This window comes from Xenopus laevis, chromosome 6L (assembly GCF_017654675.1).
Source record: "Xenopus laevis strain J_2021 chromosome 6L, Xenopus_laevis_v10.1, whole genome shotgun sequence".
Lineage (NCBI taxonomy): Eukaryota > Metazoa > Chordata > Amphibia > Anura > Pipidae > Xenopus > Xenopus laevis.
In genome coordinates, this window is record NC_054381.1 from 24,724,506 (window position 1) to 25,012,863 (window position 288,358).

Consider the following 288,358-nt stretch of genomic DNA (forward strand, 5'->3'; position numbering starts at 1 on the left):
GCATAGAGCAGGTAGAGTTACTGCACACACAGAGAGAATAGGGAAGGCAGAACAGAGCAGGAGACAGGGGAACCTATCAGGACCACTTAGTAGTAGTACTAAGATGTACTACATACAGTGACACAGTGCTGAGGCCCCTTCAGCAGTTTGTATAAAAGTGAACAGGTGAACAATGTGGGCAGTTTCAGTCTGGGTCTCAGGGTATAGTACAGGGTTTTAGGGCTGTGAACAATAGAGGTGTTACAAGTGTGAACAATACAAGGGATTACAGACTGAATTTGAGGTTTAGACAATGCAGGGGCCAGTTAATCTCTGAAGTGATACCTTTTACATTTTACACATGGTAAACAGACACAGCAGGCAGACTTTCATGTGGGAGGCCACATTAGGGGGTCGGGTTTCATGGTATGCCCTGAGATCGACATTTATTTCCTTTAGGAAGGAGCAGTTATAACCTTAAACATTGCTGTAAAAGATTAAAAATTCATAACAGCCATAAATATTTTGTTTATATATCTTTATGAACAGTTCTTAGTGATGTCATTTGTTTTACATGACTCACTGAAACTTCTGTATTATAATAAATGATAAATAATGTACCCCTTTTGTAAAATATATGGATAGAAGTCACCTTGGAATTCCATGATCTGTATAAAATCACACGGCCTTTGCACCTTTAAACAGTAGGTACATTATTCACTATATATAATATATAATCTTCCATTTCGTCTTCAGAAAAATATCCTTTATGATTTATATCCAATGAAAAGATCCTTAAGGGGATTATTTACTGACATTTGAATTTCTATTTTTTTCACATATCAAATTTTTTCTCTACAGATTTGTCTCTTTTTTAATTTCTCTAAAACCCTAAAAATTTGAGATTTATGAAGTGTAACTACAAAAAAAACTCTACAAAACTTTAGCAGGTAAAACTGTCAAGGTCCCATAGAAGTCAATGGGAGCTGGGCTGATCCTATTAGACTTTTTTTTTAGACATTTGGGGAGATATTTATCAAAATCTGAATTTTTCTAATTATTTTATTAAAAAAAATCCAGCCAAACTAGTATCCACAATTTGATCTTATTTATTATTAAAAAAGCTCTATTTAATAGGATCGGGGAAAAAACCTCGAAAAAATCAAGCAAAAATCCAAATCGTATGATTTTTTAGATTTTTTTCCTGAATAGCTAGATTTTTTTGGGCTTTTTTACCGAAATTTCCAAAAAAAATTCTGATTTTTGCCAGAAATATTTGGATTTTTGGGCTTATTCCAGTGCAGACCAAAGAAACAAATAGTATAGGGACCCCTCAGTGGGTCAGAGATGGAGGATTCAGACTTTTTCTATCCTCAGGTTAATAAATCTGGAAAAATTAGAGGGTTTTTTCCATTAAAGATTCCATTTTATAGTAAAAAATTTTCTTATGATCGAATATCGAGGGTTAATTAAACCTCGATATTCGACTGTCGAAGTTAAATCCTTCAACTTCGAATATAGAAGTCAAAGGATTTACCACAGTTCGTTCGATTGAACGATCGAATGAAAAATCGTGCTAAGTAAATGGGCCCCTTATACTTAAATAACTCCTTTAGGCTTCGGTTTTCTAATTTTTTTTTTGTACTAGCAATTGTCCGAAAAACTCGAAAAAAAAAGTTTTAGGGGTTTTGTATTTTCATTCAGATAGTTAAGCATTTTTTTGTGCTGTATTAGAATCTGATCTTTTAATAAACTTACATAGCATTCCTGGTTTTAGAGAAAATTTGTTTATTTGTGGTTTCAAAAACCACTAAAAGCTCTAAAATGAGAATGTTGATAAAAGGGCCTCTAAGGGGCCTGTTTATCATGCTGTGTAATAAGTGGAGTGAATCATTACTGACGATGTTGTCCAGCGCAACCAATTAGCAGTTAGATTTAAACAGTCAAGGCCCATACACGGGCCGATAAAAACTGCAGACAGACCGAGTTGGCAGCTTATTGGCCCGTGTGTGGGGCCCTCCGATGGGCTTCGCTGATCGATATCTGGCCGAAAGTCGTCCAGATGCTGATCGGGCAGGTTAAAAAATCACAACCGCATCTTTTTGTTGATACGGTCCCGCAATCCGACCGCCAGTTTGGCCTCCATTTTGATCCAACTGTTGGGCCCTAGGGCCCACGATTGGATCAGCTCGATATCGTCCACTTGAATGTGGGCAAATTGAGGAGAGATCCGCTCGTTTGGTGACATCGCCAAACGAGCGGATCTCCCTGTGTATGGCCACCTTTAGAAAAAAAGCAAAGATCTAATTGGTTATTATGAGTAACATCACTGTAATGTTTTACTCTACTTTTTATACCACGTGATAAATAGACCCCTAAATGCTAAAACCTTAAATCCTGCATTTTCTACATAAATCAGCCCGTAAATGTTTTTCCATTATCACCGAAATCCTTTTTCCACCTTGAACATAACTGTACTACTGGGCCTGTTAGTGAAACCGTTTAGAAAATAATATCACGATAGGACACTAGAGGGTGGCAGTGTATTGTGTACTGTTCAGGCAAAGGCTGGAGGTATTTTATGCAGAACATTTATTTTCTAAATATTTCCATGTTACCAAAGGACATTTTGAATTATAAAAAAAAAGATGCTTTTTAATATAATAATATTCCCATAAAGAAAAAGGATGTGGCTACACTTTCCCTTGTGAATTATAATATGTACTTGATATTTTTATGCCTTCTCCTAGTTCTCTGACTCGAGGGCTCACAGCACAATCAAATGAGAACTTATTCCTAATTCAGTATGTCAAAACGCAGGGCTGGTAACAGCAGTGATGATAAATGCGCTAACAGTTTATTTGCCCGTGTTTCCCTTATCCTCAGAAAGCACAGCAGATCCATCAAGAATATAACAACATTATGAACAATCCGGCTCTTCTGCTGCCTGGCCCCAGGGCTCTCTTAGAGATAAAGAGAGAACATTCCGAGAATGAGCGGAACAGAAACAGGGAAAGATTTTGGAACTGACCTAAAATAAACGGCCATTGCAATTCCCATCTCTTCCACTGCTGCCATCGATCATGTCGGAATGGGAGAGATTTTGTTGAAATCAGATGAGCGACACTGCGAGTATGTTACGGAGAAAAACAGCTATTAAAATAGTTATTATTACAACATGGATAGAGTCAATGCTTGGTTTTTTGTTTTTAATAGGCAGGTGTCTACATTCTTTTGGCCATAGCCCTGAATAAATATAAAGTTAGATATAATCTTCATGGAGTACTGAAGTGCCATAATAAACTTAAACATGAGCTTATATTTATTTGTATAAAACCATCTTCCATACATGAATCAGTAACACAACCCCATACTTTACCTGGCCCATTTACTTAGCTCAAGTGAAGGATTAGAAGAAAAAATACTTCGAATTTCGAATGGTCGAATATGGCTACTTCGACCATCGAATAGGCTACTTCGACCTTCGACTACGACTTTGAATCGAATGATTCAAAGTAAAAATCGTTCGACTATTCAACCATTCGATAGTCGAAGTACTGTCTCTTTAAAAAATACTTCGACCCCCCTAGTTCGCCACCTAAAACCTACCGAGGCCAATATCAGCCTATGGGGAAGGTCCCCATAGGCTTCCTAACAATTTTCTGATCGAAGGAATATACTTCGATCGATGGTTTAAAATCCTTCGATTTGTTAGATTCGAAGGATTTAATCGTTTGATCAAACGATTATTCCTTCGATCGTTCGATCGTAGGAATAGCACAGGCAGTATCGACACATTTTAAAGGGTTTTAGAAAAATGCTACTGAAAATGCTTCATAGACTATAAATTTTAAGATTTGCAGTAAATCCTTTGATTGCGACTTCGATATTCGAAGTCGAAGGATTTCAATTCGGCAGTTGAATATCGAGGGTTAATTAACCCTCGATATTCGGCCATCGAAGTACAATCCTTCGACTTCGAATATCGAAGTCGCAATCAAAGGATTTACTGCAAATCTTAAAATTTATAGTCTATGAAGCATTTTCAGTAGCATTTTTCTAAAACCCTTTAAAATGTGTCGATACTGCCTGTGTCAAGGCTTGGTCTATTTTCTTGTATTTTATGAAGGGGGGGAGGGAAGGTTTATTTCTTGTTGTCCCCTAGAAGGGTTTTGGACCAGTATTACAGCTGGAACGGGGAGTGTGCCCCTTAGTAGTTTAGTATTTGGCCAGGGGGTGTCAGGGTTCCCTAGTCTTTTAAAGGGGAAGTCATGCACGTTCTGTCTCTTTTGGTCCCAACTTGCTAGAGAAGCTGATGTGCTGAAGGGCTTGAGGCGGAGGTAGGCCTCAGTAGGAGAAGTAAGCACAAGACAAGATTTATAATAGTTCATTCTAGGCAGAATCAGGGTAATTAACAGAGTAGCCAGAGGAGACCTAGGAATTAGGAGACCTGTTGGGTTTGTACCTTGTGGTGTCAAGACATCAGGCTCAGGAATAAAGAGATTTATGGAGTACTACACCACAGTGAGCTTTGCCTAGTGCTGGGGACTAGTTCACCTGTGAGTACTACCTCTGGGCTGTTGTGATTGTGAATACTACAGCTGTGATTGTATGAATATGAACTGGTGGCAGAAAGTGTCTGAAGCATTTACTGAATTGACATATGATTTGTACCATCAGATCTGCAATTTTATTTTGCCATGTGGGTGCAACTAAGCTGGCAGGAGGGTATAACATAATCGATATTATGGGGCCGATTCATCAAGGGTCATAATTAACCCTCGATATTCGACTAGGAACTAAAATCCTTCGACTTCGAATATCGAAGTCGAAGGATTTAGCGCAGATAGTATGATCGTACGATCGAAGGATAATTCCTTCGATCGAACGATTAAATCCTTCGAATCGAAAGATTCGAAGGATTTTAATCCAACGATTGAAGGAATATCTTTCGATCAAAAAAAGTTAGCCAAGCCTATGGGGACCTTCCCCATAGGCTAACATTGACTTCGGTAGCTTTTAGCTGCCGAACTAGGGGGTCGAATTTTTTTTTAAAGAGACAGTACTTCGACTATCGAATGGTCGAATAGTCGAACGATTTTTACTTCGAATCCTTTGATAGTCGTAGTCGAAGGTCGAAGTAGCCCATTCGATGGTCGAAGTAGCCCAAAAAAACTTCGAAATTCGAAGCTTTTTACCTTCGAATCCTTCACTCGAAGTTAATGAATCGGCCCCTTAATGTAACAGAATAATAAAGTAGACATGCTGGAGATCAGACTGGAACATATTCTGGAACTGGTTGTTCATCATCAAAGCAAAAAATCCCTAAAATTTGGTTCTAAATGGATGGCATACTGATTATTAATACATAGGTATGGGATCCCTTACGTGGAAACCTGTTATCCAGGCCATCTCCTATAGAGCCCATTTTAAGTAAACAATTCTAATTTTTATAAATAGTTTCCTGGTTGTAAAAAAAAAAAAAACTTGAATTTTTTGAGATTTATTAAAGCCTGATGCAACAAAAAGCCTGAATCAGAAAATCTGCCATTTCAGACCCGTAGAGGTTGTGTATAAGCAAATGGCCCTTATCCTATTTTAAAGTTTTTGTGGTCTGCACTGGAATTAGCCTGCAGATCCAACCATTTCGGGCTTTTCGGGCAAAAATACGAAAAATTCAGGATTTCGGGTAAAAGTCCAAAAAAAATAGAGCTATTTGGGAAACCTCCCCCCCAAAAAATAGTATGATTTGGGTTTTTGCACAATCTTATAGAGTTTTTAACTGAACCAATTAAATCAAGCTTTTTTTATTAATAGATCAGATAAAATCAGGCATGGGAGTTTGGCTGTGGTTCTTTCTTTTAAATAATGAGATAAATTCAGATTTTAGTAAATAACCCCTATAATGTTAACAAATTATTTTTTATCAGACTTAGGGGGTTATTTATCAAAGTCCGAATTTATCTCAATATTTTCTGCTACAAACTCTTTTTTTCGGATTTTTGTACCCGAAAACTCAGTTTTTCCCCCCCCAAAAACTGCGGGGTATTGGGATTTCTCCCATTGACTTATTTGCAACCTCGACAGGTCTGAGATGCCAGATTTTCTGATTCGGACTTTTCCATCCTCGGGTTTAATAAATTCTGAAAAATGTGTGATTTTTTTTAAAAGTCCAATTTTTTTTTAAAAAAAAGTCACACATTTTTCGTGATTTTTGCATTCAGAATTTAGTAAATAACCCCCTTAAAGTAAGGAGATGCAAACTACAGAAAGATTCCTTATCTGGTCAGATCATTCTGGATAATAAATTCTATACCTGTATAGGTCAATGACAGGCAGTCAAAAATAAAATACAAGATCATTTGAATGATAATTTAGCACTGAGAACTCTGGGCTAAATTATCATTTAATTTATAGCCATGTCCAAGTCCTGAACAAGGAATCTGTCTGTCTGGTACATGAATTATATTAATGTTAAGTCATACACTAGCTTGTGCTGTTGCTCTCTTGTCCATAATGACAAACACCTGAACTGGGAGCTGCCACTTATATGACAGTGTAACAAACTGTAACCTACAGCATTTTAAAGGAGAAGGAAACCCAGTTTGCACAAAACCCTCCCCCCCTCCCGTGTGTTGCCCCTCCCCCTGGCCTACCCGTAGACTGGACCTGTGCAGAAGGGTAAGTAATAAGTTAGGGGCATTTGCCCAGCGGGACAGGTAGGCCAGGGGGGAGGAGGGAGGGGAAGCAACACAGGGGAGGGGGGGGAGGGTTTTTGCACCGACTAGGTTTCCTTCTCCTTTAATACTCCTCTGAATTGTGTCTGCATGTTACCCTCCCATTTAGAAAGCCCTATGGGTAGGCTCCTCCAGCCTTTTGTCTCCTTGGCACTGAGCACTTCATCTGTATTGTAATTATATTTTATATTTATGTGAATTTGTAATAATGCACTATTGTTAATTATTATTTCAATGACCCCCTTGTTTGTTACTTCTAATTTATTGTTTTGCTGCACAGTGCTTTGCCCTCAAGGAGCGCTATACAAATATACAACCAATACATACATAATGACTCCTTACAATATGAAACCGATCTACAGTATTTAGCAGTTTCTCATCCTTGGTAATGAGAATATCTGTTCTGCTATAATTGTGCTGTAAGGTTCAGAGCTGACCCCTTCTGTGACCTATGGGGTAGCATTTCTAGTATGTGCCAGAATGAACCCTATAGGCAGGTTTAATAAATGGAATAACGGTGGAGGAACGTGCAGAGCAGATGAAACGACATGGTACATTATGGGTAAAGCCATTTCAGAGCCTTGTTCCTCACTAACTGTGCCTCTATACTCCACCCTCTACACTTTCCTGTAACTGGAGATGATGTGCAAGGATTTAGCAACGGTGATGAGCAAACGGTTTTGTTTAGGTATTAGATTTCCGCACGAAGCTGTCGGCCGGCGTCCAATTGGCAAATTGATTTAAAAATGAGCTGGTTTAGTGCTGCTTAATCCATCCTTTTATCTACAAATCCCTCGCATTTAGATGATAAATAAATTGCCCTTAGGGGTGTAATGTTATCATGTGGATGATCTATCTTACGTAATCCTTAAAGGCTCGACAAGTAGCACATCTTATTTAATAAATAAATGACTGGATTGACCGTAGATCCTGTATGAGCAACTGTGACCCTCCAGATACAGTTAAACTACAACTCTCCTACAGCAGATAGCACTGACAGCCATAGTTTAACCTGGTGATTGCCTCAGGGTGCCCATCAATACCGCTTGTGCAAGATGTTGTTGTTATAATAGAATCACAATTTTACTTCCTAGGATTTTACGTTTTCCCGGTATTGACTCTGTTTTGTTGTGGATCCATTCAGACAAGAGTTTATTCTTTCCCTGATTTAGGAGGTTATTTACTACATTCTGAATTTATCTGGTCAGGCTTTTTGGGGAAAAACTCGAATTTTTTCGGGATTTTTTTAAAACTCAAATTTTTTAAGATTTATTAAAGTCTGATGCTGCAAAAAGCCAATGGCAGAGGTCCTTATCCTATTTCGAAGTTTCTGTGGTCTGCGCTGGAATAGGCCAGAAAATACGACCATTCCGGGAAAAAATATGAAAAAATAGAGTGGTTCGGGAAAAGAAAAACCTGTGAAAAAATTGTATGATTTTCACTCGATTGTTCGAGTTTATACCCGAACCTATTAAATTAAGCTTTTTTTTATTAATAAATACGGTAAAATCAGGTACTGGAGTATGGTGGTGGGTTTTTTTTTATTAGAAAAATGAGATAAATTCGGATTTTAATAAACAGCCCTCCCCGTGTTTTCCTGAAATTTACTATTTTGATTCCCGGAGACAAGTAAAATCAGGGTTCTACTCTTCAGTTCAACTTCATTTTTATATTATATGGTTCTTTGCATTCTTTGCTTTCCTGTTGTCCCCCCCTCTCTCTCTTTCTTTCTGCAACTTTCAGTTTCAAATAAAGGGCCAGATTTAATTCAGAGAGAAAAAGTTGTCTCATGGACAAGATTCAATTTGAGGAGAAAAACTTTTCTCCAAATTCAGCTCCAGTTTTTCCCATAGACTTCAACTGTTTTCACATGATAAACAGTGAGATTAGTTCTTTTGAATTGGATTGCATCTCAAATTCAATCTCCTCCATGAGTTTTCAAGAGATAAAACTTTTTCTCACAGAATTGAATCTGGTCCTTTATGTGAGTCAGCAAGTAACATACTAATGTTTAAAACTTACTTTTGCTTTAAAGGGGATGTAAAGGCAAAAAAAAAATCCCATTTTTACTTTTTTTTTTAAGGAAAAAAAAAACTATCTCCAACATACTTTAATAAAAAAATGTGTATAGTTTTTATAATATTGCTGACTATATGCAGTGAAATTTCCCCTTAATTTACTTGCTCTGACAGCTGCAGATTGGAATCTTCAGAGAGTCCCTAACTGCTCTGCAGGGAAATGATCATACTTTCAAACAGCAGGGGGAGCCCCCACTTTACTTCCCTGACCTCGAGCAGCTTTGTTTGTTTCTCTATAAAGCAGTGACCATGTCGAGATTTGTATCCGCAGTCTGTATATTCTGATTATTAATCAGTTTTGCTGTATCAGCTTCTAAGGCAGATATTATTTGACTTGTGATGTTTTGATAATTTATGACAATTCCTAAGCTTAACCTCTCAACTGAAGCCCACACCACATTGAGCATGTGCGTAGTCTTGGTCTTGCAAAGATGTTTAACAAAGTTACAAGTCCCCAACTTTGAAAACATAAATCATTTGTTTAATTAGGCTTCTGGTGCAGTAAGTTCATGTTTATGTTTAGTATACAAAATACAGCATTACTAGCATTATTCTATTTTAGACTTTACTTCCCCTTTAATAATCATGGAAACATAAGGTCATAAACCATTCTGTACGTATGGCCTTTTTAATTGTATTTATTAAAACACAGAGACTATATTGCTTTCTTGGGCAAGGTAAAAGAAGATATCCTGAAACTCAAAACAAGGGAAGTTCTTTAAGCTCCCCCAACCCCCCCACCCACAACACACCTGCAGGCAGACTATAGGTTTTCTCAACTTCTATGTAGTTGCTTCATGGACAGGTTGTTCTTCTTACAAAAGGTATACTCCTAAGGAAATAATATATTGAAATCATACAACTTTTCCGATTTTGATGCCTGAATCGCTTAATTTTTTTCGAGCTGACGTCCGAAAATCCTCATATTGTAAAAGGGACATTTGCCATTGACTTCTACGTGACCTCAACAGGGTTTAGCTGGAGTATTATCTGATTTGGATTTTTAGCAGCTTTGGGGTACAAAAAAAAACAGACTCTAAAATGTGTTTTTTTTTCTTCAAAAAAATTTAAGTTTTACCCCAAAAAATAAATAAATAAAAAAAGCTAAGGGTTCGGATTCGGATGAACTAATTTATCAACTTTCAAATTGGATCAAAAATTTGTAATCGGAATTGTTTTGAATATTTTTTCTCGTGGTCACTTTGATTACAAATTTTTTATTTGAAACTCTTGATTTGGAAAAAATTGATTCCATTCATTTTTACAAATCCTCCTTTTGAAAACTCAAAAAATAAAATAGCTTAAACGTTGAAAATAAACCACCCACTGACCTATTGAAGCTTGCCAGGTTTTAGTTGGGAAATTTTTTTCATTCGCATTTTCAAGATTTTTGCCGCGATTCCTGAAACTGCAAAAATTCTAGACCTTTATCAAATGTGGCCAAATCCAAATCCTTTAAAGGAGAAGGAAAGGCTAAAATTAAGTAAGCTTTATCAGAAAGGTCTATATAAATACATCAGTAAAGCCTCAAAGTAATGCTGATTTGAATCCTCTGTCAAAAGAAACACAGAATTTCTTTCCTTCTATTGTGTACTCATGGGCTTCTGTATCAGACTTCCTGTTTTCAGCTTAAACCTCCAGGGCACGAGCATGCTCAGTTTGCTCCTCTTCCCCTCCCTGCTGTAATCTGAGCCCAGAGCTATAGTGAGCAGGGAGAGACTCAGTCAGGAAGTGATGTCACTCCAAGCCAATATGGCAGCTACTATCCTACACAAACAGAGAACATTCAAGTGTTGTTTGCTCAAGTATGGTAAAGCATTCTGCAGAATAAATGTAGTATATTATAGCTTGCACTATTGTGGCTAATCTATTGGCAATAAACTGCTTAATTAGCTTTCCTTCTCCTTTAAAAACAGCTGAGGAATCCCAAACTGAATCTTGGGGTTTGACCTGCCCCTACTTTATACAAAAAAAAAACATTTCAATGGAATACAAATATAACATTTCCCTTGAAAGAGAGGAATAAAGTTTTTCATACAAACATCGTTTATTGCATTTATTATAATATTTACATGCTGCAACACGTCACAACATAAATCTACTGTATCAAATATTCCATAGTGAATACTACAATTGTATATATTGATAGTAACACAGATCAGGGTGGGAGGTTGTATAGTGTCATTTATTATTATGCATATGTAAATATATAAATACTAAAAGTCAGAAGGCAGTGTTTTTCTTGGTCCTATCTACCAACTGCATGCAGAGACTTGTGCTTCAACCAGAGAAAGATTGTTTCAGTTTTATGAACATAAAATACAAATAACATATTTAGGACTGTTTGTGAGGATGAAACGCAGCAAGGCTCATTTAGTAAGAATCACAATGTGTTAATATCAGCAAATTTCTACCCACAATGCAACATTTTCCTCTAAAATTCCTGTTTCCCAATGTGGATGCAAATAACCATCCTTTTAGTAAGCAGGGTTGCTGTGCCAGTTTTTCGTAGTCCATTTGTGCATGATTGGCATCAGTCCTGGCACACTTCCTGCATGTGGAATCAATGCTAATTGTGTGCTTCGCACTTGTATTTGTGAATGAGCCCTGAAGAGTTTTAATGAATAAGATAGAACTATAAGTAATTGCATGAAATGCTGTCGATTTTGTGATCTGCTCATATGTTGTATAGAGGTAAGTGTTGAAATATAGTCAACAAGAGGAAGTTAAGCTTTGCATTTTGCTGTTGTTTAGGCCAGGGGTCCCCAACCGCCGGGCCGTGGACAGTCTTGAACTGGGCCATCGAGCCTAGCGACCAATCCACAAGGTGCGCCAGAATTGGACGCTGACCCCTCCCCCATTCTTGCAAAAAAAATTGGCTCTACACCGGTCCACGGACCAAAAAATTTTGGGAACCGCTGGTTTAGCCCATTGTGTTATTGAACAACATCTCTTACTGTGGCATATCATGATTTTGAGGATCACCAGAGTTAAACATTGTTTGTCATCCCTCTCTGAACACCAATTTATTCAGACCTTATATAATAAACCCCCAACCACTCATAAGCTCATCAAACACTGACCACACAGTGACATAATCAAACTGCATTGGCATTACACCATGGTGAATTTGGGTGGGCAGCTGGTTGCCCAATACTGACTACTAGTGATGGGCGAATTTGTCCCGTTTCGCTGATGGAAAGTTTTTTGATGAGGCAAATTTTCGTGGCAGTTTCAGAAATTTATTTGCCTGCGTCGAAACATGGAAATTCGCTGCAAATTCGCGCATGGTGAATAAATTCGCCCATCACTACTGATTACTTCTCAACTGTACCCTCCTTTTATTTGCATGGTCCCTAAAGGGGGATGGAATCCAAATAATTAAAATATCTGCATAACAAAGAAAATGTGTTTTCACACAGCTTTCCAATAATTACACATTTTCAGTGATTTAAAAGTTATTTTTTTAAATGTAATTCTTATTCAAAGCTACACGTTTGTCTCTTTTTATTTATATATGTGTAAGTAAGAATCAGGTTACACCTAGATCCACTTTGTCTTTTTTTCTTTTTGTCTGTTGTTCTTTCTGGGTAGGATTCTTCCTGATTATAAGCCAGATTCAATTCAGTGAGAGAAAATCTCATTGTTTATCACGTAAAAACTCATGGATGATATAAAATTTAATTGCAATTTTTCCCGTAGACTTCAAAAGAGTTTTTTCACGTGATAAACCGTGAGATATGTTTTTCTGAATTGAACTGCATCTCAAATTGAATTGAGTTTTCACGCGATAAACCTTTTTCTTACTGAATTGAATCTGCCCCTATGTTTGAGTAATCGTAGCCAGAACTCCTCTAGCCAAGGATGAAAAGGTTGCGATACATCATAAGATCCACTTGTTTGGCAAGGTCACAATAAAAATAGATTTTTCACTGATTTTTTATGGAGCCAGGGTTAATGCCAATGAATGATGCAGAAACTTGTGCCTCAAATGATTGCGCCCCTTTCAGCCTCTACATAAAAAGTGAAGAATTATTCGGTCAAGCATGCAAAGGGTTTAACATGACAACATGGGAACAAAAATGAATATATATGCAAAAATAAAAGAACAAATTATGTTCTTATCCCAACCTATGAGTAATACATTTCGAAAGGCTAAAAAAAAATCATACAGTACTAAATGCTGTATGAAAACATTATTTTCCTGTAAAACAAGGGCAGTTTTCAATATTTAAAGCTACTAGTCATTCAGCCACCAAGCTGATGGTTGGTTGCATATTTTTTTGTCCTTTTTGAAAACATTAAAGCAATCTTAATGCATTGTACCCACAAACGGAGCAGTCTTTACGTGGACCCCCAAGAGCAGCAGGTTTAGGAAGGAAGAGAACAGGAAAGCTCAAACACATTACGTACTCCTTGTATAAGCAGATAATAGCTTCTGGGCAGCAGCTATAGTAGTACGAGTAGTTATGAAGTGACCATCAAACTTTGCACCAGATTCAATTCAGTGAGAAAAAGGTTTTTCAAGTGAAAACTCTATTGAAGTCTATGGGGAAAAAGTGTAACTGAATTTTTCAATCTTCAGATTAAATCTCGTTTATGACTTTTCATGTGATAAACCATTTTTTCTCACTGAATTGAATCTGGCCCTTTATATTAGTGCGGCCCAACCTATAGCCCTTTACTTGTTAGTACAATTCCCAACTAGGACAGTTTTACCTTATCTAAATAATAGAGCACACTAAGGGCAGAGACACACGCTACGATTTGGGGAGATTAGTTACCCGGGCGACATCTCCCCGAACTGCCTCCCCGCCGGCTAGAATGTAAATCGCCGACGGGATTGCACTCGGATCGATTAGTTCTCCGAAGTTGTGCAAAGTTGCCTAGCGAGGAAACTTCGGGCGACTTCAGAAAACAAAGCTCTCAGAGTGCCATCCCGTCATCGATTTACATTCTAGCCGGCGGGAAGGCAGTTTGAGATTAGTCGCCCGAAGAAGAGGAGATTTGTCACCAGGCAACTAATCTCCCCGAATCGCAGTGTGTCCCTCTGCCCTAAAGAATGTGTGCAAAGTGTTTGTGAGATTTACACACACAATGGCTGCTATCATTCTGAGACAGCACCCAAACATTTAAGGGACTGAACAATAACAATTTTAGAATTTATTATGGATGATATCAAATACCATTATGACTTGTAGTAAATAGATCCAATATTAACTATTCACCTAGGAATATCAAGGATTATTGATTATTTACTAAACTCCAAATGCCAAAAATCCAAAGAAATTTGTGTTGTTATTTTGTATAAAATATGAATTTTTAGTGCGGAAAAAAAGTCACAATTTTTTATATTACACCACGAGAAAGGAAAAAATCCAAATCCGAAAATCTAGCATCTCACACCTGCCAAAGTTGCATTTAAGTCAATGGGAGTAGTCGTAAAGATTTTTTGATTTGGGCTGGGTTTCATACAATGATCTGAAGTTTTTGGGGTTTGGAGCAAAATTCTGTTTTCGGGTGTTAATTCCGAAAATTTCTTATTTTTCACGATTTTTTCCATCAAATTTTTTTTTATATCATAAAAACTAGAGGGTTAGCGTTCTTCTAGAGTTTATTTCTATAACATCTATGTTGAAAAATTTGAGAAGACTTTTAAGCTAATGACACAATAATCGGGTAATTAAATGACTGAAAATTGCCTACAATTGAGAGAAGACCATCTATATAACAAGGCAAGTAATCTTATTTTTCTGTAACTTCCCATAATATCATGAAATTAGCAGCTAAGAGCATGTTTTGTTGGTTTTAGGCAGTTATTTGAATGCAGTAGAACCCCCATTTTATGTTTTTCAGGGGACCAGAAAAAATAGTGTAAACTCCAGGAAACTGTAAGTCAGGGACATATACTATTCATTATATATTGGTGGGACCAGAACATTTTTTTGGTGCTTATGCAGTTGCACTAGGTCACATTATACCAAAAAAAATAGCCATTGTGTTTAATTCTATAAACCACCTAAATGATATGTTGCTTTAGTCAATTGGATTTTTTAGATTCTAAGGAATGCTATAATTTATTACCCTACTTTTCAACCCTGGTCTTGAGTTACTTAAATTATAAAATGTAAGACAGCAGCCCTAATAACAGTACTTCAAAGGTTTCCCTTAGCTACATCAGAAAGGTCATTCTGCTATTCCAATCATTACAGTCTCGGGTGGACGTGAGGTTAAGAAACCCAACAACATTACCATTTCATGCTGCATTAATTGGTCACTTTCCTTGCTGGAGTCTTTGGGGATGTGAAACTGGGAGAAGTGCTCTTAATTCTTCTTTCTCTGCAAAAGAAGTAATTTAAGAACATTTCCCGTACCTGCCTGACCCTGGGGATATCACAGATTGTCAGAAAGGAAGGCCGGACAGCTTGTTAGATCTTATAACACAGATATAGGGAACATAAGCTCAGAAGTCCTCAATTCAAAGGGTTTTAAAAGAAACTATTGAATTAAAAACAAAAATAAAGACATTGTTATGATTTTTAAGATATAGGATGAAAATGCAAAATCATAAATTAAGATAATATCCCTTTAATTAATTCTCATTTGGACAATTAATAGGTTTTTTATGTGTGGTGCCCTGAAAAGCATTTGCCCAAAGCCTACAACTAGTACCCCGAGATCACATATTAACAGTAGTAACAGCTTTTAGTCTAAAAAACGAGGGGGAAAACATAAAAAGAGCAATATAATCTTTAAAATAAGGAAACAAATTCCTTGCCCATGGGAGCTTACAATCTAATTCTGAGCACGAATAGTTCAACAGAAACAAAATGGTTATGATTAAGTGCACATTAGACTGTCAGTGAAAAGGAACACCATAAGGTTGATAATAAAGAAAGGTACTGGAATGTTTCTTTGAAAAAGTGCAATACATATATATATTTGTAAAAAAAAAACAATGGGTGAGAATTAGTATGAATGCTTTATAATTGGATGAAGGATAAAAGGTGCAATAACCACTTTTTTAAAAATACACCACCTGTATTATTTAATGGACATATGTAAACTGTATATGTCTATCTTTCAGCAGTGATTGGCATTAAAAGAATGGTAAACCCTCAAAACAAACTAATGTTCATTTGTGATCTTCTGAGCACTTTTGCAATTTACATCTTTTTTTTTTGTTTTCAAGATATTAGCAGTTTTTAAACTACTTCTATAATGAATATGAAACAGTACCACCTGCTGGTCATTTCTGCTGACTGGCCTGAGAATCGGGGTTTTCAGAAGAAGAGGAAAGTTTTTTTGATGTTGCTCTTCTTAGAAAAGAGCAGAGAAACAGCAAATTAATCTTCTCTGCTTAGAAAGTACTAAGCATAAACTGCGAAAGTACTCTAAAGTGCTCTGCAAACAGTTTCAGAGGGTTTATATCATCCTTGACGCTTTAGAAGCCATTGTTCTTGTTTTGAATAAAGCCATGCCACTGCAAAAAACATAGCTGCCAATCTGAAGTTGGCCATACAAAGGCCAGCTTTTGAGATATCCAATTGGTTAGCCAGTGGGTCAGTCATCGGGGGGCTCACACATGGATACACAAGCATTTGGTTATGTTAGAAAAGACTAAAGCAAATGACCCATATCTGACAAGTGTAAGCCTTGTCTAGTAACACCACTCAATTCAATGGCTTTTGGCAATGGTCTAGCAAGTGGTGGTGCCACCTATAGGAGACCGTATAGAATCTGCATCTAAGTTTTCTCAGAGAAAACTTTTTTCTTCTGGTATAAGCATTCTTCTGCACTAATAAAAGAATATTACTAAGTTTACTGTACTTTTAACCAATAATGACATTATTGCTGGTGGTTCTTAAGTAGAATAAATGATAAAAAATGGTCCAATTTATTCGATAGGTAAATTTGCAGTCGCCACTTGGTAAACCATTATTACAATGTCAAATTTATGTCCCATGCAGAAAATAATTGTCCGCATTCTGTCTCTCTGCATGTGATTTGCATTAAGGATTCGGATGAGTGTTAGTGCTCGGTGCTACTACTGAACATTAATTACTAATACAATATGAATGCATTTGACTGCTCAAGACAACATTTTGGTAACTTACACCTTTGGGTTAGATTCAAATCAGTGAGAAAAAGGTTTAACACGTGAAAACTCATAGACGAGATTCAATTTGAGATGCAATTCATTTCAGAAAATATCTTATCTTAGGGGCTGATTCACTATGGGTCGAATATCGAGGGTTGATTAACCCTCGATATTCGACTAGAAATTGAAATCCTTCGACTTCGAATATCGAAGTCCAAGGATTTAGCGCAAATGCTACGATCGTACGATCGAAGGATTATTCCTTCGATCGAACGATTAAATCCTTCGAATCGTACGATTCGAAGGATTTAAATCCAACGATAGAAGGAATATCCTTCGATCAAAAAAAGTTAGGCAAGCCTATGGGGACCTTCCCCATAGGCTAACATTGACTTCGGTAGCTTTTAGCTGCCGAAGTAGGGGGTCGAAGTTTTTTTTAAAGAGACAGTACTTCGACTATCGAATGGTCGAATAGTCGACCGATTTTTAGTTCGAATCCTTCGATTCGTAGTCGTAGTCGAAGGTCGAAGTAGCCCATTCGATGGTCGAAGTAGCCCAAAAAATACTTCGAAATTCGAAGTTTTTTTACTTCGAATCCTTCACTCGAATTTAGTGAATCGGCCCCTTGATGTTTATCACGTGAAAACTCTATTGAAGACTATGGGAAAAAAACTGGAAAGTGAATTAGGAGAAAAGTTTTTCTCCTCGAATTGAACCTTGGGTTTTCACAACTTTTTCTCACTGAACTGAATGTTCCTGGTAATCAGGAAAGTTTTAATAAAAGGAAAACTATCTGGCTGGCTGGCTGGCTGGCTGGCTGGCTGGCAAGCTTTCTGTATCCCCCAGTTCAATCTTTCATCATAAATATGCCCCGCAGTTACAGGGAAAGATGAGCGATGAAACAACAGAGAAGAATAATATCATGCATTCGAATTTTAATAGTGCAAAGCATTGAGTAAAATGTAGGGTTGATGAACAGAAAGGAACAGCAGTAATTGTTGCACAACTTAAACCACGGTGTCAATGCTAACACTTAAAACCATGGGTAAAAAAACAAGGTTTTTAACTGATTTCCAAACAAAAAAACTTGTTTGGCAAAAGGAAAACAGAGGATGCATTGTAAGGGCTCAATATCAGGAATCCCCCATTCATGGTCACACCCATGCAGAGACTCTAGTTGTCCAAGATATGATTGTCATGGAAGAAAGCATGTTTCTATCTATTAAACATTAAAGAGTTTGCAAAAAAAAAAAAAAAATATATATATATATATCACTCATTGGGTCAGATTCAGTTCAGTGAGAAAAAGATTTATCACATTAAATGTGAGCTGCAATTCAATTCAGAAAACATATCTCACAGTTTATCATGTGAACACTCTATCGAAATCTATGGGAAAAACTGGAACTAAATTTGGTGAAATGTTTTTTCTCCTTGAAATTGAATCTTGTCCATGACTTGATAAACCACTGAACAGAATCTGGCCCTAAATTAGATCTGGCCCGTTGGGAATTGAATTGCATCTCATCGATGAGTTTTCACTTGATAAACTTGTTTCTTACTGAATTGAATTTGGAGAAAAGTTTTTTTCTCCTTGAATTGAATCTTGTTCATGAGTTTTCAGACGATAAACCATGATATAACTTTTTATCACTGTATTGGGACCAGTAAACTCAATTCAAGAAAACTTATCTCACGGTTTATCACTTGAAAACGCATAGATGCAATTCAAGTCAGAAAAAGTTATTTCTCACTGAATTGAATCTTGCCCATTTGTACCTTGTAAATGACTTTCATAGAACCTACAATCAAGCACCTCGATACATCTACAACAGGTCAATGGTTTCACTAAGTTATTGCACAAACATCACATCAGCGCTCTTAAGAACAGTTCCATTTCGATTACAGCATATGCAGCAAAACAAAGAAAAATACCTGAGCCAAACATAAAAATAGATATATTTTTTTTGTACCACAAACATTAAAGTGGAGTGATTGCTATAACCATATATATATATATATATATATATATATATATATATATATATATATATATATATATATATATATATATATACTGTATGTATTAGTAATTGCATATGATTTTTTTTCTAGTTGTTACAGAATTATAAAGATTAAATTCTTCCAGATATGTATGATGATATGATAACTTTTTCTTAATTTCCATCTTTCTATAAAGTCTATAAAGTCTATACTGTGTAGCCACCTAAATGCATAGACGTGTAATGTACTATGTCTCTACTTTATATCATAGATTCCATTAGAATAGCGTCGACTTATCATTAGCTTTCTACTACATGTTTGTACAATATAAATAAATCATTTATACAAAAATAAAATGTGCGATTAAAGGAATGTCAATTCAAAGAGATTATAACTAGCGCTTTAACGCTCAAACAAAAGAAACCCACGATAGTTTGTGCAAAGAGAAAGGGCACCTGTAATATAACAATAACAAATACTATGCCAAAATGATACATAAAAGATCATAAATGTGCACAAATAGGTAAACAGGCTACACAACAAAAGTCAATGGCAGATTCTATTCTATTGCATGCAGCTCTTTATTCTGCAGATTTCATATACTGATATTCTGCCAGGCATCCAAGGGGGATTTAACAGCACAGTAAAGGGGTGTAAAGTAAATAAAAGAAATTAATCGATCTATGAAACTCCATATGGGGAGATCCAATACTTGGTTAGATTTAACAACATTTAAACTGGGGAAACCATGAGCATAGCTAACAGTTCCAATTTAGACAAATTTACTTTCCTGGCTGTCGAGAAAATTTTACTAAGATTCATCATCAAGTTTGCGAAAAATATGAAGGGGAACATTTTTTTGGAACCTCGAATAGTCGTGCTTCAAAACCACAAAAAGTTGCCATTTGTTAAAGGTGAATGGAACAAAGCGATTTTCATTTGTGTGCAACTTTTCTTCTGTTCTAAGATTATTCTGTCCAAGTTCTTGCTTAAATAAACTAGTGCTTTAGCAAAAAATGCTGTCACGAAAGTGCCAGTTTTGTGATAGTGTTTTTCCCCCCTTGAATTCCAAAAACTGATCAATCGGCAGCTATCAGTCAGAAAGGTGTTTATCGATTCTACTGTCAATTCACCAGGACATTTCTGTTGATTTGATTGTTTGAAGTAGAGCACCATTCTGTTCTACTGGGTGTTGCCAGTGCAGGGAAGAGAATTTAAAATCAAAAGCAATCTGCATTTTCTTCATTTTTTTCTTCATTTGTATTTAGTCTCTATATCCTTTAATGCAAAATATATTTTTGTAACAAACTCCTTAAAATACAACACTCAACTTTCTGGAATCCTTTTTGATAAAGACATCCAAAAGTTTTGAATTACTAAGTACAGCTTCATCTGTTGGCATTACATTGAATGTATGAGAATATATGGATATTGCTGTTGTATTGAGATGTTTCTTTCATTGCTAAATATATGTATATCACTTTAAGCCTTTTATATATTCTATATACTATAGTCATCTTTACAATTACCATTAGCTCTATAAACTTCTTGGGGTCGGAGTAGCTAGCTTTAGGTAATTACTCAAAATTTTTTAACAAAATAACATATTTTTCACTTGATAACTATTTAACAAAACTTTGTGCCCATGGAATTTATACAACATGAATCATTCCCATCAGAAATAGTAGTTGAGATGAGATAATCCAATCACTTAAAGGAGAAGTAACACCAAAAAAATTAAAGTGTTTTAAAGTAATTAAAAAATAATGTACTATTTCTCTGCACTGGTAAACTGGTTTGTTTGTTTGCTTCAGAAAGATTACTATGGTTTATAAGAGAATGGCCCAACACAGAAGGGCTAACTCCTAAGGACTAGAATCAGCAGTCCATTATCAAGGAAAAGGGACACTCCTTTGAGGACAACAATGTGCACATTTTGGATAGAGAGGTGTGAAAGATGCCATTTATGCCAAAGTGGAGAAACCATCCCTGAACAGAGGAGGGGGCTTGTGACAACGCTTGACAATGCTGCTTTTACATTCTTACCCCGGTGGCTTCAAAACAATTCACACTTCCAGTCATTCATGAACATGAAAGATTAACAACTGCCTCAACGAAAACCATGGTACCATTGTGACTGGATCAGACTTTCACACATCTGTGAGTTCCAGCCAACGGGTTACTGAAGTTCAATGCAACCATTGTGATTGGATATCTGTGACTTTACTACCCTCAAGGGTTTAAATGCAGGGGAATTCCCTACTGAAGAAGTCACTCGCATGAAAATCCCCTTACGATTTCAAGAAAAACGCTAAATGTCCCATTGCCTTTGGTTTAATTCTACTAGATACTGTATATATTATGACCTGGATAAATGAGAATCTTCACAGATTAAAAATGCTTTAATGTTTTTGGTGCTACTATTTCTTTAAGGAAATGGTTTTATAACCAACTGTAAGAAATCATTCTAAATGGTGGGTCCACTAACACAAGGGGCATTCAGGGGTGTAGGTAGAACCCATCTGGCACTGGAACCCCTTACTACTGCTTTTATCTTACTCCTTTCGTCCGACCATTTACTTTAGTGCCTGCACAGAGTATAGTTAAATCATCTGTTGATACTATAGTTTTAATTCTATAGTATTTAACCTATATATGTGTGACCATAGGGCTCTATTAGGAACCAGAAACTGGTTGCATTTACACACATACAAGTACATTTTCAAAAACAAATCTGGAGGATAGATTTAAAAATATATGAAAAGATATCGTCAAAGTCAATACAAAATGACCTAACTTATTTAAGGTTTCCAATCAGACTGATGATCTTGATAAAGGTTTCACTGGGGAAAAATGCTGACCATTATTTGGACAACACTATTTGTTATACAGTTATACAAACACACACAAAGATACGTTTTCATGTAGACAGAGAATCGGAAAAAAAAACTGGAAACCTCTGTTGACCCAGCTCTTTCATAATGTTGCCCAATTTAAGCTACTACGTGCTCCACGTGGAGCTAAGGGTTACTAACAACCACTGTAGTATTCATTACTAACTAAATAGTGTTTATATCATATTTTCATATGGTGTTAATAGTGTGCTCATAAGCAATGATTATGTTTAACATTAAAAACACCAAAAATATCCATGCAGTGGGTTCCATTCCATTAAACCTTGCAGTTGGGCGGGAACCTGGAATTATTTAATCACATTATTGTGCAGTAGAGTTCTGCATCCTTTTTTAACCACAGGACCACTATATCTAACACAATTCTTAAAGGGGATCGTATCATACTAAAAATTAACCAGCTGTAGTAGGGTGGTGTTGGATGCTACTGGAAAAAAATATTGAAATATTCAAAATAATAGAAGCAAGGGATTCCTAAGAACATAAATGCATGTACTGAAGGACTGATTTCACTGAATGAGTTTCAAGGTTATAATATCAAACAGGCAAAATGCTGACCTCAGACCTAATAACAATCCAAACCTCGATAGGACTGGTTCATTTTCTACTTATTCTAAGGCTCTAATCACTAAGCATATACTGGTAACATTCCTTTAAAAAATATAGAACAAACCTTATAAAGGACAGTATTAAACTACAGTACTGATTAATATACTGGGATAACCAAAACAAAAAAAAATAAAAATTCACAATATAAACCACTGCAACGAAAAGCGTTTGTTCTCATATAATAGGTGCCTCGAAAAGCTAAGTGAAAAGTTACACGAATCCTATAGATAAAAAGTTTAGTAGTAGGTATTTTGGTTGCAATATCAATACAGTATCTGCAAATTTTGCATAAATGTGTTGTGTCACAAAATATCAAAGTTAATTGCAAATATTATACAATCTGGAATGCTTTACTATGAGACACAACGGTGTACAAGAAATAGAGACGCTAATAAGAAAATGAAAGCAGTCGTTTTAGAAAATGTATTTTTGGGATGCATTAAATTAGTAGTGCTATTAAGGTTAAATATGTCAAGTGAATAGGCTAGATCTCTCTTTCAGTTCGACTATTGTTTAATGAAGGAGTCATCAATGAAAAGGACTTCAATCATCCCTCCTTCCCCTTGTTGCTGTCTTCATAGTCCCATGGACAGATTTCCACCATATTTGAACCTTGCATTGTTTTGTTGTGTTTGACATCTGATGCTAATGTGTCTTGCTCTGACTGTGAAGAAGAAAGGCTTTCCCAAGGACAAATTTCTGCTAATCTGCATCTGTCTATGCCATGCTCGTTTGATGAACTCTTCACTTTGTTTGTTTCTACTCCTAGAGTAATGTCTCCTGCGGAAGCGCAGACTTCTGCACTTTTCGATTTATCCATCTTAAGCACTGATCCTAGAGGATCCAACCCTTTTGTTTTATCTTTTTCAGTTTCAGTGTCTTTTTTCGCAGATGGAACTTTTATTGGCATTCCAAGGACCCTCTTTTTCAAAGGAGAGGTGGCCGTGTTTCTCGAAGGTGATGTTGGACTGAGAACAGTAGTGGTAGGTGAAGCCTTGCTTTTTTCTACACTTAAAACGTCTGGGGCTTCAAAGTCCCAGGGACACACTTCAGCTCTCAGAGCTAAAGGTTGCAGCAAGTTATTATTAGAATTATGATGGGGTTCTGGTGAGGTTAAAACACCTTCAACCAGTGGGATATTACTTTGGCCCTCTTTTTCATGTGATTTAGTCGTTTGTTTAGTTGCTGTCTGCTGATCCACTGTACTAGTATCATAAATTGGAGTTTTTTTTAAATGTTCCTCTTTTAGAGCCTGTTCTTGCATTTCCCTACTATTTAGGTCTGTTTTTGTGTGCCCCTTTTGCTTTGACTGCTGATGCCCAGGCTCACCAGTTTTGGATCGGTTATGGGATTTACTTTTCGAACGTGACGTGTGATTCTTTTCTGATTCCATTGGAGCAATCGAAACATGTTTCTGGACTTTGTTCTCAGAAGGCACAGCGGGGGGAAGATCATACATCTCCCATGGACATACTTCTTCAATGTCAAACTTATCTTTGTATCCCATAGCGGTGATAAATTTTTCGGATTCTGGTAAATGCGGGCTCATTACTTGTTGTTTCATTATTCCAGATTTGTGGAGTTTATGAATTTCCTCGATAGGACTTGATGTATATTGCTGATGTTCCATAATTTCCTCCTTGTCAAAGTTAGCCACAGAGGGCTGATGCTCTTGGTAAACAGAGTCTTTTATATGACATTTATCAGTGTCTTCTGCACTTTGTGTCTTTTCAGTTAGACCCAAGCTCTTATTCTTAGAGTTGGCGACTGCGCTTAACGATTTTTGCAAGACAGACAAGCTGGGATGCAAAGGCTTCTTATCCACACATAGATTATGAGCACTAGCAGATTTGCAAACCAAAGGAACATTGTCAACAGAGAACGCTTCAAGCTCTGAACCATTTTTAGTTGGTTTCTTCCCATTTACTGGGCTATGTATTGATTTTTTACATCCATCTAATTTTTCAGTGGAAATTCCATTGGGTGTTTCGACTTCAGACCTCAAATGGTCATAGCTGCTATGGGACTTTTTTAAAGAATACAGTTTATGTTTTGAGGGTTCCTCCTTTGATTTTGCATTATGCATTACTGAGTCTTGAAGATGTTTTTTACTGCTGCCAACATTATTTTTAGGATTGCTGTGATCTGTAGTGTCTTTTTCCTCCCTTGAACATTGTCTGCTCACAGAGTCTGGAATCTCAGTAATTCGCTTCATAATTGATCTCCCCAGCCCTTTTTTGGAACATCTCTTTTTCTGAAGATGAGGGTTATTTGCAATCATTTTCTTCCTCTTGTAGATCTCCAGTTGGGTATATAGTTTCTTTAGCTCTTCCTACAGAAAAAAAAAAAAACAACAACTAAGGAATGGGTCTCTTATAGTATTGAAACCATATCAATGTTCTATACATAAGCACAGGTAAAACGCTGTAATATAAGCATGTCATAATGAAAATGGCACTCCTTATCTAGGCCAGTGTTAATGCATTAGTAGTAACTGATGGAAATGCTGTCCAAATAAAATTAAATATAGCCTGTAAAAGTAAGTTTCATCACATATGCAAACTAGACTCCTAAATCAAGGAAGCTAAAGCCCATTCTTTATTTATTTCTTATTTAATTCTTATTTATTCTTTACAAAGCCAGAAAGACCAAAAGAACACACTAGCACTGCAACTGTTTAGAAGACCTGGATTTTTCTGAGAAAGCTTTGCATCAATACTCAAAGCTTGTTTTTCCATGGCCAAAACTAAATAGATATTTTAATTCTTCCCTGTTATTTATATAACTCCACCACATTTACACAGTTACATACATTTCTGGAGTGGGTGTAGAGCCCCAGACCTCAGCCCACCCTATCTTTTCTATCTTTCATTGGTGCATGCACAAGACAGGCTGCACATGTGGTGAATGGGGAAGAGAGGGGCAAACTTCATGCCTGCAGCTCTGCAACCAGATCTCCTGGTGAGCTAGGAGAAATGTTTTTACAGTATTTTATTCTGTATAGGCACTCGAGGGCTGCCCCCACAAAAGCTCTAGCCCAAGGCACGGGCACTCAGGTGCCTTAATTGAAAATGCATTTTGTGAGTGTAAGTGAAAATAAAGTATTAAGAGCAAATGCATGTTGGCATGGAGAGAACATACTTGTACAGTATAAACATCATTGTACATTGGCTGGAGCCAAACCTAGGACCTCAGTCCCTGAATAAATACTAGCAGAGGAGTGCCCTCATACATTTTAAAAAATAGCTTTTATTTCTTTGTAAACAACCATCGTGCATACATGAGTCAGGAGAAGAACCCCATGCTTTACGCATTTTGTGGCAACACGTCGCTTCCTCTGAAGAAAAATCATTCCCACAATCCCTTAAACCCCTTTAAACACTATTAACCCATACTTATACATAAGTGCAAAACCCGCCACATACATAATAATATTTATAAACTAGATATTACAATTCTGATAGATTTATGATGAATTCATCTATATATATTACATAGATGTATGCATGTTATATATGGCTAAAAATGATGTGATCATAATCCTACTGGAGGACTTGTGCCTAGGGTTAAAAGCATGGGTGGCATACACTGCCTATAAAGAAAAAAAAATGTTTTTTCACCACACAGGCACAGGCACAGGCTCTACCACTGATAAAGGAGACCCCACGCGAATTAATGAAATAAATGCTGCCAAACATTTTTTTTTTTTTTTTTTTAAAAATTTGAATTTTTATTGGTTTTATATGACTGAAACAAAGCATAGTCCATGTCAGCACATCAAAGATAGCAATACATGCCAAAGTAATGTCAACTAAAATTGGAGATAAATATCTGCAGAGATTTCTGGAGATGTTGCCCATAGCAACCTAAATACCTCAACTAATGAGGTTCTCGCGTGAATTCCTTGCCTTTATCATTGCATGAGCCTTTCGGCCTGAGCATTCGTAAATCTGTCCTATAATGTATACATCAATTTAATAAGATGACTAAACTAACACATAACCATATCATATCAATTTCACAATCCTCTTTTTCCAAAAAAAATGTTTCTTTTATATTCAGTCTAAGTCTAATCCCTTCAGTGGTTATATACATGAATGCCTTGATATCTTTCAATGTTTAGGTATTTAAATAATCTTTTTTCTTTTCTCTAATTTATTTAAATCTATAAGAAGAAAAGAGCTTCCAATATTTAACACATTATTCCAAAAAGTTGAATATGTTGAATTATTTATTTCCCTTTTATGCATAAAATTAGGATCAATATTAATACCTAGCACCAGGAGAAATAACTGAGCAATAACAATGGGTGACACCATTCATATCTAAGAATATTAGTCTAGCTGGCAAAATGGTCCATGTACAAAAAATATACTTTGTGCATACAGGTATCAGTAGTATCAGGCAGTATCAACAATGTGTTACGGTGTACCACTGAGTAATGATACAGCTACCATCTCCTCTATACAATGCTTATTGCATGTTTATTGCATGCTCATCACACAACAAAATAAGCAAGAAATAAAAAAAAGATCCTACCCTTATATCTTCAGGATCCAAACTATGTTCACTCCATGCAGAAGTGATACTGCTGTTGAGATATGAGCCAGATCTGCCCAAGTCTAATTCATCTTCATACGCCTCAGCTGCTATGTCATCTCTAGGGTGGCTGTGTGACCGTGAAAACTGAAAAAAAGTAAGAAATAATTGATAAATAAAAATAACTAAAATTAGAAACAAGATGGTGAAACCTACACAAGAAAAATTAGAATTCTAGGTGATAAAATTCACAATTTTCTCCATTTAGCTACGCAGAACATTAAAGGAAAACTATACCCCCAAAATGAATACTTAAGCAACAGATAGTTAATATCAAATTGAATGACATATTAAAGAATCTTACCAAACTGGAATATATATTTACATAAATATTGCCCTTTTACATCTCTTGCCTTGAACCACCATTTCATGACTCTATCTGTGCTGCCTCAGAGATCACCTGACCAGAAATACTACAACACTAACTGTAACAGGAAGAAGTGAGGAAGCAAAAGACACAACTCTGTCTGTTAATTGGCTCATGTGACCTTACATGTGGTTTGTATGTGTGCACAGTGAATATTACGATCTCAGGGGGCGGCCCTTATTTTTTAAAATGGCAATTTTCTATTTATGATTACCCAATGGCACATACTACTAAAAAAGTATATTATTATGATAATGGTTCATTTACATGAAGCAGGGTTTTACACATGAGCTGTTTTACTCAGTATCTTTTAATAGAGACCTACATTGTTTGGGGGGTATAGTTTTCCTTTAATACACATATTATATTAACAAGGGAACGAAGAATATACATGAGCAAGTAAAGAATTTTTATTAAGAAAGTCTTTCAATAAATAATTGTGAAAAAGAAGATATAATGGCACATTTTATAAACAAGAGCAAAGTGCAATACATTTTAGAAGTTCATCTTGCTATTTTCCCACAACACAATATTATTCCCCAAAATGTTAGCATAATTGTGAGATAAGTGTAAAATTTTGCACCCCTGATGAAAGAGGAGGAAAAAACTGGTTTGTTAAGGAAGGCATTAAGCTCTCCTGCACCCTGAGCATCATGATTCATAGTAGGCACAGCTGACAAATTGGTTCAACTCACTGGTAAAGATAAGGGCAATTAGTTGTACTTTAATGGGAGCTTTAAGCTTGCAATTCTGTGCTAAGCAATATTCCTACTATTTGTATATAACCCTATATTCAAATGCATAAAAAAAGTTGGAGAACAACATAAGCAAGCTGAAAGTTCCTGCGGGTGCCAAATAAGGGCTGTGGTTGGCTATTGGTAACCCCTATTTGGACTTGCAGCCTCTTTTTGGCAGTACACATGGCTTTTATGCAACTAAAATTAACATTTAATGCCAGGAATTCAAAAATAAGCACCCGCTGAGGCCACTGGGAGCAACATACAAGGGGTTGGCTGAGCAGCATGTTGCTCCTGAGCCACACTGACCTGGAGTGTGTTAAATGAAACTACAGGTGCCCATAAGAGCAAACCCAAAAAGATCAAAACACAGATATTGGGCCATATTCAATTTGATGAGAAAAGCTCATCTCCTTATTCATTTCCAGATTGCTCATAGAGCCGAATTTAATTCAACGAGAATAACTTCTGTCACTGTTGATGACATGGATAATCTATGGGAAAAAAACTGGAACTGAATTAGGAGAAACGTTTTTTTCTCCTCAAATTGAATCTCGCCTTTCACATGCTAAACTATAAAATAACGTTTTCTCTTTGATTTAAATCTGGCCCAGTATGACAAAAGTTACTGAATTACAATATATTATATAGATGTATGGTGGTACCATCCTCACAAAATATAATGGACTTCACCTTAACCAGGTTCAGTTTCCCTTTTCGTTACTCTCCAAGTCCTACCCCACAGAAGTCATGTTCCACTATCTTGCACTGAAGAGATCTAACAAGATCGGAACAGCCTGTCTGCAAGTTTGGATATATGGCTCTGAACCATTAGGCTGTATCTGTGCTATAAACCAGCGGTTCTGGATGCATAATTGCATAAAGGAGTGATTTGCATGTCTCTGCCCATGATGCCTTATGGGAGAATCAAAACTCTTATTTTGGTATCTAGGCAGTGCTGTGTATATGGCATGAGACAAGTAAATTCCTTCTGATTTCAGAAGGCTTCACTTTGCTAGTAAATTGCTAGTGAAGGGCTTTTTGGCTCCTTTTAGCCCTTCTCACCCTAATCAGGTTCGGTTTCCCATATTAAAATGTGGAAACTTAAAAGGATTCTGTCATGGGAAAACATTTTTTCAAATTCTTGTTGAAATCTGACATGGGGCTAGAGATATTGCCAGTTTTCCAGGTCAGTCATGTGACTTGTGATCTGATACACTTCAGTCACTCTGTGCTGCTGCACTGCAAGTTGGAGTTCTGCAGTCTATCGGCAGAACAATGAGAAGGTAACCAGATAACAGCTCCCTGGTAGATATGAGAATATCACTCAATAGTAAAAATCCAAGTCCCACTGCGACTCCTCCAGTTACATTAAAATGAGAAACAACAGCCTGTCTGAAAACAGTTCCATTATGCAGTGCTGGCTCTTTCTAAATGCACAGGATCAGGCAACATGACCTGAGATAGCTGCCTGCAAACCAATAATACAACTTATAAAAAATATATACTTGTTGGTTCAGGAATAAAGTTTTATATGGCAGAGTGAATTATTTGCAACGTAATTTAGAAATAAAACTAGACCATACAAATCATGACAGATTCCCTTTAATTTTACCTTTTCCCCCCTAAAGCATCAATCCATCATTGAAGCCTTTTAGCATGAGCACTGTATTACATGGCATGCCCTTATTAGAAAATATCACTGGGAAGAGAGTGATTCTCAAAACACTTATCACCTCCTAGTATGAGCTTAAAACCAAACATATCCCCAGATATGAAAGGAAGCTCCTGTGAATACAAACCAAAACAATGAAATGGCCCGGCACTGAATTCCCTTTACCATTCATATCATAGGTTTAGACCTCCATTAAATAATAATAATAAAACTGAGCCAATGGGAATTGTAGATATTTTGCACTCAGTTTATTGCACACAGTTTCTGAGGGCAGTTTGATTACATTTAAGAGCAAGTTTTAGCATTAGAAACAGATAGAGAATTGGTTGAGATGAATGTTCATGGGACATAATTCAATGACGATCCAAGACCGGTATTTCTAAGGCAGCACACTATTCTCTGTTCATATCTAATCCTTTTAGGATGCATCACATTTATTATATGAAACTTGACAGTCTAATTTTTTTCTTGCCAAAATATTATGCCTACTCCAAGAAGAATTCAGGGAGGAAGGAAGACCCTCAAGTTTCAGAAAACAATTATTTCAAAACAAATATTCTGCACTAACACACAGGAACACAGTGATATGGGGATCAACCTCTTTTGTTTGTTCTGATCCAGATTCCTTTGGCATGGCCCTACTTCTTCAAGTCCTGAACTTAGAACATTGTACATTGATACTAATAATAAACAAGACAAATTTAATTGAAATAAGAGCTCATTTACAAACCATGGAGTTCAAATTTCGCCAAAGTAATTGCATTAATATAAACCATTCACAGGTACAAGTGTCTAAGGACATTCCTTGCACTTAATGCACAGTTGTACTCAGCACTGCTGGTTCTATCTCACCTCTTTTTGTGAATTACATGCGGTGCACTTGCTGACACACAGGAGAACACTGGAGCTACTGTCAGCTTGAAGGCGGCAGTAGCGCCAGGGTTCCCACAGCAGTCTGCATCAATGAACTGGGAGCAGACGCCATTTTAACTCTATTCTACAGAAACACTGATATGCCAACACCAAAGATTTTCAGTGCTGCTTCAGGCATATCGCCACCTTGTGGCTGCAATTACACTAGAATTGCGGGGGAAATGCCGCTTTGTATTTTTTTTTATTGTTTTCCCTTTTCATCCTACTTTTTTCCCCTGAGCTTTAGGGTTAGGTCACATAGGGCGTTTTGGGGAGATTTCCCAATCTCCCCAAACACCTTCTCTGTTCCTGCACCGGCTAAAATGAAAAAACCCCGGCACTAATGACACGCCGCGGTTCTTTTTCCAAAGTCGCCCGAAGTGGAAACTTCGGGCGACTTTGGAAAACGAACCGCCGCGTGTGATTAGCGCCAGCGTTTTTTCATTTTAGCCGGCGGTTCGTTTTCCAAAGTCACCCGAAGTGGAAACCGGACGACTTCGGAAAACGAATCGCCGCGTGTGATTAGCACCGGCGTTTTTTCATTTTAGCCGGCGCAGGAACAGGGAAGGCGTTTGGGGAGATTGGTCTCCGCAAAAACGAGGTGCCCTGTGTGAACTTACCCTTATTTACCACTGACCTTTTAAACTTTGAATTGCATTGTAGGTAAACAACATGACGACTTACGCCCGAAATGTAACTTTGCGCACTGCAACTGGTCTCATAATAGGTCCCTATCTGTTTTCAAGCAGTATAATTTAAAAAGGCCCGAGAATACCTTAGGTATAAGCAGCAGTCCAACTGTTACAGTGACAGTCAGATGAGTGTGTACAAAGAACAGCATCAGCATCCAATCTGGTTGAAGTTTTGGCGCAAGAACAAACCTGTAACGATGATAATGGAATAAACGAATAAGAACAAGCTGTATCTCATGGGGTCACCTGCATAAAGTCAATACAATTACTCTAAACAAATTAACTAGAGTGTACTTAAAGGAACAGTTCAGTGTAAAAATAAAAACTGTGTAAATAGATAGGCTGTGCAAAATAAAAAATCATCACCAAGAAGTTCCGCACCCTTTAGCCAGGCAAATTTTCACACTGGTGAACAATCACTACTTTGCAAATTCACTAAAGCGTGATTTTCCACTGATTTTCCACTATTGCCTGACATTTTGCCAGAGTTTCCTTCTCCAGCTTCAACTTGGTGAACTGATAAGATAAAGCTACATCCTCCTCAATTTTATGTCAGTGACATCATATCCTGTATGCCGAAGAGTCATGAAAAAAAATGGCACTTTTTCATATTTTAAAGTGGGATTGTCTTTGATAGTTGTTAATTTTTGTGTTCTTCGACTAGGGAATAGTCCAAATTCAATTCGAATTTGAAAAAAATGTAAATATCGAAATTTATCATGTACTGTCTCTTTAAAACTTGACTTTGACCATTCGCCATCTAATACCTGCTGAATTGCTGTTTGAGCCTATGGAGTCAATTGGTGGACTTTGAAAAATCTAAGTTTTTGTTGGGGTAAAAACTTTGATTTGTACGATTCAAATCCAAACGAATACAGACTATTCACCCGCAAAAAAACTAAAAAAGATTTTTTTTAAAATAAATTTTGGTCAGTTGAAGTTTTTTAAATTCAAAATTCGACCCTTGATAAATCTGCCCCTAAGTGGCCACTTCAAGCATTTGCCCCAACATCTTTAATAAAGACATATATATGATCTACAGTATTTGAAATCTAATAAAAAGACTGTGTTTGAAGTTCTGAAGAACTCTGCTTTGCATTGCCTGACATAGCAGGAATAATGATTTAAGACAATGAATCAGCAGATTATACTATATTGTTATTATATCAGTTTACTATATTTAATCATTTTAATTCACAGGTTGTCATTTACCTTATAGTATGGAATACGGCTGAGACAATAAGCTCATTGTGGACTGCAAAAGCCATGTAACGGGGCTCATGAAATGCAGATGGTACTGTCCGAACTGCGTAACAAAGATATACCCCCCACAGAAGGAAAAGAAATTCAGCTGCGAAGAAATAAAGAAAAACGAGAAATTAAACGCATTGTTTCAGCAATGTACAATAATATGCCATGAATTCCAGTTTTACCATCAAGTTTTAACATAAGCATTTCACATTTCACATTCTCCTTTATCTTTTCTTTAAAATGACTTTGTTTAAAAATTTGAATTCTCCAGAGCAGTTTTTTTTTTTTAAATTGTTTTTCAGTTTTTGATACAATTCACAATCTGAAGTCAGTTTTTATAGTTTTTGATAAAAGGTAATCTCGGGAGGTATTCCAACACAAATGATTTTAAATGATTTCTTTTTTTAAAACTGAAAGTCAACAATTTAGTAATAATTACTTAATAACTTAATAATTACTTAATAACATAAGTAATTTTCTTGGGCAGCTTTGAAAAGACATGTATGGCAAAGTTAAAAAAAAATGTAACCTACCAACAGCCATCATATAATCCCAGCGGTCTAAAAGACACATATTAAATTGTAGGTTATCTGATGTTTCTCCTTGAACAATTAATGGAATATTTCTATCCATGTTCTGGCACACTGCTGAAGTCCAGGCAACCAGAAACCACAGAACTAATAAAAGAATGACAGACAGCATCCGGATAACTCTGCAGCTTGTCATATAAGGAATGCGCTGGGCAGTGCGAGACAGAAATACCTTCAGAACCCTGGAAACAAAACAACAAAATGCATTATTTGTAGGTTATAACCCAACCAGAAAGAATTACTGTATAGAGTAATATTTCAAAATTGCATTAGCCTCCTCCTCAACCATTACATATATATTTAAATATTAAATATATTATACATATATATATATTTTTTTTTTTTTTTTTTTTTTTTTTTTTTTTTGACACCCTAAAATGTCAAAATGTAATTTAGGAATATGTATAACACTACACCATCCAATTGGAAATGGAGTTTATGTGGATGTGGCTTACATTGTAAACTGCATAAAAAAAAAAGGGACAAGATTAGATGGCAATTGCATAAGGGTCACTAGTCTGCGTAAAACAAAAGACTATACGAGATTTGAAGGCACTGCCGAATGAGTGCAAACATAAAAAATGGTCTACTTCAACAGAGAAGGCTTCAATGGCAGAACTGAAAGATAATGTAGAAGATCTGAACCTTTGTTAGGGCAATAAAACAGGGTTAAGAGGCTTGACTGGGCTAAGATAGACAAGAACTGGACTAATAGAGAATGGAAAACATTACTGCGTGGGCTGATGACTAAAATTGAGAATTTTCAGGTCATCCTGATAAGTATTTGTACAAGTAAAGGATCTATTATGAAGAATGTTTGGGACCAGATCACCATACCTTAAAGGGATACTGTCATTTTTTTTAATGAATCAGTTAATAGTGCTGCTCCAGCAGAATTCTGCACTGAAATCCATTTCTCAAAAGAGCAAACAGATTTTTTTTATATTCAATTTTCAAAATCTGACATGGGGCTAGACATTTTGTCAATTACCCAGCTGCCCCAAGTCATGACAGGATCCCTTTAAGTCTACTAAAAACATTTAATTAAACCATACTGGACAGAAGAATTGTGCAGCTTAGTTACCATACACTACAAGGTACTGTTTTATTATTACAGAGAAAAAGGAGATAAAATTAAAAAAAATTAAATAAAATTAAATAAAATTATTAAATCATTAAATTAGAATTATTTGGTAAAATCAGGCCGGATTTGAGGCAAGGCCGCATAGGCCCGGGCCTAGGGCGGCAAAAAATAGGGACGGCATGCCGCCCAGCCACATTATGGGGACGTGTGCGTCCCCATTCAATTACACCAGCTGCACCGGCGTTTTTTCGCCGGCGCACTGGGAAGGGGATGTGTAGGCGGGCGCTAGGACCGCGCGGCCGCCTGGTTGGACCGCGAAGCCTAGGGGCGGCCGGCAAAGAAATCCAGCGCTGGGTAAAATGGAAAGGAGATGACCTTCAAGTGATTCAGAGCTTTCTGGATAATGAGTTTTTGGTTAAGCGATCCCATATCTGTATGTAAGTTGCTGGGCGAAACCAATTATTCTCAATGTTTAAAACAGTTAAGCATGGAGGAGGCAGATTTACAGTTTGAGGGAATTGTAATTGCTCTGAAATTCAGGGCTAGCTATTTGAGGGAGAAGGCAAGCTGAAAGTGATGACATGCCCTACTCAATCACCTCACTTTAACCTCAAGAAAAAATGCAGGAAAAAAGAACATTGACTCCCGTGCACTTAGTGCAAGAAAGAAATACTCATTGACTCCAATGCATCTTATGCAAGAAAAAATGCCTATTGATTTCAATGCCTTTGGTGCAAGAAAAAAAAATCCATTGACTTCAATGCATTTGGTACAAGAAAAAAAACCAAATTGATTCCAATGTATCTGGCAAAATTCTTAGTTTGACAAGGTATTCCATGGTTTTGCGAAATTTTCAGCAAAGCAAAATGGGGCAGTTGTTCATTAATATTGGCCACTTATTTTTATCTTCATATATGTCTACATCATTATTTCCCTTTTTATTTGTTTTCCTTAATTTCTGGTATTGTGTCATGGCTTGAAGTATCAGTCTTTCATAAGCCTCCACTGTTCTCTTGGTAGCTATGCATATTGATGCTAAGATTTATTTTTTATTCATGTTTCTCAACATTTTGCTTTTCAGCCATTAGTGGAACACTGAAGCAACATATTTTCCATAAGCAAACATATTCGCCTAACATTTTCATTCTTCACTAAATATATTATGTGATTGAATCATTCCTCGTCTGCCCTTAATGATGTAATGTGCCCCAGTTAAATATGATTCACAATGATATTTTGCTTTTTTTACTCCTCTGAGTGATGAAGGAAAAAGCCCAAGGCACAAACTGCACTGAACTATAATAATGTAAATTTTATCCTTGTAAGCGAAAATAACTAGCGCAACATCTAATGAGAATTACAGTATAGTAAACATAGCCCTACAGGCAAGTCATTCCTTTCTGCCCTCAATAAAATGGGAGCAGCGCCTGCATCTCAGTATTTCTGAGGTTACTGAATATTATCTAGGTACCATTAAAGCCAAGTCAAAACTGATAATAAATATAATAGTATTTTAAAAAAATACTTCAGAAACTGAAAATTTAACAAACCAAAACTGGATTAAAATATCTTAAATAGCCATCTACTAAAGTTGTTACAACTACATGGCATGCTACTTTAGGCTACTACAGAAACGCATGTGCTAAAACTCTGCTAGGGGTAGAGAGAAGTTCAGTATTATATTTAACACAATTATCCTAATTTATGATCAGTCCTAGGACAAAGTTTTTGGGTTTTTTTTACACTGTTTCCCTTACTATACTAGTCTTATATCTTACAGGTATAATACCCATTATCTAAAATGCTTGGGACTTGGGATTTTCCAGATAAGGGTCCTTTTCCATAATTTAGACGAGCATAAGTCTGCTAAGAAAAAAAAGTAAACCTTAAATAAACCCAGGCCAGTAGGGTTGTTTTTCTGCCACTATGGATTCATGCAGCTTAGTTAACATCAAGTATAGGTACAGAACCTGTTATCCAGAATGCTCGGAACCTGAGGTTTTTTGGATAAGGAATCTTTCTGTAATTAGGAGCCCCATACCTTAGGTCTACTAAAAAACAATTTAAATATTGAACCAAAGAAAGATCATGTTGCCACCAATATAGATTCATGCAGCAAGTACAAGCTACTGCTTTATTATTACAGAGAAAATGGAAATCATTTTTTAAAATTGTAATTATTTGGTTATACTGGGCACTATGGGGGATGCTCTTCCTGTTATTCAAAGATTCTGTATATGGGGTTTCTATATAAGGGATGTTATACCTGTGCTATTATAAGGACAAAAGAGGCCATTCTAAAGATCACTAGTAGTAAATATACCTGAACAGCTTGAGTGTCACTGTTCCATAGACGGTTGCGTAGCCCAAAAGTCGAACCCATCTGAGAAGAATGCATCGAAAAGTGCTTGGTTCAAAATATAATATGACAACCTATGTAGAAACAAAAAAATGACAGTTACAAATAAATATATATCATTTATGCCTCTAGATGCGTGTTCATAAATAGATGCTTTTAGGTTCTGTATACAGAACATATCTGGAAAAAGAACTTCTATCAGATCTTACACTTCATACTTGTTGACATAATACACATCATTTGCCAGGTGAATTGGAATATACAAAGCAGCTGCAGTTGTGCCCCCCCCCAGGACTGTTTTACTATTTGTCACTATTGTGATCTTGTAAATAAGCGTTGCCGCTAATTTACAGGCTGGGTTTTAGAAAAGTCCAGGTCAAAAATGCTTGCCCTGTTTTTCAAATTAGGAAAACTGGTCAGGACTTTCTGAGATTGACATAGTGATTGGACAATCGGCATATCATAGCCCCACCACAGTGACATGGCCTGCCCTTGTGATGTCACTGTCCCACCCCTGTGACATCACCACCCGTCTCCCTGCCTGGAGTTGGCAGTGGGGAAAGATGGCAACCGTATTGTAAAACTCCCAGAAATGATCATTTCCTATATAGAGTGGGCTTTGAGCGCGGGCTATGTAGGAGATGCCTGGCACTCGGCACACATACTCCTTTCTGTTCCTCCCTTTATGGAACATCCTACTTTTAGTAGCTCCTACTTCTATGATTTCAAGAGACAAAAACGAATAACTGGCTCAAATCTCAAGATGGACCGACTAATTCATTACCTCTAAGCCTGCTTTTAAATTGTTGGACATTAAGTAAAACGGGCATAAAGCTCACGAACAGATAACCACCAACAAAAAAGCAAGCTACCACTAGGTAATTCTCACCGAGTGGAGCGGGATGGCCTGGGTGTCCAAACCCCAGGCCCTTCACTTAAAGAGGAACAATTCTTATTCAAATACGGTAGAAATCCAGCAATGCTTGTCACTCACCAAGTTCGTCAAATGGCCCGGGTGCCGTGCCCCGAACCCGTAGCTTTAGGCAAAACTAATCCTCGAAAAATAAATGAACACGCACTCCTGCAGCCGTGACAGTTGAGGTAAAAAGTAGTAGCTTTATTCCATCAAGTTAAAAGTTGCGTCCTAACGCGTTTCGTATCAAAGGATACGTAATCATAGGCACTTGTTTGCATGCAACCGTTACAGGTATTTAAACATAATTGAAGGAAGTGACGTCCATATTAACCTTACATAGGTATGTTCAATGGACTACAAAGTAAAAGCAATTAACTCTTAACAATCAGGAAAAGAAAACTGCGGAATAACTTTTCTTATACAAAATGTCATCGTGTGAAGAAACACTTAGATATGTTCCACCTTAAAATGTACATCAATTTAACCTGCACATCAATTTGAACAGACATACGTGTCATAAAAATCTAAGCATATACATAACCACAAATCAATTAAATACTACATAAATACTACATAAAACAGATTGACCATAAGACACGACTGAATACATTGGATTCTACAGATTGTACTCGAATGCGATTGCTATAACCTTTTAATATCTATTAAATTTATACCAAAAGTCTCAATGGCTTGAACCTATATTAAAGTTTCTTTTCTGTGCTAGACCCCTCATATGAATATGGATAAGAATAAAAATGAGAATACAATTGAATTACATTTTTGCCATTGTACCTATGTGTTTAGATTCTTATGTTCTACCCAAGCAGCTGAACAGGATTCCGAACCATCAGCAGTAGCACGGCTAACATCTATCGAAATAAATGTTACATTAATTGCAACACTACTTATGTTGTGTATTTGTTAACTTGCAAGAAATGTAACATTCAATCTGCTTTGGTAGACTGTGAAGTAGTTGTCACCCACTTTTTCTATATGACATTTGTGTGTGTGTGCGTGTGATACATCAACAACAGCAATAGTGTCAAATTTACTGGACCCAAGTGAGCTGCGATTGTTGTTGAGCTGCCACCGTTGTTCTTCAGCAGGACCAAATGGGGGGGGGGTGATGGAATGATGTTGTGGGGTGAGACCATGACATTTTGGGGTGCCAGTAAAATCATGGGTGGGGTTATGACGTGGCAGTCAGTAATTGCTGGATGATCTGGTATACCCTATAAATGATAGAAACAGTAGACTTTCTAAAGATTCTATTTTTAAGTGGAGAAATAATAAAGTCTGGTTTGTTATGCAGACCCAACTATATTCCCCATAATTCCTGAAAGTATCAGGCACCGACTATGCTGATTCATTGAGAAATGTCTATGACCAACGATCCAAGTAAAAAACACTGTGCATAAGCCACAAATGTACAAAATGATCAACACAGGAAACCTAGTGATATATAATAGTGCAAATATGTGCCATGTTACCTCTATATGAGACCAATTAGCTTACAGGCATCTATAGAGAAGAAGAACGATGGCACTTAAGGAAACCACACAAACCCAGATAATGCCCTGGGCAGAATGGAAGGGTACAAGGCAGGAATACTAATCACCGTACCAAAAAATTATACAATGAAGTCAAGAAATATTTTGCCTTTATGGTATAGAATGCACACTAAAGTCTTTACAATGGAAATCACATATTCATGTCTGCACGGCTGTAATTCCCCATCACATTCAGTTGCCTTGTACCCTCCTTTTAGATAGGCATATGCTAACGCCATATCAACAGAAGTCTCTCAATTCATTGAAGTTGTGATAAATCTAGAAGCCGAGTCTCTCAAAGGAGCTTTACAGGAAAAAAGTAATTAAAGGGAATTATCTCACGGGGAAAATGATATGCGACTGAATCGTTTTTATGATGAAAAAAAAAAAAGGATGGCACGTGGCTGCAAATCGAAAAGTAAAAAGCTCATAAAGCCCCTGAAATGATTATGTGTTAGTGAATATTCCAACCGATGCCTTCCCTCATTTATACTGGTTAAATAAAACTTTGTTCTTGCAGTGTAAATATAAAAGGAATTACATTAAAATTCAATCAAATCAAGTTACAAATGTACACGTGGCAGGCTTAAAGGAGAAGGAAAGGATAAAACTAAGTAAGCTTTATCAGAAAGGTCTATATAAATACACTAGTAAACCCTGAAAGCAATGCTGCTCTGAGTCCTCTGTCAAAAGAAACACTGCATTTCTTTCCTTCTATTGTGTACACATGGACTTCTGTATCAGACTTACTGTTTTCAACATAAACCTCCAGGGCAGGGCTTGAGCATGATCAGTTTGCTCCTCTCCCCCTCCTTCCTCCCGTCCCTGCTGTAATCTGAGCCCAGAGCTATAAGTGAGCAGGGAGAGACGCAGACAGGAAGTGATGTCACAGCAAACTAATATGACTGCTATCCTAAACAAACACAGACAGTGTCTAGAGCTGTTTACTCAGGTATGGAAAAGCATTCTAAAGAATAAAAATGGCATTCTAGCTTGCACTGTTGTGACTTAACTATTGGCAATAAACTGCCTTGGTAGCTTTCCTTCTCCTTTAAGCGTGCCCAGTATAATATCCAGGTGATTCATAATTATTTCTAATATTGTCCTCTGTATGAATTGTTTTGGAATAGTTTGAGAAGAAATCCCTTTTGTTCTAGTTCATTGTGACTTTTCTGTTTAATGTCAAACGGCACAACAAGCATTACATTCACATGAATTAACAGAATACTGACGCAAGGGGGGGATGGGAGGGATAAGCATTTAACAGAATTGTTGCCTAGGAGAGCCAAAACCTCTACATAATACTATATTTTATATTCAGTTGCGCTGTTGTCAAATCTGCTTTGTGCCTTTAGAGAAACAAATGTAATATAGTATTAACTTATAATAACCCATAAACATTATTAACCTTACTCACTGCATAGCCATTCTTGTAAATAATTACTACAGGTACAGGATCCATTATCTGGAAACCTGTTATCAAGAATGTCCCAAAGACTCAGTTTGATCAAATAATCACAATTTTTAAAAAATATATCCGCAAATTTTTTTAAAATTTTAGCGTCAAAAAGCAAAAAATAAAGTAAAAATTTGCGGTTTAATAAATCGGCCCCTTGGTGTATGAAGATCCGTTACCAGGTCCCATGAATTGTGAATAACAAAAAGTTGTAGAATTGTGAATAACAATACTTATAGAAAAGTTGAGAAAACCGTGACTTTTTCGAGTTGTCGCGCAAAAACTTCGACTTTTTCTTATTGACGCACAAAAGTCAGTGTCAATAATATCCAAAAAACCTCTAATACCACAAATCAAAGAAAGATCTTCCAGCTGTAAAATGGACATCTGGCACTGACTTCTAATGTTTTTGACAGGTTTTCATTGGAGCATTTTCATATTCGGAATTGTCACATAACAAATCATTTTCTTCAACTTTTTTAAAAATGTTGGCCTCAAAAAGCCAAAAAAACATGGTGTATGAAGATCCTTTACTGGAAAAACCCCAGGTCCCATGAATTGTGAATAACAGGTCCCATACCTGTACCAGTTATCTGGAATGCTTGAGACCTGAGGCTTTCTGAATAAGAGACATTTCCATAAATTTGGATCACAACTAAAATACATTTAAACATGAAATAAACCCAACAAAACTCTTATGCCACTGATTAGTTACCATCAAGTACTAGGTACTGTTTTATTATTACAGAGAAAAAGGTACATATTTAAAAAATGTGAATCATTTGATTAAAATGGAGTCTGAGTCTGGAGTTCCTGTATTTCCGAGCTTTCTAAATAATGGGTTTCCGGATAAGGATGCTACCATTTACTCTCATGTCTGATATGAGAACCATGTGCAAACACTCTTTAACCTCATAAGCACCCAATAGGCTACAGCAACACTACTAGTCCTAGGAATTGTCAATAAAAAACCGTCAGAGCCACTCCGGCCATGAGGCAAGTTGAGAATCTTGCCTCAGGTGGCACGGATCAGCCAGTTACAAGGGGCGGCAAAAAGCCGCCTCTGGTAACTTTAAAGGAATTGTTCAGTGTAAAAATAAAAACTGTGTAAATAGATAGACTGTGCAAAATAAAAAATGTTTCTAATATAGTTAGTTAGCCAAAAATGTAATGTATAAAGGCTGGAGTGATTTGATGTATAACATGTCAGTCAGAACTCTACTTCCTGCTTTTCAGCTCTCTTGGTTTACACTGACTGGTTACCCTGGTTACCAGGCAGTAACCAATGAGAGACTTGAGGGGGGCCACATGGGTCATATCTGTTGCTTTTGAATCTGAGCTGAATGCTGTGGATCAATTACAGACTCACTGAACAGAAATGTACCATGTGGCCCCCCTTCAAGTCGCTGACTAACTCAGAGTTATAGAGCTGAAAAGCAGGAAGTTGGATACTGGCTGCTTTATTAGACATCTGTTCACTCCAGCCTTTATATATTACATTTTTGGCTAACTAACTATATTAGAAACATTTTTTATTTTGCACAGCCTATCTATTTACCCAGTTTTTATTTTCACACTGAACTATTCTTTTAAGACTAGCGATGCAGCCTCTACTCGACCTGCTCCGAAGCTACAAGTTAGAATTGCGGAGTGGGAGGGGGGGCGGCATTATAGCTGCTGCCTCAGGCAGCCGCAGCCCCTGAAACGCACCTGAAAACAGTTTAAACTTGAAACATGGCTGTGGAAACAAACAAATGCAATAGTTATGTAAATGTGAAAATTATTAATTTGTGTCTGGAGAATTGAGCATTAAGGCAAGGTGGTGAATATAAAATGTTTGTCAAATTGGTAAGATCACTCTTCTGAGCACTTTTGCAATTTTGTTCACCAGTTTTTAGGATATTAGTGGGTTTTAATTTGATACGACGAACTGACAGATGACTCTTCTCTGACCACTTACTTCACTTCTAAGCAGAGCAATAGCTTAATACTTTCCTTTTCTCACCAACTTACTTACTTTGTTAACAGTGGCTGATTGACTAAAGTGACCATCGGGTGGCACTGCTGCTCCAAAACCACTATATAACTGGTTTAGAAAATGAGAATATTGTGAAAACAAAAACGAATTAATGTCAAATGCAAAAAAATGCTTACAAAATAGCTGTAAGCATTTCTACAATAATGTCATTTACGCATTTACATTTCCCTTTTTATGACTTTTTGCATCAGTCAGATATATTATATGAAGATAGATATCGGCACTCACGATATGGTGGTCATGGTTGCCTGGGTGCTGTCCACCGTAAAGATATATAAAGTTGCAGAGATGAGGCCGCACGCCGCAGGTCTTATGAAGAGGAATCCGATTTTATTAGGCACGACTGACGTTTCGGCTGATACACGTTTATAGCGTTTATACGTTTGTATGTTTTTCATGCACGTCGGTATACACGTCACTTTCTTTGCTGTTTCAGTTGGTTTCCCGCCACAGTATGTTTTTAATCTGGTGTTTGTAGTTCCAGTTCACTTTGAGAAAGGCTGGTGTACCAGCCGAAACATCAGTCGTGCCTAATAAAATCTGATTCCTATATATACTAGGGATGCACCGGATCCAGGATTCAGTTCGGGATTTGGCCAGGATTCTGCCTTTTTCAGCAGGATTCGGATTCGGCCGAATCCTTCTGCCCAGCCGAACCGAATCCTAATTTGCATATGCAAATTAGGGTCGGGAGGGAAATTGCATGACTTTTTGTCACAAAACAAGGAAGTAAAAAATGTTTTCCCCTTCCTACCTCTAATAAGCACATGCAAATTAGGGTTTGGTATTCGGCCAAATCTTTTGCGAAGGATACGGGGGTTCGGCCGAATCCAAAATAGTGGATTCGGTGCATCCCTAATATATATATATATATATATATATATATATATATATATTTACACAGATATTTATATAAAATGTTTGTGCCACGTCTGCCATTTTTCTTGCACAATGTCATTTAACGTTGAATTATTGAACGATTTCTATTTTGAAGTCAACACTTTAATATTTCTATTTATGACATCCTTTGGAGAGTTTGACACATAATAAGCACAAAGATCTCAGGGGCTTTATGAGACAGAATGTCTGGTCTTGTTCCTTTTATTTAATGGATGTCAACTGCAAAAAAAGGAAGCGGTAACACTATAGCTTCTAATCATAAAACATGACACTGGCAGATGTAAAGAAAGGGTGTGCAATTAAGAAATAAAAACCTCCAATAGCAGACATGTGCCTTGGATGTGAATAATTTGTATTATACATACAGGGGCTCATTTATTATAACCTCAATTTTTTTTCTGGTCAAGGTTTTTAGTTGGAAAACTCAAATTTTTCATGCGGAAACAAACTCCAATCTTTAGAGATTTATCATACCCCAAAGCTGCTAAAAATCAAAAAATACTCCAACTCAAGCCTGTTGAGGTCATGTAGAAGTCAACGGCAGATGTCCCTGAAGTTGTTTCCCGATATTGTGATCTGCGCTGGATAATCTGATAAAGTCGGGGGTTTTGTCTGATAATCCGATAACGTGTTTTCACAGCGAAAATTTGATTGACTCTCCGAAAATGTTATCGAATTTTTTCTCTCCGTGAAAACTAAAATTATCGGACAAAAACCCATTCAGGTATGGGATCTGCTTAACGGGAACTCCACATTACAAGAATGCAGCCTCTCATAAACTCCATTTTAATCAAATAATTCAAATTGTTTAAAAATGATAAATTTTTCTCTGTAATAATAAAACAGTACCTTGTACTAGACATATATTAGGCAAAACAATTCTATTGGGTTTAATTAACGTTGAAATAATTTTTTTGTAGATTACAGTAAATTACAAAGAGACCCCTTATCAAGAAAACCGTCGGTCCCAAGTTTTATGGAAAACGGTCACTATAATTTAAAAACTGCTAAAATCTTGAAAACCAGAATTCCAAAAATGTTTTTTTTTTTTGGAGGTTTTATATTTCCTTTACCGCCAATCAGTTTGTCCCATTTTTTAGCTTATATAAGTACAGGATTAATGAAATTGTTAACAGTATTTTTACAGTATGTTTTACAGTATAAATTAAATCATACTACATTGCATTAAGTGAATCTGAGAACTTCGCTATTGTGAATTTTAATTGAATGCTGGTGATTCCCATTTTTGACATATTTTCTAAAATGAAAATAAATTTGCTCCCAAGTGGGTCAGGCTCAAAAATCCCCAAGGAAATGTCCTATTCTTTAAATAAGAAGCTGTTCTGGTTTCACATACACACAGTATTCCTTTGAGATTATTTGCTGCAACCGCATAGTCCTGCTGCCTCTTCCCACTCCATGGTATTGGCTGGATTCCTATGTATCTGTAACATGGTCACTCCACATCAATTTCAGATCACAAAAGGGGTCTAGAAATTAAAAAGCCTGAATGTCTGGTCTAAAGAAAATATAATTTATATAAATAAATAAATGTGACGGTTGTCCTGAGATGCTAAGACGCTTCCTAAGAATGTATTACATAAGAATATGTCTAAGAATATATTAATTTAATTCAGGTGGAGACTATCCTATGCAACATGTCTGTATCATTACTCCACTTTTATTAGAATACAATTCCCGTGTATACACACGATCATCTGCAGAAAATTATTTACTTTTCTGGCAGTCAAATTAAAGAGCAATGCCGGGAAGCTGAGCTCTTTATCTCTACCCAGTCCTAATACTGGTTTTAAGCCTCAGCTACCGATTCCCTTGTCACACTCTTTTAAGCTCAGGGCCGGCCTTAGGCCTATTGGACCAATTGGGCCCAATAGGGCCCCGCACCTCTGGGGGCCCCGCACCAGAGGGCAGCACAGATAGTATTTCCCCCAGCACATGATGCTGCCTGGCCTGCCCCCAAATCCAGCCCACCCCCAACTCTGATAAGCCAGCCTATGCCCCAACTCCATAGGTCTAGCCTGCCCCCAACTCTCATAGGCCCAGCTTTCCTCCAACTTTGATAGGCCCTGCCTGCCCCCAATCCAACCAAGCCTGCTCCCAAGCTGAATCGGCCCAGCCTGCCCCAAACTAATTGGCCCAGTCCACTCTCCTATTTCCTCCCTCTCTCTCTTACCCTGTGTGCCCCTATTATGTGCCCCTATTTCATCCCTCTCACTCTCTTACCTTGTCTGCCCCTTTCCTTTCTATTTTGTGCCTGTATGCCCTTATTTTCCTAAATACTTGTTGTGTCAGTAGCCAGCAACACTTTGTCTAGGGGCCCCGCCAACATGGTTCCAATTGGGCCCCACATTTGATAGGACCAGCCCTGTTTAAGCTTGAATGAAAACTGAAGCTCATTTGTATCACCTTTCTCCTACTGTCATCTCATGAAGGTGTGAGGAGGAAAGACTCTTTCCAATTCATATTCTTTTGCCAATTTGTTTCCAGCCGGAGGATGAACACAGATGCGTTGGGTGGAAGCTGACAATTGTTTCAACAAAATAAGTCATCTAAAAATTCTACTGCCGACAGATTTGGTTAAGGGGAAAGATTTGCAGGTATGACAGCATTGTGCAATTTCAATCATGAATATTTTATAATCTCAAATAAAGGAAAAACGCTTTAAGTGGAAGGAAAATCAACGGAAATCACAACTGTCAAGTTACAGCAGAAACTACAATTAAAATGAATGTTACCATTGTAAATATAAACAAATTTATTGCTAGCAATGATCAACAACCTGCACCTAGATTAAAATACAGGTATGGGACCTGTTATCCAGAATGTTCGGGGCCTGAGGTTTTCCAGATAACGGATCTGTCCTTAATTTGGATCTTCATGCCTTATGTCTACCATAAAATCATGCAAACATTAAATAAACCCAATAGGTACGTACCGAAGGTACTGTTAAATTATTACAGAGAAGAAGGAAATCGTTTTAAAAAAAATTGTATTATATGGATAAAATGGAGTCTATGGAAGATGGTCTTCCGTTAATTCAGAGCTTTCTGGATAATGGGTTTCCGGATAACAGATCCCATAGCCAAGACACTGCTGGATTATGCCTTTCAGGCAATGGGCCAGATTCAATTCAGAGAGAAAAAGTTATATCATGGTTTATTACGAGAAAAGATTCAATTTGAGGAGAAAAAACTTCTCCAAATTCAGTTTTTTTTCCCATAGACTTCAATAGATTTTCCACGTGATAAACAGTGACAAGTTTTTTTCAACTGAATTACTTCTCAAATTAAATCTGGTCCATGACATTTCACATGATAAAACTTTTTCTCCCTGAATTGAATCTGGCCCAGTATGTTTTGTTGCATATTGGTCCAGATTCAAATCAACGAGAAAAAGATTCATCTCTGTTTATCACTCTATTGGATATAAATGTAACTGAATTTGGGAAAAAAGTTTTTTCTCCTTGAATTGAATCTCGTCCATGAGTTTTCACGTGATAAATCACGAGATAACTTTTTCTCCCTGAATCGAATCTGGCCCATTGTGTTTTAATATGTAACTCAAATTGCACTGCAACTGTTGGTAACAAACTATTGGAGTAATGTATTATAGGTTGTTAAATTAATAAAAAAACACATGCAACTAATTTGTGAAAATAATATTCAATTTGCTGATTTTAGCATTTATATATGTATTGCCAATCCGCAAAGATATTAAGTGGCTTGTCTGCTTGACGTTTGCAGCAATATGCAATGCATCTAATATATTTTCTTATGGTCTATAGACCATAAAAATGCCATCTTCCAGCATTATCTTTTGGGAATACAGTTATGGGATCTACTATCTGGAATGTTTGAGAACTAGGGTTTTCCAGATAAGGAATCTTACTGCACTTTGGATCTCCATACCTTAAGTCTGCTAAACATTATGTAAACTTTAAGGGGGTTATTTACTAAAACTCTGGCTTTTTGGAGCTACAACTTTTTTCGTGGGAAAAAAATAGAGTTTTTTGAGATCTATTATACCCCGATGCTGCAAAAAGCCTGATCTGAAAATCCGCCATCTCAGACCTGTCAAGGTCATGTGTAAGTCTGGGGAGATGTCCCTATCCAAATTTAAAAATTTTGTGGTTTGGAATGGGTTTAGCCTGATAAATTTGGGGTTTTGAGCAAAAACCTGACAAAATCGAGAAATTTGGGTAAAAAGTCCAAGAAAAACATATGAGTCGGATTTTCACTTGATTTTATTGTTTTTTTCCCAATTCATTTGACTTATTTTATTAAAAAATATGGTAAAATCAGGCATGGAAGTTTGGTCAAGCTTTTTTCATTTTAATTATGAGATAAATTTGGATTTTAGAAGAATTCAGTCTGCCCTGTACACAAGGTTACCGCTGAAGTATCCTGCAGTTAACTATGAACAATATTCTCTGGATTGTTAAGGAGGGGGCGGTGGGAAAGGTTTATGGAAGGTTTATCTTCCCTTTAATTAAATGTGACATAAAAAAGCTTAAAAGAGAATGTGTTGTTTCAGTGAACCGATAAACCATCGATATCTTGACAATGGCTAATTTATATCAAGAGGGATAATAGTCTGTTATCCATCATAGAAATTCAATAATAGAGCAGATTCACTGTTTAATAAAAGAGAAAAATGTGACATTTTGCTGGGCACAAAATAAATCATTATTGTCTGAACTTTACATTTTCTTGCTGTCTCCTTAGTCATTTGTGGTATTGATTAATTACCCGTCCCCTTTTACTAATGAAAGAGATGGCAAGCATAAAGTGTGCTCAATAGGAGGATATTATGTGCAATTAATAATTCATACCATGGCCTACATTTCCACTTAATAAAAATATAAGCACTTTTTTTGTGCTTAATTAAAGTAATAATACAAAACTGCATTTTTACATCAAACAAGAAAGGGTATCTGGATCTACTTTGTGCCATTAACGAGAGTCTGCACATCCAGCTTGAACCAATGAGTGACGATGGCTAAAGGTGGACTTTGAATTTTAGTACAGGTATGGGACCTGCTATTCAGAATGCTTGTGACCTGGAGCTTACCAGATAATGGATCTTTCTGTAATTTGGATCTTCATACCTTAAGTCTACTAGAAAATCATGTAAACATTAAATAAACCCAATAGGCTGGTTTTGCTTCCAATAAGGATTAATTATATCTTAATTTGGATCAAGTACAAGCTACTGTTTTATTATTACAGAGAAAAAGGAAATAACTTTTGAAAATCTGGATTATTTGGATAAAATGGAAACAAAGTCTGAGCTTTCTGGGTAATGGGTTTCCGGATAACGGATCCCATACCTGTATCAGGGTCATAAATAAAGTGCTACTTGTTCATTCCCACAAATGAGCATTTTAGGTAAGGGGTAGTATGTACACAATGTAGTTATTTAGCTAATTATTATAGGGATACAATTAAATCTGGAAAAAATTGTTCCTAAAAGATAAAGGCCATATCGGTTATATACAGGGGTTTCCAAATCAATATAGAGATGGGATCTGTTATCCAAAAACCTGTTATCTAAAGAATTATGGGATGGCTTTCTCCCACAGACTCCATTTTAATAAAATCATTCTCATTTTTAAAAATGATTTTCTTTTTTTCTGTAATAATAAAACAGTAGCTTGTACTTGATCCCAACTAAGATATAATTAATCCTTATTGGAGACAAAACCACCTTATTGATGTTTTTTTCAAGGTTTAAATGATTTTAATCAACTTACAGTATGGTGATCCAAATTATGGAGAGATCCCTTATCCGGAAAACCCCAGGTCCAGGGCATTCTGGATTACAGGTCCCATACCTGGATTAATGTAGATTTTATGGGTCAAATACACCAATATTAATTTTCGGAAAACTGGTCAAAGACATATTCTTTCACACCAATATTATTTTAGAGGCCCTGTTTAAAGGTAGAAAACAGGGCCAGAAGTAGGGCTAGTCAGAAGAGGCATGTGCCTAGGGCGCAATGAAGTGGGAGCGCCAAGCACGTACCTATTCTTTCGCCTACCCCTGGCCTGGACCCTTGTTCCCTCACCTCCACTCTCCAGGCTCCTCCGGGTTTGGTAGGAAAACACTGAATTTTTACCCCTACAGGCAGCACTGGGAGGGCTTACCTTGTTAAGTAGGTGGCCTTGGTTACCACTAACAATAATAATGTTGAGCTAAGATATGTTTATGCACTTTCAAACTGCGTTCTAGAGGGATTAGTGAGTATGTTCTAGATCAGGGGTGTCCAAAAGGTCGATCGGAATCTACCAATAGACCTTTAGTTGGTGATCAGTAGATCTCAAGACACCGTCAACAAACAGCTTGACTAAATTACCCTTCTGTTTTATTCTTTTCATTCAGATATTAATTCTGTTATGGTTACGTAAGAAATAGTTACATAATATAAATTCTCTTATAAATTAATATAATATTTAAGTCATTTAAGTAATATTTTCCAATGGACCAGATGCCAACACTGATATTATGGATGTAAATCATAATGGGACAACATCACTAAAAGTATACCCCACATTAGTAAAGTATGGGCACTCCTGCTCTAGATATCTAATAACATACTGTATCTTCCCCTAAACTATTTTGTGATCTTAAATACTCAATGGGTCCAATTAGCTGTGTCATGCCATAGAAGTCAAAAAAATTTGATTCTTTAAACCTTTTGATAACAATTAGGCTGCAAGAATGGCAACTTTATTGGACTACTTAATCGTCTATGACTATAAACATTCTCATTTTAGTTGGGGTTTGTGAATCCTCTCTGAATTGCATGTCTATAAGGAAGCCTCTGCAAGCCCTCTCCTCTACAAACTCTGGGTCATTTCATGTATCGCCTAAAGACTAAAGCAGACAATAAAGATATTTTTTTCTCGACGGTAAAAAAAAGAATTCATCGCAGTCCCACATTAATCATTAATATAAATTACTAAAGACATGACTGCAAAATTACTGATCAAATTACATAGTTCATTTGGGTTGAAACAAAAAAGACAATTATCCATCAAGGTCAGACCTTCTGTGTATCTCTCCCCGGCATCACTGACCAGCAGTGGGGGGAAAACGCTACTTGGCTGTGGGCCTCTCTATAAATACATACATCCACACAATACAATACATACACAAACATGAGCTGCATAGGCCTTACCAGTGATATATATAAAAAGGCAACTTTATGATTGTATCCCTTGAGGCAATGAATGCAAGAGAATATTTTATTAGATTTTATTAGCTTTCGCAGATGCTGACTGACACTGCCTACAGTTGCAGAGACTGGTATTGACAATCAAAATTCAAAAACTTCTGGATTAGGTAGGCCTGTAACTTCATTTATATATATCTGACAGTCCTGCAACTTGAGGTCCCAATCATAGCTTTCCATGGAATAAACCAAGTATGGGATCCGTTATCCGGAAACCCATTATCAAGAAACCAAATCACAGAAAGGCCATCTCCCACAGACTCCAATTTATCCAAACTTTTTAAAATATTTGCTTTTTCTGTGTAATAATAAAACAGTACCTTGTACTTGATCTAAATTAAGATATAATTAATCCTTATTGGAAACAAAACCAGCCTATTAGGTTTATTTAATGTTTAAATGATTTTCTAGTAGACTTAAAATCCATATTATAAAAAGACCCCATATGGCAAACCCATGCACATCACAAACACAGTGCATGTGCAGCATGTGCAATTTTCCCTGCAGTGCTCTAAGAGCACAAACAGATGATATTTAGAGAAGCAAATATAACTTATGCTTACAGAATAGCAAACAAAAGGGGTATGTAGGTCACACAGCTTTATCGCTTGAAGGAATATATAACTCATAGTTAAAATGCAGTTAGCAGAAAATACACTTTTTTTGCCATGAAGACAATCACAATGAAGAAAGCGCAAGTTCTACAAACTCAAATTTATCTCATATAGTTATTAAACCAAGCTCGACCAAACTCCCATCCATGATTTTATCTTATTTATCAATAGAATAACTCAAAAAAGTCGGGTCGGGAAAAAATCTATAAAATCTAGCATAACTCAAATTTGGATTTGCAGCTGAATCGCACAATTTTTTCAGGTTATCCCCTTAAAACCCTGAATTTTTTCGGATTATCAAACTAAACTCAGCACAGATCGCAATATCTTCAAATTGTAAAAGGGACATCTGCCATTGATTTATACACAACCTCAAAAGGATTCAGATGGTGGATTTTGGGATTCTGGCTTTTTGCAGCTTCGGGGTACAATAAATCTCCAAAAAATGTAGTCTTTTTCCTCTGAAAATTCATGTTTTTGCTCAAAAAACCTGGACCCGAAACAAATCGAGTTTAGTAAATATGGCAGTATGTTGGCGGTTTCCTAAATTGGAAGGATCTACGGTTTTTTGTGGATAACAAGTTGTCTAATTCCAGGCAGTATCACTCCGTAGATACGAAAGCAAATAAAGTAGGGCATTAACTCAAGGAATGAAAACATAATTTTGCCTCTTTATAGGTCCCTGGTAAGGCCTCACCTGGAGTATGCAGTGCAGTTTTGGCCTCCAGTCCTTAAAAATGATATAAAGGAGCTGGAGAGAGTGCAGTCAATATTTCTCTGACTAATTCTAAGCAGTTATAATGGTCACTCTGTAACAGACTTTAGTTAAACTTCAAGTCAGAGATCATGCTCTGTAGGGACAGAAGCTGCTGATGTAACATATCATATTGTAACAGTTTTTCAAGTTGGCCCCAAAGCTTACTTATCTGCTACTGAGCAAGAGCGAACTTAACACTAATTTAATTGATTTTAAATATATATTGCAGAAAAAAATAGGTACCCCTTGAAATTAGGGTTGTCACCTTTCTGAATTACTTGTTTTGGACTGCAGGGGGGAGTTTCTGGTGATTTCATGGGGTGGACAATGGGTCTATGATATCAGGGGTGTGGAAATGGGTGGATTAGGGAAATGTAAATAAAGGTTTACACTTTTGGAAGGGGAGGAGATATGTAAATGTGTAATACCAGCCCAGTTCTAGCTCATGATTTACTGGCTAGGTCGGTCAAGTACCAGCCAGGTGAAAACCCTACTTCAATCTGTGAAGCAAGGGGAATGTATTACCAAGCACAGAGTATTCCTGATGCAAGGAGGTGGTTGATGATTTTGCTTTTGTGCCATTATCTCTTTAAGACTGATAGCAGTAATATTAAGAAGTCACAACATGAAGTTACATTATCAAGTATTTGATTATGCTTTATAAATAATAACATCTTCTGATCTCTACATAAGAAACACAAGAATATGAATCAAACCCAAATGTAAAGAGCAAATGTTGACTAGAAAGCTTAACAAAACAGAGTTCAAGTGCAAATCTTTACTGGCATGTCAGGTTTAATTTAATAATTGATATCATCCAGTGTACCATGTCTAATCCTGATACATTATTTAGAACAAAAGAATAATCACAGAAGCAAAGCAACGGCTTCACTCCGAACTTCCTCCTATTTTTATGGACCGTTGGAAGCTCCTTAACAGCAAGTGCATTTACTGTGTCCCACTTTTCATTCGGTTTATTTGTTAATCATAAATCAATGATGTTTTGTTGGGAAATTCAGCATTCCTACTTACTGTATTGGTTCTTGGGAAGCGTTTCGCTTGACAGCTATGACATTAAAGGCAGATGGAGCGAGTGCTATCTTTCGGACGGAATTTTTTGCCACCACCAAGGATCAAGTAAGATGTGAAGTAAAGGTCGTTCTTCGCACACAACAGGGAGCAATTTAGGTAGAAATATACCTGCATTTTACAGCTTTGCACAATGTGAACGTCTATTTAGCCAAAGGACATGGAGATGTAGTTTGCACAACCGCCCGAGATCCATACAACTCTATGCCATTTCAGCTATCCCTGTTCAGTTGGTTGGGCATTTCTGCAGAGATCGATCAACATTTAACTGCTAATTATTACATGACCTTAACCGCCCTGGAGAGCCTTCTGCCCCCAACCCAACTCAAGTTTTATCATGTGAAAACTCCATTGATGTCTATAAGAAAAATCTGGAACTGAATTAGGAGAAAAGATCTTTCTTCTGGAAATTAATCTCGTCCCTGAGTTTTCACTCATGGGCAAGATAACTTGTTTTCACTGAATTAAATCTGGCCCGATATTTGTAAAAAAATTATAGGGATCATTTACAAAGCATCCGTAAGCAAAGGGCGCACTAAAATGGAAGTAATGAAGAGAGAATATTGATTAAATTGCTTCTACACTTCTGTCAATAGGCCTAATTTATAACCACAGTGCAGTTTGAAAAGTCCAATTATTATTATTGTTGTTTCATAATAAAACATGTGCCTATAAGTCCAGTATCCCTGTGTCCACCAGGGGTCTTACACTTGGTACAATTTCGGTTGATATGTTAAAATGTACACAATTGTGCCTCGACATGAATTGGACTCAAATGAAATTTTTGTGTTGGGATGTCATAATTCCCATCCATGACATCCATGACACATGCCGGATGGTTCCCCACCACTAACAGATGCACTTCATGAGATTCCTTCGAACAGACTGGTGGAGCACATTGTCACCAATGAATGGTGTCAATTTGTGCAATGACTGTTGCCATTTTGCACAACCACAACCATGATTGTGCTTGGTAAGTGAGCCCCAATGTGCCCAATGTGCTTCTAATGAATGGTGAACAACTAAACCGACTGACGGGGAACCCTAGAGCTGATGGTAGCAGGTTGTGTTAACAAGCACAATGGACTCGGGAATCGGATGCAAACACCGAAACATTTGAGTTGCATTTAAACTGCATTTTGTACACTGTAATAGAGTTTGTAAATAACCCCCTTCTATTTTCCCCATTTTTAAGCCATAAAGCCATTTTATCTGTTATTTCAGTGCCATATAATCTCCTCTTCACAAAGAGCTGTAAGCACATAAGTTTGTTATTATCTTTAGAAAGTAATTGCAGGGTGAAATGAACCTAATAAATGAATTTAAATGTTGGCAAACGAGCAGCTTTGAATTCATCTCATTGCAGCGCTAAAGGATGATTACTGTTGATCTTTCTGCTGGGAGAAATTTGAGTTGCCTTCTAAAGCGTGATATATAGTCTCTGGCATTTCCTTTGTTCTGTTCAGTGCACTCGCTGAGCAAACACAGTTAATAATTTCTAGCAAATAAAAATGGAGTGACTCAACTAAAAGAGCCATATAACCGACAACGGTATTTGTATAATACAAAATGACTTTTTATCTCATGGGGAAATGGCTAAAATACTGTAGCTTTTCATTTCAATTATTTTTCAGAACACTACACTTAAATGTAATCACTTTCACAGGGTGTAGGATAAAAGGTTTAATCCGGTAAAGCCTGTAATATAAGAGAACGGTTTTAATCAGGAATTGTTTTTTTTCCCAGCAAGAATCCCAAGGTACCAGCAGGTTTATCCATGGGACATTGTGCATGCCACCTTTTAGTCTAAAGCCTTTGGTCCTATATGATGCTACCCGAGTGCATAGAGATTACCCAGACAGATAATTTCTGGCACACATTATGGGTTATGCACAACCACAAATACATTGTGCAAAGTGCACAGTTTGAAGGCAAATAACCATGTTTTTTTACCTACAGATGATGTCCTACAATTACACTATCATTCCAGAGTTCTGTTCAACCCAGCTGTGTCTGATAAGTCAAAACAAGTGCAATTATGCAAGCATTTGTTAATCGGGTGTACATTTTTTAATTTAGATTTTTGAAGTAGGAATATCGCATTAAAATTAATTATAGCCATTAAAATAGCATTATTGTTTGATTTATTGGGTGCCTATTCATGCAGCCTGCCATGGGAAACCCGGAAATTAACTTCAATTACAGGGTGGGTGGCAATTTATCCTTGGGTCAAAAGATACACATGCAAAGAGCAGGTTTGAATGCAAATACCTTTGCCAAATGGTGTCAATACACGCAACATTTGTGTAAGTACAACCTCACTTGCTGTTCTAAATGAGCCCTATTTTCAACACTGGTTTTGGATGAGTGCAGGTTAAAGGAGAAGGAAAGCTACGGAGGCATTTTATTGCCAATAGATTAGCTGCAATAGTACAAGCTAGAATGCTAAATTTATTCTGTAGAATGTTTTACCATACCTGAGTAAAAAGCTCTAGAAACTCTCTGTTTGTTTAGGATAGGAGCTGCAGTATTAATGTGGTGTGACATCACTTCCTGCATGAGTCTCTCCCTGCTCTGGGCTCAGATTACAGTAGAGAAGGGAGGGGTGGGGGGAGAGAGCAAACTGAGCATGCTCTTGCCCAGGGCAATGAGGTTTAAGCTGAAAACAGGAAGTCTGATACAGAAGCCCATGAGTACACAATAGAAGGAAAGAAATGCTGTGTTTCTTTTGACAGGGGACTCAGAGCAACATTACTTTGGGGGTTTACTGGTATATTTAGATGGACCTTTCTGATAAGGCTTACTTAGTTTTAACCTTTCCTTCTCCTTTAAAAGACGAGGGAAGACTGAAAACAATAAGGAGTGCGGGGAAAGGTTTACCTAATTGCAGGCTAACAGTGGAGTCATTTTGCTGAAGCATGGCTCCTTTTAAAAGATCCTTTGTGAAAGCCGCTAAGTAAAGCAATAACTTTACCCAAAATCATCTTTCTGGCCTAAAGATGAAGACTCCCACGCATGCGCAATAGTTATTCTTTTGTTTTTGCGCTTGCACAAGGCTTATATTTCGAGAGCTTTCAACCCTGCGTTCTGTTTCTCACGAACCAGCATAATGTGCGCATAATACAGGCAAGGAAAGGACATGCACGGTGACGCAAACCGGTTAAAGATGGTGGACGCAATCTCGTAATAAAAATAATAATTACTGGGTAAAATTATTGCTTTTTACAGAAGGTATTTCCAAAAAAACACGGTAGCGATCTGGGAGAGGGGAATGCAAATACTCAAATGATTCACTTTGTAAAACCCGGCTTTCCTTGTCCTTTAAATATTTTTTTATGTGTTCAGAACTATTCTCCTGCTTCTCAGAAAGCAATTATGCCACGATATAGACATCAATTATGTAAGGTTCATTATAGTGCTTGACAACAGTTTAGCCACAGCGACTGTTCATAAATGTTACAGTAGGTTTCATTGGGGTATTGTGATAAGAGATGCAAAGTTCTAGTAACCCATAGTAACCAATTAGCAGGTAATATTCACCACTCTACTTCAAAAAAGTAATCACTTCAACGGTTGCTATGGTTTACTAAAATGAAGCAAACTTTGCATCTATTAATACATGGCACCCACTATATCCAAAATGCTAACTAAGTACTAAGTATTGATTGTGTTTGCAACATAACTCAAAGTGTTGTAAATTTGGCTGTTGAATTTGTGTGAAAGCAAACATGGTGGAGAGGTTCATGCTAGTACATTTGCCCTTTCAAAATTGATCCATCATTAGTGGCCATTATTTTGCCATGTACAAACAAAATGCAGATATCAGAAATTCTATTATTTTACCAATTTGTTGCCATCATTCCAAATGGAGAAACTGGAGCATAAAAGGTTCTACCAACAAGCTCCTTAGTTGCTACCAAGTACTACACAAAATAGATCCAAGCCATCCAACTAGGCACCACGTTTGGTAGCTTGGTTCCCATGAAAAATTTGTACTGTATTGTATTATGATATCATAGCTGCTAATCACCGAAGGTAATTATGAGTGAGTGTCCATTGTTAGGTTCAATTAGCTTGTTCCTGGGTGTTATATTCCTTGTGATCTTTAGTGTATTGACCCTTGCCTGCTTGATTAACTACTCTGACCTCTCCAACCCTGATCCTGCCTGTCTGTGACTATTCTGACCTCTCCAATCCTGATCCTTTGCCTTTCCACTGACTATTCTACATTCTCCAATGCTGATTCCAGCCTGTCTGACGATTCTCTGCTTGTACTGGCCCGGCCTGCCTGTTCCTGGTGGTGTACTTCCTCCCAGTATCCTGGTGAGACTATCATGCCCCTTTGCTCGTCCAGAACCGTTAGCTTTGCTCCTCTCTCTATTAAGACCTGGCGGCATCCGATTAGCCGAGGGCTCCTCCCAAGGTGAAAGGTGGTGGTTAAAGGCAGAAGTGAGAGCCGTGACCAGGGAGCTTAGCTTGGGTTCTGGATATTGGGTGCCGAATGTGACAGTGAGTTAAACTGTGGAAGATCCAAGGACCATTTAGTGTAATAGTGTAACATTGTGCAATGGGGTTGACTCTTTGTATATTAAGGATAGAGTAAATGCGGGATAGGAGTTGCTTACTACTCGGTGTCCTTAAAAGCTCCCCTAGTCAAGACAGGGTTACCTTGGAGGAATCAGAGAATTTGATATTAATTGCATGTCTGAGCTGAAGATATCTGTACCACACTAGGAAGTTTATACTCCATAGTTAGGGCTGCAAAGGACTCATCATACAGTTGACCAATATATTTAATTTTAAAATTTTCCAAGAGTGACGGGTCCGGTACTGTAAGAAAGTGGTGTACCTGGGGATTGCACCACAGAGGCGTATGTGGGGAAATCGCGATTTGTAGGGTTGTGTTTTTTCCATATTGGGATTAACATTCCCAGTGTGGTAGGGGGGCATCCCCTTTGAGTGGTTCCCCTAATGGGAGTATTTGCTAATGCTTCAATTGACCCTGCTGCTTCTGCTGAGATGGGTAAGGTGGCATTTTTTAGCTGAAGGAGAGAACCACCAGGTTACATACACTAACTGGGCAGCTAGATAATACAATAAGAAGTGTGGTAGTGCCAAACCACCGTTCTTCTTTGGGGCTGTTAGGGTTTGAAGGTTTATACGAGGTTGTTTGTTGTTCCACACAAAAAAGCATATCATGGATTCTGGTAAATAGGCTGTTTGGAAGTGGAATCGGGAAGTTGTGAAATAGGTATAACAGTTTGGGAAGCACCACCATTTTTATGAGGTTAACTCACCCAGTAGGTTGAGCGGGAGTCTCGATCAGTGCATGAAGTTGGTGCCAAACTGTATCACCGGGTCAATGTTTAGCACTCTATATCTATATGGATTTGCATTGACCCACACTCTCAGGTATTTAAACATTTCAACACATTTTAGCTCTGTTGGGAGTGCAGGGATGAAGGGCACAGAGTTTAGCCGCATCAAGGTGGACTTTTGCCAATTAACTTGGAGACCTGAGACTTCCCCAAATTGGTTAACTAGCTTTGGTTAGTTAGTTAGCTAGGACTTTTGCTATCATTGGATAGGAGTGCTATGGGTCTGTAAGCTGCTGTATCACCTCCCTTCTTAGGTATAAGGATTATGAGTGCTTCCCTAAGAGAGGGGGGTAAGGTACCAGTCTCAAGGGCCGTCTGGTATAGCTGGAGCATATTTGGGGCCAAAGTGTCTAAGTTGAGCTTATACCAGTCTACTGGGATGCCATCTAAACCCGGCTTCTTCCCAGAGGGGAATGAGGAGTTATTCTTAGATATTCACTCAGATTTCGGGTATTCCCCTGGGGAAAGTTATTTAGTTGTCAAGTATAAATGGTAAAAACAATACAGGTGTGGGACCTGTTTTATTATTACAGAGAAAAGTAAATCATTTTTAAAAATATGGATTATTTCAATAAAATGGAGTCCAAATTACGGAATGAAGATGGCCGTTCTGTATTTCGGAGCTTTCTGGATAACGGGTTTCCAGATAACGGATCCCATACCTGTATTAAAAAAATCACTTTATGCCTAAAGGTTCAATTTGTATAACATTTGTGCCACAAACAGTCTGTGTAAAGCGGAATAGCATGGGGTTGATTTCTAAATGCTGGTGCAGTTACCTATCCAACCAATCAGAACCTTACTTTAGTTTTCTTAATTGTAGCAGACTGACTAGAACTAACTGCTAATTGGTTGCTATTGGTAATTGTATTAATGTAAAATATAACATATACCAGTCCCAGTAACTTTGTTCTCTCTTGTTAGTTCCATGCTATGTGCTGCTTCAGTGGTCCCCTGCCCCTTAGCCCTAACTATCCCCACTCTCTCTTCTTCCCACTGCCCTCTGAAACTTTTGGACAACTGGAATGACTTTCAGTGGGAAAAAGTGAACATTTCAAGGAGTGATTACTTTACTTTCTTATTCACTACTTCAAGGTATTTTGCACCAATCGTCTTTTACTTCAACTTCTTTAAAGGCATTAAGTATTGACTACTTCCTTGGCTTCATATACATGAATCCATTTGGGCAGTTACAAACTATACGGCAATTAAAAAGTAATTAAGAAGTGTAATTAAAGTAGTAGTCTGAAGGAAAAGAAATCTCTCTCCAAATTTCTCATCATTAGCCACCATTTAAAAAATCCATCCATTCATTAGCTTGTTTTTCCCCCATTTCCATTCTTTTCAGAGTTTAAAGTCTTGTAAATTACTACAGTCTGAAGAATGTTAGAGTCAGCAAAACATTAAACTTATGAATATCTGGACAACTATAATTCCGAAAAGTAAGAAGAGATAATTTTTCATTCAATGAATTAACAATTGTTACGCAGTAGTCTAAAATGCCAAATCTAAATGTCAGATTTTTTAATGTTATTCTGCCGTAGCACAGACCTTGGTTTGACATTTTCTTAATGTACGCCTGGCATTAATTTATCATGCTAGACTATTGAACAATTTACTTTGTATGCGCTTTTTCATATGGCATGTAAAGTGAATTCTAAAATTTTTGTTTATGCACAAAACTAAGCACCAAGATTTATATATTGTTGTAACTGAGCATTTTTTGATTTGCACAAGCCATATTAGAATTCCAAAGAGGACTAGAGGACTATCAACTGTTTTTTCATGATACTACACTTTCTAAAAAAGTATTATCAATTACTTTTTGGATTAAACGAGACGTCAAACAGACAGTAGGGAGATGCCATATTAGTGTGCTAGGAGAGGTGCGAGATTAGAGGTCCCAAAGGGAGTCATGCCTTGTATGTGTTAAGTACATGAAGAGCCATCGATAACTGCATTACTGTAAACTATACATGGCTCACATAGCTTTGTTATGTAAGTACCTGTCCCCCTAAGTGACATTGTTCTCTTCTGCTCAATTACACATTTTCAGAATGAACTTCTAGTTTCCATGTCATTAGAAGCAGTATTCCATTCCCATGTAAAGCCCTAAATATACTGTATATACTGTAAATATATATGGCCCAACATATTGAAGAAAACAGATAAAGAAAAATGTGCCCCGATAGTAAAATATAATGGAACAAAGAGTTCTATGACTATATAAAAGCACAAGGATGAAAAGTCAGATGCTTTTTTTTACTGGTTGTGGGACTCCAAGGTGACTTTTAATATCCTTATATTTTTCAACATGGGGTACAACATTTTTTTGTAATACACAAGTTTCAGTGATGTGAAACAAAATACATCACAAACTTTATATGATGATGGTCAACCCAAAAAAATTAGGACACCACCAAAAAATTGTGGGCTACAATTTCCTGACCTTCTGCAAATAGGAAAACAAAGTAGAATAGCACACAAAAGTCATCTATGTGTGGCCATCTTTGATGTTAATTTCAGCCAGGCCAGATAATCCAACCTTCCAGTATGAATGTAGTTTTTATTGAAGCACTACATGTTTCAGACCAAATAGGTCCTTCCTCTGGTGCACCAGACTATTTGGTCCAAAACATGTAGTGCTTCAATAAAAACTACATTCATCCTGGAAGGCTCTCCAGTCCTTTTTTCATGTTGCACGATACAGATGTGGAGATGGCTACTCTACTAAACTGTTGAAGATTTTGGAGGATCTACTAAGGAAATAATTACTTGCAGATAATCCAACCTGAGACCATGTGCCATTAGCTGTATCCAAAAGCTCACAAAAAAAGAACATAAAAGCCATGTACAGTGCCATAACTAGATATTACTGGGCCCCACAGCAAATTATTTTTCAGCCCCCCAAAATGTTTAGAGGTTGACCTGTTCTACCAATATTTATTGAAATGATATATGAATTAGGGCCTCAAGGGGCTCCTATACCTCCAGGCCCCTGCAGCCGCAGGATCTGCTTCCTCTATACAATAGTTACGCCCCTGGCCATGCATATTCTATTGTATATTTAGAGGAGAAATATATTTCCCTTAATTGGAAAATCTTAGCAGAAAATTATCCAACTAATGTCTTTTTCTAGATTAAAGAACCACAAGGGATTTTCTTTACTTACTGGAAAATACAGGAGAAGCGACCCAAACAGAATGACTTCCAACAGAACCAATCCTGAGGCTCTAACACTCTGAAAAAGACAAGCAGGAAAAAAAAATATTTTTTGCTATTAATATGAGGGTTTGGTATGAGAAAAAAAAATTGATGAGTTCAAATTATACATATACAGAATACATTATCATGTTAAAACATGGCGGACCAGGCAACCAGCCTATAATTACCTTTATAATGAATTTTTCATTCTGATAATGAAACAGTATCATATTTGGCAAGATCATAGGATACAGTATGTAAACAACAGAGCCCCTATATATATGAAATTTATTTTATGTTTAATAGGAAAAAAAATATTCACGAAACTGAGGATTTCAAGCATGGATGCATTTTTACAATCAGAGATTATCATACCCCAAAGCTGCTAAAAATCCAAATTGAAAAATATGCCATCTCAAACCTGTCGAGGTCATGCAGAAGTCAATGGCAGATATCCCTGACATCGTGATCTGCACTGGCTAATCCGAAAAAGTCAGGGGGTTTTGTCTAGTAATCCAAAAAAGTAGAGTTTTCACAATGTCAATCGTATGATATGAATTGACACTCAATTTTTTTGCGACTTTTTTTTTTTTGAGAAAAATTGATAAATGAGTTCAATTTGTGGAAGGGAGTTTGGTCAAATTTGTTTACATAAACAAATTAGATTAATTCGAGTTTTAGTAAATCAGCCCCTAAATGTGGTGCTACACGATTAACCTCAAATTCTCTGAGACGGTGGCAGAAAAGGATCATGTTGTGTCTTCTGACCATTTGTTTTTCCAAAAAGGCAACATTCTTAGGTACCACCAGTGATATCAATAGGACCATTGAAGAATTTAGCATTCATGAGCAGATGGCACTGTTAATCTTCCTATCCACTGAGAAAGACATAGGCAGCACACAGATTCAGGATACAATATGCAAAGAAAAAATACTTGATGCACACACAATGTGATATGTTAGTAACTTCTTACCTTTAAAAGAAACCCTCTGATAAATAAACCCTTTTTAAAAACAGTTCAAATGGTGAAACCATATTTTTTAAGGAAATGCAAGTATTTGACAATCGAATTTCATTTTTGTCCACGAATCTCAAAAAAATTGTGGTCTTCCCAATCTGTTTTAAAAGCTCTTTTTAGTTTTTCAAAATTTTTTTAAACCTCTAAAAATTCTAAAAAAAAAATTAAAAAAGACCCTCAGATAAATAAACCCTTAAGGAAAAATAGTTCAAATGGTGAAACCATATTTTTTTTAAAGGAAATGCAAGTATTTGACAGCCTTAGGGGACCATTTACTAACAATCTAATTTCCTTTTTTTTCACAAATCTCTAAAAAATTGTGGTTTTCCCATTTTTTTTAAAAGCTCTTCTTAGTTTTTCTAAATTTCTTTAAAACATTATTAAATGTAAAAACCAAGAAAACCACTAAAACCAAACTTTGTCAGGTAAAAGTTGTCGAGGTCCTATAGAAGTCAATTGGAGCTGCGCTGATCCTATTGCACCATTTTAAATTAATTTGGACTTTTAGACGTTTTCAAGGTATTTCTATTTTTTAGCGCATTATTTTTCGTTCATAGTTTTTTCATTTGGATGCTGTAATAAATGTCATGACATTTTTAGTTTTTAGGGTAAGGTCATACTGAGCGTTTCGGGGAGATTTAGTCGTCTGGTGACTAATCGCATCGTCTTTGCGGCGACCAATCTCCCCAAACGCCTTCCTTCACTCTGCGCTGGCTAAAATGAAAAATCACCGGCGCTAATCACACGCGGTGATTCGTTTTCCGAAGTCGTTTCCTCGTGAGGCAGGCGACTAAATCTCCCCGAAATGCTCAGTGTGACCTTACCCTTAGAGTTGAAAAATAAGCCTTTTAGACTGTAGCCATTTTTGTTCTCACTTTTGGTTACTGTTTAAGTTGTTTTCTTTTGATTCAAGTATTCTTTTCTTGGATATAAATGGCTTTCTTTGGTGACTTCAGTTGTTTCTGTTGAACTGGAGTTCCCGTTTTTGTCTACTAAAAATGTTGAATCAACATCTATCATTTTTCTTTATCTGCTGCTGTTATTGATGTTACTGTTTTATCACCCTAGGACACTTATATAGAAAGGAAAGATTATGTCCTCCAGAGATATGTTCCCAACAAGATTACAGGCCTATGTTACCTCTATAAATCCCATCATCTCAAGATAAGAGATGCGCCATGGAATGCAATCATCTAACAGCACAATTCCCCTTGGAGACAAGGTGGAAGTTAAACTCTTAAAATTTATCACAAAAAGGCCAATATTCTGTTCTTTTGGAAGAAACAGTGGATTTTAGGTGGATATAGGAATGCAATTTTGTACCATTTCAGATCTGTGTGAATGACTTTTTTTTTTTTTTAAAATGCAACTAACAGAAATACAGAAATACCATAAAACTATGGGGCCTATTTATTAACATTCAAATTTCTATTTTTTTCACAAATCAAATTTTTCTCTCTAAAAATTTGTTTTTTATTTCTCTACAACTCTAAAACTAAGATAGGGTTTCTCGTACCCATCACACTTTGTGGGGTTAATTCTCAAAGTTCAAATTTATCTAAAAAATATTTTCTGCTACAAACTCTGGTCAAATCTGCTCCGGGTTTTTACACTAATTTATTATTCCATTTTCCCAAAAATTTGCTTTGCGAGAAAAAATCGGATTTTTACATTTTTTTCGGATTTTTCATCTGTTTTTCACGTTTTTTTTCAGATTTTTTACCCAAAACCTCAGCTTTTTGCCTAAAAACTTTGGGGTATTGCACGAAACCCAGTGCACATCAAAAAATCAATGGGATTTCTCCCATTGACTTATATGCAACCTCGACAGGTCTGAGATGCCGGATTTTCTGATTCTGACTTTTCCATCATCGGGGTTTAATAAATTCCAAAAAAATCTTGATTTTTCTAAAAGTCCGATTTTAGAACAAAAAAAAAAATCATGATTTTTGCATACAGAATTTAGTAAATAACTCCCTTTGTGTCTCATACTCCTTCTTTTGGGTGGAAAGTTCTTAAGGGCAGGGTCTTCTTTAGCAGTTGTATTTTTATATGTAATCTGTATGTTTAGTGTACTGTACATTTATTGGACAGTGCTGCGGAATATGTAGGTGTTTTACAAATAATTAAGAGTGGTCAGGAGTGACAACCATGCTTACTGGGGACTTAGAGTGCCACCAGGATGGACACATTTTCATTAATACTTCTGACCACATCTAAGGTGGTGTAACAGGTTTTACATTAATGAATGACAACTAATGAAGAATTTCAGTTTTCAATTACCGTAATTACTGCAAGCATGATGCTGATGTACCGACCTTAGAATGACTAAATATGAGTTTCAGCTAGAAGAGCAGTGCAGAGGAAAAACAAAAAATGGAACAAATGGTAGGCCACACATGAATATCAATGAGTAAGGTTCAAGTCAAAGTGGTTGGCAGTCACAATGAGCTGGAGAGTGACCCCCAGAGAGAAATTCAGAGAAAAAGGAAATCATTTTAAAACATTTTAATTATTTTATTAAAATTGAGTCTATGGGAGATGGACTTCCTGTATAATGAGTTTCTAGATTACGGATCCCATACCTTTATATAATAATAATAATATATATTTTGGTTCTGATCCCCTGAAAGTTGTCCAATACTGCATCAATTTCCAGAGAAAAATAAGAGAATAAAGTGGCGATCAGCTTCACACAAGGAAGCAGAGGGTGTGCCTGTAAAACACAATTACTTACATCAATGTTTTATTATTCTGTGATGGGCTAATAAATCACATTACAGTTCACAATGCAGAAGACTGCCAAGGATTTGAGATTGCAGAAGATACAATGACCCGGTCTTCCTAACCTCATCAAGCTAGACATCAAAAAATCCATTGATCTCTTCAATGATTTGGAGTTATGTTGCTATGGAGACTAACTGTATATCCGTGCACTATACCGTGTGTAGCATTGCTCCTTGGTTCCAAGAGAGGTCATTTCATTAATAACCATTTTCTTAGCGATCTTCAATACAGAGCAGCATGACATTGCATCATGCATGAAGGGAAGGGATATTGAATCTCTTTCCTCAAGGGGAACCCCTTTCCTCAAGAACGGCCATTTGATAACATTGTGCAAAATGTGTCAAAGCTTGAAATGTGAAAATTGACAATGAGTGAGCAAACTGAATTATTTTTGGATCCACTGAATGCAGTTCAGCATAAAGAAAAGTGATACATTATTTTGCATGCACAGAAAACATTCTTCAATACAGGTATTGGACGCATTAGCCAGAATGCTCCGGACCTGGGGTTTTCCGGATGATGGATCTTTCCGTAATTTGGATCTTCTAGATAATCATGTAAACATTAAATAAATCCAATAGGCTGGTTTTGCTTTTCCAATAAGGATTAATTATATTTATATTTTTTGATATTATATTTATATATATTTTTTTTATATTTTAATTTATATTACAGAGAAAAAGGAAATCATTTTTAACAATTTGGATTATTTGGATAAATTGGAGTCTACAGGAGACAGCCTTTCCGAAATTTGGAGCTTTCTGGAGAACTGATTTCCGGATAACGGATCCCATACCTATATATATAGGTATGGGATATACTAAGCAAAGTTCACAAAATTATTATAATCAACTTGCACATCATTAACAGGAGATATAACTTTGGTGTTTGGTGTGGTTGAACTTTTATTTTTGTTCAACCCACCTTAATTATGCATCTGTGTTCTAGCATAGCTTGCACCTAATTGGCACCCAATATTTTATAAAGACTTCTGTTGGGTATTTTGTCTGGGTATTTGGGGGGGGGCAATTTGCCCCCATTTGTAAATTAAGCCCACTGATGCACTTTAACCAGGGTGGGTCAACAGGAAGTATTGTAATATGGGTATGGGAAACCCATTATCCATAAAGCTCTGAATTACAGAAAGGCCATCTCCCATAGACTCCGTTATAATCAAATAATCCAAATTTTTAAAAATTATTTCCTTTTTCTTTGTAATAATAAAACAGTACCTTGTACTTGATCAAAACTAAGATATAATTAATCCTTATTGGAAGCAAAACCAGCCTAATGGGTTTATTTAATGTTTACATGATTTTCTAGGTATGAATATCCAAATTAAGGAATGATCCGTTATTTGGAAAACCCTAGGACCAGAGCATTCTGGATAACAGGTCCCATACCTGTAGTAACCTATGCTGCCAGGGCCCCTTTGTTCTGACCTGATAGAACTGGCTTCTTAAAGGTCAGTGTGCTCGATACATAAAATGACAAAGGGTGATTTGCCACAGGAGAGATCCACAGCTCTACTCACTCATAGAAATTTTAGAATTTTTCTCTGGCAAAATGAGATTAAAGTTCTGTTCACCCTTTGTTAAAGGGGTTGTTCACCTTTCAACAAACTTTTAGTATGATGTAGAGAGTGATATTCTGAGACAATTTGCAATTGGTTTTCATTTTTTATTATTTGTGTTTTTCAAGCTTTTTATTCAGCAGCGCTCCAGTTTGCAGTTTCAGTAATCTGATTGCTAGGGTCCAAATTAGCCTAGCAACCATGCATTGATTTCATTAAGAGACTAGAATATGAATAGGAGAGGCCTGAATAGAAAGATAATTAATAAAAAGTAGCAATAACGATAAATGTGTAGCCTTACTGTTTTTAGATGGGGTCATTGACTCCCATTAGAACGTTGGAAAGAGTCAGAAGGAGGCAAATAATTCAAAACTATAAAAAAAAAAAATTATAAAGGAAGACCAAATGAAAAGTTGCTTAGAATTAGCCATTCTATAACATACTAAGGGGATTATTTACTAAAATTGATTTTATCTCATTATTTTTCGCCGAACACTGGCTACGTTTTGTTAGCTTTACTTCGGCAATGCGAGCAATTGAAAGCTAGCGTTCATTTCTGCCTATCGCAAATTCGCTAGAGGTCTTGTTCAGGTGAATTTTCATATGGCGGGAAATTTAAAGTTGAATGACGCCAGTGTTTTTTGGACTTAGAAGCTTTTTCCACTAAGAAATATGATGTAAGTAACAGAAGACTGAGGTTCAGTAAAATCTGAATTTCATTTGCGGAATAACGTCCATTCGCCAGAGCGAATTGTCGCCTGGCAATAGAGTCCGAATGACCGCTAGCAACTATCTATTTCGCTAGCGAATTGACGCAAGCGTTAGCCACTTCGCCCTCTAGTAAATCTGCCCCCAAGTACCAAGGTTACATTTATATTTAGCCTGATATGATCTTCCATATCTGGTCTTCTAATACTGAAAAGGATATTTAAAACAGGTTATTACTAATATTTCTTAATTCATAACATATCCTGCAAGACTGTAACAAATGGGTGTAAATGTCGACCATACAGATAACATACAAAAATGTAATCGATACAAGAGCTAAAGAGGGCCCAGTCTAAAAGAAGAAAGGGTAGGAGACACAATGTATGTGGCAGACAAAGATATTTGTGTTAATATGGAATTTGGGTTGGGTTATTAATGCCAGCCGCTAAACCAACTGCCTAGATCTAAACAAACTGGAAATGGCTAAATTTGCTAAACAGAATTGAAAATATTATCACATCAGAGCAAATTTATTTTAAGGCTCTCGTTTTTCCTTTAATTGATTAATATGTTAATATCACAAAATGCTCCATTTCTGCGTCGGTTTATTCGTGTACAAAATCTTGCCAGTAGAATTAAAACCGGGAAAATCTTGTTTCGGTTGATTGAAAACAATCTGGCCTCATCTGGGGTTTGACACAGTGCCTGATTTCTTTCATCCTCGCTGTTCCTGCTAATGATTTTGCCTGCTTAAAGCAGCCATTAAAAGTCTATAACATTTACATAATGGATCAAATTCTCACACAATGCGAATTGAATTCTTGTGCTAAATTAACACAGAGGAACTCAACAGATGCCTCAAAGTTATACTAAGAATACATTACAAATGAAATCTGCCTTGTAATCTAAAAGTGAATGTCATTAAAGGAGTTGTTCACCTTTAAATGAGCTTTTAGTATGATGTAGAGAGTGATATTCTGAGGCAAATTGTATTTGGTTTTAATTTTTTATTATCTGTAGTTTTTTTGCTTTTTATCCTACAAATTTCTAGTTTGCAATTACAAAATCTGGCTGGTAGGGTCCAAATTACCCTAGCAAACAGGCACTGATTTGAATAAGAGACTGGAATAAGAATATGAAATGTTAGGCACCCCCAAGTGATTGTATTTACTTACCTGAAACCCCCTGGCTGGTTCTCCTATCAGCAAAAAACTGCACTGGGACGGGATTATACCAACACCACGGATCGATCCTCTGCCGGCATATTCTTTCTGCGGCTGCGCGTGCGTATTAAGATTGAAAAGCCGAACTTTAACGAATAAGTCGGCTATATTGTTCTACTGTGCATGCGTCTGCCCCGGGAAATTTTAAAAAAAGAAGCCGGAAGAGGAGCACTCCATGGTGCTCACTGGTATAACCCCGGGCCGGTGTAGTTTTCTGCTGATAGGAGCACTGGCCCTGGGTTTCAGGTAAGTAAATACATTCACTTGGGGGTGCCTAACATTTGGCACCCCCAAGTGCTAAATGACTTTCCTTCTCCTTTAAAAGTAAACTTAAATGGCAACTAAAGTCTAACATAGAATAAGGCTAGAAATGCTGTATTTTGTATACTAAACATAAACATGAACTTACTGCACCACAAGCCTAATCAAACAAATAATTTATGCTTTCAAAGTTGGCCACAGGGGGTCACCATCTTGTAACTTTGTTAAACATCTTTGCAAGACCAAGACTGTGCACATGCTCAGTGTGGTCTGGGCTGCTTAGGGATAGTCATAAATTTTCAAAACAGCACAAGTCAAATAATACCTGCCAGAAGCCAATATAGAAAGACTGATTAATAATCAGAATATACAGACTGCGCTGGGTCCTTTGTTGTCATTTAACTTAATGTGGATTTTATAGTTTTTGTATTGTTTAATACAAACTTTCTCCAACTTTGCAGAACCAGTGTCTGCAGCAAAATAATCCTCCAAATAGAATCCTAGTTTATCTGTTTAAATTTGGCACCATGATCTTTGTCCCTGCAGTTGGAGTTGGAAACAGTGAAGGGGATGTAAAGGCAAAAATAAAATCCAATACAAATCTCTACACAGTCACCGACTGCTCTACAGGGAAACAAACAAAACTGCTTGAGTTCTGCATGGCTGGGAAGTAAGGCGGGGGCTCCCCCTGCTGTTCATAAGTATGATTGTTTCCCTGCCCAGCAGTTAGGGATCGTCTGACATTTCCTATCCACAGCAGTAAATGAAGGGAGAATTTCACTGCTACAGTCAGGTTTCTTATAAGAATGGTACACATTTTTTAATTAAAGTATATGGGAGATAGGTTTCCTTTTCATTAAAGAAAGTAAAAATGGGATTTTTTTTGCCTTTGCATGCCCTTTAAAGGTGAATCACCCCTTTAAGGTCTAGAAACCAGAAGATGTAATGTTCATTTTCACTAAATCTAGCCCAGTTGAAGAACTCAAACCTTACTCATTAGATCCTACATCAAGGCTAAACCTCATGAACAACCTGGATTTGCCCCAAACCGCAATATTGTATGGTGGTGTACAGGAGTGGATCTTTTGTGATTTCTTCTTTATCTTTTGGACCTTTGTAGTAGGTAGCAAACAAACGAGGGGGGGGTGATAGGTTGGTGATGGGCGAATTTATACGCCAGGCATGGATTAAAAAAAAATTGCTGCTTGTAAAAATTGTCGAGCCACAAAATAATTTTGATGCCCATTGACTTTAATGCATTTGGACAAAAGAGTCGCGTGCATAAAAATGGTCATGTGCCAACATTATTTTGACACCCATTGACTTCAATTAGTTTTACAGATTTTTCGCCCCTCACTAGATGGGTTTTCTTTTGGATATAATCCACTCCGAATTTACTAGATTACTTACATAGTGCTAGTGGCAGTAGTGGTTAAATGGTTCAGTATAGTCCTACCTATGGTGCCCCCCATATTCATCTCTTCATGCTTCCACAACAGACACAAGTAAAGGCGTATTTAAAGGCACGGTTCACCCTTAAGTTAACTTTAAGTATACTATACAATGGCTAATTCTAATCAACTTTTCATTGGTCTTCATTTTTCTTTTATAGTTTTTTAATATTTGCCTTCTTTGGAATAAAAATAAATAAATAAAAAGCTAAATAACTCAAAAACCATAAATAATACAAAATGCAGTGGCGTAACTTCCGGGGAAGCAGGGGGTGCGATTGCACCAAGGTCCACCCTGGCAGATCGCGCCCTGCTGCAGCACAGAGGGGAGTGGGGGGCCCGGGCCCGTCCCCACCTAGTTACGTTACTGACAAAATGAAAAACAATTGCAAATTGTCTCAGAATATTACTGTCTACATCATACTAAAAGATAATTTGAAGGTGAACAACCCCTTTAAAGGAATACAGGTATGGGATCCGTTATCCGGAAATCCGGTTAAGCAGAAAGCTCAGAATTAAGGACTCCATTTTATCCAAATAATCTTTTTTTAAAAAGGATTTCCCTTTTCTCTGTAATGATAAAACAGTACTTTGTACATGATCCCAACTAAGATATAATTAATCCTTATTGGAAGCAAAACAGGCCAATTGGATTTATTTAATGTTTACATGATTTTCTAGTAGACTTAAGGTACTGAGATCCAAATTATGGAAACATCCATTATCCGGAAAGCCCTAGGTTCCAAGCATTCTGGATAACAGGTCCCATACCTGTACCACCAACCCCACAAACCTTGGACTAAAGAGAACATTTTGTAGAGTATCATAAAAATAGCAGCTATTATGGGGCATCTAATTTTATTTTTTTTCCTGGTTCTATCTTGATCTCAGCCAAAATAGAGATTTAAGGGAAACAAATTCTTTTGAAAATCTAGCAATACGATAGGGTGAATCACACCAGTTTAGGAACTCAAAATAGGAGTTCTCATCAGTCTTTTTTTTTGGGAGTGAGGGGGGGAGTAACATTTTTCTTAATAAGGATAAATATACACTTGCGTATGATCACTACTCGTACTCGTGACTAATAAAATGTACAAACCTAATGCAAACCGTATCCAGGTCAGACCAACTCAAACCTCCTTGATTATTCTTTACCCCCTTTTACACTGCCACTCTGATACCTGACAGCTGTTATGAGCCAGAGCCTTCACACACACATTTGCCTGGAGCCAAATACAGACTGCAAACTGGGCCATTACGGCCCACTTAATTAATTAGCATTTGCCTGGAAGCGATACATAGAAACAACATTTACATAACGGATGGCAGTAATGAAAAATGGAATTCATACAAGCACTGGAACTCTATCTCTGACGTGTTACACGTTTCTGTACAGATCATTCACAGCGGTCCCTGCCTTTTTGGAGCTTACAATCTAAGATACATTTTCAGATGGCAGTGTGAAGTTTTATATGAAGGATATGAAATGCACATTTACATTTGTTCGTCACCTACAGATGAAGCTTTTTTTCATTTATTTAAATGGAATAGATTTGTTATTGTCAATGGAGTGGTATAGGGATACATCTCACGAGTTTGCATTTTAAGAAAACAAATTCAAACAACTTCAACAATAAACTTGACAATGTACTCTGTGTATATGTACTATATATATATATATATATATCTCTCCAATGATGACGGCACTCCATAATCAGCCAAGCTGGACAACTAGGTAGGTATTTCAAAGGTTTATTAGTGGACCAACGTTTCAATTCCGCACAGGAATCTTCATCAGGGTGAGAACAGTGCCAAACACAGATAGCCAGTATGTAAGGTTCTTACCTCTCACGCAATACAAATCGTTACACTATGTCCCCAATCATACCTTGGGTAGCAGGTGTACCCAGTTTGTGCCATCAAGGGTGTGGGTAGCGGGCACACCCTCCCAGACACCTGTTCTTGGGTGTCCACGGCCTGACTGAAGCTTGGGTATGGATTAGTTCGGCCTCGCATGGTGCCCCTGACCCAGGACATGGCAAGTGTATTCTCCTATCTGACCGGTACTTGTGCACTTTATAGACTGGCAGAACTAGTGGCCTGCAGGAGCGTGTCAGCGCACTTCTGGTGTACTATCTACGGTCCTGTCTGTGCCCCTGCCTTGATGCCAAGATCTTAAGCCAGTAACAGCGGTTTTGAGCTGCCCGTGTCAACCATACACTGGGACGCAGCTACCGCATGTACAGCTGTTGTTCGCACTCACAGTACATTGCAGCCGCACGCGTTGCCTAGCAACTCCTGAAGCGTTCGGCTCACGGAGATTGCCAGCAACTTCCGGGTTGCCGACTTACTGCTGCTATGTCCGCGGACGGGTTATATGGGAAATAGCCGACTCCACTACAGGCCTGATTACTGGACTCGATCCCCACAGAATGTGCACAGAACATAAGGTAAAGGGGTACTGTATGATTTTTGCGTGTCTTCTTTATCCTAACACTTTTGCACTCTTTCCTTTCCTTCACATGTGTTGCTAGGCACCCTAGCAACTAGTATTTGGCGCCTTTTTCTGTTTATATACTAGCTATCTGTGTTTGGCACTGTTCTCACCCTGACGAAGATTCCTGTGCGGAATTGAAACGTTGGTCCACTAATAAACCTTTGAAATACCTACCTAGTTGTCCAGCTTGGCTGATTATGGAGTGCCGTCATCATTGGAGAGATTTATAGAAAATTTTGCAGACTGGCACCCAGCATTCGGATCACACTTTTGGTTGTGCGCTCCTAATTCATTCGGATTATATATATATATATATATATATATAGTGAATAAAGTACCCCCTCTTGTAAAATATAAGGATATTATAAGTTACCGAGGAGTTTCATGACCATATAAAAACACGAGGCCGAATGCCGAGTGTTTTTATACAGGTCATGGAACTCCGAGGTAACTTCTAATATCCTCATATTTTACAACTGGGGGTACTTTATTTATTATAATACACAAATTTCAGTGAGTCATGTGACAGAAATGACATCAGAACTCACCGTTTATAACTGATGACATCAGAACTCACCGTTTATATGGATATAATTTACAGGATATTCATGGCTTTTGTGTATTATATATATATATATATATATATATATATATATATATATATATATATATCTATCATTGAGTGTTCTTTATTAACAACTATCCGTTGTTAATTATTTGCTACATATCATGCCTGGGAGATGTGGATTCCCGTGGGGTGTAGATTATACCATTAGAGGTATGAATGAAAGTCCCGGGGGTGACCTTTATAGGATGAGGCCAGTTGGCAGGCCACTGGAGTGGTTGACTGGGTTTTTTAGGCTTCACCCCACTGGGCAGGCACCCTCTCATGTGTCTTCTTACAGATCTAGCCAGACCCTCCATATTTTATGAAATTTGTCAGGGCAGTTCCTTTTCATGTATGTTAATTTATATAAGGGTGTTGCTTTCCAGACAAGGTCCAGCCAGTATGGGACCATTGGGCCGGAGTTATCCTTCCACTGAAGAGCTCATAACCTTTTTTGCATACATTAGGAAAATAGATACATTAGGCAGGTACAATAAGCTCTTCTGACAAAAACCTCCTCTACCCTGTTCAAGAATAGGTTCCCTAGGTACTCTTAGAGTTGTTTTAAGGTGGCTGTAGGCGTAACAATTACACTCTTTCCTGGAAAAGATCTTTCCAAGAAAGTTTCAACCCACATGTGTAGAGCTGAATCGTCAGATATACAGGTAGAAAAAAATAGAATTCTACCTGTATCTGACGATTCAGCACCAACAATGGCTGATGTTCTGGTGTCTTCAAAGGCACTCGAACCCAATCAAAATTTTCCACCTGGGCAGATCGGAAAGGCCAACCGATATCCAAGTCTTCTGCTGTGTATGGTTTGGATAGTTTGCAACACCCGCTGCCAAAAGGTATGTATCACCGGACAGGTCCAGACCATATGGAAGTAGTCTGCAACTGTGGTGGAGCACCTGGGACATGCCTGTGCTAGATTGGGATTCATTCTGTGAAGCCTTTGTTGGGTAAGATAGGTCCTGTGTAAGTATTTTACTTGGGTAAGTTTGTCCAGGGCTGGATTTCCTGGGCGGGCGCCCCTAGGCTGCATGGTCCTAGCACCCGCCCTACCGCCCCCCCCCCTCCGAGCGCAGGCGTCGGAGCACTGGGGAGCTGTGCATCCCAGGTGCTTCCCAGAAAGTGTCTCGGCAGCAAGCCGCCCCTAATATTTTGCATACCATTCCATCCAAGCAGGAGTCTACAGCATCTTCCCACATTTCATTATCGAGTGTGGGTAAATAAGGATTTCTACTTTAATATGAACACTTGTTAGGCTGCAGACAGTTTGTAATTGGTCTTCATTTTTTTATTTTTTGCAATTGAATTAGTGTCTTCTACAGCTCTTGGTGTTAAAAATCGAATTAACTGTGCAAACAGGTAATTTGAATGACAGACTGAAAGACAAACAGAAGGCCTGAACAGAAAGATAAGTGATAATGTATAATGATAAAAATACAAATGTAACTCACACAATGAATGTGCTTTGTGCTTATCATGGGCGAATGCCTCTGGCAACCCAGTAGAGAGAAGCAGAAATGGAAGGCATGTCATTTGCAAAAAAAAAGTAGTCAAGAAGTACAAATTGTCTAGAAATATAGTGACTGAAACAAATGAGCGGAGAAACTGCTTTGCTAAAAAGGTATCATTTCTGGTTCTGAAAGGTCCAGATTCAATTTCATGGGAAATAATCAGGTGCAGATATATCTGATATTCATGGGTTAACCTGCTGGTCGGCTGAGTTCAGGTCCTAAAGTGGGGTTGTTGTGAGGGTCCCTCCCTATGGTGATATCAGCAGCAGATCCCTTTTTCTCTGTAACGATACCAGTGGGTTGACAAAAAAGTAAGAGTCTGCAGATTCAGGTGGGGGCAGGTCCCCTAGGGGTGGGTTAGGTTCGACTCATAGTTTTCATAGTGAGAAAAAGCTCCCATTGACAATGCTTTTGGAGTGAGAAAAAACTTGACAAAAAAAAAACACCCACTGACTTTAATGCAATTGGAGGGGGAAAAAAGTCGCCCATAGACTATAATATATTTTGCTACAAAAAAATGTATACAATATATACAATGCGTATTTTTCGCAAAGCAAAACAGGGCAAACTTGCTCATCAACATTTTCAAACTATGTGGCTGGTTCCCAAGGTCAACCCAAAACACTTGCCTGTGGAAAATCACTTAGGGTGAAATTTGGGGCGAACACTTACCCAATATCTTATATGCACCTGGAACCCTAGAGTGAACGTCACTTAGGATGAGATTTCGGATGAACACATATTTGCTGCATACCTCCCAACATTTTGGAAGTAATAAGAGGGACAAAAATTTTTTTCGCACATAGAACAGTACATTTTTACCACGCCCCTTTCTGTGGCCACACCCCCTAATTACCATGTTACTTTTACAAAATTTGGCAAGTTATGAAAGTTTGAAAATATTTCTCCTTATCTAAACTGTTTTTTTTGTGCCTCAAAATTGTTACAAAGTATCTTATTTGCACCTGTTAGCTGTTCTGTGCTCTCTGCTAAAAGCCAATTAAGTGAGAAACGTTGTTTCTTTTTCTGGCTGTTCAGTGCAGAGAAAATAGGGACTTTCCAGTACAAATGAGGGACTGCAGGTTGAGCTGTCAAAAGAGGGACTGTCCCTCCGAAAAAGGGACAGTTGGGAGGTATGTTGTTGCCTTAGATGCTCTTAGAACTTACAGCTATAATTTGTCATATTTAGTCTGTATTAAGATTTTCACAATGTCTGCAACTGATTCAGGTATGGGATCTGTTATCTGGAAACCCGTTATCCAGAAAGATCCGAATTACAGAACGGCCATCTCCCACAGACTCCATTTTGATCAAATCAAATTTTCACACAAATTCAATCTTAAATGATTGTTTTAGTAGATTTAAGGCATAGAGATCTAAATTACATAAAGGGGCAGATTTATCAAGGGTCGAATTTTTTTTTATGGTCAAAACTCTCAAATTTGACTAGGGAGTTCAAGTTTTTAAAAATTTTAATACGATTTTCGAGATTTATCATACCCTGACCCTTCAAGAATTTGAATTTGACTTTCCTAAAACCTGCCAAATTGTTGTTTAAGCCAATGGGAGAGGTGCAGGGATCAAATTGAAGATGTTTGTAGCTTGATTGAACTCGATTCGAATTTGATTCGAGTTTTCGTCTCGTTTAAATTAGTGCGAGATTAAAACATTTGATTTTAATAATACATTTTGATTGGTCGAACTTCGAATTTATGGGAGTTTATGGGAGTTTTAAAAAAACTTACATGAATTTGAAATTAGCCCATGGGCAGTTACCTATAGCAACCAATCAGTGATTAGCTTTTTAAAGCCAGCTGCAAGTAAAACAATAAATGCAGCAATCTGATTGGTTGCCAATGGTTACTGCCCATGGGCAAATTTGCCCAGTGTTGATGATCCCTCTTATCCGGAAAACCCCAGGTCCCAGGCATTCTGAATAAAGGTGGCCATACACTGAGAGATCCGCTCGTTTGGCGATGTTGTCAAACGAGCGGATCTCTCCCCGATATGCCCACCTTGAGGTGGGCAATATCGGGCTGATCCGATCATGGGCCTTAGGGCCCTATGATCGGATCCTAACGAATAGCAATGGGCGCTCTCGATCCGACGGGATTTTTTGTCCCATCCGATCGAGATCTGGCCGACTTTCGGCCAGATCTCGATCGGTGAAGCCCGTTGGGGGGCCCCATACACAGGCCAATAAGCTGCCGACACAGTCTGTCGGCAGCTTTTATCGGCCCGTGTATTGCCACCTTAGGTCCCATACCTGTACTAAGGCAGGGGTAGTGTGCAAATTGGGCACAAACTGGTCTGTTTTGGTAGTATGCCGGTTGCCTGTGAGTTGTGCTCAGAACCACAGCAGATTGGAGACTAAGGGTAAGGCCACACTGGGCGTTTTGGGGAGATTTGGTCGACTGGTGACTAATCGCCTCGTCTTTGTGGCAACCAATCTCCCCAAATGCCTTCCCTCACCCTGTGCCGGCTAAAATGAAAAAACCCGGCCCTAATCACACGAGGCGGTTCGTTTTCCAAAGGCGTTTTTTCCTTTTTAGCAGGTACAGAGCGAGGGAAGGCGTCTGGGGAGATTGGTCGCGGCAAATTCAAGGCGATTAGTCGTCAGGCAACCAAATCTCCCCAAAACGCCCAGTGTGGCCTTACCCTAAAGAGCTGCACCTCGTTCTAAATACTGGGTTCTGCATTGGTATATTCAGAGAGGGTAGGTGTGTTCTGGAATGTGGGTTTCCCCTAACTTGCACTTCGGAGTCTATGGAGTGCCAGGGCTGCAGTGAAAAGAGAGCATGTTCAACTGAAGGCCTATTTTTATTTAGCAATGTGTGTGAAACAACATGGATAGGCGTACACGTTCTTTTCAGGATGTAATTCTACATTAGTGTAGTTAAAGTAAATAATACTTTCCAGCATCTCATCCTTTTTGTAGTCTGTGACCCAGATTGCAGGTAAGTGGATGCTTGAAAACTATAAAGGAATTAATTGGCAGAACCCAGACGTACAAGGTTGCTGAATACCATCTGGGACTGCTCAGAGTACTGTTTGCCAAGCACAGAGATCAGCTTGCTATTCAAATAGGCTGTTAATCAAATGTAGTTGCAGGAGAAGAACAACAAAAAAGAAAACATTTTACCTTTGCTCTGCGAAAACTGTAGACTACTAGCATGCTTATGAAGTCCAAGAGCATACAGAAAGCTTGGAAGGAGATGATAGCAATCCGTAAATACTTGTCCTCTTGTGCATAGCAGGGAGCATCATCTGTGCAGTTAGAACATCCTTCCCTGCAGGGAAGACACTTATATTCTTCTTCAGATATTTCTCCTCTTGGAAAATGATTAACCATGTTCGGCCCTAAAAGAATCAAGGGGGGGAGAAAACTGTTAGAATGTGTATCCTATATAGAAAGCTGCACAAATAAAACATAACAAATGTTGTTTATTAAAAAAATAAAAAGCCCAGATTCAAACAAAATTTTCAATGCAATGCTATTTCTATCTTTTTTTTTTTTTAGAATTTTATCCTATTTATAAATAATTGAAAATTTTAGTTAAAGGTCACAGAGATTGTAGAACGAGGGAAAAGTCTAAATCATCAACCCTTTCACGCTGATTGAGAAAAGTACTGAATTCGCTATTTGGGATTCAGCCGAAACCCCGAATCCTTTGTGAACCGAATACCGAACCGAATTAGCAGAATTAGGGGCAGGGAAGGAAAAAGTGGAAACATTTTTTTTTACTTCCTTGTTTTGTGACAAAAAGTCAAGTAATTTCCCTTCCCACCCCTACTTTCATATGCAAATTAGGATTCAGAAATTAAACCTTTGCACCTTATTAGATGAAATCTAGGGGGCTATTTAATAAACCTCGAATTTATTTGTGAACATTTATACCCCGATGCTGCAAAAGGCCCGAATCTGAAAATCTGCCATCTCAGACCTGTTGAGGTCCTATATAAGTCAAAAGTTATCATGGTCTTTGGTGGGTTTAGCCTAAAAATCCAACCTTTTCATGGTTTTCAGGGAATTCAAACAAACTACAAAAAAAAATAATGTAGACCAATTGACAAGTTGCTTAGAATTGATCATTCTATAACATACTAAGGGGGTTATTTACTAAAATCCAAATTTATCTCATTTTTAAAGAATGACCAAAACCAATATCCGATTTTACCTTATTTATTATTTAAAAAAAGCTTTATTTAATTGGTTCGGGTAAATACTAAAATTGAGTGAAAACCAGAATCAGACAATTTTTCAGGGTTTTTTTTCGAATTGCTTGATTTTTTCAGGTTTTTTCCCAAAAACCTTGCATTTTTTGAATTTTTGCCTGAAAAGTCTGAAATGGTAGGATTTTCGGGCTAATTTCAGAGCAAACCACAGAAACTTCAAAATAGGATAGGGACCTCTGCCACTGACTTATACACAACCTCGGCAGGTCTGAGATGACCGATTTTCAGATTCAGGCTTTTTGCTGCAATGGGCTTTAATAAATCTTGAAAAATTTGAGTTTTTAAAAATGTAATTTTTGCCCCAAAAAGCCCAACCAGTGTTTAGTAAAAAAAAAACTCCCTAAAAGTTAACTTAAAGGTGACGCATCCCTTTAAAACCCTATCCAAGGCTGGATTCCAGTGAACCCAGATTTTAACCATTATATGATAGATAAAGATAGAAGTCTGGTCTTATCTGATGCCAGTATGGCATACCTCCCAACATTTTGGAAATAAAAAGAGGGACCACTTCCATTTTGTGGCCACACCCCCTAATTACCATGTTAATTTACAAAATTTGGCAGGTTATGAAAGTTTGAACATATTTCTGTGTTTTTTTTCAGTTATTACAGTTTTTCTAATGAAGGCGAATTGCCCTTTAGTCTCCTGGCGACTAATCGCCTCGTCTTTGCGGCGACCAATCTCCCCGAACGCCTTCCCTCGCTCTTGCGCTGGCTAAAATGAAAAATTGCTGGCGCTAAGCACACGTGGCTTAGCCAGCAACTAAATCTCTCTGAAACGCCCAGTGTGACCTTACCCTAAAGCTGTGAGTCTAACTTCTCTATAAAGGACCTCTTATCTTATATTGTTACAATTACTTATTTTCTTATAATACACAAAAGCCATGAATATCCTGTAAATTATATCCTTATAAAAGGTGAGTTCTGATGTCATCAGTTATAAACGGTGAGTTCTGATGTCATTTCTGTCACATGACTCACTGAAATTTGTGTATTATAATAAATAAAGTACCCCCAGTTGTAAAATATGAGGATATTAGAAGTTACCTCGGAGTTCCATGACCTGTATAAAAACACTCGGCCTCCGGCCTCGTGTTTTTATATGGTCATGAAACTCCTCGGTAACTTACTGTATAATATCCTTATATTTTACAAGAGGGGAACTTTATTCACTATATCTTGAAATTGTTACAAAAGTATGTTATATGCAGCTATGGCTGTTCTGGGCTCTCTGCCAAAAGCCAATTAAGTTAGAAACTTTGTTTCTTTTTCTGGCTGTTCAGTGCGGAGAAAAACGGGACTTTCCAGTACAAATGAGGGACTGTGGGTTGAGCTGTCAAAAGAGGGACTGTCCCTCTAAAAACAGGACATTTGGGAGGTAAGGTATGGTTAGCAATAAATTTACTTGTACTGATATATCACATTAAATGTCTCCTAGGAGAAACGAATAATGAAGTTCAGCACTTGAAAGGGTGCAAGTAGGGCATCCCATGTCATTTCTTATATCATGTAGAAAAGTTTCAACATGGGGGTCCCTGTGGCTACAGCCCATGAGAAGTCAAACGCTTCCTATAATGATTATATAATTATAAAGTTGCAGACCTCTGGGAATTTACAGTATAACCCTGACAAGGACAAAAAGCAGTTCTGAATTATTAATGCGGCATTTTTTTCTCTCCTTTGCTCAACCAAAAGGCACTTACTTTGAAAGCCGTTCTCTGAAAACATGCCATGGGGATAATAGAAAGCAGCCTTGCAAGTGCATTTGTAGGCTCCGAGAACAAATCCAAGACCTTTCGTAGGTACACACTGAAATAAAGAAAACAAGCAATGTAATGAGGGCGGCCTCTGGGTTTGTAGATTGCAGCGGGGCCTACATGCCCTATTCTTTCTGATAGCAATACACTCGTGCATCTCATTGAACTCACAGCAAATGACATTGAAGATTAATATATAATAGCTTTAAAAATAATTGCTTTACATACATGGCAGCTTTTTGGTTTTTGTTTCCAATGTAATGAATGATGTCACATATGATGAGCTTACCATCATGTTCCGTTATGTCCCTGGGGGAGGAAAGAAATAAAATAACAGAGTGCAAACTACTGAAGGGAAAACATGCCCCGTTTATAAGTAATGACGTCTGTACTGCTACTTCTCAGTGGCAAGAATGAAAGAGCTGGGAAGCTCCATCTGTGTTTGGCCTGTGGACTCCATGTATCCCTTTTATATTCACACTGCCATAGCCCTAAGCATTATCTTCAATGTATTTACTTTTTAGTATGCATTAAACAATTAGGGGCAGATTTATCAAAGGTCGAGAATTTCGAGCTATTTTTGTGTACTTCGACTAGGGAATAGTCCAAATTCTATTTGAATTTGAAAAAACTTCAAAAATTGGAATATCAAAGTTTATTATGTACTGTCTCTTTAAAACTTCGACTTCGACCATTCGCCATCTAAAACCCGCCGAAGTGCTGTTTTAGCCTATGGGGGACCTCCTAGAACCTATTTGGAGTCAATTGGTGAACTTTGAGAAAGCAAAGTTTGAAACTTTGAATCGAGTGGACTTTGAGAAAGCCAAGTTTTTTGGGGGAAAAACTTTGAATCAAATGCAATATTCCTTCGATCGTACGGTTCGAATTCGGCTGGATACGGACCTCTTCGCCTCAAAAAAACCTTCGACTTCACTTCGGTCGGTCTTTTTGAATTCGAATTTCGAAGTATTTTCAATTCGAAATTTGACCCTTGATAAATATGCCCCTTAGGGTATCAATTAGGTCATGAATGGGACATGTCGGCATGAGATCCCTTATCGGGAAATCCGTTATCCAGAAAGCTCCAAATTTATGGAAAGGCCATCTCCCAAGACTTATAATTAAGTCATCAATTTCATTTTTATATGTAATACTGTAATAAAACAGTACCTTGGACAGGTATGGGATCCGTTATCCAGAAATATCAGAATTACGGAAAGGCTGTCTCCCATAGACTCCATTTTATCCAAATATTTACATTTTTTAAAAATTATTTTCTTTTCCTCAGTAATAATAAAACAGTAGCCTGTACTTGATCCAAACTAAGATATAATTAATCCTTACTGGAAGCAAAACCAGCCTATTGGGTTTATTTAATGTTTACATGATTTTCTAGTAGACGTAAGGTATGAAGATTAATGGAAAGATCCGTTATCTGGAAAACCAGAGGTCCTGAGCATTCTGAATAACAGGTCCCATATCTGTATTTGATCCAAACTACGATATAGTTAATCCTTACTGGAGGCAAAACCAGCCTATTGGGGTTATTTAATGTTTAAATTATTTTCTAGTACATATAAGGTGTGAAGATCCAAATGAAATAAAGATCAGTTATTTGGAAAACCCCAGGTCACAAGCATTCTGAATAGTGCCATATCTTTACTTGATCCAAACTATGATATACAGTAATTAATCCTTATTGGAGGCAAACCCAGCCTATTAGGGGTTAGGGTATTTGATGCTTTAATTATTTTCTTGTAGACATAAGGTGTGAAGATCCAAATTATGGAAAGATCTGTTATCCAGAAAACCTCAGATCCTCATCTGGTTCTATCTGTAAATGGACCAGAAATGTACACAGTACTCCAGAGAATTGCAATACAATACAAATACAAAATACACATTATATATATATATATATATATATATATATATTTTCAGGGGCACAAAGGTTATTTTTGCCCATGCACCTAATGACAAAATATGCCACTGCGTCACCAGGACAACTTAGACTATTGCAATGGTTATTATAACACAATGGAGTTATGGGAGATACTGCTCCACATCAAAGGGGTTGTTCACCTTTATATTAACTTTAGGGGGCACATTTACTAAGGGTCGAAGTGAATTCGAAGTGAATTTTCAAATTCAAAAACTTCGAATTTCAAAGTAATTTTTGGGTACTTCGACCATCGAATAGGCCAAATTCCACTTCGACTCGAATTGAAAAACTTCGACTTTGAAAGTCGAAGTACTGTCTCTTTAAAAAACTTCAACTTCGCCTGCCACCTTAAATCTGGCGAATTGCTATGTTAGCCTATGGGGACCTCCTAGAATCTTAGAAGTCTAAGTTTTTTTGAAAATCGTTCGATCGATCGATTAAATCGTTCGAATCGAAGGATTTAATCGATCGATCAAAGGATTTTACTTTGATCGAATATGGCCATATTTGATCAAAATATAACTTTGACTTTGAATATCGAACTACTGCAATTCAATGGTGGAATTTCGAAGTTTTTTCACTTCGAAATTCGACCCTTCATTAGTATGAAGTAGAGAGTGATATTCTGAGACAATTTGATGTTGGGTTTCACTGACCCCATCTAAAAACAAATGCTCTGTGAGGCTACAAATGTCTTGTTAGTGCTACTTTTTATTACTCATCTATTCAGGCCTTTCCTATTCATATCCCAGTCTCTTATTAAAATCGCTGCATGGTTGCTAGGGTAATTTGGACCCTAGCAACCAGATTACTGAGATTGCAAACTGGAGAGCGGCTGAATAAAAAACTAAATGACTTAAAATACTTAACTTAAAAACCACAAATAACAAAAATTAAAAACCAATTGCAAATTGTCTCAAAATATCACTCTCTACATCATACTCAAGGTTAACTCAAAGGTGAACAACCCCTTTAACAGGCTCCTGATAAAACTGGCCAAAATGTAATAATACATAATGATAGGGACATTTACTCTTATTTGGAAGTAATTCTGGAAGTTAAAGTTTACATTTTTCGCAGCTCCTCTAAATGATACCAATACAGGTATGGGACCTGTCATTCAGAATGTTCTTGTTTTTTCCATATAAGGGGTCTTCATGTAATTTGGATCTCCATAAATCATATAAACTAGGGATACACAGAATCCATTATTTGGGATTCGGCTGAATTCCAGAATCCTTTGTGAAAGATTTGGCCGAATACTGAATTTGCCGCATATGTAATAAGGGGCGGGACGGAAAAAGTGGAAACAATTTATACTTCCTTGTTTTGTGACAAAAAGTCATGTGATTTCCCTTTCCGATCCTAATTTGCATAATCCTGCTGAAAAAGGCCAAATCCTGTCTGAATCCCGAACCAAATCCTGGATTCAGTGCATCCCTAATATAAACCCAACAGGACTGTTTTTCCACCAATAAGGCTTAATCATATCTTAGTCAGGGCCGAGCCAAGCCGACCGGGCGTCCTAGGCAACCCGGCTGGCCAGCCCACTTCCCCCTGTGTGCGGGGAGGAGGGATCTAGGTGATGGGGAGGGGAGTGACGGAGAGGGGAGGAGGGAAGGGGTGATGTGAAGGAGGAGGGAGGGGAGAGCTACAGGCTGGTGTAGCGAACACGGAATAGGGGTAGACAGAATACGCTTAATGGTTAAGCACTCCCTTATGGTTGCGCCCAAGGCAGGTGCCTCTTCTGCCTACCCCTAGTTCCGGCCCTGATCTTAGTTAGTTTCAACTACAAGGTACTGTTTTATTACTACAGAGAAAAAGGAAATTTGTTTTAGAATTTTGAATTCTTTGATTAAAATGGAGTCTATGAGAGGTGGCCTTCCCACAATTTGGAGCTGTCTGGAATCTGCCAACTGCTTTTAATATATGAGGAACTTCACTTTACACAGAAAGCCCAAAGAATAAATGATAAATTAAAGGTTTACTGTGAGGATAAAGAAGACAGGTGGGTGAGCTTAGAAAGAGGCATTAGGAGCGACAGAGGAACCTCAGGAACAGAGGAATGGAAAGTTCATGTAAGGTGTTTAGGGTTGGGGGAGGCAGAGAAATATACAGGATGAGTCATTAATGGCTTGGTAGTTAAGGACAACAGTTTCGTCTTTAAACAGAATTAAGTTAAGAAGATTATGATGTATCTGCGTTCTACAGCAACACAGTCTTAATTAGGGACAAAGAAGATATTGCAGTAAGTTAGCACTGGAGCTGCCTCCAATACATGTCATTAGAGATGGAGACAGACAGACTAGGGGTTACTGCAAACTAGTCGAATATAAGCTTCAAAATTAATACATTAACTTTTATTGCTCATTGTCTCCAAGCTGAATGAAAATACTGAGAATTCATTGACATTTATCACATCGATGAATTCATCATTAACACATTGTATCTACCATCAATATTCCCAAATATACACAGTTATGCTATTTCATCATTTTTAAAAACAATTAATTGCTGTAATAGGAGGGCCTCCTATAGGAGGCTTTAATTTATAATTCCCACAGAATTACTTTTAGGGGTTATTTACTAAAATTCGATTTATTTTTTATGGTCTGGCTTTTTGGGGCAAAAACCTAATTATTTATGGTTTTTGAGTTATTTTGCTTTTCATTGAACAGCTCTCCAAGTTGCTATTCAAGCAATCTGATTGCTATGGTCCAAATTAACCTAGCAACCAAACCCTGATTTGAACAAGAGAACGGAATATGAATAGGAGAGGCCTTAATAGAAAGATGTGTAATAAAAAGAAATAACAATACATTTGTAGCCTCACAGTGCATTTGTTTTTAGATGGGGTCAGTGACCCCCATTTGAAAGCTGGAAAGAGTTAGAAGAAAAAGACAAATAATTAGAAAACTACTAAAAATAAATAATGAAGTTCAGTTGAAAAGTTGATTAGAATTAATCATTCTATAACATACGAAAAGTTACCTGAAAGGTGAACCACCCCTTTAATATTGCTACAATTGATCAATTCTGATAAATCCATGGCAAATTTATGGGTGTTAATGAAAATAAACTTGATAGATTTAGAATGCATTATTCTGAATCAATCTCAATCTTCGGGCTGTTTTTAGTAAAGTTTAATAAACAAACAATGAGGGGGTTATTTATCAAAGGTCGAGTTTTAGAAGCTTGTGAGGTTTTTATACCTCGAATGAAGTCACAACTCGAATGGTTTCTGATATAAGAATAAACTTGAATGGAAAAGACTCAAATCAGTGAGTTTGAGGTGAAAACCCCAAAAATTGACTTAATCTAGTTTTCAGGGGGAAAAACTCAAATTGCTTGAATTAATTGAGTTCTTGCGCGAAACTCACTGAAAAAACCCAAACATCATGAAAGCAACAAGCATCTTTAAATGGTCGAACCTCTGCCATTGACTTCTACATGACCTCGACAGGTTTTAGATGGTGTATTTTTGGATTCAAGCTATTTCCAGGTTCGGGGTATAATACATCTAAAAAACAAATGTTTTTTTTTTAAAAAAACACAAAAAAAGTTTTTTTAACCTGAAATTTTTCATTTTGAATGAAAAATACCCTTGAAAACTAAAATTTTTCACTTAAAATCAACTCGACTTTTAATAAATAACTCCCTTTATGTCAATATTTACCATATTTAAAAAAAATTGATCAGCGATCATTGCTTACAAATTTCTATCAAATTTTACATCCCAAACCATTCGTTGTTTTGATTGAAGGCTCAGGAAAATACAAAGATCTATCTACATATACATTGATTGATACAAGTCAGTTAGCTCCATTTCCAAAAATCCTATCAAAGTTCAAACATCTGGGGACTGAGCTTTGATAAATCTGCTCTTAAGTGACTTACTAAAGACCACAAAGATCTGTCAGAATCCCCAGACGTCCTAAGTGAGCTAATGAGCTAACCACTGAGCCATTATTTATCTCGGTTATGATACTGAAAACTAAAAACTTTGTATTTTAAAGTGGACCTGTCACCCAGACATAAAAAGCTGTAAAATAAAAGTCCTTTTCAAATTAAACATGAAATCATAATTCTTTTTTTTTTATTAAAACATTCACGGCTGTTGTAAACTCATTTAAAAATCTCAGCTGCCAATCAAATATTGCCTGCCCCTCCTGTATGCCTTAGGCGTAGAGGCGGGGCAAGCAATTACTTTCACTTTCCATTCAGCACTTCCTGGATGTCACTGCTCTCCCCACCTTCCCCCGGTTCTCTTTACCATTTAATTGTGTAGCCAGTACATGGGGATGGACATTAGGTCCCCCATTCTGGTGCACAAACAAGATTCTGAGATGATACAAGGCTTGTCTTAAAAACATTGTCCACAAAATGGCTCCTGCCTGCTTGCTATAATTATGAATTCCCAGACTGATGATAACAAGATTCAAATGATTTATACAGTGTAAGTAAAGTTCATTTTGCTTGACTAACATGATAAAATAGGATTTGCAATAATTTTTTGGGTGATTTTAAGGATTAAGTGACTTTGTTTTCGGGTTCCGGTAAACTCAACGGAGTTAGATTTGTATTTAACCAGATCTTTACAGCTTATTTATTATTGTCACTTTTATAAAGAGTGTCTGCATATCGTATCCCAACCTAGTTTATTGCATGTTTGGCCTGAAGTGCTGTAATCCTACTCCATTTTAGCCGATTAGGTATCTCTGATAAGAGAAAAATAAAGTTGTGAATCGATTACTGATTTCTCAAAGCCATTTGATACAGCTGACCATACACTTCTGTGCAATCATTTAATTGCCCTTAAAAGCTGAGTCAACTGAGCTTAAAATAAAAAAAAATAACCTAATCCAAGTATAATGCTTCTTGAATTATATCTACCTTCTGTGATCTTGCACTATTTGAAACTGCCAGTGCTGCTTTGAGAAGCATTTCTTTGTTAGAACACCATTCATACAACAGATCATTTTAATAGTAGCTTTAGCAAAATAGCACACACATATACAAGTATGGAGATGCTTGTCTTGAAACCCACTATCCAGAAAGCTCTGAATTATGGGAAGATCATCTCCTATAGAGTAAATTTTGAGCACATTTTTCTTTGTAATAATAAAACAGTAGCTTGTACTTGATGGTAACTAAACAGCATGAATCCATATTGGTGGCAAACAATCCTGTTGGGTTTAGTTAATATTTAAATTTTTTTTGCAGACCATTGGCCATAGACGTTACAATTACGATCTTTCCTGGAAATGACCTTTCCAAGAAAGATTGTTCGTTTCAACGCACACGTGTACAGATGAATCATCAGATATACAAATAGAAACAATAAAATTCTAACTGCATCTGACAATTCAGCACCAACAATGGTCAATGTTCAGGAGCCTCCAAAGGCACCTGATCACCGAATATCGTACTAAAATTTGTTTTCTACTATATAATCAGTGTGTCTATGGTAATTTATTGTGATCCAAATACCAAAAAGATTAGGGATGCACCAAATCCGGGATTCGGCCTTTTTTTCAGCAGGATTTGGATCCAGCCGAATCCTTCTGCCAGGCAGAACCAAATCCGAAATTGCATATGCAAATTAGGGGTGATGAGGGAAATCTCGTGACTTTTTTGCCACAAAACAAGGAATTAAAAAACGTTTTCCCCTTCCCATCCCTAATTTGCATATGCAAATTAGGATTCAAGATTCAGTTTGGTATTTGGCCGAATCTTTTGTGAAGGATTTAGGGGTTCGGCCGAATCCAAAATAGTGGATTCGGTGCATCCCTAAGAAAGATACCTTATCCAGGTCCCAAGCATTCCAAGATAACAGATCCCAATCTGTATAAAGAAACTTCAACAGCAGTACTGGTTCTATAACTCTACTAAAACCATTATCTACCATAGAACTGTGTGTTGCATGTGACCTTCCAATGGGTTTGTTCCCACATGCCTATAGAGCTCAACAGACTTCTACTGTAGGGCATCATTTCACATATGGCAAAAGGCTAGAAAGCACCCATCTAGTGGCCTATTTACTAACATTAGAATTTCTTTTTTTTCCCCGAAATAATTTTTTTTGATAAAAATTCATGTTTTTTTTTGTTTCTTTAAAACTTTTTTAAAAATTCATGTTTTACAAAGTGTAAAACCATGGAAAACGTTGTCAATGGATGCTGTGCTTATCCTATTTGACCATTTTTAAGCAATTTAGACTTTTAGAGGTTTCGGGTTTTTTTTACATTAGCAATTGCCTGAAAAATAATTACAGGTTTGTGAGGTTTTTGGACTTTCATTGAGATCGTTTCGTATTTTTTTTCATGCTTTTTATATTCATCTCTTTCAATAAATTACATGGCACTCATGGTTTTAGAGAAAATTAGTTTATTCGTGGTTTCAAAAACTACTACAATGAAAATATTGATTAATGGGCTTCTAAGGGGGTTATTTATCAAAGGTCGAGTTTGTGGGGTTTTTTCTACCTTGAATCAACTCGAATGTTTGCTAATTTCTAAAAAAAAACCCTGAATGTAAAGAACTCGATTGAAAGCAATTGGGGGGGGATGACTCAAACATTCTAATTGATCAAGTTATTGGCGAAAAAACCTTAAACACCTGGAATTCATCAAGTTTTTAAAGCCTAAACCACTGAAAAAAACCCAAAAATCATGGAGGCTAAACACATCTTCAAATGGTTCAAGGGAACTTTGCCTATGGCCTTTACGTGATCTCGACAGTAGTGATGGGCAAATTTGGGGCGTTTAGCTTCATCGAAAAATTTGTGAATTTCCTTTGAAATTTGCAAAACGGTGAAGTATTCGTAAAACATCTCGTTTTTGACACCGGCGTCCGCGTCCATTTTTGGCAAAATTGCGCCGGCGTCCAAAAAAATGGCTGGTGGCCATTTTTTTTGACGCCGGCGAATTTTCGCAGTGGTTTCATGAATTTATTTGCCGGTGGCGAATCGCGGGAATTCGCGCCTGGCGAATAAATTCGCCCATCACTACTCGACAGGTTTTAGCTGGAGTATTTTCGGATTTTGGCTTTTTGCAGCTTCAGGGAATAATTAATCTCGAAAAGTTCAAGTTTTTTTCCCATTTATCCAGTTTTCACTGAATTTGAGCGATTCAAGTTTTTTCCCCCCAGAAAACTCAATTAATTAGAATATTCAGGTTTTTCACCCCAAATTTACTGATTCGAGTTTTGTACATTCAAGATTTACATAAATTAGAAAACATTTGAGTTGTGAGTTCATGCGAAGTATCAAATATAAACATATTTATATAAATGATGACAAGTCAAATATTGATATTCACCAAATAGTTTCTTAATTTAATCTTTACATGATGCTGTGTGCATATAACATATGTCTGTGCCTATTTAGATCATATCAAATGCTCAGTAAGCATAGCTTCCATTTGTGAGAGTTCACTGACTACAATATTTCAGTCAAAAACAGCCCATTTAAAACTGGTCTTCTTTTAACTCGTCATTTGTTTTCTTCAATAGCAATTTTTTCAAGCAATTGCATTTTCTTTTTTACAAAAAATCATTTAGAGCAACTGCATTTTATTTTTTAACAAAGAATCATTTAAAAAACTCCCTTTTGTATGTTTTTTTAAAAAAAACTTGATTGTGAAAAAATACATGATTGAGGCAAAATACACAATAGAGTAAAATGCAACTGAGTTTTAATTTCATAACAGGGATTAGCAAATATTTGAACTTGATACAGATCTGTGGCATAATTTATGTTTTCTCGATTCTCAAAAACATTTTTAACATCTGGGCTAGAATTTCATCATTCTTTTTGTTCTTCCAAAAAAATGTATGTTTTTCTGAGTGGGGGAAAAAATAAACCCATTCACACCAGTGGATTTGGAGCAAGAAAAAAAGCAGGAAAAAATGTTACTTCTAACTTATGAAAAAACGCACATCCCTACTTCATACTTAAACAAAGCAGCTGCTTACAGTTATACCTTGGCCTAACCTATTACATCAACTAAGTTTTCACACTTTTTGTGCACTATCTCCTTTCTTCTACAGATATGTTCACTTATTGAGAAGTAAGGAGGAGTTTCTGTCTAAAGAGATAGCTGTCAACTATTTTGGTTTAGTACTCTTGTACTTATATATCTTGTTCTTTGTGAAGAGCCTTCTGAAGGAGTAAGTACCAGTTGAACCTCACAGCAGGCCTGGATTTATGGGCAGGCCACACAGGCCTGGGTCTAGGGAGGCAAAAATTGGCCCACTGGCCGCATCACAACTAGGCACTGGATGGGAGATTTCAACAGCAGTCTGAAACTCCTGCCCACCAAGTCCTCAGTGGAAGACAATGGGACTGAAGAAGCAGAGCCAGTGGGAGAAGGTTTTGTATGTGAGGTTAGCGAAGGGTGGTAGTGATGTGCAGGTCGAGAATTTTTCAACCCCAACCCAACCCTAACCCGCCCTATCCCAATCCGCACCCAGCCCGGGCCCGCTGCAGCCCTCTATTTATAGACCCACGCCCAACCCGACCCACAGCGACGCCACAAAAGGGCCGGGCGCAAGTCTATAAATTCCGGTGCCGGAAGCCATAACTGCTAGGTCACGACCTGAAGATTTTGTCGGCCCGAATCCTCCCGACCCGCGGGTAAACCCGCACATCACTAAGGGGTGGGGATGTTTGGGTTCCAGAGGGGTGTGAGCAGGATGGGGGCCTAAGGACACAGCATCTTGAGATCTGGCCCTGATAGATAGAGCCCGATATCTACAAGACCTACAAATTTCAAATATGAGACCTGAGATTAAGGATTATGTGATGTAACCTTTCTATAACCAGCAAATGTTTTCTATCAAAGTCATCGGTAACAACTCTCCGTTCCCAATAATCTCCCATGATACGGCTATCCACCTTTCACAAAGACTTCATATTACCATGACCTTAATCACGGAAAGTTGTTGTAACAAATACAATCATTTTTATAAACCTGTATTTCACAAGATTAACAAGGCTATCAAATATATGGGAAAACAATTCAGCTCGAAGGATAAAAAAAAAACAGATTTACAAGAATTTAACAGAGGCCAAAGGTCAGAAAGAGCTGCCCTGATTCCATAACATTTGTAGGAGTAATATAACTAGAGCAGGAACCCATGACAATCAATCAGCAGTTGGCTTTGGTTGGTCAACTGTATAATGACTACTTATAGCAAATCTCTGCATGGGCTTTAGAATCATGGAAAGGGGGATCACAGCTAGACATGCAGAAGAAGTATGGACATGCATATGTAGCTGGATTTTCATTAGAATTAGGCTAAAGAGCACACAAGACATTTGCCACAGTACATAGAGTTAAATACAAAAACAAACACTTCGGGGGCCTATTATGAAGGGTGGCCATCAGTCTTGAAAATAAGGTTCAATGTTGATAAATGCAGGTAATGCACTTTGGCAAAAATAATATAAATGCAAGTTATACACTAAATGGCAGTGTGTTGGGAGATAACAAGTTGTCTAATTCTGAGCAGTGTCATTCTGTGGCTACTAAAGCAAATAAAGTTCTGTCTTGTATAAAAAAGGGGCATTAACTCAAGGGATGAAAACATAATTCTGCCTCTTTATAGGTCCCTGGTGAGGCCTCACCTGGAGTATGCAGTTCAGTTTTGGACTCCAGTCCTTAAGAGGGATATAAATGAGCTGGAGAGAGTGCTTACTGATTCTGTACTAAGGGGTGCGATTTTGTGCCCCTTCTAGATCTAGCACTTGAGCACTTGAGTTTGGGGCCTTTATAAATCAGTTTTAAATTAATTTATTAATTATTGCAACAATAAAATATACAATTGTACAGTTTACGTTTAACCAGTTATGAAATAATGATATATTTATTAAAGTCATATATGATATTCCTCAATTAATTTCTTCCGTTGAGCCTTACTCTATGCTCAAATTAAGGGGGTTATTTAGCAAAGCTATGTGAAATTTTTTAGACCTGAACTCAAATGAACTCACAACTCGAATGGTTTCTAATTTAAGAAAAAACTTTAATGCAAAAAACTCAAAAGTGAAGTTTGGGTTAACAACCCACCGAAAAAACCTGAACATCATGAAGGCTATTAACATCTTTAAATGGTTCAAGGGACTTCCTGACCTGGACAAGTGTATTTTTAAATTCGAGCTATTTCCAGGGTGGGGGTATAATAAATCTTTTTTTTAAAAAAAAACCTAGACAAATATAATTTTTTTAAACCCCAAAAATAGATTTTTGACTCAAAAATAACCTCAAAATGCAAATTTTTTAGAACACAACTTGAACCTTAATAAATCTGCCCCTAAATGTCCCATTTATTAAGAATCAAATGAACCTATGTATATGCCTGCCCAAATCGTGCTGTTCGTGCCAGAATTACGCTTATTCTAATGAGCTGGTTGCCAGTAATGTGTGGCAATTCAGTTTACACACTGTCAGTCGGTAAATCACAGATATATGTAACATAACAATGGTGATTGTATGGTGTCATGAAATATGCTGAAAAACATATCCACCAAAATTTATAGTCAAATCTTTAACATTCACAACTGAAAAATCCCCATCCAAGTCAGTCCGAAATCAGGCATCATTTTAAAATCACCTGTAATTTTGATGGATATGAAAGATAGGAGGGGTTATTTATTAAGAGAAGGGCAAGGTGCAAAGGGCTGGAGGTAAGGACAGTCTAGCTTATTTATAAAGACTCAGTAAAGACCCATAGCAACCAATCAAATGCTTACTTTCATTGCTCAACCTGCAGCTGCCTGAAAAAAAGCCAATCACTGATTGGTTTCTATAGATTACTGCCCAGGTGCAGATTTGCCCAGTGTTTATCAATGAGCCCTAGTAGTGCTGCCTTGCACTCTTCGAACATGTAGGGGGTTATTTACTAAACTCAGATTTTTTTTTTTTTTATAAAATCAGACTTTTAAAAGAAATTTCAGAATTTATTAAACCCAGAGGACGGAAAAGTCTAAATCTGAAAATCCGGCAACTCAGACCTGTCGAGGTTGCATATAAGTCAAAGGGAGAAGTCACAATTATTTTTTGATATTTCGTACAATACCCTGAAGTTTTTGGAGTTTTCGGGTGAAAATTCTGAAAAAAATCGTGAAAATCGGATGAAAAATCTGAAAATAGTATAGAGAATCCGAAAAAATTGCGAAAATCGAATTTTTTCCCGCAAAGCAAATTTTCAGGAACATGCAATAATAAATAAGCTTAAAAAAACCAGAGGGGATTTGATCGGAGTTTGTAGCATAAAATATTGAGTTAAATTCGGACTTTGATAAATAACACCCGTAGTGTTCATCTAATGCTGGATTTCCATTCTAGTGCTACATGCAGAGCTCAGTCAGACCCTGAGTGCAAGTGCTTTTAAAATGGGCAATAATGAGCCTGGTTTTTATCCCCTTAGGGCTTTTTCATTTGTGCGCAGAGTCTCTGTAAATGACCCCTGTGGTGTTGTTTAAAGTTATATTTAAAGACACTAATGTGTGGATATAGCAAGCCCTGTGCAAAAGGTACTTCCTTTATTACAATTTAATTTCTGGTTAAAACTTTATTTCTGAAGGCATACGGAATACTATTTACTGTACATACATATCTGTTAAACATTACTTACTGTAGACAATATTTGCAACAAGAAGCAACTTATTGATTTAAGTTTAGAACATTTGCATTGACTCATTCATACAAACACTGATTGCAGTGCTTTCATGCAACATCTACAGATGATATAAAATTGATTACTTTTTACTTAATGAAGTGTAGCAAATGAGTTAAGGGTTTCCGTTGCTGTAACAGAAGGCCTGGCCACCTCAAAAAAAAAAAAAAAAAGAGTTCCTGCTGCAGTTAATTTGCTTGGACATAATTACTAATACACAAAGGCAGATGGCAAGTGAAGCACCATAGAGATGTGGAATGGATGAGATTGCTGACTTTGCCTAATGCGGGCGCCCAACTGTGTCACTGAGAACATTGTTGCAGCCTTCAAATCACAGCATGTTCTACTGTAACTTCAAGAAAAAATAAAATTCATATGCTGAACATACAGTATATACTGTTTGTGTGTGTGTATAGCTTATATACACATTATGGGGCCGATTCACTAACTTCGAGTGAAGGATTCGAAGTAAAAAAACGTCGAATTTCGAAGTGTTTTTTGGGCTACTTCGACCATCGAATGGGCTACTTCGACCATCGACTTCGACTTCAAATCGAAGGATTCGAACTAAAAATCGTTCGACTATTCGACCATTCGATAATCAAAGTCGAAAACTTCGACCCCCTAGTTCGCCATCTAAAACCTACCAACTCAATGTTAGCCTATGGGGAAGGTCCCCATAGGCTTTCCTAAGTTTTTTTGATCGAAGGATATTACTTCGATCGTTGGATTAAAATCCTTCGAATCGAACGATTCAAAGGATTTAATCGTTCGATCGAAGGAATAATCCTTCAATCGTTCGATCGTACTATCTTCGCTAAATCCTTCGACTTCAATATTCGAAGACGAAGGATTTTAATTCCCAGTCGAATATCGAGGGTTAATTAGCCCTCGATATTCGACACTTAGTGAATCGGCCCCGATGTGTGTATTATTACATACAATTTACCCCCTGCTGTAAAATATTAGGACATTAATCGGGTTATTTATCAATGGTCGAATTTTTGAGCTATGTCAGCTTTTTTAAACCTCGAATGAACTCGAACGGTTTCTAAGTTAAGAAAAAGCTCAAATGGGAAAAACTCAAATCAGAGATTTCAGGGTGAACAACCCAAAAACTTGAATTGATCAAGTTTTTGGCAAAAAAAAATCTAGAAATCTCCAATCGCTCGAATTGAGCAGATTTTCGAGCGAAGCCCAACGAAAAAAACTGGAACATCATGAAGGCTATTACCATCTTCAAATGGTTCAAGGCGTGCCTGTCATTGACTCCAACATGACCTCGACAGGTTTTAGATGGTGTATTTTTGGATTCAAGCTATTTCCAGTGTCGGGGTATAATAAATCTCGAAAGAATTTGAGGTTTTTTTTCACTCGAAAAATCTATTTTTGACTCAAAAATAACCTAGAAAGCTTGAATTTTTTGTGGAAAACACAACTCAACCCTTAATAAATCTACCCCTTAATGTCAAGTGGTCATGGAAATCCTCTATGACTAATATTGTGATATTTTCTAATAGGGAGTACATTATCCTCTATATAAAATACTTAAAATATCGGAGCCATACATGTTGTATATGGATAGGCACTGCCTAGCATTTATCATCCATACATTAAATCCACACACACTTTCAGGTTATTAATACATATAACAGTGGAATTAAACCCCCTTTCACCCTTTATTTGAGGGGTGTTATCGCCTTTTGCAAAGGGCCAATAAATTAAATTTATCACTTCTTCTGAAGAAAATCTCATGGGTCCACAGTACCCATTCTACAAATGTAGATTTGCACCATGGGGTTAGCAGTCGCCATTTTTAGCCGTGTCACATATGATGTCAGGCTCCCTAGAAATTCAGAGTGTCGACTGGGGCTATGGTTGCCACCTTTTAAAATAATCTTTACCGGCAAAAAAAGGGCGGGCCGTGATGATAAAGGGGGCGGGTCGTGATGCGCTATTGGCTGGCCGGGTCGTGACGTCAAAGGGGGTGGGGCCAAATGTGCGAATTTGGCAAGAAGCCCAGGAAAATGGTACGTTTGGAGCAGGCTGGGGGGCAGGCCACGGCCTTTTTTAAGGTGTATTACAAATTTACCGGCAGCCGGTAAATTTGTAATACCGGCCCCGGCCTTGGCTGGTGCTTTACCGGCTAGGCCGGTAAAATACCGGCCGGGTGGCAACACTAACTGGGGCCAACCAAAGTACCTAACTTCAAGAGCACCCCTGCCCAGCATGAAACATGAATTGGCGGCTGCAGGAAGTGTCTGCCTGCTGTAGGGTTGCCACCTGTCTGGTTTTGACCCGGACAGCCCGGTATTTTGAAAAGGAAAAACCGGGCAGGATTCCCTTGGCCAATCGCCGATCACCACGTCATAGCCCTGCCCCCTGATGTCAGGTACACTGCCACATATGTCACAGCCCACCCCCTGATGTCACAGCACCCCTGCAAAAGGTGGCAACCTTAGACTGCTGGAATGGAACTTTAAGTGAATGGGGTGTAAAGACTGTTGGTGCATGTACAGCAGGGGTGTCCAAAAGGTAGACGGATCTATCAGTAGACCTTTAATTGGTGATCAGTAGATCTCAAGACACTGTCAACAAACAGCTTTTCTAAATCTCCCTCCATTTTTCATTCAGATATTTATAATGTTTAGGTCACATAAGAAATAGTTGTTTGTTAAATATAGCAATATACATTTTCTTATAAATCAAAATTTAAGTAATATTTTCCTTGGAACAGAATGCTAACAATGCTTTTATGGATGTACAGTATTGGGGGCTTCATTATTCGTTATGTTGTGGACTAGCTGTATAGTTGTGAAAATGTCAAACTTGTGGTCGTGGTGGATAGACGAGCCGGACCCACCAGGATTTTTACCAATACCCTGGTGGGCCAGTCTGACCCTTATGACATTTCAGAACTTTGACATGATGAGAAGTTCCAAGAAAAGTTCTTCACACTCCAGTACAAAACAATCATCATACTATCGTAGTACTTTTTAAAATTTAATGCTGAATTTGCAGTTGCCTGGGGCCCAGCACTGGGGAAAGGGCTGATAACAGTGGGGCTGGGTCCAATTGAGGTACACAATGTGCAATCTTTAACATTTTCTATCACTATATAAATAGGTCCTTTAAGTAGCTTGTGAAAGAATAATAATAACAAACATCAATAAAAACTCTAGCATCCAACCTGCTAGAGTCAATTATACAGTAGAATATTAATTCATTGCAGCAATTGTATACTAAGAACCAATGCAAACTGCTTTCTATAGTAGCTATTATAGAATGTGGTTTATGTGACAACAGATGCCCCTTCAAGGAGATCAAGGGATTGAGGTGAGTCTTTGAAAAGCCCATCAGTGATCTGCCTTTATGTGATGCTTTAGAGTAAAAAAAGATATCTTATTCTGTGGAGGCTTTGGTTTCCTGAAACCAGGAGATATAACTTGTCCAAGGTTACAACCAGCTGACATTGAAAGCCAACAAAGGCTTATTGTTTATTGTTAGACACTTATAAGTTAACATCCTCATGGTATCATGTGACTTATTTTTCCCTCTGACATTTGCTTTCCTCTTGTTTCCTTGTACAGTGCAAGAAGATCCTGGTGTTGGGTTCTGAAAGTAGAGGGGCAGCTAAACCACATGACAGTGTAAGGAATATGATAGCTTGCAAATGCCTTGAATAATATAATGAATTATCCATATTTCTTTTATTTTTCCACCCTGTACAAAGCATTTAAAGGTAACAGTTCCAAGAAAGCATGCATATATGATAATATATGAAAATAAAGTCCCACTTTGTCCTTGGGCCTTTCAACCATACACAAGTTGTACCTCAACCCTGGCAGGATTCCTGCTGGGGTTGCAAATAGACACTTGCAGGACAAGTTACCTACTGTACATACCACTACTGAGCATATCACAATGACCCTGGTCTCAAATGGGAAGACTGCCTGTACTTTCTTCTGCAGTGCAATAACTTGTCTACTACCCAGTCCACATAACGCCCACACTTATGAGATGGGGAAGTGGGATAGGCAGTTAGGGATTGGGGAGGCTAGACTCTGTTATCTCAGACAGTAGAATGGGCTGGATCAACCCTTCCTTTGGAACATGATTATAATTTTATACATTTAGGTACCTCAACAGGTCCAGAGTAAGAGAAGACGCCATTAACTCAAACACACGACTGAGAAGGAAGCCTCTGTTACTTATGCTGAACTCTTGGTTTATTAGCACAATTATTCACAGCTTTGTTCTGAGTGTGTAGTCCCTAACCTGCCCATGTGGCTTCAGCTTTTTGGCACTATAGTTTATATAAACAAGCTGCTGTGTAGCCTTGCTTGACAAAGGGGTTTGCCCCGAAACGTTGCACTGCACTCCGCAATAAACACTTGATGTGTTACAGCAGACATGGGTGCCATTGGATTTTGCTTGTGTTGGACTTTCACTAGGAGGTGGCCAAACCTCCACCTGTGTGAACCAGACATCTTTTAACCGCCTATTGGGTAGGGTGTGCAAGGTCCTACACCTATTGTATTCTGTAGCCTTGGGGTCAGCCATTCAAGTTGGAAAAAGGGCACAGGTTACACAGCAGTTAGATATTGGACAAGGGTCATCTGTTATCTGTTATGTAACCTGTGCCTTTTCTCCTTTTTTCCAGCTTGAATGGCTGCCCTATGGCTACACAGCATCTTGTTTATATAAACCAGGGGTCCCCAACATTTGTTACCCATGCCACATTCAAAAATAAAAGGAGTTGGGGAGCAACATAAGCATGCAAAAAGTTCTTGGGGTGTCAAATAAGGAATGTGATTGGCTATTTGGTAGCCTCCTATTTGGACTGACAGCCTACAAGAGACAGTATATCTGGTTTTTATGCAACCAAAACTTGCCTCGAAGCCTGGAATTCAAAAATAAGCATCTGCTTTGAGGCCACTGAGAGCAAAATCCAAGAGGTTGTGAGTGACATGTTTCTCGCAAACTACTGGTTAGGGATCAATGATATAAACTATACTAGTCTTTCTGAAGCAAACACACAGTTTATACGAATGCATGCTGAAAGTATATTTTATGTTAATTACTTTAAAACAATTAAATTTTTTGGTGTTACTGTCCCTAAAGTATTTTCCATGTTGATTGAAAGAAGGTAAGTACACAACATACAAGACATCACTGTCAAAGCTCAAAAATATAAACCACATTAAAACAAAACCAAAGTTAAACTACATAAACCAAAACAACTGGAAAACTGAAAACAACATATATATTTATTGAACCTGGGATATACTGTAGCTGCTGTTAAATACAATCCAAAACTAGCTAAAGTATTGTTCTTAGAAACAGAATTGATTATACAATATCCTCTATCATAGAAGCTCTTAAATCAGATGTGATTGTTTTCAGTGCTTGTATATAACGTTATTAGGAGTCGAAGTTAGTACATTTTTGGCGACTCCAGCTCCAGATACAAAAATTGCTCCCAACTCCACAGCTCTGACAACATGTTGCTCACCAAGCCCTTTGACGTTGCTCCCAGTGCCCTCAAAGCAGGAGCTCATTTTTGGATTTCTCACTTGGACTCAAGTTTTAAAGTCATAAAGACCATGTGTACTGCCTAACAAATCTACCTTTTTTCATTCTTGTGTTGCTCCTCAACTTTTTTTTATTTAAATGTGGCTTACAGGTAAAAAAGGTTAGGGACACCTGATGTATGGATCGAAACTTATGATGTTCTGCTGTGATCTTGGCATGCTATGCACAGTTTTTTTTAAGTTTATTTAGTAGTGAAGATATGAGGGTTGGCTGGTGTTCAGATCTCTTCATTTTTAATATAAGGTACAATACATTTAGGATGGTGAATTCATTTTACATTCTTTAAAGGAATATTGATGCACTCAACCAAACCTTCATGTGATGTCCCACCTAATCTCTCCACAAGTCTGTACCTGGGAACGACCACATCCAGGAAGAAGCTTCTAATCCAGTGACATTATTAGGATACAGATTAAAGGAAATCTAAACCCCCCTAATGTGAAAAGCATCTTCCACTACCCCCATAGTGCCCCCTCCCTGCTTCTGCCCCGCATAGTGCATTAGTGAAAAATTTGCCCTTACTTGTGAAACTCACTTATCTGTGCAGAAGAGCTCAGAGGAGCTCAAGGGCGCCATCATCTGCATCTTGGTTTTCTTCCAGAAGGGAACGCCAACGCAGAGATATTTGGAGCATGCGCAGTCCATTGCCAGGCCAGTGTTTGCATCAACTGCGCATACGCAGTAAACGGCTGAAGATACAGAAGATGTCACCCTTGAGCTCCGCTGCGCTACTCTGCACAGATAGGCGAGTTTCTCAATTAGGGGCACATTTTTCACGAATGCACTGTTCGGGACAGAAGCAGGGATGGGGCACTATGGAGAGTAGCGGAAGGGGCATTTCACATTAGCAAGGGTTTAGTTCTCCTTTAAAGGAGAAACAAACCCTTAATAAAAAAAACCATACCCCCTACCCTACATAGACCCCCCAGCCTAGCTGCCCCCCCCCCGGGCAAATAACTCTTAACTCTGTATTTACCCCTCCATGCAGATTCTGTCCATCAGAGTTCACGACAGCCATCTTATTCTCTTCGGTAATCTTCGGAATGAGACCAGCAAAGCGGCGCATGCGCAGTTGGAGCAATTTTCTGCTTTGCGACAACTGTGCATGCGCCAAAACTAGCGGAAATTGCAGAAACGCTGGTCTCATTCCGAAGATTACCAAATCGGCTGAAGATGGCTGCCGTGAACACTGCTGGGCAGAATCTGCACGAGCGGTAAGTAGAGAATTAGGGGCATTTGCCCGGGGGCAGCTCGGCTGGGGGGGAGGAGGGAGGGAGGTCTATGTAGGGTAGGGGGGTAGGGTTTTTTTTTTATTAAGAGTTTGTTTCTCCTTTAAGGGCATAAGTAATGGCTTTGTTTATAGAAGCAATATTTCTGCCTCCTGGATATTCAAGCTGAGCCTTACGGTTAAAATGTGAAGTTGGATGCAGGAAAAAATATACCCGCCGCCTCCACATAAGGTGTCATGCATTGCCATGGTTACCTGAGGCAGAAGCCGCACACACATCTGAGTCATAGATTGCTAGGTTTTCTTCACCTTATCCTCACTTTGTATAATCAAAGAATCCACAGATACATAAGTGCATTTTGTAAAGAAGATACTTTGGCTGCCTAATGATCTATCTCAATGTCCATATAATTTTTGGATTTTTACCACTAGCATAAGGCCACTTCTATATATGTTTAACATATATATATTGAAATATATGAACTGGGGGGTCTGTGAGACAAAGACACCAATTCTCGATACTCATCCGAGTGGATTTACATAGTCTACCTGCATAGCGGGCTTACTGAGTAATCCTGAAAATGTTTCATCTCATCTGAGCTTCCATATTCCAGTTACCATAGTGCCATAAAGCAAGTGCTAATAAACCAAGTTGTGTGGCTGGAGGTTCAAATGCAGTGACCAAAATCCAATTATTGCCATGAAACTAACGGAGGCAGGAGTTCACACTGATACTACTGTCCTGCCAAGTCCTGCACCCAAGAATCCAAAAGTCCAACAACCATACACAATACATGTATATATGACATGATCATATTTTATCCCACCCTCCTTTTCTTTTCCTCTGCCTCTCCACTTCTTTTGCCTTTTTTTGCAACTTTTCATCAAACTGTCTCTCTTTCTCTCCTCTGCTTATTATTTAAAAATATGTGCATTTCTTCCTTGTCTAATTTTTATCACACTGCCCTCGCACTACCCTCGCTTTCTTGTCTCTTTCCATAATCCCACACTCCTTTCTCACTTTTCCTACTGATTTTCTGTTCTTATGTATCCCACTCATTTCTCTTTTAATTTACCCCCTCTTTCCGGACCTTATTTTCTTATGTTCTAATCCTACAGTCTTCTCCTCTCCCTTCTACCCCCTCCTCTTGCGCTCTCAATTTCCCAATACAGAAACATGCAGAGTCGGATTGGGCTGGAGGGACACCCGATGAGCCCCGGCCGCTGTGGGCCCTGCCGGTCCAGACCTGCTATTAACGCTGTTTCCTAAACTTCCTTCCGGCTCCCAGTTGCCGTTGCGCACTCTGCTATACTATGGCCGAGCTGACATTAAAAATTGTTGACAGATGATAAATGGCATAGTTTATAGCCTATGAGATATCCATCAACACAGCCATTATCAAATTCAGTGTGGCTGTTAATGCTACACGTCATGTTGTCTTGTAGCCATAACACAAATGAGAACATGAGGACAGCTCGTGCTTATTGGGAATTTAACAATACAGTTGCAGATGAGCTGCAGTGGAATAACGATATTTTTCGCATTCACTTATACCTACTATAGATCCCAACTATATTAATATAAAGGGAGACAAATGACAACCCTTAAAAGAGAAGGAAAGTCCCAATCACTTGGGGGTGCCAAAAGTTAGATACGCACAACTGATTTGGTCGGTGCTCCTGTTAGCAGAAAACAGGCCATGCCTGGGGATCTCTTTTTGCAGACTTTTTAAGAAGTTCCAAATTAGGGAAAGACCCCTTATCCGGAAAGCCCCAATTCTGAGCATTCTGGATAACAGGTTCAATACATGTACTATATTTGTTGAGAATCACAGTATTTCTAATTTTAGAGTACAGGTATGGGCATTTCTCTTTCCCACTCTCAGCGCTGACAGACTTCTCACTGGGAGACCGTGCGTATAAATCAGAAGCGGCTTTATTGAAGCAATACACAGTGGTGGGTGAACAGCAAACTGACGCGTTTTGTGACCCTAAACAACCGGGCACACCGGGTATGGGACCTGTTCAGGGCCGGAACTAGAGGTAGGCAGAGTAGGCACATGCCTAGGGCGCAAAGCTGGGAGGGCGCCAGGCACGTACCTTCTCTGTCGCCTATCCCAAGTCCAGTTCCCTTCTTTTCTCTAAGCGCTTCTCAGCGCTTCTGCGCATGCGCGCGAGCAAGAATTCGCGCATGCTCGCACAACCTTGAATTCGCACATGCGAGCTTCAAATTCGCGCATGCAAGAGCGAATTTGCGCATGCGCACACGAGCGCATATTCGCGCATGCGCACGTGGACGCAGATTCGTGCAGGCGCCGTGACTGCCGGGCCTGCCTAGGGCGCCTGCCCAGCGTGGCCCGGCACTGGACCTGTTATCCAGAATGCTCAGGACCTGGGGTTTTCTGGATAATGGACCTTCCTGTAATTTGGATCTTCATACCTTAAGTCTACTAGTCTACTAAATCATGTATACATATACATATACCTATCAAATCGCATCAGGTAACAGTGCTGCTCCAGCAGACTTCTGCACTGAAATCCAATTGTCAAAATAACAAACAGATATTTTTATATTCAATTTTGAAATCTGACATGGGGCTAGACATATTGTCAGTTTCCCAGCTGCCCCAGTCATGTGACTTGTGCCTGCACTTTAGGATGGAACTACTTTCTGGCAAGATGTTATTTCTCCTACTTAATGTAACTGAATCAGTCTTAGTGGGACCAGGAAACTGTTATCTTGTGTTAGGGAGCTGTTATCTGGTTACCTCCCCATTGTTCTTGTGTTAGGCTGCTAGAGGGGAAGGGGGTGTGATATCACTCCAACTTGCAGTACAGCAGTAAAGAGTGACTGAAGTTTATCAGAGCACAAATCACATGACTGGGGGCAGCTGGGAAACTGACAATATGTCTAGCCCCATGTCAGATTTCAAAATTGAATTTAAAAAAAATCTGTTTGCTCTTTTAAAAAAATGGATTTCAGTGCAGAATTCTGCTGGAGCAGCACTATTAAATGAAGCATTTTGAAAAAAAACATGTTTTCCAATGACAGTATCCCTTTAAGTCTATTAGATAATCATGTATACATATACATATACCTATAAAATACCTTTGCAGTCTATTATAAAATCATTTAAACATTAAAAAAAAACAAAAGGTTGGTTTTGCTTTCAATAAGGATTAATTATATCTTAGTTGGGATCAAGTACAAGCTACTGTTTTGTTACTAAAGAGAAAATGTTTAAAAATGGATACCAGGTTTCCAGATAAAAGATCCCATAGCTGTATACATTTCTAGTATATTTCCTTTTTGAATGAGACATAATGCTAAAATTATTGTTAAAAAGGACCATCAAATTGAAAAAAACATTTCTACTGTGATCGGTGTGAACATAGTAAAGCTGATAGTTCTACATATACAGACAAAAGAGAGATCACTGTGCTGCTTTCAGTATTGATTTATAGAGTAAAACATAAACTCTGTGCACTTGGCTTGAACATACAAGCACATGCATGACGAGATGAGAATTATGCATTAACATAGTGTGACAAGCTGGCTGCCTGTACATGCAGTTTTTGGGGGGAATTAGCAATGGTAGGCAGGTAAGCGTAGGATCAGGAGATTAAAAACAGGGATACAGAGTCTTCAGGCAAACTTTACCCAACATAAAGAGGCACATTTATCAAGGGTCGAATTTTGAATTCATGTGAGTTTTTTAAAATTGAAATGTATTAATAAAATCAAATTTTCTCAGCTCGGACAAATTGAATCGCCCCGAAAACTCGAATTGAATTCGATTCGAATTAGAAAAACTGGATTCCAGTTTTTGTTCTACTAAAAAAAACCTTGAAAGTCTGCAAACATCACCAAATTGATCCCTGGAACTCTCCCATTGACTTATACAACAATTTGGCAGGTTTAAGCTGGAGAATAGTCGAATTCGAGTTCACGGGCGCCATCTTCAGCTGCTTTGGTAATCTTCGGAATGAGACTGGCGCATCTGCAATTTTCGTGAGTTTCGATGTATGCGCAGTTGTCACGACACAATTGCTCCAACTGTGCTGCGCCGGTCTCATTATAAAATTACCGTAAAGAAGAAGATGGTGCCCGTGAACTCCGATGGTTGAATCTGCACAGAGGGGTAAGTAAAGACTTAGGGGGATTTGCCGGGGTAACACTTAAGCTGGGGAGAGGAGGGAGGGGGGTTTATGTAGGGTAGCGGGGTAAGGGTTTTTTAGCTTTTGGGTTTGCTTCTCCTTTAAACAGAGAAACCACTCTCTGTTTAGTAACATCTCGTTTGAGTCTTCTGACTCTTTCCAGCTTTCAAATGGGGATCACTGACTGCAAGGCCATACATTTATTGTTATTGTTACTTCTTATTGCTCATCTTTCTAATCAGACCCACTTCTATTCATGTTCCAGTCTCTTATTCAAATCAATGCATGGTTGCTAGGGTAATTTGGACCCCAGCAACCAGATTGCCGAAATTGCAAACTGGAGAGCTGCTGAATAAAAAGCTAAATAATACAAATAATAAAAAATTAAAAACAATTCCAAATAGTCTCAGAATTTCTCACTCTATATCATACTAAAAGTTAACTTAAAGGTGAACAACCCAATTAAGTTCACTATAACCTACTGACACCCTTGTCCACAGCACACTCCATAGATTATATTCTATTACCTAAGTCACATTCTGATGTACAGGTATGGGATCTGTTATCCAGAATGCTTGGGACCTGGGGTTTTCCGGATAACAGATCTTTCCGTATTTTGGATCTTCTTAAGTCTATTAGGAAATAATTTAAACATTAAATAAACCCAATAGGCTATTTTTTTCCAATAAGGATTAATTATATCTTATTTTGGATCGAGTACCATATCCTGTTTTATTACTAGAGAGAAAAAGGAAATCATTTTTATAAATGTGGGTTATTTGATTATAATGGAGTCTATGGGAGACGGCCTTTCCGTGATTCTGAGCTTTTTGGATAAAGGGTTTCCTGATAATGGATCCCATACCTGTACATTGCTCCATAAACTCATGACTGTTGGGGGCACATTTAACTAGGGTCGAATATCGAGGATTATTAACCCTCGATATTCGACCGTCGAAGTAAAATCCTTCGACTTCGAATATCGAAGTCGAAGGATTTACCGCTACTCCTACGATCGAACGATCAAAGGAATAATCGTTTTAATCCATCCATTTTAATCAATCGATCGAAGGATATTCCTTCGATCAGGAAATTGTTAGGAAGCCTATGGGGACCTTCCATTGGCCTCGGTAGGCTTTAGGTGGCGAACTACGGGGTCGAAGAATTTTTCTAAGTACTTCGACTATAGAATGGTCGAATAGTCAAACGATTTTTAGTTTGAATCGTTCGATTCAAAGTCGAAGGTCGTAGTCGAAGGTAGCCCATTCGATGGTCGAAGTAGCCATATTCGACCATTCGAAATTCGAACTTTTTTTCCTCTATTCCTTCACTCGAACTAAGTAAATGGGCCCCTTGGTCTCTGTTAGCATTTCTATGGGCTTTGAGCTATATGGACTGTTCTGAAATCATCTTTTGTAAGGATCTCACCTGCGGTAGGTTTCTTTGGGAAAATGTCCATGCCGTAGATTCTGACTCTATTAGTTATACAGTCGTTCATATTCTCAGTTCAAGGAGAAGCAATTTCTAGATACAAAATGCAGACGCAATCCCTGTGCAACCATTCCAGATGGAGATCACTTGAGGAGAAAGTTCAATATGCTTCTATTTACACTGCAGCGTTTACAAGGCTAAAATTAGCATTTGTGATTGAGCTTCCAATATTTTCCTTTCTATATGCATCGATGTTTTGTATAACATGTAAAAATGTGCTGTTTTTCTGGCATTCCGTTGCACTTATTTGTGGCCATTTCTCTTTGTAAAGCAGAATCAAAGCTTTTTCTTTTTGCAGCCCTCTGCCCTGCCAACTTCTCTCCTTATTACTAATCCCCCTTTGCCATACGAGTAAATAATTATTTGCCTTTTCCACCTCATTGCACAACAGAGATAAGGTTTCATCACGGGTTTAGTCTTTTCCATCATTTCTCTTTTTCCTCCTCTACATTTCGTCAAACAAAATTAGCGCATAGTTTTCTGAGCTACAGCTGGAGCAAACAAACTCTGAAGTTGGTGCAGAGGCACAAATTATTCATATGGCACAGTTTTTTCAGGTCCATCTAGCCATGTTGGCATCCAAGAATATTTTTAGAACTTTATTTTAGACCTGAAGATTTTCAGGGATGGTCCCTGTATTTAAAGGCCCCCATACATGGGCCGATAAAAGCTGCCGACAGGCCGAGTCGGCAGCTTATTGACCTGTGTGTGTGGGGCCATCTGACGGGCGTTCCTGATCAATATCTGCCCGAAAGTTGGCCAGATGCCGATCTGGCAGGGTATCCGGCTGCATCTGTGCGTTGATGTGGTCCCGCAATCCGACCGCCTGTACCGCCTCCATTCTGATCAGATCTATCCGATCTGATCAACCCGATATCACCCATCTTGAATTTGATTGAAAACAGACCTATTTGATCGAAAATGGACCTATTTGGCCAAAAATAAACCTTCAATTTTTTGATACATTTTTATTTTTTTAATTCAAATTTCGAAGTTATGGGAGTTAAGAAAAAACTTCCGTTACTTCGAAAATTCCACCCTTGATACATCTGCCCCTTAGTCTTCTCATTCTAGGGGTGTTTACCTTTTGGTTTTCAATTGGTCTTCATTTTTTTTTTATAGTTTTTTAATTATTTGTTTTCTTCTTCTGACTTATTTTAGCTTTCATATGGGGATCACTGACCCCATCTAGAAAACAAAAGCTCTGTAAATTCCCACATTTATTGCTATTGCTACTTTTTCCATTCACGCCCTCTCCCTATTCATATTCCAGACTCTTATTCACATCAATAAATGGTTGCCAGGACCCTAGCAACCAGATTGCTGTAATTGCATACTGGAAAACTGCTGAATAAAAACTCAAATAACTCAAAAACCACAAAGAATTAGAAAAAAAATTAAAACCAATTACATCATATTAAAGGTAATTTAATGGCGAACAACCCTTTTAAAAGTAAGTGATTAAAGTGATTACTGAATTAGAGAGAAGGGCAGAGAAGGGCAACTAAGCTGGTAAAAGATATGGAAAATCTCAGCTATGAGAAAAGACTGGACAAATTGGGGATGTTTACGCTGGAGATGAGGCGCTTAAGGGGTGATATGATAATTATGTATAAATATATAAGGGGATCGTATAATAATCTCTCTAATGCTTTATTTAGCAGTAGGTCTTTCCAGGTGACACAAGGTCACCCATTCTGAAGAAAAGAGGTTCCGCCTAAATATTCGGAAGGGTTTTTTTTTTGAGATCTGTGAAGATGTGGAATTCTCTCCCTGAATCAGTGGTACAGGCTGATACATTAGATAGCTTTAAGAAGGGGTTGGATGGTGTTTAGCAAGTGAGGGAATACAGGGATATGGAAGATAGCTCATAATATTAGTTGATATAGGGACTGGTCCCATTGCCATTTTGGAGTCAGGAAGAATTTTTTTTCTTGGAGGCTTCAGATGGTTTTTTTTTTGGTCTTCCTCTGGATCAGCTAGCAGTTAGGCAGGTTTTATATATATATATATATATATATATATATATATATATATATATATATATATATATATAGATTTAAAAAGTTGAACTTGATGGGCGTGTGACTTTTTTCATCTGGCGGCCACATGTTCCCAGATAATATCCATGATGGGAATGGAAGTTAAATGGGCACAGTTGGTGGTATGGCTCTTTCGTTCTGGATTATGGGTCACAGTTGAGTTGGGGAGGTGGGATGGAACATGTGTGCAGTGGAGCTAAAATGAAATATATTCCAGGAGGTTTTACTTCTCCTTTCAGAGATGATAATTCCTAACAAAGATAACTCAAGCGGTGCTGCATTCATCGACCGACAGACTGGTAATTAAAATGGTCTGTGGCAAAGACAAATTCCCAGAAGTGGAGATAAAGGTTTGTGAATATGGTGGGAAATCCGGCACTCCACTTTCATTTTGTCTCAATTTCACCATTTTGGGAACTCCTTCCTAAGAGTATCTGTGCCACCGTTAGGTTTGAATGGATTCTAATGAAACCGTGTTGATAACACCGTTGTGAAGTCTAGACCAACTGAAATATTTATCACACCCGCCATTACTTTATTTAGCGTTGATTGTTCATTTTCTTAACCACTTCCAAAAGAAGACCCACTGTGTACGTGTCAGTAGATGTTCAACGGGATTTTGTAAAACGAAATGTGTAATTTTAGTGTTGCCTGTGTTTTAAGCTTTCCATACATTTATAAGAGCATTATAGCTACAGGCACAATATAATGCACGGCAGCTTGGGAAATTACACACAGAATGTAGTGTATGTATTTAGCCCTCCAAAGAAAATCACAGTTAGAAGCCATTATCCGCCTAACCAGGGAGCCACAAAACCGCGCCAACGTATTAAGTTCCTTTAGTGCCACAATTCTTCTTCTGCAGTTTCTACAGCTATCTGCCTTCTTGCTGAGATAATTCCCCCATTAGGTTTATGCTGAACAAAAGAACCATAGGGTTGATTATACCCATTTCTTTATTTGTAAACAGCTTTAACATCCCATTTATTTCCTAATTTCCAAAGCAGATTCTTTAATAGAAAGATAATGATAATGATAAATAATATAAAGGGTGATATATAAAGCTGGAAAACTTTCCACATGTTTTTAGCAACCTGGCTAACTAGCCAACAACAGAGCCAGAGCCAGTTTTTTAGCATTTTGAAAAGCAGCAAAGATGATGGGGCAAATTCACTAACCTCTGAAAATTCGCCAGCGATGGCTTCGCTCACAGTGCAACACTTCACCAGGCAGGGGCGATCCTGGCCCCTCCACTGTCGCCAGGCGTAGATTCGCCAGGACAACGCTAATTCACTAAAATCCGAAGTTGCATCCAGGGCGCTGAACGCTGGCGAAGTTGCGCTAGCGTTACTGCGCCAAGTGAAGCGAAGTTGCGCTAGCGTTGCCTAATTTGCATACGGCGGCAAGTAAAAGTTGAATGGACGTATACGTTGCAGCAAATACATTACACTACACAAGCTCAGGGAAACCTTAATAAAATAAAATAGAGTTGTTACATTGCCCTACACATGAGCCCAGTGTATAGTTGTTGTGCCATATGTTAGGAAACCGGGGGGAAGCCGGTTACCCCAGCCTATCACCCTGAAAAAAGGAAAAGACGTCAGCGTTTTTTGGGACTCTATTGCACTTCGCCTGGTCTGAGGTGGTGAAGGCAAGTCTGGCGCAAGAGGTAACCTTCAGTAAAATCCACATCTTAGTGAATTTGCGTAGTTACGTCCATTTGCCAGAGCACAAATTTGCCTGGTGTTAGGAAGCGAAGTACCACTATATTCTATCTCCTTCGCTAGCGAAGTTCCGCCAGTGACCGTTAGTATATTGACGAAGGTCCGAAATGACGTCATGCTGCGGAATTTTCGCCAGCGTTAGTCACTTCACCCTTTAGCAAATTTGCCCTGATGCCTTGATGGAAGCCATAGCAGATGTTTTTGGGAAGGCTTTAAATGGGTCGGTCACCGTTCCGTTAACTTTTAGGGGGTTATTTATCAAGCTCTGAATATCCGAAATTCAAATAATTTGTAGTTTTCGGACTAAAAAAAATAAATTTGAATTTTCCGGAATTTATTAAAGGCCGATGGTCTGAAAAGTCTGAATCTAAAAATCCGGCATCTCTAAGCTCTTGAGGTCCTTTATAAGTCAATGGGGAAGGTCCCAGTGTCTGTGCTGCTGTCTGTACCAATATCTGATGATTTTGGGGATTTCGGACCAAAAAGTCCAAAAAAATATTTGTGGAAAAGTCCGAAAATTTTGTACTTTTCTAGCAAAGGTCCAATGTTATCGGATCTTTGCCTGAACCTATTTTTTCGGACATTTTTAATGATAAATAAAGTCCATTCGGGCAATCGGAGCTGCTCGGATTTCTAACTTAGAAATACTGAGATAAATTTGGACCTTTTGGCATTTTCCCTATATCCCATTCTAATTGGGATACTCAAGCCTTACAGTCTGGAACCACTGTTCTACTTGTTGGAAGAAGAGACAGTTTTAAGGGGGTTTCTCAATAAACAAAATTAAGGTATGGGATCTGTTATCCAAAATGCTCAGGATCTGGGGTCTTTCCATTGTTTGGATCTTTATACCCTAAGTCTACTAGAAAACCATATTAACATTAAATAAACCCAATAAACTGGTTTAGCCTCTAATAAGGATTAATTATATCTTAGTTTGGATCAAGTCCAAGGTACCGTTTTATTATTATATAGAAAAAGGAAATAATTTTCAAAAATGTGGATTATTTGAATGAAATGGAGTCTATGGGAGACAGCCTTTTTCCTAATTCTGGGCTTTCTGGATAATGGGTTTCCGGATAACAAATCCCATACCTGTAATATGTGATTCCGCAAATTGAGAACATAGTACAACAAAACACACACACACAATGTGTAAAGGAAATAGGGATGCACCAAATGCACTATTTTGGATTCCGGCGGATTCTATACAAATCCTAATTTGCATATGCAAATTAGGGGTGGGAAGGGCAAAATATTTTTTACCTCCTTGTTTTGTGACAAAAAGTCATGCAATTTCCATATGCAAATTAGGATTCGATTCCCCCGGGCAGAAGGATTCGTCCAAATCCGAATCCTGCTGAAAAAGGGCGAATTATATAGGTCACATAACTCTGAGGTGACTTCTGATATCTTTATAAAGATATCTTTATAAATTTCTAGTAGGGGGTATTTTATGCATTATAATCTACATTTTGTGGGGGGGTTGGGAGGGGGGTTGGAGTCGAAATTCTGGTCGCCGGCGTCAAATTCTTTTCACTGGCGTCCAATTTGGGGGGCCGGCGTCCGTTACTGACGCGACAGCGTCCATTACTGACATAACAGCGTCCATTACTGACGTGACAGCGTCCGTTCCGGGCGCTCTGCGCCAAATTCGGACGTGCTGCGTCAAATTCGGTGGCCTGGGGCCCCTGTTATAAACGGCACGTTCTGACGTCAGAACGTGCTGTTTATATAGTGAATAAAGAACCCCCTCTTGTAAAATATAAGGATATTATAAGAAGGCCGAGTGTTTTTATACAGGTCATGGAACTCCGAGGTGACTTCTAATATCCTCATATTTTACAACTGGGGGTACTTTATTTATTATAATACACAAATTTCAGTGAGTTGTGACAACTGATGACATCAGAACTCACCGTTTATTAGGATATAATTTACAGGATATTCATGGCTTTTGTGTATTATAAGGATATAATTTACAGTCTGGTCCCATAGGGAAATGACCAGACTGTAGATTATATGTTTATTTGTATCAGTCCCTGGGATAATGTAAAAGCAAGGTTCTAGTGTATATTGTTTTAAATGGAAAAATCTTAATAATTTAAACACTTTGGCTGCTAGAGTCAATCTCATTTTGTATTCTATTGATCTTGAAAATTAATAAACCAGCCTCTAAATATCATTTTAAGGTGAACAACTTATATAATTATGACTTAAAACACATCCTTGCGACCCAGTAGCAGTATATAAGAGAATTGATATAATTCCTTGCGGCAGACAAAATTGTCTGAACGTTACAAATAATTTGTTAAACTGAAATCAGGTAAAGATGTATACAATGCGATATATAGTTAAGCGTTTTCTCTATTACTGTTTCATTTTGCCAATGTTTATGGGTCACAGCATCCATTCATTCAAGCTTAACTCTAACATTAAATGTGACCTTATGTTTGCTGAATGAATACATTCTTCACTTTACTAGAATGGTTTTTCCCATGCTATGAGAAACTAGTTTCCATGGTAACGTGGCTCAGGTAAAATGTCTTCACAACCTGAGTTAAATATGTTTTCATAGGCAGGCCGCTGGCATCTCTCTGCATTATGATAGCGGTTGTCCATGATTCATCCGCCAGAAAAATGGCAATATACTCGCACAAAAGACAATGAAAGATTATCATCGGCTCTAGTAACCTTACATTATATCTATTTCAGAAATATTTAAAAGGACAAAAACACCAAAATATTTAAATATTTTAAATGCATGAACTGATTATATTAATTTTTTAGCAGCATAGGAAGCCATGGATGATATCCGACTCCTGTTTATCATCAGGGATGTGCACCTTTTTTTTGCCTTATATTGGTGAAATTTGCATTTTGATATTGTCTAGAATTTCACCAATAGGATCATCTATGTCCCCAGGGAACGCAAGTCGAAGAGCTTGCCCCTCAGTGCCCATTCGGAAAGGCAATTGTGAATGATGTGCAAGGCAGGGGTGGGAGGGGTCATACCTACCAAGTAGATACAAGATTGTCCTTATTGTTGAATACGTGTTTTCGTGCTTCTCAACAGGCTTTAGTCCCCACAGAGTGCATGAAATTCCAAGTAAATATAAATAGTACCCAGAGAGCACACTGATGGGGGTAAGTATGACCCAGAGAGCACACTTTGTCTTTAAATTGTCATGTTTTTATTGCAGAAAATTGTGCACTACATGTTTCGGCTCATCAGCCTTCATCAGGTGCATGGCTGATGAGCCGAAACATGTAGTGCACAATTTTCTGCAATTAAGACATGACAATTTAAAGACAAAGGGGCAGATTTATCAAAGGTCGAGGTAAATTTTCGAATGAAAAAAATTTGAATTACGAGCTATTATTTGTGTACTTCGACTAGGGAATAGTCCAAATTTGAAAAAAATTCAAACAAATCGAATATCGAAATTTATCATGTACTGTCTCTTTAAAAATTTGACTTCGGCCATTCGCCTACATTCACATATTTGGAGTCAATTGGTGGACTTTGAAAAATTTAAGGTTTTTTTGGCATTCGATCGAATGTGCTATTCCTTCGATTCGTACAATTCGGCCGCATACGGACCTGTTCGATCGGAAACTGACCTATTCGATCAAAAAAAAACTTAATTTTGGTTGGTCTTTTTGAATTTGAATTTCGAAGTTTTTTCAATCTCCCCGCCCGCCACTTTCATGCCGTCCCCCTAAAATGCTGTCCTCCTAGGCCTGGGCCTTTGTGGCCTTTCCACAAATACGGGTCTGGGCACTGTAAATGAGCCCTCATGTCTTTTTATTTGCTTAGAAAAGTGCCAATAGCAATATTAAAGTTTTGCCATAAATTTTGTTTGCCCAGAGATGGTGGTGATAGATATTTGAGTGGACACTACAATACATTTGGAGCGATAAAAAACAAAACCCATTGACCCATAGTGCATTTGCCTAATTTTCAGCAAAATGTTGCCATTTCACATATTTTTTTCATGGTTTTGCAAATTTTCCAAAGTGAAACAGCTTCACTCATCGCTATTAATCGCCACTTTTTAATAACAAAAACCATGAGTAAGTTACTCTGTAGGACCCTGTAGAGCAACTTCAAGCACTTAGGGCCCCCTGCCACCCTCTCTTTAAATAGTTGAAGAGGCAAATAGGGGAAAGCAGTGAGGAAAGTTACTGTCTGCAACAGAACTATCTTGAAAAAGGAAATAAGCACAAGCAAATACACAACAAAGAGTTTCTGTCATTCTCGCTGGTGGCTCTCACCCCACATTATTTTCTACAGTAGTAGCACATTACAGAATTGTTCTAGGCCAGGGCCTATGACAAATTACAAAATTAGTATTTTTATCATGGCATAATGTGCAAGCCATGACTTTAAATTAGAAGTACAGGTAAAGGACCTTTTATCCAGAATGATTGGTGGTGTTGGGTTTTCTGGATAAGGTGTCTTATCATAATTTGGATCTACCTTAAGTCTACTAGAAAATCATTTAATCATTAAAGAAACCCAATAGGCTGTTTTTTGCTTCTAATAATAAATAAGAATACCTTAGTTGGGATAAAGTACAAGGTTCTGTTTTATTATTAGAGAAAAAGGAAATTATTTAAAAAAATCTGATTATTTGAATAAAATTGAGTAGACGGGAGACGGCCTTTCAGTAATTGAGTAAATGATAATTGGGTAATGGATAACGGATCCCATAACTATAGTCGTTTATGAATTTTAAAAATGCTGTGGTTCTTCAGTTCCAAAACAATGATGTTAAGGAATGGTCTAGCTGGTGATAGACAGACGGACTGATATCAGCAGGTTTTAAAAATATAATTGCTACCCTTTAGAATCAACTTCATTGATTGCATAAAAAAATATCATTAATTCAATGCTGCTTATTCAATCAAAAGGTACAATTAAAAGGAAAATTGTGCTTGTCCAGCCATTTTCCAGATTATACAACTGCTACACTACAGGAAGTCTCAGCATGCTGAATTTAATTAGCCGCAGAAAAATGGTTATCCAGTAAGGATCATTTTATATTAGGATGAAAAAATAACTTTATACCCTCTTAATAAAGTACAAATTAATTAGTTACATGATACTAAGCACATGGCATGACAATAGTTTTATGTTGCTGCAAGAATAATTACAAAAAGCACACAAACGTCTCAAAATGCATTAAACGCATAAAAAGTAAGGATTCAAAATAGATGGAATTTCACGGAGCACATTTAGACCAATCTGAAATATAATCTTCCAATAAAGTCAGCGGTAAATTTCGGCTTATTCAGGATAAAATAGATTAGGCAAGTGTTCTGAGATACTGATACGTAATCATGCACTGCAGCTCTTTGCAGTCCTATTTTAAGACCATTTAGTAAAAATACCTTCTGAACACCATCATCAATAATTACTAAAAAGAATTCATAATTCACGAACAAACAAAAAAAATACAGTTTGCACATATGCTTCAGCGGTGTCTACTTTTTTGTCAAAATGCATAAAATCAGGATACAACACCTTTGAGCTGTTATGCTGGCATCTGTGAGTTCCAGAAAACCATCCTTCATTTGAGCATTGGTCAATGTCGATATTTTGAATGTTTACATCCACTTTAAGAACTCCCCTGCAATAAATGAAAACAATAAATTGTAAATGTTAAAGATATGTAAACAGGTTAAGCATTGTTGTCATAGTTTCAGAATAAGACTCTTCTGGAAGTCAGGCTAGAAATCTCCTGGTTGCGGGCTGCTCTCCTTAACCACTGGGCCAGGAGAGCAGCTGGCAAGTTCTCTCTTCTCATGTTTTCACCTTGTTTTTCCATCACAACCCTACAGCTTTATTGGTCAGTCAATCATAGCCAGCTATTTCCTATACAAACTCATCTCCCGCAGTACGTCCTTTCCTGAGCATTAGGTTTTGGTAGCCTGAGAACTGTGGCTAGCCCCTAGCTCTTGCTCCTCTTGCTCTCGCCATTCTTGCTACAGTCCTGTTCCAGCTCTGCCTTACTTGTCCTGCCTGATCCTATTCCTGCCCTGAGTCTGCCCTGAGTCTGCCCTGCTTCAATCCCTGTTCCTGTCTGTAAGCCCGCTCTATCCCACATCTTCCTGTTCCTGTCTCTATGATTGCTTAGTCCCAATCCTGCTGGTTCCTGTCTCTTTGCCCACTCTATCCCACTCTTGTCTGTGCCTTCTCTATGCCCGGTTCTGCCTGTCCTATTCCTGATTAGAATAACTATTCTTTGCCTTAAAGGTGACCATGGACGCACCTATAATATTGTACAAAACTAATTTTCATACAATATTCGGTGCGTGTATGGTGGGAGACGAGCCAACCGATATAGGCAGAAGACTTTGATATCGGTTGGCTAGTCGATTGGGCTGGCCGTAAAATTTTGATCGGGAGCCTTTGAAGGTACTCGAACATTGCCTGCCTTTGAAGGCACCTGAACATCACCCATTGTTATCATCATATACAGGTAGAATTCTATTGTTTCTACCTTAAAGGAGAAGGAAAGGTTAAAACTAAGTAAGCCTTATCAGAAAGGTCCATCTAAATATACCAGCAAACACTCAAAGTAGTGCTGCTCTGAGTCCCCTGTCAAAAGAAACACTGCATTTCTTTCCTACTATTGTGTACTCATGGGCTTCTGTATCAGACTTCCTGTTTTCAGCTTAAACCTCATTGCCCTGGGCAAGAGCATGCTCAGTTTGCTCCTCTTCCCACCCCCCCCCACCCCCTTCTCTACTGTAATCTGAGCCCAGAGCAGGGAGAGACTCAGGCAGGAAGTGATGTCACACCATGTTAATACTGCAGCACCTATCCTAAACAAACCGAGAGTTTCTAGAGCTTTTTACTCAGGTATCGTAAAACATTCTACAGAATAAATATAGCATTCTAGCTTGCACAATTGCGGCTAATCTATTGGCAATAAAATGCCTCTGTAGCTTTCCTTCTCCTTTAAAATCTGACGATTCAGCTCTACAAGTGTGTTGAAACTAAAGATCATAATTGTAAAGTCTATGGCCACCTTAAAATATTCCCCAAATCCCTTACAGCATGTTCATTGTATGCTAAGAACAACGGAGGAGTACTCACTAAATTTTTATAGCAACGTGCTGGTAAATAAAGTGACACAGTAGCACACTCAATCGGAACACTTGTGAAAAAAAAATATTAAAAAAAAATCTGACGTTTCAAACACCAAAAATAAATCTTTATTTTTCACATATTCCCTTTGAGTGCAATACTACAGTATATCACAATATATACTGTATATAGTGGCACAGTGGCTGGGAAAACACTACAGGGAAGGTGCATATCTCAGCGAATCAGAGAAGAGAATTTTAAAGCTGCGGAATCAGCATGTAATCTAATGAATGCTCTCACCAGGGGGAAGAAGAAAGTCTGAGCGACTACGAGGCTGCAAGGCTTTCTGAAGTAAGGAGAATTTTGTGTGGGAAGCTCTGGAAAAACCCAAGACTGTATCAACTAAGTAGGGTAAAACCTTGCTGTAAAGAGCAGGACCTGTACAGTCAGTCTGCCAGTGAACCAGGCTGTACTGGTGAATGAAAAACATTTGTTATTATTGCTTTTGTGCAGTGTTGGACTGGACTGGTGGGACACCGGGAAAAAACCCGGTGGGCCTCGGCCCTCATGGGCCCCCACCATGTTTCCAGATCAGGCTCCCCATTGAAAAAAAGTCCACGGAGCGCAGGCACGCAGTGCGAGTGAGCTCGCGCAGGCGTGCACTGCACAGACGTTCATGCAGGCGTGCACGCCGCACCAGCATTTACACAGGAGCGCGCAGATGGAGACAGAGGCCCGAGAGGGAGGTGTGCAGAGGTAAGCCAGGAGGGGGCCCCTGGTGACTGCCTCGAGGGACCTACATGTGGCAGTCCCGGTGGGCCCTCTGATTACTCCAGTCCGACCCTGCTTTTGTGACAAAGTGTTGCAAGTTCTTGTGTCTTGAAAACTCTGCTGTGAATAAAACAGATGTTTAGGGCTACCTGAATGTCACTGCATTTGTACATTAGGACGTTATTGCTAAGGGACGAGGTCACACGGGGCGTCTCCACATTGCATTTTTACAAACGTGCGGTCGAGCGAAATATGCCAATGAAACCATACGCACATGATAATATGCATTTATATGCCAGTTGAAACATTTATTTGCTTCTCTATTAGGATGATAATTCGTTCTGTATATAAAAAAAAAAGCCTTGGAGGAAGACATCTTGGTAGAATTTTAGTAAACTTTTGAGAAAAAAAGTCAAGCGAAAAAGCAATTTACATGTAAAATTTAGCCGGACTGATCGTCAATATGCAACGTAATTACGTCACCACCATACAGTGAACAGTACAGGGCTTTAGGAGTGTGAACAATAGAGGTGTTACAGATGTGAATAATGGAGGTGTTACATGTGTGAACAATGCAGGGGGGATTACTGTCTGAATTTGAGGTGTAAACAATGCCAGTTAATGTCAGTATTGATACCTTTTAAATCTTACACAAGGTAAGCAGTCACAGCAGGCAGTTTCATGTGGGGGGGCCACACAAGGGGGGGGGTCGCTGGCCAGATGCTATATTTTGTATAAGATCTCACAATTCCTTTTAAATATATCAACTTCAATTCTTAAATTAAATTATTTTGCTAACTCTGTCATAAGCAGAAATGACAAACACTTTTATTTTCTTTAACTTCACATTATATGACAGGTTATTTGTCAGTCTTGAGTATGCTGAGTCTCAAAAGATATTTTTTCTTTAATGAACCTCACAGGCTTAACATTTTCATCTACTTGAATGCAGATGCCCGTTTTTGCCAATACAGTGTTGTTAAATGATGTGCGGATCTTGATGCCAGCTTTGATAACTATCCCTTGGGTGCTCAGTACATAAAAAATAGCCTTTTTGGTTTGTAACAAATAAAATGAAATAGAAATAAACATTAACATCATAATGAGAAAATTTGGCTTGTCAGCTTAATGCCAGCTCCATATCCATCAAGTGGGATTGCAGTTCTCAGCAATACCAAAGCTTTTAGGCAGTGTAATATGTTCATAATTATATTATTTGCAATTGTACACCATCTGTGACTGAGGGAATTGTTCAGATACAGGTATGGGACCTGTTATCCAGAATGCTCGGGACCTGGGGTTTTCTGGATGAGGGACCTTTCAGTAATTTGGATCTTCATACCTTAAGTCTACTAGAAAATCATGTAAACATTAAATAAACCCAATAGGCTGGTTTTGCTTCCAATAAGGATTAATTATATCTTAGTTGGGATCAAGTACAAGCAATGTTTTTTTTATTACAGAGAAAAAGGGAATATTTATATATACACAGTATCTACTGCACAGTTACACATTTAAGAATGTTTTATTATGAAGAATAAGTCAACCTTCAGTTGCTGTCTGGAGAGACAAAGAAAAGGTGCTGCACTCCAGTCCGCTCCAGTTCTATCTCATGGTTTTACCATAATTGTCTGAGAAAGTAGGTCACTATGTTCAGATAAAGATATCTCAAAACTTTAATTTCGGGAGACCTTCCATGTACACAACTGCAAATTTTGCTCATCTGTAGAATGAAGGGTGAATTATTTAGCAACTTGCTGATATTAATTAGCCTAGGAGTACTTCCACACTACCTTGGTTGTTTAGTAAGTTATTCTATAACTGTATTCTATACCCCTGTAGTGCCTTTAAAATGTATTGGTATTGTTTTGCCTCCATTAAGGATTAATTATTTCTTAGTTGGGCTCAAGTACAAGGTACTGTTTTATTATTACAGAGAAACAATTTTGAATTATTTGATTAAAATGGAGTCCATGGGAGATGGCCTTCCCGTAAATCAGAGTTTTTTTGGGTAACGGGTTTCCAGATAATGAATCCTATACCTGTACTGTTTAATTATTGCAGAGAAAGACATAACTCTGTCTGTTAATTGGCTTGTGTGACCTAACATGTATGGTTTGTTTGTGTGCACTGTGAATCCTAGGATCCCAAGGGGCGGCCCTTATTTTTTAAAATGGCAGTTTTCTATTTATGATTACACAATGGCAAATACGATATTGTTGAAAATGGTTTATTTACATGAAGCTGTTTTATGTAATATCTTTTTATAGAGACCTACATTATTCAGCGAGTATAGTTTTCTTTTAATTCCAATATGATGGACCAAGCTTCCAGCTGAAAACTTCCTGAATGGACTTTTGGACCAAAGGTACCTTATGTTACAATTTGAACAGAGCAAAGCAGATAGACTATATACTTGCACACTGCATTTTCACAACTGACTTCAGACTTATCAGTGGAGTCTAAAAGTACAAATCTGAACTGCCACATACCATTTCCATAAGCAACAGTCAGTCCAACTGCAAACAGTCAGGAGTATTAAAAGGCCTTAAGCAGCATATCATCGGAGCTGCATTTATATAAAGAAAAGCCTGTCTACCATGTGTTTGTACCTGTCAACAGAATATTGAGGAATTAAAATGAAAGGCACAAGGTTTTCTGGGTTTCTAAACACATTAATTCTCTGAACAAAATCTGCCACATACAGAATATTTATAGGGTATAAACAGAAGCTGAGATTTGTTATAAACATGTTCCATCTGGCAAAAAACAAAGGCAAAAGTACTGTATTGTATCAAAAAAAAATGCTCAGCTTCTAAAGTGATTTCATTAAAACCCATTTCAAAAGAACCCTTAAAGGGGAACTAAAGTCTAAAATAGAATAATGCTAGAAATGCTGTATTTTTTATAAGATACATAAACATGAACTTAGAGCACCAGAAGCCTAATAAAACAAATCATTTATGCTTTCATAATTGGACGCAGGGGGGTCATCATCTTGTAACTTTGTTAAACATCTTTGCAAGACCAAGATCATGCACATGCTCAGTGTGGTCTGGGCTTCAGTTGGGAGGTTAAGCTGAGGGATTGTCATGAATTTTTAAGACAGCACAAGTCAAATAATATCTGCCATAGAAGCAGATACAGCAAGACTGATTGATAATCAGAATATACAAATTGTACAGGGTCTGCGAATACGAATCTCTATATGGTCGCCGGCTGCTTTACAGGGAAACAAACAAAGCTGCCCCTGCCATTTGAAAGTAAAAGCAGTTAGGGACCGTCTGGAGTTTTCTATCCTCAGCAAGTAAATTAAGAGGGAATTTCACTGCATACAGTCAGGTGTCTTATAAAAACGTTTTTAATTAAAGTATATTGGAGACAGATTTCTTTTTCATTAAAACAAAGTAAAAATGGGATTTTATGTTTTTGCCTTTACATCCTCTTATATTGTAAGTTATTTGCTGCAACTGTAAAAAAACTGCCTGTGGTTGATAAATATTGCATCATGTATTCCAATTACTCATGTAACTACCAGAGGTATAGCTAAGGTTGCTACCTTTCTGTTGCTCATGATCTGGTGAGGGGACGTGACATCACAGGGATGGGTCGGTTATGCAACAGGGTCTATTTGTGATTTCACGGGGCGGGGCAATGCCGATTTGGCCGATAGGGATGTAGCGAACTGCCGATTTGGTGTTCGCGAACACCGACAAAAAATGCGAACGTTCGCGGACAGTTCGCGAACTTCAAACACCCGCTAAAATCGTTCGATTCGAACGATCGAAGGATTTTAATCATTCGATCGAAGGATTTTCATTCGAATCGAACGATCGAAGCCATTCGATCGAATGCTTTTAATTCGATCGAATGCTTACAATCGTTTGATCGAATGGAAATCGTTCGATTTTTAGCGGTCGAAGGAATTCGAATGGTCGAATGGTCGAACGACTTGTATTCGAATCGAACGCGAACTCAAAATGCGAACGTTCCCAAACGTTCGCGAACATTCGGCGGACGCGAACGGTCGAAGTTCGCGCGAACTAGTTCGCAGCAGAACAGTTCGCTACATCCCTATTGGCCGAATACCAAACAGATTCCGAATCTGAATTTGTATATGCAAATTACGAGTGGGAAGGGGAAAGCCTACTGTACATCAGGAGCAAAACAAAAATCCATTATGCTCCATAGCTTACTCCTAGAGCCAGAAGTTTGCTATGAGAATGATGTTTTGAAATCTAAAGGTGAATTCAACCTTCTACAATATGTATGATATGAAGACCAGTAGTCTATATCAGGATACAGTATGGGACATGTTATACTGAATGTTTGGAACCTGGAGTTTTCTGCATAAGGGATCTTTCTGTAATTTGGATCACCATATTTTAAGGGGGTTATCAAAGTTTGAATGTGAATTCTTTAAAAAAAAAAAAATTGAACATCTAAAATTCAATCGAATAGTCCCGACCCGAAAACCCGAAAACTCATCGCTACTATTACCTATCAAATAGTTCAAGGGACCTCTGCCATTGACTTCTACATGAACTCGGCAGGTTTTAATATTCTAATTAGAACTGTTTCCAGAGTCGAGATGTGATAAATCTCACATTCAAATTCAAGTTGGTGCTTTTAAATTCGAAATTGTCGGTTTTGACCAAAAAGAATTAGAAAATTCAAATTTACTTTTTCAAACCTTAGTAAATCTTCCACTAAATCTACTAAAAATCATGTAAGCATTAAATAAACCCAATCAGCTGGTTTTGCTTCCAATCAGGATTAACTATATCTTAGTTTGGATCAAGTACATGCTACTGTTTTATTATAGAGAAAAAGGAAATCAATTTTAAAAATTTCAATTATTTGATTAAAAGGAGTCTATAGGAGATGGCCTTCCCATAATTCAGAGCTTTCTGGATAACAGGTTACCAGATAACAGATCCCATACCTGTATTCATAAATGTAAAACATAGGATGTGTTTGTATGTGCACTCCAATTACCGAAGGACACTGACTGGTTGCAGCTATTGTACATATAATCCAAAGAAAAAGACTTTAATCAAGAATACTACATTTTTCTTGCTAGAGGTTTTTGTGCATACTAAAGGCGATATATATTTTTCCTGAATTAAGAAGTTAGAGAAAAGCTTTTGTTCCGTTCAACTGCTGGACTATCAAGTCTCCAGCTGGCTCAGGGAATATTTACAGTCCCAGCTCATTTACAAACATGCACCTTTTTCTTGAAAATCTAATTAAATAACTGGTACCCCCTGTTGCTTTATATAGTACAAATCAATCACTGAAGAAAGGTAGATAACTGCAGTGTGTTCTTCTATCTAGGCAAGAAAACACACATCCATATATTTAAGCAATTTTTATTACCTTGTAGTTCTTAAAAACATTTATGGAATTCTTAACTATACTATTATTATTATACTATTGCTTGATCTATAAAAAAAACATTTTCCTGCAACCCCTAATTCGGTTCTATGCATGTTTTTTGTTTTTTTTAATCTAAAATCCACATTCATAACAAATAAAGTCTTTTGAACATGTTTATTATTTTAAGAGGCTAATTAAAATGAAAAGATGATTTTATTGTTGAAGACTTTCACTTGAGGTTCATCATCTGGAACATTTGTGGGTTTGGGGTAAGAGTAAGAAAAAATGGGACACCTACTTCAGGATGTCCATCCAATGCATTTCATGCTATATAATAATAGATCCTACAGTTCTTAACCACAACAATTTTTAGTTAATTGTACAGTTGAGTTTTTAGATACTGTATGTTAAGAGTCTGGACCCGACCCAAACCTGCAGCCCACGACCCGAACCCCCAAATTTACCCACTTTGATCTGCTACCAGACTTAGACCCGCAACTGCCTTATCTGCAACTTGACCGGCAACCCACTGACCATCAACAAACAGGAAGTGATGTTGCTGCAAACTGGAAGTGACATTATCCAAAGGGGGCGGGACAGAAACAACCACTTTTATAATTTTAAAAGGACTAAAATATAGACAATATAAAATAAGATAAGACCCGCAACCCGACCCGCAGAACCGCATCTATACCTGCACCTTAAAATCCTACCCGACCCGCTACAGGACTCTACTGTATTTATGGTTTTTCAAGAGGTTGTTCACCATTGAGTTAATTTATAGTACAGGTATGGGACCTATTATCCAGAATGCTGGGGTATTCCGGATAATAGATCTTTCCGTAATTTGGATATTCATACCTTAAGTCTACTAGAAAATCATGTAAACATTAAATAAACCCAAAAGGCTGGTTTTGCTTCCAATAAGGATTAACTATATTTTAGTTGGGATCAAGTACAAGCGACTCTTTTATTATTACAGAGAAAAAGGAAATCATTTTTAAAACTTTGGATTATTTGAATAAAATGGAGTCTATGGGAGACGGCCTTTCTGTAATTTGGAGCTTTCTGGATAACGGGTTTCCGGATACCGGATCCCATACCTATATGATGTAAAGAGTGATATTCTGAGACAATTTACAATAGGTTTTAATATTTGCGTTTTTTTTATTTCGTTTTTAATTCAACAGCTCTCCAGTTTTCAGTGTCAGCTGTCTGGTTGCTAGGGACCAAATTACCCTTGCAACCATGCATGGAATTAAATAAAAGACTGGAATATGAATAGGAGAGCATAATAAAAAGTAGCAGTAACAATAAATTTGTAGCCCTACAGAGCATTTGTTTTAGAGGCCCCCATTTGAGAGATGAAAAGTGTTAGAAGAAGGCAAATAATGTTAAAAAAACTATATAAAATAAATAATGAAGACAGGCTGAAAAGTTGATTAGAATTGGCCATTCTATAACATGCTAAAAGTTTACTTAAAAGTGAACCACCCCTTCAAGTCAGGAGCTGTTAACGACCCACAGGAACTGAGAACAGAATGGCCAAGTTTAAGAAAGTTTTCAATCTGTCATCATTATTTATTTGTTTTGAAATATTTGTCTTCTTCTTCTGACTCTTACCAGCTTTCAAATGGGGGTCACTGACCCCATCTAAAAAACAAATGCTCTGTAATGCTACAAATGTATTATTATTGCTACTTTTTATTACTCATCTTTCTATTCAGGCCTCTCTTATTCATATTCCAGTCTCTTATTCAAATCAGTATGTGGTTGCTAGGGTAAAATGGACCCTAGAAACCATATTGCTGAAATTGCAATCTGGAAAACTGCTGAATAAAAAGCTAAATAACTCAAAAACGACAAATAATAAAAAATTAAAACCAATTGAATGAATGCTTTGCCACCAACCTAGATTTATGTAGCTTGTTTAACATAACAGGTACAAGCTTCTGTATTTTTACGACAGCTAAAGAGCAAAATAGTCAGAAATCAAGAATTGCTTATGAAATGCAACAAAAAGATATGCAAATGCCATTGCAGTATTTTGAAGTTTTTGGATTAAGGGTTTCCGGATAAAAGATACTCTTCCTGTACAACCAACTGTGAGATTGCAGAACTGAGTATTTACTGGACTTGTCTGCATTATGACTATGATAAATCAGCTTGTGCTTTACTGGCTATTAAATGATCTGCAGTCTGCACAACGGGAAATAAATCTTCACATATCATTTACACAAAAACAGAACAGAAAAATATGACCTTGATTGCTACACCGTTTAATTAAATATAGATACATACATATATACATATATAAACTTTATTCTTCTAGAGTCAGGATTCTGGGGGAAGAAAGATTTCCGGCTGGTAATATTCTGATCTAATAAATTTTCATGTCTGTTGGTAGCCCTGTATAATGGCCTGGAGGTAGATGGAGGTCCCTAAAATGCGGCCATTGCGGAAGGCCCGCCCCCTGCAAGGCATGCATACATACAAGTATGGGACCTGCTATCCAGAATGTTCATGACCTGGAGTTTTCTGGATAAAAGATCTTTCCGTAAATTGGATTTTTATACATTAAGGAGCAGATTTATCAAAGGTCGAGTTGTGTTTTCCTAAAAAATTCCTAAGAAAGTTTTCAGTCAAAACTTGAATTTTCTGGTTAAAAAAAAAATAAACATTTTCTGGGTTTTTATAAAAAAACTAGAATTTTTTGCAAAAAAACCCCTCAGATTTTTCAACAATTATTATACTCAATTTTAGCTCAATTTTACATCTCCTGATTTTAAGTTTTCCTTTATTTTACATTGTGGATTTGTGGTCCCACCTATATAATTTGCATTACATTTCCCTGATTTTACATTTTCCTGGATTTTACAACATTTTTTTCTACTGTAGCTCGAATCCGAAATTATTCCAGCTAAAACATGTCGAGGTTATGTACAAGTCAATGGCAGAGGTCCCTTGAACCATTTGAAGATAATGTTCGGGGTTTTATGGTGGGTTTCGTTCGAAAATTTGATTCATTCAAGCAATTCGAGTTTTTTCCCATGGAAAACTCGATTAATTCAAGTTTTCACATTCTTCACCCTAAATTCACTGATTGGAGTTTTTTCCATTAGAGTTTTTTCTTAAGTCGGAAAACATTTGAGTTCATTTGAGGTATAAAGGACCTCACAACCCTCTAAAACTTGACCTTTGATATTATTATTTGATATTATTATTGACTTATCCCCCTAAGTCTACTAAATCATGTAAACAATGAGGGGTAAAACTATAACAGTTTGAGGTGAATTTCCGAATTCAAAAAAATTCGAATTTCAAGCAATTTTTTGTGTACTTGGACTAGGGAATAGTCCAAATTCGATTTCAATTTGAAAAAAATTAGAAAATTAGAATATCGAATACTGTCTCTTTAACAATTCGACTTCAACCAATCGCCATCTAAAACCTGCCGAATTGTTGTTTTAGCCTATGGGGGACCTCCTAGAACCTACTTGGAGTCAACTGGTGGACTTTGAAAAATCAAAGTTTCTTTGGGGAAAAACTTTGATTCGAATTTGATCGAATGCGCTATTACTTCGATTCGTACGATTCTAATACGGACCTATTTGATCGAAAAAGGACCTATTAGGCCAAAAAAACCTTAATTTCGGTTGGTCTTTTTGAATTCGAATTTCAAAGTTTTTTACATTCGAAATTCGGCCCTTGGTAAATATGCCCCTAAATAAACCCAATAGGCTGGTTGTGCTTCCAATAAGGATTAATTATATCTTAGTTGGGATCAAGTACAAGCTACTGTTTTATTATTAAAGAGAAAAAGGAAATCATTTTTTAAAAAAATTTGGATTATTTGGAGTCTATGGGAGACGGCCTTTCCATAATTCTGAGCTTTCTGGATATCGGGTTTCCGGATAATCATTCCTATACCTGTATATAGAATTTAATCTTACTGTATATACTGTAGCACAACGTATGAGACTTTTAACAACAAGGCAAAGCTCAACAACCTCAACTAAAAATACACGCGTCATGCTTCAGTGTTGCACATCTTTACAAGGTCTAATATTATCAGGGATTGATGTGGAAAGTAACTTTAATTCTGCCAATGTTTACCTATCAATATGCAAGTATTAAGTTGGTTGTCCTTGATTGGTGAACCAAAATAAGTAATTTTACACAGCGCAGTACAAGCCTCCACCCAATGTACTGAAATGGTTGAATTCTTCATAATCTTTCCTGATAAGAATCTCATGCATTAACATAACTGAGAGCTGCTGCATTGAGACAGAAAACCCAGTTTTCTGACACATTTAAGGCACCACTTCAATGTTGTGCTGCAAATTCCATAAGGATTTTTCTATATGTTCGTTTTAGCAGTGTGAGATCAGAGGAGAAGTGGGTATATCAGCTATTTAATCTAGTTTTTTCAACTACAAGCAATCTTTCTTGCACCATCCTACATGTTTGACTTTTTCAAAAATATTTTTTTTTTGTTTTTTTGAATGACTACTTTGATTGACTACTTAACCCCCACTACACCTCCCCCTACATCACACTCTTTCATTGTGGGTGTCCACACTGCTAAAAGATGCTTGACACCTCTACATAAGTGAAGAAAGAGATTACTAATACAGGTATGGGTCGGTTACCCGCGGGTTACCCACAAAAAGAGCAGGCACCCTGCGGAATGAGTGGAGGGTCGGGTTGCGGGTTTCATCTAAATTTCTTATGTTATGTATATTTTACTCCTTTTAAAGTTTTTCAAAACTTGTTTCTGTCCCGCCCACTTTTGATGAGGTCACTTCTGGTTTGCAGCAACATCACTTCCTGTTTGATTGTGGTTGGCGGGTTGCAGGTTGGGTTGCGGATAAGGCAGTTGTGGTCTGGGTCAGGTAACGGATTAAAGTGGGTAAATATGCAGTTCGGCTCGCAGGCTGCAGGTCCGGGTCTTACAAATTGGTTCCGCACACAAATCTAGTATGGGACCACTTTATCCCATTATCCCAAAAGCTCCGTGTTACGGAAAGGCCATCTCCCATAGACTCCATTTTATCCAATAACTTCCATATACTCAAATTTTTACATATATCCAAATTTTTAAAAATGATTTTCTTTTTCTCTGTAATAATAAAACAGCACCTTGTACTTAATCCAAACTAAGATATAATTAATCCTTATTGGAAGCAAAACCAACCTACTGAGTTAATTTAATGTTTACATGATTTTCTAGTAGACAAGGAATAAAGATCAAAATTACGGATTGATTAGTTATCTGGAAAACCCCAGGTCCCGAGTATTCTGGATCACAGGTCCCATACCTGCACTTCTCATATACTGTATAGAAACATGACCTGTTATCCAGAATGCTCGGGACAAGGGGTTTTCCAGATAATGGCTCTTTCCGTAATTTGAATCTTCAAACAAGATGTAAATAAGCCCTATAATGTTACTTAATCTCTCTCTCTCTGCATCTTGTGCCCAAAAGACCATTTAACGTCTATGTTGCAGAGACTCAGCACTTACAGTACCACGAATTGGTGATTTGGGTATACAAGTCATATATATACCTTTTATCCAGAATGCTCGGGACCCAGGGTTTTCCACATAAGGGACCTTAACATAATTTGGATCCACATACCTGATTATTTAAACATTAAATAAACCCCATAGGATTGTTTTGCATCTATAAAGATTAATTATATCTTAGTTTGGATCAAGTATAAGCTACTGTTTTATGATTACAGAGAAAATGAAATAATTTTCAAAAATGGGAATTATTAGTATATGGAGACTTTCTGGGTAAATGGTTTCTGTATAGTAGATCCCATACCTGTATATTCCATTAAAATACCTAAGTTTGCTAATTCCTTCTTTATGAAATCACTTATGTTACTAATGTTACAATGTGGATCTTCTGGGACACGTCCAACCTATCTGCCTATGCATTTAATGATCCCAGACCTCCATAAAGCACAGTGGTATCAAAATTGACATTTTTATGATTCATCCTGAAGCAAAATTCATACCAATGTATTTTTTCCTCCCTCGAAAGGAGACAAGGCACATACAATCCCAATTGGTTTATTAACATGTACTGAAATCGAAAGCAGTCACGGAGACTTCCTTCCAATTTCATTGAGTTAGTGAATAAACATATAATTATTCTGTAAGTCTTTTTTCATTTGAGATAAACTGCCACAGTCAGGCTAAAACAATTCTAATCGGTGTTTTGTGATATGATGGCATTCTTCCACTTGCTAGTCTTAAATGGCCTCATATAATATGAGCAATAAACAGTACTAGCAAATTTACTAGAGAATCAAACCAGAGGTTACACTGCCAAACAATTATCCCTCATAAACAGTTTAGAGACGTAGAGATTTCACCAAAGTTTAAAGGGGTTTCCGAACACGTTTTTCAATTCAGTTGTTTTCAGATTGTTCTCCAGAAATAAAAACTTTTTTCAATTATATTTCATAACTTATTTTTTTACTGTTTTTCCAAAATCTAAGCTTAAAGTTGAATGTTCCTTTCGCTGAGTCTGGCAGCTCAGAATTCAGGCGCAGACTCTAAACGGTTACAATTTTGCAACACTTAGTTGATACATTGCTCAGCAGCATCTCTGGAGTATTGGCAACTATTGTATCAATTCGAACAGTTGCCTGTAATGAACTCAAAGATTCTGCTCAGCAGGGACAAAGATAAGAAATGTATCAACTAAATCTATCAACGTAGAACAGTTTACAGGGCCGGCGACCCCCCCTCCCGGAGCAGTTTCAGAAGGTGAAAAATGACACTTTACACTTCAACATTTGAAAAACGGTCACACATAGAAAATAGAAAGTCTTTGGAAAAAGTAGTTATTTCTGGTGATCTATCTGAAACCAACTATTTGTTTGAAGGTGAACCAACCCTTTTAGTTAAAGGAGAAGGAAAGGTTAAAACTGAGCAAGCTTTATCAGAAAGGTATATATAAATACACCAGTAAACCCTCAAAGTAGTTCCTCTGTCAAAATAAACACTGCATTTCTTTCCTTCTATTGTGTACACATGGGCTTCTGTATCAGACTTCCTGCCTTCAGCTTAACCCTCCTTGCCCCGGGCGTGAGCATGCTCAGTTTGCTTCTTCCCTCTCCCTTCTCTGCTGTAATCTGAGCCCAGAGCTATAAGTGAGCAGGACTCTGGCAGGAAGTGATGTCATACAGCAGGTGCTACCCTAAACAAACAGAGAGCTTCTATAGCTTTTTACTCAGGAATGGTAAAACATTCTACAGAATAAATATAGCATTCTAGCTTTCACTATTGCAGCTAATCTATTGGCAATAAAATGCCTCTGAAGCTTTCCTTGTCCTTTAAGTTTTAGCATGTTACAGAATGGTCCAAACTAAGCAACTTTTCGGTTGGTCTTAATTCTTTTTTTTTTTTATTATTTGCCAGGTCGGACTGGCATCCTGATAATTCTGGCACAGAGGGGCTGCTGTAAGATGCCACAAACAGTCACTATTTACTAGGCTGCTGAGGCTGTTTAAAATGCCAGGGCCTTTTTTTAAATCCCAGTCCAGACCTGTTTTTTGCCCTCTTCTTCTGTTTCCAGCTTTCAAATGGGGGTCACTGACCCGGCAGCCAAAAAACACTGCTGTGAAGCTACAGGTGTATTGTTATTGATACTTTTTGTTGCTTATCTTTCTATTCAGGCCCTCTAATATCCATGTTCCAGTCTCTCATTCAAACCACTCCCTGGTTGCTAGGGTAATGTGGACCCTAGCAACCAGATAGCTGCTGAAATTCTAGACTGGAGAGCTGCTGAACAAAACATGAAATAATTTTAAAAAACACACACACACACAAATAATAAAAAATAAAGAGCATGACTAGAAATGTGGATGTAGTCACACATCCATACAGGGCCGCCATTAGAAATCACGGGGCCCCGTACAACAAAATTTTTGGGGCCCCCTGGGCCCCGCCCACACTGACGACCAAGCTCCGCCCCATATCCCGCCCACATCGCAGTTAAAAGACCACACAGACATCAGCGCTAAAAAAGTAACCCCCCCCCCACACAAGTTGTAAAAAGCTATTGATGGTCAGGGCCCCCTTATAAAAAAAATTGGGGCCCCAAAAAAAAAGAAATTAAAATTTTTTTTTTTTTAAAAACATTGGTGGCAGGGGCCCCCTGTTAAAAAAAACTTGGGGCCCCAACAAAAAAAAATGTAAAAATAACTAAAAAATAAACAAACATTGGTGGCAGGGGCCCCCTTCTAAGTTAAAAACAAATTGGGGCCCCAAAAAAAAATTTGAAAAAAAATTAATTTTTTTTTGAAAAAAAAAAAACATTGGCGGCAGGGGCCCCCTTATAAGTTAAAAACAAATTGGGGCCCCAAAAAAAAATTTGAAAAAAAATTAATTTTTTTTTGAAAAAAAAAAAAAACATTGGCGGCAGGGGCCCCCTTATAAGTTAAAAACAAATTGGGGCCCCAAAAAAAAAATTTGGAGAAAAAAAAATTTTTTTGAAAAAAAAAAAATGGTGGCAGGGGCCCCCTTACAAGTTAAAAACAAATTGGGGCCCCAAAAAAAATTTAAAAAAAAAATAATTTTTTTTTGAAAAAAAAAAAAAACTGGTGGCAGGGGCCCCCTTACAAGTTAAAAAAATTTGGGGCCACCAAAAAGAAAATTAATTTTTTTTTTAAAAAAAAAACCCAAAAAAAACAATGGTGGCAAGGGGCCCCTTACGAGTTAAAAAAAAAATTGGGGCCCCAAAAACAAAAGTTTTAAAAAAAAGATTGGTGGCAGGGGCCTATAGAATATTAAAATAATACATTGGTGGCCAGGGGATTAAAAAAAAAAAAACACAAACTGGTGTTCAGTAGAATTGAACTCATGGCTTCAGTACTTCAACTTCGCCTCCTTTCGTGACTTCGGGTCTTTTCACCGCTTCAGGACTTCGGCTTCGGCTGTTTTCGTGACTTCGGGTCTTTGCGCTGCTTCAGGACTTCGGCTTCGGCTGTTTTCGTGACTTCGGGTCTTTTCGGCGCTTCGTGACTTCGGGACTTCGGCTTTTTCCGTGACTTCGGGTCTTTTCGTCGCATCGGCTTCGGCTTTTCGGCACTTCCGCATTCGGCACTGAAGAGGCAAGACGTACGGCTCGGGCGCTCGTAAGGGGGGCCCGGATCTTCAAAAAAATGCAGCGCTGCCGGGCCCCCCTTCATGCCCGGGCCCGGTACGCTTGTCCCCCCTGTCCCCCTCTGATGGCGGCCCTGCATCCATACCTCTCAACATTTGAAAATCAAGAAGAATAAAAAGTCCTGTCACATGACAAAAAATGTTGGACCATGCCCATTTTGTGGCCACACCCCCTAAATATCATGTCCATTTTACAAAATTTGCAGGTTATGCAACGTTTAAACACATTTCTAGGGGTTTAAGGACCATGTTTTTTTGTGTTATTACAGATTTGCTAATAAAGGTGAACTGCCCTTTAAGCTGTGAGTCTCAGTTCTCCCAAGAAACCTGCTAATCTTAAATAATTACAATTGTATCTTTACTTATCTTAGTTACAAATGTATCAAAGTACAGGTGCTGCGTATTCTGGGCTCTCTGCCAAAAAGCCTTTTAATTTCATTAAGTTTTAGAAACATTGTATCTTTTTCTGGCATCAATGCAGGAGATCAAAGAAAAACTCAGGTAATTTCAGTAACAATTACAATATCTGGTCTGTCTTGTGAAAAACTGGACAGTTTTGAGCAGCTAACAAAATTGTATTCCTGAGAGGTTGATATTGCTACATCCTGACAATAGTAGCGGCAATAGTCCCGACATAGTAGCGGTCAAAACCCCTTGACTGCCATAGACATAAAGGGAAAATGTTCCCTATTTAGAAGTAAATAATTATATAGTGAATAAAGTACCCTCTATTGTAAAACATTAGGATAATATTAGTTATCAAGGAGTTTCATGACCATATAAAAGCCGAAGACCAAGTGTTTTTATACAGGTCATGGAACTCCGAGGTGACCTCTAATATCCTCATTTTGCAACAGAGGGTACTTTATTTATTATAATACACAATACAATTATAATACACAGTCATGTGACAGAAATGACATCACTAAGCTCCCATTGTAACCAATGACATCACCAAGCACCGTTTATAAGAATATAAATTACAGGATATTCATGGCTTTTGTGTATTATATATGGTTATAAGGCTATTCTCCTGAGAGGCCTTTAGTCTACAGTGATATATTTTAATTAGTATGGTAAATGTCTTTATAAATCACTGCTTAAATATCATCCATAGAATAAAAAAAAATAAATAAACTGTGTCTCTAACAGCCAAATGATCAGAAACATTTTTAATATGCCTGGTTGATTTTTTGCCAAGCAATAACCTTTGAATCAGACATGGGTGATCTCTTTTAAACCATTCTAAAATATGTCTTTTCGAATCAGTATAACAATCCCTTTAGCAGCATAATGTTCTTTTTGTGTTCTGTGCTAGAAACGATAAAGGCTTCCGATGCTGGACTGTACCATAGTCCACGAGGCCAGTCTACTGAAATAAGCTACGATTTTCCAACATGAAATCCACATTTCCTTGTGTTCTCTGCTTCTCCCTGTCAGATGGAATGAAAATGTGCAGTGCCATGGAAACTCACAAGCAGAGTGCACAATAAAGTAAAAGGTCTTCCAAATGTGGCTACACCAGTAGCTCATAAATCAAAGCACACGGGGAAAACCCAGCTCCTGCAAATTTAGTCTCTCGGCTATGGAAGCCACGGTGATATATCACCCATGAGGAAACCGTGAGGTTTTTTTTTCCACCACACGCAGCAAAGGGTTAAAGGCAAAATGAAATTGGTGATTTATCTGCTGTTGGGAGTAGAAGACCTAGTGGGGAAGATGAAAAGAAAACGGTGAAATCCTCGGCCCCAGCCGATCAATGCTCTGTGTTATTATTTAAATGACCTTCGCTGTCATTCTAAGGTCAAAACTAAATCGCAGTTGCGTTGGCTGAGCCTATAGCAGTAATCTGTTTACAGCAATAAATATAATCCCATTATCACTTGATATTATCTTTTAAAATTAGTACTGAATGAAAAGTGGAGATTGTTTTAAGCTGAAATATGTGTTATGTTGCACCGCAAAATATGTCTCCAGCTAGGCAAGTAAATGTGCTTAATTACACAGCTATACTGTATAATAGTCTTTTATAATACACAAGAGCCATGACTATCCTGTAAATTACATCCTTATAAACGGTGAGTTCTGATGTCATCAGTTATAAACGGTGAGTTCTGATGTCATTTCTGTCACATGACTCACTAAAATTTGTGTATTATAATAAATAAAGTACCCCCAGTTGCAAAATATGAGGATATTAGAAGTTACCTCGGAGTTCCATGACCTGTATAAAAACACTCGGCCTTCGGCCTCGTGTTTTTATATGGTCATGAAACTCCTCGGTAACTTATAATATCCTTATATTTTACAAGAGGGGGTACTTTATTCACTATATAATACACAAGAGCCATGACTATCCTGTAAATTACATCCTTATAAACGGTGCTTAAAGTGGGGTTGTTCACCTTTAAATTAACTTTTAGTATAATGTAGAAAGTGATATTCCGAGACAATTTGCAACTAGTTTTCATTTTTTATGATTTGTGGTTTTTGAGTTATTTAGCTTTTCATTCAGCAGCTCTTCAGTTTGCCATTTCAGCAGTCTGGTTGCTAGGGTCCAAATTATCCTAGCAACCATGCACTGATTTGAATGAGAGACTACAATACGAATAGGAGATAACTTGAATAGATATATGAATAATAAAAAGTAGCAATAACAATGCATTGGTAGCCTCGCAGAGCATTTATTTAGATGGGGTCAGCGACCCCCATTTGAAAGCTCGAAAGAGTCAGAAGAAGAAGAAGGCACATAACTTAACAACAACAACTAAGAGATAAATAATAAAGACCAATTGAAAAGCTGCTTGGCCATTCTATAACATACTAAAAGTTGCTTTAAAGGAAAGCAACCCCTTTCATGATGTCATTGGTTATAATCAGAGCTTAACAATGTCATTTCTGTCACATGACTCACTGAAACGTGTGTATTATAATAAATAAAGTACCCCCTGTTGCAAAATGTTGCAAAATATGAGGATAACAGAAAAGGCAGGGTTATTCGGCACTCAGAGGAATCCACAGGGCCAAAAATCAGTTAAAAATCAATTAAAAATTTTTATTGGTCAAAGTTAAAAATGTACATACATCTCCTAGGCCCTACGCGTTTCGTACCTCTAGGGTACTTAATCATGTGCTCATGATAGTCCTGCTTTTTCTGTTATACAATTCGGTTTTCTGCTGGGCTGGTGCACCTGGACCACATGATCAACTTGGTGAGCTATTCACATTTATGATTTATACTAATACTGGAGCACCTTTTTCCCTTTGCAATAATGCAAAATATGAGGATATCAGAAGTCACATTGGAGTTCCATGTGACTTCTGCCTCATGCTTTTTTATGGTCATGGAACTCCTTGTTAGCCTATAATATCCTTATATTTTACAACTGAGGGTACTTTATTCACAATATACATATATATATATGTATAATACACAAGAGCCATGAATATCCTGTAAATGATATCCTTATAAACAGTGCTTAGTGATGTCACAGTTATAATCGGAGCTTAGTGATGGCATTTCTGTCACATGACTCACTGAAACTTGTCTATTATAATAAATAAAGTACCCCCTGTTGCAAAGTATGAGGATATTAGACGTCACCTTGGAGTTCCATGACCTGTATAAAAACACTCGTCTTTCAACCTTGTGCTTTATATGGTCATGGAACTCCTCGGTATCTTATAATATAGTGAATAAAGTACCCCCTCTTGTAAAATATAAGGATATTATAAGTTACCGAGGAGTTTCATGACCATATAAAAACACGAGGCCGAAGGCCGAGTGTTTTTATACAGGTCATGGAACTCCGAGGTCACGAAGTTTTCCGATTTCACTTCGTGACATTCGGCGCATGCACAGTAGAGCCGTACCGGTACCTGTTCCTACTGCGCATGCGCCAGAAAACGCAGATCAGAGCAGGAAGAAGACGCGCGTGGGAGAAGATGGCGACTGCGTACTCCGTGGACAGGACCTGCGCAGAGGGGTGAGTAAAAAGTTAGGGGCATTTGCCCAGGGGGACAGGTAGGCCAGGGGGGAGGAGGGAGGGGGGCAGCACAGGGGAGGGGGGGAGGGGTTTAGCGCCCTGGGGGTTTCCTTCTTTTTAAGCGCAACTGAATAAAGAAACCTGATGGATCACTGGAATCAATCAAAGTAAATTTTGCAGACCCCTCTGAGGGAAATACGCTGTTCTGTTTCACTGTGGTTTTTTTGTCCAGATTCACTTTTTCCATCAAGGTTTCTTTTTCCGAATGAAAGCTGGCGAAATGAAGGACTGCATAAGAAGATGCTTGGAATTAGACCTCAAGGCATTATTTTAGAACAGACTCAGTGGAAGTCCCAAAAAGCTTTTTGAGTTGTGCTTCTGACTAAAAGCACAACAGGAGGTCATTTATTAATGCCTCTTAGTAGTGAAAAGGTCAGAGCTAAGCTAAAAGCATAGAACAATGAATATGCCATCGGTCAGGATGGACAGTAAAGATATATTTTTAAGGGCAATGTTTAATTTCTATGGTTTTGTGCCTCACAGGCTTTAATGTTTTTGTGTCTGAGCAGCAGTATAAGAGTGGTTACACAATCAGACATGCCGACAACATGCTAAGACTCATTGTGGTCATTATAGTTATCTTCCAAACTTACTAAACATCAATTTCCAACATTTCCCGACATGTTTCAGGTCAATGCCTTTGACCCTGAACCCACAAGCCTCATTAAAATTTTCCTGCAGTGAAAATGGAAGTGAATTTTATTCCTTATTTAATACTTTATACTACCAAGGATAATCTTGTCTGTCTTTCAAATATTTTTAAGGTGCATCTTTGGTTGGAACTAGGGATGCACCGAATCCAGGATTCGGTTCGGGATTTGGCCAGGATTCTGCCTTTTTCAGCAGGATTCGGATTCAGACGAATCCTTTTGCCCGGGCAAACTGAATCCTGATTTGCATATGCAAATTAGGGGTGGGGAGGGAAATTAAATGACTTTGTATCACAAAACAAGGAAGTAAATAATGTTTTCCCTTTCCCACCCCTAATTTGCATATGCAAATTAGGATTTGGTTCGGTATTCAGCTGAATCATTCACAAAGGATTTGGGGGTTCAGCCAAATCCAAAATAGTGGATTCGGTGCATCCCAAGTTGGAACTTCTGCTCTAATGCCATTGTGCTGAAGAATACCCAGTGGACACAAAACAGCACAATACACAATGACATTGATGAGATACAGTATGTATACTCAAAGAAGGGATTTCTTTTAAACGGAGAGACATTGTGGAAAGGAAGGCGAATTGGGAACATTGGATCAACCGAAAGATTTGACTACTTTATAGGAATGCCATACCTGGAAACATAAACAGCAGCACTAGAGCATTAAAACATCCTCTCCTGGACCTTCCTCAGAACAACTGCAGGTATGGGACCTGTTATCCAGAACACTCGGGACCTGGGGCTTTCTGGATAATTGATCTTTTCTTAATTTAGATCTTCATACCTTAAGTCTACTATAAAATCATGTAAACATAAAATAAACCCAATAGGCTGGTTTTGCTTTCCAATAAGGATTAATTACATCTTAGTTTGGATCAAGTACAAGATACTGTTTTATTATTGCAGGGAAAACACTTTTTAAAACTTTGAATTATATGGATAAAATGGATTACTGCCTTTCAAAATTCTGAGCTTTCTGTATAACAGGTTTCCGAATAACAAATCTTGTATCTGTATTTCTTCCTGGATTCCTGTCTTTGTTTAAGGTCAACGCTCTGACTATGCCTCTTGCAAACCCTCTGGGCCCTTGTAACAACTCATCATACACTGAGAATAGTCTGCACTGTGTAGAGGAGTTTTAGAGCCAGGTGCCATAGACCTTCAGGGAGTTATTTTTCCATAGGTCGAATGTTAGAGTTTTGTTTACCTCGAATTAACTCGCAACTCGAATTGTATCTTATTTAAGAAAAAACTCGAATGGCAAAAACACAATTCTGCAAGTTTGAGGTTCTAACCCCAAAAGACTTAAATCAATACAGTTTTTGGCAGGAAAAAACTCGAATCACTCAATTATTCTGATTTTCGGGCAAAACCCTTCCAAAGAAAACTCAAACATCATGGCGGCTACTAAACCTCTGCCATTGACTCTTACATGACCTCGACAGGTTTAAGCTCTATGACTCCTATACAAAACGAATTAAGGGTTCTGTATAAACCCTTAAAAAATGGTAAAGTATTTTAAAGTACAATGTTACTGAATACAATGATGCAACCCTAGTAGGGTACGCTAAATGGTATTGTACTCTACAAGCCCGGTTTTGTAATGGAAAATCTCAGCCATAAAAATCCTTTTAAGCGCTACTTATTCCTGTTTTAATGCTCTGCAAAAATAATACAAAAGGTCACATCCCTTAGGTAAGCCATTCTAGGGATTCTAAACACAACAGTTATTAATCCAGCAGGCATTTTGAGTGTGAATATCCAATCTAACATGCCAACAGCCAGAAACACATTTCTCTTGGACGTCTTGGTGAACAATAATAGGACGTGAAAGCCCGAGGCCTGGTTTTCTTTGCCCACTGGAATACTTCTAACAGGGAGAAATGGACTTCAATAAAAATATGGATTAGGTGTCAATTGTTATATAAACATGTTAAAAGGAGAAGTAAACCTTTATTTAATTTTGAATCATACTTGTTGAAGCTCACTTAATTGGCTATTAACTTTTCACAGCAGACAGAATTATCAGAGGAATATGGTCATCAGAATATAAATATTTATCGCTGAATTCCTCCTTCCTGGCCAACATTTGTCACTCCCAAGGGTAGTACTGATCAAAACACCAAAAGGCTCATTTACTTACAAAGAGCAGTGTGCAATTGTCGGATGCAAAGCACCATGTTTCTTTACCCACAATGTAATATTTACACTGAAAACTGCACCCAATGTGACAAAATTAATACATTACACAAATCTGGTACAAGTTGCTGCTAATGTTTTAAGAGTGGGAGGTTGCACACATCCATAAAACCAGCATTAGTATGAGATTCTTTTGGCGCACGTCAACACAACCCAAAGTGGGAACCCTGGCCTAACCGCCATGTTCAGGGTTGTGAATCTTGCAAAAGATTCAGCAGATAAGGCTAGATTAAAGCAAGGGCACACAACTATACAGAGGTGCAAGGTGAGTTTTTGGACTAATGTAGAGCGTAACACTAATGGAGATTGACAGTACTTGCTGTTGTGTTCGTAAATGACCCTTCATTAGGAATGGCACCTACTGACTCCATCAGTACCGTAACTAGAGGGGGGCGGGCTCTGGTGCGTGACGCGCAGCCGGGCCCCTGTCCCCCTCCGTACACACCGCATTTCAGTGGCCCACGGGCTGCCGCGGGCCCTGGCCTGCTCGCACCCCCTGCCCCCCCGGTAGTTCCGCCACTGGACTCCATCAGATCTGGGGTGGGGCAGGTGACATTGGGGTGCAGGGCAATGATGTTTTTGGGGGTGATGACGTAATTGGGTGGGAAAATGACAAGGCAAGGTCTGGGCAGTTTTTGGAGCTACTGTGCTGCAGTTTTGTCATGGTTTCCGAGGGATCAAATCTGGGCAAGCAGTTTTGAACTGGACAGTCCATATGAAACCAGAGAGGTGGCAACCATACCCTTCACATATCTAGATCACATAGTTAAGAGTTGACAAAGAAAGCAAATCCATTCAACTTACAAAATAAATAAAAATATAAAACCTCAAGCTCTAGTGCAGGGATCCCCAACCAGTAGCTCGTGAGCAACATGTTGCTCTCCAACAGCTTGGATGTTGCTCTCAGTGTCCTCAAAGCAGGTGCTTATTTTTGAATTCCAGGCTTGGAAGCAAGTTTTAATTGCATAAAAACTAAGTATAGTACCTAATAGAGCCTCCTGTAGGCTGTCAGTTCACATAGGGGCCAATAAATAGCCAATCACAGCCCTTTTTTGGCACCCCAAGGGACCTTTTCATGCTTGTGTTGCTCCCCAACTCTTTTTGCATTTTAATGTGGCTCGTGGGTAAAAAAGGTTGGGGATCCCTGCTCTAGTGTATTGGTTCCTAAACCCTAGGGATTTTGAAAAAGTGCCAAGGAGAGCATTCTCAATTCTTGATAGGGTTAAATTTCGCCAAAACACTATTTGCTGTCCTAGCTATATTGGGGCCCTAGCCTGAAGACCAGTTTTGGTGAACACCTTTTGCCTCTAAAAAAGTGATCCACAACCAGTGGCTCAGGAGCAACTTGATGCTCACCAACCCCTTGGATGTTGCTCTCAGTGGCTCTTAAAACTGGCAATTTGTTTTGCATTCTTTACTTAGAGGCAAGTTTTGTTTGCATAAAACCAGATGTACTGCCAAACATGGCCTCCTTTAGACTGCCAGTCCACATTGGGGCTACCAAATAGTCAAGCACAGCACATTCTCCCATGAAATTTTTTCATGGTTGTGTTGCTCCCTGACTATTTTTACAATTGAATGTGGCTCACAGGTAAAAAAGTTTGGGGATCCCTTTTCTAAAGCATATTACTATGGCTGATGACACTCTCTACATATTTAGAACACTGTAAAGAGCCAAATTGGACCCTGACTCCATAAAAACAAATTCTTATATGAAATGATAGTATGCCTTTAATGTTTGCTACTCTACTCTCCTTGCAAACTGACATTACTGAGAACTGGCCCACAGTCTGTCTAGCTTCATTAAATCTGATTCAGAATTCCCTGCTGGAGAACACATTGCTGAATTACAATTACATTACCAATACCAAGGATAAAGGGTCTTGCCATAAAGTGGAGAATCGTGGCTTGAAGGGGTAGTTCACCTTAAAATTTACTTTTAGTATGATATAAATATTGATATTTTGAGACAATTTCTAAATAGTCTTTTTTATTTTTTTTATGTTCTTTTTAATTATTCAGAATTCTAGTTCTCCAGTTTGGGATTTCAGCAGCTATCTGATTGCTAGGGTCCAGTTTCCCTAGGAACCACAATGGTGGGAATGAGAGAATGGAAGATTTATAGGAGAGGGACTGAATAGAAAGACAAAATGATATTGTCATTACAGAGCCATTGTTTTTTTTGGTTATTTTTGTGGCTGCTGGGGTCAAAGACCACCATCTGAAAGAAGCCAGTGAGAGGCAGAAGAAGGCAGCCAATGTTTTAAAATCTATTTTAAAAAAATCATCATTTTTGTATACAATGTCAGCAAGTCATGCAGAGTTTTACATAAACATAACAGGGGGTCACGATAATTCAACAAACAAGGGTTACAGAATAACAATGGGGTCAGAGGGCCCTGGTCAAAAATCTTAAAAAAATGAAGACCAACTGAAAAGGTTCAGAGAATAGGACACTTTATAAAATATTGAGTTAAGTTCCAGATCGTACTACTCCTTTAATGGCAAATTAAACACATTTTAATTTAATAATGTGTTTTTTGCCATCAGTGTGGATTTAAGATTTCTTCATTTACCCCAAGTACATAGCATGGTACTATTGTATAAATCGAAAAGGCAAATCAGCTAGAAATTATGAAAGACACTAGGGGAAATGCCAATGCCACATTTAGGAGCTTTCTAGATAACTGGTTGCCAGGTAATCTATCTCATATCTGTACAAGCAAGATGATTTGAGCTCATGTGCATTTGTTTTGGTCAGATTCCAGGAGGACAGACTGAAGCAGAGGGCTGGGCTATAACACTCTGATAATGGAGTATGGGGGGGGAAGGGTCTGCCTTTAACAATAAATAATTAAGGACTGTAGTGTGGCGGGGAGGGGGGAGTCAGGTTTAATACTATTCTCAACATTGTCATTTAAAATATATTTTTAAAAATACCAAATTCATTTAGCATGTAATCTGTATTCTAGCTTATTAACCTGTGCACACAAACTGAAATAAAAGGTTGAATACTCTAAACATTTATTTAGAGATTTATAAAAACAAAAATCTAATTACCAACCTGCCCCCCCCCCCAATTTCAAGGTTTACATCAAAATAAAGGCAGAAATGTTCAAAGCCTAGGTGTCACGTTAAAAAGAAGAAAAAAAAACGTACGGGCTGAACTTTATTTTTCCCTAAAGGAATACATGCAGAAAGGTTCCCCCCGTAAGAATTTCAGAAGCAGGCCGCGCTGCTCAATAAACCTATTAGTCATAACGCGATTTGAAGTCAATGATAATGTCTGGGAACAAAAAAAAAAAATAATAATAATACAATTGCCATTATTACGGCAAATGCAACATCTGCTATGGAGTGAATCAGCAGCTCTTAAGTACAATAATCCCAACGTAATTGGCTTAGGTTAACTCTAAAATCCAGCCAAGCGTGCAGTGCGTCAACTGCCTGCAAAATGCGTCGGGAGCGATGTTACTTCTGAACGATACCAGGAAAATTTACTGATGACTTTGGCCACTTTGCATAGAATTGTTATGATATTATAATTCTAGCAGAGGCTTATTTAAAAGGGACTTTGCATAGAATTGTTATGATATTATAATTCTAGCAAAGGCTTATTTAAGAGGAAGGGTCATCGTCAGCGACTATACCACAGCCTTCTCCTTATAGACCGTTCAGTGAATAAATAAATGACAACAATAGAGACCAAGCAGAAGAAGACCCCTGTATACCAAGACAACACTGCAGATATTTCCTTGTCAGTTAATCATGCCGGCACGCAAAGGGTTGGCCGTGTGTCTTTGATTTGTGTGCTATATTTAGCAAACTGTTGCTGGTGTGTCTCCATCATTCCGGGATATGTCTGCTTCAAAAAGCAACCTAATGTACTTTCCGACTGGTAAAATTATGGACGTCGCTCGGCTTCTTCTAATTACACAGTGCAGATAGTAATAACACACCACAGAACATTATTATATTTATTAAGCCTGCCGTACTGCAGGGGGGGGTAGTTATCTGCTGGAACAATGGATTCAATTTGATCTGTACCCTATTCTGTGTAATTAAGAAATGCAATTAAGAGTGCAATTTGGATTATGCAAATACAGTATTCATAGACTCTCGCTAACTGCCAGATATTAGTAAACAATTGCGGTCTGCCCTAAGGAACGAACGTATACGCGGAACCCTTGGTGCCCCGGTGACATGTTACATCACCTAACGAGGGGAATAGGTTGCACATTATTATGGAATACTAAATAATTACTCCCAGGAAGACATTTATCCTTTGACTGTGCAGCTCTACCGGAAGCCTGGAGTAATAAGTGAATTAGCTATTACCCAGTCCCCTGCTCGATGCATGTGTTGCGTGCAGAGTGGGACTATTCCCTTGGCTGACAGTTAGTCCTCAGTAGGGATGGGCGAATTTGACCCATTTCGTTTCGCCAAAAGTTCGCCCATCCCTAGTTCTCAGCCTCAGAAAATGTCGCCCTACCTGAATTCTTGGACAAGGTTCGGCTTAAAGCCATAAAACGCAGCCGAGAGGGTAAGCAGCCAGTGAGGGCGGTATTTTCCACGGTCACATTCCAAATAGGGCGAGGACCACTTAACGTGACTCCTGTCGGCGATGTGGCTATTGCCTTTCTTCCAGCCATCCTCAAAAGTTTTAGCACCGTGCGAAAGTCGCTTGTGCAGATGAGGCCTCCACTTGTGCTTGACAGGGTACCACCAGTCATTTTCCGCCGCCGTGGCATTAGCCAGATGATGGGCGGACGATGACAGATCTTGTAAGTGTATCTTGCCTTCCTCTCTGGTGGCCTGGAGGAACACCTGAGGCGCGTGGGACACGGGGTCCACGTTGAAGGTGACGGCAGATCGGAATACGGTGGGCTCGCCTTCTAGAATACTTTTGATCAAGGCGTGATACCACTCCACGTCTCTCTCCAGGTGCTGCTCCCTGGACTTATTGCTTTGTAAAACCATGTTTAAGAAGTTGGTGGCGTGAAGCAGCAGATCCAGGGCTCGGAGCAAGGTGGGGTGGCCAGAAGTTGCAGACGCCCCCGACAAGCCGCTTAACTGGTACCTCTTGGAGCACGACGCTGCCTGGAGCTCCCCGGGGGACCCTTTATACAGAAAGGCTGCCACATGTTTGGGTAAATCCTCCGCCAGGTTCTGTGCCAAGGGGGCTCCCTGTGTAGTTTGAATCCACAAGGCAGAATGGTGGAGGCTGAGGGGGCTGTTGAAGATGGGATGGAGGAGCTGCTGCTGCTCTTGCTGAGCGCCTGTACGCCCTTCCAGCAGCACGTCTCGGCTGGACGCAGCTCCCAGACACACACACGCCAGGCAAGCCGACAGAGAGATGGAGAAAGCCATGATCCTCCCCGGGGGAACCTCGGAGCAGCGGTAACTTACAGGGGCCATGTTTAGGGCATCGTCGAAAGAAAGGCTCGTGCGCTATTCATGTGGAAAGTAGCGGCGCCGCGCCACATAGCCGAGTGTAAATAGCGCATCCCGTAGCTCCGTGCTGGCTCCTCGGCACTCCTCCCTGCTTACTCCACCCTCCACACTTGCACCTCACATCTCCCCCTCCTCGTTCCTCCGTCCTCCGCCTTAATCTCGCCGCACTACTTGTACCTCACGTCTCCCTCCGCCCTCCGGTGTCTTCCCCCCTCTCGTCACTCCGTATCCTTGTGCACCCGAGAATAATATCATTGTTCTTCCGCCTTGTCACTTTTGCATAGCACTACATATTCTTTATTTACGAGGTTCCAATTTTCCCATCCAATAGCGTCCCAAGAACCAGCTTCTTAACCAATCAAGTTGAAGTCGGGTCTTCACTTATTTTAAAGCAGCATCCGCTCCTAAATGGACCACAGTTGTATATGCCCTAGTGGTGTTGCCCATAGCAACCAATCAGCTCTTTGCTTTTGTTTTCTTCCTGTGGGTGACAAATTTAATTGCTAATTGGTTTCTGGGGCAACAACCCTGGTGATATTTACCTTCAACATTAGCAAACACCCCCCTCCCACTTACCTGTATTATTCATGTTTGCTTCTATTTCACTACAACAACCTTTGCTGATGGCTTAACCTTAACAGGGGGGGGGGCAGTGATGTAATAACAGGCATGATGACATCAGAGATGGGCACAATGATGTGGAGTTATGACACCGGGTGAGGCGATTGCATCACCTAAATGCCACTGGCAATATTTTAAAGTGTCGATGTCTGTTTCAAAACCACACAGATGGCAACCCTATCTCTATTCTGCTTGATGAGTTTGCCCAATCCTTTAATTACAGGTATGACATCTATTATACAGAAATCAATTATCCAGAAAGCTCTGAAATACAGCAATGCTCATTTAGAAAATTAATCTTATTTTTGATTGATTTGCTTTTTCTGTAATAATAGTCAGTATTTAAAGGCGGCATATAGGATGAATGAAAAAAAAACTAATTTTGCAGGCAATTATGGTGTTGATTTTACATGGTGCTAAAAATTAATATTATCTTTAAAAATAGCCCATTTATTGGAGCTCCCTATAGATGTTCACTGGTCCCCTGTTTCAAATGAGGGGTGGGCATGTCCTAACAGTCCCTGCCAGACAGGCTTCAGTTCCCAATCAGGTCCTGCTAGCAGCTGATTGGTTCCTGTCCTACAGTGCAGTGAGCTGAGTGCCGGTGGTGACCCCTGCACAGCCTGGGAATTCAGGGAGCAGGAAGTGGAAGAGAAGGGAGAGATTATTAGGGTTTTTGCAGAAATATTCAATAAATCAGCCTGAAACACTACTTTTTAAAGCACAATTCTTCTATATATAAATAAGTATAACACACTGGTACATTCTTATTTTTTACACAAAATGCCCCTTTTAAATGTTTTTCGTGTAGTGGCCAGATTATTGTTCGCGTTTCATTACGCTGAAAACTGAACAGTAAGTTGAGACCCCAACAGGCCTTACAAAAACCAAACTGTTTGGGTCAAAACTGAACAGGTGGCAACCCTATTCACTACAAATACAGTACAACCAAGATTTTACTTTTTCCCGGGCCAATGCAAACAATTTACCTAAAATACAGAAAAAAATGCAAATCGAGGAGGGATAGCATACCACTTACCTGTGCCAAACTGTGAAGAAACAACAGCGGAAAAACATATCTGGGTACGAAAAGGCAGGATTCCACTATATAACAGTTTTGTTCTGGCGTATTTATTGGTAATGGAGGAATAAATTCAGCAGACACTAATTCGCTGCGAATGTCCGTGTTTTTCCGCAAGCATATTAAATCGCATATTAAATCGCAAAACTGTGGCGACAATTTGCGTGTCAAAATTATTCGGACACCTATTGATTTTAATGCATTTGGACCAAATAGTCATGTGTATAAAAATTATCGCCCTCGTCAAAATTTCAGCAAAGCGAAATGGCTAAGGTTCGCCCATCACTAGATTTATTCATTAATTTGTTTTTTACAATTGCATTGGTATTCGCTTCTGCACCATCCAGTATTTTACATTACAAATATTCTTCACTTTATCGTAATTTTTGTCTCCTAAAAAGTGTCCCCTTAACTAAGTGATTAAATAGAAAGAATAGCTCATATGGTGTATTTTAATCGTGTGTCCCTTATTGACGCTTTATTAGGGTTAACCTATGCACAATGGGCATTCATCTCTCTCTCTCTCTCTCTCTCTCTCTCTCTCTCTCTCTCTCTCTCTCTCTCTATATATATTTATTTTAAAGGGGTTGTTCACCTATAAATTAACTTTTAGTAAAATTGGGAATGTGTAATTTTGAGAAAGTTGCAGTTGGTTTTAATTTTTTTATTATTTGTGTTTTTTGAGTTATTTAACTTTTTTTTCAGCAGCTCTCCAGTATGCATTTTCAGCAATCTGGTTGCTAGGGTCCAAATTACTCTAGCAACCATGCATTAATTTGAATAACAGACTGAAATATGAATAGGAGAGGCCTAAATAAAAAACATGAGTAAAAAACAAGTAGCATTAACAATACATTTGTAGCCTTGCACAGCATTCGTTTTTTAGATGGAGTTAGTGACCCCAAAGCTGGAAAGAGCCAATAAAGAATTAGGCGAATAATTCAAAAACTATAAAAATTTGAAAAGTTGCTAAAAATTAACCATTCTACAAATACTAAAAGTTAATTGAATGGTGACCATCCCTTTAATATTCAGTTTTCAAGCATACATGTGCAAAACTATGGAGGGTTCTGTCTGCTGCAAACACACTGCTAATGCACTTATTGAACAGACACATTAACAATCTGTGGAGGTTCCTGAGCAGATCCTTAGAAACCAGCACATAATGTGATGTCACTCAATGTACGCACAACAGAATCAGGAATAAGATCAGAACAGGGTCCTGAGAGTATTGCTGCTATCCCAGGTATTTTAGATTTCCATAACAATCTGTCTCATAAATTTCTAACAAGAACCCAAACATATTATACTAATTAGTACAATTATAGGACCTGTCATCCTGAATGATCGGGATCTGGGGATTTTCAGATAAGGGATCTTTCAATAATTTGGAATCCCCATACCTTAATTTTACATAAAAATCATTTAAATATTAGATACAACAAATAGGATTGTTTTGTCTCCAATAAGGAGTAATTATATCTTAGTTGGGATCAAGTACAAGCTACTGTTTTATTATTACAGATAAAAAAATAAATCAGTTTTAAAAGTTTGATATAATGGAGTCTGTTGGAAGATGGTGTCGGGGCAAAATCCAAAGACAAGAGATCACTTGAGGTGAAAGGGTTAACCATGTTTACCATTTATATATTAAACATATAATAAACATACACGAGCTACGTGGATCTTGTACTCATGAGAGACAGAAGACAGAACAAAGGATTGACCAGTCATTATATACCCTCGTGTAAACCAATCTTTGCTCGAGTGTGCACGCGCTTTCGCTAGATCGCCGGGGAGCTCCTCCATAATGTGGCTGGGCAGCATGCCGCCCCTGAAATTTTGCCGCCCCTGAAATTTTGCTGCTCTAGGCCTGGGCCTTTGTGGCCTTGCAACAAATCCGGGCCTGTCAATCCCCTTTTTCTTACAATCTACCTTAGTCTTCTAATTCTGCATTTTTGCCATGAGAAAGTGGGGTTTTCTTTAGCTGTGCGCATGCTTAGCGAGCAGATTCTGCTGTCACGACTAGCCACTCCCCCACATTGAATAGGCCAAGTCCTTATTTCTAGCAGCGCGCATTGTGTCTGGATCTTAACAATTTTCTTAAGAAAGAAAACCCAGTTATTTTAGTTACTGTTTAAACATGTTATGCACCAAAATACTCTTATCCTTAAAGAGGCAGTAAAGCAAACAACTAAAATCGCTTAATCAACGCAACTTACCTGTTATTTACGTGCCCTATTTCAACTTTGATACAGCAGCTTTTTTTTATGAAAGCTATACTTGAGCTTCTGAAGAAAATATACAAATGACTCCTCTTGCGCTGCACCCCACATCATGTGCAGGCCAGGACTAGCAATCGGTGGGTTCTGGCAAATGCCAGAGGGGCTGCTGTAAGTTGCCATAGACACATAGACATAGTGACTATTTATTGGGCTGTTGGGGGCAGCTTGGTTCTCTGTGTACTTGGAATGCCAGGGCCTATTGTGAATCCCAGTCCGGACCTGATCATGTGTAAGAAGAAAGTTTATTACAATCCAGCAGCACTTCACTATGACATGGTTGCCTTTCTGGCAGTATGAGACAATCTCCTCCAAGCTTTCAAAAGCCTCAGCACAGGCAACAATGTAAACAGGAAAGTGCTGCTGTTATAAACTTTCCTAGTACACATGAAGTAGACACAGCATAGGATGAACCGGCTGAGCAGTGTCAGACTGGGATGCCAGGGGCCCACCAGAAAACATTAGGCTGAGGGCCCACTTTCCAAACTATTATACCATCTCTCCTCACTAAACCTCTTTAATCTCCTAGTCTCTTTTCTCTACATACTTTACTCTATTCTTCCAGTATTAAGCCTCTTTGTTCCCATAAAGAAATAGGGAATGACCATGGATTTTGCTAAATGTTTAGAAGCAAGAGGCCCACTGACTAGGGTTGCCACCCGGCTGGTATTTTACCGGCCTAGCCGGTAAAACACCTGCCAGGGCCGAGGCCGTATTACAAATTTACCGGCAATGTAGCTGCCAGTAATTTGTAATACCATTTACAAAATGCCCTGCCCGCCGATGAAACCTTACATTTTCGTCGGCTTCGGGCAGTGGCCCTGCCCCTTTTGTGACGCTACTCCATGTGGTCCCGCCCCTTTTGTGATGCGCCCCTTTGTGGCGCCCCTCATCGACTCCGCCCCTTTTACGTCACACCCCACCCCTTTCTTTTCCACCCCCCACTATGGCCGGTAATTTTTTTTTTAAAAAGGTGGCAACCCTACCACTGACACCTGGGCCCACCGGGAGTTTCCTGGTATCCCGGTGGGCCAGTCTGATACTGTAGCTGAGCCAAGGGCAGATTACAACAGGGGCTAATTAGGCAGTTGCAGTAACCACCAATGTAAAGGAACTGCTTCCTTGGAAACGTGTGACATCAGCTGATTTGCTGATTTGCATCCAAATTCACTGTAATCTCATACTACAGGTATGGGATCCATTATCCAAAAAACCCTTATCCAGAAAGCTCCTAATTACAGGAAGGCTGCCTCTCATAAACTCCATTCTATCCAAATAATGAAAATTTGTAAAAATGATTTCCTTTTTTTCTGTAATAATAAAACAGTGCCTTGTATTTGGTCCCATAGATGCAAAGATACCATCTTACAAAATGAAGATTTGTACGATTTTCGGACCGTGTGTGGAGTGTCCCGACATTTTTTGTAAGTAGAAAGAATTTCACTGGCACTCAGGTCAAATCCAAGCAAGGACAAGCCCTTGCTATGTTTATTTACAAAGGTGCAACGTTTCAGGGTAAAACCCCTTTGTCATGCTTTGCACCTTTGCAAATAAACGTAGCAAGGGCTTGTCCATGCTTGGATTTGACCTGAGTGCCAGTGAAATTCTTTGTACTTACGATTTTGGAGGTTACTGAAGCCTTCTTCACCGGGCACCAGGCATTCACTTCACGGAGAGCCAGGGTGTGCAAGTGTGGTAACATTTCATTATTCTGAAATTTTTCGTACTATGGCGATTGGTCATTCAGTCAATCAGACAGGTTAAAAAATTGATATTGGCTACCATAAGATCTCTGCATGTATTGCAGTGACTGTCGCTATTCGTCAGACATAATTTTAGTATGATTGTTGTCAATTAATGGCCAATTAATGGCCAAAACATCGTCTGATTTGTTTTTTACTACTTTATAATAATCTGAATGATTAGTTGCAAGATTAGCACTGGCAAACGCCGTCTGACATAGGCTATAATCTGCAAGTCTATGGCCAGATATAATTAATCCTTACTGGAAGCAAAACACCAGTCTATTGGGTTTATGTCCTGTTTAAATGACGTCCAAATGATGGAAAGATCTGTTATCCAGAAAACCCCATGTTCCAAGCATTCTGGATAACATGTCCCATACCTGTACTGTAAAGTTGGTAACTAGTTATGCTCCCAACCCCCCAAATCCTGCAAAAAAACTACACGGTCTGTCGGCAGCTTTTATCAGCTCGTGTATGGCCACCTTAACTATAACAGGAAGAAGAGTTTTAGTAAAAGACAGAGCACTGTCTATTTATTGTCTCATCATAGCTAGCATATATTTCTGGTCTTTGTTTGTGTGTCAGCACAGTTAATGGTATGAGTTATGTGTTTGCCTTTACTACTTAAACTGTATGTTTTCCAGTTAGAGCTATTCATGGTTTATTTATATTAAGCACTGTTTAACATATTGATTTTTCTTATTGAATATTTCGTTAGAGAGACAGTCTTATAGTTTCCCTTGAATAAATATTGACGTTTATTTACACTTTTCTGATATTTTAATTAAAAATTAAAAAAATGTATACATATATTTATAGAGCTTAAATCGAACTTGAGACATGGAAAGTATGTTTATTTTTATTCAATAGGTAATAATACATTTAAATTATTAATATCTTATCATCAATACATGATTATTTGTAGGAGAAGAGATGCAAGCTCCATTTTTCCATGAACACACGGAAAGAAATGATGTGGCTACTGGACAGAATTTACAGTATTTCATTAGTAAGTGTTCAGTTTCGCTAATTTCTATTTTGCTAATTATTTTCTTGGTTGAGTGGCACGTGTATAATTTCACCAAATGCTTCTAATTCCTTATATTTTTGCACTTTTCTCTGGAGTACTATAGTAGTCATGAAGAGCAGGTGTGCTCTGTGCTGCAGAGATTCTGCTATACAATTTGTGCTTAAATTATTTAGTCTGTACTAATTTCATAGTTCAGCCACTACAACCATGTAATTGCTCTTGTAATTAGTAGTAATTGCAACTTTTCCTGCCACTTATTCTTCTTCCACTTTTGTCTGGTGTCAAACTAAATAGCCCCTGTTTCTTCTTAATAGTTTAATTATATCTTATAAATAGAGCCACTTTTATTAATGATTTATGTCATTATTCTTCATACAGAACAAATTAATAACTGAAATTTAAGATATACATGCAGGTACAGGTATGGGACCTGTCATCCAGAATGCTCGGGACCTGGGGTTTTCCGGATAACGGATCTGACCGTAATGTGGATCTTCATACCTAAAGTCTAATAGAAAATCATTAAATAAACCCAGTAGGCTGGTTTTGCTTCCAATAAGGATCAATTTTCTTAGTTTGGATCAAGTACAAGGTACTGTTAAATTATTACAGAAAAAAAGGAAATCATGTTTAAATATTTGGCTTATTTGGATATAATAGAGTCTATGGGAGATGGCCTTTCCTTAGAGCTTTCTGGATAACGGGTTTCCAGATAACATAGTAAGTTAGGTTGAAGAAAGACACGTGTCCATCAAGTTCAACCTTCAAAGTCTATATATAACCTGCCTAACTCCTGGTTGATTCAGAGGAAGGCAAAAAAACCCATCCGATGCCTCTCCAATTTGCCTCAGAGGGGGAAAAAATTCCTTCCTAACTCCAAGATGGCTATTGGATCAGTCCCTGTACTTGTACTTTGGGCTATCTTCCATAACCCTGAATTCCCTCACTTGCTAAAAAGCCATCCAATCGGTTCTTAAAGCTATCTACTCTATCAGCCTGTACAACTGATTCAGGGAGAGAATTCCACATCTTCACTGCTCTCACTGTAAAAAAACCCTATGAATATTTAGACGGAACCTCCTTTCTTCTAACGGAACAGGTAAGCTCTTCTCAGCAGGAAGGACCTACTGGTAAATAAAGTATTAAAGAGGTTATTGTATATATACATAGTTATCGTATCACTGCTCAAGCGCTTTTTCTACAGCTTGAACAACCCCAATTTGGCCAGCCTCTCCTCATACCTAAGACTTTCTATACCTTTTACCAGCTTGGTTGCCCTTCTCTGGACCCTGTCTAATTCAATAATATCCTGTTTGAGTGATGGAGACCAAAACTGTACGGCAAATTCTAGATGGGGCCTTACCAGTGCTCTGTACAGTGAAAGAAAAAAACCCTCCTCCCATAAATCAATGCCCTTTTTAATACAGCTCAAGACCTTATTTGCCCTTAATGCTGCTGACTGGCATTGCTTGCTACAGCCAAGTTTATCATCTACAAGGACTCCAAGGTCCTTTTCCATTATGGATTTGCCTAGTTCTGTCCCATTAAGGGTATAAGTGACCTGGATATTTTTATATCCCAGGTGCATGTAAAATGATTTACATTTATCAATATTGAATCTCATCTGCCACATAGCCACCCAGATTGCCAGTTTGTCAAGATCCTGTTGCAAGGATGACAAATCCTGGATGGAATTAATTGGGCTGGATAGTTTTGTGTCATCTGCAAACACTGATACATTACTTACAATACCCTCCCCTAAGTCATTAATGAACAAGTTAAATAAAAGTGAGCCCAATACCGAGCCCTGATGGACCCCATTAAGAACCTTACTCCAAGTAGAGAATGTCCCATTAACAACCACCCTCTGTACCTGATCCTGTAGCCAGTTTCCTATCCATGTGCAAATGACTTCATTAAGCCCAACAGAACTTAGTTAGAAAGCAGTCGTTTGTGGGGCACAGTATCAAACGCTTTGGCAAAATCCAAATAGATCACATCTACTGCTCCCCTACTGTCCAGCATCTTACTTACCTCATCATAAAAAGCAATCAAATTTGTCTGACATGACCTTCACAAAGCCACGCAAATTGCTGCTCATAATGCCATTCACTAGGACAAAATATTGAATGTGATCCCTTAACAAGCCTTCAAATAATTTGCCTACCACGGATATCATACTTACTGGCCTATAATTGCCAGGCTGAGATTGTAATCCCTTTTTAAATACAGGAATTACATCAGCTTTCCTCCAATCCATATGTACCATACCAGATGAAAACGAGTCTGAGAAAATCAGAAATAGAGGTCAGTCTAAAACCGAACTAAGCTCTCTTAGTACCCAAGGGTGTATTCCATCTGGACCAATTTCAATAATGAGTGACTTTTTTCGATGAGTTTCGCCCCAGAAAAGACGCCCATGGACTCCAATGGGAGAAAAAAATTTTGTTTTTTTTTTGAAAATTCAAAACTCTAATTTTAAGTTCTTCTAACTCTGATAAACTTGAAATTCCAGAAAACTGAATGTTTTCAAAAATATTTGCTTATTTATTAAAAATTATAATTTCAAAACCTTGATTGAAAAACTTTTATGCAGTAAATTCATATTCTAGTCATACAATTTAATGGTCAAAATCTTTAAAACAAAAGTTGCTGTATTACTCAGAGAAACACGTTTTTTTGAGGAGGGAGAATAATAGAATTTTTTTTTTATGGTGTAGTATAGAAAAAGTGGCACAGTGTTAATGAACACGGCACAATGTGTGTATAAAATCACTAAGGGTGTAAGTAAATTAAGTGTTGGAAATACTACACTATGAAAAAAAAACTTCTGCTATTCTCCCTCCTCAAAAAGTTTTTAAAACATTTAAAAAATGTGAAAAATGCAAAAATCTCAAATTGAAAAAATGGCTTAAAGTTTACCTAGGGCAACTCCCAATAACTTCTACATCAACTCGTTAGCTTTTAGATGCCGCAATTTACATTCAAGTTTTTGATCTTTTTGTGCTTAATAAATACAAAACATGTAACTTTTTGAATCTATAATAAGAATTTCAGATTAAAACATTGATAAACCAGATCTTTAGTGTTATTGGAACTTTTATTTGGCAGTCCTGTCGCTCCTACTTGCAACCCTCAGTGACTGTGTACTCTGTGGGGGGGGGTGTAGGAGAGACTGTGTAATCATCGACTTCCTTGAATCAAGACAAGCTTTCCACCTGAGGTACGTGATAGCCTTGCAGTTAAAAACTGTTTAAAGTGGAACTGTCACGAAAATTTATATTTTATAGACTCTTCATCATACTGAAATAAGGAATGTTTTAAAGACAATCAATTAAATTCTGTATCATTTCTGAAATAATCAAGTTTATGTTCACTATCCCTCTCTCAGCATCTGTTTCTCTTCATTCTGTCTTCATGTAGGAGTTGGGTGTCAGATTTTCATTGATGGTTAGATCCAATATATCTTTGAGGAGGCTCCTTTTCCTAGCAGATCTATTGGAGCTAACTCAACTGATTCCAGGTCAAACAAAATAACTGCACAAATTCTGCATGTAGAGAGACAAGATTTCTGGTGATTTTAATAGAGTGAGCTCTAATACATCTTCTAGGCAAAAGGAGTCCCCCTAAAAGATATACTGGATTTAACTGTCATTTAAAATCAGACTCCCACTCCTGCAGGAAGAGAGAGACTGACGAGAGACAAATGCTGAGAGGGCATAGTGAAGAGTAACTTGAATATTTCAGAAACGGTTTTGTAATTGATCGTATCTAGAAGATGTATTTTTTTCAGTATGCTGAAACTTATGTTAAATTTTCGTTTTTGTGATAGTTCCCCTTTAATACACCAAAGCTACTAAATTGATAAAAAAAATAGAAAATGAGTAAATTAAAATGACATTACCGGTATATTATATCTAAAAATTACATTATATTATATCCTTACATTTTTAATAATAATTATACATTATCATTCTTTTCGACTGCTAATGTATTCATTATGTATTATATTGTATAAAATTTTGAAGAACTATTATTCATTTGTAACACCAGGATTGTGGATGTTTACCTTTTTACTCAATATAGCATATATAGTTAGACACTATTTAGTTAGAAATATTTAGTTAGACACACTAGTTCAGAATTCTTTAATTCCTTAATTCATGTGCACATTTATAGGCTGTATTATGTAGTCATAAAAAGCTGCTTTATACTTTATTGTTACTTTCCAAGTTTCAGTTCACACTGTAAATGTTAATTTTTGATGCCTTGATTAATTTCACCTACCCTTGCCCTTGTTACAATAGCAACACTGTGTTAGGAATAAATACGTTAAAATTACAGCTATGGGATTCCTTATCTTGAAACCTGTTATCCAGAAAGCTTTGATAGATGAAAAGGCCATCTCCATTATCCCTTTATAATCAAACAATTCTAGGGGCACATTTACCTAGGGTCGAATATCGAGGGTTAATTAACCCTCGATATTCGACTGCCGAATTGAAATCCTTCGACTTTGAATATCGAAGTCGAAGGATTTAGCGCAATTCGTTCGATCGAACGATTGAAGGAATAATCGTTCGATCGAACGATTAAATCCTTCGAATCGAACGATTCAAAGGATTTTAATCCATTGATCGAAGCATTATCCTTTGATCAGAAAAACCTTGTAAAGCCTATGGGGGACCTTCCCCATAGACTAACATTGGCCTCGGTAGGTTTTAGGTGGCGAACTAGGGGGTCGAAGTTTTTCTTAAAGAGACAGTACTTTGACTATCGAATAGTCGAATAGTTGAACGATTTTTAGTTCGAATCGTTCAATTCGAAGTCGAAGGTCGTAGTAGCCAAAAAAAACATTCGAAATTCTAACTATTTTTCTTCTATTTTCGAGCTAAGTAAATGGGCCCCCTAATGTTTAAAAATAATAATAAAACTGAAATTTGTATTTGATCATAACTAAGCTGCATGAATCCATATTGCTTTCAAAACAATTCGTTTGGGTTTATTTAATGTTTCAATGATTTTCTCAGATTTATAGTATGGTGATTCAAATAACGAAAATACACTTTATTCAGAAAGACTCAAAAACAGATCCTATATTAATATATAAATAAATTAAAATAAATTATCATTATTGTCATCTAAACATTTTCCAAATATTCTTTTAACAATAAGTGAATATAGCTATATAGCCCTCACAATGGTCAGCAAACGTTTGCAAATATTGATTTGTCAGCATCTGTTTCTTTTTCTCTAAATCTTATCAATTTTTGTTGAAGGTCATATGGTTGAATGAATTGTAGTCCGATACATGAAGTCCAGAACAGGAACTGAATTTCAATACAATCTTGTGACAAATTGCAGGTCGAGAACAGAGTCACAGATGGCTTCTGTTGGAGTCACTCCATGTACTACACACAGGCGCAGTTAATGCCTAAAAGCTGAGACTAAAGCTGTAAAGATTTGATTATTGAGCATGGTCACCAAATGAGTGAATATTTGCCTGAATTAGTTATGTAGTAACTGATTTGATTATTTGGCTCCCAGATCAACAATCCTATCAATGGGTGCCTATGTGGACCCTTTAAGCAAATGTGGTCCTTGCCTGATGGGATTTCCGATACCCGTATTTGCAAACAATTTCTCTCATAGTTTAAAATAGTTTTCACCATCATAGGGGCAAATTCACTATGCGCCGAAGCGCCTAACGCTAGCGTCAATTCGCTAGCGTTGGTCATTTTTGTTACTTCGCAAATTCACTAACGAACGCTGGCGTAAATTCGCTAGTGTTACTTCGCACCCTTACACCTGGCGAATTTGTGCAACGGACGTAACTACGCAAATTCACTAACGCGCGCATTGTACTGAACGCTACATTTTACGCTAGACTTCCTTCGCCACCTCACACCAGGCGAAGCGCAATAGAGTAGATAGGGATTGCTTCAAAAAAAGTTCACATTTTTTCTAAGTCCCAAAAACACTGGCGTTTTTTCTATATTATGGGTGATAGGCTGAAAAAGATCTAAATTTTTTTTGGGGCTCCCCTCCTTCCCCCTACATTTCCTAACTCATGGCAACTTAACTATACAGTGGGCACACGTGTAGGGCAAAAAAAAATTTTTATTTGATGTTTTAAAGGTTTCCCAGGCATTTGTAGTGATTGTACTTTTCCTCAATTGAAATTTGGATTTGGCGCCGTATGCAAATTAAGCAATCGCTAGCGCAACTTCACTTCGCTTAGCGAATCAACGCTAGCGCAACTTCGCAACCTTACGCTACCCCTGCAACTTCGGATTATGGTGAATTTGCGGAGCTAATTCTATGAGCATTGTAAGGTACATTAGGCATCCAACATGTAGCACAGCAGCATAGCATGGTATGGTTCTGATTATGTTATTACAGGATGGTCATCTCGCATAGACTCTCACATTTTGATCAAATAATTCTAATGTTTAAAAAGTATTACCGATTCCCCTGTAATAAAAAGACAGTAGCTTGTACTTGATCCTTGACAGTAGCTTATACGTGATATAATGAATGTATATTGAGGCAAAACAATCTTATTGGGTGCAATTAATGTTTTGATTATGTTTTAAAGGGCAAGTCAACCGCAAAAATAAAAAATGCCTAATAAAAGAAAATATAATTCTAAGCAACTAATAAATATACATTTATTAAACATTTCCTGTGCTTTTAAAGTTATATATATATATATATATAGATACCTGGATGCTAATCCAAAAACATATATAATAAATTCAGCATCAGGCGACGGCACTCCAAGGAACTTTAATTAGAAGAATTGAAGCAATGGTGGAGGATTATTAGATCTAATAAACCTCTAACATTGCTTCAATTCTTGCTGAATTGTTAAAGTTCCTTGGAGTGCCATCGCCTGATGCTGAATTTAATATATCCCAACAAAGTAAGTAGTGATGGGCGAATTTGCGCCGTTTCGCTTTGCCGAAAAATTTGTGAATTTCGCGCAAAATTCGCGAAACGTCGGAAAATTCTCGTTTTTGACGCCGGCGCCCGTTTTTTACGCCGGCGCCCGTTTTTGACGCCGGCGTACGTTTTTCCGAAAAACATTTTTTCGACGCTGGCGAATTTTTGCCGCGAATTTTCACGGGCGTTTCGCGAATTTATTCGCTGGCGGCGAATCGCGCGAATTCGCGCCTGCCGAATAAAATCACCCATCACTAAAAGTAAGCAATGGCTAAGCCTTATATGATGAACTAGAAATAGAATTGCTGAAAAGGTTAATGGACTAGATAGTTACTGAGGTTGGAAGATATCAGAGTTCTGCTGTCCAGAACCCTGGAGAGTGCTATTTTTTGGCAGCTATTTCAGCCCAGTTTTACAGATGCCCAGAATTCATATACTAATCTGCCCGACAGTCCACTCATCAAATGTGCATGAGCTAGTTTGCATCACATGTCTTTAAATATACATTATTTCAACTTGTTTAATCATGTTTTTGTAAGTAGATATTGTCTGGGCATGTTGGATGTTGACACAAGCCAGTTTATTATCAGAGGGATTATGGGTGGGCATGCTGAGGGTATGTGTATACAGGTGATTGCAACATTGCTAGTATGCAGAAGACATGATGGAGAGTGGATGTGTGTGTGTTTACCTCTGCTCAACAAGAAATGGTTTGGCTGGAGAGCCATGGGTTTGATCCAAATGTCCTACTTTGTGGCCTTTGGCAAATTGCTTAATAAAATTATTAAAAGTATTACCACCACTTAATAGTAATGTTATTTATGCCAAGAGCCTGCATTAATAATAATTAATAATATACAATAATAAACAAAACTAACTACAGGTATGGCACCTGTTATCCAGAATGCTAGGATAATGGATCTTTCCGTAATTTGGATCATCATACCTTAAATCTACTAGAAAATCATACAAACAGTAAATAAACCCAATCGGCTGGTTTTGCTTCCAATAAGGATTAATTATATCTTAGTTGGGATCAAGTACAAGCTACTGTTTTATTGTTATAGAGAAAAAGGTAATCATTTTTAAAAATTTTCATTATTTGGAAAAAATTGAGTCTATGGGAGACGGCCAGTGGCATCACTAGATGATGTTGGGCCCCACAGCAAATTCATTTTAGGGCCCCCAACATATCCAGAGGTTGAACTATTTTACCAATATATATTGAAATTTCTCATTAATCAGGGCCTCATGGGGCACCCTGTACCAGCTGGGCTCCCCTGCAGCCGCAGGGTCTGCTTCCTCTGTAGTTACGCCCCTGGAGATGGAATTTCCATAATTCGGAGCTTTCTGGGTAACGGGTTTTCAAATAACGGATTCCATACCATTTTTATTCCATTTCTTTCCATGCATTGCCCTTGTCTGTGAATCGACTACCCTATGTTTGTGAGTTTAGTCATGGTTTCAAAAACCTCTAAAACCACTAAAATCCGACCTTTGATAAATAAGAGAAAAGAAACCCAAAGGTATGTAGTAGGGTATGGGATCTGTTATCCAGAAACCCGTTAACTTCCATAGACTCCATTTTATCCAAATAATCCAAATCTTTACAAAAGGATTTCCTTTATCTCTGTAATAATAAAACAGTAGCTTGTACTTGATCCCAATTAAGATATAAATAATCCTTATTGGAGGCAAAACCAGCCTATTGGGTTTATTTAATGTTTACATGATTTTCTAGTAGACTTAGGGGCAGATGTATCAAGGGTCGAATATCGAGGGTTAATTAACCCTCGATATTCGACTGCCGAATTAAAATCCTTCGACTTCGAATATCGAAGTCAAAGGATTTTGCGCAATTCGTTCGATCGAACAATCGAAGGAATAATCGTTCGATCGAATGATTAAATCCTTCGAATCGAAGATTAGAAGGATTTTAATCCATCGATCGAAGGATTATCCTTCGATCAGAAAATTGTTAGCAAGAATATGGGGACCTTCCCCATAGGCTAACATTGGCCTCGGTAGGTTTTAGGTGGCGAACTAGGGGGTCGAAGAAATTTTTAAAGAGACAGTACTTCGATTATCGAATGGTCGAATATCCGAACGATTTTTAGTTCGAATCATTCGATTCGAAGTCGAAGGTCTAAGTAGCCAATTCGATGGTCGAAGTAGCCAAAAAAAACATTAGAAATTCAAACTATTTTCCTCTATTCCTTCACTCGAACTTAGTGAATGGGCCCCTTAAAGTATGAAGATCCAAATTACGGAAAGATCCGCTATCCGGAAATCCCCAGGTCCCAAGCATTCTCGGGACCTTCATGCTCCTTCATGCCATGCACAATATTGGTCACCTGGAGAACTTGGTAAACAACAATGATATTAAAAAACATGCCGATTTACTCACACTTACATACTATACATGTCATTTATCAATGCTAGGGATGCAGTGGTCTGGCAAGGCCTACACTCACTTTTATCTGATTCATTAAGAATTCTAGTATTTCGTTATGAATTATTAATGAATCAGATGAAAGTGAGTGTGATATCAAATAGTAGGCCCTAAGTTACCCGCTTCAATCAGCTTCATGGTTTTTAGCATTATCCTGTATCTCTAACCCAACCACAGACTCGGATACCTTGTAATCGTGATGGGCCAATCTGTAAGCCTAGATCTCTTCTATACGCATATTTAGGAAGAAAATAAAATTACTCGTTCCCAAGGAGTTTAAAAATCTCTTAAGCTATTTTCCTGCATAAATGCCTTACAAAGCAGTTCTGAATTATGCGCAATGCTCCCATTACTCTTTACTCTTTCCACAAAGGACAACAAATTGTACGGTTGGAAATCTGCATTTTATGTTTTTCCCTTGTAGCGAGCGATGTGAATTTATATGAATATTTCAAGACTTGTCTAATTTATGTGTAATTAGTTACTCTCCTGTGCCTACTTAGAAGCCGCCTGCAACTTCCAAATCATATGGTACCCCGTTTATTATTTTACATAATTTGCAGCTGAACGCATTGCTGTTTAAAATAACCAACGTTTGTTTCGTTTTTTTGTGTTATTTTACCTTGAAATGGTGAATATGAAATGGTACGGCCTTTTAGGCCAGGATTTGCATTAAAGAGAATAAAAAAAAATACGGTATGGTCGGACTTTAAAGCTAGCAGGAGACAAGTGAGCATTATAACACACGTTCCTAGAATCTGGGGGCTCACTGACAGCTTTCTAGCTAGGGGCATAGGATTCTTAATGACCTAGTTATGGAGCCATCTGCCCTCACCACATACTAATGTGCACCTAGGCAGAAATAGAAAAACCAAGAATTCTCTCAACAGTGACTACTACAAACAAGAACCATGTGGAGCTGCTGCAGACTTTTTTAGGAAACATACAGTACAGTAGCTGTCACGGTTCATTATTCTTATCAATGTGGCACAGTTGCCTGAATGATTGGCAAGCTTCTCTGCAGACTGGGCTTTTGGCACAGAGGGGAAAAACCTGGTGGCCCCGCTGGCCCATACCTGCTCCCTTCCTGGCCCCATTCACCTCAGGTCTTGAAGGAAAAAATATATGTGCAGGGCAGGGGGGTCATTGGAAGAGGGTTGCAGCTGGGCCTCGGGAGTATTGGGGTCCCTGTACGATATGAACAGCACCACAATTGTAATTGAAGTTAAAATGCCTTTATTGCTCAAGTGACGGGCATTACCGCAACGTTTCAGGCCTCATTTGGCCCTTTTTCAAGCTTGAAAAAGGGCCAAATGAGGCCTGAAACGTTGCGGTAATGCCCGTCACTTGAGCAATAAAGGCATTTTAACTTCAATTACAATTGTGGTGCTGTTCATATCGTACTTTGACTGCATTTGCTGGTGGAAAGTGGCCACTGGAGAACCTGCACCCATCCAAAGAAAAGTAAGAAGATTTAATAAGGTTGTGCTGACTATTTTTGTTTGCAGTATTGGGGTCCCTGACATGGCAACCTGGTGGACCCCAGTCCCCCAGTCGGGCACTGGCCACAATAATGTAGATCAAGCTCTGACTGTTTCATTTTTATACATGAAAAACTATAGAAAAATGATTTTTATGAAGTAGTTTTGATTTCTAAATTACACTGCAAGTAATTCACTCTACAATATAAAATGTAATTCCTGAACCAGCAAGTGTATTTTTTTAGTTGTAATATTGGTGTGTAGGCGCCATCTCAGGTCATTTTGCCTGGTCATGTGCTTTCAGAAAGAGCCAGCACTTTAGGATGGAACTGCTTTCTGGCAGGCTGTTGTTTCTCCTACTCAATGTAACTGAATGTGTTTCAGTGGGACCTGGATTTTACTATTGAGTGCTATTCTTAGATCTACCAGGCAGCTGTTATCTTGTGTTAGGGAGCTGCTATCTGGTTACCTTCCCATTGTTCTTTTGTTTGGCTGCTGGGGGGGAAAAGGGAGGGGGGTGATATCACTTCAACTTGCAGTACAGCAGTAAGGGCTGGGACACACTGGGCGATTTGGGGAGATTTAGTCGCCTGGCGACTAATCGCCGCGACTTTCCACGACCAATCTTCCCCGAATGCTTCCCCTCGCTCTGCGCCTGGCTAAAATGAAAAATCGCCTGCGCTAATCACACGCGGCGATTCGTTTTCCGAAGTCGCCCGAAGTTTCCTCGTGAGGCAACTTCGGGCGACTTCGGAAAACGAATCGCCGCGTGTGATTAGCGCAGGCGATTTTTCATTTTAGCCAGGCGCAGAGCGAGGGGAAGCATTCGGGGTGAAAAGTCGCTGCGTTTAGTCGCCAGGCGACTAAATCTCCCCAAATCGCCCAGTGTGTCCCTACCCTAAAGGCTGACTGAAGTTTATCAGAGCACAAGTCAAATGACTGGGGGCAGCTGGGAAACTGACAATATGTCTAGTCTCATGTCAGATTTCAAAATTAAATATAAAAAAATCTGTTTGCTCTTTTGAAAAAATGATTTCAGTGCAGAATTATGCTGGAGTAGCACTATTTTTCCCACAACAGTATCCCTTTAAAGATATCTTTGTATAGTATATGGAAAGCTGTAGTGGTCAAAAAGCCTGAACCTACTGTAGTAGGCTAATTCATTTTAAGGAGGGCCTAGACAGCAGCATTTTTCTTTATTTTTCAGTAAGGGCCTCTTATCATTTACTCTGGCAGTACTTCACTGGTTGGGGTGGGGACCATTTAATTGTATTGTGCCTAAAGACTTCTGCTTGATGACCATGAGATAGGAGAGAGGCAGTCTAGTGAACCTCAAAAGTGTGGTACCATCTCCAGTTAAGTAATCCACCAGCCTAGTGACTGGAAGTAAAGATGTTTCCAATCACTCTGCAGTGATGCCTTAGGAGTGTGAGGACTCATTACATATAACATATACATTAAAGATAATTAGAATGAGCTCTGCAACACAAGAGCTCTGGTAACTGTTGCCGCTATTGATACTATTTTGGCACCTGAATTTGCCACATTCCTGACACGTTTAAGAAATGCTAGTACCTAATTTGAATAATTGTGCACAACACTTCATGGGGCCCACCTTGAGTATGCAGAGAAGTTTTAAGAAGGATGTTATTAAGCTGGAGAGAGTGCTGAGATGTGCTGGAAAAATTAAAGTATGAAGATAGACAGGGCTGTTTTAAGGCCTTGGTGGGCACAGGGCAAAGAGCCAAATGGGTGGCCCACACTTTTTTGAAGCCAGGCCCACTTTCTAGCCATACCCCTAAACACAATATCCATTTTACTACAACACAATCCAGACAAGCCAGGATAATTACTATATAAAATGAATAATGAGGATATTAACCTGAGATTTTAATCCCTAAGTAAAATGGATAACAGGCATATTCTAGATGTGCCATTATAATACTATAGAATCTGAACAATTGGCATATTAACCCAAGGCATGCCAGTATACATACTACCGAAAATAAATAATGAGCACAGTTACTACAGAAAACACTGTAGAAATGGCCAATAGGCAATCCATCAATCCCAGACTGCCAGTAAGGTCACTGAAAAATGTCTAATAAGCACTCCATTAACTTCGCACATGCCAGTAAGATCAGTGGATATATTAAAAGTATTACCTTTACATTTGTACAAGCAGAATACCAGTAACAAAGCTTTATTATCTCCTCGTGCTTCCACAGTTGCTTGGCATGCTTTGTCTCTCTCTCTCTCTCTGCCTGCTGAGTACACTGCAGGAAAATCCAAGATGGCTGTGCATTCCACAGTGGAACACACAGTCCTACAAGCAAGATAGAAATCAGCTGGAATAAGGAGGGCAGCGGGAGCAGAGGGGGTAAGGAGGGCAGCAGAAGGCAAGTAAATAAAGTTTTAAAAACCTCTAGAACAGTGAGCCCCCTCAAATCAGTGGGCCCTGGGCAGATGCCCAGTTAGCCCGATGATTAAATCAGCCCTGCGGGTAGACTGTCATTGTGGGACTTGTTTTCTCTGAAATAAAGGCATGTTTATTTCTATTTACAAGTACATTAAAACAGAGGCCACCCCTTTAAACTTGAGGAACAGAACTTTCATTCGAAGCAGTGTAGGTGGTTCTTCACAGTGAGGACAGTGAGGTTGTGGAATGCACTGCCGGGTGATGTTGTGATGGCTGATTCTGTTGATGGTTTTAAAAAGGGCTTGGATGATTTCTTGGGCAAGCATAAGATATATATATAGGCTATAGCGATCTCCAGATATGCAGTAAGTATAGGTTTGTACAGTATATATATTTTTATACGTGAGTATATAGTTAGGTATGTGTAGGAATGCATATATATATATATATATATATATATATATATATATATATATATATAAAATACACAAAAGCCATGAATATCTTGTAAATGATATCCTTATAAATGGTGAGTTCTGATGTCATCAGTTATAAACAGTTAGTTCTTATGACATTTCTGTCACATGACTCACTGAGACGTGTGTATTATAATAAATAAAGTACCCCCTGTTGCAAAATATGAGGATATTAGAAGTTACCTTGGAGTTCCATGACTCCAAGGTAACTTGCCTTCGGCCTCGTGTTTTTATATGGTCATGAAACTCCTCGGTAACTTATAATATCCTTATATTTTACAAGAGGGGGTATTTTATTCACTATATATCAGAGGAGTTCTCCTTTTTATCAGCTCAAATTATGTAACTATGCAACACTGGTCCTGACTGAAATGACTTTTAAGAAAAGAATAAAGATGCAAATGAATTACAGCAAGTATGTTTTATGGTAGGCTGTGTGCTTGTCCTTGAAATTCACTCTCACTTAATGATGCATCTGTGATTTTGTAATGGCAAACATTATCACAGCATTGAAATTAGATGAGGTTTTACTGTACAATTTGCCACTTTATGTCACGGAAAGCAAAGCGTGGATCGCTATCCATCTACAGAATGATAATGAAGTGATCGCTGAAATTAGTACGAAAAGAACATAAAATCATTTTATTTCCAAGCCAGGTGGCAAAGCCATCTTGCTTAATTACATATGAGCCAAGGCTTGTTGTGTTTATTGGATTATACGCTCACAGAGTAACATCCTCTGGTTTCAAACATGTTGACATTAAACAGATAACGACAGTTTATTGTCTTTAAAAAATATACCAGAGCTCCCTGTTTCTGCTATGAAAACAGTCTAGTCTAAAATGCAACAGAAAATGTATTGGAACAATAACTATTGAAACAATAGTATAATTATATACAGGTATAGGATATTATCCAGAGTTTTACTTTGAAAGCAGCTAGTAAGTTGCAGGTAAAACTTAGTCCCTTTGTAAAATGTAAAATAAAGCAATTGAATTCTTAATGAATCAGATGAAAATTGAGCGTAGGACTGGCCAGATATGGGATGACTTTGACGTAGTTGGCCATCTTAAATATATTGCAATATATGGACAAACAATCCCTGTTTTGTTTAAAGGGTAAGGCATTTTTTAGTAGCAGTATGCACAAAATGTCTCTGTCTTAAATATATTGATAATGGGTTGAGTGCAGAGGACTCTTGTATTTGTCTATATGTATTATCCAGAAACCCATTATCCAGAAAGCTCAGAATTACGAAAAGGTTATCTCTCATAGACTCCATTTGATCCAAATAATCCAAATTTTTAAAAATGATTTCCTTTTTCTCTGTAATAATAAAACAGTAGATTGTACTTGATCCCAACTAAGATATAATGAATCCTTATTTGAAGCAAAACCTGTTGGATTTATTTAATGTTTACATGATTTTCTAGTAGACTTAGGTCATAATGATCCAAATTACAGAAAGATCCTTTATCCGGAAAACCCCAGGTCGCGAGCAGTCTGGATAACAGGTCCCATACCTGTATCTTTACACTCGTTATTTTCATAAGCAGCCTTCAAGCTCATCGAGAAATCCTACTTAGTATGAGAAGCCCCTTTTAATATATTTTAATTTAAGTGTAATTAGTTATTAGGAACTGATATACAGGACATTATATTTTACATGATGCTTAGGAAACACATTTAATTGGCTAACCATCAGCCTGCAATTAAATCAAAGCAAACTCATATCTGAATTGATATCATTTTTGCATTAGTATATTTTACATTTGATCCTTAGTGCAAAGCTTTTGGGGATATTTGTGTTTTACATATTACCAGTTTTACAAAGATAACATTTTAATTTCATTTTCTCGGGGGGTAAGTGGGTTATTGAGTAATGGTGGCTCTGTTTATAGCTTAAAGGGATCCTGTCATCGGAAAACATGTTTTTTTCAAAACGCATCAGTTAATAGTGCTAGTCCAGCAGAATTCTGCACTGAAATCCATTTCTCAAAAGAGCAAACAGATCTTTTTATATTCAATTTTGAAATCTGACATGGGGCCAGACATTTTATTAATTTCCCAGGTGCCCCTGGTCATGTGACTGCCTGCACTTTAGGAGAGAAATGCTTTCTGACAGGCTGCTGTTTTTCCTTCTCAATGTAACTGAATTTGTCTCAGTGGGACATGGGTTTTTACTATTGAGTGTTGTTCTTAGATCAACCAGGCAGCTGTTATCTTGTGTTAGGGAGCTGTTATCTGGTTACCTTCCCATTGTTCTTTTGTCTGCTGGGGGGGGGGAAGGGAGGGGGGTTATATCACTCCAACATGCAGTACAGCAATAAAGAGTGATTGAAGTTTATCAGAGCACAAGTCACATGACTTGGGGCAGCTGGGAAATTGACAATATGTCTAGCCCCATGTCAGATTTCAAAATTGAATATAAAAAAATCTGTTTGCTCTTTTGAGAAATGGATTTCAGTGAAGAATTCTGCTGGAGCAGCACTATTAACTGATTCATTTTTAAAAAAAAAAATTTTTCCCCATGACAGTATCCCATTAACACTGCAATTTCCTAGTGAACGCAGGCAATCGTCTCCATGAGACGCAGTTCTACTTATGCATGGGTATTAGTATGGTATCTCCCTTCATGGTGGGAATGAAGGAGCATGTGGCATATAAGGGTGGGGTACCTGAATTTGAATTTATAAAGTACAGCTGGATATTATCTATAGCACTGCCTTGATAAAAAAAACAGCTGAGTATTAACTGTAAATCTGAAGTTAGCATAAAGTACAGCTGATTCTTTTCTATATCAATTTTCACTTGGAAAATATACAATCTCAGTTATATATCAGTTACAACTTTGCCCTTGGTCAACCCAAGACTGGATATAATGGGGTTCATTTATAAACAGTGGCCAATCAGTGATTTGTTTTTTTCAGCCATTTGCAGGTTGAACAGTGAAAGCAATCATCTGATTGGCCACCATGAGCTACTGCCCAGGTGCAAATTTGCCCAGTGTTTATAAATGATCCTCAATAATTTTCCCATATCTTGGAGGGTATCAACCTACTCCACTCTCATCCTACTTATCTGTTGCCAGGGAGCACAGAAGTGGCCTACGTATGATCCAGCCTTAGCTCCAGTTTTGGGTTTTCAGAGCATATGATCACTACATGAAAATCCAAAAGTATTGTATTCATGTTCACTTTGGCTATTGGATATAATAAGCAGCAAATCAGTAAACTGTGAAGAAATGGACAACCTTAAAGGGGTTGTTCACCTTTAAATTAACTTTTAACATAATGCAGAGAGTGATATTCTGTGACAATTTGCAGTTGGTTTTCATTTTTTATTATTCATGGTCTTCGAGTAATTTAGGTTTTAAGCCAGCAACTCCAGTTTGCAGTTTCAGAAATCTGGTTGATAGGGTCCAAATTCCCCTAGCAACCATGCACTGTTATGAATAAGAGACTGGCATATGAATAGGAGAGGCCTGAATATGAAGATGAGTAATAAAAAGTAGCAATAACAATAAATGTGTAGCCTTACAGAGAATCTGTTTTTTAGATGGGTCAGTAAAAGTCAGAAGAAAAAGGCAAATAATTCAAAAACTATAATTAAAAAAAAAACGAAAAGTTGCTTAGAATCAGGGGCGCTCCACCAATGAGGCAAGTTAATCCACTCGCCTCAGGCGACCCGGAAATTCGGCTCTTCTAGTGCAGAGAGCGCAATTGAGCTCTCTGCAATAGCGTCGTGCAGCGCCCCGACCCCCTCCTGCGCAGAAAATGTGAGTGCCGTGAGGAGGGGTCGGGCGGCAACGGAAGGCCGCCTCAGGCGGCATAGAGGCGCAGATCGGCGCTGCTTAGATTTAGCCATTCTATAACATACTAAAAGTTAACTTAAAGGTGAACCACCCCTTTAAAGGAACAGTAACACCATAAAACGCTTTAACGTTATTAGAATAAAATGTAATGGTGTCCTACAATGGTACAATTGGCGTATTTGCTTCAGAAACACTAGTATAGATAATATAAACAAGCTGCTGTGTAGCAATGGGGGCAGCCATTCAGGGCTCAGGTTACATAGCAGAAAACAGATGCACTCTGCAGAATACCATTGTATTCTATTACAGAGCTTATCTGTTATCTGCTAAGTATCCTGTGCGTTTTCTCCTTTTTCACCTTAAATGGCTGCCCCCATGACTGCCCCCATGGCTGCCCCCATGGCTACACAGCAGCTTGTTTATATAAACTATAGTAGTGTTTCTAAAGAAAACACATAACTCTTACCAGTGCAGGGCAACAGTAAATTGTATTTTCATTACTTTAGAAAAAACTTTCATTTTTTGGTGTTTTACTGTTCCTTTAAGTCATTTTACTACACTTTTATATTTCAGATACATAAAAGTGGCCCACCTAATTGCAAAGAATATTGTCAGTTAATGATGACAATAAAACAAATTTGCGGAGTTTCACTGCCCTAGAAGCCCAAGATCCATCATCACAGTCATGCTATTGAGAGTAGTGTAGCCAGAAGTATAAGGGACAGAAGTCTAATAGAGGTAGTGCACAGAGAATGGACAGAAAGTATAGCACAGCGCCATTGTTGCTATAGATGCAAAAACATAGAGGTATCAGTGCAATGGAAAGTGAGAATGAAGTGGAGGTTTCTAAAAGGCCATGGATAAAAAGCAAAGAAGACTTACATTTTCCTAGTTAAGGAGTTAGATGCTGCAACTATAGGGCCATGTTCCTTAGCAATAAGCCTGCAATGTATTTGCTACTGTAATCAGTTGAGGTGTAGATAAGTAATGGTTTGTTCTTTAATTGCTTTCACGTGCACTTCCAATAATAAAGAGTACTGATGTTTTTAAGAACAGGTTTGGGATCCGTTATCCGGAAACCCGTAATCCAGAAATTTCCGAATTACAGAAAGGTTGTCTCCATTTTATCCAAATAATCCAAATTTATAAAAACATGATTTCCTTTTTCTCTGTAATAATAAAACAGTAGTTTGTACTTGGTCCCAACTAAGGTATAATTAGTCCTTATTGGAGGCAAAACCCGCCTGCTGGGTTTAATTTGTGTTTAAATTATATTTTAGTAGCAATTGTTCAGTGTAAATAGATAGGCTGTTGTACTGGGTAAATAGACAGGCTGTGCAAAATAAAAAATGTTTCTAATATAGTTAGTTAGCCAAAAATGTAATGTATAAAGGCTGGATTGACTGGATGTCTAACATAATAGCTAGAACACTACTTCCTGCCTTGCAGCTCTTGTGTCTTCCACTGATTGGTTACCAGGCAACAACCAATCAGGGACTTAAGGGGGAGCAAAAGGGTCATACTGTAACTGTTACTTTTGAATCTGAGCTGCATGCTAAGGATCAATTGCAAACTCACTGAACAGTTATGTCCCATGTGGGCACCCTTATAGTCACTGACTAACTCAGAGTTAGAGAGCTGAAAAGCAGGAAGTTGGGTTCTGGCTATTATGTCAGACATTTTTTTTTGACCGACTATATTAGAAACATTTTTTATTTTGCACAGCCTATTTACCCAGTTTTTATTTTTACACTAAACTGTTCCTTTAAGGTATGGAGACCCAAATTACGGAAAGACATATTATCCGGAAAACCCCAGGTCCCAAGCATTCTGGATAACAGGTCCCATATGGCTCTTCATTCTTTCTACTCTAATACTATATTTTGGAGAAGGCTTTAAAATTGAAACCTTGCAGGCCAGATAAGTAAATATATTTATAATCTAGTAGGTCAGTTGACTATAAGATACATCTTGTTTCTGTCTGTATTGGACTCCTGAAACTGGCAGTGGACCTATCAGGAAACAGATCAAGAACTTTTATGCAAAAAAAACATTCGGATATACTGTAAGGGTGACAGTGCTTAATATTGTTTTCAGATCTGAGCCAAGTGGTACCCAAAGCAAGGACCCAAATGCGTGTCCCCCACTAGCCGGCCTGGTTGCTCACTACCAATCCTGCTCCCAACCCACTCTCCATTTCAATGTCACATTCTCAGGGCTGTAATACCAGGCCAGAGTTGGAGAAGGCAGCAGATTGATGTGTCTAGAGGCCAATTGGGGAGCACACGTCTCTGCTGCCTTTTCTAATTTAGCCACAGTATTGTAGCGCTGAAAACATAAAGACAAAGCAGGAGCTGGTCAGGGGTGGTCAACTTGTAACCGGGCAGATTAGTGGGTGACAGGGATTGGTGAGTGAGTTAGGTGGACTGGTGGGCACCCTTGCCTTGGGCACCAGTATCCCTTAGCCTTGGCTGGAACACAACATTTAGCATTGTCACCCTTACAGTTTGTCTGATTGGCTTTAATGCTTCCATATAAGACTTATTGATCTGTTTCCCTTCGTTCCAGCCCTGATTATGTTGATAAAAAAATATGGGTATTAAAAAATGGCATATTTATTATGTGGTGTAAAAAACGGCTGAATAATTTGCCACACTTTGCTAGTGTATAAATGGCGTCATTTTTTATGTGCTTTTTCTTTGAGTAACTTCTGCCGGAGCTTATTTACAAAGGTCTGAAGCCATGTAAAATAATGACAGAAAATGTGGAGTTTGCGTAGCGTAAAATTTCATACCTTGATGAGTTCATTATGTATTTTACATAGCTTTTTAAACTGTTTTTTTCCGGCAAATTTCATTTTACACAGCATAATAAATAGGCCCCTGCGAGTGACTTCTGCCGGAAGCAATAGAAAATAAAGGCAGAAAATCTGGCGTTTGCATGGTATAAAATTACACACACCATTTACACAGCATTTTACACCTTTTTTTTCCGGCGAATTTCGTTTTACACGGTATAATAAATATGCCCCAAAATGTAACTGGGTTGAAGTATCATATTTCTACAGCCTATGATGGAACCCAGCTGACAAATTCAGCATTTCAGCCTCTCCTAATGATCTTGTTGATCAATGAGGTCTGCCTTGAGGTCAGCGGGTGAAGGACAAAAATGAGTGATATCCCAGAAACAGGAGCATTAAATATATACATTTTTGGTATGTACAACTTCTCCATGGGCTGCATTACAGTTTTGCCTGCAATGAATAACACATTCACTGGTCACTAATCCCCAAGATTATAATTATATTATGCTTATATAATAAACTGCTTAGTTATATTTGCAATTATTATAAAGGTGGCCACAGATATCTCTTCCCTTGTTTTAATTAAAATGATTGAATAGACAGATTGTGTTATCGCCAATAAGACTTTATTTCATTAAAAATGGATAAATTGCTTCTAACTGTACGTTCCCAAAAATGTCACAAGAGCTGTTGATAATGAAACAGGAATTGCACCGAGGGAATTATACTAATAAAGCCTCATGTGCAGGTGAGGATTTTTGACATATGGCTGGTCATTATCTGGTCCGAGCCGTGAAAAGATACATTCAAGCAATTCAATTATTTTTTTACTTCTCAGTTTTAAAAAGGTATGTACAAGAGTGAGAATATAAACTTGTATTGCATTAGCATTAACATTTACCATTTTATGTTTGTTAAATAAGAAAACATTTATAAATTTGGGAATAAAACCATTAAAATAGAATCATTTTACTGAATGCACGATTGAAATGAAAACCTTCAAAGCATATTAATAAAATGCTCAGAGTATTCTTCTGAGTTCTTTTGCAAGTTACATTCATTATTTTTCTAGATATTAGCAGTTTTTCACAGTTGATGTAATGCATTTTGAAACAACAGCGCCACCTACTGTTCATATTGGATGATTAACCAGACACAGTAGGCGCAAAATTACAGGAATGCTGTCATTTTCTCAAAATGCATCAGTTTATAGTGCTGCTCCAGCAGAATTCTGCACTGGAATCCGTTTCTCAAAAGAGCAAACAGATTTTTTTATTTTTAATTTTTAAATCTGACATAGGGACTAGACATACTGTCAGTTTCTCAGCTGCCCCCAGTCATGTGACTTGTGCTCTGATAAACTTCAGTCACTCTTTACTGCTGTACTGTTGAAATGAAATTTTATATTGTAGAGTGAATTATTTGCAGTGTAAACAGTGTCATTTAGAAATATAAACAAGATCATAAAAATCATGACAGAATCCCTTTAAGTTAGTTAGAAGAGGACATTTTTGAGATGTTGTCCTGTTTACAACCAGGCCAGTAACTTAGTTCTAAGCAGTGAAACGTCGCAAGACGGGTACCTGATAACCCAGGCTGTTACTCCTGTTAGCAGAATCTGAACTGGCTCTGGGTACTTGCAAGCGATCCTCTTCTTCCGAGCAGATGAGCAGAATATATAAAAGCCAGACTTTAATTTAAAGGAGAACTAAACCCAAAACATGAATAGGGCTAAAAATGCAATGTTTTAGATACTGAACTTAAAGTTTCAGCTTGTCAATAGCAGCAATGATCCAGGACTTCAAACTTCAAATCAGCCTTATATTGTGACATTTCTATTCTATATGTACTGTATATTGTGAGTGGGTCCCTAAGCTCAGTAAGTGACAGCAGCACAGAGCATGTGCAGTGAATCAGCAGAAAAGAAGAGCTACTGGGGCATCTTTGGAGACACAGATCTTTACTGCTAAAGGGCTGTAGTTTCCTTGGGCTGGTACAGAAGCACAAAACATAATGTACAACATTTCTAGCTACTTCTTTAGTTTAACTTTCCTTGTCCTTTAAAAAAAAAAAACTCATATGCACAGGCTTCGGCCTCTAGATTTTGAAGAAAAAAGAATGAGGATCACTCACTTGCTAGTGCCCGGCCTGGTGTAGTTTTCTCCAACATGAACACCAACCGGGGATATGAGGTAAGTCATTGTAATCCTAGGGGGTGCCCTGACATTTTCAAAGGACAGACAAATACGAATACACTCACTTGGTAAAAAAACTAAATAAGACAAATACAAAGGGAACCTAAAAACATGAAAGTAAGGTGGTGTATTTCATTTTCAAATGTGTGACTATTGCCCCTGTCAGTGCTGTGCAAGTGCTAGCACTATGTGTAGGAGCTAATTCCACCTGAAATGGTTAAACCATCAGAAATAAGATCTGTCTACACTCTGTATTTCATTATGGAGTAAACAAGAACTTCATCTCGGCTTGTTTGTCCCTGTTGTCCCTTGATTCTCTTATATGTGCTAATGGTCTTCTTTCCTATTGATTTTCCAGCTGCATCTTCACCTGCGCCCTTTTTCAAAGCTTGCAGCTGTATCCGCTGTCCCAGAGGAGGAAGGTTTCTCTTGGTGGAAGTCACAAAGGAAGCCTTCTATTCTTTCCTGGCACCTAAATGATTCTGAAAAGAAACCAGTTACTATATTTAGGCGTAACAATCCGGCACGACTCAACATGCCAACTATGCATGACCTGTTACTGACATCAAAGATATTCATAATGTTTACCTGCTTTTATTTTCCTATTCCCCATATGTAATAAAAGGCACTCAGTTTGCTCAGGAGCAACCAATACGCTGTTTGCTTTTAAGATGACCAGTAAATGCTTCCTGCTGATTGGTCGCTATGATTTACTGCCCCTGGGCAAACATAGAGGGGGGTCATTTATAAACTTCGCACAGGGCAGATTGGTTCGCAAAGTGAATATATTTGCCCTGCGCATGGTTATATTTATTATGCTAAATAAGAGGGTGCAAACAGAATTGCACATTTTTTTTGTCACAATTCGCAAATTGCGAATATTTATGCACTCTGCGACTCAATTACGCCACAACTTTGATGGCGCAAAACAGTTTTGCAAACTGCAAATTTAAATTACTGTCAATGCTATTTTCGCGCACAACAACCTCGCACATTGGATGCACTCGCTCAAACTCTCGTCTCATCTTCGCGCCATTTATTCACACAGCAAATTTGCAAAAACCGAAAAGACAGGCAGAGCAGTGCAATATATTAGCGTTCAGGAAAAAACATCAGCAATACAACTATTTGCGAAAAATATGCACTGCGCAAACTTTATGAATGGCCCCCTGAGTCTCTTATTATCAAATGCTGAACTCACCCATTGACAAATACACTTCTAAAAATGAATAGAAAGTGGGTGGATTTTTCTGTGGTGAGCTCTAATGTGACATTTTGATAGCGCTGCCCCTTAGCGTAAATAGAATTGCTTGGATTTTGAAAAAGGTATAGCCACTCTTAGGTTGGCATATGTCATGGTACAATGAAAGAAAAGAGACCACCCAAGATCCTAATGTTGCACTCAATAAATTTAATGAACCATGTTTCAAATAGACCCAAATGGGTGGGTACTTCCTAAGAGCAAACATTTAGGGTGTTATTTATCAAGGTCTGAATTTATCTCAATATTTTCTGCTACAAACGCCGATCAAATCCGCTCAGGTTTTTTGCGCTTATTTATTATTAAATTTTCCCGAAAATTTGCTTCGCGGGAAAAAAATCAGATTTTCAAATTTTTTTGGGATTTTTCACCTGAAAACTCTGATTTTTGCCCAAAAACTCTGAAAACTTCAGGGCACATCAAAAAGCCCAGCGCATATCAAAAAGTCTTTGTGGCTTCTCCCATAGACTTTTATGCAACCTCGATAGGTCTGAGATGCTGGATTTTTTGATTCAGACCTTTCCATCTTCGGGGTTTAATAAATTCCGAAAAATTCGTGATTTTTTAAAAGTCCAATTTTGTAAAAAAAAATTAAAATCACAATTTTTTTGTGATTTTTGCATTCGGAGTTTAGTAAATACCCAAATATCAAAAATGGGCGTTGGTTTGGGCAATCACTCTCTCTTAAAAGCTGCAATTCAGCAGCGGGGGAGGATTTAGCCCTCCAGAAACCAAGGTTCAGCAGACTTTTACTTTTTACTTTACTATTGCTATTATGCAGAGAGACATAGGATCCTCAATACTATGACTGGTAGGTAAACAAGTTAGGGACCGCCATATGGGGTTTACCTTGACGTGGTATGGTGGCTTTTCAACTTTATGATCATAACTTTGCAACTAAAAACCCCTGTCTTTGTTAACACATGCATTTGCATATCTACTGAATTACTTAGACAGGGGCCCAGGGAATGTGCACTGACCCATTTGGATATGCCAGTAGCACTTCCCTTATACTTCTATATATTTTTACTTAGCAATGCGGGTGCTCCCACAACCCCCCTTGTGTATTTGCTTTTAGTAAATACCCCCCTTAGTGTACAAAAGGAGAAACGAAAAACCCATAAAACAAGGAGCTAAACCTAAACATGGATTTCATTATCAAAATTGTTAAAAACACACACACACAATTAAAATATGTTGCACCCCAGGACATAAATGGATCCAGTAATTAAATATCAACGTATGACTGAATAGTGATTATTGCTCACACCCTAATTTCTAGTACCCGGGTACTTCAAAGATGTGACCAACAAAGCACATATAATTGGTGAGCTGATTGTAATACTATATATGCAATGAAAGGCACATCTAATAATGCTCCAATATACCAAAATACATAGCAATGTACCATAATACAGGAACGTTGTAGGACTGTACATAAAAAGTCCTCTACCCCAAAGGCACAACCAACCTGAAAATCGTATACTGTTCATGCAGCCAAAATTGCAATTGATCAGGCCGTATATTTACCCATAGAGCAATTCACACCAAATGTCATGATAAAAAAATGGATGAGTCCATAAGTCCTGGGGGCCAAAGCCCAATATGAATTTTGCCCTCAGCGAGCTTCCTCGGGGGAGATACTAGTGTAAATGTGCCATCACACATCACACATTGCAAAGCTGTAACTGAGAGAAGCAGGAGTTAATATAACCCCATTTCTATTATGCTGCAGATGTTTATGTCCAGGGCTCTTAGGTGCAATAAGCATATGTTGGCACCCATAAAAGTTATTCTAACTGACTGTGCTACTTTATTGTGCAAAAAAAAAGCCATCCTTTTGCATTGGAAATCAACAACCCCCTGTCTCTCCCCTTTTGGTGAAACCAGGTCAATAGCTCTCTGCCCACCCAAAAACTGACATATGTTGCTAGAGGATGCGCACAGAAGTTTGAAGCTGTCTATGTCCCATGGGTGTCCATCCACGATGCCTCTGCCAATCCAACGGCAAACGTGTTCTTCCTTCTTCTCTATCTCTCACCTCTATTGTTAAACATTAAAATGCAAAAATCAAAAACTTCGGACCAGTCCCTGGATTAACTTTGTGCTAAATATGTGCTTTTTTTTCAATAAACCTGTATCTCTTCACTTGCTAAAAAGCCACCAAATACCTTCTTGAACCTGTAAAAATCCATTTCTGGATGTTAATATGTAACCTCCTGTCTTCTAATCTGAAAGGACGTCCTTGTATCCACTCGAAAGACTTACTGGTAGATAAAGCATATTAGAGAATTTATAATATGGTCCCCTTACAGTTGTTATATATAGTTATCATATCTCCCCTTATGTTTCTCTTCTCTAGTGTAAACAACCCCAACTTGGCCAGTGTTCAGAACTGAAACTTTCCAAACTCTTTTCCTAGCTTAGTTGCCCTTCTTTGGATCTTCTAATTCCATAATATCTTGTTTGAGCGGTGGAGACCAAAACCACACAACATATTCTAGACTGGGCCTTACCAGTTCTCTATACAGTGGAAGAATAAACCCCTCCTCCCGTGACTCTATGCCCCTTTTAATACAGCTCAAGACCTTATTTGCCCTTGATGCTGCTGACTGGCATTGCTTGCTACAGCCAAGTTTATCATCTACAAGGACTCCAAGGTCCTTTTCCATAATGGATTTGCCTAGTTCTGTCCCATTAAGGGTATAAGTGGCTTGGATATTCTTACATCCCAGATGCATGACTTTACATTTATCAACATTGAATCTCATCTGCCACTTAGCTGCCCAGATTGCCAGTTTGTTAAGATTCAGCTGCAAGGATGCCACATAATAGATGCCATTAATTGGGCTGCATAGTTTAGTGTCCTTTACAACTACTGATACGTTACTTAGAGCGATGGGCGAAAAGATTTGCGAAATGCATTGAAGTCAATGGGCGTCAAAATTATTTCAACGTGTGACAATTTTTATGCACACAACTATTCCAACGTGCCCAAATTTTTTTGATGATTTTTCACCGGTGAATTTTCTCTGCAGTTTTGTGAATTTATTCGCTCATCACTACTTACTTACATTAGGGGGCCCATTCACTAAATTTGAGTGAAGGCTACTTCGACCATTGAATGGGTTACTTCGACCTTCGACTTCGAATCGAAGGATTTGAACTAAAAATCGTTCGACTATTCAACTATTTGATAGTCGAAGTACTGTCTCTTTAAGAAAAAACTTTGACCCCCTAGTTCGCCACCTAAAAGCTACCGAAGTCAATGTTAGCCTATGGGGAAGGTCCCCATAGGCTTTCCAAGGTTTTTTTGATCAAAGGGATTTCGTTCGATTGATGGATTAAAATCCTTTGAAATGATTATTCCTTCGATCGAACGAATTGCGCTAAATCCTTCGACTTCGATATTCAAAGTCGAAGGATTTCAATTCGGCAGTCGAATATCGAGGGTTAATTAACCCTCGATATTCGACCCTAGGTAAATTTGGCCTTAAATATTGACCCTAAGTCAATAATGAACAAGTTAAATAAAAGTGGACCCAATACAGAACCCAGTGGGACCCCACTAAGATCTCTACTCTTATCTTTGAATATGATCCCTTAACAAACGTTCCAGTTACTTGCCCACCATGCCAGTTGAATAGATTGATAGAACAAATGATGAACATGTATGTTATTATATTTATATGGTAGGGGGGGACTGAGTCCATCATTTTTGACATTTCCCAGAAAGTGTTCTTCACTTTACACTCAGCTGTAGTATTGCCCATGTTGTTGTCTCAGGCTGCCCTTACCATAGCAATAGCATCTTGCTGTAATCTCCTACTACAGTCTATCTTCTCACAACTTGTACACCAAAAATAACAGATGCTAGAATTAGTATTCCCCTGTAAAAAGCACAATTCTGCAGGAAAAATCTAAGACTATACTGGCATGAAGGCTTTTCTTTATAAAGTATTTATTATCACAAGGGAACAGTTTCATCCTTGATAAGCAAAGACATGCAGGTCCCGCCGGACTATAGTGCCCAGAATAAGCTTTTACTAAAATCCAGAAATATATCTTGCCACCTAAAACAAAAGTCATTTAAAAAAAATACAGGGATTTTAAGAGTAAAGCACCATCCTTTGATTCTATTTAATGCCTGTCTGTTCTTCTCAGTCCCATAATGTCTCTAGATTCTAAATCTGATAAGATGCTAAGATAAGAAGAAGAAAAGAAAATCTGGCAGCTTATTATAAGATTCCCGGAGGAAGTATAAATTGCTCGCAACACATCAAACCGGATATTCATTAACCAGCAGCAGGGAAGATCAGATTCTTAGGAAACAGAAATTCCCTTTGACTTTAATGTCACTTTCCATGTGATTGAACAGCACAGTGAAGTCTCATCCATAGCACTATTTGTATGGCTGCATTTGTATTGTGCTTTGTTTATAATTACTGCCAGAAAATGGAGTAAATACATCCCAGTTCTTTATGAATAAATGTCAGCTTTCTACTTTCAGGCACTAAAAATTAATTTGACATTATGTGTATTACGATGAGTGTCAAGATTAAGGGGCTGATTCACTAAGGGTCGAATATCGAGGGTTAATTTACCCTCGATATTCGACTTGAAATTGAAATCCTTCGACTTCGAATATCGAAGTCGAAGGATTTAGCGCAAATAGTGCGATCGTACGATCGAAGGATTATTCCTTCGATCGAACGATTAAATCCTTCGAATCGAACGATCCGAAGGATTTAAATCCAACGATCGAAGGAATATCCTTCGATCAAAAAAAGTTAGCCAAGCCTATGGGGACCTTCCCCATAGGCTAACATTGACTTCGGTAGCTTTTAGATGGCGAACTAGGGGGTCGAAGTTTTTTTTAAAGAGACAGTACTTCGACTATCGAATGGTCGAATAGTCGAACGATTTTTAGTTCGAATCCTTTCGATTCGAAGTCGTAGTCGAAGGTCGAAGTAGCCCATTCGATGGTCGAAGTAGCCCAAAAAAAACTTTTTTTTACTTCGAATCCTTCACTCGAAATTAGTGAATCGGCCCCTTAACGAACGATGCCTCCGTGCTTTTGAGTAGAGGCGAAAACCAAAAAAAATGGAAATGTAAGAGTATTGGCATGGATAGGTTGCATAAAATATGTTTGTTATGACTTTTGTATTGCTTGTATACCAGAAAATGAGGCCATTTCAAAATAATGATCCAACTTTTTAACTACAGCAACACCTGCTGCTCATTTTGGCCAACTGGCTGCAGTCGGCTGAAAATTAATTTTCCCCGTGAAAGGGAAAGTCTTGTGACATTACCCTGCTTGGAATATAAGTTATATTATTAAGTTATAAGTTAACGAGCCATGATTCATCTGACGTTGTACATAAAGCAACATCACAGGAAGTTTCTTTGCTCAGGAAATTCATTTTCAGCCGACTGCAGTCATTAAGCTACAATAATAATAATTAGAAGACCATAAATCCAGAATAAGCAGCCACCACATGAATATACAATCTAAAGAAGAACAAAATTGTCTTCTGCAGGACTAATAATATTAATACTAGGGATGCACCGAATCCACTTTTTTGGATTCGGCCGAACCCCCCGAATCCTTTGTGAAAGATTCGGCCGAATACCGAACCGAATCCGAACCCTAATTTGCATATGCAAATTAGGGGTAGGAAGGGAAAACATTTTTTACTTCCTTGTTTTCTGACAAAAAGTCACGTGATTTCCCTTCCCGTGATTTCACGGATTCGGTTCGGCCAGGCAGAAGGATTCGGCCGAATCCGAATCCTGCTGAAAAAGGCCGAATCCTGGCCGAATCCCGAACCGAATCCTGGAATTTTTCCGATTTTTTACATAAAAAAAGTCCGACCTAACTAGAATCCACGACTTGACCTTATTTATTATTAAAAAAAAGCTAGTTTTAATCTATTCGGGTAAAAACTTGATAAAATTGAGTGAAAACCCGAATCGTATGATACAAATTTTTCAGATTTTTGCCTGAAAGCGAGAAAAGGTCGGATTTTTGGGCTAGTTTCAGCGCAGACCACAGAAACATCAAAATAGGATAGGGACCTCTGCCATTGACTTATATACAACCTCGGCAGGTCTGAGATGGCGGATTTTCAGGTTCACGCTTTTTGCTGCATAGAGCTTTAATAAATCTCAAAAAATTAAAGTTTTAAAAAAAAACCTAAAAATTCAAGTTTTGCCCAAAAAAGTCCGACCAGTGTTTAGTAAATAAGCCCCTAAGGGACAGATTTATCAAGGGTCGAATTTCTAGAGAAAAATACTTTGAAATTCGACCATCGAATTGTATACTACAAAATTCAAAGTTGAATTCGTAGGATTTTTTGCATCGTACGATCGTACTCCGATCATATTCCGATTATACTTCGAATCGTACGATTCAAACAATTTTATCGTACGATTTTCCTTTGAATACAAAAAACTTAGAAATATGCTCTGGAAGGTCCCCATGGGCTAACATAGCACTTCGGCAGGTTTAAGTTGGCAAAGTATTGAAGTCTAGGTTTTTTTAACGAGACAGTAATTTGATTATCGAATGGTCGAATAGTCGAATGATTTTACTTCGAACCGAAGGTCGTAGTAGCCTATTTGATGGTCGAATATTTGGATAAAATGGTGCCTATGAGAGATGGCTTCCTGTAGTTCAGAGCTTTTCTGGATAACGGATCCCATACCTATATGAACTCTGCAAGTCATCTTAGCATTCTATAACCTTCTCATGCAATTCCTCCAAGATTTCAGACATCCCTATAATGTAAAGTAAAGGATACATTATCCCATGCATGGTGATATCTGAAGATGCATTATTATAATAGATCTTTGTTTGTAAGTTCACATTTATCCTAAGGCATGAACTGAATTTAATAGAATCTCTTATTTGTGTTTCCTTTAGCCTCATGTCTTCTGTGTCTGTATTTTATTTACTCAGTAATTAATATAAAGCCAAGCTAGCTGTGGGGCAGAACTGCAAACAGATGCCATTCTCTCTTTAAGTACATGGAAATGGGATGCTCTCTCCTAGCTTTTCTCGTGTAGAAGAGGAGATCCATTATCTCCTGGCCAGGGGAACCAATGCGGCAAATAGAAATTTAAGAGAATCGAAAAAAAAAGAATTATAAAATGGTATATTTGCTTTTTGAGAGCACTCTCAGGGCAGAGACACACGCTTAAATTTGGGGAGATTAGTCGCCCGGCGACAAATCTCCTCTTCTTCGGGGTGACTAATCTGCCGAACTGCCTCTGCTGCCTCCCGCCAGCTAGAAAGAAAATCGTAGGCGAGATGTCACTCAAAGCGCTTCGTTTTCTGAAGTTGCCCGAAGTTGCCTCACGAGGAAACTTTGGCCGACTTTGGAAAGCGAATCGCTCCGAATGCCATACCATCTGTGATTTTCATTCTAGCCGGCAGGAAGGCAGTTCGGGGAGATTAGTTGCTCCGAATAAGAGGAGATTTGTCACCATGATACTAAACTCCCCAAACTGCCTTCCCTCTGGCTAGAATTTAAATTGCCGGCTTTGCTTTCCAAAGTTGCTTCACAATGAACCGCTCCGAGTGCCATCCCGCCTACGATTTTCATTCTAGCCTGCGGGAAGGCAGTTCTGTGAGATTAGTCACCCCAAAGAAGAGGAGATTTGTCGCCGGACGACTAATCTCCCTGAACTGCCTTCCCGCCCGCTAGAATCTAAAGCGCCAGCTTCGCTTTCGGAAAACGAAGTGCTCCGGGTGCCAACCCGCCTGCGATTTTCATTCTAGCTACTGGGAAGGCAGGGGAGGCAGTTGAGGAGATTAGTCGCCCCTGAAGAAGAGCAGATTTGTCGCCAGGTGACTAATCTCCCCGAATTGCATTGTGTGTCTCTGACCTCAAAAGCCTAAAGTTACACTTAAATGTAAAACTCTGGTGCCCATACCAATGTTTAACATACGCTTTGAAGAAGAAAAGTTCTTAGAATGTCTTAAAATGTCTACTTAGGTATTTCCAAATCCACATCAACCATCTCATTTTGAAACCACAAGTAAACTGATTTTCTCTAAAACCACAAATGCCATGAAATTTAAAAAAAAAAAAACAATTCCAAACGTTAGTAAATAGGCCCCACAGTCACAAATCTGATTTATGTGGCTTGAGACTATTTAGTAATGTCATTATGGTACTGTAGATATTTTGTATTGTATTATGCATGGATGCAGGGATGGGATCGGTTATCCAGAAACCCATTATCAAGAAAGCTCAGAATTAGGGAACAGTCATCTCACATAGACGCCATTTTAATTGTTTTTCTGTAATAATAAAACAGTAGCTTGTACTTGATCCCAACTAAGATATAATTAATCCTTATTGGAGGCAAAATAATATAGCTGGCAGTGGGGCAGCAAGAGAATTTTATCATTCAAGCATATGGTTATGAAAGCAGGGAAAATGTAAATTTTGATCACAGAGTGTCTTGCGTGAAATATAAAAATGAATATTGTTTAGTTCCCCCTTTGTTTAGTTCCCCTGGCAGAGGTATGATAATATTTATTGTAATTGAAACTGTAAGTCTGAAAACTACTCCCACTGCTCCTGTGTGTGAAAACTGTGAATTTCTTAAATTTTTTTTGAACAGTTCAACTTCTTACATGCAGTGGGTAGTGATGAGCGAATCTGTCCTGTTTCACTTTCGCCGAATAATTCGCGGAACTGTGAAAAATTCCCAAATCGACAAAAAAATCTACGAAATGTATTGTCAATAGGAGTCAAAATTTTCTTTTATGCGCAACAATTTATATATGCGTGCGACATTTTCTCTTGCTCCAAATGCAATAAAGTCAATAGGTGTTTTTTCTTATGGCGACTTTTTTGTCCAAATGCATTACAATCAATTGGAATTTTTTTAATGGCAAATTTTTGTCTTGACGACTTTTTTGTTGCTGTGAATTTTCGCCACAGTTGGTGTCCATTTTTTTAAGCCGGCGAATTTTCGCAGCAGTTTTGCAAATTATTTGCGAATAAATTTGCCATCACTACTCTTGAACAGACTGAGGGTCATAAAAATGTGCAAAAATGAAAAGATTCAGGTTTTAGCTCGATTTTATTGTTTTTTTTCCCAAAACCGATTTATTCAAGTTATTTTATTAATAAATAAGGCAAAATCGAGCATTGCAATCCCCTGGTTCATTGTTATCAGTGATGTGCAGTAAAACCCGACCCGCACCCAACCCGGACCCGCCCTCCCACAACCTGCACCCGCCTGCATCCGACTTCCAGGTTCCTTTTATAGACCCGCACCGCCCCGCTGATGATGCCGGAAGCCAGAAGTCGGAAGCCGTCATTTGAAGGTGCCACCCGCGAAGAGGAGTGTGACATTGGCCCGAACCCGCCGACCTGCGGGTATCGGGCCAGCCCGCACATTACTAATTGTTATTTACTTGAATGTAAGTACTGCTGCCAAAGAGTCTGCCTAACCAGTTTGATGCACAGAAACGTATAATTAATGAAAATTACACATTGGTTCTGTTAATAAAAAAAGTAAGCCAGCTTCTTCTATGAAAAATTATTGTATTCTCAAAAAGCCCATACAATATAGTACAGGTATGGGACCTGTTATCCAGAATGCTCGGGACCTGGGGCTCTCCGGATAATGGATATTTCTGTAATTTGGATCTTCATAACTTAAGTCTACTAGAAAATCATGTAATCATTAAATAAACCCAATAGTCTGGTTTTGCTTCCAATAAGGATTAATTATATCTTAGTTGGGATCAAGTACAAGCTACTGTTTTATTATTTTTATTACAGAGAAAAAGGAAATCATTTAGAAAAAAATTCGATTATTTGGAAAAAATGGAGTCTATGGGAGGCAACCTTCCGTAATTTGGAGCTTTCTGGATAATGGGTTTGCAGATAACGGATCCTATACCTGTATTATATAATAGTAGAGTAATGGATTAAGGTCAGTAAATTGAATTAAACCACACCATACCCCAGCTCTAGATCAAGAGCAGTATTAAAAATAAGCAGTGTTGGACTGGCCCACCGGGATACCAGGAAAACTCCCGGTGGGCCCAGGTGTCAGTGGGCTCTTTTGCTACTATGTGGCCAATTTCATGGTCATTCCTTATTTCTTTATGGGAAAAATGCTTCATAATGGAAGTAAATATAAAAGACTAGGAGAATAAAGAGGTTGAGTCAGGAGAGGAGGAATAATAGTTTGGAAAGTGGGCCCACGGTCTTATGTTTTCTGGTGGGCCCCTGGCATCCCAGTCCGCAGGGCCGGAACAAGGGGTAGGCAGAGTAGGCACGTGCCTAGGGCACAAAGCTGGGGGACGCCAGGCACGCACCTTCTCTGCTTCTCCTACCCCCTAGTCCGGTCCCCGCTTGCAGATAAATCAAGCGTGTGTGTGCTTTTTAGCACATGCGCATTGCTCTTTTCGGCTTCTTTTTTTGCGCATACCTGCGTTGGCTTTTCACGCATGCGCACATTCAGTTTCTTCTAGCATGCGAGCATTCTGTATTTCCGCGCATGCGCAATTTCGGTATTTATGCGCATGCGCGTCTGTGGGCGTTATGCCGGGCCGGGCAGCCTAGGGCGCCCGGGTTGGCCAGGCGCTGCCAGTCCGACACTGAAAATAAGGGCCGTTATCAAAGAAGTCTGAACGAGATGGGTTATTACCAATTATAAGGAACATTTCAAACTCCATGCTTCGTTTAAACCTTTGGGCGGCTACGAGTTTAACCTTATAATTTAGGGATGCACCGAATCCAGGATTAAGTTAGGGATTCGGCCAGGATTTGGCCTTTTTCATCCGAATCCTTCTGCCAGACCCGAACTGAATCCTAATTTGCATATATTAAGCACTGCGTATCTTGACAGCGCTATATAAATAAATGATGATGATATACAAATTAGTGGCGGAGAGGGAAATCGTTTGAATTTTTGTCACAAAACAAGGAAGTAAAAAAGTTTCCGCCTTTCCTACCCCTAATTTGCATATGCAAAGTAGGATTCAGTTTGGTAATAGTGTATTCAGTGCATCACTAATTTGAATAAATTAGGGATGCACCGAATCCAGGATTCGGTTAGGGATTCGGCCAGGATTCGGCCTTTTCAGCAGGATTCAGATTCTGCCGAATCCTTCTGCCCGGCCAAACGGAATCCAAATCCTAATTTGCATATGCAAATTAGGGTCGTGAGGGAAATCACATGACTTTTGTCACAAAACAAGGAAGTGATAAATTTTTCCCCTTCCAACCCCTAATTTGCATATGCAAATCAGGATTCGGATTGGTATTCGGACGAATCTTTCGCGAAGGATTCGGGGGTTCGGTCGAATGTGATTTATGTCAAATATACAGGTTTATAGGAAACTTGTCATATCATTGGAATATGCTTTATTTTATTTTCCCCAATTAGTGCAGCTTGTAGAGAGGAGATTTAAAAAAACTGATCAAAATGATGTGTACGACTCTGAAATTATATTTGATTTTTCCCTTTGTACAAATAAGGAGAAGAATGCAGGGCAGTGTCATTAATAAAGCAAAGTAGCAAGATAAGCCATCAATCATTATTTTAATTTAGAAAGACATTTCCACTGCTCTGCTGGTCATGCAAGTAAATTAGTGACAGAGGAATCATATCCAATCAATTTCCGCTACCTTTATTTGTCTTTTTCTTTCTTAACTGCTCAGCAGTGAAAAGAGCAAGTTAATCAAATGACACTCCTGTGAGCTGATTAAAATTATCTATTGTGTTCACTGATAACAGATGTCCAGGCTTTTGTATTTGTGCAGGAATTTCCCATGTCAAGTTAAAGGGATACTTGACAAATGCAGCTTTTTCTTGGTGGTACTTGCAGCCCTGACACCTCTTAGCAGCAGCAGTGGATTGTTGCAGACCATGGGGCAGATTTACTGAAGGGCGAAGTGACTAACGCTGGCAAAAATTTGCTAGCGAAGGAGATAGACTCTAACGCTACTTTGCACTCTAACGCCAGGTGAATTTTCGCTTGGACTTAACTACGTCAATTCACTAAGATGCAGATTTTACGGAACCTCTTGCGCCAGACCTGCCTTCGCCACCTCAGACCAGGCGAATTGCAATAGAGTAGATAGGACTTCCTCAAAAAATTAGAAATTTTTTCCCAAAAAACTCTGGCGACCTTTCAGTTTTTCAGGGTGATAGGCTGCAAAAGATCGTAATTTTTTTTTAGGGTACCCAGCTTCCCCCCTACATTTCCTAACATTTCCTAACATATGGCACCTAAACTATACACTGGACTCATGTCGCGGTGACAATTCGATAAAATTAAGTTTCGGAGCGTAAATTCACATAAGTCGGATGATTCGAATTGATGCACAAATTAGTTGTGACTTTTTTGAGAAGAATTATTGATAAATGAGTTAAATTTGTTTGTTTAGATAACTTTGAGTTTTAGTAAATACCACCCTTAAATATTTTAGTAGCTCCCATATCTCCCATTTTTACCTTCTCCCTGTATTTCATTGCATTGAGGATTTTCTGTTTCCCTTTCAAGTTCTCTAGGTAGATCGTCATAAAAATGACTTGAAAAAGATGGCGATAAGAACATTTTTGGTTTTCACTTTGGCAGATCATAAAACTCCGCTGAGACCAGGACTAATGTGAATGGACAACTAGTAGGGTTGGCACCTTTTCTGAAAAGTTTTACTGGCCGGTGGGGGGCGGGAACAAAAGGGGCAGGCCGCAATGCAAAAAGGGCAGAGCCACATACCGTTATGCAGTGATGCAAAAAGGGGCGGAGCCACATCACGAGATGGCCAGAAGGCTGGAAAAAAGGTACGTTCTGAGTGAATTGGGGGCGGGCCAAGGAATTTTTTAAAGGAGAAGGAAAGTTTCAAGACGGTTTATTGCCAATAGATTAGCCACAATAGTGCAAGCTAGAATGCTATATTTATTCTGCAGAATGCTTTACCATACCGGAATAAACAGCTCTAGACACTGTCTCTGTTTGTTTAGGATAGAAGCTGCCATATAAGGTTGGTGTGACATCACTTCCTGCTTGAGTCTCTCCCTGCTCACTTACAGCTCTGAGCTCAGATTACAGCAGGGGGGGGGAGGAGGGAGGGGGAGAGAGGAGCAAACTGAGCATGCTCAAGCCCTGCCCTGGAGGTTTATGCTGAAAACAGGAAGTCTGATACAGAAGCCCATGAGTACACAATTGAAGGAAAGAAATGTTGTGTTTCTTTTGACAGAGGACTCAGAGCAGCATTAGTACTGGCAACCCTAACAACTAGAGGCCACAGGTTGTACATATCGGTAGTGACGTGTGTATTCTGTAATCATAGACTTAAAGGGAACCTGTCACCTTAAGAAATCATTCCAAATACTATTTTACGATGTTAGTTCATATAAACTTCGCTTAGACTATAAAAATGATTTAAATCTTTTTAGTCTTGGGATTCACAATCACAGAAAGCAGACAAACGCCATTTTGTAGACCCTGTTATTAAGGCAAGCTTTGCATCGTGTAAAAATCTTGTTAATGTGCCAGAATAGGGGACCTGATGCCCATGCATTGGCTACACAATTAGATGGTGAGGAGGAAGGGGAAATTTGGGGACAGCAGTGACATTTAGGAAGTGCAGAAGGAAAAGTGAAAGTAATTGCTTGCCCCGCCTCTGTTAGTAAGATAGAAGAGGGGCAGGCAATATATGATTGACAGCTGAGAGTTTTAAATGAGTTTCTAATAGGTATCAATGTTTTAATTAAAAAAAGAATTTCAGTTTCCTGTTTAATTTCAAAAGGACTTTTAATTATACTGATGTCTGGGTGACCAGTCCCCTTTAAGTAACAAAGGCAATAAGGACACACTGGGCCTCAGTAACAGGACAGAACATTTCCATTTCAGCGGGCAAGAAGATGCTGGCGTCAGAGCGCTGCGACCAGTAGGATCCACGTGGAGGAACAGGGCGCCACCATCTTGGACTGGAGCATGCCGTCGGTGTCGGTGAGTATCAGTTTCCTTTACACCCAATTTTGCTTCCAATAAGGATTAATTATATCTTAGTTGGGATCAAGTACAAGGTACTGCTTTATTATTACAGAGAAAAAGGAAATGAGTATTATTTGGATAAAATGGAGCCTATGGGAGAAGGCCTTTCCTTTAAGAGCTTTCTGGATAACGGGTTTCCAGATAAGGGTCCCTTACCTTAATCTTATTCTGGTGGTTTAGGTTCATAAATGCCAATAAAAACTATTGGGAAAAAAAGTTCTTTATAATAATGTTCTAAATTATCAGAGTGATTAATCAGATTCCATGATATCGGCTGGCCAGAGATCTATGACAAAGTCAAGAAAGAATTTGATTCTGCAATTCAACTAGAAAATACTGTCCAATAAAATTCATCCTTTACGCAAAATCCATGAAAGAATATTTTTTCCACATATTATATAACACATATGACATCACATATTATATAACACATTTATATCACATATTATAAAGGGTTGTACTATGCCCCAAATTAATATTTCGTTAAATCCTCAGAACACATAAGTGCACATACAACATATTTATAATGAATAAACAGGAAATGCTAAAACTTCCAATTGCAAATAATCAACCTTGACAATGTTGGATTTGTACTGGGATGACAAAGCTGGGATATAACCGGTCATTTATCTAGTTCTCAGCCTCGGCATAAACGGAATGAATGATTCTGTCCAACGTCTGCCAGAAATGGAATCACTAAGATAAATTGGTAATCCTTGAAAACCACAATTTAGGCAGCAGGTTTCAGCAGTACATTTATTGAGGCTCTGGTATTTTAGCAGTGTGTGTAAGTGAAATATATTTACTGGGCAGGTAAGGTACATGTATGGGACCTGTTATCCGGAAACCTGTTATCCGTAAAGCTCTGAATTATGGAAAAGCCGTCTCCTACAGACTCCATTTTATCCGAATAATCCAAATTTTTAAAATAATTTCCCTTTTCTCTGTAATAATACGACTGTGAAATTTTGCTGTGTTGTGTGCCTCCACCTACTGTAATTCAAAGTCTAATTAAAGTCACAAATGTGTTATTCAAGGGGATCAAAAATTATACACAGTAGTTACATCCCAAAGTAGGGGTAGTCCAAGGGTTGGACATATTTGAATAATTTCAAAAGGCAAAAATCGGGATAGACCTACTGTTTAGTGAAGACGGAGCCCAAATTAAAAAAGAGATGTCAGATGACTCCTCTGCTCACTGACTAAGGGGGTTATTTACTAAACTCCGAATGCAAAAATCACGAAAAATGTGTGGTTTTTTTTCTATAAAATCTGACTTTTAAAAAATCACGAATTTTTCGGAATTTATTATACCCCGAGGATGGAAAAGTTTGAATCTGAAAATCCGGCATCTCAGACCTGTCGAGGTTGCATATAAGTGAATGGGAGAAATCCCAAAGATTTTTTGATGTGCGATGGGTTTCGTGCAGTACCGCAAAGTTTACAGCGTTTTCAGGTGAAAATTCCGAATAAATCTTGAAAATCAGATTTTTTCCTGCAAAGCAAATTTTTCGGGGAAATGTAATAATAAGCGTAAAAAACCCGAGCGGATTTGATCAGAGTTTGTAGCAGAAAATATTGAGATCAATTCGGACTTTGATAAATAACCCCCTTAAAGCGGTGGTTCACCTTTAAGTTAACTTTAAGCATGTTATAGAATAACAATTCTAAGCATCTTTTCAATTGATCTTCATTATTTTTATAGTTGAATTTTTTGCCTTCTTCTTCTGACTTTTTTTTTTAGATTTCAAATGGGGGGGTCATTGTCCCCATCTAAAAACAAATGCTCTGTAAGGCTACACATTAAGGCGCACATTTACTTTGCTCGAGTGAAGGATTAGAATAAAAAATAGTTTGAATTTCAAAGTATTTTTTTGGCTACTTCGACCATCGAATTGGCTATTTTGACTACGACTTTGATTGAACTAAAAATCTTTCTACTATTCGACCATTCGATAGTCGAAGTACTGTCTCTTTAAAAAAAACTTCGACCACCTACTTCGCCACCTAAAACCTACCGAGCACCAATGTTAGCCTATGGGGAAGGTCCCCATAGGCTTTCCTAGCAATTTCTGATCGAAGGAAAATCGTTCGATCGATGGATTAAAATCCTTTGAATCGTTCATTTCGAAGGATTTAATCGGTTGATCAAACGATTTTTCCTCTGATCGTTCGATCAAACGAATTGCGGTAAATCCTTCGACTTCGATATTCGAAGTCAAAGGATTTAACTTCGATAGTCGAATATCGAGGGTTAGTTAACCCTCGATATTCGACCAATAGTAATTGTGCCCCTTATTGTTATTGCTACTTTTTATTACTCATATTTCTGCTTTGAACCTCTCCTGTTCATTTTCCAGTCTCTTATTCAAACCAGTGCATGGTTGCTAGGGTAGTTCTGACCCTAGCAATCAGATTGCTGAAACTGCAAACCAGAGAGCTAATGAATAAAAAGCTAAACAACTCAAAAACCACAAATAATATAAAATTAAAAGCAATGGCAAATTGTCTCAGAATAGCATAATAGTAAAAGTTAATACAAAGATGAACAACCCCTCAATTTTCTAAGCAGAGAAACATCACAAGACTTTCTCCTTCTCACTGGCTTAATTTTCTACCAGCAGTGGCCAGCTAAACCGAACAGCTGGTGGTGATGTTGTTTCAGATTTATTATATTAGCAGTGTAAAAACTGGCAATTTGCTGGCGGCGAATAAATTCGTGAAACGGCATGAAAATTCGCTGGTGAAAATATGGCGGAGTCCAAAAAACGGACGCCGGCGTCAAAAATGAGATGCCAGCACCTTTTTGCGAATTTCTCGCCGTTTAGCGAATTTCGTGGGAAATTCACAAATTTTTCGGCGAAGCGAAACGGCAAAAATTCGCCCATTACTACTGCCAATAACTTGAAAACTAGAAAAAAAATATAAAGCAAATTGTAAAAATGCACAACAGAGAACTTACTCTGAGCAATTATTCATCTGTTTAGTATTGATCCGCGAGTTTCCATTTCCTTCCTTTAAAGTTTTGTCCTGATTACTGATTATTTTTTTGTCCTTTGAATAACATTTCTGTTTATTAAACTTCTGCTCACCGCTCTTTATATAATCGTTTTGGATTTGTTTAGAGTGATAGAAATTCTTTATCACCTACAATATGACAACTGCATATTTGGAAGTTATTTTATGATACATGACTCATGTCTGTAGGAGGCAGAACTGAGACAAGTAAAAACTTGAATTAGAGGAACAGACCAAAAACTTTCCGTACGGTATCAATAAAAATCATTATAGAGAATAGAAAAAAAAGCAATTTGGAGTTTAATATAAAAAACTCCTTACAATACAAAGCATTACAGTGCTAGAATATCCAATATAGGTATGGGATCTGTTATCCAGAACGGAAAGGCTGACTCCATTTTATTCAAATAATCAAAATTATTAAAAATGATTTCCTTTCTGTCTGTAATAATAAAACAGTAGCTTGTACTTGATCCCAACTAAGATATAATTAATCCTTATTGGAGGCAAAACCAGCCTATTGGTTTTTTTTAATGTTTACATGATTTTCTAGTAGACTTAAGGTGTGATGGACCGAATTATGGAAAGCTCCATTACCTGGAAAACCCCAGAGTATTCTGGATAACAGATCCCATTCTAAAAGGACATTAGATATATAATATACTGCACATGCATGAGACCAGTATTTTTGTCTCCTTGATAAGACAAAGGGGCCTTTCCTTTTGTGTTTTGCTATTGTAAGATATTAATTAAATGATTCCATTATCCTCCAGTTGACTTTGTATTACCACAATATTCATTCTCAGTCGTTCCTTGTTTCTGCACACTGCTCATCCTTGTCTATGTTAGGTTTTCTTGCTGTGTACCAGTAACGGTGATGCCTGCCTCAAAGTCGCCCTTTACCTAGAAAGATGATTTTTGTTTCCAAGCAACTGGCTGCTATGGCAACAGGATGCTTCGGATGATGTCAGACCTGACCATATACATCTCACTATCCTCAAATACATTTTATTCAGGGGTTTAAACATGAATTAACCTATATTCTCCAAATACAATACAGGTGTGGGACCTGTTATCCAGAATGCTCATGACCTAAGGTAATTCATATAAGGGATCTTTGCTAAAAATCATTTAAATATTTAGGGGCCGATTCACTAAGCTCGAGTGAAGGATTCGAATGAAAAAAATTCGAATTTCGAAGTATTTTTTTGGTACTTCGACCATCGAATTGGTTAAATTCGTTCGAATACGAACGAAATCGAACGAATCGAACAAAAAATCGTTCGACTATTCGACCATTCGATAGTCGAAGTACTTTCCCTTTAAAAAAAACTTCGACCCCCTACTTCTGCAGGTAAAACCTACCGAAGTCAATGTTAGCCTATGGGGAAGGTCCCCATAGGTTTGCTAACCTTTTTTTGATCGAAGGATTTTCCTTCGATCGTTGGATTAAAATCCTTCGAATCGTTCGATCGATCGAACGAACGTTTAGCGCTAAATCCTTCGACTTCGATATTCGAAGTCGAAGGATTTCAATTCGAGGGTCGAATTTCGAAGTATTTTTAACTTCGAAATTCGACCCTTAGTGAATCTGCCCCTTAATGAACCAAATAGGATTGTTTTCCTACCAATAAGGATTAATTATATCTTAGTTTGGATCAAGTACAATGTACTGGGTTTTGTTATTTCAGAGGAAAATGAGTCTGTGGGAGACGACATTACCGTATTTTGCAGCTTCCTGGATAACGGGTTTCCGGATAATGAATCCTATTGACAAGCACCATTAACAGGTGAAATTACTGGAAAGACTTTGGAAAGACTGGAAAAGACTTTTGAGCAATATTATTTTTAAAGTATTTCATTCTGCTCAACCTCCCAAATTTAAGAGACTGTCACACACACACACACACACACACGTATGGGATCCGTTATCCGGAAACCCGTTATCCAGAAAGTTCCAAATTACGGAAAGACCGTCTGCCATAGACTTCATTATAATCAAATAATCCAAATTTTTAAAAATGATTTCCTTTTTCTCTGTTATAATAAAACAGTAGCTTGTACTTGATCCCAACTAAGATATAATTAATCCTTATTGGAAGCAAAACCATCCTATTGGGTTTATTTAATGTTTACATGATTTTCTAGTAGTCTTAAGTTATTAAGATCCAAATTATGGAAAGACCCGTTATCCGGAAAGCCCCAGGTCCCGAGCATTCTGGATAATAGGTCCCATACCTGTATATATATATATTTATGTTTTTTGAGTTGTTTGGCTTTTTATTCAGCAGCTCTTCAGCTTGCAGTTTCAGCAATCTGGTTTTAGGGTCCAAATTCCCCTAGCAACCATGCATTGATTTGAATAAGAGACTGGAATATGAATAGGAGAGGCCTGAATAGAAAGATGAGTAACAAAAAGTAGCAATAAAAATATATTTGTAGCCTTACAGAGCATTTGTTTTTAGATGGGGTCATTTGAAAGTTGGGAAGAGTCAGAAGAAGAAGGAGAAAAATTCAGAAACTATAAAAAAGAAAAAATGAAGGTCAATTAAAAAGTTGCTTAGAATTAACCATTCTACAGTATAACATACTGAAAGTTAATGTAAAGGTGAACCACCCCTTTAAACTACACCTGCATCAAGAGTTAAGTAATAGAAGAATTAATATTAATAAGGTTTAATATAGGATCAATACATAACAAAGCATAAATGAAAAAAATATGCATGACAATAAGAGAAATATTATTGAAATGATTCGTGATGGGCGAATAAATTCGGCTGGCACAAATTCGCGGTACATTTCTGCATTTCGCCGCCGGCGATTAAATTTGTGAACCTCCCGTGAAAATTCACCAGCGAAAATTCACCGGTGTCAATTTCCGATTTTATCGATTTTGTGTGAAAATGTCCAATCTTCATGATTTTTTGTGAAAATGTTCGCATTTCATGATTTTTTCGTGAAAATGTCAGAATTTCACGATTTTTCAGCGAATTTTGCGAGAAATTCACAAATTTTTCGGGAGAAATTCGCCCATCACTAGAAATAATGCAATGACTGTTTAAAAATTTTGTATCATTTCTTGTAACCAATATCAGAATGTAGCAGATACTGGTCTCTAAGGGGAGAAGTATAATAAAATCTACTGGATATGCGTCCAACACTGAATTGTGTTCTCTTTCAAGCAGAACAGCTGAATATAATGGACACAAAGACACTATATGGCTATGGGGCAGAGTTATTGGCGGACAGACTCCCCCTACAGAGACTAAGTGGACCAATGTGTTAATATATTTACAGTGTGCATTCCCCCTTATAAATTCCCTGAAATGCAGTGTAGTGTTGTAAGTGGTTGCCAAAGCAAATTCCTTACCAAGACCTGCCTGATTGCTTTTGTAGAGTGGGTGGAAACACACTCAGACATGGAGACAACATACTCACGGCCCCAGGCAGAAGTGCTACCCACTAAGCAGAGTGCAGCCCTAGTTATGTCATATGAAATACAATTGATGTGGGTGATGTTTGTAACCCATGCAAATCCCATTACACCACCCAATAACTAGAGATGTACCGAATCCAGGATATGGTTTGGGATTCGGCCAAGAATCAGCCTTTTTCATCAGGATTCAGCCGAATCCAAGTGCCTGGCTGAACCGAATCCAAATAAATCACACCACTTTTTGTCACAAGGAAGTTAAAAATGTTTTATTTTTTCTCCCCCTTGTTTATCTAATTTACATATGCAAATAAGGTTCGGATTCGGTTCAGTGGTTGGCCGAATCTTTCACAAAGGATTTGGCAGAATCCTAAAATAGTGGATTCAATGCATCCTACCAATAACTTGCATTAACCAGATCTGATGCATCTGTGCGAGCAATCAATGTGAAGAAGTTACAAGTAGATGCACGTAGCACTTTGCAGTCTTCTTTATGTTTAAATGTTATTACTTCCTGGCTGGAAGGGTGTGTGTTGCTACTTACAATGCCAGTAAAGTGTCTCCATCTTTTCACCATTCACATTTTTGATTAGTGGTCCAAAGAGGCAGACTGACACATTGCTGAGTTATAACCCAGATACCCAGTTGGCACTGCTGTGAAGGGCTATAACTTTTCAATATGAACCAAAAAAAACAAAGATTAATTATTTCCCCAGTCTGTATCTATTTGTGTTATGAAAATCCATTTATGTGACAGTTCATTAACTGAAAACCTTGGGAGTGTGTTGTTGCAGCACCTATTATAGCTGCCGTCTCATAGATCAAGTCACATATCCAAGATCCTGTGTCAGTGACCAAGACGTTCACAAACTAGTGTATCACTGGGCATAAAAAATGTTTTATTTTTACAAGGAAATAATGTTCCTGTGCTTTTTATATTTACAGTGAATGAATCTTCTTTTCGATTGTATGTAAATTTGACTGACCGATATATGTATATAGATAGAGGATGCGATAATAGTGCTTTAAGGCTCAAAATGGTGAATAGGCTGCACAGGAATGCTGTTTACCATAATAAACCACCAGGGCATATCATGTTGCACTGAACAAAGTATCTAGATAGATAGATAGATAGATAGATAGATAGATAGATAGATAGATAGATAGATAGATAGATAGATAGATATAGATCGATAGATAGATAGATAGACAGACAGACAGACAGACAGACAGACAGACAGACAGACAGACAGACAGACAGACAGATAGATAGATAGATAGATAGATCGATCGATAGATGATAGACAGACAGATAGACAGATAAGACAGACATACAGATAGACAGATATAGGTAGCGAAACAGATGATAGATGGAGAGACAGACAGACAGACAGACAGACTGACAGACAGATCGATAGATAGAGTAGAAAAAGAAATATGTACAAAATAAAATATACAGACATGGGCTCAGTCTAGGGTTGCCACCCGGCCGGTATTTTACCGGCCTAGCCGGTAAAATACCTGCCAAGGCCGGGGCCGGTATTACAAATTTACCGGCAATGTAGCTGTAAATTTGTAATACGATCAAAAGGAGCCCTCGGCCTGCCCCCAATCCCCTGCAACTTACCTTTTTTTTTTTCCTCTTCTAGCATCCGCGGGTCTCCGTCGCGTGGCCCCGCCCCTTTGACATCACGCCCCGCCCCTTTTGACGTCACGTCCCGTCCTTTTGAGGCCCTGCCCCCAGCAGCCGGTAAAAAAAATTATAAAAGGTGGCAACCCTAGCTCAGTCAGGCAAGTAAAAGCCTGTAGTTTTGATGTCTTTAGTGAGCAAGGTTTGATGGGTTGTTAAAGGGGTAGTTTACCCCCTTGTTTAACATACAAAGTACAAAGTTCATATAAACAAGCTGCTGTGTAGCAATGGTGGAAATTGAAAAAAGGTCTACACCACTGTATATGGCACAGGTTAAATAGTGGATAACAGATAACACCATTATGTTCTACAGAGCTTATCTGTTGTGTAATGGCTGCCCCCATTGCTACACAGCAGCTTATTTTTATAAACAATAGTAGTGTTTCTGAAGTAAACACAGCAGTTTTACCAATGCAGGGAAACACTGCATTATATTTGTATTACTTTAAAACAATTTGATTTTTTGATGTTACTGTTCCAATAAACCCAACTGGACTGTTCTGCCTCCAATTAGGATTAATTATATCTTATTTGGGATCAAGTACAAGGTACTGTTTTATTATTACAGAGAAAAAGAAATAATATAATGTTTACAAATTTGAATTATTCAGATGAAATGGAGTCTATAGGAGAAGGCCTTCCCATAATTCGGAGCTAGGGTTTCTAGATAACGGGTTTCTGGATAACGGATCCCATACCTGAATGTTTTTTCTCCTCACATTTTGCAAAAGCGCCATACCTTTCACAAGTGAAATTTGTCTGCCCATTAATACTGAGCAATGGATATGAAAAAGAGATAGATTAGCGCAAAAAAAAGGCAGAATAAAATTAAAATGTTATCATAATAACAATCCCCCATAAAAGTGATAACCAATAATCCTTATTGGCTTGCTTGATCATACATTTATGTGTTTGTCTTTAAACTTAGACAAAGAATATCCTCATATCAAACCAGCCCTTAGGTCTCCATCATCTGCTTCTTTCTTTTCTATTGATGTCTGTGACCCAGATAGGAACATTACATCTCTGCTTCCTGACTGACGGTTTTCAGAGGTAATGATACATTAAGGATGACTGCTGGCTGTTACAGCTCTGCATTGTTAGAGGGAAAAAAATCTAAAAAAAATATCTAAAAAAAATAAGTGGCATGTTACCTGACAGCAATATGCAACTTGTAATTCTGAGACCCATAACACAGGGGATTTATTTTCTATTATTTGCTTGCTTTACTGTTCATTGTGTGATGCTTTGTATTTCTTTATAGCGTACCATGCTGATATCATAGTCCTAGACTCCCAATATAAATTACATTATCATGTGCATTAGGTGAAATTAGGATTTTCTCAAATAATACGATTTGCTTAATATGGAATGCTGGAGAGGAAAGAAATTGAAATATATATATATATATATATATATATATATATTTATTTCGCCAAATAACAGCACTCCAAGGAAGTAAATAACGCCAAAAAGGATTAGTAATATGCCAGGTTTATTAGTTCCAACGTTTCGGCTCCATGTTGGAGCCTTCGTCAGGGAAAAGAAAATAACAGTGAATGGTCCATTCACTGTTATTTTCTTTTCCCTGACGAAGGCTCCAACATGGAGCCGAAACGTTGGAACTAATAAACCTGGCATATTACTAATCCTTTTTGGCGTTATTTACTTCCTTGGAGTGCTGTTATTTGGCGAAATACATATTATCTTAACTCAACTGGCACCCAGGCTTCAACCTTCTCATGGAGTGCGTTCCAATATCGATTTCTCTATATATATATTTATATATATATAATACACAAAAGCCATGAATATCCTGTTATTTATATCCTTATAAACGGTGAGTTCTGATGTCATCCAGGGCAGGAACTAGGGGTAGGCAGAGTAGGCACGTGCCTAGGGCGCAAAGCTGGGGGGGGCGCCAGGCACGTACCTGCTCTGACGCCTACCCCATTGTCCGGTCCTGTCTTTCGCCGACTGCCACAGATAATTTCTTGTGATAGCGCTTCTGCGCATGTGCGCATGCGCGGGCGAGCGCAGTTTCGACATGCGCGTCCGAGCGCAGTTTCGCGCATGCACACTCAGCCGGCACCGTGCCCAGCCAGGTTGCCTAGGGCGCCTGGCTGGGTTGGCCTGGCTCTGATGTCATCGGTTATAAATGGTGAGTTCTGATGTCATTTCTGTCACATGACTCACTGAAACTTGTGTATTATAATAAATAAAGTACCCCCAGTTGCAAAATATGAGGATTTTATTGCACATTCTGCACGAGAGCCCGGGTTTTATTAGTTATGTCACTGCCAGGATTTAAATGATCACAAATAGAACTAGTAATTGCAAAAAGTATTTATTTCTGATGAACATTTTGAAGCCAACTAAACTTCACACAAGGCCTCATGAAACTCCTCGGTAACTTATAATATCCTTATATTTTACAAGAGGGGGTACTTTATTCACTATATATATATTTATTGTCACTGCCAGGATTATAGGCCTTACAACTAGTGATGTGCAAGTTTACCCACGGGTTGGGCAGGTTCAGGCTGACTCCGGCACAAAATCTTCGTGTCGCGACCTAGTACTGCCGGGTTACTGCTTCCGGTGCTGGAATTTATAGACTTCCGCCTGCCCCTCCCATTTTGTGACATCACTGCGGGGTGGGCACGGGTCTATAAAATGAGGGCAGGAGCGGGCCCGGGCCGGGTTCGGTTTGGGAGGGGGCGGCTTAGGGTCAGGTGCTGGTCGAGAAATTCTCGACCCACACATCACTACTTACAGCTAAAGCCAAGAATGAAACCAGTGTGTAGTTCAGTGCAGTGCCTGATGATGGTGATGCTGCAGGCTGAAGTCAGAATGCGCTGAATACTAAAAAAAGCATCTTTATTAAAGCGGTTGTTCCCCTTTAAATTGACTTTTAGTATGATGTATAGAGTGTCCTCAGACACAAGTGTAGGGTAAATGACCACCATGCTGCCTAATTCTGCGCCCTCTCAGAGGGTAAAGTTTTAAACTATAAATCAGGGGTGTCCAACCTTTTGGCTTCCCCGGTCCACATTGGAAAAAGAAAAAATGTCTGGGGCCACACATGAAATACAAAAACACTTTTGATTTGTAAAAGTAAAGAAAATACACAGAAAATAACTAAAATACCAGTTGGATAACCAGATGGAACATATATGGGACACCCATTATTATATTATTATTACTAACTGGGCAATGGGCAGAGTCTCCCCTCCTCCCTACTCCATAGGTCACCACATTGTTACAACCTGGCATAGTAAACCTGTTCCTTCCTTGGGGGTAAAAAGAAAGAAATTAAGAAATAAAGTTATTGAAATAGGAGAAAACAAGGGAGTGAAATAACACTAGGGGGCAGATTTACTAAGCTCAAGTGAATAGTTTGAATCCAAAAATATTCGAATTTCGAAGTCATTTTTTGGGTACTTCGACCATCGAATTGGTCAAATTTGATCGAATCGAATGATTCGAACGATTCGAAGTAAAAATCGTTCGACCATTCGATAATCGAAGTACTGTCTCTTTAAAAAATCCTTCGACTCAATACTTCGCCAAATAAAAGCTACCGAATTGAATGTTAGCCTATGGGGACATTGTAGATAGGTTTTGGGCACTTTTTATGATCAGATAAAAATCATTCGATCGATCGCTTAAAATCGCTCGAATCGTTCGACCTTTTGCGCTAAAATCCTTAGAATTCGAAGGATTTTAACCCTCGAAATTCGACCCTTGATAAATCTGCCCCTAGGTGCTCTCCAGACACATTAACCACCTCAGTCTGTCATCTTGTTAGGAACAGGCTTACTATGGCAGGGCCGCAGGTTGGACACCCCCCTGCTATAAATAATCCACATCTTTAACCTTTTTATATAACCTGATGTAATTTATAGGTTGTTTCTCATTACTCATCAGCCTTGTGAATGCACGACAACCTGCGTTATTGTGCATACATTTACATGATTAATCAGCATTAAAAAAATAAGAATGATGCTATTCATTATTTTTTAAAAACTGACACATTTCAGAGGAATACACAGATGCAGAGATGGAAAGAGGCACTGCACTGCAATGTTTATTAATTGGCTAATACAGGTCCCGAGAATACTCAGGACCTGGGCTTTTCCGGATAAGGGATCTTTCTGTAATTGAAATATCCATACCTAAAGTCTGTTTATTAAGTATTTCAATATTAAATAAACCCAATGGGATTGTTTTGCCCTAATATGGATTCATGCAGCTTAGTTACCATCAAGTATTATTACAGAGAGATAAAGAAAATTCATTTATTTGAAGGAAAATGAGAATTACGTTTTTTAGGGGACCAGAAAAAAAATCCAGGAAAATGTAAAATCAGGGAAATGCGTTATGTAAAATGTAGGTGGGATCAACACTTGAAAAATCAGGGTCTGACTGTATGGCTAGAAACGGCATACCTTATATACTGTACTGGCCTATAAGTCTTCAAAGTTGTGCACAGGAGCTCCTCATCTTGGATTTTGTTGTGTCAGCGACACGCACATGCTCATTGGGCTCTGGGCAGCTGTTGAGAAGCTAAGCTTAGGGGTTGTCGCAAATCAAGTAGAAAATTAAGTTCATTTGTATTAAAAGCTGATGCTGCAGGGATGATTATTAAATTCTGATGCTAATTTTCTGGTTTCTATGAGAATTTGAATTAATTACTGATCAGCCTTATATTGTGACATTTCTATTCTATGTGTACTGTATATTGTGAGTGGGTCCCTAAGCTCAGTAAGTGACAGCAGCACAGAGCATGTGCAGTGAATCAGCAGAAAAGAAGATGGGGAGCTACTGGGGCATCTTTGAAGACACAGATCTTTACTGCTATAGGGCTGTGGTTGCCTTGGGCTGGTACAGAAGCCCAAAACATAATGTACAAGATTTCTAGCTACTTCTTTAGTTAGGCTTTAGTTCTCCTTTAAAAACCAAAAGTATTCATATAAAGTTGGTCCTCCTTTTCCTGCTAAAACAACTTCTAGCCAAACACTTCCTTTACCATCTCAGCAAAACATTCTTGCATAGAGCTTAACAGAAACATTTTTGTCCTTCTTCTTTAGTTAAGCTTTAGTTCTCCTGTAAGGAGAAATTCAATTATTAAGGGTATTTGAAACAAATCTCTACACTGGAACAATCTCAAAATTAAGAACCACAAAAAAAAAAAAAAAATCGACTGTGGCATATGTATGCAGACAGATTTCTTCTTAAATATGTTTTATTCATTAACTGGCAGCACGGCACGGTATTGTATATTCCAATTAATTCTATTATTAGCAAGTTTCAGCCGTACACCTACATGCTGGCAGTCCGCATTGTGCTGGCAGAAAGAGTATTTGGGTCTTTTTTGCTTGTGTTACTGTGACAAACATATGCACATAAAGTATCTGTCTATTTAATGCAGACGCTGCGGCAGGACCCCGAAAAAAGGCCTGTGAGATTTCTGCAACTGGCAAGCAAAGAGAAATGTTGTTCTCACAATATGTCTCACAATACAAACACACACAGCAGCATCATTAAACCCTGCATTTCAAAGGCTTATCTAAGGAATCTATGTTGCTGGCACTTCGAAACTTCATTAGCAGCAATGTAAGTGTTAAAAGGTCAAAAACGAGACTTTCCCAAACAACTTCCAGCCTAGCCCAGCCACATTTATTAGGGTAAGGCCAGACGAGGAGATTCCAGGAGATTTTGTCGCCTGGCGACTTATCGCCATGTCTTTTGCGCGTCTATCTCCCCGAACTGCCTCAGCGTCTTTTCCGCATAGGCTACAGTGCAAAATCGCCTGCGCTAATGCACACGCGGCGTGAGGCAACTTTGGGCGACTATTGAAAACGCATCGCCGCGTGTGCATTAGCGCAGGCGACTTTTCATTCTAGCCTATGGGGAAAAACGCAGAGGCAGTTCGGGGAGATAGTCGCGCAAAAGACGTGGCGATAAGTCGCCAGGTCGACAAAATCTCCCCGAATCTCCTCGTCTGGCCTTTTTGTGCACAAAACCCTGAGCAACCCTGAAGAAAATGACACTGTCTTTGATGATTGTGGCTGCCATATTGATTCTGTGGACTTCATTAATCATCCCTGTGTCTTTGTCCTGGACACCTGTCTATCCAGTTATCCCATAATCTTCACATCACCATGAACTAAAGAGCTTACGCTTTTCATGGGCAGAATTTGTAACTAAAATTCTGGCGTTAAGGGGGTTATTTATCAAAGTCCAAATTCATCTCAATATTTTCTGCTACAAACTCCGATCAAATCCACTTGGGTTTTTTTACGCTTATTTATTGTATTGTTTAATGTATTAAAAAAAAAATCACAATTTTTGTTTTGCATTCGGAGCTTAGTAAATAACCTCCCTAGTCTTGGTCTGACTTCCATAGCACTTATATTAGTGGAGCTTTAGGAAAGCTTTTGGGTTTCTCTGATTCTGCTGGGGGGGTGAATGATACGTGTGTATGGGACCTGTTACCCAGAATGCTTGGGACCTGGGGTTTTCCTGATTAGGGATCTTTCTGTAATTTGGATCTTCATACCTTAAGTCTACTAGAAAATCATGTAAATATTAAATAACCCCAATAGACTGATTTTGTCTCCAAAAAGGATTAATTATATCTTAGTTTGGATCAAGTACAAGGTACTGTTTTATTATTATAGAGAAAAAATAATTTCAATGTAAATTTGGATTATTTGGATAAAATGGAGTCAATAGGAGAAGACCATTCCATAATCCACAGCTTTCTAGATAACGGCATTCCGGATAACAGATCCCATACCTGAATACCCTCTACTTTAATGTTTAAAGATGACCTATACTCTTTTTACTAATAAACAGGGTCGGACTAGGCCAGCGGGACACCAAGTAAAAATCTGGTACCCTCCAGCCCTTGTGGGTCCCTACAACCCAGACCTGCACCCATCCGCTGCTTGCACCACTGCCCGCGGGGGGCCCAGAGGGGGTTGCAGTGGTGTGGGGGGACCTGGAGCGGGGTTGTGGCTGGGGGCCTGGAGGGGGGGGGCTCCTGTGTTGGAAGCCCCGGTGGGCCTCAGACCCTCCAGTCCGACACTACTAATAAATCCTTTTTTACCCTTACCCCACCATTTTCAACTTAACGGATAATAAGCTCTTTATTAACTCTCCCTTAGTCCCTGCCTTTTTCCAGTTGTCTGAAGATTACAGAAACCAAGGAGTTCATTATACAATGGGGTTAACTGTGACTGATTAGTTAACTAACTTTTAGGGGCAGATTTATCAAAGGTCGAATGAAAAAAATTAGAATATCGAAATTTATCATGTACTGTCTCTTTAAAAATTCGACTTCGACCATTTGCCATCTAAAACCTGCTGAATTGCTGTTTAAGCCTATGGGGGAACTCCTAGAACCTATTTGGAGTCAATTGGTGGAAAATCAAAGTTTTTTTGGGAAAAACTTAGAATCGAATTCGATCAAATGCGATATTCCTTCGATTCGTATGATTCGAATATATATATTCGAAAATACGGACCTATTTGATTGAAAACTGACCTATTCGACCATAAAAAACTTCAACTTAATTTCGGTTGGTCTTTTTGAATTCGAATTTCGAAGTTTTTTCAAATCGAAATTCGACCCTTGATAAATATGCCCCTTAGTCTTCCCAGTGTCAGGCTAAAGTACTTTGGGTTCTCCAGGAATTCGACCACTAGGTCCTGCCCACAATCTCCATAGATCCACTCCCCCATGACCACTGCTCACGGTACCAAGTTTCAGTCAAGGGTAATCCCTACAGGACCACCATGGGACCAGTGTTAGTTAGCGAGTGGGCAGAAGGTCTATTGGGGGACCAGGGACAAGCGGGATTGGGGCCTACTGGGCTTATTTCCGGGTTCCCAGTGTGCCAGTCCACAACTACTTTGAGGAGCCAAGTAGGTGGAATCCAGAAATGTTCCAAACTGCTTAGTGGAAAAGACAATAAAAAGCATAGACAGCAAAGACAGAATTTCAAGGCATTTACACAGACATACTTCCCAACTGTCCCATTTTCCTCGGGACAGTCCCGATTTTGACAGCTCAGCCCGCAGTCCCAGATTGTTATTGAAATGTCCCAAGTTTCTGTTTTATCTCCTGCACTCCGCAACCAGAAAAATATACAATGTTTTTGAAATTAATAAAATAAATAGTGACCACCCAGGTGGCTAAAACTTTAAAGGGCATGTAAAGGCAAAAAATCCCATTTTGACTTTCTTTAATGAAAAAGAAACCTATCTCCAATATACTTTAATTAAAAAATGTGTACCGTTTTTATAAGAAACCTGACAGTATGCAGTGAAATTCTCCCTTCATTTACTGCTGTGGATAGGAATTGTCAGATGGTCCCTAACTGCTGAGCAGGGAAACAATCATACTTATGAACAGCAGGGGGAGCCCCCACCTTACTTCCCAGCCACGCAGAACTCAAGCAGCTTTGTTTATGACAATCCCTAAGCAGCCCAGACCACACTGAGCATGTGCAAAGTCTTAGTCTTGCAAAGATGTTTAACAAAGTTACAAGATGGTGACCCCCTGTAGCCAACTTTCAAAGCATAAATTATTTGTTTGATTAGGCTTGTGGTGCAGTAAGTTCATGTTTATATTTAGTATACAAAATAAAGCATTTCTAGACTTATTCTATTTTAGACTTTACATGCCCTTTAATTGGAGTCCCACAACCACCAATTCCTTCTGGTCCCTTCAGGGATATCAATTAGTGACAATAGTGTCCAGTAAAACTGTTCTATTAAAGGACCCGGGGTCACCGACAATTCAAAGTAAGCTCCTGAGACTATTGGGAGAGGAGTACTATCTATTCTAAGTACTATTGGCATATATCTCTGATCTTGCTCTTTGGATATGGATATTTGGGAGTGGAAAATATTAATATTGAGCAATATCTTGAGATTAATTGGAGATTTTTTGGATAATTTGTCTTACCTATGAATTGTGAAGGACTATATATTGATTTTATAATATCTGAATGAATTTTGCTGCTGCTGATGAATTGTTTCAGATATTGTCTGTGAGTGTTCTTATATGTTTTATGTGAATTTTTGTGCTTTATTTGGCCGGCCAAAATCTTTTAAATATTTCAAAGGGTATTATATGGTTTGAAAATGCATTTAGTTGATCTATCGAATTGTAAAGGGGGCAATAAATAAAACATTTCATTTGATTGGTATGAATTGGTAATTGGATTTTCTCGCCCACCATTTTTTATTTATTAAAACTCGAATTTATCTCATATTTTTATTAAATAAACCTTGACCAAACTCCCATTCACGATTGGATCTTATTTATCAATAAAATAACTTGAAAAAATTGGTTTCGGAAAAGACTCGAGAAAATCAAATAAAAACTTGAATTGTATGGATTTTTTTGGATTTGATGCCTGAGTCACTTGATTTTTTGGGGTTATTGCCCTAAAATCCCAATTTTTTTTGATTATTTAACAAAACCCAGAGCAGATCACGATATCTTCAAATTGTAAAGGGGACATCTGCCATTGACTTCTACGTGACCTCAGCAGGTTTGAGATGACGGATTTTCGGATTTGGACTTTTAGCAGCTTCGGGGTATAACAAATCTCCAAAAATTCAAGTTTATATTTCCTCTAAAAATGAGAGTTTTTGCCCAAAAAACCTCAACCAGAAAAAAAAAAATCGAGGTTTACTAAATAACCCCCTAAATGTTTCTGAAATGTAAGAGGCTTTTGGCAGAGAGCCCAGAATACTCAGCTCCTACATTTGTAACTGCTTGAGATATGCAAAGATATTATTGTAACTATTTAAGATAAGCAGGTCTCTTGGGAGAACTGATATTCAGTTTAAAGGGAAATTCTCCTTTATTAGCAAAACTGTTATAAAACTGTTATAAAACCCCCAAAAATGTGTTCAAACTTCCCATAACCTGCCGAATTATGTAAACTTGACATGGTATTTGATGGTGTGGCCACAAAATAGGCATGGCCAAAAAATACAGAACTTTTTGTCCCTCCTTCTGATTTTCACATGCTGGGAGGTAGGCTTAGAGCTGATATGGAACACAGGGTAAAATCACTTCTTTAAAGAGAAATTCTCCTAGAAGCAACATTATCAGGGACAGCTCTTACTAGACTAGCTGGGCCCTACCATTGAAAGACATGCATCCATTATTAGTATTAGATGTATCTGAGATCCAAAATAGACCCTAGTATTTCAAGTACAGCCGCCCTAGGCCCCAAAATAGTGACTATACGGCATCTTACAGCAGAAGATGCGGCATCCACAATACCAATCAACCAATATTATCTTTATTGACTTTGTACATTCATCCTCTGTATTTAATGACTAGGGTGAGCAGTAATGTCCGTGGCTTGTGAATTGTGTGAGTGTGTCGGCTTGAGAAGGTCCATTCCTGGTGATGCAGAATTGATTTTTTTAATGTCTATTTTTCTTCCTTGCACTTTAGGGTGTAGATACAGGATCATTATGGAGCTCAGAGTTAATTAACCTCCTGCTGCGTGAGGTTTATTATGGTTGTGACTGTATTTTAAATAGATTACCTTCTCTCTTCTGCCAATATGTGTTAACGTTGTGTGACTGAGGCACTGTGAGATGAGGACAGTTACAGGGGATGTAAACCCTCAAAAAGAAAATTAAATCTAAAAAAAATAACTGTAAGGGCAGAGACACACGTGGAGATTCAGGGAGATTTAGTCGTCCAACGACAAATCGCCTCTTCTTCGGACGACTAATCTTCCCCGAACTGCCTTCCTGACGGCTAGAATGTAAATCGCCGGCGGGGTGGCACTCGGAGCACTTCGTTTTCCAAAGACACACAAAGTTGCAGGAAACTTCTGGTGACTTCAGAAAACTAAGCGATCCGAGTGCAATCCCGCTGACAATTTACATTCTAGCCGGCGGGAAGGCAGTTCGGGGAAGATTAGTCGTCCGAAGAAGAGGCGATTTGTCATTGGAAGAAGAGGCGAGTTGTCGCTGAGTGACTAATCTCCCCGAATCTCCACGTGTGTCTCTGCTCTAACTTGAAAAAGCACTCAAATTATTTTTACTGAGGTCTCCTTTGGGCTTTATATCCCCTTTAAGCAACATAATTCAGATGGGATTTCGGGAGAGAATACATGTGTGGGACCTGTTATCCAGAATGCTTGGGCCCTGGGGTTTTCTGCATAAAGAATCTTTATGATATTCATGCCTTATATCTACTAGAAAATCAAGTAACATTAAAGGGGTAGTTCTCCTTTAAAGGAGACATATAGGATAAATGGAAACCCCCTAATTTTGTAGGCAGTACTGTATAATATATGGTGCTGATTTTAATTTTGGTTGTCAAATGAGGGGTGGGCGTGTCCTAACGGTCCCTGCCAGAAGCACAGTAGGAGGGGGACAGCCAATCACAGCCCTGCAGTCACACAAGCAAAGACAGGCTTCAGTTCCCTATCAGGTCCTGCTAGCTGCTGATTGGTTCCTGTCCTACAGTGCAGTGAGCTGAGTGCCGCCGGCTCCCCTGCACAGCCAGATAATTCAGGGAGCAGGAAGAGAAAGAGAAGGAAGGGATTATTAGGGTTTATGCAGAAATTTTTAATAAATCAGCCTGAAACGCTCCTTTTTAAAGCACATTCCTTCTATATTTAAAAGAGTTAAATGCACTGTTACATTCCTGTTTTTTACACAAAATGTCTTCTTTAAGTTAACTTTTATGGGCAGATTGATCAAGGGTCGAAGTAAAAATTCAAATATTCGAATTTCGAATTAGAATTTTCGAGTTTTTTGTGGAATTTGAATGGGGAATTGTTAAAATTCGATTCAAGTTTTAAAAAAAATTTGAATTCGATTTTCGAAATTTATCATGTACTGGCCCTTTAAGAATTCGAATTCTACTATTCGCCACTTGAAAATCAAGTTTTTTCAAAATCGTTTTGAATTTGATTTCGAGCTTGCGGGTCCCATTCACCTGAATTTGAAAAATTCTAATTTTTTGGAAAATTTCGATTGGTTGTTTTTTTTCCAATTTCGAGTTCATGGGAGTTCGTAAAAATTCGACCCTTGATAAATCTGTCCCTTAATATGTTAAAGGAATGGGCAACGTTTCAATTCATCTTCATTATTTATTTTTTATAGTGGGGGTCACTGGACTCATTCAAAAAACATATGCTCTGCAAGGCTACACATATAGGGGCACATTTACTAACCTCGAGTGAAGAATTCGAATGATAAAAAATTCAAATTTTCAAAGTATTTTTTTGGGTACTTCGACCATCGAATGGGTCAAATTCGTTCGAATTTGATCAAATCGAATGATTCAAAAGATTCAAAGTAAAAATCGTTCAACTGTTCGACCATTCGATAGTCGAAGTACTGTCTCTTTAAAAAATACTTTGACTTCATACTTCGCCACTTTAAACCTACCGAGGTACAATGTTAGCCTATGGGGACCTTCCCCAGCACTTTTCTTAAATTTTTTTGATCGAAGAAAAATCCTTTGACCGATCTATTAAAATTGTTGGAATCGTTCGATTCGAAGGATTTTATCGTTCCATCAAATGATTTTTACTTCGAACGATCAAAGTGTTTGCGTTTATTAACCCTCGAAATTCAACCCTTGATAAATGTGCCCCATATTGTTATTGTTACTTTTTATTACTCCTCTTTCTATTCAGGCCTCTCCTTTTCATATTCCAGTCTCTTATTCAAATCCATGCCATGTTGCTAGGGTATTTTGAACCCTAGCAACCAGACTGCTAAAATTGCAAACTGGAGAGTTGCTGAATAAAAAGATAATTAATTCAAAAATCACAAACAAAAAAATGAAAAACAATTGCTAATTGTTTCAGAATATCCCTCTCTTCATCATACTTAAAGGTGAACAACATCTTTAAATAAACTGGTTTTGTCTCCAATAAGGATTAATTATATCTTAGTTTGGATCAAGTACAAAGTAACATTTTATTATTACAGAGAAAAGGGAAATATTTTTTTTAAAAAAATTTGGATTTTTTGGATAAAATGGAGTCTATGGGAGACAGCCTTGTCGTAATACAGAGCTTTCTGGATAACGGGTTTCTGGATAAGGCATCCCTTACCTGTTCCTACAATCATCTCCAAAGGGGGTATTTTATTTGCTAGAGATGATTGAAATGCATCACATAAACGCAACATAACTTGACATAATGGCACAGAGAATTACCCCTCGAAAAGAAGAAAATTTAGCCTGTTCATTAAAATGCTTTCAAAACATCCCCTGTAAATGCTACCGGGAGGAAAAAAGATGGATAATACATTGTTGGACAGCTCGTTGTCATTTCATAATGCCGTGGCTGTCACATACAAAGTAAATCCAGTTTCCATTATCATTATTAAAGATGGCAGCCATAATGGGCAATGTGAATTTAATTATGGCGAAGATTTGCCTACTGAAGCATGTCAGCACTCAAAATAGAAGTCCCTTTTTTTTTAATTTGCAGGCAGACTGTCAAGCTCTTCGTATACAAGCTAGACAGCCAGGCCAGATGAAATTTAAACACCTTTATCTGTGAAAACATTTGCAAAGTGTCGTTTTGTTTCGACAGGGTACGATCAACACTTGTATCAACTCCCATAATTCATTGCTTTCTGGATACCGAACCTATACCTGTATATGGATTAAAGTATTGAACATCTGCCTGCCCAATATCACATTTAGGGTAAGGCCACACTGGGCGTTTTGGGGAGATTTGGTCACCTATTGTCCCCAAATGCCTTCCGTCACTCTGCGCCTGCTAAAATGAAAAAAACGCCAGCACTAATCACACGCGGCGATTCATTTTCCGAAGTCGCCCGAAGTTTCCTCATGAGGCAACTTCGAGCGACTTTGGAAAACAAACCACCGCGTGTGATTAATGCCGGCGTTTTTTCATTTTAGCCGGCGCAGAGTGAGGGAAGGTATTTGGGGAGATTGGTCGCCGCAAAGATGAGGCGATAAGTCGCCAGGCGACCAAATCTCCCCAAAACGCCCAGTGTGGCCTTACCCTGAAAGGAGAACTAAAGCCTAAAAATTAATATGGCTAAAAATGCCATATTTTATATACTGAACTTATTGCACCAGCCTAAAGTTTCAGCTTGTCAATAGCAGCAATGATCCAGGACTTCTGACTTGTCACAGGGGGTCACCATCTTGGAAAGTTTCTGTGACACTCACATGCTCAGTGGGCTCTGAGCAGCTGTTGAGAAGCTAAGCTTAGGGGTCGTCACTAATTATCCAGCAGAAAATGAGGTTGGTCTGTAATATAAGCTGATGCTACAGGGCTGATTATTAAATTCTGATGCTAATTGCACTGGTTTCTGTGCTGCCATGTAATAATTATCTGTATTAATGAGCCTTGTATTGTGCCATTTATATTATATATTAGGTGCACTGAATCCAGGATTTGGTTCGGGATTCGGCCAAGATTCTACCTTTTTCAGCAGGATTTGGATTTGGCCGAATCCAAGTGCCTGGCTGAACCGAATCCAAAAAAATCACATGGCCTATTTATAATGCTGTGTAAAATTAAATTCGCAGAAAAATCCAGAAAAAAGCTGTGCAAAATAAATGATGAATTTATCAGGCTGTGTTTAATTTTACGCCAGATTTTCCACCACTATTTACACTGCTTCAGTAAGTTAGTTCTTGCCGAAGTTCTTGCCGAAAGGCACATAAAGAAATAACGGTATTTTTACACAATTTTTTACATGGCGATACCTGCCAAATTATTTCGCTACTTAATAAACATGCCCCTAAGAAAGGTATGACATTAAAATGTTCCAAATTCACTAATATTGGCAGTCCTGGACTTTACACGTTTATCGATTGCTAAAGGCCTAAATGGGCACTTTGCTTTAGATTTGAATTTAATTGGCCATGTATAGTGAGAGCAAACAGCTATTTTTAGGAGCAAAGATAACAATCGGCTTCTTGTTTTTCTACACAATGTGACAGTTCAGCCAATAAAAATCCCATTTCAAAGTGTTGGTATCAGTAAGGCACATTGCAGCAGAAACCAGCTCACTGCTTTTAAGGAAATGATCATTGACTATTTGCCATATATGCTTTACATTGTTAGGCTTTTAAGAAATACAGGTATGAGATCCCTTATCTGGAAACCTGTAAATAATTTCTCATTTGCCATTGCACCCAGGATTTCATTCCAAATGGGTATATGGAAATGTACTCTCCTTATGGGTTCTTTTAACTCTTTGGGATCCAAGCACAATCTCAGGGACCCGTCTTTTTTCTCTACAATGACTTAAGCTGGCCATAGATGTTGAGATTTTTAAAAGATCTGATCCTCATCGTGAGACCACGATTATTATGTACGAATTGTCCATCAACTAAAAAGACCAATTTGCCAGGAAAACAAAGGGGAGCTGCCTGCTTGACCCTGCAAACATAGATACATTGCACTGGGACCGACAAAGATTTTTTGACCTGGCCGATCAATTTCCTGACAGATATCGGACGAAAAATCGCATGATGTACGATCGTTCGAATCCCACTAACTGCACGATAATTTCGAAGGATTGGTCGGACTTCCCTAAAATCGGTGGTTCGGCAAGAAGAATCGTTGCGTCTATGGGGAGCTTAAGGGTGGTCATACACGGCAGCTGCTGATATCAGTCCTTTAGACCAATTTGGCAGCTTATCTGCCTGTGTATGGGGGCTTCCGACTGGTCTCCCGATCTATATCAGGTCAATTGGGTAAATTGGGTAGATATCGATCGGGCAGGTTTGATTTTTTTTGGTGATCGAGGACCACATAGGCTAGTTGAGGTCCTTGTCCGGTCGGAGCCCATTTACTTTGTTGTAATCAGATTGTTTGGTCCTAAGGCCGAACCATCGGATTAACTAGATATACCTCTGCCTTTAGTGGGCATAGCGGATTCAGATTCGATCATTTGGCGACCTTATCAAGCGAGCGGATATTATCATGTATGGCCACCTTAAGTAATGTACCCAAGCTGAAAGTTCATTGAGAGGCTCAATTACAACTAAAGCTGGCCACAGATGCAAAGATCCGATCATACAAATCAACGTACGATCGGACTTTCCCATCTCCCGACCTGCCACTAACCATTCAGATCAAAGTCTTACCATTCAGATCAAATAATGTAGTTGAAGAACAGATGAGCCAATGTTCTGCCCCTGACAGCAATCGTACGATAGTTGTTTCGACAAAGCTAGTGACAGTCTCCCACTGAAAATCGTACGATCGGCAATACAAGCAGAGATATTATCGGCAGCCGACAGAAATTTTCTAACCTGTCCGATCGACCAAACGACCGATCTCCACCGGACGAAAAACGACGGGACTCTCCTCGATTCGTACGATCAGATCTTTGCGTCTAACACTGACTTATTATATTTGCCACACGCCTTGCACTGTTTACCAAAAGCCAGGCAGTAGTTAAATGAATAAGTGTTGCCACAATTATGACATACTTTGTGTTTGGTAAATCTTGCACCAGTTTTCCCTTTGCCTTTCTTAAGCTCAGATTTACTTGTGTGAGCCCTTGGTATGACTGAGGATGTGGCCATTCTGCTCACTTGAAAAACCTTCTCTTCACTTTGTATTCCTGTTAATAACCAGCCCAGTAGTTATTCCAAAAAAATTAATCAGTCCTGGGGCAATTCTTCTTCTATGAGGAGCTTGAAGATGAAAATATATGCGGGATCCAGAGAAACAGCATTTACACATGCATTCTGCCATCCAACGGAATTATATGCACGGAGCTACAGAATTTTGGGGCCCTTTACTTTTACCAAAGTCCAACAAATTCCTTATGGCATCTGGGAAATCAGTGCGTTATTTAAAATAGATCCTCTGTCTTTCTACTTGTACAGTATATAGAACTGTAACAATACTTCTTAATAGTCCTTCCTAATTTGCATTTCCTTGCAAGCAAAGAGAACAAACAGTATTTGCTGTAGAGCCGTTGCACAAATTTTAGACGTTAAGTGCTTGTCTTCTCAGCCGGAAGCACAGATGGTGCTTTCTTTAGCTCATAAAAAGAACTTCTCAATAAGGTAAATGAAAACTCAGCTTTTGTGTTTCTCTCCAATTCCCTAATTTGAGGTTTTTCTTCTTTTTTTCACTTAATTAGTCTCTTGGTGATATGTATAATATGAAAGCACCAGAATATTGCAAACAAAGGCAATGGTTCTTTTTTTATCATCGGATAGTCTTTGGTTGGTGCAAAATATGGATAGTGAGTCGAATGCGATGCAAGTAATTCAGGATTCGGTTCCTGCAGGATTTGGATTCGGCCAAATCCAAGGGGAAAATTTCCTAAGTTTCGAATTTTGGTCAAAACTCACAAATTCGAATTTAAAACCACCAACTCGAATTTGAATGCGAGATTTATCACCCCTCGACCCTGGAAACAGTTCTAATTTGACTATTCTCCACCTTAAACCTGCCAGGTTCATGTAGAAGTCAGTGGCAGAGGTCCCGTGAACTATTTGAAGATGTAAATAGTAGTGATTACAGAGTCAAGGTTTTTTTATTTGAGGAAAACTCGATTCGAATTGGATTCGAGTTTTCGGGTTGGGACTATTTGATCGAATTTCTTCATAAATAACACACCATTCAAATTGTGAATAAATCACATCACTGTAAAATTCGACCTTTGTTAAATAACCCCCCAAGTGCCTGGCCAAACCAAATCTGTATAGGTTTGCCACAAGCAAGTTGAACATTTTTTTACTGTCCACTGAGCACGTCTTTAAAGGAGAACTAAAGCCTAACTAAAGAAGCAGGTAGAAATGTTGTACATTGTTTTCTGCTTCTGTACCAGCCCAAGGCAACCACAGCCATTTAGCAGTAAAGATCCGTGTCTCCAAAGATGCCCCAGTAGCTCCCAATCTTCTTTTCTGCTGATTCACTGCACATGCTCTGTGCTGCTGTCACTTACTGAGCTTAGGGACCCACTCACAATATACAGTACACATAGAATAGAAATGTCACAATATAAGGCTGATTAGTAATTAATACAGATAATTACTACATGGCAGCACAGAAACCAGTGCAATTAGCATCAGAATTTAATAATCAGCCCACTAGCATCAGATAAACTAATTTTCTACTTGATAATTTGCAACAACCCCTAAGCTTAGCTTCTCAAAAGCTGCTCAGAGCCCACTGAGCATATGAGTGTCACAGATACTTTCCAAGATGGTGACCCCCTGTGACAAGTTTGAAGTCCTGGATCATTGCTGCTATTGACAAGCTGAAACTTTAGGCTGGTGCAATAAGTTCAGTATATACAGTAAAATATGCAATTTTTAGCAACATTCATTTTCAGGGTTCAGTTTTCCTTTAACCCTACCTTGCATATGCAAATTAAGGTTTGGATTCAGCCAAATTTCTCATGAGAAATTTAAACGAATCCCAAAATAGTGGATTCTGTGGAGAGGAGGCACCAAAGCAGGTGATCAGGTGATCCCACTGGTGTCTAATAAAAGGGCAGCCAAGTTTGGGAGTTTTACTTTGAAAGCAGCAAGTTAAGTTGCAGGTAAAACTTAGTCCCTTTGTAAAATGTATAATGAAGCAATAGAATTCTTAATGAATCAGATGAAAATTGAGCGTAGAACTGGCCAGATATGGGATGACTTTGACGTAGTTGGCCAGCTTAAATATATTGCAATATATGGACAAACAATCCCTGTTTTGTTTAAAGGGTAAGGCATTTTTTAGTAGCAGTATGCACAAAATGTCGCTGTCTTAAAGGAGAAGGAAAGCTACTGAAGCATTTTATTGCCAATAGATTAGCTGCAATAGTGCAAGCTAGAATGCTATATTTATTCTGTAGAATGTTTTACCATACCTGAGTAAAAAGCTCTAGAAACTCTCTGTTTGTTTGGGATAGGAGCTGCAGTATTAATGTGGTGTGACATCACTTCCTGCCTGAGTCTTTCCCTGCTCTGGGCTCAGATTACAGTAGAGAAGGGAGGGGTGGGGGGAGAGGAGCAAACTGAGCATGCTCTTGCCCAGGGCAATGAGGTTTAAGCTGAAGGCAGGAAGTCTGATACAGAAGCCCATGTGTACACAATTGAAGGAAAGAAATGCAGTTTCTTTTGACAGGGGACTCAGAGCAACACTACTTTGGGCGTTTACTGGTATATTTAGCTGGACCTTTCTGATAAGGCTTACTTAGTTTTAACCTTTCCTTCTCCTTTAAATATATTGATAATGGGTTGAGTGCAGAGGACTCTTGTATTTGTCTATATATATTTTGTGGTCACACCCTCATTGCACCCCCGCCTAATGGTTTTAAAAAATAGTGGTGAGCACAACTTTCCCTTGTTTGTTGGAGGCACCAAAGCAATGCCTCCTCCAGCCAGAACCAAATAAATCCTGCACCATACACTAATACATACCCAAAACACTTTGGAGTGTGCACCTATTTTTGTGACCTGGACCTGCCACAAACCCACAATTTTGCAACTGAGCCCACCCGCCCATATTATAGTCCAAACTAAGAAGTTGGACTAAAAAATAACAATGTAATAAAAAATAATGCCATGGATACCTAAGGCTCCATCCAATTTATAAACCCCAGTTCCCTTACCAGCCTGCAGTTCTCTTCTTGAAATAACCAATAGGGGCTAGAACTTTGGCACCTGACTGCACCACCAAGCCAGTAAGAAATGCAGCAACTTCCAGATTCCGCACAATGCGTTATTTATTGGTGTACATTAAAAAGTATAGACATGAGCAGCACCTGCTACTGCCTGACATGTTTTGCCGTTCCGTATTTTTAATTACAGAATTAATCAGCTAGTATTAGCTTAATACGATGCATGTAAATAATTTAGATTTAATGACTTGCTTGCATGCTCTGCAAAATGCTTGTCACACTGAAGAACCAGTAAAAAGATGCCTTTAACATCTTTGCCTTTGGACAGTAGTTAGGTATTAAAATTGTAAAAGCAGCCGAATCCAAAATAGAGGATTTGGTGCATCCCTAATAATAAGAGCATCTAAACACTTCAAGAGCTGTCCCTGACATTGCAGAGATACTATTTATACTTTATTCTAAAATCATGTTTTCTATGCCATGAAACAAGAAAAGTGTTTCACTGAACAAAATTCTATTGTGAAAACATTTAACACTTTCTGCCGCGCTTGCTGTCTGCTTCCAGTAAACATGCTGTACATTCTATGTGGCCTGGTACATAAAAGGTTAATAATCCATCTATTAAAGGGGTTGTTCACGTTTGAATTCATTTTTAGTATGATGCCGAGTGCTATTCTGGGATAATTTGCAGTTGGTTTTCAAATTTGGCTACTTTTTATTACTCATCTTTCTATTCAGGCCTCTCCTGTTCATATTCCGGTCTCTAATTCAAATCAATTCATGTTATTTAGCTTTTTATTCAGCAGCTCTCCAGTTTGCAATTTTAGCAATCTGGGTGCTAGGGTCCAAATTACAATAGCAACCAGATTGCTAAAATTTCAAAACTGGAGAGCTGCTGAATAAAAAGCTAAATAACAAACAAAAACAACAAATAAAAACCAATTGTAAATTGTCTAGAATATCACTCTCTACAGCAGTGATCCCCAACCAGTAGCGCTCACCAACCCCTTGGATGTTGCTCTCAGTGGCCTCAAAGCAGGTGCATATTTTTGAATTCCAGGCTTGGAGGCAAGTTTTGGTTTCATAAAAAACTGATGTACTGCTAAACAGAGCCTCCTGTAGGCTGCCAGTCCACATAGGGACCACCAAATAGCCAATCACAGCCCTTATTTGGCACCCCAGGAAGTTCTTGCATGTCTGTGTTGCTTCCCAACTCTTTTTATTTTTGAATGTGGCTCACAGATAAAAAAAGGTTGGGGACCCCTGCTCTACAGCATACTAAAAGTTAATTTAAAGGTAAACGATCCCTTTAAGGGGATACAATACATAGAAATCATGACTTAATTTCCTTATAAGAAGCTCACAAAAGCTTGAACATAATGGTTGCGCACTTTCACTGTATACCATGGATAGGTAGGAACAAGTCACTACCAGCTTTACAGACATCAACTAAACTCAATACATCGAGGATTTAAAAAAGAAATAAAAATACAAACAATTGACAAATGGCTAATTTGTTTAAAATATCAGTTCTTCAACAGGCATGATAAAGATGAGTAATAATTAAATGTAGAAATGTGAGAAAAGGAAAAAAATCCCAATTTGTAGATTCTGTGAATCATTTAAAACTACTTAAATTTGCTCATAACTTCAAACTGCTTATGTTCTGATGATCAAATGGTTTGTTATTATGCTCCACCCAAAACCAGATGTTACAATGACAACAGAACGTTGTACAAGTCCACCATCAGAAATCACTGGCCCGTACGACAAAATTTCCACCCACCACCGAGGGCCCCATCCCAGACCCCACACACCACAGTTAAAAGCCACATAAACATGGGCACTAAAATGCTAAAAAACACAGGGTTCCCTCTACAAGTTAAAAAAAAACAATTGGTGGTCAGGGGCCCCCCATTAAAATTAAAAAAAAAAAACTTCATTGGTGGCCAGGCTCTCCTCAATTAAAAAAACCCTTTAGTGGCCAGGGTCCCCCTACAAATTAAAAAAAAGACAAATTGGTAGCCACGGATCCCCATAAAAGGTAGAAAAGCTTCATTGGTGGTTTTCTTTGGTTCACGGCTTTGGGTCTTCGGCTCCGTTTGCAGCTTCGGGTCTTCAGCTCCGTTTGCAGCTTCGGGTCTTCAACTCCGTTTGCAGCTTCGGGTCTTCAACTCCGTTTGCAGCTTCGGGTCTTCAGCTACATTTGCAGGTTCAGGTCTTCAGCTCCATTTGCAGGTTCAGGTCTTCAGCTTCGTTTGCAGCTTAGGGTCTTCGGCTTTGGGTCGATTTGCGGCTTCGGGTCTTCAGCAACATCCATGCTCTTAAGGGGGGCCCTACTAATCCAGAAAGTGCAGCCCAGCTGGGCCCCCCTTTAAACCTAAATTCTGCCGGGCCCAGGACAATTGTCCTCCCTGATGGCGGCCCTTAAGCAGCCCAGGCCACACTGAGCATGTGCACAGTCTTAGTCTTGCAAAGATGTTTAACAAAGTTACAAGATGGTGACCCCCTGTAGCCAACTTTGAAAGCATAAATTATTTGTTTTGATGCTTGTGGTGCAGTAAGTTCATATTTATATTTAGTATACAAAATACAGCATTTCTAGCCTTATTCTATTTTAGACTTTACATGCCCTTTAAGAATGACCTGCAGTTGCTGGATAAAGCCACCAGATGTCACCTGATATCCAAAAAAAGATGTCATGGAAGCATTTTTATGTAACTGGATAAAATATAGTACATAGAATTTACGTCCTAAGAAAAGCACATGTAAACATTGCAATATCAGTCAATATACTAAAAATAACACTACACCTTGGAATTTCTGTGCTTCCTTAAGCAAAGAACATTGCAATTAAAAGTCTAGATAGCTAATGGTAAGTGCATCTGTTTATAACTGCCTTGAAATGTAAACCTCATTGCTTATGAAACTGAACAGCATAGTTGGCATGTAGTTTAGAGTTCCCCCGAAGAATAACAAATGGTAAATTAGCTAACCCTAGAGATGGTAAATCTTTGAGATCCCCTGGAAATTGAGCTTGTTTGAGGAGCAGATTAGAAGAATATTGGGGCATTATTGGCCAGATTTGTCATAAAAAATAAGGATGCATCAATAATATTGGGATCAGTATCCCTTTAAAGGAAGCTTCTACTTGTTTTATCTTTAGGAATTAAAGCCATGAGACTCCACAAACTAAAGTATTCAGCCAATCTGGCAACACACCTTCATTTTAGTGCTGGAATCCTGAATGTGACAGTAAGGAAATCATTATTTCTAAATGGGACTCAAGGGACCTCGCTATAATGGTGCTCTGTCATATCATCTTTTATAGCCGTAGTTTAGTGATATTATCCGTGTCTCAATACTTTTTGTGTATTATAAAAAACCATGTACAGGTATGGGACCTGTTATCCAGAATGCTTAGGACTTGGGGTTTTCCGGATAAGGGATCTTTTGGATCTCCATATTTTAAGTCTACTAAAAATCACTTAAACATTAATTAACCCCAATAGGATTATTTTGCATGCAATAAGAATCTTAGTTGGGATCAAGTACAAGGTACTGTTTTATTATTAGTGAAAAAGGAAATCATAATGAAAATGTGAATTATTTGATTATAAAGTAGTCTATGGGAGACGTCCATTCTGGAATTCGGAGCTTCAAGCTAGCAGATCCTATACCTGTACCCCTAACCAGGTCCATATTACCATAAAGGCAATCAAGGGCTCGTGCCTAGATTTAGTAAGCGGCCCTATATGGTAAGCACCACAATCTTCTTCGATCACTGCATACACAATACAGCGGGATATCAGCACCAATCATCAGGGGACCTAAATGCAGCCTTGCCTGTTACTACTAAGATAGAAGTATTTTAGATATCAACGCGGAGTTCTATGACCCAACACAGTTTTTACTAGTTCACTGTTGCCCCATTTACTAGACATGTGCCATTTTCTGCAAGATATACCTGAACGACGCCAAATTTCATATGGTGATCATGGCAAAGTGAAGAACAGCACCTTATGGTGAATTTAAAAGGCCTTTATTCAAATATGGCTCAGACTAGACACAGCAACGTTTCAAGCCGTTCCCCGGCTTTTTTTTTTTCAAGCTAACACACCTGGTCACATGGGGCAAATTCACTAAAGCGCGAAGTGGCTAACGCTAGCGCAAATTCGCCAGCGTGAGGTCATTTCGTTACTTCGCCAATTTACTAATGGGCGCTGGTGAAATTCGCTAGCGAAGTAGACCTACTCTAGCGCTACTTCGCACCATTGCTCCGGGCGAAATTGCGCTATGATGAGGGGACGTAACTACGCTAATTCACTAACTTGCGCATTTTACTGAACGTTACCTCTTGCGCCAGACTTGCCTTCGCCACCTCAGACCAGGCGAAGTGCAATAGAGTAGATAGGGCTTGCTTCAAAAAAAGTTGAAATTTTTTCTAAGTCCCAAAAAATGCTGGCGTCTTTTCCTTTTTACTGGGTGATAGGCTGAAAAAGATCGTAAATTTTTTTGGGGGTACCCTCCTTCCCCCCTACGTTTCCTAACATATGGCACCTAAACTATACAGTGGGCACATGTGTAGGGCAATATAACACCTCTAATTTTATTTTATGAAGCTTTCCCAGGCTTGTGTAGTGTAATGTATTTGCTGCTACATATATGTGCATTGTACTTTAATTTGGCGCCGTATGCAAATTAGGCATCGCTAGTGTAACTTCGCTTTCCTTGACGAATTAACGCTAGCGCAACTTTGCTACCGTTCGCCTCCCTGAGCGCAACTTCGCATTTTAGTGAATTAGTGGCGCCCTGGCGAAACTTCGCTGGAGAAACCTGCGCTAGCGCAACTCCGCAGGTTAGTGAATTTGCCCCATAGGGAGGAACTCCACAATGCGGCTGGTGCCGACACCTCGCCATGCGACGAAACGCATGCAACGTTTCGGATGTTCTGAAAAAACAGGAAGTGAAGGAGAAATCGCAGGTAAGAACTACATTTATACGACTATCGGATGAAAACTAAATAAAAACTAAAAAGGCTTATCAGGCAGTTGCGGGCGATTTTGTACAGACAGGACATGGGGTGCAACAACTTAAATACCAGGTGGTGGGCCATGTCCCCCCGTTATGACGGCGAGGTGACGAGTGAAGAGGCTCCTCAAAAAGGAAGCCTTTTGGATCCGCCGCCTGGAAACTCTAGCCCCTAATGGCCTGAATAGAGAGTATATTTACATACTATTTTTTAAACTGAATTGGATTTTATATTTATTGTTATTATTGTGTTTTTACAGGTAATTGTTACCTATACACTATACCTACATTCACTATACAAATGGATCAAGTTTTGTTTCACATGTTGTTGAATATTGCTACTTTGTTGCTATATGTTCAATAGATGGAGCTGTTTTAATATGTTTAAAAGGAACTCTAAGTGACCAGGTGTGTTTGAAAAAAAGCCGGGGAACGGCTTGAAAAGTTGCTGTGTCTGGTCTGAGACATATTTGAATAAAGGCCTTTTAAATTCACTATAAAAGGTGCTGTTCTTCACTTCGTTGGATATTCTACATTGATTGGTGGCCACTACAGAACGTGCACCATAACAGCGGGGGAGTTTTGTGCTGGCATCGATTCAGTGAATATGGTGATCATGGTGCAAAGAAAAGTATTTCTGTACTATTTGTACACGTTCATAAATATGGCCCTAATTAATATCTGACATACAGGAATCTTATCAATTTCTCAAACGTTATGCTAACCAGCAGGGAGTATAAGTAGAACAAGTGGAAACATAACATTAAAGATTTTCTGCAACAGATGACAACTGCTCTATAATTAGAGGCCAATATCTCTATAAACAGAAAAATGACAAAATCTCATACAAGTGGTATGCATTTCTTCTATTTCCAGTCCACTTAAAAAGTGATTATCGTAATGATAAGTGTGTATTTCAGTAATGTATTACTGTAGCGGTCTGTGAAACGTGCAGTTATAGGAAATTCCATCAGTTCAGTGGGATTTCTCAGGCACTAATGAAGTACGAAGTGACATTTTTTTCCTTAATGTAACAATGCACTTTGGGGAAAACACATTAACACGTAAGACTATTTTTAGCTTGTTTAAGATGAGGCCTTTTCCTTATTCAATTAAGCGTTATAATAGCTTTCCTGAATTCTTTCCATGTTATGTTTTTGCTCGATTGTTTTACCGAACCTTTAATAACTCTCTGGATTCCAGGAAGACATTCTATATTAGTTGACAAAAAAAAATAAAAAATCTTTGACCATTAATGTATTTTTAAATATAAATCCTGAATAAAATTTTCCACATTTTCCATTACAATGTTTGGATCGGGCGCGCAAATGTGGGTCTTTTTGCTCTCTGCTTTGTTAAGCATTTCTAGGAGTGCCTTGTGCGAGGGAGGCAATGGGTGGAAGGAATTTAACAGGTGAAGCTGGCTTAAAGGGCTCTGCTTAATTGAATCAATTCTTAAAGCCTGTAAAATGGCAGGTGCAAACTTGGAATAATGAGCTGTACTCGATATAATGACCGGGCATGTTCTATCCTGCACTCTGTCTGCAACTACTTTTGCAACCGCAGTATGTGTGTCCAGAATATATCCCGTAGCTTCATACACTGAGCGGATCATTTCCAGGCAGTCTTTCTCAGAACACCAGCCACTGATAATATCCTCCTGGATGCGGCGAACTAAATTATTCGGCAGCTGATAGTGGCCTTCATTCTGCAACTGGGCAAATAGCTGCTTCACAAACTCACCATCATTGTTTGTTAGCAGGTGCAAATACCGTTCGACATTAGAAGATTTCAGAATGTCAATGGCCGGAGAATAGGACTGCAGAAGTTTTTTCCCCCTGAGATCATAGTGGCCTGTTTTTAGAAAATCGCTCAAAACATGATTTTGGTTAGATGCACAAATTAATTTTCTGATGGGAACGCCCATTTGTTTGGCATAAAGCGCAGATAGGATATTGCCAAAGTTTCCAGTTGGAATGCACACATCAACTTGACTTCCGAAAGATATGATTCCTTGGCTAACCAGATCGAGATAGGCAGAGGCATGATAAACAACCTGAGGGAGAAGCCGTGCCCAGTTTATGGAATTAGCGGTGCTTAGAACGGTTCCGTATTCAGCAGTGAGAAATCCGGTATAATCGGGATTGCTAAATATCTGCTTAATTGTATTTTGACAGAAATCGAAATCAGATCCAACTGCTAATCCCAAACTATTTTCTCCTTGACAGGAGATGATTTGCAGTTTTTGAGCTTGGCTTATACCGTTTTCAGGATACAAGCAAAATACCCCGATCCTTTTCTTGTCTATATCACTAAGCCGCCCAAAACCTTCCATGACAGCACTTCCGGTGTCTCCTGAGGTGGCAACCATCACCAGATAGTTACATGTTTTCGGAATACAATAGGCAAACAAGTGAGGCATGAATTGCAAAGCCAAATCCTTAAATGATGCAGTAGGACCATGAAAGAGCTCAAGAATGAACTGATTTCCGACTAAATGTCTTACTGGAGCTATTTTATTACATGCAAAATTTTCTCCGTAAGCTTTTTCAACAATCTCTCCCAGTGTGAAAGCAGGGACATCAACAGGATGAATGCATCTTTCCAATATTATCTGAGCTCTCTCAGCATACGAGGATCCAACTAATGTTTTCCATTCTGCACTTGTGAGTTTTGGCAGACCCTTTTCAGGAACATAGAGTCCACCATCTGGAGCTAACCCCTCAATAACTGCGTCACTGAAATATTTTGCTTGGCCTTTTCTGGCATCGAACTGATGACTTGTGTTTCTGGTGGAAATAAAGGCCTCAGATTCAGCATTTTGGTATCTCATTATTGCATGAACAACTTTGTCAGCTATATTTTCTATACTATCTCCATTCTGACAAAGTACACGTACATCGTGCCATTTTTTATAAAACCATTTCCTTTTCTGAAGTATATCGCCAATTGACGCTCCAGACCTTTGGCCAACAATGCGATCGACTTTCATTCTTTCCAGTCTCTCCATGATATCTTTAGTGTCAACATCAAGATAAACAACTATCCCGTTTTGCTTTATGTGTTCCATACTTCTACAATGTAGAGGGTTGGATCCAGTAAGGGAAATAACACTTCCAGACGTTGAAAACTTTAAAAGGGCTTTTCCTTCCTCTTCTAAAAATTGTTCATCGCCCACATCCTGCAGTTTTTTTGAAACGCTCATATTCCAGTCTTTTTCAAGGACATCATCGTCGACATCTACAACAGGACAGCCCAGTTTCTGCCCAATTATTCTGCCTACTGATGTTTTCCCAGAACCTGGTGGTCCCATCAGAACAAGGTTTTTGTCTCCAGCAAGAGACGTGTGAGTTGACATCCATAATTTTGGCAGTTTTCGGAGTGCAGAGGACTTTGAAAGTAGTTGGTTAAGCATGATTCCTGTGAAACGGGCACTTAATACAGGCATGATTGTAGTTCGATTTAGTTGTTAAAAGTAGATATTCCGCAGCTTCTCTCAAATTACCAAACTACACCTGAAAAAGAAAGAAAAGATGTTATAATAAATATACCAAAAACTTCACAAGTATTATATTGATAAATACAGGTCTGGCCTGGCATTTCAAGTTCATCGAGTCGTGATTGGGGGGTAGCCTAGTAGGTCGAGTCATGTCGACAATGGGTGGGGTTAGGCCTCGAGGTTCTATGATTACAGCAAACATTAACTGTAATTTTGTAATACCCTTAACAAAAGCCATTGCCCTCAGTGGAAACTTACCTTTTCTTCTTCCTCTTGACCTCACGCGATGTGGCCCCCACCACTTTTGCGGCACGACCCCCCCCCTGTGGCCCGCCCATTTTTGCATCAAAAATGCATTAAAATTTTTTTTTAAAAAAAAGGTGGCAACCATAGGTGCAGCATTTACTTGATACTGACACATTTTTTTTTCCAGAAATGGTGGCAACCCTAGTGACAGCAAATTAATTTGGCCGTTCAGTAGAATAGTAACACAGCGGGTATATTTTCCAAGTAAGAAAAGGCGCCCCTAGGTTTCAAGTTAATGATTATCACTCGGGGGTGTTAGTGTGGGAGAGGGCTGAAAAATTCTACCCCCCATTGATAAGCCTTTCAGCTGGTTCTTAAGGGTAAGGTCACACCTGGAGATCAGGGGAGAATAAGCCGCCCGGTGACTAATCGCCTCTTCTTTGGGGCGACGAATCTCCCTGAACTGCTCTCCGTATCTTCCGCTTGCTTCAATGAAAAAACGCCTGCGCCAATGCACTCGCAGCGCTTTGATGTTCCTCCAGGGTAAACTTCGGCCGGCTTCGGAAATCGAAGCGATGGGAGTGCATTGGCGTAGGCGTTTTTTCATTGATGCAGGTGAAAGACCCGGGGAAGCAGTTCAGGGAGATTAGTCGCCCCAAAGGAGAGTCGATTAGTCGCCGTGCGACTGAATCTCCTGCTGTGACCTTACCCTAAACAATCAATAAGATGCTGCTGCCCACAGCTAATAGTATATTTAGAGCGGCTGAAGGCAGAATAGTATAACTGTGAGTAAATAGTGATAATAAGTATAAATGTGTGAGTTCTGGCATTTTCACCTCATAAGTAACACACAGTACCCAGACACAAGGCAGGGTCTCATACAGGAACCAGCCGGCCACATAAGAAGAAGGGATGTAGGGATTCAATTAATCCGTTTTATTTGCTGCTGCTGGTGCTCTGATGTGCATTTAATATACCACGTCCCTGACTGGGCCCCACAGCCTGACAACGTCACTACTTCAAGTACAGCTGCTACAACGCTTCTCCTCACATACCTGCATTCACTGTGTCACCATCAGCACACGCCCCCTCCGCTCCCAGCATGCACTGCACGGAGCCGGCAAGCCTTTAAAGGGAAAGCGACTGCTTTGTGTTGTAAAACGAGAATATAGATGTTAAAAAAAAACCTGGGCTTCAAAACCCATCAGTTCGTATCCTACACAGTTTATGCCTAGGAACTATAATACATTACAACGTCATGGCATTCTTTTTTCCAGTCGTTGCTTTGCGTTGTCTGCTAGAACTAAAACTCCCAGAATCCTTCACCAAGTTGAACCTGCTGCTAGTAGAAGCCGCCTAAACCACTTTGTACGAGTGACGTATGCTCAGTGTTCTGTTTAAATAAAGTTTGTTGACATACACAGAGACCTCGGCAGAATGTAAACAGAGGGTTGTGCAGTAACCGTCTCCATGGTAACGTTACAGGCTACAACATAAAGAAGGAGCCAGGCTGAGCAGTGAGAAGTCTGAGAGGAGGCTAAACTGATACAATGAAGGAGATGTATCCCAGTGAGAGTATTTATAACCTTATCCCCCAGGAAGAGGTGAAGGTTTCCAAGCCGCCCAGGTAGGAAGTGGCCACATACTGAGATCTATATGAGTTTTATGCGAATAGTTGGGATTTGGGACAGGTTAAAGCCGTCAGGTATATTCAGACACTAAAGCTGGCCATAGACGCACAGATCCTATCGTACGAATCGAGGGTTTCGTGCGATTTTCGGATCGTGCGTGGAGAGTGCCGACAGCTTCGTCCGGCGGAGATCGGTCGTTTGATTTTGACCCGACCGATTCCGCCGGAAGCCCATTGCACATCGTAATTGGATCGTACGGCCGTACGTCCGAACAATCAGATTACCCCCGATATAGCCATGCTCGTTAATGGCATATCGGGGAAAGATCCGCTCGTTTGGTGATGTCGCCAAACGAGCAGATCTTTGCGTCTATGGTCACCTTTATGGGTCACAATGAATTCAACTCAATGAATGGATTTTTTTAAAAAGCGGTTAAATGAACATTTAGAGTCAGGGCACACAGGCAGATTCAGGGAGATTAGACGGCCACCAACAAATCTTCTCTTCTTCAAGGCGACTAATCTCCCCAAACTGCCTTCCTGCCGGCTAAAATTTAAATCGGAGTGATTCGTTTTCCGAAGTTGACGAGGAAACTTTGGGCAACTTCGGAATGCGAATCGCTCCCAGTGCCATCCCGCTGGTGATTTACATTTTAGCCGACGGGGAGGAAGTTCGTGGAGATTAGTGGCCCAAAGAAGAGGAGATTTGTCACCCGGCGACTAATGTCCCTGAATCTGCCTGTGAGCCCTGACCCTTAGTATGATGTACAGCCGGGATCCCCAACTTTTTTTACCCACGAGCCACATTCAAATGTAAAGAGAGATGGGGAGCAACACAAGCATAAAAAAGTCCCTTGGGTGCCAAATAAGGGCTGTGATTGGCTATTAGTAGCACCTATATGGACTGGCAGCCTACAGGAGGCTCTACTTGGCACTTCGTTTTTATGCAATTAAAACTTACTTCCAAGCCTGGAATATAAAAATAATCGCCTACTTTGAGGACACTGGGAGCAACATCCAAGGGGTCGGAGAGCAACATGTTGCTCACAAGCTACTGGTTGGGGATCACTGATGTAGAGAGTGATATCCAGAGACAATTTGCAATTGGTTTTCATTTTTTATTATTTGTGTTTTTTTTTATTGATTTAGCCTTTTATTCAACAGCTCTCCAGTTAGCGATTTTCAGCAACCTGATTGCTAGGGTCCAAATTACCCTAGCGACTATGGACTGATTTGAAAAAGAGACTGGAATATGAATAGGAGAGGCCCTGAATAGAAAGAGGAGTAATACAATAACAGTAAATGTAGCCTTACAGAGCATTTGTTTTTTAGATGGGGTCAGTGAAAGTTGGAACGAGTCAGAAAAGTATAAAAAAAAATGAAGGCTATTTTACTTAGAATTAACCATTCTATAACATACTAAAAAGTTAACTTAATTGTGTACTACCTCTTTAACTGAATTTGTGATTTTTGTCTGTGCCATTCCATCAGCACTGTGGTTATATCTGTTTCTAAGATGTCACCTCGGCGTGCTCTCCCTCCATCGCCCTTCATTGTGACTATGCACTCCTGTTATTCTGTGTGCAAATCCACTCTCATTTGTCATATTCATCTTCAAAGATTAATTCGCCGATCTCTAAACCGTGACTCCTGATGAAATCTGGCTGTTGTCGTTAAGTAACACCCAGTACACCACAGGCTTAAAGGGTGGTTCACCTTAAGTTATAGTCATAGTATATTCATAGAATGGCCAATTCGAAGCAACTTTTCAATTGGTCTTCATTATTTATTTTTTATCGTTTTTGAATTATTTGCCATTTTCTTCTGACTTTTTCCAGCTTTTAAATGGGGGTCACTGACCCCCATCTAAAAAAAAAGCTGTCTAAGGCTACAAATGCATTATTATTGCTACATTTTATTCTCATCTTTCTATTCAGGTCCTCTTCTAATCATATTACAGTCTCTTATTCAAATCAGTGCATGGTTGTTGGGGTAGTTTGAACCCTAGCAACCTATGGCAAATTGTCTCAACATATCACTCTCTACAATCATACTAAAAGTTAACAACCCCTTTAAGGAGCACTGATTCAGGAAGCAGTCAGAGGCAGAGGGGTTGTTCACCTTTAAATTAACTTTTAGTATGATGTAGAGAGTGATTGGTTAGCAATTGGTTTTCATTTTTTATTATTTGTGTTTTTTGAGTTATTGAGCTTTTTATAGAGCAGCTCTGCAGTATGCAATTTCAACATTCTGGTTGCTACGGTCCAAATCACCCTAGCAACCATGCACCGCACTGCAAACTGGAGAGCTGCTGAATAAAAATCGAAATAACATGAATTGATTTGAATAAGAGACCAGAATATGAATAGGAGAGGGCGTGAATAGAAAGATGAGTAATAAAAAGTAGCAATAACAAACCTTATAGAGCATTTATTTTTTAGATGGGGTCAGTGACCCCCATTTGAAAGCTGGAAAGAGTCAGGAGATTAAGGCAAATAATTAAAAAACTATAAAAAATAAATAATGAAGACCAGTTGAGAAGTTGGTTAGAATTGGCCATTCTATAACATCCTAAAAGTTAACTTTAAGGTGAACCACCCCTTTAATTTTTTAGCTATTAGTAGATTGTTCAAAACAGTTTGCTGATTAGCTGCTATTGACAACTGCACTTGTCCAGTTTATCATCTATGTTTGCAAATCAGCCCTATGTCTCTTTAAATCAGCCCTATGTCCCTTTAAATACTTGTCCCTGTTAAAAAATGACCAAGAGCAAAAACATGTTAACCATTTTGTGATCATTTTTGCATGAAACAGCTGTTCTGTACAGGGCCATAATGATAGGGACCTTGAGATTTCACCCCTGCTTGTGCCTCTAAAGACAGCTCTGTTAAACAGCAATGTGCTGAACAAAAGAATCATTGAAGAATTATATTGTTTAAAAAATATGCACTGTTTATTGTATTGTAATTGGAAATTACTATATTTGTTACAGATATGTATCAACATTCCGGGAATCCGTCAAAGTTGAAAATAAAAAAGTCAAAGCTGCCCACAAAACCATGGGACCAGCAAAGGTAGAGCCACCGATCCCTGGGGATTTCCTGCATAAACATACAAAAGAGTTCATGTTGGCTGAAAGTAAGTGGATAGTCATTATAAGAACTCAACAAGACCCCTGTGTTTATCACTATGATTTAGTCCTTCTGTATCTACTGTATACATCTATAATAATTCTAAGCAACTTTTCAATTGGCCTTCGTTATTTATTTATTTTTTTAGAGTTTTTTTTAAATATTTACCTTCTTCTTCTGACTCTTTCCAGCTTTCAAATGGAGGGTCACTAACCCCATCTTAATAACAAATGCTCTGTAAGGCTACACATCTTTCTATTCAGACCCTCTCCTTTTCATATAGCAGTTTCTTATTTAAATCAATGCGTGGTTGATAGGGTAATTTGGACCCTAGCAACCAGATTATTGAAACTGCAAGCTGTATACAGGTATGGCTCAGGAATACTGACTTCCGTGTTCTATCCTAGTTATGCCCCACTAACATGAACATTTCCCATTCAAGCAATTGAAAAGCATTTTTCTGGCACAGGGGGTGTACAGTGACCAACACTTACTCAAAACAACTTATGTGCCAAACTTGCAAATTCACCTTAAGATATTTAATGGGTTGAATTAGCGGGGTTCAAACAGCCTTTAGCATTCCAATTTGGGTACAAAACCAGTGAGCAAGCACTAAACCTAAATGGAATAAAAGGAACACGAAAGTTTTAAAGATGATTGTAACCGAGTACTAACTATACATTTTTCTTTCATGTGAAAAACAAGAAAGTGCTTCCATGGATCCCTCAGAGAAAATCCCAAGGTGTCTGGATGAAGAGAAAAGGCGCCCCCCAGTTCCCCACCACACAGACCATCCAGTCATGGGAGTGCATTCAAACAAGAACTTCATCAAGACCAATGTAGCAGAAGCAGTCATGGCTGTTCCCAAGAAGCCACAACCAATATCTGTTGATACTAAGAAAGGAGATAAGCATGTGCTTGAAAGTTCTGGGCTTGTTCCTAAATACTTGAAAAAAAAGGTAATAAATCATTCAAATATATATAACATATTTCTATAAAGTTTAGCCCTTTATATGACTGCTGGTTCCACTGCTGTAAAGCATGATTTTTATTTAAAGGGGTTGTTTACCTTTACATTAATGTTTAGTATGATGTAGAGAGTGATATTCTGAGACAATATGTAATTGGTTTTAATTTTTTATTATTTGTGGTTTTCTCGTTATTTTACTTTTTATTCAGCAGCTCCCCAGTTTGCAGTTTCAGCAATCTGGTTGCTAGGGTCCAAATTACCCCAGCAACCATGTATTGATTTGAATAAGAGACTATGAATAGGAGAGGGCTTGAATACAAAGATGAGTAATAAAAAGTAGCAATAACTATAAATGTGTAGCCTTGCAGAGCATTTGTTTTTTTAGATGGGGTCAGTGACCCCCCATTTGAAAGCTGGAAAGAGTCAGAAGAAGAATTCAAAAACTATAAAGAAATAATTAATGAAGACCAATCGAAACATTGCTTAGAATTGGCCATTGTATAACATATTAAAAGTTAACTTAAAGGTGAACCACCCCTTAAACAGAATGGATTTTACAATATATTAAATCAACAATGGAATTCAACATTCACCTCTTTTCTGCCCAGCTCTTGGCGCAGGGGTAGGCGTCACCTGCCCAATGAGTGAAGGTGTATCCCAAAATGGGGAATTCAACCTCCTCAGTCCTCTTTTACAGCTCAAATACAAATGTGGTACTAAAAAAACTATAATAGTAAAAAGCTAAGTCTATCACTCAACTTTTCCCTAAGAGACCGCTAAAGGGAAGCTACCACCTTGCCTGTGTATATAAGCAGGATTCTCACTTGAAAAAGGACTGAAGAACCTTTCTTAGGTTAGGATCAGATGCCTTTGTCCTTCCACTCAAGAAATAAAGAGGGGGCCCTGTACTGATAGCAACAGGTTTTGTATGTGCAAATGAACCTAGTACCTGCTCCATCAATAAGTATAACCCTGCTTGCTTCCATATCATCATGTCCTAAATCACCTTCTGATTGTTGTCAATAGTTTGGAAGCGCTGGGCTTCTTCGATATGGTGGCCCCACACTAGTTATCTTGCCCTACTTGTGTGTTGTTGCACCTCATTTATCTTTGACTCTGTCACCAGTAAAGGGGTGGATGTCTCAAATGTCTTATTAGGACTGCAAAGAACCTTGCAAGATATAGGCATACATTTATACAGCTCTAGACACGGTCTCTGTTTGTTTAGGGTAGCAGCTGCCATATTAGCTTGGTGTGACATCACTTCCTGCCTGAGTCTCTCCCTGCTCGCTCATAGCTCTGGGCTCAGATTACAGCAGGAAGGGGGAGAGGAGAAAACTGAGCATGCTCAAGCCCTAGCCCTGGAGGTTTAAGCTGAAAACAGGAAGTCTGATACAGAAGCCCATGTGTACACAATAGAAGGAAAGAAATCCTGTGTTTCTTTTGACAGAGGACTCAGAGCAGCATTACTTTGAGGGAGTCACTGGTGTATTTATATTGACCTTTCTAAAAAGCTTACTTAGTTTTAGCCTTTCCATCTCCTTTAAAGGAGAAGGAAAGCTACGGAGGCATTTTATTGCCAATAGATTAGCTGCAATAGTACAAGCTAGAATGCTAAATTTATTCTGTAGAATGTTTTACCATACCTGAGTAAAAAGCTCTAGAAGCTCTCTGTTTGTTTAGGATAGGAGCTGCAGTATTAATGTGGTGTGACATCACTTCCTGCATGAGTCTCTCCCTGCTCTGGGCTCAGATTACAGTAGAGAAGGGAGGGGTGGGGGGAGAGAGCAAACTGAGCATGCTCTTGCCCAGGGCAATGAGGTTTAAGCTGAAAACAGGAAGTCTGATACAGAAGCCCATGAGTACACAATAGAAGGAAAGAAATGCTGTGTTTCTTTTGACAGGGGACTCAGAGCAACATTACTTTGGGGGTTTACTGGTATATTTAGATGGACCTTTCTGATAAGGCTTACTTAGTTTTAACCTTTCCTTCTCCTTTAAAGGAGAAATCAACCTGTGGGGGGGAAAAACCCCTACCCCCCACCCCAGGTAGCCCTCCCTCCTCCCTCCAGGCTAACTACCCCCCCCCCCGGAAAGATGCCCCATACTCCATACTTAACCCTCGGCGCAGATTCTTCCAGCGAAGTTCCACACGTCCATCTTCCGGCTCCTCTCTAAGCTGAATGAGAGATCTGTATTTCTGTGAATGCGCAGTTGGAGCAGTTTGCCGGTTTGTGACAACTGTGCATGTGCAGAGTTACGCGGAAATTGCCGATCTCTCAGTCAGCTTACAGAGGAGCCGAAAGATGGATGTGTGGAACTTTGCTGGAAGAAGAGGGAGGGAGGGCTACATGGGGTGGGGGTACGGGATTTTTCCCACAGGTTGATTTCTCCTTTAAGGATAAAGGGAGGTTTTCCCAGGCTACCGACCCTTTCAAATAGTTGTCCCACCCAACTGCTTAGTGTAAAGGAGTCCTTAAGGATATTTCATAAATGTGTTTTTTTTATATTTTAGGATTATGGTGAAACTCCTGAATACATAGTAAAGCGAAATGAAGAAGTAAAAAGAGCCCAGGAAGAGTATGATGCTTATGTAAAAGAGAGACTAAGAATGGGAGCCATGAAGCAGCTGTCTGATGAAGAAAGGCAAAGCGTCTTAGAGGTACATTCTGCATGTCTTCCTTGGGCTTAAACAGAATGATTATAGCATTATGTGTAATCTTTTTTCAGGGACATACTGATTCTCAATGAGACTGGGTCCTCTAGTCTACCCAGTCCTATAGTCTACCCAGCCAGTTGGCCTAAGTTCCCTTCCAGCACCTTATCTTTCCTCTCTTATTTTAGACCACTTAGAGGATTCTCAGCTTGACATTTTGTCCATTCACTATAATAATGACTACCATCAGAAACCCAATTCATTGTCTAAAGGTGGCCATACATGGGCAGATAAAGGTCTTTTAGACCGATTCAGAAGCTTATCTGCCATGTGTGGGGCTTTCAACGGGTCTCTCCGATCAATATCAGGCCTGCATTGGCTATTTGTTGCGGTCCTAAAACCTGTCGGCGCCCATTTTCTACATTATAATCTGAACGTTTGGCCCTAGGGCCGAACTATCAGATTAACCCTATATAGCTCTGCCAAACGCAATATCGCCTACTTGCAAACGAGCAGATTTTATTGTGTATGGTCACCTTTAGGCTCTGAACAAGTGATACATCTGGCCCTCCATGACTTACTGAGCAGTGCTAAAAGTTTTTAAAGGAGAACTAAAGCCTAATTAAATAAGTATGTAGAAATGTTATACATTAAGCTTTGGGCTTCTGTACCAGCCCAAGGCAACCACAGCCATTTGGCAGGGAAGATCTGCGTCTTCAAAGATGCCCCAGTAACATTCACTTTTAGGGTTTAGTTGTCCTTTAAAGCATCAGGACCAATGAATCTGGTACAGTAGCCCACCCCAAACAATTTATCTTTTTTCAAAGGGGGCTTTTTAGGCAGTGATGGGGAAGTTGAAGCAAGGCTAAGGTGAGGCTTACAGAAAAATTATGGAGAGAAGAGCAAAGAAATAAAAGAGAGAGAAGTGAAGCATGTTAAAAGACATAGGGAGAATAGTGATTTTACTCAAGGATCTCCACATTGGTTCAACATCTTTGCCTGTCTGTATAAAGAGTGGTGAAATTCCCCTTCTGGTGAAATGTGCTGAACTGTAGTTTCACTCCTCAATAAAAATACCCCAAGGACTTTAGTCCACAAAATGCCTTATACAATTCTTCATAGGTCTGTTAAACAGATGGCTTCTGCTTCATTGTGTCAATAGCGAGAAGCAGCAGTACAGAGAATGACAAGGGACAGAAATGCTGCTTCCAATCACACTTACAGTTACAAATATTCAACGAAAATGTTCAATTATTCAGTAGTGACAAGTTTTAAATATAAGGCAAATTTTTAATTTTTTAGTTTACAGCCCCAGAATGAGCATAGTGAATACTAAACTAATGGTAGTTTTGTAATTATTTTTATAGTGACAGAATGAAACAGTGAAAATATTCTCGTGGATAAATCACCAATCATTTTATAACATTAGTTTGTTCTCCAGACGATAGTTTGAGAATGCAACAAATATGTGACAGCAGCTGAAATTTGGTTTCCCACATTAAAAGAACAAAACCCTCATAAAACGATGTACATTAAAGTTGAGGTAATGAATGCTTACATTTACACCAAACTATTTCAGATATGTTCTGTACCACTAGAAGGGAAAATCATACTGAATACAGTTAAACCTCTAACTAGTGTTTATCAGGGGAGCGGGGAAAATGTCATGTAAACTGTGGGAACATGGAAATCAAGAAAATCAAGTTAAATTAGAGATTGTGGGGCGGCAAACAAAGACTGTAAATTGCAGGGAAATGTAAATACAGAACACAGAGATTTTTCTAGAAGCAACAGGGGGGGGGGGGGGTTAGTGCTGGTTTAAACTGGATCCAAGGGCTGTATTACTTTAAAGGGGTTGTTCACCTTTGAGTTAACTAGGGCAGAGACACACGGTCAGATTTGGGGAGATTAGTCACCCGGCGACAAATATCCTCTTCTTCGGGGCGACTAATCTCCCTGAACTGCCTCCCGCCGGCTAGAATGTAAATCGGCGGTGGGATGGCACTGGGAACACTTCATTTCCAAAGTTGCCTCATGAAGCATTGTGAGTTTATTCGAGGTAGAAAAATCCTCACAAACTCAACCTTTAATAAATAACCCCCTAACTGTTTGTATCTACCCTTATTATTCTCTCCACAGCTTGCAATGACTACTTTCACCATTGGATTCTTGTATCACTAGTCCTCCATTTCCCACAATGCCATGCATGTTCTATCATTGGCAGACCATAGAAAATAAAGCTGGCCATACATGGGTTCATAAAAGGTACCGGCCCTAGAGTAGGGAGTAGGTAACTAATCGGCCTGTGTATGGTCCACTCAATACTTGCCCAACAAAAATCCAAAAATTGGCCAGATATTAATCAGTCAGGCTTGAAAATATTTTTGCCAACAAAATGATCTGATTGTTCAAGTGGATTTTTAAATGTAAAATGAGAAAATAATAGAAGAATAAATATAATAATATTAATATCTATTTTAATGTGTGAAAGAAATTTGAGAAACAGAAACCAGCATGAGCAGTCACAATATACATACAGTAGTGATGCGCGGGTCAGGTTTTCCACCTGCCCGAGCCTAATTTCTGGGTTCCCTTTATAGACCCGCCCCACTGATGGCGTCACAAAACGGGGCAAACAGGCGCGCGCCCAGCGCTGATCCTGGGGCTGCTGCCCTCCCGCTCCACGCTTAAAAATCAGCGTTGGAGCGGGTCAAAAGGGGGCCACACATCGCTAGTGCATTGAGCGCAATTCCGGGTTAAAAATATAGAAATTTGGCTCTTAAAGTTACAAGAGGCGGCTTTTTGCCCCTTGCAATTGGCCGCTCCCTGCCGCCTGAGGCAAGGTTCTCACCTTGCCTCATGGCAGGAGTGGCCCTGCACTATAAGTCGGAAGCTGGCAGTTGAAGGTGGCAGCGGGGAGAGCAGGAGGAATCGCTCGACCCAAACCCGTCTGCAATCCTGCAAAGGTCGGCCCGAACCCAACTGACCCGCCAGTAAACCAGCAGGTATCAGGCCGGCCCTCACATCACTAACATACAGGTAGGGTTGCCACTTGGCCGGTATTTTACAGGCCTGGCCGGTTAAAATGATGCTGGATGGCAATGTTATTAATAGGAAAAACGGCAAGACTATAGGAAGGCCGGTATTTTTTACAGAAAAGGTGGCAACCCTACATATAGGGGTCCTAATTAACAGCAAGCTATGTAGTTCACCCAGCCCTGCTTCTGTTCATATATTCTCATTAATTGCAAATTCAAAAACAGATCTCAGAATCCAGAGGAGCAGTAACTGCTGTAATTGCGGCAGTAAAATGTTTTATTTATTTATTAACCTATTTAAAGCTGTCTTCTGCAGAACACACATCTCCAGGCAAATGAAAGGGAGCACATTTATTCCTCTGTGAAATAGCATTATATAGTCAATGATGTACCCCCTGATGTAATTTATAAGGGTATTAGAAGTCTCAGAGGAGCTTTGGTAAAAAAAAAAAAATACAAGAGTAAAGGCCAAGTCAATTTATACAGGTTGCTTGTAATACAAAATAAAAAGAAAAACAGGATTAATTCACAGTTAGCATACAAAACCATACTTCAGACATTATAATATTATACATAAAATGTAACACAAACCCTAAATATGAACAGGGTTGGACTGGGCTGGCAGGCAGTGTGGGACTGGGACACCAGGGGCCCACCAACAAACCTTAGGGGCCCACTCTCAGTACGATTTTTCTTTCATTGTGATATAATTAAAGGGATCATGGGGACCTGCCCTTAAAAACATGGACAGGTCCTGACCAATCATTTAAAGGGCACCTATTGGTGGAAAGGAAAATTGTTTCCCTCACTGGAGTGCTCTTAAAGGAACAGTTCAGTCTGAAAATTAAAATTGGGTAAATAAATAGGCTATGCAAAATAAACAATGTTTCTTATATAGTTAGTTAGCCATAAATGTAATGTATAAAGGCTGGAGTGACTGAATGTCAAACATAATAGCCAGAACACTACTTCCTGCTTTTCAGCTCTCTAACTCTGAGTTAGTCAGCGACTGAAGGGGGGCCACATGGGACATAACTGTTCAGTGAGTTTGTAATTGATCCTCAGCATTCAGCTCAGATTCAAAAGCAACAGTTATGACCCATGTGGCATCCCGTTAAGTCACTGATTGGCATTGCCTGGTAACCAGTCAGTGGAAACCAAGAGAGCTGAAAAGCAGGAAGTAGTGTTCTGGCTATTATGTTACACATCCAGTCACTCCAGTCTTTATACATTACATTTTTGCCTAACTAACTATATTAGAAACATTTTTGATTTTGCACAGCCTGTCTATTTATACAGTTTTTTTTTATACTTAATTCCTGTAATGAGTACTATGTGCCCACACCAAGAAAGAGCTCCTGGTTCAGGTGGCCATGTTAAGTCACACACAATCACTTAAGGAGAGGGCCTCACAGCTTGCTCATTATTCTTATATGTGTAGGACACTAAGCATCATGGGAAGTATAGCGCTCATTAGGAGCATTCGATTAAAGATTTTGTATAATAGAAATTGTGTAATTTTTGACACTAAGGGACCTATTTATGAAAGTTCGCCGAATGTTAATTTCTCTGGATCTTACTTTTTAGCACAAATGAACACATTTTTCATATAGTTACTTAACCCATTATTTTTTCATAAATGTTTTTCATAAAAGTGTAAAAACCATAAAATCGAAAACATAAATAATGCAAGTAAAGGTTGTCGAGGTCATGTAGAAGTCAAAAGAAGTTCCCTTTCCTTTCTTGCAAAGATCAGCTTTTCCTTCGTGGTTTTATAGGTTTTCAGAGATCAAAACTTTCATTGTCGTATGAATTTTTCATTCGTTCACAAAAAATTTGGGGTTTATGATTTTTTTTCGACAGCTATTTTCATTTGTAGGTTTTTTTATTTGGATCTTTTAATAACTTTCATGGCATTTTAGAGAAATAGAGTTTAATCGAGGTTTTAAAGAGCTCTAATACCACTAAAATTCCGTCTTTAGTACATGGGCCTCCCCAGGTGGCCACCCACATGCTGGGCCTCTGATATCTGGAAATTTGTTGGCAAATATATCAGTCTGCAGGTCTGTTGCTGGGCAGATTAACTAGGTCTGAAGTGGCAACATCAGCAGTTTAAATCAACCCATGATCAGTCACATTCTTCTACAGTGGTTTCCATACTCATCCAATGTGTATTTAAAGTTTTTATGATGTTTATTTTATTTTAGGGACTGAAGAAAAACTGGGACAAACTGCACCACGATTATCAAGCACTGTCGGTTGTGATTGATACGCCACCAAAGAAGGCACACAAAGAAAGACTTGAAGCTGAAATGAAACAGTTAGAGAAAGACATTGATCGACTTGAAAGGCACAAGATTATCTACATTGCAAATAATTAAATGCAGTTTAAAATGAACCCGCCTTACTATGCAGAGCATCACTCTGGAACCAACCGAATAAAGAATACTTTTGGGAATTGAATAGTGCATTGTTCTTTACTGCCTCCTAGATGTAGGCTTTCTAACATTTATATTTATATAATACACAAGCGCCATGAAGATCCTGTAAATTATATCACCACAAATGGTACTTAAAGGAGAACTAAGCCCTAAAAATGATTATGGCTAGAAATGCCACATTTTATATACTGAACTTTTTAAACCAGCTTAAAAGTTCAACATCTCAATAGCAGCAATGATCCAGGACTTCAAACTTGTCCCAGGGGGTCACCATCTTGGAAAGTGTCTGTGACACTCACATGCTCAGTGGGCTCTGAGCAGCTGTTGAGAAGCTAAGCTTAGGGGTCGTCACTAATTATCCAGCAGAAAATGAGGTTGGTCTGTAATATAAGCTGATGCTACAGGGCTGATTATTAAATTCTGATGCTAATTGCACTGGTTTCTGTGCTGCCATGTAGTAATTATCTGTATTAATTACTAATCAGCCTTATATTGTGACATTTCTATTCTAAATAGAAGAGGGGAATGGTGGTCAGCACAGCTCTTCCAAACGATATGCGACCAATTCCTTAATAGTTGCTCTGTGCTGCAACTGCTGCAAAAGATCCAAGTATAGGAGAAGGAAGAGGAACTCCAGCAGTATTACTGCAAACAACTTTTTATTCCAGGCAGTGGTAAACACATGTTTCGGGTTTAATACCCTTTATCTATTCTTTGTGTACTGTATATTGTGAGTGGGTCCCTAAGCTTAGTAAGTGACAGCAGCACAGAGCATGTACAGTGATCAGCAGAAAAGAAGATGGGGAGCTACTGGGTCATCTTTGGAGACACAGATCTTTACTGCTAAAGGGCTGTGGTTGTCTTGGGCTGGTGCATAAGACCAAAACATAATGTTCAACATTTCTAGCTACTTCATTAGTTAAGCTTTAGTTCTCCTTTAAAACTAGGGATGCCCCGAATCTACTATTTGGGATTCGGCTGAATCCTTGGTGAAAGATTTGTCTGAATACTGAACCAAATCCTAATTTGCATATGCACATTAGGGTCAGGAAAGGAAAAAGTGGAAAAAATTCTTCTTTTGTGACGAAAAATTACATGATTTCCCTACCTGCTCCTAATTTACATATACAAATTATTATTCAGTCGAATCCGAATCCTACTGAAAAAGGCTGAATCCCAAACCGAATCCGGGATTCGCTGCATCCCTAGTTAAAACGGAGGAGATTGAATAGCACCAATGTCAGCAATAGATGTAAGCCTTACAAAAGAAGACTTTAACTAGCCTTTCCTTGTTCTTTGAGCTTTAGTTCTCCTTTAAGTGATGGCATCAGTTATAATCAGTGTTTAGTGATGTAATTACTAATTACTAAAATATGACCAGAAGTCACCTCAGAGTTCCATTACGTGACTTATAATATCCTCATATTTTACAGTACAGGGTATATTATATATTTAGGTTTAATTCTCATATAACATCTAATATAACATTAGCATCAATGCTAAAAGGCCATTTTCAGTACCAATGTTCCACAGCCATAATGGGGGCAGGCTTTATTTTTATTTTAATTTATCAATGGCTGCTTATATTCCACCACTACTTTCTGCTAAAGCAGATTACAACAATTGATGGTGACCCCTGCCTTTACTTTCTTTTCTTAACAAATGCACATATGTTTTTGTTTTTTTTAATTTATTTTGCTTTTTTTTTTAACTTAATGCTCGTGTTGCCACCGGTTTTTTGAAGGGCTGTCTGGGTCAAGTATTTCCTATGATTCCACGTCATAGCTCCGCCCCCTAATTTCATGACCCATTATATCGCAGCTCCGCCCCCTGTCAGGAGTTTCATGGGACAGACGGTGGCAACTTAAAACTATACCCCCGAACAATGTAGGTAACTATAAAAAGATATTGTGTAAAACAACTCATATGTAAAACCCTGCGCTTCATGTAAATAAACTGTTTTCATAATAATATACTCTTTTAGCAGTAAGTGCCATTTGGGTAATCTTAAATAGAAAATTGCCATTTTAAAATAAGGGCCGGCCCACTGAGATCCCATACCTCCCAACTGTCCCATTTTTAGAGGGACAGTCCCTTTTTTGACAGCTCAAACTGCAGTCCCTTGTTTGTACTGGAAAGTCCCGTTTTTCTCTGCATTGAACAGCCAGAAAAAGAAACAAAGTTTCTAACTTCATTGGCTTTTGGCAAAGAGCCCCGAATAGCACCAGCTGCAGATAAGATACTTTTGCAACAATTTTGAGATAAGCAAATAAGTAATTGTAACAATATAAGATAACAGGTCCCTTGGGAAGAGTTAGACTCACAACTTAAAGGGGAATTCACCTTTATTAGCAAAACTAATAACTGGGGAAAAAACAGAAATAAGTTTACACCTTCATAACCTGCCAAATATTGTAAAATGAACACGGTAATTAAAGGGTGTGGCCACAAAATGGACGTGGTCAAAACATTTTTGCCATGCTACACACCGCAACTTTTTATTTCCATAATGTTTAGAGGTATGGGATCCTATGATTCACACAAACAAACCATACATGTTAGGTCACATGAGCCAATTAACAGACAGAGTTCTGTGTTTTGCTTCAATACTTCTTCCTGTTACAGTTGTAGTATTTCTGGTCAGGTGATCTCTGAGGCAGCACACAAACCATCACAAAATGGTGGTTCAAAAGAAGAGATGTAAAAGGGCAATATTTACTTAAATATATATTCCAGTTTGGTAAGATTCTTTCATATGCCACTTAATATGATACAAATCTTGTGTTCATTTTGGGGGTATAGTTTTCCTTTAATGCAATAAACATCATGTTACAGATAGGAGCATAGATCCTGTTCCACATACTGTTGGAATGGGGTGGTGCAATATTAGTTGGTCATTTTTGAGTAAATAAGTTTCCCACATGTACACCCAGGCCACCATGGTGTATGCTTTGTATTCTAGGAGACGGCACTTGCTCCAAAGTATCAAGTAAAAGGCTACTGGCACACAGAGCCATTCCAAATGGGGACTAGCTCCTAACTTTTAATTATGACAATTCACACAACGTTTCGGGGGTTTGACTTTTTGTCACTTGCCCTTGTAGCACCAGATGAAGTGGTGAGCCCCCCCCCCAACATTATGTGAATTGTCATAATAAAACGTTAGGAGCTAGTTCCCATTTGGAATGTGTTTGTGTGCCAGTAGCCTTTCTTTTACCTGGTCAGTCTTGAGACTTCTTTTTATATATTTCAGTGTACGGTCCTTTATTTAGCCAAATCCAAAACCTAATGAAATTAACTCAAGAGGTAAAGACTGCCAAGAATTTTAGACTCTCCAAAGAAATCTGCCAGTGAGCCCAAAACTTAGGAGAACCTTCAGGACTTATCAAGGGTCGAATTTCGAAGTGTAAATTACTTTGAAATTCGACCATCGAATTGAAATATATCGAAGTCGAAGTATTTTTCAACTAATTTAGCCATAGTACGATAAAAGTAAAATCATTTGATCAAACGATTAAATCGTTCAAATCGTTCGATCGAACGATTTTACTTCAATGTGTAAAGACTTAGAAAATGGTTGTAGAAGGTTCCCATAGGCTAACATAGCACTTCAGCAGATTTAATTTGGCGAAGTATTGAAGTCGAAGTTTTTTTTAAAGAGACAGTACTGCGATTATCGAATGGTCGAATAATCGAACGATTTTTACTTCGAGTCAAAGTAAATTCGAAGTCGTAGTATCCTATTCGATGGTCAAAGTATCCAAAAAATTACTTCGAATTTTTTTGCTTCGAATATTCCCTCTAATTCACTTCGACCCTTGATAAATCTGCCCCTAAAAGTGGTTACATAGTTAAATTGGGTTGAAAAACTTGAAATTAACTTTTAGTATGATGTAGAGCAGTGATCCCTAACCAGTAGCTCACAAGCAACATGTTGCTCTCCAGCCCCTTGGAAGTTGCTCTCACTGTCCTCCAGCAGGTGCTTATTTTTCAATTTCTGGCTTGGAGGCAAAATGGCCAATCACAGCACTTATTTGGCACCCCAGGAACTTTACTTCTGAATGTTGCCCACGGGTTCTAAAGGTTGCAGATCCCTGATGTAGAGAGTAATATTCTGAGACAATTTGCAATTTGGTTTTAATTATCTATTATTTGTGGGATATTTAGCTTTTTTTTGAGTTATTTAGCTTTTTATTCAACAGCTCTCCAGTTTGCAATTTCAGCAGTCTGGTTGCTAGGGTCTAAATCACCCCAGCAACCATGCATTGATTTGAATAAGAGACTCCAATATGAATAGGAGAGGCTTGAATAGAAAGAGAAATAATAAAAAGTAGCAATAACATTAAATTTGAAGTCTTACAGAGCATTTGTTTTTAGATGGGGACAGCGACCCCCATTTGAAAGCTGGAAAGAGTCAGAAGAAGAAGGCAAATAATGACAAAATAAAAAAAGGTCAATTGAAAAGTTGCTTAGAATTAACCGTTCTATAACAGTCATGAAAGTCATTTTGAAGGAAAACATGGCGAGATTTGAAATGACCATAGTGACTTTGCATGTTACAGCTGCTAATCGTAGATAAGATAGTTTCTAATTTTGGGAAGGCAAGGAGCAGTGCGCAGATAAGAATATCTCTCTCAGACATACGTTGGGTCAAAACACAATTGGTTCTACCTTGTCAGCCAGTATGTTTCTGGGATATCAAGACTGCACAGTATAAATTGTCAGATATATACCAGTGGAATGATCTTATTTGGATTTGATTTGATGATATTTGTTATTTGATTTTATCAGCTGCAACAGAGAAAGCCCCTTGAGGGATTGAAAGTATAAAACCAGTAAAGATATTCCATAAAAGGAAATATTGTCTCCATAGGGTGCTGGTGAATATCTGTCTGCAAGGGATTGTACATCTCAGTCTTACTTTGAGGAATTCTTGTTATTGTTTGTCTTTTTTTTGGATTAAAAAAAAGTTCTATCCACTTCAAAGTGACCTTCAAACCTTTTAACAAAAAATTGTTAAAATGTGTTTAAAGTAGCAGGGCACAGACTCACCCACATTCCCCTCCCAAAGTGCTCTGAAGGGACTAGCAAGTTCTACGTGTGTCCAAAATCATGCAGGGCTATGTATAAAATACTATTTATTGAATCATTTAAAAATTAAGTAGCTTGAGTGCGTAGGACGGCCAGGGCCGCCGTTAGAAATCATGGGGCCCCATACAACAAAAATTTTGGGGCCCCCTGGGCTCCCCCCAAGCCCCGCCCCAGATCCAGCCCACTCCACATCACAGTTAAAAGACCACACAGACATCAGCGCTAAAAAAGGTAACCCCCCCACACACACAAGTTATAAAAAGCTATTGAGGACCAGGGCCCCCCTATAAGTTAAAAAAATTGGCGCCAGGGCCCCCTAAAAAAATGTATTTAAAAAGCGTTGGTGCCAGGACCCCCCTTACAAGTTAAAAAAAAGTTGGGGCCCCAAAGAATATTTTTTTTAAAAAAAACATTGGCGCCAGGGGATTAAAAAAATTAAAAAAAAACACACATTGGTGTTCAGAGAAATTGAACTTGTGGCTTCAGGACTTCAATTTCTGATTTTTCACGACTTCGGGTCTTTTCAGCGCTGCAGGACTTCAATGTCGCTGTTTCTGTGACTTCGGGTCTTTTTGGCGCTTCAGGATTTCAATTTCGGCTGTCATCAGACTCCTGGTCTTTTCACTGCTTCGGCTATTTTCGTGGCTTCGGGTCTTTTCTCCGCTTCGGGACTTTGGCTGTTTGGCTTTTTCGGCACTTCTGCATTTCAGCTGTTTGGGACTTCAGAAGGAGGCGGCACTATTCCTATTATTATTACAAATGTAACATTTTAAAACATATATTATTATATTATAAATAGCTTAAAAAAAAAAAAGCTTGAATTTTGGAATTACTACTCCCATTGACTCAGCTTTAGATGCAGAATTTTTTAAAATCAAGTTTTCGAGCTGAATAGCAGCAGAAAGTCCAATTTGAATGTTGATAAATCAGCCCCCTCATATAGACTTCAAGCTCGCCAGCTTTCAGCTTCAGTTTTTTATTTGATTGATAACTAAAAAATTCCGGCGATAATTCAGGGATAAAATTCTGGTTGTTGGTGTCAACCAAGAAGTCCGTACACCTCCTAGAGGTTGGAGCTGATACTCCTGATGTGATACCTCTGTTATTGTGGTGTACAATTTTAAAAGGGATTATGTCATCGTGAAAACATGATTTTTTTTTTTCAAAACACATCAGCGCTCTTCCAGCACTGAATCCTGCACTAAATCCATTTTTAAAAGAGCAAAAAGATTATTTTATATTTATTTTTGAAATCTTACATGAGGCTGGACATGTTCTAAGCTACATGATTGCATTTGATGAAATATATCTAGACTTATCTAGACTTCTCCATTGACTGATCACATAAAGACTTTGGCTTGCGGCATGGTTCGGTACATCAGTATGGTGGACTAAGTCCGTGTGACCACAATTAACGCTATGCCAAGACTGTGCCTGTCAGACGTTTTTAAACAGACACGCCACAGAGCTTCTCGGCTAATTGTCTTTTGGTTCATTCATTTGAATGCGCATAATCTGCATGCACTTACTTCTAGAAACGGCTAAAACTTAAAATTCCGCACATGGGAATTGGAAATTGATGAACTAATAAGCAGATAAGAGGCGCACTCTCTTGCTCCTTTGCTCATAAATTTTTAAAAGCACTTGGACACTTTAGGGTAGGACTACCCGGACGTTTTCGGTGCAATCCGACGCGCTACAACAAAACGCATGTGACGGAAATAAGGTAAGAGATAGAAATGTCGGATGAAGTTGCAACGTTGATCCGAGGCGACACGACTGTCGGATGCAGACGCAGCGTGCGGCGTCTGTTTCCAACAGTCGTGTTGCGTCGGATCTCTTACCTTATTTCCGTTGCATGCTATTTGTCGCATCGCGGCGGAACGCGCCCATGTAGACCTACCCTAAGACTTTATCAATCTATTTTCTAAAAAGCAACATAAGTTCTCACATGAAATGGCTATTGATTGAATGGTTGATCTGTGTCGACTTAATGAATTATTTAATGTGTTATATAAATTTACGTTTTTTAAGTTGGACTATATAATTTTGGCTGAATTAATTTGGAAGCTCATAATTATTAAGGATATTTCATGAAACAAGATTCAATACATTGAGTGCAATTTTGAGATACTTTTCAATTTATTCAGTTCATGTTCTAAGTTACCCAGGTTCGCTCAAAATGATCAATACCCAAGAATAGAATAAAAGGCTAGTAATGATTTTAAAAAGAATGTAGAAGAATATGTTTGAATTTTGATAACTATGGCCTTAGACTTTTTTTAGGGAAAGTCTTATGTGAAGGAAAAGCCTAGCAGTGGAAATGAACATATTTTGGCAGCTATACATATAGCAATATTGTGACTAGTTCATTATCTTTTCCTGTTGTTCTGTTACTGCACTGCAATCCTGCTTCCCTGCCCTATTTTTACGCTTCCTTTTTTCTTCAACTAAAAACAGGAACAAACCTGTTTTCTTTTTTGGAATTGTTTTACACTGAATACAGCGGCAGTCAAATGTTTTTGAATGCCTAGCTTCATAATTGTTGCTACACTTGAGAGCCTCGTACAATACATGAAGGGGGTTATTTACTAAACCTCAAGTTTTTCTGATCAAGCTTTTTGGGGCAAGAAGTCGAATTGTTTGTGAAAAAAAAAACCTTGAATGTTTTTAGATTTATTATACCCCGATGATGCAAAAAGCCCAGATCTGAAAATCCACCATCTCAGTTCTGTCAAGGTCCTATATAAGTCAATGCAAGAGGAACCTATCTCAATTTGAAGTTTTTCGTGGTCTGCACTGGCTTTAGCCCGAAAAACCAACTTTTTGCGAGGGTTTTGGGGAAAAATACAAAAAAAGCGATTTGGGAAAAAAGCCAGAAAAATGTGAGCAATTTTGGGTTTTTGCTTTTTTCCCGCAATCTGATTAATACGGGGTTATTTTTTTAATAAATAAGATCAAATCGAGCATGGGAGGTTGGTTGTATTTTTTTAAAATAAAATTAGATAAATTCTAATTAGATCTAGATTGTTTTGAATAAAAGTAATAAACATTTATGTGATGTAAAGTTATACATGTATTTTGAAATTTTACAGTTCAATGGCTGAAATTCTACCAAACAAGGCAAACCCCCCCCCCCCCCAGGGTGTTCAAAATCTATCATCAGCTGCCACATGGATTTCACAGATTTATTACAACCGAATTTTAGGTTTCAGCCGAATACCAAATTTACCGCAAAAAAAACTGCCTACTGCTGAACTGAATCAAAACACTAATTTAAATATGCAAACAAGCAAAGCCCCACCAAAAAAAAAAAAGATTGTCACCTTGTGTTTCTCAGTGGTCAACAGTTATGAGATATTTAGGGTGTGTGGATTAGGTTCAGCCAGGCACTAGGATTCTTCTAATTTTATTACCTTTTATTCATATAGCCCTTATGAATCCAGTGTTTTCCTTATTACAAAAAGCATTTCATAAATGCGCGGCCTCAAGAATGATGGGTATGTCAAATATGTGTTATCAAGTCCAATCAAAACAAGGTTGGTTTTTCCCACGCTTGCTCTATACGGTGTGACAAGTTTTATAGAACGGCATTACATGTATATTACTGAATATAGTTCCACTTAAATAAAAATGAAATTGTAACAATGGGGAAATGCCATATTTGATCTACCTAAGCAGAAGCACCTTTTTCATTAAAGTGCACAGAGCCAAATATAATGCTAGTGCACCCTAAGTCCCTCGCACCCTATCGCCCCACCCCCTCCTACTCTCCGCTGCTCCCCTGATTGCCGACACTTCCCCCATTTTACCTGTGGCCAGCACGCAGCATGCTGCCCCCAGAACATACCTCCCAACTTCCCCCAATTTCTGCAGGACAGTCCCGATTTTGTCATCCCGCAGGTCCGGGTTTCTTACTGAAATGTCCTGACTTTTTTTTTGATCTCTTGCAGAAAAAGATACAAAGTTTTTGAAACTTAATTAAAATAACAGGCATTTTGAGGCCAGAACACTCAGTAACTGCACTTGGATACGTTTGTAATAATTTAATATAAGCAAAGATATAATTGTAACTATTTAAGAGAAGCAGGTCTCTTGGGAGAACTGAGACTCGCAGCTTAAAGGGGTTGTATATGATGCAGAGAGGGATATTCTGAGACAAATACCAATTAGTTTTCATTTTTTATTATTTGTGGTTTTTGAGTGATTTAGCTTTTTATTCAGACGCCCCCCAGTTTGCAATTTGTCATCTGGTTGCTAGGATCCAAATTACCCTAGCAACCATGCACTGATTTGAATAAGAGACTGGAATATGAATAGGAGAGACCTGAATAGAAAGATGAGTAATAAAAAGTAACAATACATTTGTAGCCTTACAAATAATTTGTTTTAGATGGGGTCAGTAACCCTCTTTTGTAAGCTGGAAAGAATCAGAAGGCAAATAATTAAGAAACTATAATAAATAAATAATGAAGACCAATTGAAAAGTTGCTTAGAATTGGCCCTTGTATTCAGATACACTACAGGGTAATCCATTATGGCACGAGGCTAATGTTGCTAGAATTATATTAATCCCCAAGGAAGGCAGAGACCCCACAGATCCCACTTCATATCGTCCGATCTCGCTATTGAATCAAGACTTAAAAATCCTAAACAAAATCATGGCTGATCGATTACAACGAATATTGCCCTCCATACTCACCGAAAACCAGGTAGGCTTTCTTAAACGTAGGTATCCGGTCCGTGCCTTACGACAAGTTTTAACGGCAATCTATATTAGTAACCTAGAAAAAAGGAAACATGGCATGTTAGTTAATTTGGATGCAGACAAAGCTTTCGATAGAATAACACACATGCACTTACATCGGTTACTTAAGTTCCAACATTTTGGCATACATATGCTCAACCTTTTCAAAAATTTGTATCTGGCACCTGCTACGTTTTTGACTGTAAACAACACCAACTCGGATAGATTCCTAATTCATAGGGGTACCCGTCAGGGCTGCCCACTTTCGCCCCTCCTTTTTAATATAGCGCTTGATCCATTGTTAAAACACTTAATACAGCATCAAGACTTGCATGGTATCCAAATTGGCCAATCTAAACTGAAGGTCACGGCGTTTGCCGACGACATTTTAATGTTTCTGGGGCGACCTAAGACGGATATCCCTATCATTCTACAACTAATCAAACGTTTTGGTAATATTGCGGGATTTCGGGTTAATCTAGACAAAACCGAAACGTTGCAATTACATCATTCCGATCCGGCGGATTGGCTTCCTCACTTCCCCTTTAAAAAAACCACGCAAAGCATTAAGTACTTAGGTATTAGTTTGCCATCTCACCATAAAGACACCTATTCCCTAAACATACGGAAGACCATAGACACTATTTTACGTGAAATACATCAATGGAGGCACACTAACCTATCTTTCTTAGGCAGGATACACTTTATCAAAATGTTTCTTTTTCCCAAAATGTTGTATCCATTGCAGATGTTACCTTATTATATAAAGATATCCGATTATAAGAAATTAAATCAAGCTTTCCGTCTGTTCATCTGGAACAAGAAACGCTCGAGGATTAACCTCTTCAAACCACAACAACCCAAACATTTAGGTGGGACTAAGTTCCCGAACGTCAGGGAGTATAATGAAGCAGCGCTTCTTCGTTATGCTGGAGACTGGGTTTTACACAGGGATCTATATACGACAACAACACTTGACTCCTACACAGCACATAACCACTCCCTTAGTTACGCTCTTCATTCGCCACTTCACAGCATCCCGTCTTCCTTACGCGACAATCCTTTATTCATAGACACCTATAAAGCTTGGCATGCGGTTAGGAAAAAACAAAAGCTATCCCCGTTTGTTTCTCCCTACTTGTCGTGGCTGGACAATGAAAATTTCCCTGTCGGTGTCCGTAATCCTATTTTGTCACAATGGAGAGATCAGGGGCTCCGAAACTTACATGATGTACTAAATGCAGACAACACTGTTTTCTCCCCCGCTAACCTACTGGACAAATTCCCATTCACGGCGGGCCATGTCTTCCTGACCTTACAACTTCTCCATTTTGCGTCGACTGTGCTCAAACGTATGTCGGACGTTGACAAAACAAACCCGTTCAATCTACTCTGGCAAAACAGACGAGTGAGACATACTACATCGCAACTATATCAAATGATTAGAACGCTGATAGATTTAGATGACACTCAAAGGCCGGGCTTTGCTTGGACCTTAGGAATTCCGAATTCTACACCCTCTGCTATCTTTCAACACCATACGAAAATAATGAAGCTACTTCCAGTCAGTAGGTACCAGGAAATGTCTCTACAAATATTGCATAACGCTTACCTGACCCCAATCAGAAGACGTAAAATGGGTTTTCTGCCCTCTGCTAACTGCCTTAGATGCCACTCCCCCGAAGCAGATCTTTTACATTGTCTGTGGTTTTGCCCCTCTCTCCAAACCTTTTGGACGGAGGTTGCTAGCTATGGTGCTCAGTTGACTGGTAAACCCATTCTAGCACATTTGGAATGGGCATTGTTTAGTGATGTTACTACTTTGACACGTCTCTCGAAATCTGATAAGAATTTTATGGGAAAACTAGCTGCTGCGGCCCGTAAAACAATTCTACAACAATGGCTCAATACTGATTCACCCGCCTTAGCAGTAGTCAAACAAAAATTACATTTTATCTTTCACATGGACTGGTTGGAAACATCAATAAAAAAAGAACAAAACACTGATAAATTTTTTGTGACTCGGTCAACGTACATAGAATCTTTACCGATATTGCTTAGACACCTTACGATACATACGTTCCGCTATACGACTTGGTATGATACAGCGATACTTACGGAACATCCGCTGGTTATGGAGTCGTCCCAGTATCTCAGAGACCAACGTCTAAACCAACCACGTTTGAGTCCGACGTCCCCCGGGATCCATCTCACCAACAGGTTATTACGTTCTTATCGAACCCTATATAGGGAATTTTCCTTTCCTTCTTTTCTCTCGACCTTTCTCTTTTTGCCTTTTCAATCCTTAGTTTGAGCTATTTGTTTATTTTATTTTATGATTACTGTTCTTGATAATTTGTGCTCACTGCATTCACATATTGTTACAAAAATATTCTGGGCATTTTCTTTCTCGGTTATGACTTTGTAACTACTATGTGCTGATCTTTAATAAAAACAAGTTTAAAAAAAAAAAAAAAAAGTAGAATTGGCCCTTGTACCCTTTTAAAGGGACATTCACTTTCATTAGCAAAACTGTTTATAACACATAAATCATTGCACTAAAATTCCCAGAAATGTGTTCAAACATTGATAAACTGCCAAATTGACATGGTAATTAGAATGTGTGGCTATAATATGGGCTTGGCCAAAAGATTTTTGCCAAACTTTTTTTTCCCTCTTAAAAGGCTCTCACACCCCCCATCTTAAAAATGCCCATGACTCCAACCCCTACAGTATGGGAAGCATTAGAAGAGTCTGCAGGGCCACATGCGTGTTACGTACATGAATATCAGGGTTGCCAGACGGGTTTTGAAAGTACAAACTAGCCAAGGAACGGATTTGAGCTACTTTTTGGGCCTTTGGCTGGTTTGTACTTTGGAAACCAGACAAAGTTTTTGTTGCCCTAATGTGCCAACCCTGTATCTCCCAATGCCTGTTGGGTAATGTAGTTTAACAATTTGCCGACTGCCAAGTTTAATGTAAGTTTAATGTAAGACTACATTACCCAGCATGCAATGGGACTGACTTGTGTAGAAATCAGAAGTTACCAGATTTTGGGCTCTGTACACCAGTCTGCCGTAAGCATTCTCACGCTTTCTGGTGACTTTTCTCAATTTCAGACAATTGTGTGTCAAAAATCTGCTGGCCACTAAAATGTCTAGTTTGACCTGTTTTATCAATATTTATTGAAATTGTATATGTATTAGGGCCTTATGGGGTCTCTATACCTCCTGGACCCCCCTCTGCAGTTACTAGGGATGCACCGAATCCAGGATTCAGCCTTTTTCAACAGGATTCGGCCGAATCCTTCTGCCCAGCCGAACCGAATTTGCGTATGCAAATTAGGGGCGGGGAGGGAAAATGTAAGACTTTTTGTCACAAAACAAGTAAGTAATATGTTTTCCTCCTTCCCACCCCTTATTTGCATATGCAAATTGGGATTCGGTTCGGTATTCGGCCGAATCTTTTTTCAAGGATTCGGGGGTTCGGCCGAATCCAAAATAGTAGATTCGGTGCATCCCTAGTAGTTACGCCCCTAGTGACAGACGAATCTCTCCCATTTTACTTCATGGAAAAACTTGCAAATCAGTGAAAATTTGAAAAAGGCGTATTTTCACATATATTTTTTTTTTTTGACATATTTTTCATTTTTGAAGTGCCTATTAGCTAGTTTTGGGCTGGTTTTGTCGCTGGTTTTGAAAACTAGACCGTTTGAATATACAGATCTGCAGCAATACACAGCCAGGTCACATGATGCCAGAAGTGCTTTGCTACAATGAGAATCAATTCATTATTCAGAACAGATGGTGATAGAGCACGTGGTAGCTGCTGAGAGTCACAATGTGCCTCTGGTTATTAGGAGACAGTGTCAGAGCCACAAGCCAAATTGCGCTCAGAAGCGAGTCCTCCTACCCCTGCCCCAGATCTGCCTTCCGCCCCTCCCCCTTCTGCTGTTGTGGCGGCTGCACAGGAATTTGAGGTGAGAGAGAGACAAAGTAGCGGGATTCAGCCCCGAAAGAAGGCCGACTCGTAGCTACCAGCCATTCCCGTTACAGATAACCGCACAGAACGCACATTAATGTTGCTGCCTGGGGCATCGCTTAAACAAATGCCTCAGGGTTTCCATACGGTCTAGAAAAACTTTCAGGCGATTGTAGAACTACATGTTCCAGCATGCGCACGTCACTGGGCCTATCTAGGGAATGCTGGGGATTGTAGTCTTTCTGCTTTCAACTTTGATGCGTAGCGGAACCACGTGCGTACTTGTTCCATCACTGAAAAGTTTGTGCGATCTGTTCAACTACAATTCCCACAACCCCCTGCCGGCCTGCCGCCAGGAGTTGTCACAAGCTTGAGTCTGTGCATGCACGTGTTTCTTGGGGTAGCACTGTTGGGAATGGGATAGTGCAGACGTTATGTTCTGATATAGTTTTCATTACTAACCTGTTCAAGGCTTTTGCCTGGCCAAACACACAGATGAAAGCCAATTGCAAAAACATTATAATAAATGTTAATTTAAATGTAATCAATCCCTAGATACATGTTGGTGCCTCTGGGCTCATAGACTTCTGTGCATGATGAATTTGGTCTACATACAACTAATAGTATTGGGGAAGTAAAGACTGGAATCATGTAAGGGGGCGGAGACTGACCTGAAAGGGGCAGGGTTTGATTGGAAAAGTGGGCGGATCATGGGCTTGACTATTCAGGAGTATGACATCCTGCTACTTCTTTGGTGACCTTCAATAATGTGGCAGCTCACTGGCCCAAATTGAAAGATGCTCCAGGTTCATTGATCTGTGTCTGATCTCTGTTTGGACTGATTCTGACTGTTAAATCGGCCTAATAAATTATTTTGGGAGCCCACAGGACCCCCTGTAAGTAGGGGGTGGATGCAATATCACTTAAAAAATTAATATCACTTAAAAAAAAATGTGGGTGTTTTATTGGAATAATTTCTCCTGTAATAAGCTGAATACTATCACGAAGATACTGTGGCAAGTTTTTACGACAAATTAAAATACCCCTATTGCCGTTTCCCAAAGAATTCAGGAGAATATGGTGGTTATGAATGAATAGGGGTGTAAATATACAGACAGTGGGAAGAAGTACAAAAGTGCACCCCCTTGTCCGCTCTCAGATAGCCTCTTCCCTTGTCTGGCTGCTCTCTGCACATCACAACACATAAATGAATAGGGACAGACCACAGTGCCCGGGGGTGCAAGCCTGCCTTGTCCTTACTGCCTGCACTATGGTTCCCTTGCAGTCTGCATTTTCTACACTCCCCTAACTTGTGCATCTGAATGACAGACGATATGATGGAAGAAATATAAAAAATAAAGTATTTTTTCCAGTAAAGGCACTAACCCTAAGTGCAGAGACCTGTGACGGTTCTCTACATAACAGAGGCAGGGTGCAAAGTGCAAGAGAGAGGGCACATTGGACTTGTTGTCTTTTTGCACTTTACACACTGCCTTTCTAATAGTAAGTGACCCCTAGAGTGTGACGGAGGTCAGTGATGATTGTCAGAGCTCAGGAGGAGCATATACATTGACCGACTGGGGAAGGAGGGGGTTTCACAGGCAGCTTATTGGTGGGGGCTGAGGCCTGGGGAAATGACATATGACTTGAATCTTAAAGGGCACCTTTTGGGTAAAATGTTATCCCCAACCAAAGGTGCGGGGTAATAGAGCCCGCATTCTGGGTTGGGGATAACAGTGATTTTTTTTTTAAAAAAAAAAATGCCCCTGCCAGCGCTACACTACCCATGTCCGGTCACTTGTATGCATATAACGCTCATGTAACGCGCATGTGCATAATGAGCAATTCGGGACAGCTTTTCATTATAGGATTGCTAGTGACCGGACATGGCTACTCGCACTGGGAGCTTTCTGGCAGGGGACTTTTTTTTTTTTTTAAAAAAAAAAAAAAAAAATTACTGTTATCCCCAACCGGAATGCGGTCTCTATTAGCCAGCACCTTTGTTCAGGGATAACATATTTACACAACAGGTGCCTTTTAAAGGGAATTTTGTGAGTTAGTGAGTTAGTAAGAAAAACCCCAAAAATACATTTGCACATGTTCTAATATCAAATAAAAAGTGAAGGTGATTTAAAGTAATACAAATATAATGCAGTGTTGCCCTGCACTGGTAAAACTGGTGTGTTTGCTTCAGAAACACTACTATTGTTTATATAAATAAGCTGCTGTGTAGCAATGGGGGCAGCCATTCAAATGAGAAAAGGCTCAGGTTACACAGAAGACGTCAGATAATGGTGTTATCTGTTATCCTCTATTTAACCTGTGCCATATAGCCTTTTTTCAATTTCCACCATGGCTACACAGCAGCTTGTTTATATAGTAGTGTTTCTGAAGAAAACACACCAGTTATACCAGTGCAGGGGTCACACTATGTGAGATTTTCATTACTTCAAAACACTTTGAGTTTTTGGTGTTTCTGTTCCTTTAAGGGCAAAGCTTCAGATTTCTCCAAAACATGCTTCACGGAAATGATTAGAAACTAACAGTTTCCCTGTGATAGTCACAGACACTCATCCCTAAGCTGCCATTGCCTCTTAGAAGGGCCATTATTTATACGGCATGAACACTGTAGGCTTGCGGCCACCATTGATTCGGCATTGAGGTGGTTCAGCCAATTTTGGCACTTGCTGGTCTTGGATTTGTAAGGGTTAGTTCACACGAGGAGATTCGGGGAGATTTTGTCGCCTGGCGACTAATCGCCTCGTCTTCTAGGGGAGATTGTCGCCTAGAAGACGAGGCAATTAGTCGCCGGACGAAAAAATCTCACCGAATCTCCTTGTGTGAACTAACCCACATTCCTGCTCCCTTGAATCTACTGTCTGCATCCAGCTACAACTCCTGTCCCAAAGTGATGACATCACAAGAAGGGAGAGCAGGAGGGGAGGGGGAGAAACTGTTTTTAAATGACTGGAGCTATGCTCTTGTTGCCCAGTCACATTATGAATTTTAGTTTAGGTTATATGTTAGAGTCCTGCAGGGGGTCGGGTACCTGCGGGTTACTCGCAAAAACCTGCGGTACCCTGTGGGTTGTGCGTACAAGTTCCGGTTGCGGGTATAGACGTGGCTCGGCGGGTTTGATGGTCGGGCCGCGGGTCTTCTCAATAGAGACTTTTACTCTTTTTTTTTTTTTTTTTTCCTGATCATGTAAACTTCCGATGATGGCACTTCCAGTTTACAATGACAGCACTTCCTGTTTTACTCCTTTTTTTTTTCTGATCACGCCTACTTCTGATGATATCACTTCTGGTTTACAATGACCGTACTTCCTGATTCTTGATGGTCAACGGGTCCGGGTTGTGGATAAGGTACTTGCGGATCGGGTAAGAATGCGGGTCCGGGTTGCGGGTACGGGTTCCAAAAAATGGACCCGCGCAGGACTCTTTTATATGCATAGCAAACACAGTCATGTGATACTTATTTGTCCTGGGATGGCAGATGTGATCATGAGATCATTTGAATGCTCCATTTTAGTTTGCCTCAGTATATCAATTCAGCTCTCACCAGGGCCGCCATCAGGGGGGGACAGGGGGGACAAGCGTACCGGGCCCGGGCATGAAGGGGGGCCCGGCAGCGCTGCATTTTTTTGAAGATCCGGGCCCCCCTTACGAGCGCCCGAGCCGTACGTCTTGCCTCTTCAGTGCCGAATGCGGAAGTGCCGAAAAGCCGAAGCCGATGCGACGAAAAGACCCGAAGTCACGGAAAAAGCCGAAGTCCCGAAGTCACGAAGCGCCGAAAAGACCCGAAGTCACGAAAACAGCCGAAGTCCTGAAGCAGCGCAAAGACCCGAAGTCACGAAAACAGCCGAAGCCGAAGTCCTGAAGCGGTGAAAAGACCCGAAGTCACGAAAGGAGGCGAAGTTGAAGTACTGAAGCCATGAGTTCAATTCTACTGAACACCAGTTTGTGTTTTTTTTTTTTAATCCCCTGGCCACCAATGTATTATTTTAATATTCTATAGGCCCCTGCCACCAATCTTTTTTTTAAAACTTTTGTTTTTGGGGCCCCAATTTTTTTTTAACTCGTAAGGGGCCCCTTGCCACCATTGTTTTTTTTTGGGGTTTTTTTTTTAAAAAAAAAAATTAATTTTCTTTTTCGTGGCCCCAAATTTTTTTAACTTGTAAGGGGGCCCCTGCCACCAGTTTTTTTTTTTTTCAAAAAAAAATTATTTTTTTTTTAAATTTTTTTTGGGGCCCCAATTTGTTTTTAACTTGTAAGGGGGCCCCTGCCACCATTTTTTTTTTTTTCAAAAAAATTTTTTTTTCTCCAAATTTTTTTTTTGGGGCCCCAATTTGTTTTTAACATATAAGGGGGCCCCTGCCGCCAATGTTTTTTTTTTTTTCAAAAAAAAATTAATTTTTTTGCAAATTTTTTTTTGGGGCCCCAATTTGTTTTTAACTTAGAAGGGGGCCCCTGCCACCAATGTTTGTTTATTTTTTAGTTTTTTTTACATTTTTTTTGTTGGGGCCCCAAGTTTTTTTTAACAGGGGGCCCCTGCCACCAATGTTTTTTAAAAAAAAAATTTTAAATTTTTTTTTTGGGGCCCCAATTTTTTTTATAAGGGGGCCCTGACCATCAATAGCTTTTTACAACTTGTGTGGGGGGGGGTTACTTTTTTAGCGCTGATGTCTGTGTGGTCTTTTAACTGCGATGTGGGCGGGATATGGGGCGGAGCTTGGTCGTCAGTGTGGGCGGGGCCCAGGGGGCCCCAAAAATTTTGTTGTACGGGGCCCCGTGATTTCTAATGGCGGCCCTGGCTCTCACAATCTGATAGACCTGTTATGCTTGTGATTGACCGAAGAATAAGATCTCATGGCTGTTCTCTCTGTCTCCACAGATATCTATTTTGCCCTGAGAAAGTATGACTGAGAAGAGTATATCCCCGTCTAGAGATATTGGTGTTGTGGTAACTACTTATTTCCATTTTCCATTTCACTGTTTTATAAATTCACTACTAGTTGCCACCCCACGCTATTATACGTGCTATACCACAGTCCTTTCTCAGAGACTATTATCCCACTGTTACTATAGGCACCATCTCTCCCTACTATACCTGCTATTCCACAGTCACACTCCCTTCCCAGAGACTATTATCCACTGTTACTATAGGCACCATCGCTCCCTACTATACCTGCTATCCCACAGTCACACTCCCTTCCCAGAGACTATTATCCACTGTTACTATAGACACCATCTCTCCCTACTATACCTGCTATCCCACAGTCACACTCCCTTCCCAGAGACTATTATCCACTGTTACTATAGACACCATCTCTCCCTACTATACCTGCTATCCCATAGTCACACTCCCTTCCCAGAGACTATTATCCCACTGTTACTATAGGCACCATCTCTCCCTACTATACCTGATGTCCTACAGTCACACTCCCTTCCCAGAGACTATTATCCCACTGTTACTTTAGGCACCATCTCTCCCTACTATACCTGCTATCCCAGAGTCACACTCCCTTCCCAGAGACTATTATCCCACTGTTACTATAGACACCATCTCTCCCTACTATACCTGCTATCCCACAGTCACACTCCCTTCCCAACGACTATTATCCCCACTGTTACTATAGGCACCATCTCTCCCTACTATACCTGATGTCCTACAGTCACACTCCCTTCCCAGAGACTATTATCCCACTGTTACTATATAGACACCATCTCTCCCTACTATACCTGCTATCCCACAGTCACACTCCCTTCCCAACGACTATTATCCCCACTGCTACTATAGGCACTAGCTCTCTCTACTGTACCTGCTGTCCACTACAGCCGCAGTCCCATCCCTTTTATTCCATGGAAGCCTTTGTAACTTGTACTGCAGCCAACTACATGGTTATATAGCTTACACTCCTAGGCCATTTATTCTACTAGGGGTCACTTGCTAGTACTTACTGGAACTTGGTGCAGCTATCTTAATTTTGCTCCCCAGAGGATCCTGCCTGACATCTGATTCTTCCCTGAAGGATTTTAACACAAGTACACTTGTGAGGAGGGGCTTTTTCTGTAGGGATTTCTAGTCACCTAAAAATATAACAATTTATTAATTTCTGAAAATCATTACCATTTATTTAAATAGTTTTGGCAAGTTACCAGTCATAGACTTTCACATTGATTCCCAAAATTGTGGAGCTTATATACATTATTTTGTTCGCCCTGGTGCCATATTCTGGCAAGTGAATTGTTATACCAGCTGCAAAAATCAGCAAAATGTGAACAATATGCCTAATACACAACACTGTGTTTTGCCTTTATTCTCTTAAACTCAAAAAAATGAATCATTTAATTTTTCTATTTTTTGTGGTTATTGGCAAATTTAGACTAGGCAGGGAGGCAGGCTTCAGTTCTCTTTAAAGGCCAAAAACTTCCTGGATTTATTATTAGTCTAAAACTGCAAACAACCTCCATTGTTCAGTAGGAAGTGTGCTCGATTACACAATATTTCACTGGAAATACAAAGGAATTATTGGCAGTTTTATGAGGGATTGTTGTCAAACATTCCTCTAGCCCTATACCTTTTATTAATGGAACAGTAGCAACAAAAAAAGTTCTGTTATGTAAACCTGTGCATTGAATAGCTGCTCCCATGGTAACACAGCAGCTTGTTTATATAAACTATCGTAGTGTTTCTGAAGCAAACAAACAACTTATACCAGGGCAGGGCAACTGTGCATTGTATTTTAATTATTTTTTAAAATCATTTGTTGTTACTGTAATGTGTATTGGAAATTTGATCAGAATGGCTTTCTCTAATTATGCAAACTGTTCTTGTGTGCTATCTGACCAATTATAAACTGGCAATAAAGTTATTTGCCATTTCACTTTAAGTTGTTTCTTTGATGAGAGCCCTTCCCTTTAGTCAACCAGATCCTTAGCCAAGAACATACAGAGATCAGAACACAGGCTTTGTGTTGCTTTCAGGCCAAAGCAAATGTTCTCTTAAGGAGGGGGTGTAGTTTTACATGAAACAAGGATAATTCATAGAAAAGAAATATTAAATTTATGGGTTTGCTGCTGCCTGTACATTTACATATACAAACAATTGAGGACTATTATAGGCAGTAGTACTTGGTATATGAGATTCAAATATTTTACATATGGGAAATGCTGTTTTTGTCAATATTATCAAATCAAAACAAAAATCTTTATAGTCAGCATATTGAAATTTCCTTTTCACCCAGGCCCCCCTACATGGTGCCGGCATAAAACAATGTATATTTATATTTAAAACAACATAAATAAATAGACAAGTAAAAGAAATAAAGGAATAAAAGAAAGGGGCAGATTGGAATTGACCATTTACAGGCAGAACCATGGAAAAATATACATATGGTTAGTATTTTCTTTACTTCACAAATAATAACATTCATTGTGGGAAAAAAAGCAGTTTTTGGGAACATCAGGAGAAAATTTTGATGTAAAATCTGGGAAAACATTACTTAAAATCAGGGAAATGCACCATAAATTGGCAGGACCACAAATAAAAAATGTAAAATGCAGGAAAACTTAAATTCAGGGTACTTAAAATCGAGGTTTCACTGTATATACTCTATATAACCTGAGTATAACAAAAGTGACGTGTGCTTTATACTTATTTTCAAGTTTGTTGCCTTCGAAGAGCAGGATTTTCATGTGAGAATTCAAGGGCCTGCAAACAGTTCTGGGCTAAGTTATGTTTGCGCCCCAGCACACAGCCTTCCTTCTTCTGATGGTCTTTTGAAAACCCCCATGCCCAATAATTGCAGTTCCCCTGCCACTGATAGCTTTCAAACCCACACAACTGCCGCAGCCAATTGCCTGCACCATCACATACCTCCTTTCCCAACGGTCCCTTTAGCTCATTGCTTCCGTTCCAGCTTGTGCCCCCCCCCCCAATCCGTACCTCCCTAGGCAGCCAACCACCTATGCTGCCTGTGATTTTGGGCGATATCCATATACCATTCAGGGAGCTTGCAGTTCACAATGTCAGAAGTGAAGATTAAATGAGAAGTACTTTCTATTGAGCCATCCTAATTGGGCACAATAAGCTGTACTTTCCATTTGACTCATTACTTATTGATAACTCCAGACATCCACTGTGGCCATATACCCAGGCCCAAATTAAAGTCGGACACATTTATGCAATACAAGTATGGGATCTTTTATCCAGAAAGCTCTGAATTATAGAAAGGCCATCTCCCATAGACTCCATTTTGAATAATTCACATTTTGAAAAAAAGTATTTGCTTTTTCTCTGTAACAATAAAACAGTACCTTGATCCCAACTAATATATAATTAATCCAAAAAATATTGAGTTTAATTAACCTTTAAATAATTTTTAGACTTAAGGTCTAGTGTTTGAAATTATAGAAAAAAATTCTGGAAAACCCCAGGTCCCAAGCATTCTGGATAACAGGTCCCATACATGTACTACTCTATTTTACTGTGACAAGCACACTTTCAATATTATTGCTTCATAAAAGTCATGTTATTGCATTTTTTTGTAGGTTCCAGATAACTGGACTGGATATGAATTGGATGTATTCTCGCTGCCCAATCATTATTGTGAAGATCTAGAATGTGTATTCATACCTCACGGAGTAATAGTAGACAGGTATTTGCTCCTTGCTAAATATGGCATGTCTGTGTTATATATGGCTTCATCCTTTAGATGTGTAAGAGGTTACCTAATAAGTCTCCTTAGATATACATTACTTTCCATAAAGTATTTATTCATGTATTCTTAACTATATGCAACCAGTGATTGTCTGGTTCAAAACTAACTTTGTACAGGGCCAACCGTAGTGCCTAACCAGATTACTGGGCAATCGGTGTATCAGCCGGTCAGTCATAGTTTCTGGAATATAAAGGTACAGGCAACATCTAAGTGATTTTGTTACAATCTGTTATGACTTTACTGAAGGCAACACAATTGGGCATTTCATACAAATATGTATGAATGCAAATCTGCAGAAAAACTCTTCACAAATAACTTTTTTAGCCTCTTCTGCTATCTAACTATGCTCTTTAATCTACATTGTATTTTTTAAATGTAACTTGACATTTGGGTGATAAGAGTTTATGGCCACTTAGATTAACTTTTTGTTATAGAATGTGAAGCAACTTTTTAATCGGTGTTCATTATTAATTTTTTTTTATTGTTTGTTCATTATTTGACTTCTAACGCTTTCCAGTTTTCCAATGGGGGTTCACTGACCCCATCTAAAAAACAAATGCTCTCTAAAGCTACTGATTTATTATTATTACTACTGTTGATTACTCGTCTTTCTATTCAGACCCTCTCCTATTCATATTCCAGTCTCTTATTCAAATCAATGCATGGTTACTAGGGTATTTTGGACCCTAGCAACCAGATTGCTGAAATTGCAAACCGGAAAAAGCGTAATAACTCAAAAACCACAAATAATAAAAAGAGTTAACTCGAACCACTTTAAAGCTTATTATTATCTTTTATATAGTGCCTACACATTTACATTATACATCAGTCACATCTGTCCTTGCCCCAGTAGTGCTTACAGTTTAAGAACCCATGTGGGGTACCAGATAAAAACCAAGGCAGACACAGGGAAACCTTACAAATTATTTTGCAGTTAGAGCCCTGAGAAGAGTGAACCTAAACCCCCAGCTCTGCAAAGTAGCAATGCTAACTTTTGTGCAATGCAGTTTAAATTACGCTCTGATTGATAGGGTCACTGACCCTGGTAACAAACTATATTGGCAAAATACTGTCGTTTCTAGTTGCTAGGGTCGCGGGGAAGAGACACAATGGAAGGGAGAGTAATTCAAATAAAAGGCCAATTGCATAGTTTAGTGCATCATTTTTTCCCACTCTCCAGGTATAAATTTATAGTAGAGCATATAGTTTCCTTGGATTTTTAAGTTGACTTTCCTAAAAGTTTAATAGTTAATCATTTCTATGTTTTCTGCCAATAAAAAGAGATCCACGAGGCATCCTGACCGCCCAATTCATTTTTTTCTGCCTTGTTGGGTGAATAAATATATAAGTGGAGTGGAGACTCCTTTCTTTCAATGCTACAGAGCCTTTCAGGCAAGGAGTCAAGTTGAAGTAAAAATGGCTCTTTAAGTAGTGCTGCATTTACTCTTAAGTAGAATGTGTGCTTTTATCTTCTACTTTTAATAGGCCATTATCTGTACTTCCAGTACGCCACGTACTGTTTCCAGTAATATTATCTTAATGTAGCATCTGATAACGATTGCATCCCCTCTTGAGTTCCCATCTGGATTGGAGTCTTATGAATAATGTTGTCTGTTTTGCAGGACGGAGCGTATCGCTCATGACATCATGAGAGACATCGGTGATAACCACATTACAGTGTTGTGTGTGCTCAAGGGGGGATACCGGTTCTGTACGGACCTTGTGGAGCACATTAAGAACCTGAGTCGCAACTCAGAAAGATTTATTTCCATGAGAGTGGACTTCATCAGGTTGAAATGCTACCGTGTAAGTTTGTCCTCCCTTTAAGACAGTTTCAGTGGGGGCTGCGGTAGACTTGCTTTTCCTTGCTGTTGGACAGTCGATCCCCCAATGTATCTGGGCAACACTCTCTCTGTAAAGGGGTTCTGTGGGGTCTGGAGTCGAGTTAACGTGAGTTTACTCTTGTTTCTGGACACATTAATGCAGGAGCTCAGAGCAGCAAAAACTGGTGTTTGTGCCCAGCCTAAAACTCAGCATACATTGCTACTCATTTGATGAGTTTGCCAGTAGAGCAGATATTTACCTGATCTGGCCACCCCTAGGAAGACTTGATGGAAAAGGACCGCATCAACTCACCAGAGAGGTCCTTGCTCGATGGAATTCTCTAATCTGCCCAATATTGGTTGGCCAGGCTGTTAGGAGGGCCCTATACATTGGCCAATTACTTGTCTGGAGGAGAAAAGTCAGTAGATTTTATCTGCCGATATATAGTCACCTTTAAGATATACACACTGAAAGGACATTACTGAAAATGTCATTTTTATGAACCACCACGCATTCCAAAGCATTGGCTGTGCCGCACATATTCACAAACCAGTAGTGATGTGCGGCTCCTGCACAAAATCTTTGGGTCGCGGGCAGGTCCGGGTTGAGCTCTTCTCTTGCTCTCCCCACGGCCCAGCACTGCCAGTTTCCGGTGTCTAAATTTATAGGTCGCGGGTCTATAAATAGTAGGGAAACAGAGGTCTGGGCTGGGTATGGGCTGGTGGGGGGGCAGGTTAGGGTCGTGTACGGGTCGAGAATTTCTCGACCTGCACACCACTACAAACCAGCCTTCAGCAAATCCAGACCATTTCTAGGCTTGTTGCTGAAAGCTTGTAATACATAGTAGGCATAAGGAGCCCCATGTGGAAGTACAACTCACCAGGGCAGAAAATGAATGTTGGGAACTCTACTTAAGTCATAGCTGTGTTTAGATCTGGTGCTGCTCTAGGACCTTATCCTGCACCCTACCCTTAGTGATTGGTGCATGTTCAGATGGTCCTTCTGTACTCCATATGTGCCAATCACAAAAAACAGCTAGGTACTCCCTTCTCCCCTCACCTCTGCCACTGGATTTAGCTGCAAGTACGCAATGCTGGGTTGGGGAGATTATTTGTTACCTTGCGTATTACTATTAACCATACAGACGCCCGAGGGCCGCACTCCCTAAAGCTGTTGCTATAGGCACAGGCCCTGACATCAGTAACACGTTGAAGATCTCTTCTATAGGGAATCATTTTTAAAGTGCGGAAAGAACACATTTGAATGTATATTTAATGTCGTTCTAAATGAACACTGTATGTCAAGAGAAGGTATTGACAGCCGCCAGGCAGTGGCTGTTAATTAAACACGAGCTGTTACTCACGCGCTTCCTTCATGTAAATTAACAGCAACCACTCTGAGCGTCTGTCAATACCCTCGCTTCATAATATTGTCGTATATCAATACAGAAATCCAATATAAGAGTTGAATTGCTTTTCCTTTTGAGTATAACATGGGCACTTGTATTTCTGAAAACAGGTTTGTTTAACCACTTGCCTGCCACAGATAGTAAAATTGAAGGTGATTGTAGTCAAGTAACTGACAGCCCAGTGCCACAGATTCTACAGTTTCTTTGTTATTCTGTTGTGCATCATCATTTACTAGGCAACACTCTGTTTACATGGAGGCTGTTAGAGCAGGTGGATGTTGTTGCTTATTAATAAACTTTTAATAAGGTGTTGGTATCTCTTTAAAGAGATACTGACACCTTATTAAAGTGTCATCCCTGGGCCCAATTTCATGACAATGCCTATTAATATTATTGAGCACCGTAGTAGACTGTTCCCAGCTTTTTAGCCATTCATCTTCATCACCTGACAGTCTGGAAGTATGCTTTTATTTTGGTCTCAGTAAGCCTGCATTATCACTACTCATTTCCTTTCTATTAACATAAAGTATGCTCAGACAAGTGGGCTTTATATACACTATAATATCACTTCTGAACCAACAGAATGTTTATATTTCTATTAAGTTCCTCTACTATCGACTATCAACTTACAGTACAGTGCAGTACTTGTCTTATACTTGTGCATTAGTGTAATGGAATCTAATGTAGGCTCCTTTCTATTTCATTTTTTTCAGAATGACCAGTGCATGGACGAGATGCAAATAATTGGAGGGGAGGACCTGGCAAAGCTGAGTGGAAAGGTATTCTAATGCACAGTCTACTGGCATCATTAATAAATAAGCTTGGCTAGGTCTCTCTTCACAGTCTCTGCTTATTCAACATTGTCAGTCTCTGTACTATAATTATTAGATGTGTTTATATAAATAGATAGCTAGATACATAGATATAATACACAAGAACCATGAATATCCTGTAAATTATATCCTTATGAACGGTGCTTAGTGATGTCATCAGTTATACTTGGTGTTAGTGATGTCATATCTGTCACATGACTCTCTGAAACTTGTGTATTATAATAAATTAAGTACCCCCTGTTGCAAAATATGAGGGTATTAGAAGTCACATCGGAGTTCCATGACCTGTATAAAAGCAGGTGACCTTCGGCCTCATACTTTTATATGGTCATGGAACTCCTCGATATAATGTAATATCCTTATATTTTATAATAGGGGATAGTGTATTCACTATATATATCTATATATCTATATATCTATATATCTATATCTATATCTATATATATATATATATCTATATCTATATATATATATATATATATATATATATATATGCTCAAAAGAGAAAAAAGTTTTTATTTTAACAGAAAAAAAAGTTTTTTTCTGTTAAAATAAAAACCTTTCTTTCTCCATAAGTCCTGTGTGTGATACTAATACATACACATAAATACTAATACATAGCTCTGCACCAAGGCACCTTATACCAGTATACGTGCTGTGCCGGCATTTCCAGTTCTAGCCGAGAGAAAGAAGGGTAAAATATATGCAATCACAACATTTCAGTTGGAATCCTAAATTTTCCCAAGACAATGTTGGTATTTTAACCGAAATATACTGAAAAGCCCAATAATCACAATATTAGTAGAATGGGTTGGGTGTTTAATGGGGACTTTCTTCCTATAAAAAATACATTTTGTTGAAATCTATATATACATTTAAGCTAAATATACATCCATTTTAAAAAGGAGGGTTCTCACTACTTTCTTACTAATGGGAAGGTATAGTTTAATGGCCACATTTACAATAATGCTCACTACTCTTTTGATTTCCCCTTTCAAATCAACGGAGAGTGCTGACAATCACTTATTTGCTATTCAATTTTAATTGTATTTGCTATTATGTAGCCTTCTTGTTCCTAAAATACCCTCCAGAGCACTATGTAATTATTGGTTCATGTATAAACAAAGTTCTAATCCAGTAGCCCAGATCACCAGCAGATCACCCTTACCTGCAGGGGGTGTAACTATAGAGGGAGCAGACACTGCAGGTATAGAGGGCCCAGTAACACCCCTATTAATAAGCAATTGTAATATATCTTGGTAGAATAGCCAACTCACCAATTTTTTGGGCCCCAAAATGTAATTTGCTGTGGGTCCCAGTAAAGTCTGGTTACCCCACTGCTTAGCTGCCTGCTGCAGTTACAAAAGGATAGCAAACACCTCGTGGGACTGGGATAATTTTCGCTCAGCAAAGGGTAAATATTCACAAGCTTGTTTGTTTTCCCTGTTCCATGTATGTTTATAGCATCTCAGTAAACCATAAATTAAATTGTATAGTCTGAGGACAAGGGTTTTTGCATAGACACCGGGTTGAACTGTATTGTGGCATTTTGTTTATATTTACATTGTATAGGCAAAAAGTATTCAGACACATTTGTAGCCAAATGTATCCGGGTTTAAAATGAAATGCTGAGTTCCAAACTGTTTCTGGAAGCAACATCAGAATACAAACTATTACGCAATGCCAACAAAGGCTTTGTTATAGTGTGCAACTCAGTGATTTATGTTGAATCTGTTCACTGTGCCAGTTAATATAAGTTTTACTGAATATGTATACAGTATATAAGTAACCGCAGCTTGCACTGAACATCCAATGAGGATCTAACGCTAAAAGCATATAATTTAGCAGCGGAAAACAAGTTGGGGCTCATCCTTCCATACTTTACTAAAATGACGCTTTCATTGAGATGTAATTTCAATAATCCATTATGAGTGGAGTTGACCCCAGTGTGGGAATGCATCTCTTGCATGTGATGTGCTGACAAATATGCCCATTAATGACCTCATGGCTGAAGATTCCTGTATAAATTAGATTAGTGAATAAAGACACAGGCCAAATAGAGACAGCTATGAACTGCACACAGACACACAGTAACATATACACACTTCTAACTGTTATTCTGAGGGTTTATTGTGCTCTTCCTGAGATATGGTGCCCTTTAGATAAACTGCAGTAGCCTTGCTATCAAAGGGTGTCAATAGAATAGGGTTTTAGAGCATTTTCATATATGACCTTCATATAGTAGAACTTCCAAGAGCAGCGAGTGTCGGGGGCTTAAGAACTGTGTGTCTATTGCGGGGGTCCCCAATCTTTTTTTACCCGTGAGCCACATTCAGATGTAAAAAGAGTTGGGGAGCAACACAAGTAGGAAACATGTTCCAGGATGGTGCAAAATAAGGGCTGTGATCAGGTCCGGACTGAGAATTAAAATAGGCCCTGGCATTTGAGGTACACAGAGGCCCAATCAGCCCACACAGAAGTCCAAACAGCCCCTACCAGCCCACTAAATACTGATTTTCTATGGCACCTTATAGCAGCCCCTCTGGCATTTGCCAGAACCCACAGATTGCCAGTCCGGGCCTGGCTGTGATTTGCTATATGGTAGTCTCTGTGGACTGGAGGAGAAAAAAAATGGACTGTTGGGGGGTGCTCTAGACCAGGGGTCACCAACCTTTTTTACCCGTGAGCCACATTCAGAAATAAAGAGTTGGGGAGCAACACAGGCATGCAAAACGTTTCTGGGGTGCCAAATAAGGGCTGTGATTGGCTATATTGTGGCCCCTATGTGGACAGGCAGACTACAGGAGACTCTGTTTGGCAGTACACCCGTTTTTTATACAACCAAAACTTGTCTCCAAGCCTGAAATTCCAAACTAGGCACCTGCTTCGGGGCTACTTGGAGCAACATCCAAGGCGTTGGGGAGCAACATGTTGCTCGCGAGCTACTGGTTGGGGATCACTGCTCTAGACTCTCCTGTGAAACAACAGGTCTCAGGGGGCTGGAAGAGGATTCTGGGAAGAAAAGGCAGGGAAAGTTGGAGGTTTTAAACGAGGGGCAAAGTGTCTTCCTAGATTAGGATAAGGGATCCCCAGGTATAAGTGGAGTTCAGGGGGAAAGATCAAAAGAAGAGAAAAATAGCAGCTCTCGGAAACCCTGAAAGTAAATGAAATGAGGAAGGGAATGTTAAACTGGAGTGGAGGCTCTGTTTAGCAGTACACCTGGTTTTCTCAGTAATGCCCCCAGCAGCATGATAAATTGCTTAAATGCAGTGGAATTTTACTAAATATGTTCCATTAACGTTATATTTTTAACATATATCACTTACACACATAAACAGGGGCCTAAGTGACACATCCGTCTCACACTTGGCTCACTTCCACCCACTGAGGGGCAGATTTATTAAGGGTCAAATTCGACTAGGGAATTATCCAGACTCAATTCGAGTTTTTGAAAAAATTCTGATTCGATTTTCGAGATTTAACATACTCTGGCCCTTTAAGAATTTGAATTTGACTATTCACCATATTTACGTAGTAGTCAATATGAGAGGTGCAGTGACCAATTTGAAGTTGTTTGTAGCCTTCCTGACATTCGAATTTTTCAGAGAAAACGAATTTGATTCGAGTTTTCGCGTCGGTAAAATTTTTCAGAGTTTTAGATATTGGATTTTTTTTCTTCAATAACCCCCAGTCGAATTTAGAGTATATTCAAATTTAAGGGAGTTTAAAAAATTCGTTTAAAATTCGACCCTTGATAAATGTGCCTCCCAATATAGTGATATTATATAACACACTCATGGGGTATATAACATAGAAAATGTAATTACAAACAACATATTAAAACTTGTCAATGTATTTATAAAACTTTTCAATTAAATATTAATTGTTTCTACATTTTTATTTTAGAATGTTCTGATTGTGGAGGTAAGCAACCTTTCCTGTTCATTTGTTGCGTTTGTGCAAGGGTTGTTTTATAAGATTTTTGGGTTAATTATCTTAAATAAAACTAAGTTCATTATTTTTTTGCTAAAGCAGTTCTGCCAGTATATCTCTAGACTGTGCCAGTTGATGCAGAGTAGACTTGATTGGGGACCTATTGAAATATTTAAGATAATGAGATTTGTGTGTGAGGTAGATCTGGATGGAGCATGGAATAGTAACTTGGGATTTTCTAAGAATGTTGGAAGGTATGCTCTAAATGTGGTGCAACTACCATACCTCCCAACATTTTGGAAATAAAAAGAGGGACAAAAAAGTTGCCGTGTGTAGCGTGGCGAGATTTTTTGACCACACCAATTTTTGCGGCCACACCTCTTAATTACCATGTTCATTTTACAAAATTTCACAGGTTATAAAAGTTTGTACATATTAATGTTGTTTTTTTAGTTATTACAGTTTTGCTAATGAAGGTGAATTGCCCTTTAAGCTGTGAGTCTAACTTTTCCCAAGGGACCTGTTATCTTATATTCTTATCTTATAATTACTTATTTGCTTATCTAGATACATTTGAATTATTACGAATGTATCTTATCTTCTGTTGTGGCTGTTCTGGGATCTCTGCCAAAAGCCAATTAAGTTAGAAACTTTGTTTCTTTTTCTGGCTGTTCAGTGCAGAGAAAAACTGGACTTTCCAATGAGGGACTGCGGGTTGAGCTGTCAAAAGAGGGACTGTCTCTCTAAAAACGGGACAGTTGGGAGGTATGAACTTCAACACCCACATCAAAGTGCTGCTGAAGGTGCAGGAAGTTGTAGTTTAAAAACAAATCTACTTAAAGGAACAGTAACACCTAAAAATCAAAGCGGTTTAAAGTAATGAAAATATCACGTAGTGTTGCCCTGCACTGGTAAAACTGATCTGTTTGCTTCAGAAACACTACTATAGTTCACATAAAAAAGCTGCTGTGTAGCAATGGTGGAAATTGAAAAAAAGCTATATGGCACAGGTTAAATAGTAGATAACAGATAACACCATTATGTTCTACAGAGTTTATCTGCTGTGTAACCTGAGCCTTTTCTCCTTTGAATGGCTGCCCCTATTGCTACACAGCAGCTCATTTATATAAACAATAGTAGTGTTTCTGAAGCAAACACACCAGTTTTACCAGTGCAGGGCAACACTGCATTATATTTGTATTACTTTCACTTTTAGTGAAAGCCTTCCCGCCGGCTAGAATCTAAATCGCCCATGGGATGGCACTCAGAGCGCTTCGTTTTCCGAAGTTTCCTTGTGAGGCAACCTCGGGTGACTTCGGGAAAACGAAACAATCCGAGTGCCATCCCGATTTAGATTCTAGCCAGCGGGAAGGCTTTTCAGGGAGATTAGTCGCCCGAAGAAGAGTAAATTTGTCGCCTCAATCGACTAAATCTCCCCGAATCTTAGCGTGTGCCCTTAGCCTAAATGTTTTCTGTATCTTTTCCAGGACATTATTAACACTGGAAGGACAATGACTGCACTTCTTAATCAGCTAGAAAAATACAAGCCAAAGATGGTGAAAGTTGCAAGGTTGGTAGATACCATAGACTGTGGCGTAGGACATGTCTCTCCACTCTCCATCTTTGAGTTAACTTTTAGTTTGATGTAGAGAGTGATAGTCTGAGACAATTTGCAACTGGTTTTTACTTTTTATTTTCTACACATTGGTCTTCATTATTTAACATACTAAAAGTTTACTAAAAAAGGAACCACCCGTTGAATCCTTACAGTTACAGAATATATAAGTTTCTCCAAATATTCTTCTATGCACTTTTGCAATTTACATCTCTTGAACTCAGCACTTACCTGCAGGGGCAACAGGCAAGATTGGGATAGTCTTTCCATGAGGCAGGCAGCTGTGTGTATGGTTACAAATATATTTATAACTTGTTGTTTCTTCTATATACACCAAAAAAAAAGCAAATAAAAATCATTGAAAGAAAAATATAACCCATGTAGGGACGTTATGAGGGATGAAGGGGTGATTAGAAGTTAGTAGGAATGCACCGAATCCAGGATTCAGTTTGGGATTCGGCCTTTTTCAGCAGGATTCGGATGCAGACGAATCCTTGTGCCTGGCCGAACCGAATCCTAATTTGCATATGCAAATTAGGGGCGGGAATGGAAATCATGTAACTTATTGTCACAAAACAAGGAAGAAAAAAAATGTTTTTTACACTTTTCCCTTCCTGTCCCTAATTTGCATATGCAAATTAGGATTCTGATTGGTATTCGGCCGAATCTTTCATGAAGGATTCGCCCGAATCCCAAACAGTGGATTTGGTTCATGTGTAGAAGTTAACCTGGAAGTCAGCCCTCTGAGTCTTGTTGCTTTGATACATCTCATATATAAGTGCAGCTAAAGATAAAATAACTTTTTATTGTGCTTGTTTTTATTTAGCTTGCTGGTAAAAAGATCCGCTTCCAGCAATCAATACAGACCTGACTGTAAGTATTTTATTTTTCATACATGCCGCTATTGTAGGGAAGATACTGCCTCATGCCAATAAATTCCTGGCAGAGATACAAGTGACAACCCCCCACTATTCCCAGATTCGCAGATTTACATTCTGTTATCCAGAATGCTCAGGACCTGGGGTTTTCCAGATAACGGATCTTTCCGTTTTATTATTACAGAGAAAAAACAATAATATAAAAAATGTGAATTATTTGATTAAAAAGGAGTCTATGGGAGATGGCCTTCCCGTATTTCGTTTTTTTCTGGATAGCAGGTTTCCATATAACAGAACCCATACCTCTTATCCGGAAAAAAAACCACAGGTCCCAATTTCATCACACCATGCCAACATAGTCTGCCACTTTAGTTGTGATAAAAATATGTTTTATTTAACCTTTGTGGCTTTGTGTGTTGTTTATTTATAGACACTGGATTTGAAATTCCCAACAAGTTTGTGGTTGGCTATGCCTTGGATTACAATGAGTATTTTCGAGACCTTCATGTAAGTCTGTTAATTGTTTGTGTGCACTGAACCCTTATTCACGAGACTCAGACATGGACACATTGAACTTTCTGTACTGTGCCGGGTCCCTCAGTGATTAACTCCAGCGATAGCATCGCCCACACAATGGAAACACTGTCGCCCAGAATTTCACAGCAACCACTAGTTAATCACATTAGAGATTAAGAATAAATATAGGCATTTTGTCAGAGTAGCAGGTTCCTGGAAGGGCAAAATATCCGCTGACCCTTAGGCCTAGAGCACACGGCCATTTGTATAGTTCCCAAAGTCTCCCCACTGTTAGCATTGGGAATTGTGATGTGTCAATCACATGAAACTCACTAAAGTGCATGTTTTTTTTGTGCCAACAATGGGGGTGGGGGACACAATTAGTGGTGTTTGGGCTTTAGGTGCCTTAAAGGAATTGTTTGGTATAAAAACAAAAACAGGATAAATAGACTGTGCAAAAAAACATTTTTAGCCAAAAATGTAATGTATAAAGGCTGGAGTGACTGGATGTCTAACATAATAGCCAGAACACTACTTCCTGCTTTTTCAGTTTCCACTGATTGGTTACCAGGCAGTAACCAATCAGTGAGTTAAGGGGAGGCCACATGGGTCATAACTGTTGCTTTTGAATCTGAGCTGAATGCTGAGGATCACTTGCAAACTCACTGAACAGTTATGTCCCATGTGACCCCCCCTTCTTCCGACAGCGACAACATTCCTATTACCTTAGATTCGGCGCATCCGGCGTGACGCCTGCAATTCATCTCAGCATGTCGGAACGAATGCTATCGCGGGTAAAAGCCATCGTGTAGTTCTTCCCTTAGACATGGGCCCTACTGGTGAGGACTGTGGTGGCCTTATGAGTTTGGTTGGGGGCCTAATTTTTATATTTATGCCGACCTTTGTTCCCATCCATTGTCTCCATTTCTTTGCTGGCTGTTACTCTGTACTCCTGTGTCTCTATTTTCCTCTCCTTCACTTTTCCTTTTATTCCCTTGCCCAGTGGTGTAAAGGCCTGTGTAACTGAGTGGGTGCTGTTTTGTGGGTTGTTAGGGGAGGGGTGGCAGGGAGAAAGAGGGGGTTCTAGGAAACAGGGGTGGTGGCGGCTGGGTGATATTGAATGTGCCAGCAGACATCAAAAAAGAGGTGTGGGGTTATGCATTGTAGATTAGAATGTGTGTGTCTCTTTATATTATACATGGCACATTCTGACATAGGAATGCTCCATTTAAAACCTTCATATATTGAATAAAGTACCCCCTCTTGTAAAATATAAGGATATTATAAGTTACCGGGGAGTTTCATGACCATATAAAAACACGAGGCCGAAGGTTGAGTGTTTTTATACACGTAACTTCTAATATCCTCATATTTTCCAACAAGGGGTACTTTATTTATTATAATACACAAGCTTCAGTGAGTCATGTGACTGAAATGACATCAGAACTCACCGTTTATAACTGATGACATCAGAACTCACCGTTTATAAGGATATAATTTACAAGATATTCATGGCTTTTGTGTATTATATAGTGAATAAAGTACCCCCTCTTGTAAAATATAAGGATATTATAAGTTACCGAGGAGTTTCATGACCATATAAAAACACGAGGCCGAATGCCGAGTGTTTTTATACAGGTCATGGAACTCCGAGGTAACTTATAATATCCTCATATTTTACAACTGGGGGTACTTTATTAATTATAATACACAAATTTTAGTGAGTCATGTGACAGAAATGACATCAGAACTCACCGTTTATAACTGATGACATCACTACTCACCGTTTATAAGGATATAATTTACAAGATATTCATGGCTTTTGTGTATTATAAGGATATAATGTAAAGTTTGGCCCAATATCATTCTACTCCGTAGATTACTCGACTCATCCTTTTCTGCAGAAAGAGACATAATGGAGTTAAAATGTAATGATTATATTGTTAAGGAACATGCACACCACCGCATCAGAATATGAATGCTGCTTCTGATCCTGTAAGGTGGCTAGTGGGGGTGGAATCTGTATTGTTTACACAGAAAATATTATCAATGACTGTAGCCTTTTTATGGTTCATAAAGGAACCTTATACAGCACATTAATGCATTTATAAGTCAGTAAATGTTTTATAGGACTATATTTTCTGGGTAGAACAAGGGTGCGCCCATGTTTGTTCCTAGATCAAAGTCATTGCTCAGTAAAGTCAAGCAAGTATTCCGCCGTCTTCTACCGTGAGCCACTAGAGGGCACTGTTTTATAACATTCGGTGGCACACATTTCATACTGCTTTACAGGTTTTGAATAAGTCATCTGTTTCTCACACTACGATTGTAAAACACAATGTATATAAATGTGTCACCTAAATGCCTTGTCATTTGTTTTCAGCATATATGTATCATCAATGAAAAAGGCAAGAATAAATATAAGGTGTAGCCACATACTGAAGCCACTGGATTCTGGCACGCGGGACCTCTGCCTGGGCCAACAGCTTTTTGATTTGTTTATTATTATTTTTTTTGTAACCATTACCTGAGTAAAATGTATTTGCATCTATAATGTAACTGATATATATATATATATATATATATATATATATATATACCTTTAATAAAACATTTAATGCTCTGCTACTATTTGTACATGTTGCAATCTATATTCAGTCTAGATTCATTTGATTTTTTTTCTTCTAGTTTTCAGTTTTACATGATGCATTTGTTAGAGCCCCCCCCACTGTTCTGTCTGGCCAGGTAGATTTTATGGTAGTTTCTTATTGGTTACTGATTTGGTAGGCATCTTCTGATGCTTCGATGCTTAGTGCTACTGATCCTGCCACATTGAACTAAGCCAAAAAAAAAATGATGAAAATGAAAAGAGAAAAAATCTGTGAATTTTGCTTAAAGGAGAACTAAACTCTAAAATAAATATGGCTAAAAATGCCATATTTTATATAATGAACTTATTGCACCAGCCTATAGTTTGTCAGCTTGTCAATAGCAGCAATGATCCAGGACTTCAAACTTGTCACATGGGGTCACCATCTTGGAAAGTGTCTGTGACACTCACATGCTCAGTGGGCTCTGAGCAGCTGTTGAGAAGCTAAGCTTAGGGGTCGTCACTAATTATCCAGCAGAAAATGAGGTTGGTCTGTAATATAAGCTGATGCTACAGGGCTGATTATTAAATTCTGATGCTAATTGCACTGGTTTCTGTGCTGCCATGTAGTAATTATCTGTATTAATTACTAATCAGCCTTATATTGTGACATTTCTATTCTATGTGTACTGTATATTGTGAGTGGGTCCCTAAGCTCAGTAAGTGACAGCAGCACAGAGCATGTGCAGTGAATCAGCAGAAAAGAAGATGGGGAGCTACTGGGGCATCTTTGGAGACACAAATCTTTACTGCTAAAGGGCAGTGGTTGCCTTGGGCTGGTTACAGAAGCCCAAAACATAATGTACAGCTTTTCTAGCTACTTATTTAAAATAGTTTGAGCTGGTAAATGTACCCTTTAAAGGGCACGTATCGAGGGGAAACTTTTATCCCCACCAGAGGTGCCAGCTAATGGCCGTCTGTACTAGTGTGGGTAGCATAGCACTCACTACCAGAATTAAAAGAAAAAAACGGTATTGTTTCCCACAGCCCTCCGTTAGCCCACAGCTAAGTGTCCTATAGGGCACTTGAAGAGACTGCCTTAATAGTGGCATAAATATTGGGGTGACACAGGTATGACTGTACCCCCAAGGGGGCCCATTGGCTGAAGTCACTAGGGGGGTAGCAAGAAGATCCATGGGGGGCCCACCTAGACCCGTGGGCGGCTATTTCCGCTGCTTTTAGCAAGTAGTAATATTATTACAAAATTGTTTATTATAAGGTTCACAATTTGCCAATTCTGCCCCTTTTTCTGTTGTTAGTTATACCCACATTTCCCATCATATTATTCATATTCCTTTCAGCAGAGATGGTGACAGTGTTGTGTACAGTACATTACACAGGGCATTTATTGTCCAACTTTATCCGTGCAGCCGGCCAGTTGGGACAATATACTGCCTCCCCTGGGACAGCCCTGATTTAGCGTATCTATTGTGTGCATCCGACCACGTCCCATTAATTATCAACTCTCTGTCACTGGATAATAAGAGTCTCCTTCATTAACATCCCAGCCTTCCCATCAGAAGGAATTTATGAGATATGGATAGGAACATAAAAACCCCATCATTCTGTAGAACTGCTCGCTCCGCTGCTCTTTAATGGGCGACCACAAATTACCCAATGTTCTCACTTCAAACCAAAGGAAGTTTCTTACTGCAGACGCAATCTAAACTTTGTCTCATGCTACACATTTTGTCTTTTCAACCAGAAGAATTTAATGAATAGAATCCAATCTACCACTGGGACCTTATAGCATGTATAAAGCCACCGTGATGTATTGTTTCCCTTTCTGAGCTGAATTGTTGGCCATTATTTCCTTCTTTTAATCACATCATAAATGCTGAGCATGTGGACCTCTCGGACTAAGTAGCGGGTGCAAAAACCCACCATATTTTGGTGTCTGGCAAACAGTCTCCACTGCGCTTGTCAATGGAGTAACTAAAAGTATGTGAAATTAGTGCCCTGGGACATTGATGACTTGTTCAGCGTTCCCCTGCCAGATCCACCAAAAGTTCTACCAGTCAAGCTTCTCTTAATCCATCCAGTCTCTGATTTTTACCATGGTAGGTGGTGTGCTCCATATCCAGGCATGGGACCTGTTATCCAGAATGCTCAGGGCCTGAGTTTTTCCGGATAAGGGTTCTTTCTGTAATTTGGATCTCCATACCTTCTGCATACAAGAAACTGTGGGGTGCACCCATGGATGGAAGATCGATTTCCATGGAAGAGTTTAAAATTGTATAATTTCCTTTGAAGAATGTACAGCTCTATCCTTATATATGGCAGGTTTTCTATGTTGGGGGAAGGCACATCCTCCCTAAACCTTGTTAAAGGGGTTGTTCACCTTTGAGATAACTTTTAGTATGATGTAGAGAGTGATATTCTGAGACAATTTGCAATTGGTTGTCATTTTTTATTATTGGTGTGGTTTTTGAGTTATTTAGCTTTTTATTCAGCAGCTCTCCAGTTTGCAATTTCAGCCATCTGGTTGCTAGCATCCAAATTACCCTAGCAACCATGCATTGTTTTGAATAAGAGACTGGAACTTGAATAGAAGGGGGCCTGAGTAGAAAGATGAGTAATAAAAAGTAGCAATAACAATACATTTGTAGCTTTACAGAGTATTTGCTTTTTAGAAAGCAGCAAAGTGTCAGAAGAAAAAGGCAAATAACTAAGGGGCACATTTACCTAGGGTCGAATATTGAGGGTTAATTAACCCTCGATATTCGACCGTCGAAGTAAAATACTTCGAATATCGAATTCTAAGGATTTACCGCTATTCCTACGATCGAACAATCGAAGGAATAATCGTTCGATCGAACGATTAAATCCTTCGAATTGAACGATTCGAAGGATTTTAATCCATCGATCGAAGGCTATGCCTTCGATCAGAAAAATTGTTAGGAAGCCTATGAGGACCTTCCCCATTGGCTAACATTGGCCTCGGTAGGTTTTAGGTGGCGAACTAGGGGTTCGAAGAATTTTTTAAAGAGACAGTACTTCGACTATCGAATAGTCGAACGATTTTTAGTTCGAAACGTTCGATTCGAAGGTCGTAGTCGAAGTAGCCAAAAAAACATTCGAAATTCGAACTATTTTTCCTCTATTCCTTCATTCGAGCTAAGTAAATGGGCCTCTAAAACTATAAAAAATAAATAATGAGAACCAATTGAAAAATGTATTAGAATTGGCCATTCTAAAACATACTAAAAGTTTCCTTAAAGGTGAACCACCCCTTTAGGTCTCCTCCTATAAGCACAGAGAATATTTTGCACGCACACATTATCCATTATTGTGTCTGACCCACCCACGACGCTGCACAAAAAGTGCAAACCAAAGGCACGTTCTTATGAATTAAACAATGTTTTCAAACTGAAACCCCTTTCTGGCTTCGGGGATGCAGTGAATGGCCCCACCCTGTGACTCACAGTCCAGTTCAATATTTGATGTATCCATTCAAAAACATCTGCAGACACACGTCGCAAAAGGATAAAATTTGGGATCTGTAATCCATGTGTGCTATAATCATTTGCATGTCCTTTGCCTTTCATTCCAGGCTCCTGGCAGACTATGGCAGCCTGGTAACCAAGGGAGCAAACAGAAAATATGATGAGAAATTGCATTTTTAGTCAAATAAGCTGCTGAATCGGAAGACTAAAATATAAATTGAGAAGAAAAATGATGTTGTCAAGATGTGTCTCCCTGAAACATTGTTCGAGGTCTTAAGTGAAGCATCTGAAAAATGATGAGATCTGGAGTTTTAGTCTAGAAAAAAAGCTTATTTCCGGATAGGAACATCTCAAAAAACAAAAATCAGGGGCCATGTGCAGAGGATGTTTTAGAATTTTTTTAACAAATATTCTTGTATCTTCTCTTGTATCTTAAAGTTCTTGAGATCAGTAGTGTACGTTAACGTTCCCAGGCCCCCTATGCAAAAACATTTTTGGGACCCTCTCCACACGTTATCACAACCCCTTTTTACTCTGCACCTGTGAAGATTGCTGGGGATGTGGATCCCTTTACTGGGCCTCCCAGTCCTCCTTGTCACCCTGCAGTCACTGGGGCAGATTCACTAAAGAAAATTCGCCAGAAATCCCATCCACAGGGACATCACTAACGTCACTAACAGGCGTAGAGGGCAATTCGCTAGCGAACGAGACTGTCGCTACTATTCATTCTCACCTTATTGCCAGGCGACTTTTCGCTCTGGCGAACAGTTGTTACTCCACAAATTGACTAAGATGCGAATTTTACTAAACGTTACCTCTTTCGCCACAGTTTGCTTCGCCAGCTCAGACTCGCTGAACTGATAAAACGAAGCTACATCCTCCTCTATCTTATGTCAGTGACATCATATCCTGATTGCGGAAATGCATTAAAGTTATAAAAAAAATGCTGGTGACTTTTATTTTTTTAAAGCGGGATATCCTTCAAAAGTCCGAACTATTAAAGATTTACGTGATCAATTTTAATTTTTTAAAACGAATTTGAGGGGCACGCCACATTTGTTTAAGGGTGGGCTCATGTCTAGGGCATTAGATGATCTCCTCTGTCTTTATTATGGCTTATTCGACATATGTTTTAAAAAGTGTCCACTTCAAGCATTTGCACCAACATTACTAATAAAGATGCCCATATGACTTTTATGTACCCGCCCTATTAAAATTAACCTAAGCGCAAGAGTGCTAGCGAAGTTTCACTGGGCAGAGATGAACGCTAGCGAAAATTTGCTGTGAAATGCTCGCACAGCCGAAGTAGTGCTAGCAAAAATTCGCCAGTGTTTGCGGGCCGGCGGGGACGCACGCCAGTCTTCTCTTCCTGATGCACCGGTTAACTAAGGGCATGCTATTTTTATAGGCGCAGGAGGTGCGCTGGCGTGTGACATCATTGCGCAATGGCGCAAAGCCTTATGGGTATTTAAAGGGCCTGGTCTTCTTTGCTGTGATAGGATCTTGTTTCCTGGTGCTCCTGAGCCTTGTGCTATTTTTTTGATTCCTGTTTCCTGATCCGTTTTTGAATCCATGTTGTGACCCTGCCTGGCTATTTGACAATCCTGACTTGTAGCGGTGCTACAGGCAGAAGCGTAAGCCGAGACCAGGGTGCTTGGCATCGGTTCTAGATTTAGGGTGCCAACAGTTACAGTTTGGCTGTTGAGACGCAACTTTATTAGCATAGTGATTTTGTGCCTGGTGAAGTGACTCGGAGTGTGGCGAATCTGTCGCTGGCGAAAATTCGCCCTTTAGTGCATTTGCCCAACAGAGTCTGTTAATATGAACAGTAGTTACTAATCTGCTTGTTATGTTTATAAGTCTGGTTTATTGGCAGCCATATTGATCCTGTTAATGTTATGAGACCCGTTCCCAGTTTATGACTTGTCTCAGTAGACCTAAATACAACAACATTGTATCCATTATTAAAATATTAAAGGATATCAGGGAAGGAAGATTAGAGGAAAGAATTGAGATGGGTGGCTTAAAAGAAACAGCCAAATATATCAACACCATGACTTGGAGAGAGGAAACTGAATGGAAGCAGAGAGATTGAAGAATACATGAAACAGCCTTCCTTCTGTTCAGCATACCCGTAGGCCACCAGATGGCTACCAGTTCGAATCTCCTGCTGAGTCCCCATTGCGGCAGGCAGAAACTAGGGTTTCGGTTCAGTTCAGATTGGACGGACAGACCTGCAGAGGGGTGAAGTAAACATGTGACAGCCTGGAGTAGCAACACCAGCGCAATGACAGTTGGGGGTTTGTGGGCAAGGAGTGTGCTGGTGGGGCACTTCTGGATTGCAATTTTTGACTGTGGTCCAGATGGAATGCTGCCCCAAAAATCTGCCACCATAGGTTCAGGTCTTTGTGACCTGCCCACAGATCTTAGCCTGGATGTGGTAGCCTATGTATTGAACCCCATAGCTTATTTTCAGCTCAGTTTAATTTACCCCCCATTGTTATACCTCTATACTTTTCTCTAGCTGTGTCGCAGCTATTTTTCTTGGTCCCAAAGAATTAAAATCCAGCAACCCACAGGTGTGGGTCTCATTTTCATGAATTAGCCCTTATTCCCACGTGAAGTATTCCCAAGTCCCATAGCTTATCCCAAGAATTTACCCTCTGTCCCTTGGTTTTTACTTTTCCGTTTTCCTGTACAAACCCTATCCACCCCTTTCCCCACATGCACATATAAGTCCATGAATAAATCAAACAAAAAGCTCCAGGATGGAAAAGTACATCAACCCCACCCTGCAAGATGAAATGAGGCCTAACAGAGAAAGAAAAAGGATGGCATCCCTCTCCATTTCATGTCATTTAACCACTGGAGGAAAAACATGTGCACTGCCAACCATGAATGCTTGGAGCAATTGGAACGCAACAGATGAATGCCTTCAGTTTCTATAACTGTGTCTTTTCTGTTGCACCCTACAAAAGAAATGGATATGAGTGCCAGTTCTAAGACGAAAATCAAATTTTGTGGAGCCAAATTACATTCATTGAAATATTTCTAGAGGCAAGAAAACAAAAAAACACATCCTCTAAAAATATCTTGTCTTGAGCTGTGAAAGTTGTTTTTTGTCACTTTGTGTGGGAAGCTCTGGGAACATCTATTTTCTGTCATCATTATCACAGTGAGTATTTTCCTAAGCCACATGACTTCACAGGCTGGAAATAGCGCCCGTTGGGTATGTGATGTCACAAGTTGAACACACACTGTGGCAGGCACTTTGGATACAAATGAGTATGCTTTAATAATTAAGGTGAGAAGTTAAGCTTGTTTCACCCCAGCAAATGTTCTCCTTGCCTTATGCTTTATATAAGGTTAGGATTTCTAGTCGGTCGTGTAAAAATTGTTCACACCTGCCTGCAGACTCTATAATTTAAGCTTTGGGATGAAAGGTGCAGAAATATTAAGGGGAAGATTTATTAAAGGCCAAGACATCTCTTAGCTTTCCTGTAGATTGAAATTTGTCTGTGATTTTCTCACCAACCCATCTCAGGAGCTCCAAGGCATCAAAAACCATTGTATTCAGTCAATACATCAGCTCATTCGTATATGAAAAGCCCCAGTGGGCATGCATGCTAAGATCACTTTTTTTAAGCAAGGTCACCAAGTGGATCTTCAAAGAGTTGATCTTTATCTAATTTGACTTCCTACATGGTATACCTAATTGGCATGATCCAATCTTGAGGACACAAGTTCAAAATTTGCATCATAATGGTTGACCATATCAACACATTTTCTAACCTGCCCAATTTGTGTCTAGAGAAGGCTGTTGAGAAGGACCCATAGACTAGTTATGGAGGGGCCAGGTTTGCAGCTTTTATCTGCCCATATATGGCCACCTTTCCCTGAAAATTTTCAAATTTAAAACATTTAAGGAAAAACCTATGGGAACCTTCTATATCTATGATCCAGGTGTCTTTGTGCCTAAAGACATGGGCCCAAGAAATAATAACTTGGCATTATCCAATCTTGAGGACACCAGTTCAAAATTTGCATCATAATGGCGACCTAGGGAGAATGGACATGGACCCAAGAAATAATAAATGTGCGAGGAATACATTTTCTCTGAATTCTTTAATCCGATCTTGTGTAACTTTTCCAGGGTCACAAGTTCCTTGCACTTGGCACAGATCAAGCTCAAACCTTCTAGGGACCAACAATCTAACCACTGGGTGGTTCTTCTGTCGATAGGTAGGGCCAGGGGTGGTTTTAGAGCAGGGAAAATAAGGGATTTTTTGGAAGGTGTCATGTTTGACAATTAAAGATTCAAATGGTTACCCAAAGTATGAACATTGAGACAAAAGATTGACAAACAGAATTTACTTGTGAGTTAGATCTCTGTGTAGGACTTAAGACTGTAGGGTTCCAAAAGAACACTATGTGGGGAATACCCAAGCTGACATCATGCAATCATGTCTAGCTGTACAGACTATAAGAAAATGTAACACATTTGCTCGGGGTCGAACTGGGGGGCTCGGGGCTATTGCCCCAGGGCCCCCCTCCGCCCCCCTGCTGTGCGCATGAGCCAGCACTCTGCATTTGATCGATGTGCGAATGCAAATGCAAAGAAGCCTTCATACCGCGAATGTGGGTGCGGATCTGGGCCGGTGGGGCCCACAAGAGCCGGGGGCCCACCGTTTTTTTTCCTATAGAATGTTCTATTTTAGGTTTTGTTCAACTTGCCACACCCAAAGTGACCTAAAGCCAAGTCCCCATTGGTGCACGAAAGGAGATTCTAAAACATTAGGTGGGCTATGTAAGGTAGAAGAAGGCTTTATGAAGCTATTTGTTATCCGGAAAATCATTATCCAGAAAGTTCAAAGTTTATTTCACATAGACTCCATTTTATCCAAATAATTAAAATTTGTAAAAATGATTTCCTTTTTCTCTGTAATGATAAAAGAGTGTTCCTTACTCTTCTCCCTGGGAACTAAATAGTGAATCTTTATCAACAAGTACTAGACAAATGGTTGCTATTAGGAGCATCAATATGTGGTGCGACTTTCTAATATGCCACACAAGGCGCAAACATGTGACCGATGGATTTATTACTAAGTTCTCCTTCATTGCTTAGGTATGTGAATGATTTCATGCTAAATGCATTTGCCTAAATGTGCTTCTAGTCTGGTTCTTCATGAACGCTACAAGACGATTTATAAGAAGTTCCTGTGTAAAAAAAAAAAAATGAGGCTTTGGGCCTAATATTAAACATATTGCAAGTGAGATTTACAGTGGATTTTGGTATAAAGAGATATGCGCAGAGATTTACAGAAAGGTACCAGGGAGGATCAAAATGAGAAGCTGAGACGTTCAGCTCCATAGAAACCAGCTATATGAGAGAATTCATAGATGGACCCCAGAAATTGGACCATTTGTTAAGCTCCCCATAGACGCGACGATTCTTCTTGCCGAACGACTGATTTTAGGGACATCCGACCAATCCTTCAAAATTATCGTGCGGTTAGTGGGATTCGAACGATCGTACATCTTACGATTTTTCGGCCGACATCTGTCAGGAAATTGATCGGGGAGGTCAAAAAATCTTTGTCGGTCCCAGTGCAATCTATCTATGTTTGCAGGGCCAAGCAGGCAGCTCCCCTTTGTTTTCCTGGCAAATTGGTCTTTTTAGTTGATGGTCAATTCGTACGATCGTTCTGGGACAGTTGTGCTCACCACTAATTTCTAAACCATTAAGCGTGGGTGCAATGAGGTTGTGACCAGAAAATGCATATACTGTAGACAAATACAAGAGGTCCTCTGCACTCAACCCATTATTAATATAGTAAGGACATTGAGACAGTTTGTGCCTTAAAGGAGAATTCAACACAAAAATTAAAAAAACCCTACCCCCCCTACCCTACATAGACCCCCCTTCCTTTGCGAAGAGAAGAAGATGGCGCCTGTGAACTCTGATGCCTGAATCTGCACCAAGGGGTAAGTAAAACGTTAGGGGCATTTGCCCGGGGTAACACTGAGGGGAGGAGGGAGGGGGGTCTTTGCAGGGTAGTGGGTTTAGTTCTCCTTTAAGCTGCTAAAAAATGTCTCAATGTCCTTAATATATTGATAATGGGTGAGTGCAGAGGACCTCTTTGTATTTTTAATTGTGAGAAGAAAAAGTTAAAAACACATAAACATAATTTGGTTTGCAAGCAGAGAGCAAATGTGGAGGTGGGGTTATGCAGAGGGGTCCAGACTAGGCACAAATTAGACCTAAGGTGTGAAATAGATTCTAGATTACTGTAGTAGATTGTTGTCTCCACAGATTTTTTTTAATATTTTACTACAGTTCCTAATGTAAGTAATTAACCATAAAGACATGGCTTAAAGGGGTTATTTTATGATTTTATGGTGTAGTTTTTATTTCTAAATTACACTGTTTACACTGCGAATAATTCACTCTACAATATAAAATTTAATTTGTGAACCAGCAAATGTATTTTTTTAGTTGTAATATTGGTGTGTAGGTGCATCTCAGGTCATTTTGCCTGGTCATGTGCTTTCAGAAAGAGCCAGCACTTTAGGATGGAACTGCTTTCTGGCAGGCTGTTGTTGCAATGGGACCTGGATTTTACTATTGAGTGCTGTTCTTACATCTACCAGGCAGCTGTTATCTTGTGTTAGGGAGCTGCTATCTGGTTACCTTCCCATTGTTCTGTTGGGGGGGGGGAGTAGAGATGTCGCGAACTGTTCGCCGGCGAACTTGTTCGCGCGAACATCGGGTGTTCGCGCTCGCCGGAAGTTCGCGAACGTCGCGCGACGTTCGCCATTTTGGGTTCGCCATTGTTGGCGCTTTTTTTTGCCCTCTCACCCCAGACCAGCAGGTACATGGCAGCCAATCAGGAAGCTCTCCCCTGGACCACTCCCCTTCCCTATAAAAACCGAAGCCCTGCAGCGTTTTTTCACTCTGCCTGTGTGTGCTGAAGAGATAGTGTAGGGAGAGAGCTGCTGCCTGTTAGTGATTTCAGGGACAGTTGAAAGTTTGCTGGCTAGTAATCGTTTTGATACTGCTCTGTTATTGGAGGGACAGAAGTCTGCAGGGGTTTGAGGGACATTTAAGCTTAGGTAGCTTTGCTGGCTAGTAATCTACCTTCTACTGCAGTGCTCTGTATGTAGCTGCAGTGGGCAGCTGTCCTGCTTCTGATCTCATCTGCTGACTGCTGCAATAACAGTAGTCCTTGTAAGGACTGCTTTTATTTATTTTTTTGTTGTTTTACTACTACTACTACTACTACTACTATAAGAGCCCAGTGCTATTAGTCTAGCAGTGTTGGGGAGTGGGACTGGTGTGCTAATCTGCTGCTCCTAGTAGTTCAGCAGCACCAACTTTAATTTTTTTTTTTTAATATTCATTTTTTTTTTATTTTACTTTTTTTTATTTTACTACCGCTGTAGTAGTGTATAAGTTGACCTTTTAGGCATTATTTGCCCTGTAGGCATTATTTGCACACTGTTTTCTTCAACCCGCC

General features: G+C 38.8%; 4 protein-coding genes and 2 long non-coding RNA genes across 7 annotated transcripts; 3 read left to right on the top strand and 3 right to left on the bottom strand.

The window, feature by feature from the left end:
- Positions 1 to 21,706: 21,706 nt before the first annotated feature.
- Positions 21,707 to 146,477, bottom strand: gpr158.L (G protein-coupled receptor 158 L homeolog). The gene is made up of 11 exons (XM_018267246.2): positions 145,175 to 146,477; positions 116,874 to 116,979; positions 81,431 to 81,536; positions 78,635 to 78,852; positions 61,812 to 61,880; positions 36,651 to 36,760; positions 33,187 to 33,425; positions 32,615 to 32,753; positions 31,486 to 31,591; positions 26,960 to 27,106; positions 21,707 to 24,752 (listed from the first exon to the last, which is right to left on the bottom strand). Exons 1-11 carry the CDS (start codon positions 146,098 to 146,100, stop codon positions 22,968 to 22,970), a joined length of 3,951 nt encoding a protein of 1,316 aa, XP_018122735.1. The 5' UTR covers positions 146,101 to 146,477; the 3' UTR covers positions 21,707 to 22,967.
- Positions 146,026 to 176,128, top strand: LOC121394532. Its single transcript, XR_005961754.1, has 2 exons — positions 146,026 to 146,082; positions 175,839 to 176,128. It is a non-coding gene; the product is annotated as an uncharacterized LOC121394532 (long non-coding RNA).
- A 48,259-nt stretch (positions 176,129 to 224,387) lies between these two features.
- Positions 224,388 to 228,681, bottom strand: thnsl1.L (threonine synthase like 1 L homeolog). 2 transcript variants are annotated; one of them, XM_018267247.2, is made up of 2 exons: positions 228,387 to 228,681; positions 224,388 to 227,101 (listed from the first exon to the last, which is right to left on the bottom strand). In XM_018267247.2, the coding sequence occupies exon 2, from the start codon at positions 227,032 to 227,034 to the stop codon at positions 224,839 to 224,841; it is 2,196 nt and encodes a 731-aa protein (XP_018122736.1). In that variant the 5' UTR covers positions 227,035 to 227,101; positions 228,387 to 228,681; the 3' UTR covers positions 224,388 to 224,838. The 2 variants fall into 2 exon arrangements, with proteins under 2 accessions (XP_018122736.1, XP_018122737.1); XM_018267248.2 differs by lacking the exon at positions 228,387 to 228,681 and adding an exon at positions 228,168 to 228,351.
- A 176-nt stretch (positions 228,682 to 228,857) lies between these two features.
- On the top strand, positions 228,858 to 241,214 carry enkur.L (enkurin, TRPC channel interacting protein L homeolog). Its single transcript, NM_001095267.1, has 5 exons — positions 228,858 to 228,958; positions 231,954 to 232,099; positions 232,798 to 233,051; positions 235,578 to 235,724; positions 240,964 to 241,214. Exons 1-5 carry the CDS (start codon positions 228,882 to 228,884, stop codon positions 241,135 to 241,137), a joined length of 798 nt encoding a protein of 265 aa, NP_001088736.1. The 5' UTR covers positions 228,858 to 228,881; the 3' UTR covers positions 241,138 to 241,214.
- A 5,545-nt stretch (positions 241,215 to 246,759) lies between these two features.
- On the bottom strand, positions 246,760 to 253,910 carry LOC121394533. The gene is made up of 3 exons (XR_005961755.1): positions 253,154 to 253,910; positions 250,991 to 251,072; positions 246,760 to 247,032 (listed from the first exon to the last, which is right to left on the bottom strand). It is a non-coding gene; the product is annotated as an uncharacterized LOC121394533 (long non-coding RNA).
- Positions 253,911 to 254,984: 1,074 nt separating this feature from the next.
- Positions 254,985 to 277,373, top strand: prtfdc1.L (phosphoribosyl transferase domain containing 1 L homeolog). Its single transcript, NM_001093591.1, is given in 10 exon segments — positions 254,985 to 255,014; positions 259,910 to 259,978; positions 263,569 to 263,675; positions 265,361 to 265,544; positions 267,684 to 267,749; positions 271,710 to 271,727; positions 273,224 to 273,306; positions 274,178 to 274,224; positions 274,660 to 274,736; positions 277,129 to 277,373. Coding segments are annotated over 9 exon segments (675 nt in total). The 5' UTR covers positions 254,985 to 255,014; positions 259,910 to 259,933; the 3' UTR covers positions 277,177 to 277,373.
- The last annotated feature ends 10,985 nt before the right edge of the window (positions 277,374 to 288,358 follow it).

What these genes read in the sequence shown, in the direction of transcription:
- gpr158.L (XM_018267246.2), bottom strand. Translation starts at nt 146,100, where the DNA reads ATGGCCCCTGTAAGTTACCGCTGCTCCGAGGTTCCCCCGGGGAGGATC. An exon ending in GCCAGCATAACAGCTCAAAG is followed by an intron (nt 81,537 to 116,873) that starts GTGTTGTATCCT and finishes TCTTTATTTCAG; the next exon opens with TGTGTACCTACGAAAGGTCT. An exon ending in TGGATCCTGAAGATATAAGG is followed by an intron (nt 24,753 to 26,959) that starts GTAGGATCTTTT and finishes TTTTTTCTGTAG; the next exon opens with GAAGAGCTAAAGAAACTATA.
- enkur.L (NM_001095267.1), top strand. Translation starts at nt 228,882, where the DNA reads ATGAAGGAGATGTATCCCAGTGAGAGTATTTATAACCTTATCCCCCAG. An exon ending in CTAAATACTTGAAAAAAAAG is followed by an intron (nt 233,052 to 235,577) that starts GTAATAAATCAT and finishes TTTATATTTTAG; the next exon opens with GATTATGGTGAAACTCCTGA. An exon ending in AAAGGCAAAGCGTCTTAGAG is followed by an intron (nt 235,725 to 240,963) that starts GTACATTCTGCA and finishes ATTTTATTTTAG; the next exon opens with GGACTGAAGAAAAACTGGGA.
- thnsl1.L (XM_018267247.2), bottom strand. Translation starts at nt 227,034, where the DNA reads ATGCCTGTATTAAGTGCCCGTTTCACAGGAATCATGCTTAACCAACTA.